The sequence below is a fragment of the Cupressus sempervirens genome, chromosome 11 (genome assembly GCF_028749045.1).
Source record: "Cupressus sempervirens isolate cs-2001-9-10 chromosome 11, ASM2874904v1, whole genome shotgun sequence".
In the NCBI taxonomy this organism is placed as follows: Eukaryota; Viridiplantae; Streptophyta; class Pinopsida; order Cupressales; family Cupressaceae; genus Cupressus; species Cupressus sempervirens.
This window is the reverse complement of record NC_143128.1, coordinates 161,935,015-162,223,372: the sequence shown is the minus strand read 5'-3', so window position 1 is coordinate 162,223,372 and position 288,358 is coordinate 161,935,015. Positions and strand designations below refer to the sequence as shown.

Genomic DNA, 288,358 nt, shown 5'->3' with positions numbered 1-288,358 from the left:
ACATCAACTGCTGGGCTAGAGAAGGATGAGTTCATTATAAACAAAAACTAGCGAGGATTCGTATGATAGTCATACAAACCCTAGCAAAGCACATTATCAAAACTTTCCTAGCATCTAACTTTTTATATAAGCTTGTCTTCGATGGATGATATTTTCTCTTAAATGACTTTATTGTTCTCTCTCCTTCTTGACATCCCTCACAGATAATGTTTTAGACAATCTTGGCAAATCTCTGATTGCACTTGATGAACTTATTATTACCAAGTTTTCAAAATTAATGTGACATATCCTCTAGTGCCAAAGGAAATTGCCAGTAGACAAAGATAATAAGCCATTTTGTATGGCTCCTTCTATTTGATACATGTTCCTTCTATTCTCTTTCCAACTGCAATAAATATTATGGAATTCTTCTGGATCTCACAACCTTTGTTCTTAAACGTAACATCATATTCATTTTTATATATTTATCTAACACTCAAATTATTATGACACGAACCCTTCACATACTAAACCATATCAATATTACGCTTTCCATCAAAATTAATAAAGCTAATTCCAATAATATATGCACAACATCTAATAAGACCACCATCATATTTTTTAAGTGTTAAAAATTTCCTCTTATCACCAATCATATGATTTGAACATCCACTACCAATCAACCATTCATTCTAATTTCTTTAAACTAATAATGTAGTCTTAGTAATATCATCATATTTTGGCTAATGTTAGAAATATCAAATCTAGGATTTTCTTATTTTACCAAAAATAGATAGTCTTCTTGATATGATCCATCATCTAATATACTAGCATCTTTACTAACATAGTAAGCATTTTTCTTAAACTTCTCTCAATTAGCCTTTTTTAGATACTTGGTTGCTAAATGACAAATTTTTCCACATCTAAAGTAATTTTCCAATACCTTTCTTCAACTTTATTGTAAAGTTTTCTTCCATCTCATCTGAATCATCATCATCCAAATCTACCTTTTCCTTTATTTCTTTAAATGCCATCTCATATCTACTCTTATCTTTTTTGAAATTCCTCAAATTAAGTATGGCCAGGTGCAAAGCAATTATTCTTTGGTAAACTTCATCATATCATAAAATTCCTCAATAGCTGAGATCTTATCACTATAGCTCTTTGGTAAGGTCATCAAGATCTTATCCTTATCCTTTTCATCAGTATTAGTACCTCGTTGATTCTTGACTTCATTCACTGCACTATCAACCCTCTCAAAGTAACCTATAATATCATGACCTTTCTCTACTATCATGTTCTTATATTAATGTCTATCTTGTAGCTTCTTCCAAATATAACATTGCCTTATAGATCTCCTTCAATTATTTCCAAACTTCATAGGCAATCTTCAATGAAAAAACCTTTTGTCAAAATAATTTTTTTATAAAGCACAAATAATTACATACCTTTGTTTCTCACTCTCCTCATAGATTAAATTTTTTTCTTGAGTAACAAAGATATTTTGAGGTGTAACATACTTCATCTCCATAGTTTTCCAAGTAGTGTAATTGATTCAATATGTGTCCTCTCATCTCTTTCTAGAAACTATAGTCAAATTCATCAAACATAGGAATATTCAATTTATGTGCCATAGGATCTACCTCAAGTGGTTAAGCTTTCTCCAAGGAACCAAAGCTTTTATCTCCTAATTGTTGGACAAGCCAAATAACTAAGAGGGGGGTGAATTCATCATACTCAAATAATTTCCCTAAAATTTTTTAAGCTAGTAAATAATTAAAGAAATATGGAACTTATAATAGATGTGAATAAGAAAGCACAAAAAATCACCACCATGAACATCAAATTTACAAGGAAACCCAAGATGGGAAAGACTATGGAGGATATAATTCTCATGAAAAAAACACAAGGGGATTTTAAAAAGATCTAATTGTTGGCTTTCTCATTGTAGGTAAGGCCCATTTCTAGTTGGGATAACTATCTAGAAATCAGTAATGCTCACGTATAGTACAAATAGGATCACGACAAGAATATAATAAATTAAAATGAATCAATAATGAAGTCATTATCACTAATAATCAACAACATAAAAATTATATAATAGTTGCACAACAAGTTGAACCAACTTAGATATAGATCAGTGTATGAATCTTACCTTTTCAAATTTACATTCACATCTCATATTTATCACATACAAGTACGCTACAACAAATAAAGCCATCAATCTCTTATACTATGTCATGCCAACAACTACATTGGCCTAATGCAATTTGAAATAGGTGAAACTGAAGCATTCATACACTGGTAAGGAATAAAACATGGACGACCTTACTCAATATAACATGCCTCACTCAATTGGGATTATTTTGTGTTGGCAGAGCAACCATATTTTGTCTATAGAATGGCGAGTATTGTCTTGCTTTTATCTATTTTGGTGAGTAGGCACATTGGTGTTATTGACATTTGGAGATTGTTGATCTGGGGAGGGGTAAAATTGTGGTTTAATATTGTTTGCTTCAACAACTCCATCATTTACCATGTTTCTATTATTGTTTTTCTACCACCGTCTCTATTTATCGTTTGATTGATCAAATGAGTTGTGTTGTTATGAAGAATTATTAGAGAAACCTTTACCATCTTTCGATATTTTAATGATATCATTGTTTAGTAAGGTTTCTTCAACTTTAGTTGTGTTTTCCAATGTTGTTTTAAAATCTTTAGGACCTTGAAATTGCAGCCAATAATTCATAGGCTTGGAGAGGCTATTGACAAATATATCGGTCTTCTCTTTGTCTGGGATGTCTTGATGATATTTGGCAAAAGTATGTTGCCATGTTTGTAAGAAAACCTTAAAAGATTCACCTAGAAGTTGTTTAGTATTTCATAAGTCAATCATGGTCGCCTCTCTCTTGATGTTATAGGAATATTGTGCAACGAAGATAGAGGCTAGTTGATCAAATGATCAAATATTTGAGGGGAGTTTTGAGAACCACTCCATGGCTTGTCCACCCAAACTTCTAGGGAATAGATCCATAAGATAGGTTGTTTCATGCACGAATTCCATACTTAAAGTATAGAATTGGTAGAGATGATCTTGGGGGTTAGATCTACCAAAATATTTGTCATATTTGGTATTTGCATATTTTGGGGAAAAGGTGTCAAGATGACACTTCTATCAAATGGGAGAGGACATATCCCCTCTAGACTGAATTCAATCGACTAGACTTTCCCTCATTTCATAATTTCCATTTCTATTTGTAGATCTTGGAGTTTTTGGGTCATGACCTCCAAGAGAGAATCCTCTTGATCCCTCTTGAGGTTAGATATATTGAAATCAGTGGGTAATTTTGCACCTTGTTGTGTCAATGATAGCTAGTAATGCTCTTTATGTATTTAAGTAGTCTCTCAATGATATCAACAAGTTCTAGGTTTTGTTGAATACTTTTGATCTTTAACTCAAGGCTATTCTCACCCCAGATTTAGGATAAACCCATTTCATTATCAGGTTCTAAATTTTGTTGTTTGAACATGAGTGATTCTTCAGTAATGGTGGATGATGAGCAATCAGTGGGTGTTATAGGATCAATGGTGTTTGAGGATTGTGTAGATTTTACAATTTATTTTGCTATTCTAGCACTTACTCATGTGGCCAATCTTTTTGGTTCTTTTTATTTAGCACTTACATTAGTTTTTCATAGTGGCATGAGATGTGAATAGGAACCCTTTAATCCTTATGTATTTTCATGTTGTGAGGATAATTTTAGACCAAGTTATAATGAAGTATCAAGCTATATTTCGAATAGGTTTTAGCGATATCAATGGTGATAGGATTTAGCTTCGTAAAGTCAGGTGATGAAAGGATATGTGTGTCCTTTCATGTTTGACTTGATCTACGAGGCTAGAGTAATGATGTTTGTTAGATAAAATCCCTAGGTAGGATTTTTTAAATGACTTGTATAATAAAAAATTTCTTGCTCGATCTTAAACATATTGGTCATTTTTAGAGTTCCTCAGATTTGCAGAGTATTAGTAGAGGAAAAGGTATTTAGATATGCTCTTTGTTTTGGGACATTATGTGTGCATGTAGCCACTATTTTGTAAATCCTCTCAAAGGAATTGCACAAATATTTATATACACTACTTCATTACTCAGATGTGTTATTTCATTATGTGTTAGGCACTCTTCTACAGTGTGTAAGAGTTATTTTAGGTTTCAAATGCGCTATAACATTGTTTAGATGCATTATTTTTATGTGTCAAAAGTGTCATTTCAAGTTGCAAATGTGTTAAAGAAATAAATATATATGTTGTTTTAGGTTGTAAATGTGTTATTTAAAGGTATACAATAGCATTTATGTCCAATTCAGGGTTGGTTTGTAGTTGTGTCTGAATTTGCTAGAAAGTTTTGCAATCTTAAGTTCTTTATCATGTATTAAAATAAGCACATTCATTCACAACAATAGAACAAATGAAAATGAAATATTCAATGCATGAACCTAGAATATATAAAAAATGGCTTCCTAATAATGGCTTGCTAACGTTGGTGTCTAGGGGTTTTAGTATTTATCTAATTATGTTCGAATTTACCTCTCTGTGAAAGAGAGATTACCACCAACATGAGGGAGGTTTGGCACAATCTATTGCAAGATTACTAGAGGAAGGCTATATTATGAACACAATCGACTTGCATTCAATTAAAAATACAAGTTGGAAGGTTTTCCCTCTCACCAGCCCTACTAAGGAAAATCTTGAGAGGTATACCTTTCTACAACTAAGTAAACTACCTATGGAAAAGTATGAGAGATAGAAATTGAAAGTAGGTTGGCGAGTTTGATCACCCTAAAAAGGTGAGAGAAGGGTAAGTGCACCAAAGTTGTGGTGCCAAAAAGGGGGGTATAAGTGGACACCTTTTTTCTAAAATCAGCAATTTCTAAACTTCAACAAAAATTTGAAGATAGTTACGCCCAAAATTTCAAGATATGACAAAAACAAAAGTAGTAGTCCTTTGAATCTAGTTTCTAGACTACTAATTTTTTTCCAAAATGGTTTAGTTTTAGGTCCTCAAAAAAGGGGGCCACAAAAAGTGGTACTGTATATTCGGGAAAAAACATAACATAGTACAAACTATGGCCGCCCTAAAATTTTAACTTTTTTTTGAAAGTCTTTAATCACTCTGGTCAAAAGATACCTAACACTATGTAGTTTATTCCAAATTTTTTGGGTAATTTTATAATGTGTATTTTTTTAATGAATTTTTTAATTGGACACATCCCAAAAAGGTGAAATATATGTATGCTCCCTAGAAATGATTGAAAACTAATCTAAAATGAAAACTTATTTTGTTCAAAGTGTGTAGAATGGAGTCTAGTTTCTAAAAAACTAAGTTGTTGCGAAATTTGATGAATGAGCTAAAATCTACAACCCAATTAGTACATGTTGGTTTTTGACAAAAAATGGACATACAGTCAAAAGAAATTATAGTTGAAAGGCTTGAAATAGTTCAAATCAAAAATAAATTATATGCTTATATAGCTAACACAGAGACCTACAATGTCATGTAATCTGATTTTATTGATGCTCAACCATGAGGAAACTTGAAGGAAAGCACACAAGAAAAATCAATCATTTTTTGTATATTTGCATCAAAAAATGTCTCAGATTAGTTTAGAGACTCCAAACCTTTGGGTTGGATCCCATGGCAAAACCAAGCTAGAATGAAAAGCTTTGAATAGTGCACATGCACTATAGCGTGTGCACACTATTTAAAGATTTTTTTAATTTGGGTCTTAATAGCGTGTACATGCTTTAGTGTGCATGCACTATTAAGACCTAAATTTCAATAAAGAGGGAAGGATAGACATAGAGAGGGTATGAAAGAGATTAGAAGATGGGAAGAGAGTAGAAGGTGGGATAGGGAGAGAGGGAGAGAGGGAGAAATAGAAAGAGAGAGAGAGAGTAGGGGATCAGAGAAGGTGGGATAGGGAGAGAGGGACGAAGAGAGAGAAAGAGAGAATAGGGGATGGGAGAGAGAAAGTAGGGGATCAGAGAAGGTGGGATAGGGAGAGGGATGGAGAGAGAGAAAGAGAGAATAGGGGATGGGAGAGAGAGAGAGAGTGAAAGTAGGGGATGGGAGAGTGAGAGAGTATAGAGAGAGATAGAGTAGGGGTTGGGAGAGAGAGAGAGTAGGTAGTGGGAGAGGGGGGATGGTGGAGAGAGATAGAGAGATTAGGGGATGAGAGAGAGAGTGAGAGAGAGAGAGAAAGTAGGGGATGTGAGAGAGAGAGAGAGAGTAAGTAGTGGGAGAGGGAGAGGGAGAGAGGGGGGATGGGAGAGAGAGTGAGAGTGAGAGAGAGAGTAGGGGGTGGGAGAGAGAGAGTAAGGGGTGGGAGAGAGAGTAGGGGGTGGGAGAATGAGAGAGAGTAGGGGATGGGGGAGAGAGAGTAGATGGTGGGAGAGGGAGTGGGAGAGCGAGAGTGAGAGAGAGAGAGAGGAGAGAGGGGATGGGAGTGTGTGTTTGAGAGAGAGATACAAAGTAAGGGATGGGAGAGGGGAGAGAGCAAGAGAGAGAGAGTAGGGGATATGAGAGAGAGGAAGTGTGATAGAGAGTGAGAGAGTGAGAGTAGGCGATGGGAGAGAGAGAGAGTAGAGAGGGAGAGAGAGAGTAGGAAGTGGGAGATGGAGTGGGAGATGGAGAGCGAGAGCGAGAGAGAGAGAGAGGATGGGAGTGTGTGTGAGAAAGAGAGTAGGGGATAGGAGAGGATAGAAGGTGGGGGTGATGGGAGTGTGTGTGTGTGTGAAAGAGAGAGTAGGGGATGGGAGGGGGAAGAGAGAGAGAGTAGCCCAAAAGAGAGAGAGAGTAGGGGATGGGAGCTTGAGAGAGTGAGAGAGAGAGAGTAGGCAGTGGGAGAGGGAGTGGGGGATGGGAGTGTGTGTAAGAGAGAGAGAGAGAGTAGGGATGAGAGAGAGTGTGAGAGTGTGAGAGAGAGTAGAGGGTGGTAGAGAGAGTAGCTCGAAAGAGAGAGAGTAGGGGATGGGAGCTCCAAAGAGTGTGTGAGAGAGGGAGTGGGAGAGGGAGAGAGAGGGGGGATGGGAGTCTGTGTAAGAGAGAGAGAGAGTGGGGGATGGGAGAGAGTGTGAGAGTGAGAGAGAGTAGAGGGTGGTAGAGAGAGAGTGAGAGTAGGGGATAGGAGAGAGAGTAGAGAGGGAGAGAGTGAGAGAGAGAGTAGGGGATGGAAGAGAGAAAGTAGGCAGTGGGAGAGGAAGTGGGAGAGGGAGAGTGAGTGAGAGAGAGAGAGAGAGAGAGTAGGTAGTGCAAGAGGAAGTGGGAGAGGGAGAGAGAGAGTAGGGGATGGGGGAGAGAGAGTGAGAGAGAGAGTAGGTGGTGGGAGAGGGAGAGGGAGAGAGAGAGAGAGAGTAGGGGATGGGAGAGAGAGTGAGAGAGAGTAGGTGGTGGGAAAGGGAGTGGGAGAGGGAGATAGATATATAGAGAGAGAGTAGCTCAAGAGATAGAGTAGGGGATGGGAGAGGAGAGAGAGGGAGAGTAGGGGATGGGAGAGGAGAGAGAGCGAGAGAGAATCTTGAGAGAGAGAGATTAGGGGATGGGAGAGGTCCAGACAATGAGAGCGAGTAGGTGGTGGGAGAGGAAATTGAAGAGGGAGAGTAAGAGAGAGTGAGAGAGAGTAGGGGATGGGAGAGGAGAGAGAGTAGCTTGAGAGAGAGAGTAGGGGATAGAGTGTGAGAGAGAGTAGGCAGTGGGAGAGGGAATGGAAGAGGGAGAGAGGGAGAGAGAGTAGCTTGAGAGAGAGTGGGGGATGGGAGAGAGAGTGAGAAAGAGTAGGAAGTGGGAGAGGGAGAGCAAGAGAGAGAGTAGGGGATGGGAGAGAGAGTAGGTAGTGGGAGAGAGAGTGGGAGAGGGAGAGTGAGAGAGAGATTAGGGGATGGGAGAGAGAGAGAAAGAGAGAGTAGGTAGTGGGAGAGGGAGAGGGAGAGGGAGAGCAAGAGAGAGAGAGAGAGTAGGGGATAGAGTGTGAGAGAGAGTAGGCAGTGAGAGAGCTGGGAGAGAGAGAGAGAGAGAGAGAGAGAGAGAGAGAGAGAGAGAGAGAGAGAGAGAGAGAGAGAGAGAGAGAGAGAGAGAGAGAGAGAGAGAGAGAGAGTAGGGATAGAGTGTGAGAGAGAGTAGGTGGTGGGAGAGGGAGTGGGAGAGGGAGTGGGAGAGAGAGAGAGAGAGAGAGAGAGAGAGAGAGAGAGAGAGAGAGTAGTGGATTGAGAGAGAGACTGAGAGAGAGAACAGGTAGTGGAAGAGGGAGTGGGAGAGGGAGATATATAGAGAGAGAGAGTAGGGGATGGGAGAGAGAGATTGTGAGAGAGATTGAGAGAGAAAGAGAGTAGGGGATGGGAGAGAGAGTGAGAGTGAGAGAGAGAGTAGGCTATGAGAGAGGGAGAGCAAGAGAGAGAGAGTATAGGGGATGGGGGAGAGAGAGTGAGAGAGAGTAGGTGGTGGGAGAGGGAGAGTGTGTGTGTGTGAGAGAGAGAGAGAGAGAGTAGGGGATGGGAGAGAGAGAGTACTGCACTTACATTTAATTTGTTAATTTCCTCTTTCTTTCCTAACATTCAATTCCACAATGACCTTTTTTCCCTGAATTGAATCAAGTAGCATATGATCACCTTCCTCTTTCTAGTTTTGGATTTTGTACTACACTTACATTTAATTTGTTAATTTTTTTTGTTGTCATGCAGTATGGTGTACCCATGATCCTAAGGGCGCAACTATTTTTTCACCAATCCTTTTACATATGTGATATCTACAAGTACCTCAATACAATGAGTTTGATTTCCTCACCATGTAGAGGTCTACTCTTTAGTGTATTTTCTTTTTCTAGTGAAATATTGCACCATAATCTTCATGCTCTACTAAAGATATGTGTTCAAAGGCATCACAAGAACTTAACAAACCTATTCCAAACATCCATAGAAGATATTGTGGACATATGTTCAACTAAGGTTCATGTCTATTTCATGTTTATAGTAATGTTTCTAGTCAAACATCCTACAAACCATTTGATACATCTAACTATCATATTTCTTGTATTGATCAAGAAATGCAAGTTTGTATTAGTAATAGTAGCTGGCAGATGATTGTATTTGGTTAAGTAGTAGTACCAATCAAAGAGTAGAGACAATTTGGTTAATTAGTAATATTGATAGTATTTGGTTCTATATATGCCCTTTATCATTCTTGAAGTGGGCATTTCAAAACATGCAATCACAAATTCTTTAGAAGAGGTGAGATACAAACAAGAAGGGGATAAATAGTGAAATGACATATAAAAAAAGTCAACTAATTGCATGCAATTTGGAATTTATTAAAGAGGCTAAGGAGTATTGAAATTTGGTGCTTCAAATAGAAAATATGTTTTGCTTGAACAAATTGATGGAAATTTAAATTATCCGTAAAAATGGGAAAAAAACAGAAATAGAAGAAATGGGGAAGGAAAAATTGACATGGAATTTTGGTTCCTTTCATGCGATACATCTCAGTATATTTGAAATTTTTTGGCCCCTGTTTCTCTCATTTCCTCTCTGGTGGTACAACTCCTCCATCATTTCTTCAAAGTAACAATATAATAAACCAAGATAGTTAATCATAAACCAATACTCATCAAAACAATCTAAAACATCAAATGTGTTGGTGTAAATAAGTATTTACTTATTACACTTACTTAAGTTTACTTAGGTTAATGCATTATTTAATTATTTTGCATTATTTTTTTATTTAGTTTGGGTGAGACACTTAGGAGTTTGTGTACTCTCATGAGTTACGCAACTCTAATTATGCACATGGTGTCTACAACATAGAAGTATGCATCATTCATTGAGTTGTCATGTTGACAACACAATTATCCACACTCCTAATTTAGCACATGTTGTCTAAACCACTGATTTGCATGCTACATGATTGTAGGTTTATCCTCACATCATCACAATTAATTCTGTGCTTAATGGAGGATAACCCATATCTGGTGGACATGTGCTTAGTTGTATGACTTATCATGATGTTGACTGCTATGCATTCTAGAAGCTCTCTTGAGGCCTTTATATACAAGCACTCCTAGTGTACTCTTAAGTTGGCATATTGAATGAATATCATTATTTTGATCATACTCTCTCTATTTTGGTGTACTGTGTGCTTGTGTTTGAGTTCCTTGGTCTTGGGTGAATTTTGGCCTAAGACAAATTCTTACATGGTATTAGAACGGAGGGAGATTATGGGACCTACAATAAATAAACCCCCAAAGTACAGAGCCGAGCCGGGTGTTACTGCCCGGTTCAGCCAAATTTTTTTCTCTACTAGGGCAATTAATAAATCTGAAAATAATAATTAAAAAATACCCAATAATTGCAGAGAATAAACTAATTAAATAATTAAATAGGTCCTAGAATCTCCCTCGGCTCTGATACCATGTAAGAATTTGGCTTAGGCCAGAATTCACCCAAGATCAAAGAACTCAAACACAAGCACATAGTAGACCAAAATAGAGAGAGTATGATTAGAATGATGATATTCATTCAATATGCAAACTTAAGAATACACTGGGAGTGCCTGTATATAAAGGCCTTAGGAGAGCTTCTAGAATGCATAGAATTCACCATCATGATAAGTCATACAACCAGGCACATGTCCACCAAATATGGGTTATCCTCCATTAAGCATGAAATTAAGTGCGGTGATGTGAGGACAAACCTACAATGGTGTAGCATGCAAATCAGTGGTGTAGACAACATGTGCTAGATTAGGAGTGCAGATAGCTATGATGTCAACATGACAACTCAGTGAATGATGCATACTCCTGTGTTGTAGACACCATGTGCATAATTAGAGTTGTGTAACTCATGAGAGTACACAAACTCCTAAGTGTCTCACCTAAAATAAATAATAAAATAATGCATTAACCTAAGTAAACTTAAGTAAGTGTAATAAGTAAATACTTATTTACACCAACAAAATGCATAACCATACCGAATCATTTCTTTTAGTTATTTGCACACCCACTTCAATGCTTTCAGGCCATGGACAATCCTGATAACAAAAAATCCATTTAATTATCACTCACAACATTTTAAAACTTGACCAAATTCTTTTAATGGTTAGGTAAACAAACTAATAATTTTTTGTGTCCTCTCTCTTCGTCGGTCTCTTTCACTACCCTACTTCTACCCTGCTTAAAAGGGAAAAAAGAAAAAGAAAATAATAAGACAAAAGCATGAACAACCATGCCAGCAAAGAGAAAATACCAAGAACAACATCCAAAAAAGACAATGGACAATCGTGATAATAACAAATTCAATGCTGATAATAAAAAAATCATTTAATTATTAGTCACAACATTTATAAACTTGACCAAATTCTTTTAATTGTCAGTCAAGCGGACAATTTTTTGTTTCCTCTTTCTTCATCGGTCTCTTCAACTTTCTCTACCGTTTTTTCTACCTCTTCACTACCCTGCTTCTTCATCTGTGTGTATGTTGTGGAAGAAAAGGAAAAGTACTAAGAACAACACTCAAAAAAGACTTTCTGAATATTTCGATTAGGGAAAACAAATAAACAAATAAAAATATTGAAGGGAAGGACATAAAACTATATTTAGAATCTTTACCTGATATGCTTTACCCCACTCCCTACAATGACTATTTTGGTTTCAAAATGTTTGATTATTAAATTCTTCTTGTTGTTGATTTTAATTCAAACTCTTCCAATGGCTATTTTGGTTTCAACATGTTAGAGTTTAAATTAAATTATTTTTGTCAGTGCATTTTTAGTTTGAGATTTTTTGAAAACTCTCCTATATATAATTTTTTTTAGTTTTCCAAAGCATGTGCGCACTATAGTGTGTGTGCTCTATAATGTGTGTGCACTATAGCGCATACACGCTTTGGAAATTTGAAAAAAAAACAAAACAAAAACTTGGCATCATTTTTTGGGCACCACAACTTGGTGCACATACCTAGCATATCCCTACTACTCCAACTTCTCAAACACAACAAGTGAAATGTTCAATTATGAGCCTTAAAAGTAGGAGAACAAGATGCTCATATTTAGTCTATGTGTTTGTTCATTTCCAAATTGGTTCCTATTGATCCTTTTTGAAGGTTTGGCATTCTAATCAACCCAAAGAGTTGAGAGCATAGGCCTAGTTCCAAGTAGGTGAAAGAAATCAATTTCTTACTTAAACGAGTTTGTGAACCTTGAAAATCCGTAGCTTAATTGATCAAAGTTTTAGGCCTAGTTGATTTGATGCTAGCAAATGCTAGACACATTTTAAATTCTATCCACTCCCTTCCTATAACTTCAATGACTTGGGAGCTCCTATTTGGTTCAGAAGAAACCTGTAAACACCCAGAAACCAGATCTTCAAGTTAAATATGACACATTTTAGGTCTAATCAAATGCATTACAAAACTACACATATACGCTATAAGATTACTCAAATGCATTATAGAATTTTATAAAAGCACTAGACAATCTTGTAACTGCACTAGGATATCTTGTATATGCACTAGAAACTCTTGCAAATGCATTATTGGATCTTGTAAATGCATTACAAAACACTTCAAATGCATATTAAAATAATTAAAAATCAGTAAAATAGGATTCAAAAGTGCTAGAACATTGAAAAAATCTTAGATCTAGTATTGGTCAGTTTGGGAGTGTCTTTGAAAGGTCATTGCATTTGTTACAAGTCTTCCCAAATATTGTTAAGCCTGCAATAGGTCAAATATGCACAAGAAATAAGAATGCAATCAAAATAACAATGAACTAAGCTAGATACAAGAAACAATTGCTAAATAAGGCCTCTATGAACATCTCATGTTACCCTCACTACAACTGCTAAAATCACTCTCAGACCAACATCTTATAGATAGTTCTAGAATGGAATTATGCTATTAGTGCAGATCTATGAAAATCTATATGAGAATTATATGAAGTGCAAATTATATCAAGATAAGAACATGAAAATTCTAAGATATGTGTATGCATGAGACTAAAAAATACTAGATAATGCTAAATGCTACTAGAATGATGCGAAAATAATACAAAAATTTCTATAATAATGATGTTATTTAGATGATCAAAATGATAGCTCTAATATGCCTATAATAAGGATGCATAAAACTTGGGTCATTTTGCTCTTGATTTTCCCTTCTATTTGTAGGATTTTAGAAGGGAGTTGGCTTAAAGATCTAGGATTTGCCATTTATTGTGGGGTAAAAGTGAAACTAAAAATCTCTCAAAAACTGCAAGAGGAGCAATCCAACAAACTCTGCTTGTGAGGATAAATAGGGATTTTCAATTCTTTTAAATTTCAAAAATAGTGGATTTCACTTTTGAGAGGATAAATGATTTTAGTTGATTTATTAAATGTTGCATTTCTTTTCAAATTTTTGTCTTTATCATTTTCCTTTTTTTAATTTATTTTATTTTTTATTTTATGAACTAAATTTCCTCTTTGAAAGTGATTTTGGTCTTAAGGAATTTGATCAAGGGTTTAGCTAATTATTTAATTAATCACTCAAACAACTTTACATTGTAATTGATTTCCATTTTTCTAATTTTGTTCTTAACTTTTGTTGTTTGATTGAAATTCACATTATTTTAGGTCTTTGCCAATTTTAAGGTGTCTATAGTTTTCTCACCTTGATTGGTATCATTTTTTACATCAAACATTCAAAATCAATTTATGGGTACAGAGGAAGCCATAACCATAACTACAACAATTCATTTCTTGAATTATTTGAATTGAATATTGATTCTTAGTAGTATCAGTTTTTACATCAACATTCAAAGCCAAATCTTGGGTACTCTGTAAACCAATTCAATTTAAATTGTTTGATCATCTTGATTGGTATCAACTTTGGCATGAAAATTAAACATCAAATCATGGGTCCAAAGGAAGCCATAGCCATAACTACAACAATTACAGCTCTCTTAGTAATATTACTGATATCAAAATTGGTGCTCAAAAATAGGGAAAACCCCCATTAAAGCCCCCTTCACTACCTTCATGGTGAATAATAGGTTATCTCCACCTGTTAAAGAAAAACTAGTCCCTTCATCAAACTCTCTCCACACTCCAATTCCAATGGACCAGTCATCCATCTAAACCTTGGATTCTGCCCAACTTTACCAATCTACTCTTCAAAGCATGCAAAAGAGTGATTGACAATAAATGACAGGGTATTCACTTCTTGGCCAAATATTTTAGCTAGAATTCACATGTGCTACAACTCCAAGGTCCTACCACAGCTTCTATATGATTCCCACTGGCACAACTTCAAAAAAATGGCACTCTCCACCTCTTCTTAGGTCACAAGATCAAATCCTCTGCCAAATCTACATCAAAGAGGTTTCCCAACTAGATTATTCTTTATTTCAGGCAGTTTCCCAGTGAGATGGTTGTACCGGAAATAGGAAATCCCTTCTTTCTTAGTTTAAATTTGATGCAATCCTATGTATGGTCATCAACATGAGATCTATGGATTTGGAGGATGCGAAGTAGTTTAGGAGTTTGATGGAGGAAATATTTTTTATTGTTAGGTTGTTTAATCTAGGCGATTATCTTCCTTTTTGTTGTGCTTTGATTTACAAGGGTAAGGAAGGAAATGTTGGAGTTGAAGAAGAAGAGGGATGATTTTATGTAGATGTTCGTGGATGAACATCATGGGAGCTAGAGGGATTGTAAAGATAATAACACCATCGTCAAGGCCTCTACTCTTGTGAGTTTATCACAACAACTTTTTATTATCAATAAGCTCTATTGTTTCTCTACTAAGAAAATATGTAACCAAAAATAGTCAAATGAATGCACATATCCATTCTTTCATTTTCCAAAAAGATCATCCAAAGGAACATGTTTTAACCTTTATTCAAAGATGGGCAACATAGAATGTAAATAACAGTTAATCCATTCTCAAACAAGATCACCACAAATCACCTCTTCTTGTTTTACTCATTCATAAGAAAGATCATCCAAAATTTGGTAAAAAACATATTAAAAATTGTCTATTGTTCAACATCACATTTGGAATCAATAAATCAGAATAAATGTATCTCAATCATTCCTCACACACCCAAAAATATGAGTTACATATTCATTGACAAAGACGATCATTACGAGAAGTCCCTTGTTTCTTTAGGTGAGAAAGAAAAATCAATAGCATGCATGCATCTATTCATCTATTCAAATTCAAGTTCATACAAAACAATTTTTCTTTTCTCTATTTACAGATGGGTGTGCAAGGAAAACTCTAGAAAAAGTTCAAAAAGACTTACAAAACCATATCCCTTGCCTTAGAACTCCTTGTGTTCTTGTCCATGATGAAAAAAACCTCTTGTATATTCCCAAATTTATCAAAGGACTTCTTTATGGTCTCACTTCTAGACTCTCATGCCAAGCCCCCAACCAAGATCTTTGTAAAAATTATATCCCCTCCCTGATGATTTACAATCTCGTTATTGGCTCTACTGTTTGTACTACTCCTGCCCCCAAATTCCAATGTTGCTACCTCCAATCCAGGTCAAGCCAATTGGTTGAGCTAGTTACTATTATTGCTATTGAGCTATGGTCATTCCTATATGACAAACCTCCCTAATCTCACGCAATATTGTTTAGATCAAAATTAATGCTTGATTTAATAATCACTCTACTTCTATTAGTGAGTCTCATGTTAGTTGAGGGTTCGATTTGTCTCTCCAAACTGCTACCACCACCCATAGAGGCAAACAAAAAAAAAACAATTAAAATGAATACTAAATATACATAAGTATATAGATTATATCTATACTCTATATTTTCTATGAAAAAATTCCTTTACCTTCCATTCACATGATAATAGCTAGATATATACGTAGTGAATGACACATACTCACGATAGCATAACTACATATACACAATCACACCCACAAACCAATTTAAAAAATAAAGTGTTACTGTCGTTGGCTTGATTTTTCACCCAACCAAAAATTTGAAGTACCTTGTGAAAATCAAGAAGAGAGTATGTTTTTATTGCTTAGGGTTTCTAAAAATTTGTCATTTCCCATGAAAAATCCTAGGGCAATAGTCATGTCCCATGTTCTGATAAAATTATTCATAAAATGACATGCAAGCATAAAAAGGGACACATAAAAAATCTTGCTTATATGTTGGTATCCCTAAGTTTTTTGATCTTTTATCTCTTTACATTTCATGCCTCTTAATATGTTAAGTTGTGGTGTTGCAAAAGTCTTTCAAATGTAACATTGCTTCTTTGTAATCACTAACCATTTTGAAGGATGCAAGGATGCAAAATAGTCATCAACAGGTCAGTGTAGCTTCGCAACTGTTAGGGCTAACTATCAAGTTGAGGGTGTGAAGAAGCAATTCAACAGAGATTGCATGATCACAAACAATATCAATCATAAGGCTTTTAGAACTGCAAAGAAGTGATTAAAATCCATGCAGTCAAATTTTGAACCATTCGTATGATCGCAAGTGGTTAGATAAACTCTAGTTTCTAAGTTGTGAAGGTGCAAAAGACAACAATAGTTAAATTAAATAGTTATTGCATCTTTGCATATGGTTAAGGGTTACCTAGAGTTAAGGTGGTGAAACAACAAAATGCTTTGATCACAGCTTCATAAGGTGAAGTGTTGAGATAGATTTTCAAGTTACAAGGTTGCAATCAAATCAAAAAATTAGCTTGAAATGGTTATTGCAATGTCCCTGGCTAGAAACCATTGAAGATTTTTCAAGTTGAGAAGCAACGATGAATGAGGAAATAGTCAAGATAATAGTTGATCGTAGCAGCGCATGTTTAAGCCATGAACAAAGATTTTAAGTTGCAAAACTATGAAGAACATCTAATAGTCAAAGGAAATGGCCTTCACACTGTCACAAGGGTTTGAATTGAATTGAAAGATAAGTTGTGAATGTGTGAGAGCTAACCATGGCAGTCAAGGCCTATGCAGTTGCAACATCACAAAGAGTTATTGCTAAACTATGGTTAAAGTTGCAAAATGCTTTGATTGCATCTTCGCAGGGTTAAAGCCGTGGTTAAGGTATAAGGATGTGAGACTACAAAATAATGAAAATGTTAAGGTTAAAAGGCAAGGTTTCATTTTCAGTTAAGGTCTTTGGTTACAAATCTATGAAGTAAAGTGGTGGTTAATCAAAACAATGATCGTGGCATCGCACTGTTAGAGAAAGCCTTGTGTTTGGCAGTTGCAAAGGGGTGACAAAGGAAAAGATGAAGTTATCATAGTTTCACAAGTAAAAGAAATGCTAAGCCCTAAACCATAGAGATGTTGTGAAAAGATCATAGTCATCGCAAGATCACATTGGTTAATAAATTGAAATGGTGTGCAGTTGTGAGGTTGTGATAAAGGCTTGAATCAAGAGATCGTTGTCTTGCAAGTCAATATGGTCAACAAGGAAATATAGTTACAAAATCATAAGTAAAAGAAATGTATCAAAATAGGGTCCAAATAGCATGTTTTTATTGGTTGAAGACATTGACTCTCACAAAGGACCATCATCTTCTCAACATTGTGTGATCTTGTTTGATCAATGGTTGTCACTTTCCCAGTTTCTAAAGTTGTGTGATCTTCAGCCAAAGTGGGAACATGAAAAATTAACACTAATCCCTGTATGCCCCTCTTTTGTTTCTAAGAAATATAAAATGGTGCATCTTTTGAGCTGCCAGATCAAGGAAAATCAATGTTTGTCACATTCTCATTTTATAAAGTTGCAAGAAGGATAGCCAAAGCAAAAATGAGAGAGTTCAGCATGTGGAAATGGTGGGACCAAACTTAGTTATGGACTGCAAAATAAAATACGTCAAAATGAGTCGTCTAAATGGAAAGTTCTAGTTGGTTGAATGTGTTGAATTGCTGATTGTGACAAAAACACTTCAATTTTATAGAAATCGTTGATCACATGCAAATTGATGGTTGTCACTTTCTCACTTTTCAAAGATGCACAAAGATTTGCCAAAGTGAGAATATGACATACCAACATGTGGAAGTGGAAGGGTCAACCCATGCTATGAGTTTCCAAATGTTGTTGTTAGTACGAGGTTCCAGATGGTGATTTCTCATTTGCGAAAAAAGAGAGTGTAAAAGAACGTATTGCCTTTTATGTGATCATTGATCAAATAAGGATCAATGATCATTGCTTTCATGCATTTTGAAGATATATGATGTTTAACCAAAGTGGGAAAGTGGCCTACTGACATGTGGTGGAATTTTTGGTTTTGGAGCCTTGCGAAAACATAGTGGTAGGAGGAAGCATTAGAAAGGTGACACATGGCAAAGCCTAGGAAAACAAAGTCGTGAAATCAATTTTTAAAGGTTATTTTCCTCTTCATGTGCAAAAAGGTCATTTAAATAAACATTGGTTTATAATATAAATTTTTGACCTTGGGGAAAATGTTAAATATTTGCATAACAAATACAGACCTGAGAACCATGTCTGAACCTAAATTTCAAATGGATGCTCTAGGCATTTCTATTAAGCTAGTATATGACCACCATATATCAACGGAAAGGTCTCAGTATGAGGAATACATTTTTGTAGTTAAAATGTGTGTAGGTTCAACCAGACAGAAGATCTAGCTAGATTTGTCTAGCATGGGCATGTTTTCTTAACTATTTTTGTTGGCTTTTCCATGGTGTTTCAGAGCCAGTTATAAAGCAAGTGATGAACTAGGAGTGGATCAATATTGGAGAGGTCTCAATTGATGTTATATTTTGCCTCTAATTAGTTTGGTGGAGATTTAGCAATATTTTGGATGCTTATCTGATATTCCATCAAAGGAGGTTTTTCTCATCATTTTGAGGAGTAATTTTAACAAGTTTGTTGTGTCATAATGATGAGATTTGATTTTTCATTTGAAGAAAGAAGAGATAAGTTCTACAAAAATAGGTGGAAGAGTTTCAAGTGGACACATGGAAACATTAGATTTGATCTGGGAATTCTTCCTATCTATTTATTCTCTTCTTTTTTCATTTTCTGTGGTGGTTGATGGTTATTTGTTTCCAGACTATTGAGCAGAGCTCTAGCTATGATCCCACTATTCATGCCCAACATTTCTCTTTTGTAATGAACACCAGTTAATGAAGTACAAAGATAGTTCTTGTATATCTAGTTATTTTTGAGTTATTTTCATGCATCCTCATGTCTTTGTTTCAAAGAAATAATTAAAATGCAAAAATTTAATTTTATCTTCAATCTTATTCTTGTCTCCTATCTATGTTGTCTATAATGTTTTGTGGTTTCTGAACAAAGAGACTAAACCCAGTTATAATTCCTTAAAGTTGTAAGTCTTAATATGTTTTGTTGTTGGAACAAAAAGCCAAGTAAATCCTTGATATATTTGATAGGGTTGCAAATTTCATAGAAGGATAGGTCGAGTATGAGGTTTAGTCTTGATGTAGATGTCTGATTCACAAAGTGATAGGATAGATCTAGGGTCCTAATACATGAGATGTATCAATGATTTCCAAGGATGTGTGTTAGTGAATTATGGAATTGTCCAATAGATAAGGCATTGATCAGCTATAGGATCTATTTTCTTTTTGTTCATACCTTGGTTTTGTTGATAATCAACACATTAATCAAACTATTTTCCCTTTTATGTTGAATAGTTGAAAGGATTTACCCACACTTAGCTTGTCAAGTTCATAGGTCATGTTATTAACTATTTCATGTCTATGTTGTTTGCACAAGTAATAGAAGATTTGGGGTTTCAATCTGCTTTATCCAAATTTAGTGTATGTTTTGAAAATTGGTACCATATGAATGAAATTGAGGTTCACCTACATAGGTCTTGTAGAGCCTGAAGAAGGAGTATAGCCCTATATTTGGCCTAGTATCTAAATAGGTATGTTGAAAATGGGAATTAGTTTCCCTTTGATGTATTTTGTTCTCATCATTGGGTTGATAAAAAGTTTTTAATTTAGAAGCCATCAAAATGGAAAGTCTAATAGGGAGTATTGAATCTAAAAAGAGATTCAATGCAGTTAGAAGAAAGGAATGTGAAAAGTTTGCTATAGCAGAAAGGTTGTGAGGTGTTTTCCATTTCTTTGTTGAAGATTCATGTCTCCCACTAGTTATCTTATTCATGATAGTGGTACTTTGAAAGTTGAATGTAAATTACATTGCTACTAGTGAATTTATTATCAACTAGTTCAATTGGGTAATATTTTGAAGTCCTATCATAAAACTTCAGAGTTAAGAATGAAGAAATGTGTTTTTTCTCTTTTCCAAGTTTGTAAATATCCAAAAGTGCTTTGATGATTTGCATGTTTTTCCTACAAATAGAAAGTCTAGTTCAGATTTGTCAAGTGACAGATTATGTAATATTTCTCACAAGTGTGACTGACGACTCTATATCTCTATACCAGTTTTCCTAGTTGATTTCATATTAAATATTTTTAAGGACTTTTAGCTTGTATGGGTAGATCTAAAGCTTTTAATAGTAATTCTTGGGAAAGAAGTTATCAATTCTTGATCTAAAAGTTTTAATTGTTGTGTACATTTGTTGTTGTAAGAATTTTTATGATAGAAAGTGAATCATGATAGTGATTTCATTGTCCTCTTCAAGGAGTTGGTGGCTTTACATGGTTTTGATAAATGGTGTGAAGAATTTTAGGTTGGCACCCATGCCAAGATCAACAAATTGAGCTTCAACATCAACACTTAAGTTATTTTGATTTTCATGTGTACTCTTTTCATGAAAGTCAAGTGTTAGAAATCAGTACCTCTATTCAGTGATTTTTAGCACTAGGAGAAAGAGGTAGAGTTTTCTTTTCAAGAGGGAATTAGATCTAAGATCTGAAGTTAGTTTACCAAGTTATAAAAGTGTGCTTGAAGATATTGTAGAGATAATAAAAACTCCACAATCAAATTGGCAAATTCATAAGAAATATGGTAGGAAGTATTCAAGGTCTAAGAGATGATCAATTTTATATGAAGTTCAAATCAACCCTCATGGAGTTGCATTTTTCTTTTAGACCTAAAAATATTCTTTACCCATTGTTTTCCTAGAAGTCTTTGTGCCTGATTTAGTTGATTGGCCAACACATTTGAAATTAACGAAGCTCTTGAAAGTTGAAGAATACATCGAGAAGATGGAATGTAATTTCTATAACAATAGAGTTTATTGTAAATTTTCTAATGGTGTTAGTAAATGTGTTAAAATTAAGAGTGAATTTAGTGAATTTGTAGATAATGATAATTTGTCTTTCAAGTAAGAAGAGATGGATTCTAGAGGTAGTGAATTAGGTGATTACAATCAGCATGAGGAAGATGGATATGTAATTAAAAATGAATCATGTGACAGTGTGTATGAGAGTGAAGAATTACATAATAGCAATAGAGGTAATTCTTATTATGAAGAAAATGAGTGTAGTAAGGCTTCTGATTTTTCAGATTTTACTACTAATGTTTCCACTATTGTAAATTCTTCATGTCATCTGCATAATAATCATAGCCAAGAGAAGAAGAATTGTGAGTAAGTCTTTTTGAACCCTAATGAAATTTTAGCTTTGTTAGCTCGTGATTTTGAAAGGTATGTGAGTGTTTCTAAGGATGCTCATATTTTCCCTTATGTTGTTTCTTCATTTAATGAAGTCACTTCCCAAAGGTTTGATGTGGAAAGAGATATAGAATCAGAACCATCTTTATCAAGCTTTGAAGGTGTATATGATAGTACCTCAAATGTATGTGCACATGTCAACTTGTTCGATGTGGGGGATGTTATTGAAGGGAAATTTCATATTGATTCAAATTCTTTTCATGTTGGTGATGCTGCAATAAGTTTTAATGTTTCATATGATGAAAAGGTGAATAGTGGAAATTGTAAATCTAATTATAAGTTTTCTTTATGTGGCGATGAATCTTGTAATGATGATTTCAAAGTTCACTCTAACAATTTGTTAGATGAAGACAATGATTATGATTAGCATATTTTATTCAAGCACTTTCATGATAGTTTTTCAAGCTCGGTAACTAATCCATTGTTGGAGTGTGAAGGAGTTTGAGTGTGTGATAAATCTGATTGGATGAGTAACAAGACTACAATTGTGAAGAAATCAGATTTTATGTACTCTTCACACCAAGTTACACAAGGTGAGTTGTAATCTCTTGACATGTGCAACTTTGTGAACAAAATAGAATACAAAGCCTTTGTGTTTCTTGTTGATAGCATGCATCTGTCATATGTTCATGATGGTTGTTGGTTTGGTTCTAGTTTCTATGAGCATGTTGATCCATACTTTCATAGTGATCATGATGTTGAAGAAAATTTTGATTGGTATATACACTATGAAAGTAAAAAGAGTTATTTTGTTTTAGCAAATGAACTAATAGAGAATGTTGATTTTGTTGGTAAAACTAATGAGAAAGATTTTTCCAGCTTACCTCAAAAATGTGTAAATGAAAACTAGGTATGTGATAGAGGTAAAAAAATTTGTTGAAGTTTTGGTGGCTCAGGGCCATTGTCTATACAGTTTAGGTTTAGTTTTTCTTGCTTTCAATAAGTTGTTCGAGAGATTTTTTGGAATGGTCTGCTTCTCCTAGAAATTATGAATCCTTGCCATGCCCACAAGGGACATACATCCCCAGATAGAGCCATTTTTGGCCTAATGTTTCAATCACCCAAAATTTTTGAAATACCTTATGAAAATTAGGAAGAGAGTATGTTTTTGTTGCTTAGGGTCTCTGAAAATTTGTCATTCCCCATGAAAAACCCTAGGGCAATAGTCATGTCCCATGTTCTATTGAATTATTCATAAAATGACATCCAAGAATAAAAAGGGATACATAAAAAAAATCTTTTTTTATATGTTGGTATCCCTAAGTCTTTTGATCTTTTATCACTTTACACTTGATGCCTCTTAATTTGTTAAGTTACGATGTTGCAAAAGTCTTTCAAGCGCAACATTTCTTCTTTGTAATCACTAACCATTTTGAAGGATCTGAGGATGTGAAACAATCATCAATAGGTTAGTGCAACTTCATAGCTACTAGGGCTAACTATCAAGTTAAGGGTGCAAAGGAGTGATTCAATGGAGATTGCATGATCGTCGATAGTATCAAGCCTAAGGCATTTAGATTTGCTAACAAGCAATTAAAAGCCATGCATTCAAATTTTGAACCATTTGCATGTTCACAAGTGGTCAAATAAACTCTAGTTTCTAAGTTGCAAAGGTACAAAAGAAAACAATCATTAAGTTAAGTAGTTATACCATCTTCACACATGGTTAAGGGTTACCCCGAGTTAAGGTAGCGAAGCATAAAAATGCTTTAATCGCAGCTTCACAAGGTTAAGTGTTAAGTTAGATTTTCAAGTTGTGAGGTTGTGATGAAAGGAAACAATTAGCTTCAAATGATTGTTGTAGGCTAGAAAGCATTGAAGATTTTTCAAGTTGCAAAGCATCAATGAATGAGAAAATAGTCAAGATAATAGTTGATCACAACATCACATGTTTAAGCCATGAAGAAATATTTTAAGTTGTGAAATTGTGAAGAACATCTAGCAGTAAAAGGAAATGGTCTTCCCACCATTGTAAGGGTTTGAATTGAAGTGAAAGATAAGTTGTGAATATGCGAGAGCTAACCATGGCATTTAAGGCCTACGCAGTCACAACATCGCACAGAGTTATTGCTAAACTATGGTTAAAGTTGCAAACTAGTGAAATGCTTTGATCGCATCTTCGTAGAGTTGAAGTTATAGTTAAGACTTAAGGAAAGGAGCCTGAAAAATAAGGAAAATGTTAAGGTTAAAAGGTTAGCGCAACATCGCAAGGTTTCATTTGTAGTTAAGGTCTTTGTTTGTGAAACTGTGGAGTAAAGTGGTAGTTAATCAAAACTATGATCGTGCAATCTTCGCGAAGTCATCTAATCATGTTTGATCAACAGTTATCACTTTCCAACTTTTTGAAGTTGTGTGATCTTTAGCCAAAGAAGGAATACAACAAGTTGACACCTATCCCTATGGGCCCCTCTTTGGTTTCTATGCAATATAAAATGGTGCATCTTCTAAGATGTTAATCAAGGAAAATCAACGTCTGTCACATTCTAGTTTTATAAATTTGCACGAAGGATAGCCAAAGCAAAAATGTGAGATTTTGACACATGGATATGGTGGGACCAAGCTCCGTTGTGCACCACAAAAAAAAGTCTAAATGGAAAGTTCTAGTTGATCATGTTGGTCAAATAAATAGTATTGACAAATGAGTGTCAACACACTTAACCATTTTCATCATACATGCCGAGTACACAATAGATGTCGAGCCAAGAATTTCAATAGGTGCCGAGTTATAGTTAGTACCGAAGATATCATAGTGTAGTATGTGCCAAGGAATACAGAATTGTTCATGTGCCAAGTAACAGAATCATTCAGATGCTAACCAATTCAAAACAACATATGGCGAGCACTATAGGATATAACAGGTGTCGAGCAAACTAGAAAACATAGTTGATGCCGAATAATCCAAAAATAGTATGTGTTCAGGATTAGTAATACTTCATGTGCTGAACAATGCAGGATCAACATAAGAGTTTGTATTTGCACAAACTAAGATGTGAACCACTTTTGGAGCCAACTTAGAGAAATTTCAAAGGATAAAAAGGATAAGGATGAATCATTTACATTTCCTATGCAATTTGGATGCAACCAATCAGAAAAATGGTGAAGGTATGCAACCAATAAGAAAAATGAAAAGTATGAGTGAGAATTTGAGATTTAGTATGGATCATAGATCCATATCTAACCCTAAGTCTTTGCATTCTTTATAAGGAGAATTAATGCACCATTGCATGAGTGAAAGAAAATAGCGTAAGGGGAGATTATAGAAAAATTTCAGTCTGAAGAGAAAAGACTTAGTGGAAAGGACAACATTTATACATCTAGTTGATTAGAATAGAACAGGGGACATATTCAGAGATTAGATCTAGTAGAGATTAGAAGAGGAAGAGCAGATCAAGTGCCTGAATCAAGTAATTTGAGATTGCATTCAATCAGGTTAAATGTTCTAATACTCTTTCACAATTATATTAGAGGTTGAAATCCTATATTGATAAGTTAGCTTAAAAGCTAGGTAGGAGAACCTTTGGAGGAGGTCATGAAAATCCTATGTATTAGGTGGGTTTAATAACCTATTGTAAATCCTTTAACAGGGTGACACTTCATGTAAGTGTTTGTAATTCCTTTAACTAGGTCACTATTGACATAGTGTAAAGCCTTTAACAGGGTAAACCATCAGAAGCAGTTGAACTCATTGCTGCAATAATTTTTGTGGGTGTCATCCCCACCCCAATTTCACCTTCTTATTCCTGGAGGGTTTCTAGGTCACCAAAATCTCTTGCATTATGTGTTGATGCATGCTTTCATTTCATGTTTGTTTATATGTTTACATGCATGTAAATTATTTTTCGGATATGTGTTAATAAGAGTTTAAAAGGATAAAAATTGTGTACTTCTGATTCACCCCACCCTCTCAGAAGTACTCTTCCCATTTGGAACATTCCAACAATTGGTATCAGAGCTCTGGTTCTCTCAAGAAGAAGCCTACCAACTTGGAGAAAAAGTTCAAAAGATGGAAGTCTTCAAACTAGGGAAGATCATTGACAATTAGGTGATTTGTGTGCAATTAGCTCTACACAAAGTAGAGGAAGCCAGGGAGGAATTGAGAAAATCTTTGAAAAGAAGAAAGGAGATAGCCATAACTTAAAATGACATACACTACAAGGAGATTGACACCTCACAAGTGTTTTCCAATGGAGACTCCAAGGAATTTGATGCAGCAATAGTAGAATTAATGGAGAAAAATAGAGCACAAGCTGAAGAAATCAAATTACTCAAGCTTGAACAAGAATCACAAGCCATAATGCTTTGTGAAGTGATTGAAAAAAAGAAAAGAGCTATTCAAGACAAGGCCATGGTAGAAGATGACAAGAGAAATCTCATCAATAGGTTGGAAGAGAAGACAATTGAATTTGAAAAGATTTCAAACATGCAGTTAGACACCTTAAGCCAAATGATGAATGTTCATCATGAGCTAAACATGAAGGATATTGAGATCTCCACCTTGAAGATACAAAATGAACAATTGTAGAATGAATTAAAGAGAGAAAAGGAAATAGCATAAAGTTACAACAAACCCAATGAGGCAATCAAGTACTTTGAGCAATTGCTAAAATCACCAAGGGCTAGTAATGACACTATAGGACTTGGCTACATTAGCACTCAACAAGGAGAATCATCCAAGGCTGCAAAAGAAAGAAGCAACAAAGGTAAGAACACTAAACCTACTTGTCATTTATGTGGTAAAAAGGGACATGCCTCTAATGTGTGGAGAAGCAAGAATAGTCATTAGCATGATAAGCCTACAAATGCAAATTTGTATCACAAGTGCAAAAAGAAAGGACATTTAACACAAGATTGCAGAAACAAGACAATGAGGACACCAAGATTTGAGGGTCACTACTACAACTGCAAAAATTATGGACATAGAGCATTTGAATGCAGATCAACGCCTATGTGGACACCCAATCAGCATACAAGGAGAAACAACTATGAACATCACTACAATTGGGACTACAATACAAGACAAAGTTGTCACTACTGTCAGGAATATGGTCATGTACCTCAAAATTGCTTCAGAACACACTTCAAGGGTAAGTATAGCAGATGGCCAAACCAAACTACATGTTTTAATTTCTTGAAGACTAGTCATATTAGCAGGAACTGTCCAACAAAGGTCAAGGCACCCAAGACTGAAGTTAACAAGGGCAAAGAAAAATTTGATGTGGAACACATCAGGGAAGATATGAAGAAGACATGGTAGAAGAAAGGTGAATGTAGCACATCAAATGGAGAGATCACTTAACCCAAAAGGTCAAGTCATCACACCTCATCAAATTAAGCACTAGAAAGGCTCATGGGGCTGATACATATAAAGATGTATCATACATCAGCCCAAAAGAACATAGGAACACTGCAAAGAAGAAATTTACATAAGTTAAGATGTCAAGATAAAAGTTGGAAGATGATGTCAAGTTATCTTTACTTGCAAAGTAAAACTCCAGTACATGCTGAGTTGAAAAGTTTAGTAGCTGTCGAGTAAGACTTGATAGTGGCTACCAAGCAATTAACAAGATCAGAAGATGTCGAGTGAAATGAGATAGTAGCTACTAAGTGAATAAAATAGAGTTGATGTCGAGTTGAAAAATCCTTTGGAAGTTGAGTGACAGTTGTAGGCACAAATGCAATAAATGCTAGGTTTCAAGCCTAATAAAAGTGAAAATCGTTCATTTTTTGTTCATTCGAACAAATAGCAAAGACGAGCAAAGTGATTGAGCAATTTCCCAATAATCAAAAGATGATTTGCAACGATTCAATAGCAACCCAACTCTATTTCATCGATTTACTAGGTTTTTCATTCAAGTGTTGAGTTACCTAGTTTGAAAAGTTTGTTTAAACAGTAAACCCTAGTTCGGTTAGAAATGGCATCTGGTTCTAAGTTTGCAAAGGGAAAGGAAGATTTGGAAATTCAATTAGTTAGCAAAAAAGTTAAACAACTAGAGTTCAAGCCAATCCTAGAGGTTGCCTACAAAAATGATCTCGCTGGTGCCTTATCTGTGATTCCTGATAAAGTAGTAATGGTTTAGGATGTACGAAAATGCTACAACTGTAAGATAAACTTTGTGAAAATGGGAAACTTAAAGATGAATTCTCCATAGTTGAGAAGAAGGGTCTAACCAAAGCCCTATTTTTCCCTATTGGCTTTAAAAAAAAATGGATATGCATTGTGTTGAGAAAAATACATGAAGGAGCTTTTTGGTTAGAAATAGGGCCAGTAAAGTTTACCAAAAAATAAAATTGTAAATAGGGTTACTGGTATTCTAACCCTAGATCGGCCCAAGACCCTAAGGAGTGATAAGAGGGAGGCAATTGAGAAAAATGCTAGTGCCAAGTGGAACAATAGGGGTATGACAATTGACACCATCAAAGAGTCCCTACTAGATTTTGTTGTAAGTGTTATATCTCAGAAAATTCTACCAATCCAGTAGGTTGAACAGTGTACCCCACATAGCAATAGATGTTGGCTACAAGCTAGTGAAAAAGGATCATACTTAAGATATTGCAGAGTTGATGATGCAGAAAATCAATGAAAACTTGGGAGCCATAAGGAAATCAAAAGGAGCTCAATGCAAATTTGGCTCAATTTTGGTTTGCATGTTTTTCTACATTGCGAAAGAATTTCCCTCGGTAGGCAAGGTGAGATGGGATCCAAATAAGACCATTGTTGACCAAATAATTAGATTCATTGATCAAATGGGTGAAAAATTTGATGCCCAAATGACCAGTTATTTTGAGGACTTCAAAGAATCCATGAAATAGAGAATGAGAATTCCAGTCTCATTGGTGGAGCAACATGAAAAAGACATTTACTTTCTAGTGGATATTGGCTATACTTACATACAAGTAGTCAACCCTAGAGTCAGATGGCTCAGACCACTGGGTTATGAACTTGATGTGGATCAGGCTTCAGTAGCTATTATAGCATTGCTTGCAAAGCAAACTGATAAAATTGCAAAGCACTTTGGGACATATGATGTTTTCAAACCAAGGGTGGTTATAGACCTCAAGATAGCAACAATAGTCAAGAAGAAGGACAAGCTTGTAAAGAAGCTTAAGAAGAAATTTGGGGTAGATATTGGAGAGACAGGTATTGCAGAAGAAGCAAGGGAAATAAATAATGATGAAGAAGAGGATGACAATGAGAAAGATGAAGATGAGCCAGAGCAAGGGCCACTTCAGTTAACCCAAGACCTAGGTGAAGATGAGGATGAGAGTGCCAAGGAAGAACAAACCAAGGTCACCAAAAGAAAGGCAAAAGCACCACTTGCTTCTTAGCCCAATTCAATGAAAGTGGCAAAGCCTGCACCTAAGAAGCCTACTACTAGAGCTACTACAAGAGCTCCTACACAAAAGGCAAAAGAAGAGGTAGAAAAGAGGAAGATATCCACTGAGAAGACTGTAGATGAGCCAAAGAAAAGAAGGAAATTTGTGGCTCAACTTGATTTAGATGAAGAAAGGATAGAATCAGAAGACAACAGTTAGTTTAAAGTGGTAAGTCATCCACCTAAGTCTTCAATTGACAAGTTATGTGCTAAGATTAGGAATGGTGACTTGAATGATTTGAAGAATGTAGATTTTAATAAGCTCACAAAGAATGTGCAAAATAAAATAAAGAAATCTATCTATAGTATGATTGCAGAATATAAACATACACCTCTTGAATTGGATAGCTCATTGCCAAAGGAATTATATAAGATTGTAGAGGATAAATGGTATTTTTATCTGCAAACTGAGAAGGAAATAAGGGAGTATACCTTAGCAAGAATGTTACCTGATTTGACTAAAAGTCAAATAAAAAATGTAGTCAAGAGGCACAACAATAGATTTACTCCCAAATACAGGGCATTTAGTATTCTACAAAACAAAATTGAAGAGGTTGTGAGCAAATCCACAAAAGTGTGGAAGATTATTTACAAGAAAATTGATGATGTATTTGATGAAGAATACAAGATAGAAGCAAGTGCCAAAAAAAAGGAAATAAAAGAAGCAAGAAGGAAGAAAGTAGAGGAGAAGAAGCTAGAAGAGAAGAAAGTGGAGGAAGAAAAGAAGGATGAAGAAGAAAAGTAGGAGGAAAAGAGTAAAGAAGAGGAAAAGGGGTAGATGAGCAACAAGAACATAGTGTGCAAAACACACAACTACCACCTCCTAGCCCTCCTCACTCTACCATCATACCTGTAGAGACAATCAAGATAAAGGATGTTATTGACACTTCTAGTCAAAACATTAATCCATTAATTGTAGAGGATCTAGCAAAGATCCTTGACCATTCAACACAAGTAGCTAGACTATGTTCAAGCCCAATATTGGTCAGTGTTGATGAGTTGCAAAAGGTAGTAGTGAAATCCAAGGAAGTTAAGGTGCAAACACAAGAACCACCTATGACCACACAATCTACTAGACTTCTACTCCTTCCACCTCCATCTCCACCAAAAGAAAACACATGAGCACTTCAAGAGTCGAGTGCAGTAGCAGGGGATGATAAAGACAAATCAATACAATGAATAGGTACACCCCCAGCCAGAATGGTAGCAGAAGAGAAACAAGCTGAAGAGAATGAAGAGACAAAAGATAAGGAGGAATCTGCAATACAAACGTTGGTTGAACTATCCAAAACAAGTACTCCCACTCAAACTCTTCAGCAGCTGAGCACTAAAATGCTAGCATTGCAAATTAGAACACCAAGCTCGAGCTCAACAAAAGTAGCCAAGAAACTTCATTATGGAATTCCTAAGCTTGATGAAGAAATCAAGATTCCCTATTATGAATCCAGCACTCTCACAGAAGAAAAGATGAATGAGATACAAAGTGCATTGGATAGAAGAAGGAGACAAGAGGCACTTAGAAAGGATTATAAATAAAAGTAAGCATTAAATGAAATCAAGGACATATTTATGGATGCCTTTAGTCTATAGTCTCCAGATGAGTCAAGGCCAATAGTAGAACAACTATTAGATATGGTTGATTAGGTGACAAATGAGGACCATGACACCAACTCCAAACTAATTGAATAGTCAGAGAAGAAATTTCAAGGTAAGGTCAATCAGAAGATATCAAATGACATCATTTTGGGACAAGTTGACTTGGCTAAGAAAATAGATAAAGTCAAAATTGTACTTGTGAGTATATTCTCCCTTTACAATAAATTGTGTGATTTTTCCAATTTTACACAAAAAATGGCCAGAAGATATTGAGCTTGGAAAGAAATCTAAAGATTTCTAGCATGCAACTTCCTACTAGTCTAGCTGAAAGTGAGAAGCATTTTGCTTAGATGCTTCACACTCAAAGGGAACTAGTTGTATTAATAGCAAAGGAGGCTAATATAAAAGCCAAGCTAATGCAACTTCAATCATCCATCAACCTTCACTTAGAGGTACTCTACAAGGAGCAAATGTATGCAACGATAGTCCTGAAGAAAGATCCCAATCTTTCTACACATGAAGGACTTGTAGTACTAGTAGAAAAGCTTGCAATCCAACATAAGTCATTGGATATTGCATTAAAAATTGGGATGCAGCTCTGAAGATACTCTTGGAGGTTAACAGTTCATTTTTGGCTAAACATGGTATTACTCCATAGGACCCTTTGACATTAGTGTCAAAAAGGGGGAGATATATTATACGGGGAGTAAGCCAAGGAAGGGATATGTTGATACTATGGGTAATTAAAAAAATTTGCCAAATTTTGAATCATTTTGATTACATTCTTTCACTCTATTCTTTCATTCATTTTGAGAATAAAGTGGAATGATTGTAAATACCCAAAACGAGGGAGACAAGGAATAAAGGAGTGAAGGATAGATGTAAAATTTTGTAATCTAATGGAATATAGGGACATCACATAGATCATAATTTAGAAATAGGTCAAAGGACAGAGAGGATCAGGCACATTGGCACATAATTTCAATTTCAAAGGCATAATCAACTCAGGGGGAGTCATAAGGTATATTGCTACTCACTCTTTTTTTGAAATTTTTGAAATTTTGCACGTAAGTCGAGCAAGTAAAGCATGTACTTAATAAGGTTAGGATCACCAATGCTTTGTTAAGTGTTTTTGACACTCATGTCAAAGGGGAAGATTGTTGGTCAAATAAATAGTATTGACAAATGAGTGTCAACAAACTTAACCATTTTCATCATACATATCGAGTACACAATAGATGTTGAGCCAAGAATTTTAATAGGTGCCAAGTCATAGTTAGTACGAGCAAATCACATTGTAGTATGTGTTGAGTAATACAAAATTGTTCATGTGTCGAGTAACATAATCATTCAAATGTCGAGAAAACTAGAAAATGTAGTTGATGCCAAACAATCCAAAAATAGTATGTGTCAAGCATCAGTAATACTTCATGTGTCGAGCAACACAAGATCAACAGAAGAGTTTGTATTTGCACAAACTAAGATGTGAACCATTTTTGGAGCTAACTTAGAGAAATTTTGAAGGAGAAAAAGGGTAAGGATGAATCATTTACATTCCCTATACAATATGCATGCAACCAATTAGAAAAATGGTGAAGGCATACAACCAATAAGACAAATGCAAAGTATGAGTGAGAATTTGAGATTCAATATGGATCGTAGATCCATATCTAACCCTAAGTCTTCACATTATTTATAAGGAGAACAAATGCACCATTGCATGAGTGGAAGAAAATAGCATAAGGGGAGATTATAGCAAAATTTTAGTCTGAAGAGAAAAGACTTAGTGGAAAGGACAACATTTATACATCCAATTGATCATAACAAAACAAGGGACATATTCAGAGATCAAATCTAGTAGAGATTAGAATAGGAAGAGCAGATCAAGTGCTTGAATCAAGCAATGTGAGATTGCATTCAATCAGGTTAAATGTTCTAATACTCTCTTACAATTGTATTAGAGGTTGAAATCCTATGTTGATAGGTTAGCTTAACAGCTAGGAAGGAGAACCTTTGGAGAAGGTCATGAAAATCCTATGTATTAGGTGGATTTAACAACCTATTGTAAATCCTTTAACAGGGTGACACTTCATGTAAGTGTTTGTAAATCCTTTAGCCAGGTCACTCTTGACACAGTACAAAGTCTTTAACAGGGCAAACCATCAGAAGTGGTTGAACTCATTGTTGTAGTAATTTATGTGGGCATCATCCCCAACCCAAATTTACCTTCTTATTGCTAGAGGGTTTTTGGGTCACCAAAATCTCTTGTGTTATGTGTTGATGCATGCTTTCATTTCATGTTTGTTTATATGTTTACATGCATGCAAATTGTTATTCAGATATGTGTTAATAAGAGTTTAAAAGGATAAAAATTATCTACTTCTAATTCGCACCCCTCCCCTAGAAGTACTATTCCCATTTGGAACATTCCAATAGGTTGAAGGTGCTGACTATGACAAAAGCACTTCAGTTTTATAGAAACTATTGATCGGATGTAGATCAATGACTCTCATTTTCTCGCTTTTCAGAGATGTGCAAACATTAGTCAAATTGAGAATATGACATAATGACACATGGAAGTGGAAGGGTTGGCCCATGCTATAAGTTGTGAAATGTTGCTATTAGTATGAGGTTTTAGATGGAAAGTTATGATGTGCCAAAAATGTAGAGTATAAAAGAAGGTATTGCCTATTTCGTGATTATTGATCAAATAAGGATCGACAATCGTTGCTTTTGTGCATTGTGAAGATGTATTATGTTTAACCAAAGTGGGAAAGCATGCTACTAACACGTGGAAAATTTTTTTGTTCTGGATCCTTGTGGAGGCATGGTAGTAGGAGGAAGCACTAGAAAGGTGACATGTATCAAAGCCCAATCAAATAGGTTTGACCCAGATTCAAATAGAAGGAAAAAATACAAAGTCATGAAATCAATTTTTTAAGGTTGTTTTCCTCTTTACATGCAGAAAGGTCATTTAAATAAACATTGGTTTATAATATAAAGTTTTGACCTTAGGGAAAAGATTAAATATTTGCATAAAAAATATAGACTTGAGAACCATGTCTGAACCTGAATTTCAAATGGACACTTTGGGCATTTTTGTTAAGCTAGTATATGACTATCATATACCGACAGAAAGGTCTCAGAATGAGGAATGCATTTTATTAGTTAGAATGTGTGCAAGTTCAACTAGATAGAAGATATGGCCAGATTTTTCCAGCATGGGCATGTTTTCTTAACTATTTTTGTTGGCTTTCCTATGGCGTTTCAGATTCAGTTATAAAGAAAGGGATGATCTGGGTACAAACCAATATTGGAGAGGTTTTAGTTGTTGGAATGTTTTTCCTCCTAATTGGTTTGGTGGAGCTTTAGGAATATTTTGGATGCTTATTTGACATTCCATCAAAGAAGGGTTTTCTCATTATTTTGAGGAGATATTTTTGCAAGTTTGTTGTGCCATAATGATGAAATTTGATTTTCAGTTAAGGAGAGAAGAGATAAGTTCTACAACAATAGGTGGAAGAGTTTCAAGTGGACACATGGCAGCATCAAATCTAATCCAAGAATTCTTCCTATCTATGTATTCTCTTCTTTTCTCATTTTTTATAGTGGTTGATGGTTGGTTGTTTCTAGACTATTGAATAGAGCTCTAGCTATGATCTCACCATTCGTGCCCAACATTTCTCTTTTGTAATGAATAGTAGTTAATGAATTACAGAGATAGTTCTATTCTATTTAGTTGTTTCTAAGTTATTTTCATGCATCCTCGTGTATTTGTTTCAAATAAATAAATAAAATACATCAATTTAGTTTTATCTTTAGTTTGACTCTTGTCTCCTATTTGTGTTGTCTGTAATGTTTTGTGGTTTTTGAACAAAGAGCTTAAATCCAGTTGCAACTCATTAAAATTGTCTATCTTAATATGTTTTTTTGTTGGAACAAAGAGCCAGGTAAATGCTTGATATATTTGACAGGGTTGCAGATTGCATAGAAGGATAGTTTGAGTATGAGGTTCAGTCTTGATGTAGATGTCTAATTCACAAAGTGATAGGATAGATCTAGGGTCCTGATACATGAGATGTATTAATGATTTCCAAGGATGTGTGTTAGTAATTTATGGAATTGTCCAATAGATAAGGCACTGATCAACTATAAGATCTTTATGTTTGTTATTCATACCTTGGTTTTTGTTGATAATCAACACATTAATCAAAGTCTTTTCCCTTTTATTTTAAAGAGCTAAAAGGATTTACCCACACTTAGCTTGTCAAGTTCATAGGTCATGTTATTAGCTATTTCATGTCTATGTTGTTTACACAAGTAATATAAGATTTGGGGTTTCAATTTGTTTATCCAGATTTAGTGTATGTTTTGGAAACTGGTACCATATGAATAAATCTAAGGTTCACCTACCTAGGTCTTTAAGAGTCTGACGAAGGAGTATAGCCTTATAGTTGGCCCTGGTGTCTGGAGAGGTATGTTGAAAATGGGAATTAGCTGCCCTAGATGTTTTTTGTTCTCATCATTGAGTTATTAAACAGTTATTAATTGAGAAGCCAACAACAACTACTATAGCGAAAGGGTGCCGCTAGGTAAGCACACAGCTAGGCATACAACCAAAATTTAGCATATGAAGAGAAATTGTAGCAAGATTCTACGAAAGTTGATCTAGAATGCCAATTCACCATGGGAGGAGGTGGTAGCAGCTTTGTGCTTGCAAGAACCTTTCCTAATCTATTCTTTGTCCATCACCACCCAACAGATGTTACATGTTGCTCATTTCTACTAGACAAACAATGTTGGTTGGTCTCAAATTATTTTTCAGCCTAAGAAATGTTTTTGACTTCAACGAGACATTTGTCACCCAAGAATCTTATAGTAAATAGCCTAATCGGCTAATTAATTTTAAAATGTTATGCTTATTGCATTTCAAATTTTTATTAATTTAAAAAAAAAACCTAAAAATATTATACACATTACATTTTATTTTAATTAAATAAATTTTAATTTTAATTAATTAATAATTATCATAAATAGAACATTCTAGCAACACAGATATTGTCTTTAAAATCACCATTTTTTATGATTCTTGTCAATCTTCTATTTGACCTAATTCATAGCTCATTAATATGTGTAATTATATGAAGTAAGATTTGAAACATAATAAAGGGAATGATTTTGAGCTTCCCAATTAAAAATCTGAAAAAATTTACTAATATTTTTAATGTTATTTTTCATGTAAGTGTTTTTAATTGATATTTAATAGTTCTTTGAAAAATATTCATTAGAAATTTAAATGGTTGTTAAAAATAAATTTATAAACCTTTCAATTGTGATAAATTGACATCTAATTTAACTGTATTAATAAAATCTATTTTTAAAGTTTAGGAGATTTCTATTTTACATTATATGTTATTATCTAAAATAAATTAAAAAATGTAGTATTTAATCACATCTCAATTAGTTCAATATGATTGGATATTAGTGTTTCCATGTATATACAAAACAAAGATGATATATTTATAACTAGTGTTTCAAAAAAAAAGTATAGGTCAATTAGAGGAAATGGCATTCAACGTGTTATTCATGTTATGTTATGAAGTTCTCTTATTTCTATGCCACATAGTCACCTATTATGTTAGATTTTCGTAATTTCAAACACATAAAGACAATTCCAAATCTAATAAATTATTGTGCATAAGCACTAAAGAATTAAAAATGAATGAACGTACAAGGATTTACTTGAACCATGTTTTAATGGTGATCAAAGGAGACGACAATGTCTAAAAAAATTTTGTTCAACATTAAAACTTGCATTTTTTAATATTATGAACTTGTTTCTCAGTGTTGACTTTTTTATAGGTATGAAAAATTCCTAGGATAAAAAAAAATCTCATAAGGAAGTCCAATGTTTTCCACATGAACACTTTTTTTAAAAAGTAATATATTATATCAAAATTTAGATGTCATAATCTATGTGCCTATCTTATATATCAAGGTGATGTGCCTTTAGAAACATTCATTGAAACTACAATCACTGCCGCTCACTACTAAAGGTAGATAAATAGACTAAAGATGACACATAAGAATGGAGACAATAATTTTGACTACAAGAGTGATGCAATTAGTCATCTATTACCATGATTAAAATAATTAAAATAAAAATAATAGTGAATAAATGAAAGATATATTTCTATTTGATTAATTAATCTATAATTAATTTGTACAATTTTAAAAATAATTGTATAAATAGATTTTGATGATTTATTATTTAAATTATTTACCAACAACGTCATATTATGTTTAAGACATGGAGAGAGGAAGAGATGTAGAAGAAGATATAACAAAAAAAGAGGTAGATATAAAAGGAGAAAGATTGGGAGAGAGAGATAGTGTAGAGAAGACAAGGTTAGAGATGAAGATGAATATGGAGGAGAGGGATACGTAGAGAAGAAAATGGATAGATCAAGATAGAGAAGAAGGGGGTAAATAGAAATAGTAAAGATAAATATATATAGAAGATATATAACGAAAGAATGAGAGATGGATAGATAGAAAGATGAAGATAGAAGCAAGGATAAGAATTGATGTATAAAGAGGGGGGGAGAGAAGGAGGGTCTATAGCAGAAGTGAGAGAGGAGGGTGGGGGCAATATAGGGATAAGAGAGAGAGGGTCTAGAGATAGAGACATGTATGATGATTGAGATTGAGAAAAAGAGGCATATGAAGAGAAGAGGGGGAGAGTAGAGATGAAAAATATAAATATATATAAAGAAGAGAGAATGAGAGAGGGAGAGATATTAAGGTTGTAATGAAATAACTTGCACAATAGAATAAATAATATGAAATACTTGATAATAACTGAGAGTAATAGGCCACTTTGAGGGGGCAACCTCCAAATATCTCCAATGAGAACACACTTCACAATATGATGTTGAAATAAGACTCACAACCTCCTATATATACTTAATTATGCTTAGGTTGAATAGACACAACCCTACATAATACCTAGGTTGACTTACCTACTTGAATAATAATATTATAATGATAACATGACTTAATTAAGGATTAAGATAGCCACAAGTTGACTATTCATAACCCTATATACACCAATATTAAGGGCATAGCATGCCCTTCTTGAAAGAAGAATTGTCCTCAATGCTAACCAAGTGTGGATTTTTTAAAATGAACTCCTCATCCTCTAATGTAAGCTCTTCAACCTGAAAGTTCTTCCATAGGATGAGATACTAACCCAAGGTTTTGTTCCTCAGCTTCTTCATGCGTGTTTGAAGAATGCACTCTGGTTCCAAAATTATTCCTCCTTCTTCATCAAGTTCTAGTAGTACGTAGGAATATTCTTCCCAATTACCTTCTTCAAACAAGAAACATGAAAAATTGGATATATCTTTGTTGTTGGTGGTGAGTCAAGCTTGTAGGAAACACTCCCAATCTTTTGCATGATTTGGTATGGTCCATGATATCTTGGAGACTACTTATTATTCTTTTTTTGTTGCTTCATTGAGATTTGTTTATAAGGCTGCAATCTCAAGAAGACCAAGTCCCCAACTTCAAAATTTCTTTCACTATGATGTTGGTCTGCTTGTTGTTTCATTCTATTTTGTGCCATAGCTAAATTCTCCTTGAGTCCTAAAAGTACCTATTTTTGATGAAGCAAGTGATCTTCCACTACTTAAACTCTTGGTGACACCTTTAGTGATGATGTGATGGAAGGAGGATGATATCCATAAAGTGCCAAAAATGGAGACATTTTTTATGAGCTATGAAAAGAGGTATTGTACCACCATTTTGCAAGAGGTAGCCAATCTATCCATTAAGATTATTTTTCTGAAGTGAAACAACGTAGATATCCTTCCAAACATTTATTAGTAACCTCAATTTGCCCATTTGATTGAGGATTGTATGAAGAACTATGAGCCAACTAAGTACCCAAACATGAGAATAAATCTTTCCAAAAGTGACTAGTAAAGATAGGATCACAATCACTTATGATAACCTTATGTGTACCATGTAGCTTTTTGGATATTCTCCAAGAAAACTTTTGCCACTATAATTTATTGTAAAAGGATGTGATAATGCAATGAAATTTGCATATTTAGTGAGGCAATCAACTGCTACCATGATGACATTATGACCTTTAGATTTGGGAAGCCCTATGATGAAGTCCATGCATAAATCTTCCCAACATTAGCTTGGAATAGATAAAGGTTGCAAGAGACTTGGTGTCTTAATTGTTTCCCCCTTATTTCTTTGACAAACCAAATATTTAGCCACAAATTTTTGAACATCACCTTTTAGCCCTTCCCAAAAAAAATCTTGCTTGACCCAATGATATGTCTTCAAAAATCTTGAATGACCACCAATTGCGGACTCATGTAGTTCTTTGAGAATCTTGTATTTAAGAGTGGAATTCTTGTAGAGATACAAGCACTCTTTATACCAAAGAATATCCCCTTTAAAAAAACTTATCTAAACTACTAGGGTCACTTTTTACTTGCTGGATGAGATTACTTGTTGCAACACTCTTCTTTGGCTTTTACCACCCAATTTTATTGTAATAATGAAAGGGCACACAATAAGGCTTCATCTTTTTCATCCTTCATGGAAAGTGCATCGGCCATAATATTTTCCTTCTCTTTCTTGTATACAATTTCAAAGTCATATCCCAACATCGTAGTGATCCATTTTTGTTGCTCTTCTAACTATAGTCTTTGTTCCAAAAAATATTTTAGGCTATTATGATATGTCTTAACCTTGAAGTGTTGACCCATTAAATAAGGTCTCCATTTTGTAACTGCATGAAGGATTACTAGCATTTCCTTCTCTTAAATAGGTTTGAGTTGATTTTTACCTTTTAATTAACGACTCTCAAAAGCAATTGGTCAACCTTCTTACATGAGAACTACTCCTATCCCATTTCCAAAAGCATCGCATTCCACAATAAATTCCTTGGTGAAGTTTGGAGTGGCAAGCACTAGAGTTGTACACATAGCCTTCTTCAATTGCTCAAATGATACACTCACATATTCATTCCAATGAAAAGAATCCTTCTTTAATAGAGTGGTAAGCGGTGCTGCTATACGACCATAATTCTTCACAAATCTTCTATAGTATCCTATCAATACCAAGAAACCCCTCAACTTCTTAATAGTTTTTGAAATAGGCCATTCCATGATAACCTTAATTTTGTTAGGGTCCACCTTTACTCCTTCATGTGAAACTATGTGTCCCAAATACTCCACCTCCTTAAGACCAAAAGCACACTTGGATGGATTAGCATAGAGTTGATGATCTTTGAGTAACTATAATTCTTGATCTACATGCTACAAATGTTCTTCCAAAGTCTTGCTATAAATTAATATATCATCAAAAAACACTAACACAAACTTTCTCAAGAACTTCTTAAAAATGAAATTCATCAAACTTTGGAATGTCGATGGTGCATTGGTAAGACCGAATGGCATCACCAAAAATTCATAATAACCCTCGTGAGTTCAAAATGTTGTCTTACAAATAGCTTCCTCCTTAATCCAAATTTGATGATAACCCAATTTGAGATCTAACTTGGTGAAATACATAGCTCCATTTAATACATCTAGAAGATCATCAATGACTAAAATAGGAAACTTATCTTTAATGGTGTACTTGTTGAGCACTCTATAATCTAGACACATGCACCAAGTTTCATCCTTCTTATGCACCATTACAATAGGTGAGGAGTAAGCACTTTGGCTATGCTTGATAATTCCTACCTCTAGCATTTCCTCAACAATTTTTTCTATCTCACTTTTTTGTATCTGTGGGTACATATAGGGCTTGATGTTTGGTGGTTGGCTCCCTAGAACTAGTTTTATGGCATGGTCATGATCCCTCTTAGGAGGAAGTCCTTTAGGCATATCTCCAAGAATCACGGAGTGATGATCAATTGTTACTTGTAAATTTAGATGAGTAAGAGCATTAGATTGAGAAACTTATAATGAACATAGCTCGGCCACAAATCCATCTGTACCTTTCTTAAGAAGATTTTGCATTTGATGAGAGCTTACCATCTGTGGGGATTTTGCCTTCAACCCTCTTAGCTCCAGTACCTTTCCTTTTGATTGAAATTGCATGAATAGTTCTTGGAAGTTCATCTCAATTGTTCCCAATGTAGTAAGCCATTGTACTCCCAAAACAATATTCATTGCACTAATGGATATCACATACATTCAGGTATCAAGCTGATAATCTCCCATGGATAATTTGATGCTATGACACTTCCCTAAACAACTAACTGTGCCCCCATCTGCAATCAAAACCTGGAGCTCTGGGGTTGGATATATAAAAAAATTTAGAAGAGTTGCCAACTTTTGTTGATGAAATTATGAGTACTACCTGAGTCAATCAACACTGTTACTTTTTGATTCTTTAAGAAACTCACTACCTTGAGAGTTTGTGGTGCACTAAAACCTGAAAGTGCATGATAGGAAATGATTGGTTGAGAATCATGTGATTCCTCACCTGACTCCCTGTTCTCCTCTTATATGGGTTCATCCTCTTCTTCCTCACTTGGACCTTCAATATAGAACAATTTCTTTTCAATACATTTATGTCCTCAATTATATTTGCTATCACAATTGAAACACAACCCTTTTTTCTCTTTTCTCCTCAATTTGTTGTCAAGTCAACCTAGTAGGTTGAGGAAAAGAAGGTGTTCAATATCCTTTTTCTCTTGTCACATTAGCCCCTTGCCTTCTAGGAATCAAGAACTTCTCCTCTACCTTGCGTGCCAATATAAAAGATTCATTTATTGAGCTAGGATAAAACATGCATACCTCATGTTGAATGTGATCCTTGAGACCACCCAAGAATAAATCATTCACGTTCTCCTCTGTAATTGTATCCACTCTTGAGGATAGATTTTGGAATTTTTGAATATAATCCTTACCTGATCCTATTTGTTGAAGCTTAGCAAGTTGGATAAAGAAGTTTTCTATCACACTATTGCTATATTGTGCTTGGAGTTCTTGTATAAAAATTGACCATGATACATTGAGTCCCTTTTTCCTCCTATGAGTACAAAACCAATGGTACCAAATGAATTGATCTAGTTCTAGATATAAGGAAGCCATTCTGACCTTTTGTCCATATGGGATTTGATGTACTTCAAAAAAAATCTCCATTTGATTTATCCATGTTAGACGATCCTTGCCATCAAAATTGTGCATATCTAGCTTTGGAAAAAAAATTCTAGATCCCATAGGATTAATAAAATTTGTGTCATTATTAGTCGACTTGAAGGTTTCACCTTGATTTCTTGAGATTGCCTTCCTTGTTTCATTCATGTAGGCGTTTAACGTGCTTTGTATATCTGATATATCTCCTCGTAGGTCACACATATCCCTCTTAACATCTTCCTTGAACTTACTAAGTTCCTCATTGGGATTACTATCTGCTATTGCTCCCCAATCTTGATCAGAGGATTTCCTCGGTGTGGTAGCATTATTTTTGCCTCTTGTTGAAAGCCCGACCATGATGGAAACCAATTTTTTGGAAATAAATCACACAAATGAAATGTAAATTCTTTGATTTATTTAATTATTTTCACTATAACTTAATAGGGCCAAGATACCCTTACTAGGAAAAAAATCCAAAATTTTTTAACAAATTTGCTGTCTCGAGAGAAAATTTTCCTAATTTTACAATATCTTGCTTATTTTTGTTTTTCAATTTCTCCAAGATTTGAATTTAGGCTCTTCTACTATGTATTCAAAAACCCAATACAAGTTATACTCCAATTTGGTAGGATGTGAGAGATATGAAGATCTCAATAAATTGTCTAGAAATAGTAGTTATGCAATAATTTTCTCAAATTTGCTCCAATTCCTCTAAATTTTGGACTATATCTTCTTTAATATGGTCTTCAAAAACCCTTTAAATTTTTTGAAAAGTTTGCTAAAATCTAAAAGTTATGCTCTTCCCAAAATCACCCCAAAGTTGAGAAAAAAATATTGCCTCTATGGTGCCAAGATCATGCTCAGATACCACTTGTAATGAAATAACTTGCACAATAGAATAAATAATATGAAATGGTATATAAATACTTGATAATAACTGAGAGTAATAGGCCACTTCGAGGGTGCAACCTCCAAATATCTCCAATGAGAACACACTTCACAATATGATGTTGAAATATGACTCAAAACCTCCTATATATGCCTAATTATGCTTAGGTTGAATAAACACAACCCTATATAACACCTAGGCCAACCTACCTACCTAAATAATAATAATATAATGATAACATGACTTAATTAAGGACTAAGATAGCCACAAGTTGACTATTCATAACCTTGTATACACCAATATCAAGGGCATAGCAAAGGTAGATATATATAGAGAGGTATAGAGGTGGGGAGATATATAAGGATGGGGGGGGGGGGGGGGGAAGCGGGGGAAGAGATGACAATATATATATATATATATATATATATATATATATATATATATATATATATATATATATATATATATATATATATATATATATATATATAGATAGATAGATAGATAGATAGATAGATAGATAGATAGATAGATAGATAGATAGATAGATAGAGAGAGAGAGAGAGAGAGAGAGAGAGAGAGAGGGAGGGGGTGATGGAGAAAGATGGATGAATATAGAGAGGACATGTCTAGATATGGAGGAAGGGAGGAAGATAGATATAGAGATGAATATATAGTGTGAAGGTGTGAGAAAAATAGATGGAGAGGTACATATAGATTGAGAGGTAAAGATATAAAGAGATATAGGGATATACAGAGGGAGAGATAGAGAGGAAAAGATAGAAAGAGATACATATACACAATAATAATAAATACTTAAATTTTTGTACTATATACATGATAATAAATAATGTATTGACATGGTTTGATTCTTCTACTTTTAATTAATATGTAAAAAATAAAAAACTCAAATATTTGATATTTTTAATACATGTATAAATCAAAGGTATCAGATTTCCACATCCTATTATAACTACATTACATATTTTTGGATTTGATTATGTATGTATTTTTAGCATCGAAACATACACAATCAAATCTAGAAACCTATAATGTATACATAGATTTAATAATTTAATTAAATACAAGATATTTTATAAACAATTTACAAGAATTGCCTTATTTATTTTTATCAATGAGAATATTTGTATTATATTACAAGGAGAAATTACATCAAGAGAGTTAATGCCTACTAATAGCCTCATATAACTACATAACATCTCAAAAAGATTTATACCATAATCCTATTTTCATCCCATCATCTACCTGCAACTATCTACATACATATATAAGAAATTAACTAAATACATTGACTTATAACTTGACATCTCATCATAACTTGACATATCCTCTTGTGAAAATATCCATAACTGATGAAGTCTTTCTTGATGACACATTTTACATATTACACCCCTTTCCATTGTTGACATGTGACTACAAAAAACCAATCCACATCTATTGTTCCTCTTTCCTTCGAGTATTGTTTCTTTCAAAACAACCAACATTAGCCTCTAAGACTAAAACGTCCATTCAAATCCAAAATCCAACCTTCTTGACTGTTCATTTTGTCTACAAAAAGCCTACCACAGTCAAATTGGTTTTAACCGCATTCCATATCATTTTTCCTTCACAACAAAAAGCCTCCATCACTTCACCAAAAAGGAAAGATTACCATATGAAGATTTTACCTTCCCCAATGCTTGTAATATCATTAGCTATGACCATAATGAGGAACACACATTTTGAATCCTTTCAACCACTTCCCTGCATCCTTTATGCATATCAATTTTATCCTTCACTTTCTGCCAAGTTGTAGCTCTTTCCCTTTTATATTGGGTTTTGTCCACTTTTCCCACCAATACAAAAATAGTGTAAATTTAAACCTTCTAGCATCACCCTCATCCTTAAAACATTCCCTTATGTTTGAACTCCATCATAGATCCTCCCATTCCAAATTAGACTCCAACCCTCTAACATCTTCTCATAAAATAAAGTAGTAACATTCTTCTCACTTCTTATGTGCTTTCTGCGAATTCCAAACCCCATGCTATAACCGTAGAGATGACATCCAAATTGAATCTTTATTTCTTCTCTCTTTCTTGAAACCATAGGCCTAAAACTTCCATGACTACCTAAATCGTATTGGGATTATTAAATTAGAGCAAACCCTTTGAATCCCTTTTGTTGCTTTTTGTTTGTGTCCATAGAAAAGGTGTCTTCCAACACTACTAAACTCACCTTCAATTTATATTATCAAATTATGCCTTCTTAATGAAAGCATTTGTTCACCCTTGTTTTAATTATAGAAATCTTCACTATCGTGTACCTCCCATTTCAAACCATTATTACTTTCGCCTTTTCATTAACATCATAGCTATCCTTTTTGTTATTTACAAAGCACAGACCATGCTAGGATTAACCTCAGATAGAAATAATAGTTACATGCAAATATAACTATTATCAAAAAATAATAGATCACACAGAAGAGAACACAAGACACAAAGATTTAATGTGGTTCACCCAATCCCTAGGCTACATCTACCAATAGCAAGTCTAATATTATTATTATCCACTAATTACAATCTGAAATCCCTTACAACTCAACACCATTTCAAGAAGCTACAATATCACCATACATTATGAAATCCCTAACCCCAAGCCTTTGTATACAAGGTTTTTTCACTTACAAAATTAGGGCTAGAATAAGTTGTCGAATAGAAAAATAGTAGTCGATGTCTTTTACAATATAAGATCATTTTTGGCTTCAAGGGCATTGCCCCCAAAAACCCCCACGAGGGTGTTGCACACCTAGGGTGCTACCCTAGGACCTTACAAGGGCACTACTCCCAAACCCCCATAGAAATAATCTAGGAAGGAACTGCACCAAATAAACCTCTAAGTGTGATTAGGTTCCATATTACAACAAACCATTATCACCTTTCTTATTTTGCAATCTCTTATATATTTCATGCGATCATCTATTGAATGGAATTAATTATTAAATAAATCATCTTCACCTTTTGAGCTCTAATAATGATTATATTATTCAAAGTGATTAGTATGCAAGTTGTCATGTCATAACATTTACAACCTGTGGAATTCATAAAACACACTTAAATACTATTGACCACCTTACCATATTTAAGCCAAACTTTAGTCTATCATTACCTAATCATTCATTTTCCATATTTATTAATTTAAAATCTTCAAACATCATTTATTTTTTACTACCCAAGGAGATTTTCCATTTTGATAAAGTTCTAGCTTCACAGTTGCATTCCCCTAAGATGTGACTAATTTTGAAATCCTCAAAATTAGATGAATCTATTATGATATTTAAAATAAAATTATGAATGTGTTGAGCCTATGTTTTTCCCTACTATATTGCATCGATGATAACTTTAGAGACTCCCTCTAAATGTAGCTTTTCAATTTTCAAATAGATTTCCAATTTTAACAACTAACATATAAGCCTTGGCCTCTACAACATTATTAAACCTATCACCCAATTTCATCATAACATATGTCACAATTTATCACAATAGCCATTCCCCTAGAGCACCCGGATTTCCTTGAGCGACACCATCAAAAGTGATTTAAACCCACCCTTGATCTATTTTATGCCACACCACATTCATCCTATCCATAGTCCTCCATGCCTTATCCTTATTATAATTCTCAAATCATATTCTCATTCTTGGCCAAAATTTATGAGCTGAACTATCCCATAAGGTTAAAGTCATAGATAAATAAACATTAGAAGTGGCACCACTCATCACCTCTTCAATAGTTGAATATATGTACCATAAATGTGGCCACTTCTATAAACTCTTATCTCCAAGATATCCAATGAATTTGGAGTTTTAAAAGGTAGCTTGTATATTCCTACCCATAATGTGCAATAATCATGTAGATAAAGATGGTGACTCTCAAATGAATCCAATAATTAAGATCTTTGTAAGGTACTTTGTAGAATGAAAGATTCAATTAGATATCAGGCAATGAGAGTGCAAGTATCTATGATCTCCATGATGAATTCAAATGAAAAGTAATCTAAGATGAGATGTAAGATAAATAAATCTAAGCTAAAAAGATGAAAACTTTACTATTTCATACTAATTAGACTATAGCATCTAAGATAAATGGCAATGTGGGATCTCAACAAGTACTCAAGAAATCAAATGACAAAATAACAATATTACATTAGCATAAATAAAGATGGCATATCACAGATGAAAGATGAAAGATGCAAGATGAAAGACTAGAGTTTAACCATGGAGGAAACTCTGTAGTTAAGTGCACTCAGGCTGGAGTAGTACTAGGATGGGTGGACTCTCAGGAAGTCTCAGTGCTTCACCCCTATGAGCATCACCTAGATCCAATGAGTGCTAAGTGTTCCATTTATTCTTATGAGAGATGGTTTCGGTTTCATGTTGAATCACTACTCATGACACTTGAGTCAATGAGTTTGACTCAAAAATCACATAGTTAAATCCTGATAGCAATATCACAATTTGACTCGCTATGGAAATTATCTCCTACTTATCAATTATTTAATTATTTAATTAAAAGGGAGAATGTTCTTTTAATTAAATAGACTTAGCATAAAGTGGTCAAAATTTGGGTTAAAATCATACAAATAGTTAGGTGATGATTTGATTAAAGATAATTGATTAATTAATCATAAAAAAATCATTAATGCATAATAAGGTATTTGTTTTAATTTAATTATTTATAAAGGGGTCTTATGGTTTAAAAGACCAAAAATAAATGATTACAGAACTAATTCTATGTTTTACACTATCAAGAGATTCACTTTTACCTTGGAAAACTTGTTGATTGCATTCTTTCCAAATCTCCCATACAATTATTGATGAGAAAATAATCCAAAACTTTGAAAAAGTGGACTTCTTACCTACAATTGGCCAATCCTTTTATATTATCTTAAAATGGATGCAATTGCCTTTTAAGACCGTTGAGCTCCCTCCTCTTCATGGCTCCCTCTTTGAACCATGGATATGCTCATGCTCGCTCTTATTTTCCTCATTTTCCTCTTCTCTCTTCCATCTTTCCACCTTATCTCTCTGGCATCTACCTTGGATCTTTGTGGCACCCAAGGCTTGTCCTCCTATACCAGGTCAACCCAGGTCGACATAGTCCTAGACCAAGTCAACCCAGGTCAACATAGTCCTAGACCAAGTCAACCCAGGTTGACATGGTCCTAGACCATGTCAACCTAGGTCAACATGGTCCTAGACCATGTCAACCTAGGTCAACAAGGTCCTAGACTATGTCAACCTAGTCCCCAATAGTTTTTCATGTCAGAGCCTGAAAGTCCTCAAGGGTTTAATTAGTTAATGATCATTTTCTAGTCAACCTTTATTGTTTTTCCACTCAAAAACTCATATATAAGGAGACTTGGAGGCTTCATTTTTATATATCATCCATATCTCATCAAGAAATTCATTCAAGCACTCAAGCTCTACTCTCTAGTGAATGTTTCCATTCCTTTGCATTCAAGGAGTTCAAGCATTCAAGCCTTTTTCAAGCATTAAATCAAGGAGATTTTATCTAGCATTGGAGAATCCTTTGTCAGCATTTCCTCTTCAAAATCTAGCATATTTTTGGCCATCAATGGAGGAGATCCACATTGAAGCATTCATCCTCTTCATTGATGCATATCCATATCCATGACACCATGACATAGTTATGATAGATCCATTGCAAAGAGTGGAGATATCCTACATTCCTAATTGAATATATACATTGCATACTACATTAAATACACATGAGCAAGGTGAATCCTAACTTTTATCTTGTTCTTTACAGTCCTTTACATTTAAATTTCTCATTTACAATTAATTCATTAACTTGGGGCTTGACCAAGGCAAGCCCTCGTTAAACCCCAACCCCTCAACCTTTCTTTCTATGGTGATTTGCAAGTTGGGACAAAAAAGAATTACAGATATAGAACCTAAAGTTTGCAAGCTTTCTAGAGTCATCAATTTCAGAGTTGTGTACCATGCCAACCTAGTTGTAGGATGTCCTCCCATGTCAACCTAGTCCTTCACTCTTAGATTTCGAGGAGATTTTTGGGTTTTATTCATTTTGTCATTTCATTCCAAGATTCATAGATGGAAATTCAGAAAAGATTCAAATCTAAAATTTATTGAGCAAAAACACATCATGCATTTCGAGGTGAGTCTTTTACATTTTATTTTATTTCATATATTTATCCTAGATTTTCATCTTAATTGGGCTAATTGTCTTTACATAGAATTTAGATTTATATTTCCTAAGAAATTAGCTCAATTTCACATTCACATTATCCTATCAAGGGCTTGAGAGAGTGTATTTCTTGGTATTGCATTCCTCTTTACAACTCAGATTTAGTATTAGCACCCTTCTTCCTTTGGGTCCTAGCTAATCTAATTATGTTCATAAGTGGAATCATACTTGGAAATCCCTCTCTTTCACTCACACATGCATATTTGAATGGCTCAATGTTGTGTAATGCAAAGGCCTACATCCTATTAAAGTTCTTCCATTTTACCACTAAACATTTTGGTGAACTCAACTTGTGCCCCTTTCTTTTTGGAGTTAGATTATTTCTTCTAGGTGTTTACCTTCTTTTGGTGAACCTGACTTCTTACTCTCTTTCTTGGAATTTGATATTCTTATTGACATGAACCCTCTATTTTTTTGGTGTTGGATTATCTTATATATATATATATATATATATTCCCCTTTTATATTGGGTGTTCTTTATTTTGGTTAGACCTCAATAGGATTTCCTCTTGTGATATCCTCTTTTTATGAGCTTAATTACACAAAGCCCTACCTATAGAATTCTTGTTAGGCGAAGTCAGACACTCATGGGTTCATTTGATGATACATACATATTCTCCCATGATCTTAATCCTACCATGGAGCATAACGCTTCTCTATTAAGAGTTCCTCCTTTGCAAGTTGATAAGCTTTCTAGTGAATTTGATAAATTGGAAACTTGGCTTTCTCAAGAAAATCATAATCCCAATAGCGTTGTTGCTATTGAAGCTCTTAAGAAGCTTGATAATAACAATAATAATAACTTTATATCTTGTGTAGTACATCTCACCTTAACAATTTTATGATGATTCTTTGACAGAATGTGCTCAAGATTAGGATACCCTCCTCCTCCTTCCTCTACTGCTGAACCTTCTATTACAATTTCTACCACTCTTCCTAGCATACCTACCTATGCTCCATCTCTTATGACTACTGCACAAGTTTCCATTCCTCTAAGTGTTAGTCCTCCCAGTCTTTCACTTCCTATGAATGCTCCTCCTACTTCCATTACTTCTTCATTGCCTTCATATAATGTGGATCCTTTTACTTATTCTAACCCTTTACCCACTCATTCTCATTCTCTGTCAACATCTTTACATAATCCTTCCACTTATAATACCTTTCCTAATCCATCTAGCATATTTATGGCTACTAGCATCTCTTCTTATCCTATTGTCAGTACCTTGGTTTAAACCGTCTCTATTTTACAATAACAACTTGTTCATTTAACTCAATCTAAGTACAATATTCTTACATGTGATGAGTGAATCCCATTTCCTTAGATATCCTTCATATTGTTATTCCACAACATGTTGAGGTACCTCCTTGAGACATACAATGGTAAGGAAGATCCTATGATTCATGTTAAAACTTTCCAAACTACGTGTACTAATTTTGCTTATGACTATAGGCTTATGGCTAAGTTGTTTCCACACACCTTTCAAGATAGAGCCTTGTAATGGTATTTCTCTCTACCTCCTTATTCTATTGATTCTTTTCAAACTCTTGCTAATGCTTTCATTAAATAGTTTTAGAATAATATTGGTCCACAAATTTCTTTAATTGATTTAATTCATTATAAACAAAATTTTAAAGAGAAAGTTGCTGATTTTATTAGTAGATTTAAACATTTGCATGCTCAAATTTCTTATCCTATGTCTGATCATGATATTCAATGCATTTTTATTTCTAACTTACAAAAAAATATTAGGGATAAGATTCTCTTTGCTGAGTATACCTCATTTTCACACCTATGTGCAGTACTTCACCATCACTAGTTACAAGTGAGTCGACTCAAGAGCTCTACTCTAATGGCTCCTATTACTACTGATAAGAGTGATGTTGCCAGACATTTAAACAAGTTCTCTAAATCTAACAAATTTATCAAAAATCAAATCTCCACATATAGATGGTGATCAAGTGGCTACTACATCTCAAGGTATGGCTAATTTTTCCTCTCTATTTCATCCTAATCGTCGGTATACTGACTTATCTGAGCCTTTTTCCAAGGTGATTTCTAAGTTGATTCACGCTCATGTTCTTAATCTCCCTCATATTCATCCTATCGATCCTAGTTAACCTTTGCCTAAGTCTTTTGATTCTAATAATTTTTTCCAATATCACCGTCAACCAAGTCATGATACTCAAAAGTGTTATGGTTTGAAGAATGTTATTCAAGACCTTATTGATTCTAAGGTTATTTATGTTGATTCTTAAGTTAATCATACAAATAAGTATGTTGCACTACCTAATCAGAATTTGTACACCTACACTAATCCTTTGCCTTCACACTCAACAAATGTTATTAATCAACCTTCTTCTTTTGATTACCACATTTCTCATGATGAGAAGATAGAAGAAGCAAATTATGTGGACAATCATGTTGAGTTAGAGTCTCAACCTTCGATTTCTTCTCCATTTGGTCCTCAACAAACACCTCCTATCATTAGCTTTAGTGAGTCTGGTATGTTTAAGGCACCTAATGGCCCTCTTTACATCACTGATAGAGTGGCACCTAATGATCCCCTTTACATCACTAATAGAGTGGCTCATATTCCTTCTCATGGCACTTTGTTTGATCCTTCCTTTGCTGTAAATTTTATCACTGAAGAACACCTTTTTAATAAATGATTACATAGAGGTACTTAGATTCTACTATTGTATGGATTTAAAATTGTAATGGTTTTCTCTATCACCCTCACGGTTCAATCACTTTACCCCTTGATCTTTAAAAAAAACTATTTTTACTACCTTTGTGGTTATTCCTACTTCTGATTAATTTCAAGCTAAGCTTGGTATTCCATGGTTTTCTACCATGCAAGTTGTAGCTTCTCCTATTCATAAATGCCTTAAATTTCCTTGTGATGGAGTCATTATTACTGTTAATCATTCTCTTTATAAACTATCACATCATAGAGATTGTGCTAAGATTGATTTTTATTGTTCATCTCATCCTGCAGAACCACCTATTCATCATGATCATCTTTATATAAATTATCAATGGCATAAATTAGCTAAGATTATGGAGCTTAGTTTTCCTAAGGGCCTACTTCATCTACATCTTCTACTTTTGCACATGTTTTACCTTCTACATCTATTCCTTCTACTATTTTATCTCAGCTCATTGGTGTTCCTTCTATGGAACCTATGGTGATTGATCCTAATCCTTTTACTATCCTTCATGAAAAATTTCATAATCAACATGCTCTTAAATGTCACAAAAATCAGAAAGCTAGCTCGCTAAGGCTCAAGCTCATTCTCTTACTTCTCAACCTACATCTTCATCTCAACTTTTACCTTCCTTTGATCACACCCAACGTGCATCTTTAGAGGAGGTTCAACAAGGTAACACTGCATTTGGATAAACATGATGATTCTGTTAATCTAGATATGGAAGACACTTTAGATGATAGGGATGATGATGATTTAACTAGTGTGGATAGTGATTTTCCTAACATATTTTCTATGCATCTTACAATCACTTCTAGTAATGATCATAGTGACTCTCACAGTCCTGGCTTAAAAATCATTGTGATACCTACTATTATGGATATGATTCCTTTCATGAGTTGCCATGCTTCCCCAAGCGTTTTAGATCAAGATTGATAGGTCACGCAGAACACTTGATGTGAACTCTATCCATAATGATAGTTTTTAGTGTTCTTATGTTGTGTTTCTCCCATGTTGTATTTTTTATCATTCTTCTATTTATATCTCTCTTCTTCTATATGTCATTTTGTGTTATGTTGTGCATGTGCTATTTTTTGTACCAGTGGTCTTGTTTAGTCTTCTTGGTTACTTATGATATGCTAGCACTAATTCTTTTTGGTCTCCATGTTATTGGCCCCAAAAGACTCTTATTCATATCTCTTTTGTATCTTTTCCTCCATTGTGTCATAGTTCTACTTCCTTCGGGGAATGAGGATATTATCATACTTGACATAACATTATATGTTATCATATGATCTTATTGACCACTTAGTAAGTTGATCCCTTTTGTGCTCTATATTTTTGTTGTGCTCATTTCCCTTGATATTTTTATCCTCTTGGGGGAATCTCATAGTGAAAATTTTCTTTTGTGGATGCATATATGCTTTTGTTAAAGCTATTGCTCCCGTTAAGGCATTTTTAATTGCTTAAATGTGGGGGCATACACTCTGCTCATCCTCTTTCCATGGAATATAGATATGAACTATGTGTATGGCTTGGAGTACTTCAACCCTTGTGCTTGGTATGATTTCTGAGGTATACCCAAATCTATGCATTGTTATTTCATGCCTTTTTATCCTCTCTCTTTTTGTTTTTTGCTTTTTATTTTCTAGAAACTTTGGATAGTTCTTGGGACCTTGGTCTCTTTTTGGATCTCTCTCTAAACTTTGACAGTTTGGGAGGCTTGATCCTTGTTTTTGACCCTTCTTTTGACTACTAATAGTCTAGGAAGCCTAGTTTTGATCCCATAAGGACACACACATCCTTATGCCCAGATTGCCTTTTGATTCTTCTTCTTGGGACATGGAGTTCCCTTGAAGTTTAATCCCTCAATGGAATGAATAGCATGTCACCACACTTGCTAGACTATTTGGTTCATTTTTGATGGGTTGACTAGAATGCCACACACACTTTCTAGACTATTCAATCCCATCCCCTTATATAGAGACCTTTTCCTTGTGTGGTTCACAATAAGGCATACAAACCTTATTGGGCAAGAAACTACGCCCCTTTGTCTTGTAGCACTTATCTCTCTTATTTTGACTCTACATGTGATAAGACTTAAGTCTGTTGGGGGCTTGATGATTTATTTCCTTTTTAGTCATAATAAGATTTTCGCTTTTGCTCTTGATCTACTTTACCATGTGTTTGAGGAAACTCGTACTCCTGCTAAAATGGGGGCTTAATGTACCATCTTAAAATCGACATGCTTTCCTTTTAAGACCATTGAGCTCTCTTCTCAACATGATTCCCTCTTTGGACCATGGATATGCTCATCCCACTCTTCTTTTTCTCTTTTTCCTCTTCTCTCTTCCATCTTTCCACCTTATCTATTTCGCATCTACCTTGGCTCTCTGTGGCACCCAAGACCTGTCCTCTTGGACCAAGTCAATATAGTCCTTCTAGGTCGACATAGTCCTAGACTAGGTTGAACCAGGTTGACGTAGTCCTTGACGAATTTTTTATTTCAAGGCCCAAAAGTCCTCAGGGGTTTAATTAGTTAATGATCATTATCCAATTGATCTGTATTATTTTCCTACTTAGAAACTGATATACAAGGAGACTTGGAGGTTTCATTTTCATATCTCATCATGCAATTTATTCAAGCACTCAAGCTATGCTTTCTAGTGAATATTTCCAATCTTTTGCATTCAAGGAGTTCAAGTGTTCAAGCCTTTTTGAAGCATTCAAGCAAGGAGATTTTATCTATCATTGGAGAATCCTTTGTGAGAGTTTCCTTTTCAAGATCTAACGTATTGTTGGCCATCAAGGGAGGAGATCCAAAATTGAAGCATTCATCCTCTTTATTGATACATATCCATATCCATGGCACCATAAAGGAGTTGTGATATATATATTGCAAAGAGTGGAGATATTCTACATTCATAATTTAAGATCTACATTACATATACACAGGCAAGGTGAATCCTAACATTTATCTTGTTCTTTATACTCATTTACAGTTAAATCCTTAACATAGGGCTTGACCAAGGCAAGACCTCATCAAACCCCAAACCTTTCTTTCTGTAGTGATTTGCAGGTTGGGAGCAAAAATAGTTGTAGATCAAGAACCTACGATTTGCAAGCCTTCTGGAGTCATCAGTTTTGGAGTTGTGGACTATATCAACCTAGTTGTAAGATGTCCTTCCATGTCGACCTAGTCCTTTAGTCTCAAATTTTGAGGAGATTTCTGGGGTTTTGTTCCTTTCATTGAGATAGTGTTTTGAAGAGGTCCCAACCATCCTAACTTCTTTAAACCTTACTTCGAACATGATTGAGAAAACTCACAATTTACCAATAAATGATATGCATCTTCAATAGATTTCTCATGCATTACACAATTAGTTGGTCTTATGAAACCATATCTTTTTTATGCATCCCTTAATTAATATTCTTCCATGTAAGGCAACCCATGTGAAGGCTCCAACCTTAGGAAAACAATCCCTATCCCAACACAACCTATAAGGCCATTAATCATTAATATTATTATAAGAAATAAATAAATAGCCCAATTTGGCTAAATAGCTCCCACTTTTAGTTGCACACCATATAATAGTGTCTCTGTGACTGATCAATGTAACCTACCTTATTGTTGCCCATTGAGGGTTTAAACCAAGTGCAAATGTATCCTTTCACACCCATTAGGGGCCTAGGGGGTAAACCTTTCCACCAAATAATTGAAAATATGATAATCCCATAAATCAAAAGAAAAATCTATAATTCCTTTATTCTCCTCCTTGTCACAAAGGATTGGAAAACCAATCCAAGAATCTCTCCAAAAAGAGACAAACCCACCATCACCAATTTTCCATGATAAATGATTTGTACAATAATATCCTTACATTCCATAATGAAATTTCAAACAATCAAACCTTTGGGGTGGAAAGGGGAGGGTTCTAACAATAAGAATGTGATTCTCATCTAATGATTCTAAATACATGGCTTTCAAAAATTTCACCCACAACATTGAGGGATTTGAAATAATTTACCAAACCAATTTAGCACCCAATGCTTTATTAGTAAATTGCCAAGCATGCAAGCTGAAACCTCCACTGTGTTTTGATTTGCATATCTTTTCCCAAGCAATTAAAGGAATTTTATTAACTACTTAACACACATTATGGAAAAAAATCTACATATATTGTTCTAAATACCTTACAATTTTTATTGGGATTTTCAAACAACACGGAGAAAACCATGATCATATAAATAATACATTGAAGCATTAAAATGTGACCAACACATGTCAACCACTTGCCTTTCCAACATTCCATTTTCTTCATACTATTATGTTAGTAAACAGTTTTGTCCTTTGGATAGAAATGCAAATAATGACTCAATATGCTTCAAAAGAAGAACAAAATGCACTAATAATTGGATAGATTATCATTTTATTGATTATCTTCCTCTGAATTGAGAGGTGCAACTCCCTCATAAAAGATATACAATGAATGCGACAAACTCATTATGTCTTTAACTTGAAGACACAAAGGATTTTCTGACATTCATCCATCAATATGGATGAAATGCAATTATCAAATTAACACCTAAAGAGAGAAAGCAAATAAATAACCCTATGATCACCTATTTGACTTTCCACATTACAGAAGAGACAGGAAGAGTTGCAAATATCATTATGCAAAAGTGTGAATACATAACCACAAGACTACATATATCACATTCAACAGAGCAATAAAGGACTGCATCTAAAACAAAAATAAAAGGACTCAAAATCCTTGTAAATCAGAAATACAAATGCATATGACTGCAAAATCAAACACACTTATATCTCTCTTTATTTTAGAAACATGATAAAACAATAATAGTATTATTCTATCCCCTTATCACAATCAATCTGCATAAAACAAATATCTTTCCCCTGTCACAAAATAACATTGTCTTCTCCTTCTGATAGCTGTAAAACTTCCCGATTGAAAAAGAAGAACCCCTGTACATTCCCATGTTCACATATTTATCCTTTTCTTTCCTTTCAACTAATGCTCCTTTTCAGTTATAATAACTAATTCTTCATATTTTTTATTATCATCCCTAACATTACTTTATAAAACTTTAATGTTTTGCACATGTTATAGTTTTAGTGATAAGGACAAATATATAACTGATTAGAAAAGAGGCCCATATGTCTTTTGTGCAGGTGGCAGTATGTTACGTATCATGTGATTGGCCTCCTGATTTTTTTTAACTTAAGATTGTGCTCACGCCAAACAGGAATTCTTTCAACATCGATTTATTCTATCAAATAGAAAGCATGCAAAGTCAGCATTCCCATACACATATGCATTTTGACCAAGAGTGTCGACTGTTATAAGTTGTGTCAAACTGTCAAAACATAATGGAATGCACTATTGCTTTCCATGCTCTCTTACGCCGCCTTTGCCTCACTCGCCGGAAGCTCAAACCCAGAAGAAACCCAGTAATACAGAGAATAACTGGGACAAGCCACTGAAATGCAACTAAGGTCGATACGCCAGCCAAGAAGGTCCATTTTTGCACACTGTCTTCTGCTTGAGATGTTTGTAGAGATATTTCTTTTGAAAGAGGAATATTCAATGAATGATTCCCAACTTGTTCTAAACCTTGATTTTTGCCAAGACCAAAACCATATCCAATGGCAGGCCTTGCACCAATCATGCTTTGAAATGTGTCAGGATTGCTTCTCATCGGCTGTCATATTATGAAACGACTAGGAATCCCTGGTAGTTTTCTATTCCTCCAAGTCTGTGTATTATAACCCTTTGCTCTCCACACCTCAAAACAAGCATCATTCCCACACATTAGATTGCGATTCATCACCAAAGAATATTATGAAAGATTAACATCTTCTTGACAGGCTAGTAAAGAACCATCATTCCTGATCAGTGGAGAAGATAATCTGTTTGATGATGGGAATATCCTGGGATCTTTAATATTATGACTAAATGAAATCTTGAAGCTTCTTAAGAAGCCAGTAGCAATTAATCACCATTTGGCTACTATCCAAACAATTTGAATCCCCACATACTACAACACGACCAGTTCCACCACCCAATTCTAAAGCTCCAAGAATAGAAGATTCTGCTTTGGCTAGACCAGATGTCTGCACTACATTCTGTGCGGTGCTACCATCAAAATTATCTTGAAATGAGAAATTATGAAGGAAGCCACCTACTGGAAACTCTGCAATATCTATGCCAGATGCATAATGACTTCTTTCTCCTGCTATGAAAAATGCACCATTCAGGATAGTGTCCCCAAAAGCTATACCAAAAGGTTTGAGTAGATCATTGAGTGCAGGTATATTGGCACCACCAGTAGCTGGAGTCCACCAACTACATGTATCGTCATCAAAAAAAAAAAAATCTCATCTTCACCATGGTCTCCACATTATACCAATCTCCAAATACAACCAACCCCAAACCATGAATCTTTACATCATTCTCTAGTTTATCAATCTCTTCTTTGTAAAATTCATCCTCAAGATCTACCATCAGGAGTGTACCATACTGGCTGGCATTGAAACAAGTCAACGGGAACCCCAAAATTTCCATTAGTATCCAGCATCTCTCAACATATCAAACATCCCATGAAAATTTGTATGTGGGTGGTCACCATGCCAATCAAGAATATCATTTTTTACATCTAGGGAGTCTCGGGTATATATCCAGGAGGATATTTAATACTGTGAAATTGATCCCACAGAATCCATTGAGAATGAGGTGGAGTCAGAATGACTTGTAATTTTAAAATAAGTATGCAAATGCTTCTCCGAGAAATGGTTTTGCCTTTTGCAGGAGGTGAAACTACCGTGAGTGTTACATTGCCCTCTAGAAGTCCCGAAAATTGAGCCCCTTCATCCTTAATTTGCATGTGCAAAGCTAAGCAACCAATCCATGGCCAAATAACATCCGAATAGGTGAAGTGAATATTTAGTAAATTCGCAACCTCATCGAAGGGATGCCATGTTGGTTCACTCTCAACATGCCCAGTCACTCCCATACCATTCAAAATAGTTGCATTGAACATAACAGCCATTGCATCTGCATATAATGGTTGACGACAAAAGGGCCATGCGTAAGAACAATCTGTAAAATCAATAATACTTGGAAGAATACTTGCCCGAGGTCTGTACTTGAGAAGAATTTCATATGATTCAAGCAAATCAAGTTGACTAGCAACCTGCTCAAACATATTTGGCCCACCAAGTTTTGCAGCACCTTCAACTAATGCTTATTTCATACTTGCTGGGCTTAATATATCCCAGCGAATATTCTCAGGAAAAACACTGGCCAACAAACAGACTACACTAGCAACTGTAGACACCTAAATTTGATTACACTATTTTAGTAATCCTATTTAGTTATCTAAAAAGGGCATTATTAATTAAATTTGTATTTAATTAATCCTTTGTCATCCCCTAGTTGATTAATTTAATTAATCATCTATAGTCCTAATTGATAAATCAAATAATCTATTATTTATCAATTAAATCTTTTTCTTCTATCTAATTCCAAAATCCCCATTTATTAAATAAATCTATTTGATAAATGAAATCCTCAAATTCAAAAACCCCTAACCTATCTCTAATCCTCCATTTAGCCTAATCCACCCCATCCACCCATACTAACCAAGCTTAGCCACTAACTCACCCACCCTCATTAATGCCATCCACTTGCACATCTCTAACATCCCTAATCTAATCCTAAACCCAAGCCTAATCCACCCCCTAATGTTGTCACATTCCTTAAACAAGTTTAAGACTTTCCTAATCCAAACCAAAGTCTCCCCTCAAAAAAAACCCAACCACTAAGTCATGAGTGCTCTTACAAAACATAAAGACTCTTACAAGCCCACTCATGACTCTTACACCCATCTTCCACACTCTTCCCTCTTCCACACTCATTCCTCTTACATCCCTCTTACATACTCAACCCCACTCATCATGACTTTAACCAACCCTTAACCCTACCCTCTCACACTCATCCTCCTTGTGACAAGTGTCACCTTTCCATTGGTGCTAAACAAGCACAATCCATGTGCTCCCCTTTGAGTGCATCTTAGCCCTCCTTAAGCTTTCATCCATCCTTGCATCTAAGCCCTCCATCCCTCTACCCCTTAGCCTATAAATTGAATCCCATCCCAAGCCATTTCATCAACAATCTTTGAGCTAAAGTTACCATGCTATTTTGAGAACCAAAGCCATCAACCATACCCTTATAATGCCAAATTGAGAGCTCACAAAGCTACCAATTTGTCATTACCCATCTCCATTGAAGCAACTTTTGAGCATCTTGAGCATACATCCACAGCAAAAGGACACATCTACAGAATCAAGAAAGCATGGAGTGTTTTCTCTTGTGAGGTTTGCACTTCTTATTTTCTTTCTTAGTCTAAGCATATATGTGAATTTAGTTTTTGGTTTGTGAATGTTTACTTCATTTGTTAATGTTCTTTGCATACTGATTCTGGTTCTACAGCAACTACCAGACTTGCAACGCTTGTGCCTTTACTTTTGAATGATGAAACTGAATCTTGAACTCGAACTCAAACTTAGATCTTTAATCCATAGGCCCACACTTTGAAACTTTGAGCCATGTATCTTGAACTTGGAACCTTGAAACATGATCTGAGCTTAGTTTTGAACTTGAGCCACCTATCCCCTAAATCTTTGAACCATTGAATTGCACCCATAATCATTTCTTTGTACATAACTCTAAATCTGAAGCTGAACTTCAGACTAGGAACTTGAATCTGCATTTGTGATCTTGCATGTTGAGTTCAAACTGAGGCTTCTGAAAATTGAAACTTAGTCTTGAAATTGGATTCAAATTTGAAGTTTAAGTTGAACTTTGAAATCTTTAGTTCAAGTTTGAGTTCAACTTCGCATGAGTATGCTGCACCTTGGAATGTATTGACAATTTAGCTTTTTGGAGACTCGATCTTGAAGCCGAAGTAGAACTTGAAGTTCTAAATTTGATGGTTCAACTTCAACATATTTTCACAATTCTATCTTCTTCATAGGTCATAGTTCATAAACTATCATCAGCAATTAAAAACCAACCAAATTTTACTTTGCAGAGTTAGCTTGGAAGTTTAGAATGTGGGTATCAAAAGGCATGGTAAGAAGTTATAAATTAAATCCTTAGCTAGACTGGGTTTTCCAACACGTTCAAATAAAGGGATTCTAAGGTTTAGTTTTCATGCCCAAGATTCTTGTGATCAATCTCTACATTTAATGGTTGATGTTGAAGAAAAGGACCTCCAACTTCAACTAATTAATATTTTGAACTAAAGGAACATTGCATTTATCCAAGGATCTCTTTATTACTTTTTCTTTAGAAAGTGTTGCTTCATACATTGAATGGGTATCATCTACAAATTGTAAGTAAGAGACTGGGTCCACACCATTAACAATATAAATTCCTTTCCATTTTCCATTAAGTATAGCTTGAGAAATTAATTTTCCTAATACCTTATCAAGGATTATAAAAAGGGAAGGAGATAAAGGATCTCCTTTCCTAATACGTGTAGTTTTATCAAAGAAACCTTGTGAATTTTCATTGACCAAAATTGAGAACCTAGGAAAGAAAATAAAACCTTTAACTCACTTCAGCTAACTAGAGTGAAAACCAAATTTCTCCAATGTAGCCAACAAAAAACCCCTATTTACATTATTATAAGCCTTTTCAATGTTCAATTTTATTATCATTCTATTTGATTTTATTGTTATAATATAATGTATAGCTCCACGAACCACTATCAAACCTTCAAAGATTGACCTATTAGGAGAAAAACCACTCTGTATTATAGGGATGACTAAATGTAGGACCTTTTAAACCTATTTTCTATCACTTTTGTAATTGCCTTATAAATTATTTTACACAAAGTGACAGATCTGAAGTCTTAAAAGGTAGATTTCTCACCTTTCTTGTGCACCAAAGTTAGAAAGGTGTTTATTAAAATCTCTAAAAATGAAACCATCATTCCTAGATTCATCTACTGCCTCCCATAACTCATCCTAAAAAATATGCCAAGATTTCTAAAAAAATAAAGTTGGAAAATCATTCAAGCCTAGAGCTTTCTCACTTCCTAGGTTAAAGAGGGTGAATTTCATTTTCTTTTTGGAGCTGGGGTTCATTAACATATTATTTTTCTTATCATTGATACATCTAGGGATTATATTTAGAATCTCTCCAACCACTTTCTCCTCATTAAGATTCTTTGTTAATATATTAGAAAAGAAACTCAAAATGCTTCTTTATTAATATCATTAGCATTTTCTAAAATATTAACATGTAAATCTTTGATTGAAAATATTTTGTTTTGAGATCTTATTACCTTCATTGAGTTGTGAAATAGCTTTGTCTTTCTATCCCCATCATTCAACCAAGTTTCTCTAGATTTCTGCCTCCAAAAGGTTTTTTTTTAATCTAAAATTTTAGAGTATCTTCTTTGAAGCTCCTTTTCCTAAACAAAATCTGCTTCAAACATGCTATTTTCAATAATGTTTAGATTTAAGGCTTCTAATTATAATTCCTTGTTGAATTTTTCTACAAATACATTCTTAAATTCCACTCTATTATGTATCTTTAGTTGTTCCTTTAAATATTATAACTTCTTGATGAAGATAAAGCTTTTAATCCCTTCCCTGTTAGGAACATTTGTCCACCAATATACAATGTTCTCCATAATACTAGGGTCCTTGAACCATATCACTTCAAACTGAAAGGGTATTAGAAAGTAAAGTCCACCAAGATAACTGAGAGGGGGGAGGTGGTGAAACAGTTATGCAATTAAAACAACTCTCAATATCCTTATTAATTTTGAGACATGTAAATAATAGATGCAAAAACCATAGAAAGATAACCATACACAATAACACCAAGTTTGTTAACTAGCGAAAGCCCTGATCAAAGGGAAAACCTCAGTAGGGATGGTACCCACAAGATGATGTACTAATATTGAAGTTCCTTTTGAAAGAATGGACCTTGTTAGAATTTAATGAAATACAATTAGTAAAAATCTCAGTCCACGTTAGTTTTGGCTTATTATTTGACATAATTTTAACAACCTCTTAGATGATTAGAAAACCTAGGAATTAGCTAGAGACTATGATTGACATTCTAAAATACAAGCTAAAAGGACCAAGTGATAAGAATCTAATGTCTTCTCCACTTTGAATTCTGCAACATTCAGGCAATATCCTTATTAATTTTGAGACATGTAAATAATAGATGCAAAAACCACAGAAAGATAACCATACACAATAACATCAGGTTTGTTAACTAGCAAAAGCCCTGATCAAAGGGAAAACCTCTGTAGGGATGGTACCCACAAGATGGTGTACTAATATTGAAGTTCCTTGTGAAAGGATGGACCTTGTTAGAAGTTAATTTAAGTTATTGAAACTCAAAACTCAACATGAATTCCAAAATAATAGATGATTCATCCCTAATTATTCTAATTCTATGATAACAAAAGAGATGATAAATGGCTATCTTACCAAACCCTAAAGTCCATCAATCATGCATAGATTGATGTTTCAAATTCCAATAATAGAACATTAAATGATTGATTCATATGAATTTTTTTCACAGTATAAGACATTCCAACTAGATCAACTTCAAGGATGACTAGTGCCTTATCTACTGGGCTATAGACTCACAGGGATTAGACATCTACTTCTAGATCTTATCTTAACACTTTGTGAAAAGATTATCAATGTTCATTTCCAGATCTCATACTTACCAAAATCTTCAATGAAAATCATAAAGTTCTTCCAATTTACATTAATCCTTTACATAACCCATTAGATTATTAGCAAAAGTAAACTAAAATATAATTCAAAATGAATTACAACTGAAATTTAATAAACTTTTCCATTAATTCTCAGAGTTCAAGATGGAGATAAAAGAATAGACAAGATCTAGGATGAACAACTAGCTTTCTACAATTTGTACTAACTTCTTTTAAACTATATATAATTTAATGACCATCCCTATTAGAAAACAACTCAAATAGACCAACAATTATTAACTTTCTATTCAATTTTGGAACTGAATTACAGTGTGCATGGATTGACTCAAAACATGAACAAAACCTAGTTCAGCCAAAAGAAACTCGGACCCTCACTCCACATCTTCAAAATCCTTTTATAGAAAAAGAATTGCAATAACCTTCAGATGGGATGACACATACTGAAAATCTAGTTACAATAACTTCTTCATTTGAGACAAAACAGTTACAAAAAGAATGTTGGAGATAGCCAAAATTTGAATAGCTATCAATTTTGATGTTCATGATTAACTATATTAATTTGTAATGAGAGCACACCCATAGCAGGTGAACCACAAAGATAAGGTGTCTCTATTAGATAGTTGTCCTTCCTTTTGATGTTCTTTGACCTTTTTTTGCATGCCCGATCGCTATCTCCATTTAGAATTGCCTTTGTGTCAACTATCACCTCCCTTATGGTAATATTTGATTCTTCATCTGGCTAGGTGGCTCCCCTAACTATATTCAATTTTTTAAGGCACTTATTCCACTTTTCATTAGTTAAATATCTAACCTCTACAACTGCCTTGTTCATGCCTGCCTCCAGCTTGATGTTGCAATATCTGTTTCTCCATTGTTGTACACAATAAACCTCTCATGCTTCAAAATGCCATCAAAAGAATCTGACCATTCTTGTCAATCCCTTATCTTATTCTCATCATCAATTATCTTCTAGATAAAACTAGGTGTGTCATTGGCAATGGTCTTCATTTTATTGCTTATTAACTACAATTTCCCAGAAAAGACTACATTTAATTCTTTCACTCTATTTACCATTTTCCTTGTGGAAATAATGGTTTCTTTAGGCAATTATTTCTTTTTGGAAAAAATTGGGACTAGTTTATCAAAGAATGGTATGTAAGGGCCCCATTTAGTAAATAAGGGTGAAATAATGGGTAGTGCTTCCGTACACTAGTATTCTACTCCATGCAATGCAATATAACTACTATGAATACCCTGAGAAACCTGTTTAAGAACACTTATCTTATGTGAGAGCATGCTCTCCATTGTTCTGATCTCTGTTTCTTTTCTAGCTTCTAGCTTATCCACTTCCATTTGTTGATCTATACCCACATTTGTTGCATCAACTTTAGTTTGGATCTCTTGATCCTTGACCTTTGTGATAGGCTTGCTTACATTTCTTAAATTCCTCACCTCATCCATGAGGGTAGCCACTCTTTTCTATAGTACATATGTTCTTTTGAGTTCTTCCTCATATTTCTTCCTTATATCAATGAATATGCTATAAGTTTGATATAATTGGTCTTCTAGGATATCCATTTTGCTCTTCCCCATTAGTGAAGTACTATTAATTAGATTATGAATTTGGTCACTTGAAGTAGTTGTGACAATCCAGAATACCATGTTTCCTTGGGGGGAATCTCTGACTTCCATTAGAGTTGGCTTGTTAGATTTAGGGGCTAGGCTCTATATAGCCATCATCTTGGAGTCCACATTGAATCCAGACCCCTATAACTTTCCTATAATATTTGTCTCCTCAAATGAGACAAATTTATCTTGCCTTCTAATCTAGTTCAGCATCAAGGATGAGGTGAGCTCCCATCCTGAGAAGAGTAACATCACACTCCTCTCCACTAGTTCCTTGGCCTCATTCACAGTGAGATTCTTGCTATTTGGGTCATACTCTTGTAACTTTTAAACCAATTCAACTATTTTCTCTTGTTAATCTCTTGGCTGCATCTGAAGAGTGAGTTCTTTTTGTTTAATTTTGAACAAAAATGATTTGAACACCTCTTAATTCATGAATTTTTCATCCTTCATAAATTCTTGAGCTTGGATTATCCTTTAATCCAACATCCTTATTTGAAGCTCAATCTTGTTAGGGATTCATTCATTTTGGCCAGCCTGCTTTATCAAGAAATTATGCCTTATATCATCAAAATATTCTGTACCCCTTGGCAAAATCTGCAGTTCCTTCTCCCTTATCTTGTTTAGGATTTCTATTATTTTTTGTTGTTTCCTACCTCCTTGGGCTCATGATGAACTCTCAACTTGATCAACTTCCACATCAATTTCTATAACATCATCCTATTGTAGAGATTGAGGCTTTGCTCTGTCTCTTATTTTAGTAGGTACTTGAGACATTATGGCATCATAATTGTTTAGGCATTTATTATACCTATCCAAGTATCTCTTCTTGGTAAAACCCCTTAAATGGGGGATCAATTATTTTCATTCCCTCTCCCACCCTTATGACCTCTTTCCATCTCAAAGTCTTGTCTCTGTAGTCCTCCGTCTCTAGGCAATTCATAATCACATCTTCCTCCCAATAGGGTTTGCTACTTGGCAGAGTATATTTCCTCATCTACTCTAGGACATGCCTAATGATCTGATTATGATCCAGTGATTCTATCTCTGATACCACTTGATCCGTAAAACTAATCGAGTACTTACTTAGAATAGCTCACGGGTTAGACTTACAAAGATTACATTAGTAAAATCTAACATCAGGATCTTTTAATTATTGATTTGAATCCAATATGTAAATCCAAATCTTTAATCTACTAAGCTCAGAAAAACAACTGCAAGAAAATCACAAAAGAATAGAACCGAGATGATAACGGAGTTCACCGAACATCGGCTACGTCTCCGGATTCGTCAGAAAAATGAATCGATCTATTGCCTTCAAGACTTGGAAACGCCATAGGCTACAAAAAAAAATCAGCTTTTGTCTTACAAGAGGCCTCAAGAAAGCAGCTCCACCTATGTCAATAGCTCCCACGTTGGCAAGACGTCCTTACAAGAGAACATGAAGAAGCTTCGCAAAAGCTTTTACACAATGTAGATTCTTCGCCAAGTTACACAAATTCCTCCAAGGAATGCTTGGCTTATAAGAAGAATTTCTACGAGAAGATTTGAGAAGAGTTGGATGATCAACTGATGGATCCCCCCCTCTTAAGCCTACATTCCCCCCTTTATATACAAGAAAATATGCCAAAATTAGGCTAAAATGGATAAAGGGCTTATTTATTATCCCATATCCGAAATCCCTTTTTTAGCCTTTGAAATATTCGGCTAAATGAAAAATAGGGGGTTTATCTTAGCCATTTAACAACAAACACCCTTATTTAAAAGGGTTCGTGGCAACGGATAAGGTTTAAAATAAACCTATGCCACAAATATTTTAAGTGCTCAGTGTGGCGCAGTGGCAATGCTTATTTTGGAGGCCCGACCGGTCGAGGTTCAAACCCCACCGGCAGCTTTTAAGCCCGAAACCACGGATAGATAAGCTTCAAATAAAAATAGCGCCTAAATTATTTTGCAACGTGGGTTTAGCGCAACGGCCATCATATGTTTTGATAAGCTGCCGGCCGGGGGTTCCAACCCCGCCGGCGGCCTTCCTTTTTTTTTGAAATTGCGCTAAGGAATGTTTAAATCTATATTGCCGTCAATGCATTTTAAATGTCATACATGGTCTAATGGTTAATGTATTAATTTTGGAGGTCATTGGTCATGAGTTCAAATCCGACTATGAACTCTTTTTTAAATGAAAAACAAACCTTCCTTCGAGATGCCATGTGTCGAATGTTGATAACTTTGCTGACGTTATGATGACATCATCAATATTCATCTTTTACTCCAAACTTTAAAATGGCATAACTTTCACGTACGGACTCCTTTTCTAATGAAACAAACACCGTCAGAAAGCTCTCGACAAGCTCTTTGATTTGAAATCCATTGTTGACCACTTTGGAGATGATTATTTTTTCACCTTTTTTGTTGACCTCTATTCCTGGTTCGCTGAGTTGACCAGCCTTTGACCAAGCTTTGACCGGCAATATCTTGCACAAACAGACTCCTTTTTCATCCATTCCAGTTGTGCCAGATTCAAAATTTTGTGCTCTATGCGATGGCACTACTTCCGAGAGAAATTGGAACACTTCAATTTTAGGTCCTGAAGATCCTCCTGGATCACCTAACCAAGTCAATAGGATCATAGGTTCTAGAAGGGGTTGAGGGCAATAGGAATTCACTCATGCATGCATCTATTTCTTCTATGATATCCTTCCCTATGACAAAATCTCATATTTTGATATTTCTTGGAACAAAGGAACCATTTTTACTATAGGTCATAGATATTCCCTATTCATCATTACTAACTGCTAGAAAAATTCTATTGTCCCCAATCTCTCTGGAATATATTTAGTCAAAACATGGTGGGGTTGGGGACATCCATAAACCCTTGTTAAAAAAAATTTTTCAAAAAGAAACAAACTAGCCTAATCATGGCCTAACTTTCTATTCCCATTAGGACATGCAGAGGGTCTAATCAACATCTTGACACCCCTAGGAACCATCTCTGTCATATCAACAATCATATTGGAAATCAGAAAAACAAAATCATTATAAAAAGCAACAACATTCGAATAGGGATAAAACCTTTACCATAATCGAGTCCATAGCTACATGGGAAGGTTTTCTCCATTCTCCTCTGTTCCTTCAATGAAATCAGGACTGATGTACCATATATTGTTGTAGAGGATGATGCACATCAATAATGAGTAGTAGTGGAATTTGAAATTCCCCATCTCTCCCCTCTAAGCAACAATAATTTCATTGTGCATCACATTGATTATATGTGTCACAAAATCATATCCTACATTATGGTGCACGTCTTGAATGTCTAGAGCAATGATATATTTCTAGGAGCATTCATTGTGCCATTTAGTCCAATTACCTTATCCACTCCAAACATAATATATTGGAAGTATAAGTATATGTTGAAGGATTCTAGAGGCATGAGATCTCCTACCTTCTTTGGGAACTCGCCCTTCCCCTTCTTGGATTTGGGGATATGTCTTCGCATGACCTTTCCAGTGAAGAAACTCTTATGATTCTTGAATGTCTCATTCATCATCTCTTGCTCATTGGGATTTTTCATTGGTCCTCCCATGTTAAAAAATTCAATGAAGGTATCTCTATCCAATTTGCATAGTAAACTCATATCCTTCCTATAGAATTCATGATTTGTAGGATTGTAGTATTTTATTAAAGCCTTCACCAAGTCTACATTCATAACCATCTTTTCAAACCTGCAAAACCTATTATTGTAAAAATACCAGAATATCTCATTTCCATTGGTTTCTAGCACGGTCACATCCCTACAAAAAATATATGTATCTTTGAAAATATGTGAGTTTACTGTCTGAGCATGGGATGATCCTGGTCGAAAATAAATCCACTCTTCTACATAGAGGCTAGCTAGCTTTGTTTTGGGTTTCTCAACACCTTGTGAAACTTCTTCCACAATGACTTGAGCTATTATATTTCCTTCATCCTACACCATTTTCTTTGCATTCCCATTCTTCAACACTTTTTTTGGAAGTAAAATCTTTAAAAAACAACTTGGCGCTCAATTCTCTTTGGGCTCTGAAAGTTTGTGAATTTTGTAATTAGAAATCTATTGCATCACCTTTTTAATAGAAGCTAAGCAAAAGAATAGCATTAATGATGTCTTTAAGTTGGAATGCATGAGAATTCCCAAAAACTCCAAAAGCATGACAATCTGGCTTTATGGCACTTGTATTGCCAGCTTTCAAAATCTATTTTGTATTTTTTTAGGCAATGCCTATCTTTTTGGTAATCATGAATTTTCAATAGTCATTTTACCATTAAACTCTCATGTTGTGACCATGTGAACATTATAGACTAGTTGGTTGTTCACAGCTTCATAAGGCTTATATGCTAACTTTCATTTCTCCTTGTGACTGTGCGAAACCCTTGGTCATTGCTTTGTTATTTATCTTTATATTTAACACCTTAGTCTTGCAACCAAGCAAACATTGTTCAAATGCCTTATTGCTGCTTTGCTATTTTCTTTTTGCTTCATGCTCTTAACTGCATGACTAGGTGACCACATAAATCTTCATAACCTTCTAACCATGTTGCATGATCGTTGCTCAATTTTGATTCTCCTCCATAGATATCTTTCAACTTGTTCCACATTTCATGAGTAGTAGGACAATCTTTGACTTTATCAAATTCAAGATAATTCAGAGTAGAGGCAATGTCAATCATCATCATGTTGTGATTCTACTTTTCCATAATTTGATACATAGACAAAGATGCAATAGGTGACACATATTTTCTATCTAGATATTTTAGGCCTTTGTCTTCAATGGTTGCCAAAATGTAGCTTCATGAGTTCCTACCATGCTCGGAAGTTAGCTCTATTTAGCTTAGGAATCTCCCTTCTGTAAGATATCTTGATCTTGAGCTTAGGTCCTTGAAACCTTATCTGTAAGCACCAAATGCTCTAATACCAATTGTTGGAAATGGAGAGTAACTGAGAGGGACAGGCTGAATCAATTACTACAAAAAAAAATCCAAAAGTCCCTTTAAGATGTCAATACAATATAAAACTAATAACTTGTTGTAACTCGATTAACACTGAATATTTTACTATAACTTGGTTAACACTGAATATATTACTGTCACTCGGTTAGCACAGATAACTTAAGATATTAATGTGATTAGCCTTTATTAACTTAGTTGTCGAAACATAAGGGAAATAAAATGAACATAAGAGACACCGAGATTTAATGTGGAAACCCAATTTGGGAAAACTGCCAATTGCAACTAATTATTATTTTTCAATCTTCTAAAGTGAGCCCTATTAAGAGCCAATCTTGTTAAAGGTTACAAAACACACTGTTAGGTGTGACCTTGTTAGAGGATTTAATTCACGCTGTTAGGAGTGACCTTGTTAGAGGTCTTCAAAAAATTCAATCTAGAAATGCCACCTTGCTAGAGGATTTTCCAAATAGATGTTAGGCTAACTCTGTTAAGAGTCTAATTCACTACTACAATTATTAGAGAGTAACAATGACTTGACTTGATTGCTAATGCAACTATCTTTGCCGATTCAGATCTAAGTTCTAGCTTGACTACTTGATCCTCCTTGATCAGAATGTTCTTTGTAGCTCGATCAACTCAGATGCTCTACCCTTTATAAATATGCTTCTAATTTGCTTCCTTTATTCATCTTCTTCAATTCGACATTCAATCCTCAACTTGACCTTTCATATATATGATTCACCTTGTCAAGCTACCTTGAATACTCTTTTTAATCAATCAAATGTTAACCCTTAATTTGGCTAGTATTAATTAATAAATTTATCAGACTTAATATATTGATAGTCTGCTAATACAAAATTGAGTAGTCAGTCAACACTAAGAATCCTTCATTAACAAACCAACTTGATTAGAACAAGAGTTCTAACATTAACCAACCCAACTCAATACATACTGACTTCATGCTAACTTTCCTTTAGTGACCAAGTGAACTTGGTTAATACAAAATCTGCTTGATTAACCAATTAAGCTCGATCAATACTGTCTCTGAACTTGGTTATCACTGATTGCTCAACATACATAGGAAACTACCTTTGATGCCCTAGTGAGCTCAGCTTACACCAATTGTTCGATAAAGACTTCATATTTTGTGTAACATCAAAGACAACATACAATCAAATAATTATTTCAATAGTCACCATGCCTCAACTACACCAATTAATTCTTTGATCCAAAAGATGTTTGCATGTAAGTTTGCATAATACAATATTTCATGAATTACATAATGTCTGCATTAGATCTCATTCACAAGTTTGCATATCAAAAAAAAGGTCTCACTAATAATCATAACCAAGGAAAAAATCTTTCATTTATATAAAGTTCTAAAGTAAATTATTGAGTTGGCCTTGAGGTTTCCCAACTTACAATAATAATTAAGGACCAACCTAAGATATTACAATTACACGTTACATTACATCTTTACTCTTTTACATAGTTACAAAAAATATTGGTTCACAATGCTCACAACTCTTCAATTGATGCTCATTAGGATGTGCACATTTGACCACAACATATTCATCATGTCTTCTACCTCTGTCCAAGTCTGCTTAACCAAATTCTATCTCTACTAGGAGATACAATCCAAATATCAGTAAATGCTATCTAGAATCACTGTTTGAATGTTGCCATCACTAAAATAATCATAACTCTATCCAAAATTCATATTTCCACACACACTCTTAACTGTATCATAAATACACTCTATAGAACATTATCCCAAGTCTACATAAGCACAAATACATTCCTCAAACCTCATGAAGCCAAACTATGTCTATTAGTTTGCTAGTCTTCATAGAATAACTAGTATGTTGACATCAATGAAAAACTCTTTCACGTATGCAAAACACAACCTCTGAATCATGTCTCCAAAAATGCTAGGACACTCCCCCATAGTCATACCATCAACATTCATGCTAATGAAGGGTGCCACTTTGGTGTTGAATCCTCACAAATTATCAAATAAATAGGGAAATGATCAGACCCCGAGAAGGGTAGAATTTTAACTTTACACAACCACCTAGCCTTACATCAATATCCTAAAAGCATGAATTGGTCAATATTCTCATCAATATTTAGAAATCCACCTCTCCAATTAGTCCATGTGAAATCCCTATTACGAATCTATACATCCACTAAGCCTTGCGAAGTAAAAAATTCTATGAAGTCTTTTTGTCTCTGACTCATCCAACCTTAGCCTCCTTTTTTCTCAACCGATAAAATAATAACATAAGCTTATTCCTTAGAAAATTCATTTCGAAAGAGATAGTTTCCCATAACTATTTCTTAAGACTTGTATCATTAGGACCATAGATATTAAAAGTATAGAATTAACTCAAAAGTTGTTTAGATGCAACCTCCATTAATTGCCAATTTTCTCATTGGGCTAAAAGTATAACATCTTATTAGTAAATAGATTGTCCTTTGATAAAATGCACACAAATTTGACCCTAAATGACCAAGTGAAAGGACAAATCAACACCAATAGTTGGATAGGTTATCATGGGATTGATAACCTTCCTCTGAATTTTATCGAGTACAACTCCCCATTTGAGATATTCAATGAATCAATTATGAATGCTTTTAACTAGAAAGAACAAAAGGATATCAAGTATCTATCCATAAATGTAGCCTAGATGTGAGAACCTAATAACTGAAAAAAGAAAAAGAAAAACAAAGGCTAGTAGATTGTACAAGGTTCATTTGTTGAATGTTGCATTACATAATGAAAATGAAAAACATGTCTTCGATCTTCTTGAGAGAATTAAAATAAGAGCTTTGAAAGATGTTTTGAAATGATACTGTAATACGGAAACAATGATATTAGAATGTAATTTTAGAGAAAACTGAAAATGACATAAAAATCATGATAAGTGGAAGAAAAAATACATTATAATCAAAGTTTAATGTGCTTAACCTCCAACCTCCCTTCCCTAACTATAAAAGACCATAAAGACTCTTTTACACATTACAACTAAACCATTATTTAAAGAAAAATAGAAACTCCTTTCACAATATTACATCAATCACCAAAATCTTATCTCTATCTCAGACACATAGTTCAAAAAAAGAAAATCTGCCAATACTCTGCCTCTCACAGTCTCTCAAGAAAATGGAATAATTTTGGAAAATCTTCTTCCTTCCTGGAGCACCTAGTCTACAGTCCGGAAGCAAAAAAAGAATGGAACCCCTCTCTCTGCTGCTATTGGCTTATTTATCCTTTCACTTCCTGTGACTTTTCAGTTTCATAATTGATTCTTGAAAGATTTTATGACTCACCTTTCTTTTAAATCTATTTTTTCTCCTGTCTTTATAACTTTTTCTTCTTCTCGATTAACTTTCTTTATCACCATCAATATTTATAATGTTTCTCACAATTATAAATACAACTTTATAATAGGAAGATGTATCATTTAAATTTAATACTGAGCCACAATGTTAAAATTAATCCCTTTTGGATAAATCTAAAACCTCTCTAAACACCATATAACTCATAATATGTGCTTATTTAGACAGCTGGCATATAATTTAACTTTTTAAACTTTATCTAATTGCTTTCGCATGAAATCATCAAACTGTCCATACTTCTATTTTGGTTGTTTCTTTGCAATTGTGAGCTCCTTCATGATGTGCCACATCTTTGCATGGCAATGAGATATCTCCCTATGAAGCATAATAACTGCAATTTTTTGTGCACTTATGGTTTCCCCCTTTCCACCTGTTTATATCATGATAAACATTGTCTTTTACCTTTACTAATAGGAAGCCCCTATCACATATGCATGCTAAAAAATGACATACAATTTGAAAATGAGGACTTGATATCATGGTGATTGTACTTGGAAATGTGACGTTCTTCCTTCCATCCAAGAAAACCCTCTCTTTTATTATATAACATACATTGAATGCCTGAATGCTAAGAACAAAAAAAGAGTTGATATCTAAAATTTCCTCGTATATGATCTTCTATAGATACTAATACTTCAACTAGGTGGTTAAATAATATCAACTCCAGATGAGTAATGTTCATAGTTTTATTGTTTCTCAGAATATAAAGTAGGAGATCTAAAAATAAAGTTGCGACTTCAATGTCATTTCTCCATTCTAAAGGGCCACTCCCAATGGTGTCACATGCTGCATATCCACTAATTCTTGAAGTGAACTATTAATAGGAAACAACTCGCACTGCACATACTGTTGCATCAACTGATCAACCAAAACTAAAGCCATCATAATCTCAACCATCGACACAACTCTAGGTACTACACATGGATCAAGACGACCATGTGCCTAAAGTTCAGTCTCCTCCCTATCTCCAGTGACAGTCATTTGTTTCTTCCACTGAGAGTTAATTTTGATGGTGGCATAGATCGTGAGTTTTCTATCAATGAGAATTGAGTTTAGAAATTTGGTGTCGATTATTATAAAGCCTGTGATCTGCCATCTTCATGTTGCAAAGGATGTGCTCTGTCGTGATGAAGTTCAATTTCACCATGCCTCTTAGGATTGCAAAAGAAACTAATTTCTACAATTATGTCTCTCTTTATAGTATATGCCTTGTATAAAGCAATTCATATGCACTTTCGGCAGAAATGTGAACATATATTACCGAAAGCTTGAGCTCACAGGTCATATGGCCAGAGACAGCATTGTGGTTATATTCACAACCTATCAGTTACTCCATGAGTGAAACCAATATATTGCTTGCATTCCTTGAGCATCTGATCAAAAGATTGTAGAGGATTTAAAACCTTATAAACTCATCCTTCCTTGGTCTATGCCACAAGTTTGGAGTACCTTTTTCCACTCTGTCCATGAATCCAATACATTTTTCTTTACTTTCTAATGCCATCTTCATGTAATGTACATGTCTGAGAGAAACTTGTTTTCTTCCACTTTGAATTGTAGATAACACCAATGTTTTTGATGTTGTGTATCAATCACTCCAAGCTATTTTTGAAGCCTTCAATATGGTCTTCTCTTGTCAACTAGAAGGTACTGAGCTCTTCTACAATCCAGAAAATATGCCATGACCATATTTACCTCTTCAAACCCTCCACAAAGATTTTGGAATCTTTCCATAGAAATAACACAATGAGAAGTCCAACATTCCTATGGTCACGAGACCTGAAAATTCCACATCCTGACACTCTTGCTTCACATGATTGGCAAGCTGAACACATTTAGAGGGCTCGACACCATATTTTGATTCTTCATCACTTGTGTTAACTTGCATCAAAACTTTCAAAGGTGCCCTTCCAAGACTTGCTACAACGCTATCAAGGTGATTTGCAATCTTGGAACTATCCACACTTTCAACCATATACAATTTGGGCACACCAGCTAGAAGGGGTTTTGCCTTGTTACTCTACAGGTGCCCCAACAAAATGCCATTAGATATTTGTAGGAAATTGTGGTACTTTATAGAGTAGCTACTAAATATGATTTTCCCCGAAATAATGATGCCCAACATCATAAAATTCTTTTATGAGAGACACTAGCTTCATCTTGCTCACATTACAATACTATATAATTTTTGAAAAGGTAGGGCAGATTTATCCATCTTCATATTGATATGCAATATTCAATGTGTTTATTTCACGGGAATTGCTCTCCCTATTGAACTGCATAAATGTTGATGAAGCATAGGGAATATAGTCACTGATTTTGAGGTTGCACAAAACACAACTTCTTTATTTTAACATCTAGAATGCCAATATGTGACTTTGAGCACCAAGTCGTATGCATCTTTTAACAAGGAGAATACATTTGGAATTGGATCAATTTGACTCGAAATGTGAAGAGAGTGTCATCTTTGGGTTGAACTAAATCTTTGTGATTGAACACTGAACTTTTGAACTAAGGAACCTTGAAGATTTACCATGATGGTATTTTATCTCTTGACTAGGGTTCCTCCCCAAATAATGACCTCCAAACTTTTGCACTAACCCTGAATCATGAACTAGGGGCTAGACTTTGAACTTTTCTGAATTAACGAATCTGCATTTTGAAACCAGAGTTTGAACTTTGCTTGCATTGAACCTATAGGATGGGTCAATTAAACCATTGAACCACTCCAAACTACTTTGAACTGAGGTTCAAAGTGGTTTGAAAACACAAATTATAATTTTTAAAACCATGTCCATATTGGGTACTAATAGGGGCTCTAATTGAGGGACTGTTTTTGATGCAAAAACAGAGAACTCCAACAATCTCTAATTAAAGATGATTGTCTTTTCCATTGGGCAAATAGAGTCAATAAGAAAAGAAGACTGAGAGCTGCTTACAGAGAGGGCAGAGGGGAGCAAGGCAAAACCAACAAAACAAAAATTGACAACAAACACCTAAACTACTAGTAAGCTTGAAGCTTGGACATTATTCCAACTACCACTACGCACAACAAAAACTTATTTACAATATTTACAAAGGTCGGAAGAGGACCTACCATAAAGACTGGAAGAAAGAAAAGTTTAAGTAATCCATTTGCCAATTGAGAGAAATAGGAGCCTTTTCAAATTAGCAAAGCGCATCTCAATAGAATAGCTCCAAACCATTGCTTGTTGATGACTCTTTTGATGCCAAACTTCAAACTGACTGCGTGCATGCATATGCTGATCCAACATTCTTTTTCGAATAGCCACAATTCATCATAGTACTCTCCTTCACTTGAGAATTGATCCCTCACATTGGCAAGACTTGATTCCACCTCAAGCTGAAAAACATGAAATAAAGAAAGCTCACCAAGAGATGATGAATAACGTCTCAAAATGTTGTCATGAAGATTCGATTCTCGCACATGATTATAGTCAGCTTGCAACCATAATGACGCCTCCTTCAACATAGGATCAACCCTCAGATATATGTCTTCTTCATTTCTTTCAAGGAACGAGTTGTCATTAAAAATTCCATCCCTTTCTCTTTCCAAGATGTCATCATATGTTTCAGTATTTCTCCCACAATCCAAATCAACAACACTGTACATAGATGGATGAAAATAAAAATTGTCAATGAATGTATCATTCTGAATATGATTTGAAGAAATACCTTAAACATCATCAAAGAAATGATCCAGCTTGAGTTATGACAAGAATGTGCCTATGATCTCTTCATCTTCATCGAGAATCGCATTCCCGAACATATCAGCTGAGATGCTACTAGATTGAAAGTCAGCTTCATATTTCTTTGCTTCCAGCAGGAGTTCAACAAAGGCATCTTTATCTAGAGGCATCTTTGTCTCATCTCTATGAAGAATTGAATCGCCATCAAAAGGGCTTGTTTGAGAGAGATCTTCCGGCTGAATATATAAAAAAAATTGCCAATGATTTCTTCTTGTTGATCAAGTGATGCTTCAGATGGGTAGTTTGCAAACTGATTACTAGTTTCAGTATCTTCATAATGAGAAAGAAGATTTTCATCATGCACTTTCACCTGGTCATTTTTACATATTTCATCCTTGAACGGAACAAGTCTTTGCATGGGCTGATCACTAGTTTGCAAGCACGAGGAATTATCTTCATTCTTCATAAAAATAGGAAGTTCATTTTCAAGCTACGTGTTATTCTGAATCCTTTCATGAAGAAGATTTTTAAAAGAAAGATGATCAACATCAAAGATGAATGATTTAAAATCCGGAGGCAAGTTGTCTACTTTCTCACCAATAGGGATTTTTGAAACAAGAATACTATCAATATTCCTGAAATTGAAACTTTCAAGACATGGGGAAAAATATTTGAATGCACCTCCATTAAAATGAGCATTTTCTACAAGATCTGTTGCTACAATATCTTCAAAATGAAAAGATTCAAGAAAAGGATTTTTTCTACATTCTCATTCAAAAAACCAATACCCTCACAATCTTTTGTGACATTTAAATATTCATTTTCAGATAAAGCACCCGAGAAAGCATCTCAACAAAATCTTTAGGCAAATAATAATCACCATGACCTCCTACTGTAAAAATTTGTACATGAGATGAAGAAAGATCTTGAGATAAAATTTTACCATGATTGCTTACCATTTCTCCATTGTTAGCGCATATAGTCTCATCCATTGAAATTGGACCAACATGAGGATGGAGTAACTTTGGCTGTACTTCTTGGTCATTCATGACAAGGAGATTGAGATACATGGGCGAGACTAAGATAATGGGAGGTTCATCATCATCTACCTCCAAATGCTTTTTCAACCAAGCCACCTTCTCTTCAAGGTTTTGCAAATCTTTCAACTTATGAAATCTTCCATAGAGGCCTTTCCACAGTAGCCAAGATTTTGCATCATCTTCAAAGCTTATGCTTTTTTGAATACCCTTGGAAATACTTTCTCTAAATCTATCCACAAAGTCACCCAACACTTTATCTTCAATTTGACAAAGCTCCAAGAGAGAAGGGTCTGGCATTGGCTTTCTCATGACTTCCATATCTAGCATGGTCTTCATATAGAGTCACCAATTTCTTGCCTACGAAGATAATCATAAAACTGAGGAAGAAAATGTTAGGTGCTTAAATCTTCACTTTGATTCCCTAGTAGAGTCGCCAAAAATCTATTAGTGAATAGATTGTCCTTTGAGAAAATGTATGCAAATGTGGCCCTAAATGCCCAAGTAAAAGGACAAATCAACACCAACAGTTGGATAGGTTATCATGGGATTGATAACCTTCCTCTAAATTTTATTAGGAACAGCTCCCCATTTGAGATATTCAATGAATCAATTATGAATGCTTTTAACCAAAAAGCACAAAAGGATATCAAGCATCTATCCATAAATACAACTTAGATGCAAGAACCTAATAACTGAAAAGAAAGAAAAACAAAGGCCAAAAGATAACACAAGGATCATTTGTTGAATGTTGCATTACATAATGAAAATGAAAAACATGTCTTCTATCTTCTTAAGAGAATTAAAATCAAAGCTTTGAAAGATGTTTTGAAATGATAGTGTAATAAGGAAACAATGATATCAGAATGTAATTTCAAAGAAAATTGAAAATGACGTAAAAATCATGATCAATGGAAGGAAAAATACATTATAATTGAAGTTTAATGTGCTTGACCTCCAACCTCCCTTCCCTGACTGTAAAAGACCATAAAGACTCTTTTACGCATTACAGCCAAACCATTATTTAAAGTAAAATAGAAACTCCTTTCATAATATTACATCAATCGCCAAAATCTTATCTCTGTCTCAGACACACAGTTCAGAAAAAGAAAATTTGCCCATGCTCTACCTCTCATAGTCTCTCAAGAAAATGGAACAATTTTGGAAAATCTTCTTCCTTCCTGGAGCACCCAATCTACAGTTTAGAAGTAGAAAAAGAATGGAACCCCTCTCTCTGTTGTTGCTGGCTTATTTATCCTTTCACTTCTCATGGCTTTTTAGTTTCATAACTGATTCTTGAAAGATTTTATGACTCACCTTTCTTTTAAGTCTATTTATTCTCTTGTCTTTATAACTTTTTCTTCTTCTTGATTAACTTTCTTTATCACCACCAATATTTATAATTTTTTTCACAATTATAAATACAACTTTATAATAGGAAGATGTACCATTAAAATTTAATAGTGAGCCACAATGCTAAAATTAATCCTTTATGGATAAATCTAAAACCTCTCTAAACACCATATAACTCATAATATGTGCTTATTTAGACAACTGACATATAATTTAACTTTTTAAACTTTATCTGATTGCTTTGGCACGAAATCATCAAACTGTCCACACTTCTATTTTGGTTGTTTCTTTGCAATTGTGAGCTCCTTCATGCTCTGCCACATCTTTGCATGACAATGAGATATCTCCCTCTGAAGAAAAATAACTGCAATTTTTTGTGCACTTATGGTTTCCCCTTTTCCACCTATTAATATCATGATAAACATTGTCTTTTACCTTTACTAATAGGAAGCCCCTATCACATATGCATGCTGACAAATGACATATAATTTGAAAATGAGGACTTGATATCACGGTGATTGTACTTGGAAATGTGACATTCTTCCTTCCATCCAAGAAAACCTTCTCTTTTATTATATAGCATATGTTGAATGCCTAAATGCTAAGAATAGAAAAAGAGTTGATATCTACAATTTCCTCATATATGATCTTCTATAGATACTAATACTTCAATGAGGTGGTTAAATAATATCAACTCCAAATGAGCAATGTTCATAGTTTTATTGTTTCTCAGAATATAACATAGGAGATCTAAAAACAAAGTTGCGACTTCAATGTCATTTCTCCATTCTAAAGGGCCACTCCCAATGGCATCACATGCTTCATATCCATTGATGCTTGAAGTGAACTATGAACAGGAAACAACTCACACTGCACATACTATTGCATCAACTGATCAGCCAAAACCAAAGTCATCATTATCTTAACCATCGACACAGCTCTAGGTACTACACATGGATCGAGATGACCACATGCCTGAAGTTCAGTCTCCTCCCTATCTCCGGTGACAGTCATTTGTTTCTTCTACTAAGAGTGAATTTTGATGGTGGCATAGATTGTGAGTTTTCTGTCAATGAGAACTGAGTTTAGAAATTTTCCATTGGCGTCGACTTTGATAAAGCCAGTGATATGCCATCTTCATGTTGCAAAGGCTGTGCTCTGTTGTGATCAAGTTTGATTTCACCATGCCTCTTAGGATTGTGAAAGAAACTAATTTATGCAATTATGTCTCTCTTTATAGTATATGCCTCGTATAAAGCAATTCATATGCACTTTTGGCAAAAACCTGAACATATATCACCCAAAGCTTGAGCTTATGGGTCATATGGCTGGAGACAACATCGTGGTTATATTCACAACCTATCGGTTAGTCCATGAGTGAAACCAATATATTGCTTGCATTCCTTGAGCATTTGATCAAAAGATTGCAGAGGATTGAAAACCTTATTAGCTCATCCTTCATTGGTCTATGCTACGAGTTTGGGGTACCTTTTTCCACTCTGCCCATGAATCCAATGCATTTTTCTTTACTTTCTAATGCCATCTTCATGTAACGTACATGTCTGAGAGCAACTTGTTTGCTTCCACTCTGAATTGTAGATAATGCCAATGTCTTTGATGTCGTGTATCAATCACTTCAAGCTATTTTTGAAGCCTTCAATATGGTCTTCTCTTGTCAACTAGAAGGTATTGAGTTATTCTACAATCCAGAAAATATGTCATGATCATATTTACCTCTTCAAACTCTCCACAAAGATTTTGGAACCTTTCCATAGTAGTAACAGAATGAAAAGTGCAACATTCCTATGGTCACGAGACCTCAAAATTCCACATCCCAACACTCTTGCTTGACATGCTTGGCAAGCTAGACACATTTAGAGGGCTCAACACCATATTTTGATTCTTTGTCACTTGTGTTGACTTGCATCAAAACTTTCAAAGGTGCCCTTCCAAGACTTGCTACAATGCTATCAAGGTGATTTGCAATCTTGGAACTATCCACACTTTCAACCATATACAAGTTGGGCACACTTGCTAGAAGGGGTTTTGCCTTGTTACTCAAAAGGTGCCCCAACAAAATGCCATTGGATATTTGCAGGAATTTGTGGTACTTTATAGAGTAGCTATTAAATATGATTTTCCATGAAATAACAATGCCCAGCATCATAAACTTCTTTTATTAGAGACACTAGCTTTGTTTTGCTCACTTTACAATACTGTAGAATTTTTGAAAATGTAGGGCAGATTTATCCATCTTCATATTGATATGCAATATTCATTGTGTTTATTTCATGAGCATCGCTCTCCCTGTTGAATTGCATAAATGTTGATGAAGCATAGGGGAAATTGTCATTGATTCTAAGGTTGCACGGAACATGACTTCTTTATGTTAACATCCAAAATGCCAATATGTGACTCTGAGCACCAAGTTGTATGCATCTTTTAACAAGGAGAATAGATTTGGAATTGGATCAATTTGACTCGAAAATGTGAAGAGAGTGCAATCTTTGGGTTGAGCTAAATCTTTGTGATTGAACTTTGAACTTCTGAACTAAGGAACCTTGAAGATTTACCATGATGGTATTTTATCTATTGACTAGGATGCCTCCCCAAATTATGACCTCCAAACTTTTGCACTGATCCTAAATCATGGACTAGGGGCTAGACTTTGAACTTTTCTAAATTAATGAATCAACATTTCAAAACCAGAGTTTGAACTTTGCTTGTATTGAAGCTATAGGATGGGTCAACTAAACCATTGAACCACTTTGAACTACTTTGAATTGAGGTTCAAAGTGGTTCGAAAACATGAATTACAAGTTTTAAAACCATGTACATATTCGGTTTTAATACATCTATAGTAACATTCTTCCACAATATCACAAGACCCCTTGAAACTCCATCAACAACCATAAAACACATTCCATTTTGAAAATATTTTAGTCAACTGATCTAAGCCTTTTGCCTCCACCTTTGTTTCTTGTAACATAATCATACCCAGTTGCACTTGATCAAGACATTGCTTGATCATGCACATTTTTATAGGGGCATTACAACCCTTGACAGTTCACAAAATGATCGTCATTACTATTGGGAAAAGGTAAAGCCTTTTCCCAATCTCGATAGCTTAGTTTAGTCTACTATATTACTAGCCAATTCCAACTCAATCCTATTTGGTCTACCTCCCCTTTTCTTTTTTTCCCCTATTTCCAGTGTAAATATTTGAGATTGAGTTTGACTTATCCCTTGGTGCTATCTAATTTATCTTGCAATCCAAAAGTATCATGGTCAACATCTTCATCCTGGGTTTCATAACATGAGTCCAAATCTAAAATATTCCATCCACTATCTTGGACACCTTCAAATAAATCCGCAAGATTTTCAATCAGACAAATGATTCTATTTCTAAAGTCAGACCTATATCTACCTTCCTCTCGACTTAAAAGCATTGGATGGATCATCATCAAACTAATGCGTTTCTTTCTCATTATTTGTTTTTGCACTTTGATCCCTTTTCAATTCATCACTTTCCTCCAGATTATATCCTATTGATGGTCTAGAGTCTTGAATAAAACATATAAGAGACTTAGTATTATTCTCTATAGCTTTATCCTTTACCTCGATCGTTGATTTACCTACTAACATTATCTCACCTTCTATGACTTTATCCAAAAGGGTTTGAATTTCAAGGTATTGAGAGGCTTGCAACTCTATGTTCTAAAAACATGATGTTGGAATTTCTTTAAAACCTGGATTGATAAAGAATCTATTGTGACCACTACATTTATTCCATTGTCCCCATCAAAGAAGCAATCAACCAATATTCGAGCCATCTCAAAACTATTCGCATAGTTATTCATATATGACCAATGATTGTTAATAATTATATCATATTCATATGGTACAAAAATTTCATCCGACTTTGTGGTTGATTTCATCAATGCTCTAATAACATCCATTGATTAGTCAACCTCTAAAGCCTTTCCTTTTAATGACTCTACTCCTATATTTCCTAGTGGCTCATTATAAACCCCTATATCCACCACAATCTTTTGCTTCCATTAACCTTTGTTAGTGAACAAATAGTCTTTCAAGAAAATACATACAAATTAACTCTAAATGCCTAAATAAGAAGACTAAATCAGCACTAATAGGTGGATATGTTATCATTGGATTGATAACCTTCCTCTAAATTCTATCAGGTACATCTCCCCATATAGGATGTTGTTAGAAGTTGCAATCTTTCCTTGGTGTGTTTATAAACCAAGGTTAGAACTCCTTTCTTTATTGTTATAATATATTAGGATATAAGCCAAGGTATCCTAATATATTTCTTTTTTGTCCTTTTTCCACTACATCTTATTTTGTCATCTAGTGGAATATGTGAGGACAAATATTTATTGTAATTTCTAATTTAGATTATTCCTCCTTAAGAGGAATCTCACACTTGGCCTCACACACTTATGAATGGTGGCATTCATAGACATGGGAGTTACAGTCTAACTCCTCTCTATCATCTCTATTTAAGAGATGACCCTCCTCTCTCATTTCTTAACAATGAGGTTTCTTCCTCTTCTCAATTATTGTATGAGCGATTGCTCTCTCTCTCTCTCTCTCTCTCTCTCTCTTCCTTCTTAGGCTTTTCATGCCTCATTCATAATGTCACAAGGGGTTTTCTTTGCTTTCCCCTTTCCAAATATCTTGTCTCATGGTGTTGGAACTTGAAGCTTTCTCTCTCTGATTTTATGGTAATATCTTTTCATGCATTTATTCACTTAGATTCTTTCCTGGTATTGCTTATTTACAGATTTCTTTTTCCATTTCTAACATGGTATCAGAGAAGTTTAATCTTTGTTTTGAGTGTTTGCATGAAGGTACGATTTGAAGGAGACTCTTGAGAGAGATTTCGCTAATTTTTTAAAATCTTCTTAAGATGGAAGAAATTGAATTTTTTTTGGGTTTGGCTGGTTTACCCCCAAACATGATTAACTTTTGTGTGCTCTAATTTGTGCAGGTTACTTCTTATTTTATATTAGTTTTTCATCTAACCCCCTTTGGCAGGCTTGCCGCCAAAAGGTTTTCCTATCTAGATATCTTTTTTACTATGATCTAATCACTTCCCAACTGCATATTGGATTCTGAAGTGTTTGACAATGGGTGCGGTATTCTTTGAAGGTTTTATTTTTCTGCTGTGTTTTTTAACATATAGATTTTTTTTAGCAATTTCCATATTTCTCTAAAACTTTCGTAGCCAAGAACTCCTTGTACTAGTGAGAATGTCTTCTGAAACTTATGCCAATACCTAACTCCCTACATACTGGGATTATGTCCTCCTCAATGTCATGGGTCCAAAGGGACCACTCAAGCTGAACAGTCGTAATTGGATGCACCGCATGGGCTCTTCTAATGGTATCAACACTGGCTTCTGTCAGTCCAATATATTTTACTTTTCCCTCTTCCACAAGCTTTTTGAGTTCCTGGATTGTTTGTTCAATAGTACTGACGTATCTATCCTATGCTGATAATATAGATCTATGTACTCCACATCAAGCCACTTAAGGCTTTCTTCACAACATTTCTATGTGGCATCTTTTGAAACACATGCAATGCATCACATATGCTGCCACATTTTGCATACATGTCAATAAGAGAACTCCATGTGATGACATCAAATTCCAAATCTGACTTAACAATGCCAAGATGAACTAGCTTACCCTGCTTGAGAGAAGCGCAAATAGAACATGCACTGAGAATGGTGGAAAAGGTGGCTTGGTTCGGCTTTGTGCCCATCCTCTGCATTTCAAAGAAAAGTTCCAGGGCTTCATCTCCACGCCCAGATTGAGTATATGCTGTAATCATTGCAGTCCAGGAGACAATATTTCTTTCCGGCATCTTGTCAAACAACTGACAAGCTTTCTCTATATTTCCATTCTAAGCATATCCCGAAACCATTATAGTCCAAGTAAACACATTTCTTTCAGGCATTTTGTCAAATAGTGTCTCTGCATCAACCACCCTATTGTTTTGCACGTATCCAGATATCATAGCATTCCAGGATACCACATTTCTGTTGCAAAATTTATCAAAGACGTGGCATGCATCCTTCATATTTCCAAAACTCACATACATGCTGACAATTGCATTGCCCACAACGACATCAGAATCAAACCCTGACTTGATCACTCAACTTCGAAACCTGCAAACCTTGACCTTTGAGATTGACTCGTGGAATAACTGTTGTTGCCATTGTAGTTGTACGACGAAGCTCAAAATAGAAGAGATGTGGACTTGAACATGTTGCTACAGCTTCATATATATTTTTTGCATAGATTCAGCCTCATTCAAAGATAAAAAATGGGTGCTGGACAAATTATTTTTTGTGGACAGGTCCTCTATTCTTATACAAGATTCGATGTCTATGGTCTTCTTCAAAGGAGTCTCAATACCAACGGTCTCCTGCAAAAAGGACTCAATAGGAATGATCTCTTGCAAAGAAGATTAAGGTTCAAAATCAACTATTTTTACATGGTCTTTTATAAAAATAACCTTGTCAAGCAAGGACATATTAGACACGTCTGTTGCCACCACATGAACGCCCACTGAAATTTGAGAAGCTTCACACTGAGGACAAAATAGAGCCCTAAACACACAACTGTCCTACTCTACCCATACACTTTCCCTTTTATTATGTGCAGAGCTACTCGTCAAAGAGCATTGCTTCGAACCAGATTTTGTGAAAAGTGGATTCAAACATGCAATTTCCGAAATTATAACCAGAGTCCTAGCTGGTATAGCTTCATATATTTTTTCCTCAATCTGCAGTTGCTGGTCTTTCTTTTTCAGGTTCCTTTTTTAAATGATTGCTTGTTATGGTGAAAATTTTAAAAGCAGAATCAGACTGATTGCTGCTCTCTCACCTTTTGTCAGTCTGTTATAACATATCTCTACTATTCCTAGTAACATTTTCTTGTCTTTTCATGCAAGATTCTTTTTCTTTTTTTTAGCTCTTGACAGAGGCATCATTTACTTTTATTATTGCCTCTTGTCAACCTATTTTTGGCATGAAATCATTCATTGCTTTTATCATTGCCTTTTGTCAATCAATTTTTGACATTTTATCATTCATTGTCAGACAACTCCAACTCAGGTGCAATATTTTATTTTAAATCTCTCTTACTCCTTTACGTGATTTTAAGTAAAAAAGGAGAAGTTAATATTTTTTTTTGAGAAGTTTTCTTAGAATTCAATATTAAAACTAATTAAAGTTTTATTATTTCTTTTTTTTTGTACTCTATTGCCTTCATTATTTAATGATTTGAGTTCATTGATCTATATGCACATAGTTATATCTTTCTTAATGTTTTATTCCAATCTTGGAGGCATATGTATGAGGAATATGGGGAGATCTTTTATAGCCCCATGACTTTATGCTTTTATTACTTTGAGATTATATTTTGAACCAAGGTATTCAACATAAAGCTAATTATTCTATATATAAAAAAAAACAAAACAAAGGGGGTAATCATTTTCTAGCATCAAGCTATCATTTAATAATTGTAATTGTGTGATTTCATACTATGATATTTTAAGTATATTTATTCAAGTATATATGGGTGCACACATATATACCAAGATAAATATACAAGCTATTATAATTTTCATACCCATGTTTACCCTTAATGGAGTTTTATACCTGATATCTATATTTAGTTGATCTTCCTTAAATCATTTTACTTAATTGGATTATGAGTAATCTTACACATTTGCCTTCATTTTGATATTTTGATGTGCCCATAGTTGCACTTTTATGCTTTTATAGCATCATTCTATGCCCATGTTGGCATTTTATGATTTTACACCATTGATCTACATGATTTATATGATATTTTTTTTGAGTTGCATAGGGAGCTTAATATTTTTTCAAGGTTAACTATGTAGGTCCCCTCAGTATAACTGATACATAGTTTCCTTATCTGGCCCATGGAGTATCCCTCCATCCTATATTGGTATGCACTCATTTTATATGGAGTTTCCCTCCATTTGATCCTATCTATTCCATTTTGATAGGATAATATTTTTATGGAGTTTCCCTCCATGTTGTTCCATTTTTGTTCCTCAATGAAGAGGATGTTATTATTGGAGTTTCCCCTCCAAATTCAGATAATTTGATCCAATTTGAAGGCAATATGTTGTTATATCCTCATAATCCATTATTTTGATCATTTGTCTCTCTTTTTACTTTATTTTCATATATTAATGTGATAATGATCTGCATACTTTATTGCTTAGATCATGAGTCATGCATGTTATGGATTGATCACCCATTAACTTGCAGTGGGATGATTCATTAAGTGGATTGTCTATATCCACATGATTGATGCAATGTTGATGCAAGTATCATTAGTTGGTCTTGTCTATGGTCATTTGTGCATTAGTATAATATTCTTTTCATGAGAGCATTGATCAAGCTTTTTTACTCAATTTGTCCTTGTTGACAATTTTTTGAGCATATAATTTATCTTGATATCAGGTTATCTCCATTGTTTTGTGGTAACATGTTTTACTCATTGTTTCTCTATGAGAGTTTTATTATCCTTATTCAAAAGGATTTCAAATTTGCATATATGATGGCATTCTACTTGTGGATATTTGTCTTGTTGTTCTCTTTTTTTCAGGTGATCCATCAAGGAACCTTCTTGGTTTTCCACATATGAAGAGGTGTCTATGCTTCCACTTGATCACATTGAAAGGACTCATGTACTTCTCTTGGATCTACAAATGTTCCATATGGCTTGAAGACAATCAAATTACTTCATATTGAAGATTAAGTTGCAGATTTTTGTAAATTATAGGTTTAATACCCTTTGATGTAATTTCCCCAAGTAAAGATTAAAGGGGGGTGTTAGAAGTTGTAATCTTTCCTTGGTGTGTTTATAAACCAAGGTTAGAACTCCTTTCTTTATTGTTATAATATATTAGGATATAAACCAAGGTATCCTAATATATTTCTTTTTTGTCCTTTTTCCACTACATCTTATTTTGTCATCTAGTAGAATATGTGAGGACAAATATTTATTGTAATTTCTAATTTAGATTATTCCTCCTTAAGAGGAATCTCACACTTGGCCTCAGACACTTATGAATGGTGGCATTCATAGACATGGGAGTTACATTCTAACTCCTCTCTATCATCTCTATTTAAGAGATGACCCTCCTCTCTCATTTCTTAACAATGAGGTTTCTTCCTCTTCTCAATTATTTAATGAGCGATTGCTCTCTCTCTCTCTCTCTCTCTCTCTCTCTCTCTCTCTCTCTCTCTCTCTTCCTTCTTAGGCTTTTCATGACTCATTCATAATGTCACAAGGGGTTTTCTTTGCTTTCCCCTTTCCAAATATCTTGTCTCATGGTGTTGGAATTTGAAGCTTTCTCTCTCCGATTTTATGGTAATATCTTTTCATGCATTTACTCACTTAGATTCTTTCCTGGTATTGCTTATTTACAGATTTCTTTTTCCATTTCTAACAAATATACAATGAATCAACTACACTACAAATATGAATGCTTTTAACCTGAAAGCACAAAAGGCTTACAAACTTCTGTCCGTAAACATGATATAGATGTGAAAGAACTAACTAACTAAAAGGAAATAAATGACAAATGACACAAAGTTCATTTACCCAAACGCTGCATTGCAAAAGAATGAAAACAAGAAACAATTCTTCCATCCCCCTGAGAAAGTGAATAATCAAGGCTTCAAAGATATCTTGCTATCAAATGTACTCAAAAAATAGCAACACTGAATGCATTCAGGGAAAACTAAAAGTTACACAATAATAACAATAAGTGGAAAGAAAACTACCCAAACTCAAAGTTTTGGTGTGCAATTATCTCCCAACTCTCCCTTCTCTAAAGTGTAAAAGATAATAAAGATCTTATTACACATTTGCATCAAAATCACTATCTAAAAGAAAATTAAAATTCCTTCCCTTGCATTACACTTTGAAAACAAGATTTCGCCCTTTTCTTGGTACAAAGTTCAAAAAAAATAATAACTTTGCTCTTTGTAGCCCAAAGTCTGATTTCTTTCCCCTTAGGATGAATTGGAAAACTGAGAAAAAAACCCCCTTGTTCTTGTTGCTGTTAGCTTATTTATCATCTCCTCTTTCCCATAACATTTCAGTTACCTAACTGATCCTGAGAGATTCTTTCCCATGAAATCCCCCTTTATCTTTGTGTTATCAAGATAAATATCCTTTCCTAGATTGATGTTTTATAGCTTAGAATACTACCCCTTTTTCATTACCTTATAAGTTTCACATTTATAAATGTTATATTTATAAATGAATTAGAAAGGATGCCTGCGGAATTAAGAGTGAGGGTAGATTCAAATAGGTGGCACTTTAATTGCCATGTCACATCATGTGTGGACCTTCATATTTCCAAATTATGTGCCCCGTGTCTATCGTGAAGACATATCACTCTACATCTTTAAATAAATTTGGACGATCCTCTGTTCTTTGATTAATGATTGGATTTGAGGTCCTGATAACCGCGGCTTTCTTCCTTCTTTTTAGCCTTTGGTGTCATGAGATGAGACTCGGGTTTGAAGATGACATCAATTATGCGCACCATGCTTCCAAAAGGAATATATATATGGCCTTGTGCTCAACTTTAAATATCATGCTGACTGACGACCGCCTAAATTTTACCTTTGAAGCATTAGAACCATGGTGATAGCATTACCATGCATTACTGCGGCATCCCGTGATTCTTCTTTATATGCTCGCACTCGAGTCGGGCACCTTTTCTGATTCCTTGAGCAGGGATATTTTGACAAACAACTCGTATGCATTCCTGCAATTTCAAACACCCAGCTCGGCCACGACAACGTTGACACAATGATTCTTCCCACTGATGGAATGAAGAAAAAGATTGAGATCATCATCAGAATATAAACATGTCGTCCATGTGTTCTGTCTATACCTTTAATGCTTGGGGTTTACAAGATTGATGGGGATCAGGTTTCTCCCCCCGATGCTTATGATGAACTTTTGGAGTTCATCGAATGTTTGATATTCCACCATGAGGATCATTGACTGGGTGATGGTGAATGGTTTGCACACCACATTTGTGATCCATTTTCACATGTTTGCACTCGTGCCACTATCCACTTGTCTTCTATTCAATTCTGCAATACGACCGTGGAGGCGACATAATATAGCTTGGAGATCGGGCAGCTACTGTGAGAATACTGGTGTGACATGCGAACATCTTTGGAACTGCTTCTAGGGAGTCTATCCTTCGGATGCAATTGACCATTTCTTATTTTATATATTTTGCGGGTTCCTCCTTATGCTCTCGGGTGTTCGGGAGTTATTATGAATACATCAACAAAAAACTTTGATTCTCTTCTCTCCTTGCGAGCCGCGAGCCATAGACATCAACCATTATGAAGGGATTCCATTCTGTACTCATGGAATCTCCATAGAGCAAAGGCCCGTTGTGGCACTTTTAATATACATTTCTTTATGCCATGTCAAGATTTGCGAGTTTGTATTTGGTTCCGAGTGGATTCGATGAAACATATGTATGCTGGAATTATAACCAATGCGATTCATAAGGCACAACACTTGGTGAAGGTTTTGCAAATGGGGTTGCAAGCTTTGGGTTTAACTGTGGAGGAAACTCCGTAGTTAAGCGCGCTCAGGCTGGAGTAGTACTGGGATGGGTGACCTCCCGGGAAGTCCCGGTGCTTCACCCCTGTGAGCATCACCTAGATCCAATGAGTGCTAAGTGTTCCATTTATTCTCATGAGAGATGGATTCATGTTGAATCACTACTCATGAAACATGGGTCATCGAGTTTGACTCAAAAATCACACAGTTAAATCCTGATATTCACATCACAATTTGACTAGCTGTGGAAATCATCTCCTACTTATCAATGCGATTCCATCAATCAATTCACAACTGACCTATATCCATATATTCATGTCATGTGTTAGTGTGCCTTATCAACATTTCTAATACCGAGAGTTCTTTTCTGGATTCAGTCGATCTCTTCTCACTTGTCATTAGCAAATGTCATAGCTTAGGCTCATTCCCTTTATACTTTCGCTGTTTAAAGATGCCATGAGATTCATCGAGGTCAGTACTCTGCTTGCATTGGAATCATGTGCATCGGGAATTCAATCGTGAGACATACACGTTTTTTTTTTAAATAATGAAACTGTGCTTCGAATTTAGCCACCATCTAAGTTTGAACACTTGAAATTATAATTTTGGATTTTAGAATGGAGAAACCAAGTCATAGGTTCCCAGAATCAGATTTTGATTATTGGACCAAATTTCTTAGGTATTTGAATATGCAATCCAAACCATATATTTAAATCTCTACCTTTAATGTGATATTTGAACCTAGACTCAAACTTTGATGATCTTGGTGTACGCGTTGGAGCTTTGAACTTCTTAAATCTAGTTGGCACCTCCAAACTTCAATATTGACAACCAATGAACCTGAACGTGGAATGAGATTACTAGAAATCTCACAATACAAACTTCTGCACTAAACCTGCAAGATGAATCATTTGAACCATCAAACCACTTCAAACTGCTTTGAACTTTAATTCAAAGAGGTTCAAGATTCCATACATTGAAAATTTAATTCCAGGTCTATATTGGGTACCAACACCTTTCTATCCAAAAACTAAAAAATCTAGCACCTTAGTACATTCTTGGACCTTCACTAATATCCTCAGGACCATTCAAAAATCACCTCCATCCACCACTTCATCTGATAATATTAAAGTTCCCAAACACTCACTGACTAGTTTTAGGGTTTCTTCATCCCTATATTCAAAAGGGAGATCATGTAGCTTAATCCACATTGCTAGCTCTTTAACTTTCTCCTATAGAGGGTCAAAGTTGGGGGTCCATTCTTAGAGATAAACTCCTTTCCCATCGATCATAAATGGAGCACTCCCCAAAATCCATCTCTTATCTCCCTTAGAAGGTTAAATTACTAGAGAAAAGTTATTCACTATTATTTTCAGGATGTATGTAGGTTCTTCCCTAGTTCCTATTATGCCAATCCTTAATCTTACTTATTGATGACCATGCTCCGTCCACTTCATTATTAAAGCCTTATCTTTGAATAAACAAATAGATTATTGCCATTACATATTATTTACATGCACCGAGGAAGCTTTAACATATTCAACATTACCGCTTGCCTCTGATTGTTTCTCAACTTCCACTTGTGATATCTCAGGCCTCCAAAATTTCCTTTCGATATGATCAAATCAGAAATTTTTATTTACTAGGAAAACCCATTATGCAACTCTAGATAAACCTTCCATTTCTCCCGATCCCTTCAATGCCTAGTTTCCCATGTTTGCACATCTCTTGAAGACATACCCTATTGCCTTTCATTAAACCCCTAATATTAGCATAAATATTGGAACTTCTCTGAAATCTCCTTTTAAATGATTGTCAATTACCATTATTGCGTCCAAACACATTCGACGCTTGCTTTCCTGTTCCTTGGATACTACCCATCCTTCATTGCAAAAAAACTTTGAGAACTCTACTGATTCAGAAACCCTTCTAATTCCAACCATTGCAAAGGTGCCATTACACAAGACTTGTCTTATTAAAGTTCAAAATTGCTTATAATTATAAAAGTGAAGGGTCAAAATTTAACTTTTATGTGATTTTCTCAATTATTTTAAGATATGCATATTCATTAATGACTACCAAGAACATTTGTCTAAAATCCCTTATACATAACTACAACGTACCCATTGCACAACAAAATACAATTGCTAATAATGATTATATTATAAACAAGAGTTGTGTTGCAACTGGAGTCCTGCTTAATGCTTTAAAAAAGATAGAATTATATAGAATTTTGTAATTATGAAACACTGAGCATAAAATCCCTAATTAGAAGCCAAATTTGTTTTATCAACCATCCTCAATCTTCAATCTCTCTCTCTCACACACACACGTATATATATTCCTTGTCTAACTACCATTCCTCATCTCATTTAAAATCAAATGATTGAATCTTGTTTCAAAACCAAAATCAGTCCTTGAAGTGAACATAATAAATTGAAATGGAAAGCTAAAACTCCAAGTTGTGACAATTTACACACACACACACACACACACACACACACACACACACACACACACACACACACACACACACACACACACACACACACACACACACACAGTATAAAGCAAGCCCCAACTAGAGGTGTGCCTAAATCTTTAAATTGGTTTGACTAATACAATTAATGACTTCTAAATCCTATCGTCAAATTTACATAGTTGATGCCCTAAGCATGTATGAAGGATCAATTTTAACAATATTATTACAACAAATTGTTGTAAATTAATAACTGGTCAACTAAAAAATCATTAAAAAGGTGTTCTATATTTTGAATACTAAACATAACCAATAGAATTAGAAAGTCTTGCATATTGGGATACTATACCAAGCATTCATAATTGAAAACCAATTAAAATGCCATTTAGATCAGATGCATTGTAATTGAAATCTTGATTCTTGAATAAATATCACCCTTGTTAATAACAACTAAAAACAAATTCATATGGATTCCTTAGCAGAACCTATATAAACAAGAACGATATCATGGTTTACCAATAAATTAAATTAAAATTTGATTCTTGATTAGTTCTATCTTAACATAAACTGAAATACTTTGTATTTCAAAAAACAAACCATGAAGTGAAAGAGAAGTAGTTAGAAGTGAACCAAAAGGAGCATGCATTAAACAAAACTATTTAATACCCAAACATGTAAATGCAAAGATTCATGCCAACAAATAACTACTTCTTCATTCACAAAATGAGAATTAAGACTACAAACAAGGATTCCTTAATATTTGCATTCTTTTATCTCTAACCTTTTTTTTTCTCCAAACAAATATCATCCTTTGGGAAGTTACAATCTTAAAACTACCATGGCTCTTCATTTATGACTTAGGTAATTAATATTGAATACAATTATATGATTGACATAGCAAAGTGGACACGTTAATGTGCCCCTGTACTAATGTGTTATTTTTATAAATATATATTATTGTTATGATATATTCATATTAATTCAGATTTCAATAAAGAAATACATAAATTTGAGAAACTTTTTATTTGTTTATTATATATATAATAGATTTTTAAATTTTTTTTTATGTTATTTTCTCATATTAAACTCTCATGAAAAAAATTCATGTGAGAGATTGGGGTCATTCTCAAATTTAAGATGGAGGAGAAGTTTTTCGTAAGTTTTAAAAACATTAGAAAATTGGTCCACACAAAACATATTTTTATGAATTTTTAAATGAGAAAATGGAAAAAATCACTACCAAAAAATATAGAAAGCTAATCCAAAAATAGATATATTGTTACAAAAAAAATTAAAAAAATAAAGAAATCTGAGAACATTAGAAAAATAGTTTAATTTTTTGGTTGAAGGAATAGTTTGGAGGCAAACAAATAGTTAGAAAATGAGGTGAAAACACAAGTCTCCACCTATACAAGCGGGACTAAAAAGATACATACCTTATAGTAATCAACCACCCTCTAAAAACCACTTTTGAAGAACACAACCCAACAATATTTTCCTCCATATTTAAAAATATACTCTTCGTCCCGCGATCGCCGTTCCCGACGCCAGTCCTCTGGCCGCTACTCACACACGCCGCGCCCCCAGGGTCCCCGCCACCGCTCTCCCAGTGATGGACATGGCGGTTGGAGGCGCTGCTCCGCTTCCCCACCGCGTGGTGGTTCTGGCTGGTCCTCGACTCCTCCCCCTGGGCGAGCTTTTGGCCGGTCCTTGGCTCCTCCCCCTGGACGGGCGCACTCTGGCAAGTTTCCTCGGCTGGCCTTGGCAATTTCTCCTCCGCGGCCAGACACGAAAGATGTGGAGACTGCAACTACCCCATATCCTGCTGATGCTGCTGATGGTTGGACTGTTCCCAGTCCGCCCCACAATCCCACTGATGCGTAGAATTTCATGATAAAGATGATCCTCCCTCTGCTGGCACTGCCTTGACAGCTTAAATTTTTTTTTGATGAATAGTTAATAGTTTCTGGCTGAGGCCATGTTGTTTTTTCCGGCTTCGGCCGTCTGAACTCATTCGCGAGGTAATCCTGTATCCCCTGGCCTTTTTTTTGTAAATTGTAATCTTAGTAAATTTTATTAATTGAAAAGGACTATTCATCAAAAATATACCCTCCAAAAAATTGACTTTTGAAGAAGAGGACCCAATAATATTACCCTCGAAATCAAAATTTACTGTTATTGGGCATCGTAGTGTCATCTGTATAATGGTTATTCCTGTCAAAAGTCTTTCAACTTTTCCTTGATTCTCCACGTCGCTTTTTTACCATAAACAACATAAGATGCTGTGAAAACAGCGTATGACCGACGCTAGAAAACTTAAATATTCAAGGCTAGCGTAGGGTTTATAAACCACAAAATCAACTAAAGGGTTTTGGCTGTCTTCTCTTTTTGGCATTTCTATTTAAAACTTGCTATTAGAAATTTGCCTGAAATTGTACAGAAAAAATCCGGTCTCGTATCCTGCAAAATGCCTCCAAAATCAGCAAAGAAGGATGCCCCTCCAGAGCGCCTCATTCTGGGCCGGTTTTCTTCGCATCTTAAGATTGGCATTGTAAGTTTTTCGTTCCATTAAGAAAAATTTGTTTGAGTGGTGTGTGTTTCGAAACTTTATGCTTCGGCAACCCATAATGTTGAAATGATGCGTAGATAATCAAATTTTTATAACTTTACAGATTTCGAAGACAATTGTTTCTTTTTGCTGCTTCAAGTAGGATATCTCCTCTGTAAAACTTACCTGGATTTTATACACTGTCTTGTCTGTAGACAATCTATCATTCAAAGTGATCTCTTACCTTTCCTTTCTGTCGAATTAACCTGGGATTTTACAGCCTGCTTTACCTGTTGAATGCGTGCTGCCTATCAGGTTGGATGCGGTTTTTATCGAATTCAAAAGCCTCATTTAATAATGCCCTCTACGAGTTTAACCAAATTCATTAAATTAAAATGTCTCCTGCACTGTTTCTTAAAAGTTTAACCCATTTATGATTTTATCAATAAAAAATGCGTTAGTTATCTCATTCTTATGATTTCAGCTTGGGCGCCAGCTCATGCTTCGAGATTGTATTGAGATTAGGAACTAAATTTTTATAATTCCTAACCATGAATTATGTTTCCCAGGGTTTAAACTTTGGGGGCTTTACCACATTTGACATGTTTTTTATTTAGAAGATGTTGAATTTGAGAACTAAATTCAAAATATTTTTAGCCATTTCAACACTTTAGCATGTCTTTTAGGGTTGGAGCCAAGGTTATCTCTCGTTTGACATCTTTTGGCTCTAGATTCTGAAGTAAGGTTTATCGAAATTTTAATTGTTTTCAGCCATGAATTGAACACTTCGTCAGACTTACATGATTTGAACCGGGGACAGAACTTAATTCTGTTTTTATTGCATTTGAATTTTAGTTTTTCTTCTTTTCTTTCTTTTCAAGTATTGGATTGAGATTCAAAACAAATTTGAATTGTTTTTATCATTTTAGCTACAAGTTCAACGCTTCAATAATAGGATTTGAACCCAGCTCAATAATTGGACTACGGGTTCCATTCTAAAGCCCCAGTACTTTTACTATTGTTCACCCTTTTGTCTTTTAGTATTTAATTGAGATCAGAACTAAATTTAGTTGTTTTAGACCGTGAGTTTCAGCACATTATCATTTCTGCTAAGTTCCACAACTTGGGCAGGAATTGATATGGGGTTTCATTAGTATCGAATTGATTTTATAACTAAATTTAACTTATAATCGTTTCAGCAGCCTATATAATAACATTTTATGATTTTTCACATATCTTAGATCTCAATGACAGGGCTTGATTGTGAAAGCCCTTATTCCATATATGGTTTCCTGCTTCTAGTTTTGTATTGAGAATTATAATTATGTTTTTGCCATTTTCAGCCATTAGTTATATGCTAAAGCATCTTCTGATATTGATTTATTAAAGGTTGGCATGCCAAATGTGGGGAAGTCGACTCTGTTTAATACTTTGACAAAGCTTTCGATACCAGCAGAGAATTTTCCCTTTTGCACAATTGAGCCCAATGAAGCACGTGTAAATGTTCCAGATGAACGCTTTGATTGGCTTTGCCAGTTATACAAGCCCAAGAGTGAGGTATGTGGTTTGCCGTTACTGTACTGAAGCCTCTGCATTATATTAACTTAATATTTTATAAATTGATTTTCTGTATTTTGGTAAAGACACATCTGTACGTGAATTGCGTTCATTTGAATTCTTTAGATGTTTAAACTTTAAAGCAAAGATCTGGATCATTATGCTGATAAGTACTGAATATCTGTTTATATTTCCAAGCTAAGTCACAGGGTTCGCCGAATTTTTGGCTTTAGGTTCAAAATTTGGCGAACCCATAAAAAATAAAATAAAATTGTAAATGTTCGCCTGAAATTCATCTGCAAATCTTTAACATTTTTGGCTTTTGAAATCGTGGACTCTATGCAAATCATGGACGGCAGCTGTTGGGCTTCAAAATTATAGACGGCTGCTATATCTGCAATCCCGCTCATTTCTGGCGTTTCTGTGACTTCTGCAACCCACGTCCATTATTTCTGTGTTTGCAATCTCAATTCCGTCCGTCATTTCTGCGTTTTGATAAGAGGCATGTCCATTACTCTGCAATTCCCATCAATGTTGTTCGCTGTTCAGATTGTGTTCCGCTAACAGCCATCACGTTATAAAAAGACACGATTTTTATTATTGTGCTTTTAGGTTAAAGTTATATTAATACAATTCTCATTAATTTATTTAATTTTATGTTAGTGTAATTTCAAATTTGTTACTACATTTATAATATTAAAATTTGATACAATTAAAATATTCTCATTTATGTTATTGTATTTTATTAGTTTATGTTTACTATTGTTAACTTCAATTTATAATTAAACTATTAATAAGTTATTTCTTTATCTATATCAAAATATTACAATTTGTTGAGTTAAAATATCAATAACTTAATCTTTTTATCAATATTAAAATATTATAATTTATTTTGATATAATGAAACTCAAACATATAATAATAATTTATAAATTTCATATATTTATATTTTTTTGATAATTACATAAGGCGAATTTAATGTCGAATTTTTTTCAATTTGTTTGACTCATCGAACTTTGTTCGAACTTCATAGTTGTTGAACTCGAACTTGAACTCAAACCTTGTGACTTAGTTTCCAAGTATATTATATTGTTCAATGTTGAGACAAAGGAAGGTTCAATTTACCCTTCTCTCAAAGAAAATCATATTTTACATATATTTCAGCTCTTTTTGAGTTCACACGTTTCAGTTTGTAAGTAAATGTAGAAATGATTGTTAATATTTTGCCCAGAAATAATGATAAACAACAATATGAAAAGTAGAAAATTGGTAGAAAAAGACACTGCGACTTTTAGGGAAAAGTCTTCCAGTTCAAGTGAAAAAACCAGCCACACCAGAAAAACGTTCTTTTATTGATAATAAAAAATGTTAAAGTACAATGCTTTCCACTAAATACAATATATATAAAGAATTGAGAGACTCTTCATCTCACAACTGAAGGTCTCTTCAATTTCTCAAACAAGTCTTTCATATTTTCAAATGCACTCCTCTCCGAATGATGAATGACACATGTATCTTCATATAATAAAATGTCAAATATTTAGAGTGTGACACTTAGCACACATTGAATGCCACGTTGTGTTCACTTAAGATATCAAAAATATCTTCTCTAGTTTTTGATGCAGTTTCAACATATAGAAAAATCAGAGATAAAGAGCTCTATCGTAGCTACAACCTTCGACACAACCTCTTAGCATGAGAGAGATATTTAGTAAGACAGATACACATAGCTGCAACCAAAGATAGCAATGATAAAGTCACATCACACAGATGAAAAAAAACATGTTATCTCAGAAAAACATAATTCACCATAGTTAATTCTCAATCACATATAATTAAAATCATGGAGTCACACACATTACCCCAACCATGCTTACTTGTAGAGGGTGGAAGAAGGGCTTTCACCTCAGATGTCTCCTAGAGAAGAATGCATTTCTGCAATGCCTAGTCATGGAGGGTGTTCCACCATATGTACTCACATAGGGTGGAGCAAGGGCTTTCACCTCAGACTTCTCCGAGAGAAGAATGCATTTTGACCATACCTACATGTAGAGGGTGGATACACCATACCTACTCATAGAGGGTGGAACAAGGGATTTCGCCTCAAACTTCTCTCGTAGAGATCTCATTAACAACATGTATAAGAATGGCTAAGATTCTCTCTCAACAGAGACTCCCTTTCAGCAAGGACAACTTTGATCACCACAATAAGATAGCCGATCCTGACTGTTACACTGTCACACAAGCTTGCAAAGAATTAGACATCTCCCTCTATCACATAACCTCATTTTGAAACTGAAAAGTCTCCATTTGGATATTTTCTATATATGATCTTTTCCTCTTTTATGCAACATCAATTCAGTTCTAGATTGCTACTAGCATCCCCATCTGCATATAATTTCTCTTCATCCCATTGCTTTGTCATGAATTTTGCATATAATGATCTCATTGCTTCTTGATGCGTCCTACAACCAAGAGAGATCAACTTGTCATAAACATTAATTCTAAAAGCATACTATTTCCCCCTAAAAAATCCATGGTCTATACAAGAAATATATATAATATTTATCTCTATGTTGGTGGCAATCCATTATTCTATTTCTACAACTTCTTAAAATTATTATATAGGATACACTATTATTAGTAACAAATTAATATCAATATTCAAAAACATATATCTTTGATTTTCTTTTGAGATTTTGAGCTCCATATCTTTCCTTGCTAATAGCAATATGATCTCTTTGACATAATTGACAACTACACCTTTATTCTTGCAAGAGACACAATACCCTTAGGCATCTATGCACAGGTTGCTTTGCTAAATCCCAACATTCCTTTAGTAGGAGGTCTTGCACAACTAGCAATTGTTGTTTGTATGAAGGTGACACACAACAACAAGAGTATCGCATCAATTTCAGAATACTTGAAAGCTGGAGCTTCTAATCTGGCCGTAGATATGACAGAGTTCATTGTTATATTTGTGAGTGACTCGACATTGGGTACCCCTGTTATAGCCAGTAGCCTTGGTCCTTCTGGATCTAATTCCTTCATTACAAATCAATGCACTCCTTGTTTTCAGATATCAATCGACAATACTCTATCTCCAACAACTCTAGTATATCTGCCTTTTCCTCCATCTGTTCTCTTCTTGTCTGCAAATCTTCTATACACCATTCTATATCTTTTGGAATTTCCTCGTGCACAATATATACAACCTCTTGTCGTTTGTGATAATACCAAAAACTATAATCTGATGCACAATATGAAAGAGTGATGTATGAATATGAAAAGACTGCCGTTACCGAAAGAGGTGTTCACTGGCACATAAAAGAAGACACTGATTCCAAAATTATAGGAGAGTACATGGCTGCTGAGACATGCCAACAATGAGAACTGCTAAGATTAATATGAAGGAGCTCAGAAAGTCATGTTATCAAGAAAATACACACAACTCTCCAGAAATAACATATAGGCATACCTGAAGCCAAAGATCTTTATGAAGCACAAACAGGAGTTGCAGAGCAGAATTCTAGAGCCACTTTGATCTGAATATTTCTCGATACACCGACTATGATAGTCGTATTTGAGAACAAGGACTTGAATCCACCCTTTGGATGCATTCCATGCAGGCGATGATTTCATGCAACCCATAATCTTTAGTTGAGAATATGATGCAATGAGTTCTTCACCAAGGATAAAAGAAAAATGTATCAAATGATAACTTTAGGCAAAAAACAAGCTCCAGGCTACACAAGTAGCACATGGTCATAAAAAAATGGCCCAGGTTACAAAACTGGCACAAGGAGCTTCTCTTCCTTGTAAGTCTCACCATAAAAAGACGTCGACACGCCAACGCCACACTTCCAACCAATATCCCTGAGGAAACATACACATGTCCCAAGTCCAATCCTAGAGAAAGAAGCTGGCCATAGCAAATGAAAAAGAATTTAGGTAGTAATTGATAGAGAAATCAAGCATATTCGTGGCTTATCCAGATGACAAACTGAGCTCTTATCAATGCAAGAATTCTCCAACAGAGATATTAATCCTAATTGCGAGAGGCACTGCCAGACAAGATAGTTGATGACAATGAAGCGGTGGAAAGTCCCTGCCAAAAAAGGCAACCCACGCGTTCCATCCCTGAGACAAGAGACTTTCCAATCATTAGAGCCACGAAACCCCTAAATCATTTCGTGTGATCCCTCCCCCCCTCCTCCCCACTCACCCACTCCTTAATAAGAAAAAAAAACTGCTTTCCCCACTAGGGCACCACAAATTCAGCAAGAGTGTCCTCCTTGGGACCCGCAGGCTCTGCAATCAGTGAATCGGAGCATAAACAAATATAGCAATGGTCACTGGGTGCAGTAAAGTGGTCGAATTGAGCCAATAGAAAGATAGCGGGTGAAGAAGACTTCGACATTCTCTTATTTGTTGTTATCTAACCTTGCTCTGATACCATGTTAATGTTTTACCTAGAAATGATGATAAGCAACAATATGAAAAGTAGAAAATTGGCACAAAAATACATGCCTCCTTTATCTTGGGAAAAAACCCTTCAACTTTAAGGAAAAAACTTAGGCACGCCAGAAAAGAACTCTTTTGTTGATAATAAAAAATGTTCAAGTACAATGCTTTCCATTGAATACAATATATATAAAAAATTGAGAAACTCTTCATCTCACAACTGGAGGTCTCTTCAATTTCTCAAACAAGTCTTTTCATATTTTCAGATGCATGCCTCTTCACATGATGTATGACACATGCCTCTTCATATAATAAAATGTTATTTATTTAGAGTGTGACACCGAGCACACATTGAATGCCACATTGTGTTCACTTATGATATCAGAAATATCTTCTCTAGTTGTTGATGCAATATCAACATATAGAAAAATCAGAGATGAACATCTCTAGTGTAGCTACAAGACTCAACAATGATTAACTACTAGCATGCAATTAAACACATGCAACCTTTTGGCTAACAAACTGCAGTGAGGAATGTCTTTTAGGTCAAAGGCGGGAATTGAAAATTTAAGGGATGAGTTCTTTTAACAACTAAGTGTTTTTGAAATTGAATATTTGAAGTAGTTTACTTCCAAGGTTGCTTGTGCTAAAAACAGTATTTACTGTTAATTATTTTCTAAGCTACCAGATTCTCTCTAGCAACCCTTAAAGTGGGGTTCGATTCTGTACAAGGTCTGGTCCTTGTCGAATTTGCTGCAAATTTTGTCAAAGGAACCCAGGCATAAACTGGAGCGAATTTGGAAGAACTTGCTGCCTGATGATTGAACCCAGGCCGAATTTGGTCTCAAAGCAAATTTTGTGACTTTTGTAAGGTGTTTTTTTTGCCCATTTTGGTCTACTCAACCTTCCCAACCCTAAAAGTGACCACTAAGAAGGCCAAGAAGGATGGTTTATATGTCATTTGTGCATTTGTGAATGAAAATGAAAACTTGCATATAAAGGAAATTTAAATTGACAATAGCTGAAATCCAAATTGATGATTATAGAGGAATTTCTTTAACAAAGTTATGATATCTTTAAATCCAGGGCTTAAAATTAGAATGTTAAACTTTTGATCTAGCTTTGTTAATAATCCTCTAACCAATACCAATTAAAACTCAGATAACTATACTTATCTTTTGATGATTCCTTTCATTCTCAAACTGCCCCCTTGATATGGAAATAATAAAATACGTTCCGTGCATGCGACAAAGCAAGTGTATCATGCTGTATGTATGGCTAAATGATGCAATTAATACTGTATTGAACTGAAACATAGATATGGTGGTGTACTTTGCTATGTTGCTTTACTAATAGCATAGTGGTGTATGGACTTATTTGTTGTTGCATATATGTGCACACACATTTTTTTTTCTTTTCAAAAGATATGTTTTTGTATGGACAAACCCAAAATGAACTTGAACCCACCCCAACAAAATTTTGAATGGATTTCGTACCTGAAGCCTAAACTCGACTCTGAACCTGAATCCAAACTGGCACCTTAGATTATTTTTAGTGGATCTAAGAATATTTTTAATTTTCTAAATGGAAATTGGCAAATATAAGTGAAAATTTGTTATTTGCAAAAAATATTTTCTGGTATATTCAATACAATTTAGCTAACAGGGGGAATCAATCCTCAAATTGCATAATAGTTAATTTGTTTGTGGCAGTTAAATGCCATATATACATAATACTGAAGGACCAATGCTGTTAGGATCTAAGACTGGGCCATCATCAAGGTGAAAATCTATTAGGTGAAAAACTCACAGCACAAACTAATGTAGAATATTAATCAGTTTTCCACAGTCCATAACAGTTGATGCCATTGTATCTGGTTAAGATTGTGTTCAGTTTCTTATATTGACATCTTGAATCACACTCTGTGATCCATCATTAGGATCATAGAAAGCAAAACAAAATGCTCCAGAAGAAGAAAGATGTCCATTTTTCTTCTTCCTGGAATTTCTCTTTTCCATTCTATCATCCTCACAATGGATTATAGAGTGTGATCCAAAACATCAATATAAAAATTGAACACAATCTCAACCAAAAACATTAGCGTCAACAAATTAATGTGTTAAATTACCTTGCTTTCTTATTGTTAGTTAACTTCTTTGTCACTTTTGACTCTATATTCTTCTGCCTCCACAACACTGAAATCAATAGCTAAGCTAGGTGTAATGATATTCTACACCTACTCTCTGCTTGTCCTACAAGGCGCAACTATCTTCTAATAATAGACAAAGAATAAATTCGATATACACTTTTAACCAGAAAGCAAGAAAGGCAGAGCTTTTAATCAGAAAATTTTAGAAGGTGAAAATCACAACTTAATTATAACCAAATAGAATGCAAAGATTCCACTTTGAAAACAAGATTGATAACATCCAAACATTGCTGTTCCATTTTTTCAAAGCCCAAACATTGACAGAATGTTTATATAGTATATACAATTTTCTTAAACCATTACTTGTGGGAAGAAGCTATGCAAATTGAGCATCATAGACTGTTGAAAAATAACACTTGGGTTCTCTCAGATCTTCCTTTAGGAAAGAAATCCATCGGTTGCAAATGGATCTACAGTCAAATACAAAGCTGATGGTACTTTAGATAAGTACAAGGCTCATCTTGTTGTTAAAGGTTTCTCTCAGTAGGAGGGAATTGACTATGAAGAGACCTTTGCCCCCACTGTAAAGATGAACACCATCAAGTTAGTCTTTTCCATGGTAACTTAGTGTGGCTGGAAGGTGTAACAACCCTCTTTCCCCGGGCCTTAGCTAACAACTAGCATATCATCGAAATACAGTTACTAGTTCACATTCGTGAGAAGGCAGTTAAAACAGTTATCTTACATGTTCATACAAAAGCTATTAACGATTAAAATCTGTTTAACTGAAATAGCATAACTAACATTTGAAGGCTCAAATAAAACCAATTTAGGGATTTTATGTTTGCAATACCCTAAATTCGATCTGCCTAGGGCAACATCTACAAACAAAGGTTACACCACTGTTTCATAATAACCAAAATCATTTAGGGGAACAAAACCACTGTAACATCCTGTTTTCCCATTTCTAATTATAACAATTATAAGCAAGTAATAGATAAATTTATATTCATATTCACATGAATGAAGGACAGTTATAACAACCATCAAGTAAGTCTATCTCATACAGGCAATTACATTTCATGATCAATTTCAAAATCAACTGGTTTCATTGATTTCCTAATACATTTGAAGGGAAACTGATTTCTACGAATTGAAGGGAATAATTGATTAAATGATATTAATCATCTAATATTTCTTCAACTTGAGATTACAAATGTAAAGTAAAATACTAGTTACCAAAAGATATTTGAATGCAGATCGTATCTCTATCTTGGGCAAGCCTTGGAATTTGGTGGAGAGAAGAAGCATTATAAAGGGCTTTACCTCCCCACCGCGAACCCTTGAATATTCCCACACACTCTCAATCAAGAAAGACCCTCCCTACCCGGAAATAGACATGGAACACCTTGTACATCCACTGAGCATCTTGGTGCTAGAGTATCTATACCACTGCTTGACTAGTTAGCAAGATCTAAACATTGGTCTACCATGAGCTGACTCTTTTTAATTAAATATCTTTTTCTTTGAAGCTTTACAATTACTATTATTAATGGTTCCTTACTTTTCATGCAGGAATGATTCCATAGTCCAAGGATTTTCAACTCACCCTCCATATCAGCCAAGATGCCCCCCCCTTGGATGAACTTTTTGGGTGTATTCTTATGTGTTCTTTCTGAACTATAGTCACAGTCAATTTCTTCCATCCCTTCCAAACTTATCAGAGATTCTTAAGTATGCTCTATTGCATTTTCTTATGCTTGTTATCCTTATCTCAGGGACATATGAGTAGACGTCCCTATATAAGGTGTATTTTACAGATTTGGCTAAACAAAATCAGAGTATCATTATGAGATTAATTCTATATGAAAAATGCCAACAATCAGCTATAACTCATTATTTAAAGTGATGGATGTATCTTTCTGTGGATATCAGTCTGATATGAAGCAAAGTTTGCCATCGAATTAGCATTCTGATTCGATATCAGAGCTATAAAAAAGGGGTCTTATTCATCTACATACTCACCGATCAGGTGGCTACCTTATTCTCCTTATCATACCACCCAAGCCATGAAATAAGGGTGTAGCTTCAAATTTAGATGCATATATATTTCAGACTTCACATCAAAAGATTCAAACATCAAAATACAAAACATGAGCTGGAAAAGTGGTAAGCCTGGTCAAGCACAAATCTGGAATAGCCAAGCCAGATATGCTACCAGTAATCCCTTGCAATAAAAATTGCTCGTCCTGGTACCAGGCATTAGAAGTGTATCAGTAATCACTCTCAATTATTCTGAGGTAAATGGACAGGTTGCAGTTTCAAATAAAACAATAACTCTGCATCCCGTGCTTCAATATTTTGTAAAGAAATATTTTATCAGGGGGTGTCCTAGGCAATGAACTTGCCACATATATGCTTGCTTCCTCTCCATGCTTGGTTATGGCCAGAACATGAAAAGGGGTTGTGGAGAGAGTTACAAAGGAAAACAAAGAGACAACGGCTGAAGTGGTAAACATATAATATTAAAACTTGGCCACCACAGTAACATGAGGCCTGATGAGATTATATAGAAATATGAAAGGTGGCCACACATGAAATAATATTAAACCATAGCCAAGGTGAAAAAAATAATAACATTGTTTTAGTATATAACATCATGTTATCTATAGATACCTATATATGTATGTACATATATACATGTGCATAAACCCCCACCATATATTTCTTACGTATATGCCAATATCAAGTATGCGTATAAGTCCTTGTATATATAATATTGGTTTATGTATGTACACATATACATGCATGTACATTTATTATCTACATGTATAGGTATTTAGGTATCATGATGTCGATATGATAAGACATGCTTATACACGAGGAGGCTCCAACCAAGCAACACAATTACAAAGGTACCAACTTGTTCACGGTTCAATTTATGCTTAGTGATTTTTATTATTAAGTGATATATAATTTAACTAGTTAGCTCATGGTCGTCCAATGTACGCTCTTGGTTGTCTAGCCATTTCCTTTAGCCATAGAGGTTCACGACTCGTACCTGTTTTCCTAGTGATGGTTGTGCCCCCCATGCTCAATTCCTTTCTGGCAATGCTTCACCCCCCTTCGACGTGCTCCTGCAAGGAAATTCTCCACAATTATATCATATTCCTCAATATAATAACAATTTACCATAACAAGTTATTATTCATAAACCATCATAACGACTAACCACCATTCCACTTCCCATGATGAATAACCAACTTTCCCAAGATTTCAAGATAACAATATATACCATCATAACAACTAACATGTCATCTTTATATGAAATTATAACGATTACCCATCTCACCATTTCACATGATCCTAACTAATTTTACCTGTCAATTGACTTCACGTGAAACCTCAATGGCTATATGAACATTTTTAAATTGAGTCGAAAAATTGGGATGTAACAGAAGGTCCATCAAATGGACGCCAAGAGTGCATTTTGAATGGTGAATTATAGGAAAAGTGTACATGACGCAACCTCCTGGATTCAAGGTTGCCAATGAAGAACACTAGGTACTCAAACTGGTGAAAGCACTATATGACCTCCAATAGGCCCCTCAGACATGGTATATGATAATTGATGATTATCTCACAGAGCAGGGTCTCAAGAGGAGTCCTTTAGACTCAATTCTGTATGTCAAGACTATTGGCAGTGATATCATCATTCTAGTTATATATGTTGATGATTTGATTATCATTGTTAGTTCTGAATCATTGATTCAGGGAATCAAATAGAATCTCTGTCAATATTATGACATGACTGACCTTAAACTTCATTATTGCCAATATGTCGAGGTTTGGCAGCAATCACATGGTATTTTTATCTCTCAGTCTAAGTATGCACAGGCTTTCCTGGACAAATTCAAGGATGTAGAGTTATAAATTTGCATCTACACCCATGCAAGTTGGTCGCAAGTTATCAGCCAATGTGATTAACTTGTTGAGCATGAATCCACATTCAAATAACTAGTAGGCAGTTTGGTATATATCACAACCACTAGACCTGATCTCAACTTTGCAGTGAGTTACATAGCTTCCTTCATGATTGCTTCAACTTCAGATTAGTGCAGTGCAATGAAGTGCATCTTGTGCTATGTCAACGACACTCCTGATTTTGGTATTCCCAATGGATAAACCAAAGATGCTCGACTTATCGGTTACATAAACTTGAATTAGGGAGGTTCAGTCGATGACAAAAAGTCTACTTCTGGGTACATCTTCAGTTTGGGAACATGTGCTATTACTTGGACCAGCAAGAAGCAGTAGATTGTATCTCTTTCCTCAAGAGAAGTTGAATATAGTGGAACAGTCCAAGCAGGTTGTGAGGCAGTTTGGCTTCGTAGGATGCTTTCCGACATCCATATGCCTTAGGCAAACCTTTCACCCTCTTTTTCTACAATCAAGGGGTCCTCAAACATGCCAAAAATCCAGTCCTCATTGAGGGCACTAAGCATACTGACATTCATTGTCACTTCATCTATCAACTAGTTGAAGATGGATCCATGAATTTCCAGTTTGTTCCTACTGCTGACTAGACTACTGATATTTTCACCATGTCCTGTTTTAAAAGAAGTTTGTCAAATTTAGGAAACAGCTTGGTGGCTCTTATATGTTGACCATTAAGGGAGGGTATTAAAATAATATCTTGTTAGTTATTTTGTTTCTATTTTAATGTTCACTTCTAGACACTATAAATACTATACAATAGAATCTTTCTATAATTTGTATGTGTCTTTTTAGAAACATCTTAATTGTAGACTCCATAAGAACAGTTTGTTCTTTTTTAATAATTCATTCAATTCTTTACCAATAACCTCTTGTAATAGATGTATGAAATCAATACAGTCTCCCAAGACTGCAATATGAGATTCCACAAATAACTATGAGTCACAAAGCAACATCTGAAAGATGGTGTATATCTTGCAATAAAGAATCATTGGAAGCTTTCAATGAAGCAACGTTGTATTTTGATAATAGCAACAGTGGATGGGGTATTGATGAAGGGTGCAACCCTTAATACCATAAATACATAACAACAACAAAAAAAAAACAGCAAATGCGAGAACAAAATATGGACTTCTTATTTGCGCCTCATATGCAGAATTACAAAATTCACGAGTACAATATGCTAACACATGGGCGCCTTCATTACAATAATTTGCAAGACAAGCTGCGAACTATCACCTAGAGCTGTTCTAGCATGTTTAGACCTTTCTTAAATAGGTAAATTTTATGCTGCTCAGGAAGGTCCTACACAATGTAACTTAATACCTAGGGCCAACAGACCTTAACAATACATATAGAGTTGGCCAAATACATCTTTGACAATTATTTTAGATATTTCGGGTAGCCCAACTTCGGAAGGCCATAACTCTCAAACCGTTGCTCTGATTGGCTATTATAACCGCTTTTCGGAAACACCAGCTCCTGATCTATAGGTTGTGGAATTCGCTAGTGCCCTTCCGTCGAGTTTTCGGACCTCATCCGGACACTCTAAAGCCTCCAAAGGTGCACCTAAAGATTATTTTGCAAATTTTTCCACTGGAAATCCGCAATAACTTCTCCGATACTTAAGCTAGAGCAATGAGATTTTTATGGTAGGCTTTTAACTCTAAAATGAACCTTCCTGTAGAAAATGAGAACATTTCGAGCTCATATGACAAACTTACTAAAAATAGCAAGTTACCATAAATAGTAACCACCCTGTCTACTAGTCCTTATTAAAATAGAAAAGACTGAAAAGAAAAATATTTTTCTGGGTGATGCAAGATTGCTCTTACACCTAGGATGCTCCTGCATCAGGTATCACAAATTGATCATCCCAAAAGGATTTGTCCACATAAGACAGGGCAACAAAAGTGTCATTATAATCAACAAGAGTTTGGTCATTTAAGGAAATATCCCTTTCTATGTCTCCGTACAATTGCTCGATGATGATCCAACCAGTTAAGGGGTACTTAGTGTGCTGTCTATGATGTAGAGTATCCTCAGAAATAGGAATATAATATTAGTACATAGACCTTTCCATTATTGTTAAACCATGCATTTTTCTGTTTATAGTCACTCTAGGGATATAGGGGAATAATCCTGCTCGAGAGAATGATTCTTTATCCCTCTTTTCTATGACAAATAGTTGTCTTAAGTTAGCTTGATGACAAAAGGATTAAAATAATTATCAAGAGACATGATTAACTCCCTCATTGATAAAACTTCATCCCAGTTTGTGATTATGAAAAAGACATAGAGATACACCAATACACCCCCGCCCTTTTCACTATTACCAGAAATCTCCCTCCCCCCCAAGCCCCCCGCTCCAAATATTTTAATGTTGGCACTTATAAGCATAGTATGATTACAGAGCTTTTCCCAAATTAGAAAAATGTTAAGACCCACAAAATTCTAACAAACAGCAGAAATCTTGAAAAATTAACTTTCTAGCTCTGCTCAACAGAAAATTTAGCAAACAACAAGTGAAAGAACGACAACAGAACTGATAAAGCTGAACATGGATGTAAAGTACTCATCTTTACTTCTCCACAATATCTTGTTTGCTGAAATCCGATATTCGAGGCAAAAGTGAAGAGTTTTTGAAAAGGTGGATTTCTTTTGTCAGAACAGCCTTCTCACTGCCAAAAAATTATACTTACAATTTGATTTTAGTAAAATCTGTTCACTGGATTAATATGATATGTCATGCCCAAAAATCGGGGCAAAAACACAACAATTTTTCATTTTTTTAAAAAAAGTTAATGAACACTATGTTTAGCACTTACTACATTGAATACGTTATGGGAAATTAAAAGGGTTGAAGCAAGTTTCAATTGTATTTCATTGTGATGCAGATTCGGCATCTCAACATGCTGCACTAATATGAAACCTCAAGTCCTAGTGCTATAGGAACACCTAATTCAGGTTATACAATTCTGTTTGATAAAACTCTAGTTAAAGTGTGACAGCATATTCGAGGAAACATTAGGGTTCTATAGTTCTTTAAAGTTGAATTAATATGTTCGACTAATTACATAAAACACATTAGGTTTGACATGATTCCATATACATTTCGTTATGACGGACATTTCCCTAGGTGAACTAATTTTGCATCTCTTAGGAAATGATCCGGAACTTTAGTACTGGTTCCCAATTAATCATAATTTAATGATAAAACTTAATTAATACATTTGAATGTTCATCATGTAATTACATTCGATAAACATGTCATTTCTACAACACCTTCCTATTTCACTATCGGGTTACCCACCTAAGACTTCTTCATTTGCCTTTGATTCCTATGATCTTAGCAATTCGAGTTAAAGAAAACATAATAAAATATTAAATAAAAATAATATACTAAAAGTATTTACCTAATTATCATAATATACTTTCGTAATAATATGACGTAACTAATGTTTTGACATGCAAATAAATCTAACACCTAAGATAACCCTTTTAACCTTACCTTTATTAACCTTTTTAAGAAAACCACTAATTACACATTGAACTGAATTATTAGATAATAAATCTAATTACTTTCTACCAACTATCATAAAACAATTCCTAACAAATCTCTAACCACTACTATAATCTAACTAACCTTACTTGAACCTAAACTAATCCCTAACTAACCCCTACCTTTCTAAACTTTATTACTCCACTAAACTTTGTTACTAAAAAACTAAACTTAATTACAAATGTCCTCACATAAACCTATACCTTTATATAAATCTAAATATTTATACCTAAATAAAATTACTCAACTCCAAGAACACAAGGAAATCTATACTCTTTCCATTTGATTTAAGACATGAACATAAGGAAATCTATACTCTTTCCATTTGATTTCTTAATGAATTACTTATATCTTAACAATAACTCAAATTCTTTTTTTTTGTGATTGAATCCAAGGTTTCAATAAGAATGAAATATATATTGAATTAACAATTGATATTTTGGTTAATCAGATATATATTTGTTGTGAGATTTTCACACCATCGCCCCAAAATTTTTGGGGACCCCCTTTTTTCTAATCGCCTTGGCAAATTTTTGGATTGCCCAATTTTTTTTGAGTTTTGAAAATTTCACGCCTTGGCACCTTCAGGACAAATATGGGGAGGCTTAGCTTATTTTCACCCGATTTTCTTAACTTGATTTTCCAGAGCTATCAATTTAATCCCTAGGCCAAATAATTTTCTAAGTTAACTTCAACTTGGCAGGATAGAGTTGTGAATTTTGTACTTAGGCGTTTTCTTTTGAAAATTTGGTCTTAACTCTGTAAATTTGGATAATTCTCAAAAGAGAAATTTTAATTAGACTTAAGTTTTTGGAAAATCTCAAATTTTTCTTTGGTCAAAATTTTTAATTTTGTTGAAATGAGGAAAAATGCAAAAAATTGATTTTTGGTTCTAAATGCAATTTTAATTTTTTAATTTTTAGCTTGGCAAAATCGATTTGGTAGAAAATTGCAAAAAATTGGCTTTAATTGAATTAATTGCCTTGAAAACTTAAAAGTTTTTAATGAATTTAGTAATTTAATATTGAAAAAATGGCTTTTGGTTAGCCAAAATCCAAATTTAATGACGTATTAATTACTAAACCCTCATTAAATGGAAATATTTAACACCCTCAAGGCCATTTAATTTCGTTTTGCAATTGGAGCTAATTGGTAAATTTAAAAGTGCAATTTTCTTTTGGCAAAATTAATTTTTTTTGAGCTAAGTATTTAATTGTGGGCCTTAACTTGAATTTAATTTTTGTTTTTTGTTTTCTCCTAGACCATGTAGGCCAGCTTTATGGAGAAAGAAAATTGGCTATAAAAGGAGTCTCCTCCTCATCTCATTTTCACAAATCATTTCTTCCTCTCCATGTGGGCGAATTTTGTGGAGCAGATTTTTTTGTAAACTTGGGCGAATTTTGTGGAGGCGAATTTAGTGGAAGGCAGTTTTTTGCATGCTTGGGCAATTTTTGTTTGCATTTCTTCATTTTCAGACCTTGGCAATTTTTTTGTGGGCAGAATTTTTGCATATTTTGGTGGTTTTTTCCTCCATTTGTGGGCTGCGATTTGTGCCCTAGGTAGATTTGTGGGCAGATTTCAGACTTCATGCTTGGGCGAATTTGAGACGAAGGCAAAATTTTCCATCTTTGGCATTTTATTGAGGCAGATCTGATTCTGATTTTTGAGCAATTCATGGTGAAGGTCTGATTTTTTCCTACTTAGGACTGCATTTTTTATATCAGATTTTGGCAATTTTGTTGGGAGAAGAGATACATATGAAAATTTGATTTTTGCATAGAAGGCAAGTGTTGCATAGTTTTAGGAGTGTAAATTTCTAATTTGCAAAGGGGTTTGAACTTCTTGAAAGTCATATCCTAGGTTCCGAAAAGTCGCTGTGAGTTTATCGGTTAAGGTGAATTTTCATCATCTAGAGTTGCAAGGAGTGCTTAAGTTGATATATCCATCTTTCATTCTAGGCTAAGGATTGCTCCGCTTGGTTCTTATTGCCTTTTGGTCCACCACTCTACCATCCCATAATAGGGCGACGAGCATGGAGGATGATAGTGCAAGTAAGAATCCCAAGCGGGCGAACACTAAGACAAAGAGGATATGACGCCCAATACTTCATTCTTCTCGAAAATGAAGAGAATAACTGACACCAATATCTGTACAGTGGACATGATACGGATGAGGGATAGACTGAAGGAAGAACAATCCCCCTTGGCAAAAAGGATTTGCAAGAGTGGAATTGTACACGTAGCGGCCTTTCCTCCCACATTGCCTTGTCCAGAATTGATTATGGAATGTGCATCCATATTTGATCTAAACAATAATTCCATCATTTTTGATGGAGGGAAGAGAGTGTTGGCCAGTATTGGCGAACAAGCGATTGAAGAAACATTTAACATTCCCCAGTACAAGGGCATGACAATTGTAATGATGGATCAAGCAACTAAGTCATTTCAAGATAACTAAGGGGCCTATTACACTCATCTAAAGCAGAATTGGATACGCAAGGGAAGGAAAGGAGTTAACAAATCATCGAGGCTTATAGTGGCACTTGATTTTGAGAATATTAGAGAAGAGGATGTCAATGAAACAGATTTTGGATCGAGGTTGGATGAGTTGGAAAAAGTTGCCATCAGGAAAAAGCATTTGCGCACCCTTTCCTCTCTCAGCACTTTTATTGGATTTGCAAAGGAATATGAGAAGGATCATGAAAAAATACTACAAGCAGCGAACAGCGTGGCAAAGACAGCGGAACTCAAGGCGAAGCACACACCTTGTCCTCCTATGGAAGAAGTTAATGAAAGGCTAGCTAGGTTCATTGCCTTAGCTAAGAAAATGAAAGAAAAAGGAAGATTTATATTAGAAGATCATTTGATGTAAGCCCAAGTGGCAAATTTCCCTTTCTTCTAGAATAGGACAAGTGTCTATTTTTGATTGGCCACCATTTTGGTGCCTTCTCATTGGTTGCCACTTTTTGCACTTTTTTCATTGGTCCATTAATGAGGTGGCGGCTTCTCATCGGTCGATGGGGTGGCAACCCTAATTAGGGTTTTGAGGATCTAATCTGGATCGTTGGTCTTGTTTTAATCTCCACCGTCCGTTGTATTTTTGGCCCCTATAAAAGACCATTTGCTCTCATTTGTAAAGTGTTGGAGAAATTGTTGCGAAAATAATACCAAAATTGCTCTCTTTTTCATTGTTGCGATTGGCATTTTGATCAAGAACATTGGGTGTTATTGCATGTTTTCTACTTCCACTTAGTTAAATTTTCTTTCAAGTTGTTTTAAGTTGGTTGCATTTGAAGTTGTTTAAGTGAAGTTAAAGTAGATGGATAGTTGTATGGTAGCATTGGTAAATGTTTGATAGGGATCAATACTAGGCCACTAGCATCGTAGCGGCTAGTTGGGAAGCTTTGTGTGGTAAACTAGTCTATTATTCTTTTGAATCATTGCACCTGTGGAAGTGAGGCCGCTGGTCAGCTCTTATTAGGTTCGATCCCCATCCGTTTGCTAACCTTCCATTCATAGGAGTAGGAGTAGAATAGTAAGTAGCTGGGTAGTCGAAGCTTAGAGAAGCAAGTTAGAGTAGATCAAGTGATAGAACTCATCCATTCACCTTCCACAACCATCTCTTTCCCATCAACATCATCATCGGCAGACACACCCTCCATCATCGTGACCATCAACATTATTTGCCTCTGCACATTTCACAAACCGAGTCACCATCACTTTCATTCCACCAAAGTCCAAGTCATCCTTGAGTGAATAGTGTAAGGCCGCCTACGTGATTACCAACAAATCACATCGATAAAACTGAGCGAGTATTCAACGGTGTAAGGAACATTGGAGTTATACTCATGTCTTATGAGCATTAACTTTTCAAGAGAGGAGTTGTATGTTTGATATCCTGTATCAAATATTCAAATCCTAATATGTTCTGTAAGTGAAACAAAACTCGCATCAACAATATCAAAATAGGAATTTAAGGGAAAGTAAGTATGCATCTTACTACAATCCAATGCAACCAATTTATACAAAAATCTCGTTCTCCTTTTGAAAGTGTGGCACACAATATTGAAAAAACTTCCATAGATTAAGATACAATTCTTTGTTTTAAACAGGAATACAAGATTCAACCAAGAAGGTGATACAAAGGAGAAATCTCCAACAACATGACATCAAGGACACCATTAGTGCCTCAAGATAACTGGGTTGCTCCATCTTGAGAACCTATCTAGACAATCTGCAAAACATAAAGAACAACCATGGAGAGCTCACCTCCCATCCTAGGCCCTGAAAGGCCACCCACTGAGCTAGTACCGACCAGGTGACATTTAGAGACCAATCACAATGACATAACATATAATTAATAATTCCCATCCAAGTTATGCACAATAGGTTTCATAATGAACCTATGACTAGGGAGAAGGTGGATTTTTCTAGATAGGAGATGAAGAACATAAATCATATGCCTCTTCCAAAGCTACCAAATCGCATAAACTTCCATTTTTTGCTCTCCTTATTTCCCCAAAACAAACTCAGTTTTGCAATGATAAGCAAGGTCCCATAACACCTTGCTTCCTTCCTCTTTTCATCATGAGAAGAGACTCTGCACTGACCTGGAGTTCAACTAAGCCCTTCTCCCGTACGTGGCCACTTCTGTCTTATCTGAGGGTGAGTAATGTTAACACACCCTTCACAGTTTCTCCAACAAAGTGAAAGAATAACAAATCAGAGGATGCAGAAAAGACAACACCGCAATCAAATCAACAAGGCAAGTCTTCCTCGAATTCAAACAAGAATGGGGACAATAATAAGGACAAGAAAAAGTGTGCCTATTACAAGAAGTTGGTTCATGAAGAACGTGAATGTTATCATAAAAAGCTTGATGAGTTGACGAACAAATCATAAAGAAACATAATGTTTCACTGCCTAATGCTTATAAGGAGAATGGGTCTTCTTTAGATTCAAAGGGCAAAGGACAAGCTCTCATGGAAAATTCAAGTTCTTCAATAGAATGAATTCTTGACCCAGGTGCTTCATATCATATGGGTTCTTCAAAAGGAGATTTTTCTTCATTGAAGCAGTCAAAGGTACCACACATCTTTGTAGGAGATGATACAAAAATGGAAGTTGAAGGGAAAGGAAATGTGGAGATGGAAAATGGAGAATTCAAAGATGTTCTCTATGTTTCCAACCTAAGTTCTAATCTCCTCTCAATTTACCAAATCACTCACCTTGGATATGGTCATAAAGTTGAGTTCCTTCCTAACTCAGTAAAGGTACGCAGTCTAAAAGATGATTTAGTGGTTGCAACGGGGAAAGTTAATCATGACACAAGGTTGTATTCTTTCTCCCATATTGTGCCCAAGTCTCCTTTACAAGCCTTGTTGAGTCAATCCAATTCTCAAATCAAATTATGCCATAAGCGGTATGGACATCTTGCCTTCTGACATCTTGCCTTCTGCTATATTCAACAACTTTGCTCAAACAAAATGGTCAAAGGTCTACCTACAATCAACTTTTCCAAAGGTGAATGTTCAACATGTTCAGTGGATATGCATCTAGAGGAGAAGTTTAATAAAGGGAAGTCTTCAAGAGCACAAGGTGTTCTTCAGTTGGTCACATGCTACTAGCAGGTCCTTTTGCAGTGACATCAGTCAGCCAGGGTTGCTATGGACTTACTTTCATTGATGACTTTTCACGGTATACATAGATCTACTTTCTTCTTCACAAGAATGAAGTGTTGGACAAATTTCTAGCCTTCAAAGCTCATGTTGAACAAAAATCGAGGAAAGCCATCAAAGTTCTAAGAATGGACAATGAAAGCAGATATGTGAACAAAAGACTTAAAGACTTTTGCAAACTTGAGGGTATTGATCTTCAGAATCCACCAGCATTTAGTTCGCACAAGATAGATTTTGCAGCATTGAGGATCCAAACTCTTAAGTCTATGGCAGGTTGCATGATACAAACCAAATCTCTAGATCCATCACTTGAAGTTGAAGCAATCAGCATTGCCAATCACATACTTAATAGGTCTCCTCATCCTGCCTTAGATAGAAAGACTCCTTTTGAGGTATGGTGTGGCAGAAAACCAGTAGTGACACACTTTAGAGTCTTCGGTCGTCCAACATGGGCAAACATATCTTCCAAGGGATGCAAGGCACCACCACCTAGGCCTTGTACTTTCGTCGGATATGAAGACAATGTTAAGGCATATAGACTTCTGGATCTTGAGACACATGAGATCTTTGTGGAGAAGGATGTACACTTTGAGGAGAGTTCACCAAGCTTATCCTCTGATCCTCTTCGCACTTCATACATTGTGGAAACTGATAGTGACACTAGCAATAGTGCTTCAACAGATTCAGATACATGGGGTTCTATCGACAGTTGCAGCGAGAGGTCACGACATCAACACATTCCACATGCATATATTGCCATAGTGATAGGTTTAGTACAACAGGGTATTGTTCGTGGAGTCATATATAGTAGATTTGGAAGACATCATTGATGATATACATCTTCTCTTTGATGGGGAAGATCCTTCTTCAGTTGTTGCGAGGGCTCACTCAGACCCTCATGTCCATTCTCTACATGATCGATCTTACATGATCGATCTTCACAAGTTGATGTGATTGTGGATGCTTATGTACAACAATTGTAGGAGTTCTCTTTATCATTTGAAGAGATAGTAGGTTCTTTGAGACAGGTTCTACATTCGTCCTTGACAAGGACAGTTGAGTAGGTTTCAGATACATCATCAATCATCAGGATTCTTTCCACACACAGTGGAAGCATCTCACTTGTACCTATGGTATTGTTTCTTCCAAAGGGAAGGAACACTATTCAGTAGTCCTGGATCAGCTTCTACATTGGAGCAACTATCACTGATCGACACTCTTCATTTGGGGGGGGAGACTACCTTGTCTCTCTTCTTCTTCTCTCTTGTGAGGGGGACCTTTTCCTCTTTTGGGATAGTGTTCTTCTCACATTTCTCTATTGTATATACTTGATGTATGTCGTAATGGGGGGGTCTTGATTACTCCATCCATCCATGCATCTAGTTTTTTCATCTCTCTTTTCGGGTGAGGGTTTTTCCCATGAGGTTTTCCCTCTTTCTTTGCTTTATGAGAGATTGCATTTCATTATGTACATGGGTACCTAACATGGCCTAGTAGCCGGGACCCATCTTGCATTTCATCCTAGCTTTCGTAAGCTTAAGTGCATTCCCCTAAGTTGCACTTAAGGGGGGGGTGTTGGTGTAAATACGTATTTACTATTTACACTTTACTTAAGTTTACTTAGGTTAATGCATTATTTTATTATATTGCATTATTTTATTATTTATTTGGTGAGACACTTAGGAGTTTGCGTACTCTTATGAGTTGTCATGTTGACAACACTGGAGTAAGCAACTTTAATTTAGCACATGGTGTCTACAACACTGGAGTTTGCATCATTAACTGAGTTGTCATGTAGACAAGTTATTCACACTTCCATTTTAGCACATGTTGTCTACAACATAATTTTGCGTGCTACACCTTTGTAGGCTTATCCTCTCATCATCACACTTACTCCTGTGCTTAATCAAGGATAACCATATCTGGTGGACATGTGCCAGGTTGTATGACTTATCATATTGCTGACTTCTATGCATTCTAGAAGCATTCCAGAGGCCTTTATGTATAGGCACTCTTAGTGTACTTACATCCATATTGAATGAATATTATATCATCTTTCTGATCATACTCTCTTTGGTCTACTGTTGTGCTTGTGTTTGAGTTTCTTGGTCTTGGGTGAATTTTTCCTTAAGGAAAATTCTTACATGGACATGGCCACTTCAGTCCTATCTGAGGGTGAGTAATGTTAACACACCCTTCACAGTTTTCCCAACAAAACAAAGAGAAGAAATATAAAATGAAGCAAGGAAAAACCCACAATACCCATCCCTCACATGATACAAACAACACACATACTACAATATGCAAGAATTTTATACGTACAAGCAATGAACAAAAAGGGCATAATCATGGCAATGGAGAACCTACCTTCACAAAGGTTATGACAAGAATGAATTTTGAGATGCGCTAAATCCTCTGTTTCCTTGCAGTTGCAAACTTGACTTTGCTAAATGTAGAGAATGGGCGAACAACCCTCAACTCTTCAAAGGGACTCTAAATAGCCTCCAAACTTATCTACCCAACATAACAATAACTCTAATCTTGACTTTAAGCCTCCTATGGTTTTCCTACTTGCCCCTATCATCAAGACAACCTTTTGAAAGAGTGAAAACTTGGGTAACCTCATGGAGATGATCCATTTTCACACTAAAGAGAAATTGAGATATTTTAGGGGTCATAAATGTTGCTAGGAAGTTCTAGAAGGGTGGAAAAGGTTCCTAACCCATACACATACCATTTGAGCACTTGAATTACATTAATTTTGGCTTCTAGGATCAATTTATGACCTATACAATTGGCTTGAAATATTTGATCTTCAAAAACCCTAAGGATGTAACCTTTCCACTAAACCCTAATTAAGGGACACTAATTTAGGTTACCAACTAAATCAGTTTTAGGTTAACGAGTTACTTTGCTAACCCTAAATTGACATGTTAGTACAAATGCATATAACGAGTGTCAAGTGACACCATAAGATCTACTTTTACATAACATTTGACATGTCACAAAATACAGAATGATAAACATACATTCATATTACAATACAAATTAAACACTTGACAACGAGGTTCAGATCACTTTATTGGTTTCAGCCTTAGTTTTACAATTTGCACATAGGGTCAATTACCGATTCTTCAATTAATTCCATGGTTAATTATCCTGTACACTCAATCCAAATATCAGTAGTTCGATAACATCACATTCATATATTTAAACCAAATTTGCATAATCACATTGATCAAAATATTAAAACTTTCATTTAAATAACCTTTCTCATTTTTGCACACATATTTAATCATCACTAATCTCATAATTGAATCATCATAACATATTCATTAGTTCGAATTAAAATACTGCAATAATCATTGTAATGCATACATATACCCAAAACATCATAAACATCACCAATAAGGCAAACCTTGACTATCTAAATGCATATATCGTAATCATCAAGGTACCATAATTAACATCATCATCATCATAAGGTGAAACACCTCATATCATCGTTAGTACAAATCAATGTTTAAACAGTCGAACAATGTAGTAAGTCTTGAATCACAGAGTATATGAACATATCAACTGATCTCAATTTCGATTAGGACACTTAAACCATAAAACCTTAATTCATATCCATCATCATAATCATATAAATCCATAACTTTCTACCACCTGGTTATGCAGAAGTATCCTAGAGATTGCACACAATGTTTATGACTTAAATCGTAATTTCGAGTAACCTAATAACTCATCCCAATACATAAGTAGTTACTCTTGTACACGATACCCTAACAAATTTAACACATCACAATGTACTTATAATATTTAAAATTTTAAGCTACTTAAGGGAACTTCTAGAGAGTTGATAATCTTTGTCTTCGAGTTTCAAATGATTCAGAAGATGGTACGTATTACGTTATATTATTGTAACAATCATCAAATCATTATATGTTAGATAGCCATAATCATCATAATGTCCTCTACATGGTTCCTAGGTAGGAACAACAATATATCCCCATACCATTGCTTCTTGTACTCAAACATCCATTCAAATCTCCTATAAAGGATTTAACAACGAAATTCATATTTAAATAAGTACATATGAGGAGGGGACTTATATGATAATAGAAACTTAGAAATATTTTTGGGCTACAAAAAATACCCATACTTAGTTTTCCAATCCAGCAAGCAAAAGATGAAATGAATTAAATTTAACCTTCAGCCAGTCGAAAAAAGCAGTACTGACGCCTTTTCGACAGCAAATTTCACTGGATCTGCTCAGGATTTGCATAAACTAAAAGGTATCCAGATAGTTTTTTGGGGTAAAGAAAAATACTTATAAATTGTTTTTTGATTTGATGAGCAGAAGGATCAGATCTGATGCAAAATTAAATACACCTTCACTCTTTGTTTGATTGTGGTGAAACGAAAGCCAGATATGACTTTTTGCACCTTTTGGATGCTATGGAACAAATGAAAACAGCCATTAGAATTACCAGGATGCCAGAAAACAGAGTTTACAAAATATTTGTAAAAATGCCCCAAATCTCTCAATCAAAGAAATTAAATCTATTCATTTACTAGAATAACTCTTGATATAATGCTAGAATCTGGAAAGATGAATAACCCAGAAAAATTACTGCAAACAAATAGAAATTAAACTGTGAATGACAATGATACAAGATCAAAATAACAACACAGAACTAGCCTCGACAAGATAACAGCAAATACTGAAGAAGCAAACTAGCATTAGGGGAATGTACAAGCAACACCTTTGGAGTGCAATTACAATGCACTGCAATGGTATGAGATGAGATGCTCATAAGAGAGCAATGTGTGAGTATAAAGCATTTACCACCCAAGAGACTAAAAACACAACCAATGTGAGATAAAGTGAAAACGTCCCTTTAGAGTGCAATTACAATGCACTGCAATGGTATGAGATGAGATGCTCATAAGAGAGCAATGTGTGAGTTTATATTAATATAAAGCATTTACGACCCAAGAAAGTAAAAACACAACCAATGTGAGATAAAGTGAAAATGTCCCTAAGTAAACTAAGTGTGGAGAGCTATAGTAGAGAACTAGCTAATAAATAGCTAGGTAGCTAAAAAATCCTCTTCACACTGACACAACCTACAAGTGGCAAAAACCTGCAGCTTTTTCCATCAGTTGAGCTTTTTGTGATTTTTTTTGAATGAGTTAATTGCTGTCCCTCTGTCCTTCCCAAAATATGTTTATTTTTTTGCTTTTGCTGAATTTGTGTACCTGAAATTTTGAAAAATACTGAAAATGGCCTTGCAATTTGCTTGATTTTTTTATACCACATCACCCTAAAATAATCTTTTAGACTTGTTTCTGTTTCATAGGTTGAAGGTTGCACAACAACTTTTAGCAAAGTACTTAGTAAATGATAAGCTACTCTTTATAGTCTATAAGTGTCAGCACTTGAAAAAAATATTGAACTTTTGACGAGCTGGTGGCTTAGTGGAGAGCACACAGAGTTGCATCTGAGGTTCTAGGTTAAAGTCCTAGTTAGTGCATTTATTGTATTTTGAACAATAAGAACTCAAATATGCATGAATTTTTTTGGACTTTATCTCCATTTTGTGTTTATGGAAAGTCACTCATTATATTAAAGTGATTGCATTTGAACATTTATACACATAATTTAATGTGGGTGCACTTAAAATGATGTGATTCTTATAATATGCATTGATGTGTTGAAATAAAGACAGTGCATTCCATTAAAATATCATAAATCAGATAGGTACTGGAGAATTGCAATGCCTTGACTTGTGGAATATTCTACTTTGACTTTTCTGCAATGAGGGATACTTGATGTTTTCTGCTATCAATTTTTTGAAGGCATAGAACGGGCAAGATATTTAAATTGGTTTAGATGCTTATGACATGCATTTATTTTTATAATTTCAACTTTACATCGATGTGGACATATGCACTTTTTATCAGCCAGTTAATATGGCTGTGATAAGGGGTATGAGTGTGTGATAATGATTTAAGTAGTGGACTAACTACAATCTTCCTTCAATATTTCATGCAGGTTTCTGCATTTTTGGAAGTGCATGACATAGCAGGGTTGGTACGAGGAGCACATGATGGACAGGGACTTGGAAACAACTTTCTTTCTCACATAAGGGCTGTTGATGGAATTTTTCATGTTTGCAGTAAGTCTATTAATTTTTTTGCATAGTTTAACGCTCTTATCAATTTCATGAGAAATCCTTAAAGCACTAACAATTTTCAAAGATGGAGCTTTAGTTATCATTTTTTCATTTTTTTCCATGCAAAAATCAATGAATTCATCAGCAAGCTTGTTTTTTCAAGTGCGGATTGAACCTATGACACTTTTAGACTCTAAAATCTAGCTTATCCTTTACTAAGTACTTTGCTAAAAGTTGTTGCACAACCTTCAACCTATGAAACAGAAACAAGTTTAAAAGATTTTCATAGGGTGATGTGGCATAAAAAATATTGTTAGTTCATATTATTTTCAAGTATGGATTGAACCTATGCCACTTTTAGACTATAAAAAGTAGCTTATCATTTACTAAGTACTTTGCTAAAAGTTGTTGTGGCATAAATTTTTTATTTTAGGGTGATGTGGCATAAAAAAATTAAGCAAATCACAACGGCATTTTCAGTTTTTTTCCAAATTTCAGGTACACAATTTCAGCAAAAGCAAAAAAAAAAAAAAACCCATGTTTTGGGAAGGACAGAGGGACAGCAATTAACTTATTCAAAAAATAATCACAAAAAGCTCAATTGGTGAAAGAAGATGCAATATTTTGCCGCTTGTGGGTTGTGTTAGTGTGAAGAGGATTCTTTAGCTACCTAGCTATTTATTATCTAATTCTCTACTACAGCTCTCTCCACACTTAGTTAACAACAATCTCACTCTTAGTTATTGTCACGCTTGGGAATTCTGTGTTATTTCATTTTTCTCATCTCTGCATTTGCTAAAGGTGAGAAATCTGGGAATGCTAATACTTAATAAGGGATTTATACTTGAGAATGAAATACACTGATGTGGTTTTTCAAAATGGAGAAGCTTGTTTGCGAATTGCCTTTTTTTGACATCTTTCCCTTGGGCACTTCTTTTTTGAGAGTGTTGGGTCCACTGCTTTTGGCTTACATGGAAGAGTTGTTCCACTTTTCTGGGTAGAGTTTGTTTGTAAAGAAGCATTGTATTAAAACAAAAGCTTTATTTGTCCTTGATGACAATCACTCTTGCTGCATGGGTTAGCTTTGGTCGACTTTGGGAGTCGTGACTGACCCAAATCTTTTCCATTTGTTGTGTTTTTTTAAAGATTTGTTTAACTGACCATGCATTTATTCTTTGGTACTGTCTTATTTTCATCCATTGCACTTTGCATTTGTTGGTGATCTTGTTGTCGTGATGTTTCCTTACCATTTGAGATTGTCCTAATCTTTCCTTGCTCAGTAAAATGAAAGTAGCATATTTCTTTGTTTCTTTCCTGGTATTGTTTTCGTTTGCCCTCTATTTCCTCTTTGTCATGTTCCTGCTATGACATCTGATCCAACATTGAAAACGTCTAAACCCTAGGCAAGAAATTGTCTTGAGACTTGACAATTTCTCCAAACGTTACGGTCGTCTGTCAACATCAAGACAGATATTAAAAGGCCATATCTACTAAAAAATGTTTATAATCAGTCAGCAAATTTGCTAGAGCAGGGCGGACTCAAATAAACAACAAATAAGGAGAGCTGACTGATTCATGAGTTGTAATGTCTCAGAAGAAGTCAACTGGAGCTCACTGTTATGGCATTTCATTTCATTATTATAAAAGCCAGCAAGTGTCACCAATAAGGCTTCAGGAGGTAATTGGAAGATGGCAGATGTGTAGGTCATGCTCCGATTGCAAGGGGAAACATTAATTGAGATAAATATATTATTTATGTCACACAAATTGAGCAAGAATTTGTTCAGGTGGAAATATTTTGAGCATTAGCAATAATATCTAAACTATATATTGATTCCCCTCAGACGTAATCGCATTAGTAACAATCTGGTAAATGATTAGGAGCAGCAAAGGTATTGATCTGACTAATGATTAAAGATCAGAGAAGGCATCTCATTAAGCAGAGTACTTATTCTTTATGAAGTTGTGGTCTTAATGGGAATAAACCATCCCTTCCTTATTGTAGCATTTCCCAAGATACGGTACAACCATTGATCAAGTGTTAAGAATATTGGTAAGATGTGATTGGAGGGAATGTTAGGAAACATTTAAGTAGGTCCGAGTAAAATATTTGTTACGAACAGTCACCTCTCCTTTAAACAATTGCAAGCACATGTGAAGTTGTGATTTCTCACCGTCTATGGGAAGATATTAATATCCAATCCAAGCTATCCAGGAGGGAGGAGGACAAGTATTGACATATTTACAATCACACTTAGCATAGTCACTGATTTATGTAGAGTATTTATCTTCCTTGTGAAGAGTAACAATTATATTTTATAATCCATATTCTTTTATAATCTGTATTCTTTCCTTCCGTACTAAATAGTAATGAGTCTGAGTATGTTTTGTTTAGTACGTATCTCTAGGTAATTGTTTATATTTCTTATGTGTATACTACTTATTTATGGTAGCTGTTTATTATTTGAAATTCACAACTATTGTGGCCTTTATGCCAGTATACATTACATGGATTTGTTGTCGCAAACTACGATCTGTATTCTTTGGTTCTGATGTTATTTCCTTATAAGGCCATTTCTCTATTTTCCTCCTATATCAGCTGTAATGGGATTGATTGATTAATTATATCCCATTGATTGAAAGGTTACATTCAAAGGGCACATCTTATGTGTGCCTCTAAACACCCAACTTATAATCGGATAATAATCTTATTTGCACCAGTTAGGCTTGACTAATCATCTATAGTCGATCATTATATTCTCAGTCCTCATTAAGAATCGTTGATTACTTGTGCAGAGCTATCAACATACCATAGTCGATCATTCTCAATGATACTAAAGACATACTTTACGGTGAAATGCCCTTGTTATCTTTGGAGTAATCTTGCTTTTTTCCATCCAATAGTGAACTACAAGCTTGGAGAAAATTACAGGGCATCCGACTCATAAAGCATATGTCTCTTGCTGCAAAAAACAATCTGCAGAATTGCATTGCGTTCAAATCTGTTATGACCGTTGGTGTTGATATGACCAATTTTTTAATATTTTCTGTTAGTCCTGAAGTGTACCTACATGGGGGAGAGACATCTCTTCAGTGCACGGGTCACAACTTTACTACCGTTGCGGGGATGGCTCTGACATGGATTTTTGACTACCATATCAATTAAATCACTACCTTAAAGCATTGGTACAGTCGCTAATAGGGAGCTGATAGAAGATCCATCAGTATTATTGGTCATTCACTTAATGTCAATCATTGATATTGACATTGATTAATATCATAGATCATTATTATCAAATATTAAGGATGTAGATTAATATTGATAGACAAATCAATATAATATTAATGACAATTAATATTAATGAGTAATACTATAAAGTAATATTATTAATATTAGATTAATAATAATTAAATTGATTAATTATAATTCAATATAAGATTCTATTTCTAGAAGGGAATATCACACTTCACATTGTATGAATTCTCATATGCTTTGGTAATGTTTTTTGACAACTTGCTGAAGTCAAAGGCAGTTCAGAATATGGGTGTCTCCTTATGTTATTGGCTAGGTCCACTTTTATCCATTATGCCCAAGGGTTCACTTCAGGCAATGCATTGGCATTCAGCACGAGCCATCAAGTGATAAAGGGTTCCATTTGACATTTAGATTTCATGATTTACCTGTTCAATCATTAAGAGACAATTTTTTTACTGTTCTTTTACATTTAGATGTTTCAATATACTGAAGCACGGTGAAAATTTCTTCCTGGTTTTGATTTGTGAGTTTCAGTGAAGAAATGTGATTTCTATAAGGTTGGATATCTCATAGGTAACCATGTGTTTTTTGTATGCATTTGCTTTGCATATAATTGTTTCAATACTTTGAAATGCACTGAGAAGTTCCCCCTGTATTTGGTGTGGGGATTTCAGCGAAGAAAAATTCAGTTTGAATAATTTTGGACATCTCCTTTGCATACATGTGCCCTTTGGTAAACATCCAAACTTCGGAAACAATATAGATTGACTCTAGCTACAAGACACCCTTCGTTTTCCACCATGGGAATTATATCAATCTTTGTGACTGTCAATTTTAAGTATCTTTAAGTGGGTCAAAGATCTGGTTTTAATATTCTTCTGCCTTGATCTTCTTGTCTAGACTTGCTGAATTCAGGGAGCGGTGGAAGTTAATCAGGTTAAGTTCAATGCTATTAACATTCAACATTTGTCTATTCTACAATTTGTCGTCTAAGAGATTCATCTCTGTTTCTTTAATTCTCGACTTCCAAAGATGGATCTACCAATTTATATTGCCTTGATGATTTCAGAATATGTCAGTACATAAATTAACCTTTTAATTATGTTGAAAAAAATCTGGAGCTTTATTTTCTGAACTAGTTGTGGCACAGCAAAGGAATGCTTTCTGCAGTCTTTGAAATTGGCAACTGTGCCATTTGCAAATCCTTCTTATTGGAGCATCAAACAAAAACCTGGGAAAAGTAGCATATGGTGCTATCTAGGATTATTGAGGTCAAGTTGTTTTGGCTTATGTGGTTTTTATGAACAGGATTGCTAAATGGATCTGCAATCTGTGTAAACAATTTGTCTTGTGATTTGATGGTCTGTCTCATAGTTCTATAGTAGTCATTTTGTAAAAGGTTTTACCTTATTAATGCTTGGACTAATTTAGGATCAGTGTTCCATAGGGATGTCCTGTCTTTTTTTAATCATGTATATGGTATAGTGATGAACTTTGGAATGCGGAAACAGTGGGGAGTTGTCACCCTGCCACCATCAGCAGCAGAAGAGAAATTTTTTTGGTCTACTCTGCAGAAGTACGGAACATCTCTGGAAAGTTCCTTCTGTTGGGGACAGCTGGTGGACATTCCGGTGTCACCTAAAACTGTAAAAAATCAAAACCCTAAATTCATCTAAATTGTCACCTAAAACTGTAAAAAATCAAAACCCTAAATTCTTCTAAATTGCAGAAAAAACAAAAAAGATACTAGCCCTGGAAATATAAGATGTTTTTTTTTAGACAATCATTGACTGATTCCATCTTCAAATATTGCTATTATTGATATCCGCTGTTGGTGCTGCTGGATTTGGGTGAAAATTTGTTGGCAAATATGGGGTCTTCACCTACTGTAAGTTTTTACACCAGTACAGAGGATGATGGTCAGTTGTAATAAAAACTGCCAAAAGTTGTACAAATATCCTGCCTGAAATATTGTACAGGGCAGTGTAAATGGTTAAATTATTAGCTAAGTTACTAGTTTCGGTATGGATCTTGTTTATGTACATGGTTCCAACTATTTCTTGGAACTGGATTCATTTCTGGTTCTTTTGTACAAGGAACATGTAAAATCACACACACACCGTAAAAACAAGAATTAAATTGAGAATACCACATAGCATGATACATCATAAACTCTTAATGTCATTTAAAGCTTAAATGATAAACATTATAAAATATGCATGTTCAAACTTGTTACCCTGATAATTTACCCAAGAAGTTAAAGAAATTTTAGTTCGGGAGAGAGTAAATTTAAAATGCAAAAACTTCTCTCTCCCCGTACTAAAACCTTCTCTCTCTATGTACTAAAAGTTTTATTTCTCTATGTACTATGTTTACTCTCTTTCTATCAACCTTAACTTTGTGAAAGTTAAGGTTGGAAAGTTAGAGTTTGCAAGTTGGAGCCAAGACTTGGTCTTTTCCTTCTCTCTCCCGAATCTTAACTATTTGCCATAATACTAACCTATCTCTTTTCAACATCTCAATTTATTATATTATCTCATGGGAAGATGCAACCCATGGTGGGAACAAACTGTGATGCCTCAAATACATACTATATCAGATGATGTCAGGATTAGAGGAATAGAGGTTGATATGTTTGACTCGATTATCTGAATGTTCATTGATTCTCGAGACCACCACAAACATTTGAGGAAGGATGCTTACGTTATCTACGACACCAATCAAAGATCCAATTTGCAATATCATAGTTCAGTCACGTGTGAAGTATTTGATAGGATAAGCCAAGTGGCTGCTAGTGTAACCGGAGAGTATCTTGCTCCAATCCTCCATTTGTTAGATGCCCTTTAGTAGCCTTTAAAGTGTTGGTGCAGTTTCAGTTATCAAGTTGAAGGAGTGAAGAACAACAATGGTGCGGACTGAGACTGAATGCTATGGTTGACAAAATGCAAGTCATGATGCTTGATACTTGAAAGACGAAATCGGTTATAAACATAGCAATTCAGTCTGTTACAAAGAGGATGGTGCCTCTCCACTCACCATGGAGGTATGGAAGAAGACAAAGAAGTCACGTGAACCGTTTGACTGAATACCATTAAACAGTATTGGCTTGAGGAAGAGAGGCACGTGATACTACCTTATTCTGCGATCCATTGACTGGCCTCTAATTGAGCTCAACATCTATAGGGATATGCATCTGAAATGTGAACCCATAAATAGAAAAATTGGGGAGTGTAGTGCAATATGTATGAGCAAAGAGTCTGAATGAAACCTTAGCAAGTCACGCAAGTTGTTTGACAAAACATCTCAACCAAACTGCAGCTTGATACTTCTCCTTGCATCAGGTGAATGGGGAGAACATCGAGTCAATTGCAAGAGCAGCCTAGTGCAGAGGCATATATGTGGACCCCAACATGTTTGATGAAATGCCTAATTTGGTGCTATTTGAACACTTTAAATTCAATCACTATGGGAATATTGGTCACCATTGAGATTTCAAAAGTCTGCGAGTCATGCAATTGGTTTTGTGTGGAGTCTAAAGTTATCTGAGCTTTATCTTAGCTTCCTCCGAAATTGTACATGAATCCCGCTAAAGTCAAAGTAAGACAGGAATAGCAAAGGAAGTCTCTTAAGTTGTACCGGATAGAAAATATGACGAGCTCAGATGAAGATGACCCTTCTCAATCTATGCTTTAGCATCCTCTACGCCTGTGCAGTCTTTGCTCAATCTGCAATGACTTGATGAACATGTGAAGCAATGTTGATAAAGTAGGCACACTCACTGATAAGTTATTTGATGAATCATCATTGTAAAGCCTTGGCTGCCAGAATGGTAATAGAAGCTGCCATCGATTTGTTTGACGAAATTTCTTAAAGTTTTGGCCATCTCATGGGCATGAAAGGTGATTAGAACAAGGCGATAGCAAAGCAGTGATGAAATCACTTTCGTTAAATGCAGTTAGCCATGTGAAACCCGATTCCACCACCATGTTTCTTCTCTAAAGCACCTGCAAGAGAAGCATACAGGATATTGGAAAGCTGTACAATTGTATGACAACATTTGAGGCAGTTGAAAAGTGTCATAGTTTTCAGGGTCTGGAGACTATATGCTCAAAATGCTTTAGTGCTGCAAACATTTCTACAGTCTTGATGGATGATGGAGTACACTTTGATAAAATTTATAATATTTATTGGCATAAGAACCATGTACCAGTTGTGGGAAGGAGCTTAAGGATAGAGATTTTTGCTGGAAAGATTCTTAGTGGGGATCCACCTTATGGCATGACATGGACACTAGGGGACTTTACTAATCTCTTCCTATCAAAACCGAAGTCCCTTGTTAAAGATTTTGTTGGTTTTAAAAGTATAGCTGCATACGAATCCATTGGTAACAAGTCAGGAGGTAGATGATGGCCTTTCACAAAGATTTACAAGCAAGCGTGCCAATCATTTATCATAATTCTTCAGAAAGAGTCATGATTTCTTTGAATGCAATAGTTGTAAAATTTGTCAAAAATGGATACAGTGAAGAGGCTTTAAAATCCTGCTAAGTATAATTCAAGGGGCCAATAATAGAACTTTATCAACATTAGTGCTTGAACTTTAAAATGCATATAGAAGGCCATCAAAATATAATTAAAGTTGCATGCTCTTGGGAAAATGGCTCAAGGATCGAGAAAGAGGCATAGAGATTTCATCAACAACATCAAAGTCTTGTTCTCACTTTGATAATATGAACCTCAAATCATTCCTTTGTAAAGTGACGTAGGTCATTCCTTGTGATTGAAGAGGTCAACTTTAGTTTTAACCTTGTTTTAGTCAATGTCTTAACTTTTCTTAGTTGTGGTTAGGCATCAAGAGTTAGAGTTGTTAAAGTTAGCGTTGGTTATGAACCTTTTTCAGAATAGTCCAAACTCTTAACTTTTCGAGTTGTTACGAACTCGTAAAGGTGGTTACGCTAGAATAGACTATAAATTCATGAACAAGGCATGTAATAGGGGACTTTTTCGACTTTAGAATAAGGGAACATGTAACATCTCAATTTCCTAGGTCTAAATTAACATCTAACATATTTTAAATTAACATCTAACATACTCAAAGAATACAGTTATTACTTTGTTTCATAGGAAGACAGTTATATCATTCATGTTCATGTGAATAAGATTTACTGTTAAAATCAGTTAGACAAAATTTCTTAACTAAAAACTTGAAATACCATCAAATGAAATTATTATAGAAATTGAAAACCACATACCTCAGAAAATTGAGATCGAAATCAAACTAGGGATGCTTTTGCAACCACCCACTGTATCAATTAGGGCATCGTTTACCATCGGTTCATTTTGGGCTTCTGATACCGCTATATCACTTAAGGCTTCTGCTACCACGGATTCAATTAGGGCTTTCGCTACCACTAATTCAAATAGGGCTTTTGATACCACGAATTTAATTAGGGCATTTGATACCACAGATTCCATTAGGGCTTTTGATACTGTTGTATCATTTAGGGTTCTAGCTATCACTCAATCAATTAGGGCTTCTAATTCCTTTCCATCTAATTACTTGACTGCTACAGGAATTCAAGATTAGAAATATGCTTATATCCAATATTCATATAAATGAAAAACAACCCATAAATCTATCTATTGCATCGAGGTGTAACGATGAAATAAACTCAATTAATCTTACCTTCTTACATATTAAAAAGTGATAATACCTGTTTCCGACAAACAATTGAATGCATAGCTTATCTCTGTCTGATGCACGACTGACATCTTGGGGAGAGGTGAAACATTGCCAGGGGCTTAACCACCCAACCTCAGACCACAACTTATCCTTGCAGGATTTCTAACGAGAAAGGTCCTCCCTACCCAGAACAAACGGGGGTCATCTTGCCATCCACTGGGCATCCTAGTATTTAACTCACCATACGATTTGGTAGCAGGAGATCACAATAACAGGAATATGCATGAGCTATTAATTAATTCATATTAAAAATGATAAACCTTGTTATGTCATATCTGATACTGTTTCATATTATTACAGATTCCTCTCTTTCACCTCACCACCCCTTTTCTTGGCTACACAGCCGGGTGAGTCCCAGGTGTTAGGAATTCTTAGAACAACCGGTTCTATCAAATGATACATGCATCCAGCATTTCACAATCTGTCATTACATAATTATGCTCTTTAAAGATTTCAAAATTGAATGATTAATTAATTAATTTAATCATAATTGATTTCTCTTCCGCGTTCTTGCAGATTATCTCCACCTCTTCACCATTTCATGGCTTCTCTGCCGGTGAACACCTAGGTGTTAATAGTATTCTGGATTTGTTCGGAAGATTGTGATAGCATTTGCATTGATGTTGATTCACTTAAACAATTGGGTTTGTGAACACTACTATTTGATTTCATAAATGATGCATTCTCAAGGATACTTGAAGATTGATCTCTTATGTACTTCAGGAAACCAACAACTAGAGTATATATAGTTCTCAACTATTATGCCTAACCGGCTAAGGATGGATATCCAATCAGAAAGAAAAGAGTTGGAACATATTTGATTTATTCTCTGACCTATCATTATGTACTGACTGAAAATAGATATTATACTCAGTGAAAAACAATCAAGAATTATAGTGCTTTAACTGGTGTTGGAAATCGTCCAGACAACCCTACATAGCATGACTGTAACATACCAATTTTTCATAACCATTGTAAAACAAATATGCAACTAACATCAAATCCTTTTCACATAAGGTATAAAGAGAAAAATAAATAATTCGAATGGGAACATTGTCTTATGGATATCATTATAGTTTCCACCTTTCTTATCTATGACTGTGTCAAACTTATAGATTATATTACTGCTGGAAACATGATAACAGACCCTGTGATGATCCGACTATGAGACTTCACTTGCACACATTATCCATTCAACATTACATTTATTGGACGGCAGCATCGACAATAAGACAGAACGCTGACTTAGGAAAAACAGGAAATGAAAGAAAGGTAACCAGACTGTATATGCAAGGAAGGGTGGATACATGATTATGAATAAAGAACATCAGTGATATAAAAGACAGATTCCAATTCTAAAATCTATTTAATTTTCCCTTGAATTTGGTCTGAAATAATTAGGCATCAGTGTTATGGATTCTATGCATCAATGGCACAAAAGATATATGACCGGTGTATTAATGTGGAAAGAAAATACAGAAAGGAATCAGCAGTATATAAGTTGTATTCTAAACGTTTCACCACAGACTTAGCATAAAGAAAGAACATAAGAAGTCATGGGACAGCAGTAGTCTTACGTGACCCCTCCGTTATAGTCCGGGATGCTTTGTGGTCGGGTGAATGGACTTCTCTTCCTGTTCTGAAATCCACGACAAGGAAAAATAATGAAGAAATAGTGAAAAGGCTGTGATGAGATACGATCATGAGGCTCTAAATAAAGAAAAAGAAAAGAAAGAGCTTGGCTCTATGGCTTCCATCAGTTACAAGAAGACTTTTCGGTTCCTCCATAAATTCGAATTCCAAAGCATTAAATCGATTAAAACAAAAAGAAGGGAAGATAAATAAAAGGTTGGAAAATAAAGTTGAAAGATTATACAATTCAAATCGTTAAATATTAAATCAATTTTCATGCCAAGTGTTAATTGGTTAAAAGTAAGAAATTATAGTTCAAATATTATAATTCCAAACATTATTATATTTTGAACATTATTATAATCACTTATTTTAAATTATTAAATTATAATGATGCCAAATCATTTTATATTATATGCACGTACATAAATTATTATCAAAATAATATGATGAAAGATAAATTAAAATCCTTTGAGATATTTTTTTATATTTTAATTCAATTATATTAATTAAATTATTTATTAAATAACTCATGCGGGTCTCGCAGATGTATTCTGTTCCAAGTCGCTAGGCCCTCTACCCATCTGCTCAGTGATGGTGATGCTCCTGCCTAATTCTTTTCTGACAATGCTTCCACCCTACTAACATGCTCCTTACAAGGAAATTCTCCACTGTATAAATTATTTAAATAATCATAACGGTTAACCATCTTAATTCCATGAATTCGTGATTAATGATCAACTAACATGTCATCTTCACTTGAAATCATAATGACTATCTTACCATTTTCCCAGATATAACAAATTAAACTGCCAATTGACTTCATCCGAACCTCAACGGCTATATTTCAAGTTAGGTAAAAAATTGGGATGTAATAGAACACTTACGCTCAAATTTTGATGAGAAGACAATTTTTGAGAAGTATGTACAGGTTTTGTTTTGAAATCAGAAATCTCTCATATGTTCTTTGTGCAAGAAAATAAAATGGGAAATGTGTTTGGGTTCTTTTTCAAAAATCTGGATTGTCGTGGCATAACATTGTTGATTCTTCTTGTATATGTTTTCACGGTATTGTGTGAATGTTTATGAATCATAAATCAGCATGGTAATAATGATTATCTTCAAATGTAGTTCTTGGTTATCTTTATTATCAATTTATGTTAATTTAAGAAAGCTGTGAAGTCGTGTGGTGCATTCGTTGTCAGTAGCTTTCTCTTTAATCTTCGAGTTTGAATACATTTTATTAAAAATCTCAATACCCATATTTTACGAGGGAGCTGCCCCTCTCAAATGCAGAGGAAGATTGCAATCCGATAGTGATCACTTGCGATCTGTCCAACTATTGACACACTTGTCACTGTTCACAAGGTGAACAAGGTCATTTTTAGAAGTAACTTCACAGTGACAAATTTGTTTACCAACAAAACTTAAATTCAATAATCAAATTTCACTATTATTAGGATTTTAAGTCATCAACATCAGTCTCATCATTGACATTACATGATGTGGGAACAGTTGAAGAATTACAAGCAATGCCAATGGAAAATGCACTAAAAGTGTGCTCATTTTTGGGCTCAAGTGCAACATGTTGGAAAGTAGAAGCATCTAGTTAGTTTACTTAGGTTTCATATCCCATAGCTACATTGTGTCTGGGGGTAGTGCCCTTAGTGAGGTTTGGGAGCAGTGGCCCTATCATAATAGAGGGCGGGGTTAAGGGGCAGAACCTTTACCAACAATCCCAAATGAAAAGCTTTACATATACATTTGAGAATAATGCCTCCAGAAAACCCTATAACACTTGTTGGTTGAATGAACAAATGCTTAACAATATTAGAATGAATTTCTAATGGAAAATTTTGTTTCTGAATTCGATTATGTATTGTGATCCATCGTCTGGATGAGAGATAAGAATAGAAAAGAAAGAAAGGTATGCAGACAAACTTGACATAGAAATAAAAAGGTAAGGGGAGGAAGAACAAAATGCACAACAAGGTAGAGAAGGGAAGAATGGTGTGTGGGGGTGTAAAGGCCCACTTCAAACACACCTAGGAGCTTCACAAACACGACTATGCACAAAGGAATTCGATGCAAAAGATGTCAATTTTAAAATTGATAGTTTACATAAAACCCTTGAATTTTTGCAGAGTTTTTTTCAACACAAAAAAAAAAATCTGCTAAAAGAATGTTGCCTTTGCAGATTCAGATGCGTCTTCCAGACACAAACACAAAAAAAAGCCCTTCAAAATCAGAAAAAAATCTTTTGAAAAAGAAAACACCAAATTTTTTTTTTTGATTTTTTTCATAAAAAAATCGATTAAAATTTTTCTTGGAATTTTTTTGAGCTAGGGCTTTGAATATTTATAAAAAATACTCCAATGCTTAAAAAACCCCATCTACTTGCTTTGGTATTCTCATTATAAACTGATACACACACACACACACACACACACACACACACACACACATATAGATGTAGTAGAGACAAAAGACTATTTACTAGAGACACTACATGATGTTTCTGAACAAAACAATCATTAACAGATAACAAGATAAAGATAAATTTATTAATGTCCAACAAGAGACCATGGGGGTCTAAGGGACTGCCAAGATACAACAAAGGAGATTAGCAAACAACATGAGCACCAAATGGGGGCAGAACAAAAAGCTAAGAACAACAAGAGGTAGGGGTGACAACAAACCACAACTAGCTGTCCCCCACTGCAAAGAAGAAGCCGACAATTGAAAGTTAAGGCATGGGCCAAGAGGAGGCCCTCTGCTGCCTTTGATAGGTAGAGGGGGGCGGTTGCTACATGTAACTTGTGTGGGTCCTTACGGAACAGGTGTGACTAGAGGAGGGTGGTCCAAGCGATTTCTTGGAACCCTTGCCAAGAGAGACCATTGAGAAAAAGGAGGTGATGAGCCGATTTGTGGGTTGTCTTGATAGGAAGTGAATTTGCAAGGTATGGTCTCGAAGACACGTAGACTCCTGGAGATAGAGAGCCAGGCACCTCTAGTTGGTGTATCTAAAGAAAGTAGAGAGAGACTGACACTCCCTGAAAAGGCAATGGAACCTCTTGTGGATCTCATAGTAAATGGGGTAGTGAAAGATGAAATATGTCTTAGTCAATCTCACCCAAGTCGCAAAGTTGGCACAACCGGTCCTCTATGTTGATGTAGTGATCAGTTTGCATGTGTAGCTCATGTGACCCAACTTTGAAAGAGCCCAAAGAGATCTAGAGTGTGTGAGTTCAATGCTGAGAAAGGTATGAAGGGTTGACAATGATCCCATTTTGAATGTCTATAAACTACTTAAAGTAGAAAGCCATCCTTGGTAGAAGATCCCCTAGGGGGTTCACCCAAGTAGTAAAATTGTATTGTCTGTAAATATCCATCTTGACATGTCTATCCAGTTCTTGCCAGGAGGGAAGGAGGTGAGCAAGGGTGTCTAACCAGTATTGGAAGGGAGGGAGGGGGTCAATCTCAATCCCCATGGTTTGCATAAGAGTAGTAGCTTGAGCGTACCAACAGTTGACCATTTGAGCTATTTGCTGCAATCGTCTTTGAGGAGCAGTAAGCCAGGTAGGAGTATCTACGGTGACCCTTTCCAGAGTCCGTAAAGCATCAAAGACGATGGAGGGCCCAAACAAGATCAAAGATGGCCTCGAGTCTAAAGGGATGAACCTTGAACTTGGCTAGGATGATATTGATAGGAATGTGTTGGTGGCACCTGATGATGTTCATGAGGAGGAGGAGTTGGACTCTCCACAGAGGCCCAATCCAACTCCAATAAAGAGCCCCCCTAAACCACGAAACCATAGAGAACAATTAGTTTGATCAAAGTGTCCTAGAGAGCCATCTTGGATGTAGTGTCTTGAAAGTGGTGGTGAAAGCACTGCGGGGGCTCCTAACACCTAGATAAGAGTACAAAGAAGAGATGTCAATCTTGGCTCCCCGGAGGAAGAAGTGAAGGTGGGAGGTCTTCAAGCAATTGAAGACACCCGGGTCCCCAGTCTTGCTCGAGTCCCAAGAGGCCCAATCCAACTCCAATAAAGAGCCCCCTTAAACTACGAAACCATAGATAACAATTAGTTTGATCAAAGTGTCCTAGAGAGCCATCTTGGATGTAGTGTCTTGAAAGTGGTGGCGAAAGCACTGCCTCTCTAGAAGTGCAAGGGATTGTTACCCTTTATTGATCTAAGGGTACATGGCCAGTCTCATATTGAAGCAGGGGCTTCCAACACCCAGATAAGAGTACGAAGAAGAGATGCCAATCTTAGCTCCCTGGAGGAAGAAGTGAAGGTGGGAGGTCTTCAAGCAATTGAAGGCACCTGGGTCCCAAGCCTTGCCCAGGTCAACCATAAGCTGCTGCAAGTAATAGAAAGAGGTTAGACGATCTAAAAGCCGTTGTAGAGCCTTAGGGGATGAAGTGAGGAAAACAACATCATCCATGAAGAGGAATAAGGAAATCTAGTCCTAATGGAGGGGGCACCCTTTGCTACAAAGTGAAAGTTCGCTGAGGAAAGCCTCCAACTCATCAATGTAAGTGCCAAATAACATGGGAGAAGGATGACAACCTTGTTTAACCTTGATAGTGCTTTGAATGGGGTCCGAAAATCCCTGCAGAGTCCTTAATACGCCCACAACACTTTCATAAAGCTCATAATGACTGTCAGTATAATCTCAAAAATCCCAATGTCACGAAGCCTCTCAAAAAGAACGGACTTGGAAATGAAATGAAAAGCTTTGCGAAAGTTAACAAAGCAGTAGTAGACTTTCATAGAGCGGTGCCTGGCCTCCTCAATGATAGTGCAAAGGGTCAAAATATGATCTGTGGTCTGAAAATCAGCTTTGAAACTGGCATAGCCCCTTACACGAAGATGATGTCTATTGAGCTTAGTGGAGAGAATAATGTGCAAAATTGTGGCATTCAACTTCAAGAAAGTGTGCACCACCATATTAGTCCTATAATTATTGAGATAGGAAGTAGGCTTTGATTTGTGGATTGGATAGATAATATGCCCCGACCAAGAGGGAGGAAACCTAGTGCAAACAACTCTGTTGAGGAGAACTGCTAGAAAGGGGCCAAGGGTTGTGCAACCAAGCTTGAAGAGTTCCACTTGGAACCCTTCAACTTACCTGCTACTATTATTAAGATAAGCTAGAATTAAAAGTGACCATTGTACAGACATTACAATATGTTAATAACCTTCACAACACATCAAGCAAGAGCCTACAACACAATGGTAATGTGTGAGCCTCTCATGTGGGAGGTCTTGGGTTTGAGTCTATTTGAGCTTAACACATAATAATAATTAATTTCAACAAATAATAATTAATCTAGGTTTCGACCCATTACCAATTTTAAAAAAAACTTCATAGCACACACCATTTTCATAATCTTTTGTAGGTAAAATGAAAAGGTGGGATTTTTTTAAGAAGTCAAAAAAATTGACAAAACGCTCTTAGGTTCCGCCAAATCTCTTTGGGATCATGCTTTGTCCTAGATATTGATTTTCTGGGATCCCTGCAATTGTACTAAGCACTGCCATGATCTTTGGTATGTGTTTTCCAAATGACAACGACCTCTTATTTATAATGAGCAAAGGCTAAGAAGAGACATGTCCTTTCATGGGACATGTCTATTTGTTAATTTGACAATTAATATAATAATATATATAATCATAGTTATATATATTATAATTATATTAATTTCTCTCATAAATAAACTTATATCTCATATATAGTTATATATAGCCATAGTTTTATCCGACTGAAGGTACCGAACATCAACATTCCCTCTTAGCTAGGAGGATAAACACAAGATAATTATCACACCATTGGCAATCTTTAGGAGTGACACATTAAGGAAGGAAATCTTTATTTAGAAGATTTCCACTATTTTGATATATCATGAGTATTGGCCTTCAGAATATCAACATGTGATATTCATCAAAACTTAGAGTAATGGTCTACAAAATATCAATACTTGATATTCACCATGTACTCAATGAGGCAATGTTCTCTCCAGAATATCAACATATGATATTCACCAAATACTCTTTCGAGTAATGGTCTTTAGAATGAGATGCAAGATACTCACCAAGTATTGTAAGTAATGGCCTTAAGAACATAAAGTCGTATGATATTCACCACGTACGCTGTGTAATGGCCTCTAGAACATCAATTTGCATAACATTCACCATATACTCAAAAAATGTTTATAAGGTATGTGCACACGCATTTGCATAATGCTTACCATAGAAACATCGACCATGCAAAGTATAATCTATCATGATCTGCATAGACATTGTAAGATATCCATCGTACTAAGAAATAAAGTTATTGTAAGATCGTCACCTTTCAATAACTTTTGTAAATACAAGTGACATCATTTGGAAGTCGTCACTTCCTCATGATGTACACAGGGAGTAGGCCCAATAAAATCACATAGTCATGAGGTATATTCATGAAGCACAGTCCTCTTGATTGCTACAATTGAATTCGCTCTGAATCAATATGATTGAGATCACCGAAAGTTGATCGAATTATATCCTCTATTTGCTCCCTTTCTCTCAAGGTTCCCTCTAATGAAATATCAAGCTCCCTTTGAATCTGAAATCAATCTCCCTTTTCCTGCAGTAACATTCTTGGAGAAGATCAAGGCAAATAACTCTTATAGAATGTTGAGATTACTCAAGATGTTAGTAAGTTAACTCATGCCTAATTTTAACAATATAACATAAATTATTGTAATATTACTCTTTATTTTATATTTTCAATAATAAAATAAAGATAACATAATACTTAATTTTATTCATAACATAATACTAAACTTCACTTTTACCTTTTGTACTCTCATAATGAATCGAATTATCAAATATCATTTTTGAATGAATTTATATATATAAATACATATATACAAATAAATATTTATATTTGTAACTATCATATTTCACAATATTCTATACAAAGCACAATATATGTTATTGAACATATATTTTCTCAACTATAATATCTCAAATGATATAGAAATAGATATATAATAAAATGTCTAAAACCATATCTTTATACGTACCTTAATGGGTCGATGCAGGATGCCTTTACCCCCTTATAGTTGTATCCCTTGATAACTTAAATTAGACTTGTTGTATTCCCACCTTATATTTTGTTATTACTTATTATGGGTGGCCAATGTCATTTCTTTCCAATGCTATCTTCTATGTCCTTCCATCTCCATTGCCTAAGATCTCTCTCATATATTATACTAACTCACCATCTAGTGGGTGACATTACCACATAAATGTATGAATAGTGGTCCCTACCCCCACTTCGATGGTATCCACATGGGGAATCTTTTCGAAGACGTAGAGATGTTTATATATTGCTCTATACACTCCACACTTTTTTTGATGTTTATTAAATCCACATTAGTACTTTTACTTGGACTTATTTTTCATGGTCGATTGCTTTTATTTCACTTACTAATTTCACCATTGGTTATTTGCTGACTTAGATACATGACATTTGTTCTTCTTAAATAACCACGCTCATAACATTTGTTAGCATTGTATCAGTTGGTGAACTAAGTCATGTTTAGTTTCTTAATCACAAACATCATTAATCGTTGCTTCTAACTTTGGAATGTAGCTGTGTTACTGGTTGGGTGACATAATTGCTGAGTCATATTTAATAGACAATTATCAGATACTCAGAGGGACATGTCTCTCTATTGTTTTGTTCTATATTATATGTTTAACCCCAACCTAGCATTCCCACACGATATTAAGCACAGTCATCGTAACTTGACCTCATGTCCTTCTTAACAAATAGCATTATCCTTATTAGTCACTAACATGAATGTTGTGTAGACACTGGTTGTTCATATCTAATATCAGGAAATGAATTACTTTCAAAACTTTCTGCACTGAAACACAACTTCTAATGATGCAACTAGCATTGATTCTACAAAACTGCTCTTCACATTCAGTTGTCTACAGTTCTGAATTCCTACAAACATTGGAATCAAATTGCTTTGCAAGATGTGTTAAAAATCCTCTGCAAGTTGTATCAGGTATGAGCCAAATTTCAAATGCACATAAACACACAAATGGTTCTGCTATTGAAATTATTCATCCTCAATCAAGCTAGGAAACTCCTATGCATCAGACCATGTTGTAGCAAAGCTTACAATGCTCAACATAACAAACCATATTGTACCAAACATGCTTAAAATGCTCTGAAACGACAGAAGATTCAAGCACTTTGCAGAAAATGTGTAAAGAAAATAACTCCAGTTCCCATTATATATTTTTACATTACTTGCCATTATTTTAAACCAGCCTTAGAAAATTTGGAGCCACTTTTGTAGAACTCTATGTTATTTGCAGTTTGGCTCTGATACCATGTCAATTTTCTGGGATTGCTGCAAATGTACTAAGTACTGCCATGATCTTTGGTATGTGTTTTCCAAATTGCAGCGATCTCTTATTTGTAATGAGCAAAGGCTAAGAAGAGACATGTCCCTTCACGGGATGTGCCTTTTCGTTAATTTGACAATTAGTATAATAATAAATATAATCATAGACTGTGTCACGGAGTTTGCCGAATTTCAGGCATGAAATTCGAATTTGGGCGAACTTTAGATATTTCCATAAAATTGATTGAAATTCGACCTGTGTTTGTACAGAAAAGGATGGGCTTTTTCATCAACTATTTTAAAAAAAAATGAGTTAAGGGGTTTGAAATACCATTTTAAGGTTTCTTTATACTATTCAATGCGATGCAGCTCGACTTCACTTGAAAGGAGCTGAGCCGCAAGACAGGAGCAAAGATGAGGAAATACCACTGTTAATCGTCCGACATGGAAATACCATTTTTAATCATCTGAGGTGGAAAAATTCACGGAAGGTCATCGTTTGATAGAGGCAAGATAGGAGCTGAGCCAGATGTCTATCATTTTGTTAGAACATTTTGTTCCTTTCCGCCGTGTAGGATGATTACAATTTAATAATTTATTTTATGTTGAATATTAATATTATTATATAGTTTTGGGTTTGTGATATTTAGGTTTTTTTACCATCATTTTAGTATATGTAATATCATGGTTTTGGTTTTTATAATTTTTTAAGAATATTAAATTTTATAAATTTTATGTTTCATAATAAATTATAATAATAAAAATTTAATTCTAAAACTTAAATAAAATTTATATTATATAAATGTCTTAATGTTTTAATAATGATTTTAAAACTATTTAACAATCTTAAAATATTTTGCATATATATATATATGTGTGTGTGTGGCAAATTTAATGTCGAACTTTTTCCAAATTTTTACTCTCGTTGAACATTCATCTGAATTTTATGGTTGCTGAACTCAAATTCGAATTTGAACCTTGTGACTTAGATCATAGTTATATATATATATATATATCATTATTATATTAATTTCTCTCTTAAAATAAACTTATATCTCATATGTAATTATATGTCATATATAATTAATAATTATATATAGACTTATAGTCATAGTTTTATCCGACTGGAGCTATCAAACATCAACAAATCCGACCTCACTTTCCCATGCACTGCCTATATCCACAAGCAGATTGTATTGAATCACAGGTCCAGTTTGAACTGAACCTGGATCCAGCAAATCTGCAGGTGGATGCAGTTACATAGTTTATTAATTAATAAATAAATTATTATTGATTAATATAATAAACTTCAACTATATTAAAATATTCATACAATAATAATACTTTTCATAAATAATATTAAATATATTATATATTAAATTGGTTATTATTATTATTATAGATTTTGTGTGCCAGTATTTCTCTGCTGTACCTCTGATGTCCCTCAGTCTAGGTTCATAGGCCTCATGTCACCCCAATCTAGAACTCCAAAGAACTCAATTAGGATTGCACTGGTGTTTCCATATGTTTTCAGCAGAAGTGGAAAGGAGTGCAGATATTCATCAACCAAGGGATTCTTTCAAATTCTGTTGGATGAAAGAATGAAAGCAAGGCAAAATGTATCCTTTTTTTTTCTTATAAAACATAATGCAAACAGAAAAGGAAGTAGAGATTTTTCTTGCCACTTATAAGTTCAAGACGTATACTGTGTATGATCTAATTATTGGATATACTTCATTATAATGGCTTAAAAGATGCATAAGCAATTCATTTATTTATGTGTGTTTTGCAGTCAGTATGGTGGTAACACTGTGGAAGTAAGTTAAAAAAGATTATGTGTGTTCTAAATAATAAAAGAATTTGAGTTCGCTGAATAGGAATTTGACTTAGTTGAGATAAATCATAAAACACAATCCTATGAAAGTTGACCTTGGGTTGTTTTTTGTATTTTCACATGACTGGGTGGTGTTTATTTGTACAACTGTCTTTGTTTTGGTTGTTTTATGTCTTTTGGTTTCCTTGTAGGAGCATTTGACGATCCAGAAGTTATTCACGTGGAGGATATTGTGGACCCTGTAAGAGATCTAGAGGTGATAACTGAGGAACTGCGATTAAAGGTATGCCAGAAGATATCTTCTGGGGCACTCTTTTTGTTTGTAAAGTAAGTTTAATTTCATATGGCTGGTGGGATGTTACTTACTTGTACCCATTATGATTACATTTGCAACTAAGAGAAACTGAATATTTCTGTGTCTTTCATAACTTATTGGTATAGCGTCTTGAAGCTATAGGTCTTTAGTTTTACTGGTACAACTTTTAAAAAATATTTCTCTTTATCATCGGCATTATAGAAACTGGAAAGGTCTGAGTTGGACCTAAGATTCTTGGACTTGTTTTAAATTTGGACCAATTTATCTGGATTGTAAATTTTATAGGTCAGTGTTCTGGACTTTAATAGTTCTTAGTTGAAGTTGCACAGATGCTTTTTCTTCCTTTGTTTGATTTATTTTCCTAGAAAGAGGGTAGGAGAACTGTTGATTCAGGAGGAACTATTTGGTTTCCATGGATTTTGTGGCAGGGATGTCAGATCAATGATGGTTTGCAGTATCGAAATATAGATTTTAAACTTTTTTTGTGGACAGAGTGGGATAATTACATATTCAATTGGGAATTATTTTTCATCTCGAGGAGTTATTATAGAGTTCATCTATATATATTTGTTTTTCATTTTGCTTTTTGCTTATTTATTTCTCTGTTAATATTATGATAACTGGAACAAGGTTGATTACAATGATTAGGAGTTAATCACAGATTTTGGGAAAAATTATATTTTTTAATGCAATCCAAATTTTTCAATAAGATACAAGCACCGTTTAGTGTTTAAACACCAACTATACTAATTAGGAATATTTCCTTAGCTGAAATCTAAGCAAGATTAATCAAACAGCCATATCTAATATATATCGCACCCATTCCCTTGCTTATAATAACAGCTATGAAGATTAATTTTAAATTCTTCCTTTTAAGTGACAAATAGATGTGCCATTTCGAGTATAATATTTTATGGTTATCACATAGGTTGGTTAACATTTGGGTTATGTCAGTACAAATGACATATGGTCTACTATTATATATATCGAATAAATTCTACCAAAAATGATCATTATTTCCATGTTGAAGCCTTGCATTGGCAATGATCCAAAATGAATATTGTTGTCATTTATAATTTGGCAACTAGTTCATTTCCTTAAAATTGTGAAAAATATCATTTTATGTGACTAGACTGCAAGATTGGGATGTTTTCCCAGAGCTTTTCTGACTAAATTTTAAGCATTACTCTATTTTTATTATTAGCTTCTAATGTAATGGAAGTGAGATGTTCATCTTAGTTTTTTTTGATGAAGCATCTGACATTCTACTATGTATGCATAATCCTTTTGTATTGCTGTGTTTATGTATGCATAGTTGATATTTATATTTTGCTTTGATCATTGTGCAGTTAATTGATTTCTGTATGCTTGGTTTGCTAGACTTCATGGGTGCCTAGACTCTAGAATATTCGCATTTTCTGATTTTATATGTGGGATTCTGTTTGATAGGTGTATCTCCTTTTTCGGGTTGCTAGTTTTGTTAGCTCGTAGAGTTTTCAATTTGTTTAATTTTTTATAAAGGGACTCTATTTGGTAAGCATATATCTCTGAAATCTTTCTTCAAAGTTTTTGTTTGTTTCAAGTCAAATGCATTTAGATTAAGTACTTTATTTTGATACACATTAACTTTGTCTCAAATCAACGAAATACGAGAAATGCAAAACAATTAATGAAAAGATGATAAAATGGCAGATTTTCAACCCTAGATGAGTAAGATTCCATATGCAATTTTCGATATAGGGTATGAAATCTCCAAAATGAAGTTTATTAAGGTTAGAGAGAAGGTGGGTTGTCATCAGTTTGCTCTTTCTAGGAAATGAATGTTTCTTTGTAGTGTTGTGAAAAGTGAAACTTACTGTTGCTTTTTTGAAAGTCTTGTGACTTGTCCTTCCATGTTTTGATAACATCCTAGACTTAAATATCAAACATAGTCGAGATATAAATCAGATATTCAACTTTGTTCATTGTCCGCCGATTGGTAAAAGTATCAACTGATTATAACAAGTGGTGATTGGATAAACAGTCATAACTGAGCTCAATGATTCTAATTTTTAAGGTTTTTCATTATTATTTTGCTTCTTGGTCTATTTATTGGTGTACTTTGTCTTCCCACATTTTCCACTTATATGTTAGCGAAAGCTCTAAACACACTGTGCAAGGATTTGTTGCTCTGATTAATTGTTTAACTCAAATGCATTATCGATGTATGATTTGTTGAGGGAAGTTTTTCAACAAGCATGAATAGCTGGTTCTGCATTTTTAAGTTTATTGCTTTTCTGAGAGATGATTGAATCTTATTTCTGCAGGCTTATTATGAAGTACAAAGTGGTAAGCTGTTACAGGAGTAATATGCCTAAGCTTAATTTAATATCAGTATCTGTTTCTGGGTATCTTAATTGCAGGATCTGGAATTTATGGAAAGGCGCATTGAAGATCTAGAAAAGTCCATGAAGCGGAGTAATGATAAGCAGTTAAAAGTTGAAATGGAGTGCTGTCAAAAAGTAGCTGCTTTGATCTTTTAACTTCTACATATTTATTTTGTTTGTCAAGCTTAGGTTAGCCGTGCCTTTCAACTTTCTAAAAAATAAAGATTGAATGGCTCCATTTGCTGTCAACTTGCATGCATCTTTTTAAATTTTTTCTGATAATATTCTGGAGCTGATATTTCATATCGTCGTTTCTTCATCTGAAGCCTTTAGTCTAGAAAATAGTACAAATCCCATTGAATTTATTGTCATAAATAATAAGCCATGCCTGCACGATTGATGTGTGAGCATAAGTTGGTATATTAAAAGTACAATTCAAGTTTAGTTGATTAATGGATTATTTATTCTCCAGCTGAAGTCTTGGGTTAGATAAACATCAATACCTTTGAAGAATGTGTAGACTAAATAATTATCTTTCAAGGCAAAATCTAATGAGATAAGCTGGGCATTTAAGGAATTTGTCAACTAAATAATAATCTTAGTATGCATTGGAGATACTCATGAGCTGACTGAAGGCTATTGATAAGCATCTTTTGTTCCTTAAAATGGTGGCGGTCATACTCCCACCCCCAACGGTGTAATGGATGAAGGATTATAGGAAGGCTGAGGACTTTTGGGTGCCGAACGTAGATTCCGTGAGTCTCACTGACTTGCAGTTTCCATCTCTGCGATAGCGGCAAAAATTGGAGGGCTTTTGATAGTAGTGATGTGGAGGAGATTGCCAAGGGTGAGGTGCAACATAAATGCAAGAGGGATTGCCCAGTCATTGCTCGTGTGGCTCATGCCCAAACGATAAAGCTTGCCGCGGACAGATCCCAAGCCTTGTCTGGTGATGATAGTTCAAAATCTGTGGGACACCAGGGTAATCGAGAATGGGGAAGGAAACGTGGAAGACCCTGCAAGGCTAGGTGTGGCCCATCCACTCATTCTCTGTGAGCAAGGGTTTCTCGGCATTTCATAAATGGTTGTGTGAAGAGAAAACTTTGTTTTTCTGTAAATGCTTACATGCTGATTTAGAATTATACCAGCCATTTTGGTTTGAATTTAGTTCATGTCCACCGGATAGATAGTATAGGAGGGCTGATGGTTATCTAGTTTATTCTGTATTCTGGCATATGCATAGTTATAGGTGGTCTGGGGTTGATGGTTAGGATAATCATTTTAGGCGGTCAAGATAGTTATAGTCTAATACTGGTTAGACTTCATCAGCATTTTTGTATTGAATACTTATTTTTGATTAATACAAAGGGAGCTGGCCTTATCCAGCTATCTAATTACCAAAACAAAGTAAAATCTTAGTATGCAAAATCTAATGGCATAAGCTGGGTATGTAAGGAATATGTCAGTAACATAGTTGAATACTATCTGTAAACAATGACAATTAAGGATTTTTTTAATCCTGGTGATATAAAGTCTTGTTTTATATAATTGTTGTCACATGAAATTGCATTTTTTGGAACTGGTCCAACATTTCAATGACAAAATGGGATTGACCTCAAGGTGTGGGACCTTGCAGATGAGATCAAACCTGCAAATAAGGCCAACATTATCTTTAATCTAGATGCAAAGTATTGGTCCTACCCAGCACTGGATAAACATACAGAATAATCCTCATATAACAATTTGCAAGGGAAAAGGGAGAGGCAAAATTAGAAAACTAAAACGCTGGTGATGCACCTAGATTAAAGTGTCTTCCTGCCCTAAACAGAACATATAATCAACAAGATATTGCTTTAAGCACTTACACAGTTAGACTATAGTTTCTAAAGGTGTGCATGGAGGTTAGAGTTTGACAAGGAACTAAGAGGGAAATCGAAGATCCACAATTAGCTCTTTTAACCAAATTAACACAACATAGAAACATGAAAAATTAGTATATATATGTTCAGCCATAAAAGTAATGAGGTCTTGCATAGAATTTAAGAAGAGAGAAGAGGTGAAAATGGCAAATTTTGATTAATAAATAATCATCAGCTAGTTTACATTTGCAGAAGATGCAAAAGATACATCTTATGCTAGAGAAACAAGGGCAGAACTCTTTTCCTTGAATAAAATATGTTTGTCATTCCTTAGAGTGGTGTAGAGCCATGACCCTTGCAAATCTAAAATGTTTGTGCAAAAAAGCACCAGCTGAAGGTATGGAAACTCATCCTAAATATCACTGCTATACTTTTGCATTGATTATTTGAGGATGAAATGCAGAAATCCCCTCCGAATTTGTTGAAAATTGTGGTCAAGTATGTTAAGTTTGTGGATCTCTAATAGACAAAACAATTACAATAATAATAACTGCAGAGAATGTCCTTACTTGAATAGTTCCAGTGCTGAAAGTATGTTCTCCTTTATAGCTTTGCCAGTGATTACAATCTGTCCTCCTTCGACTGTATATTGAAATGAATGGAAGTAATATATATTTGATGTGAATTTATCTGCAAAATAAACTGTTAAACAATAGCTATACTCTGATTGCAGGTACTGGAAATGCCATGAATTGATATCGTTTGCTGCGATCAGAGCGGCATATTAATATGAAAGCAAGAGTACATGACTCCGAAGAGTCATGACTCTACGTGGCCCAAAGGCCACATAGAGGCATGCCTCTTTGAGGCATGTCATTTCATAACCAAACAAAATTACGTGCTTAATTACAAGCCTGACAATCATAAGTCCGATAACATATAATGAGGCACGATCAATATATATCTGCCGATAACAATATGGAGCCCAATCACAGTATATTAAATGGCTGCCAATATTCAAATTCAATATATACACTACTACACGTATATAGGTATGTGTGTGTGTGTGTGTGTGTGTGTGTGTGTGTGTATACTTATATACATGCAATTCATGTAATCAGCAGCAATTTAATTCACTTATCATTATATCAAATAATCCATGTTTTACTTCTTCTGATGCTAAAACATTAACACTCTCTCTTTAGCAAGGGAGAAGTAAAACATCATTAGATTAGAATCAGAATTATTATGTAATCAACACAATGTATATTAAAATCTCTTAACAACATAAAATATATCCTATGATCTCTACTTGCACTTAAGCAATGTCTAGAGATATCCATACTAATTAAATTTTCATGATCTCTATTTGCACTTAAGCAATGTCTAGAGATGTTCATGACACATTCATGATCTCTACTTGCACTTAAGCAATGTTTAGGGATGTTTATAACACATTCATGATCTCTACTTGCACTTAAGCAATGTTTAGAGATGTCCATGATACACATATAATCTCTACTTGTACTTAAGCAATGTCTAGAGATGCCCATAATACACTCATGATCTCTACTTGCACTTAAGCAATGTCTAGAGATGCCCATAATACACTCATGATCTCTACTTGCACTTAAGCAATGACTAGAGATGTCCATGATACACATATAATCTCTACTTGCACTTAAGCAATGTCTAGAGATGTCCATAATACACTCAGGTCTATTATTTACAAGATCGTCACCTTGTATATAATTTCCTTCTAATGAATATGTCCATGAAAGATTGTCACCTTTCATTACATATCAAATGCTACTAAGTAATCAAATAGAAGCATAAACTCAAATGAAATAAACATTTTATTTCAAATTTCATTAGTACAATTAATCATACCAAGTTTTTCTCTGAAGTATTTCAACTTCACTTTAGCAAGAGGTTTGGTAAAGATATTAGCCGTTTGCTCTTTTGTACATATATATTCTAGTTGAATAACTCCTTGATTCACCACATCTTTGATATAATGAAATGGAATTTTAATATGTTTGGAGCGATTGTGAAATACTAGATTTGATGAAAGTTTAATGCAACTTTGATTATCACAATAAATCACAGTGGGCTTCAAATGTCTTTGGAATAGATCTGATAACAACTTCTGTAGTCATACTGCTTCTCTAGCACCCAAGGAAGATGCAATGTATTCAGCTTCGCTGTCATGTCCCTTTTTTTTGAGGTAATTTGGTTTAATTAATTTAATTAATTAAGTTGTCCAAAATAATGAATATTTTATGAGGATGACTAATTAATTATTTTAATTAAATAAATAAGTGGTATTAAGTTAATTATTTATAAAGTTATCAAATAAACAAATATTAAAAGGTAACTTTATATTTAATTAATTTAATAAAGTGATTTGAATTATAGAATATTTTATAAAGTCACTTAATAAATAAAATAATGTTCTAGAAGTTTCTGGAGAAAGTGGAGAAAAAGAATAAATAGGCATCCTGGGCTTCATTCTCAATAGAACAGATTTGATGTTGTTGTGTCACTTTGTGGAGCCTAGGGTTTCTGCAAATTACTTCTTTGTCATAGGAAACGAAAACTTCTTATTGATAGCAATTTTGAGGGTGTGAAATATCACTTGAATTATTGCAGCTGGGAGGAAGATACTTCGGTCTTCTATTTGTGCTACATTAAGAAAAAAACAGATCCAAAAAAGCAGTCCGAAAAAGCAGATCCAAAAATGCAGTTTGAAAAAGCAGATCCGAAAAAGCAAAGTGGAAAGACAGCATTGGTGAAAATTATTACAGCCATCTACAATCAGGTTCCTTTGGATTTTTCATGCATTTTTCTTATCATTTAGATGCATATTAGAAGGTAAGGCTGTAGGTGAAAATCTGTAACAGATTTAAGCATTATTCTTGCGGATGTAAGCCAAGAGTCTTGGCCATTTCATACTAGCATTATAGTTGACGTTTTATGTGCAATAAAGGAGACATAAGTTGTTGGTCTGATATAGTGTAATTGAATATGTATTTATCATTCATGATCAGCTTATTAGTTTGCATGCCAATTGTTTGACAAAATGTCAGTTGGCTGTAGGTTCTCTTTTTGGCATAAGTAATGTTATAATTCTGCATACCAAGTGTTTGTATTAATGCCACTTGGCTATAAGTGCATTAATGCCATCACAGGTTGCATCCAAAGTGTTTGTTATAATTACTATTTGCTGTAACAACATATTGCAAGTAGTTTTTAGTACATATATGCATTGAATATTGTCAAAATAAGTTGCACATTCATGTTAGGTCATTGTGTAGTCAATTTTGAGTCTTTTTGCAAAAGATTCTCATTGATGCAAATTGAAGAAAGAGTCATTTTAGCAAATTGAGATACTATATCAGTCATATGACCCTTGTATGCAAAGTGTTTTCTTGAGCCTTTATCAACAGTTTGGGATTAGATTGGAGCAGGGACAATACAGTGGTATCAGAGCTATTGACCTGCCATCCTGTTGGGTAGATTGGACATTGAATCAGTTAGTTAATCATGTTTACTTCAAGTACCCAGAAGCAGTGGGACAAGGATATGAAGAAGCTTAAACAAAATTTGAAAAGGTTGGATGAAAGTCAGAAAATGATGAATTGATGGTTTCCATGTTTAAGAGGGCTACATCACAGAACAAAGAGAAAGAAGAATAAAAGGTTTCTACAAGTGAGGTATCTAGAAACCTCTACAAAGAGTTTGCAGTAGTTGGTGACCAGCATATAGCTGAATCTAGGGAGGACAAAAATCAGACCAACTTGGAGGAAGATGTTGGGCACACAATACTTTAGGAGGACTTCAAGGATGAAGCTAGAGATACTCTGCATGGTTTACACAATTTAAGAAACCAACTAAAGATGAATGAGGATGAGGTAGAGTCTGAGTGGCAGGAGTTTGTTTCAGCCAGGGCTACCTTGTCACTTGAGGGAGTTACTTTGTCAGTGACCCTTGATGATATTTGTCAGGATCTGGACTCTCAGTTAGTTGCAGAGGATGAGGGAGCTAGAGATTGTGATGATGTGATAGTTTCAGCAGCAGCTTCTTCGGAGTTAGATGAGGATGAGTCCGATGCTTGCGTTCAGAGTGTGGAGGTGTACTCAGATGTAAGTACACTGAGCGTTGGTGATCTTGAGGGGAGCTCGTTTGATTCAACTTTCTCTCATAGTGTGGACAACGTATTTGAGACGGTTAATAAGAGGCTCGTAGTGCAGAGTCACCATGTGACTGGCCAATTGAGAGTTGGCGAGAGAGATATCACTATTGCTCTTGAGCATTTTGATACCGCTCGTCAGTTGTTGGCCGTTATTGGTTAGGGTGCTTCTATGACAAATGAGTCCAGTGGTGGTTACCTTTCTTTGGCAGAGGTTCATGCCTTGCGTGAAGCTGCCTTGCGTGAAGCTGTCAGGGTTTTGAGATAGGATTATTTATAGTTGGTAGCCGACCATGATCACCTGGTTGAGTAGGGGAGTACAGCGTATGAGGCACTCTTGGATCATGAGGAGGAGGTGAGTGAGCTTACCCAAGAGCTCATAGCAATTACTGAGGCTTTGGAGGTTTGGAGCATTTACGGTCTACACTAGCCCCAGACCCAGTTCATTTGTATATTGAGATGGTTGGTGGTGAGTACGCTCTTGCACTTGTTACTGAGGAACATGTTGTTGGGGCTGACACACATGTTCAGGATTTGGGAGTATTTGGTCCTGATGAGTTTGGGATACCAGTTGAGTCGAGTCTCCAGATTGATTCTTCTCACACAGATGACAGTTTCATACAGTTGGTTGTGCCACCTTTACAGAGGGATCAGCTGTGGTGTGCGAGGGAGTATGTTGATGCTTCCTCGTATAATTTTTACTGCACTAAACCGTTCATGGAGTATTTGCTGGATAGTGCAAGTGTTTGTTTGGACTCGCATAAAGTATTAGGTGTTCTCATCTGAGGTACTAGTGCTATTCGCAGATTGGTTGGGGAGATTATAGTGATCCTTTCTACTATGCTACCTTATAGGGATTTTGAGGTTTGGTTTGTTGAGTGGATTGCACAAGGTCCTATCCAGCCTACAGCCACTCGGAGTCAGAGATTGGAGCAATCTATTGATTCCCAGTTTAGTGATGGTGAGCCAGTAGTGGAGTTTGGGGGTTCCTACAGACATTATACGGTGGGGTACGCTCATCATTTTTTTTTTGACGTAGAGATAGAAGACTTGATTTCATGCAGGTGTAGATTGGCTCCAGTTTCTTACCATCCATTATGGGATGGATTGGTACCATCTTTTGCTGATGGAATTGGTAGTTGCAAGTTACACAGCTTGCAGTATCAACACACCCAGGACAGTTTATCAGAGATTGGATTTGGTGGCAGTGACTCAAGTACCTATGGCTGTTGTCATATCCACAGTGCAATTGAGTGTCAGTGTCAGTTAGATAGGGACTTGAGTTTTGATAGAGTTGATGTTTCAATTGGCTTGAGTTCTGTAGAGTGGATTCTTCTATCGGCATCTACAATTGGTCTTCAGATGATTCTGTCAGTGATATCAGTTGTTTGGGTGTTGAGTGCAGTTTCTCAGTTGCTGATTTTTGTACTGTTGATGCTGATGATTTCTTCATGAGTATGGTGAGGATTGGGACATTACACAGGTTTTCACTTGGCATCCAGGTGGAGGAGAATGGTACTTGTTGCTGAGATAGCTTGGGGACAAGCAATTTCAGGGGGGGCGGATTGTCATGTCCCTTTTTTTGGAGGTAATTTGGTTTAATTAATTTAATTAATTAAGTTGTCCAAAATAATGAATATTTTATGAGGATAACTAATTAATTATTTTAATTAAATAAATAAGTGGTACTAAGTTAATTATTTATAAAGTTATTAAATAAACAAATATTAAAAGGTAACTTTATATCTAATTAATTTAATAAAGTGACTTGAACTATAGAATATATTATAAAGTCACTTAATAAATAAAATAATGTTCTAGAAGTTTCTGGAAAAAGTGGAGAAAAAAAATAAATAGGCATCCTGGACTTCATTTTCAGCAGGGCAGATTTGATGTTGTTGTTGTTGTTGTTTCACTTTGTGGAGCCTGGGGTTTCTGCAAATTACTTCTTTGTCATAGGAAATGAAAACTTCTTATTGATAGCAATTTTGAGGGTGTGAAATATCACTTGAATTATTGCAGCTGGGAGGAAGATACTTCAGTCTTCTATTTGTACTACATTAAGAAAAAAACAGATCCAAAAAAGCAGTCCGAAAAAGCAGATACAAAAATGCAGATCCGAAAAAACAGTCTGAAAAAGCAAAGCGAAAAAACAGATCCGAAAAAGCAAAGCGGAAAGGCAGCATTGGTGAGAATTATTACAGCCATCTACAATCAGGTTCCTTCGGATATTTCATGCATTTTTCTTATCATTTAGATGCATATTAGAAGGTAAGGCTATAGGTGAAAGTTTGTAACGGATTTAAGCATTATTCTTGCGAATGTAAGCCAAGAGTCTTGGCCATTTCATACTAGCATTATAATTGACATTTTATGTGCAATAAAGGAGACATAAGTTGCTGGTCTGATCTAGTGTAATTGAATATGTATTTATCATTCATGATCAACTTATTAGTTTGCATACCAATTGTTTGACAAAATTTCAATTGGTTGTATGTTCTTTTTTTGGCATAAATAATGTTATAATTCTGCATACCAAGTGTTTGTATTAATGCCACTTGGCTATAAGTGCATTAACACCATCATAGGTTGCATCCAAAGTGTTTGTCATAATCACTATTTGCTGTAACAACATATTGCAAGTAGTTTTTAGTACATATATGCATTAATATTGTCAAAATAAGTTGCACATTCATGTTAGGTCATTGTGTAGTCAATTTTGAGTCTTCTTGCAAAAGATTCTCATTGATGCAAATTGAAGAAAGAGTCATTTTAGCAAACTGAAATACTGTATCAGTCATATGACCCTTGTATGCAAAGAGTTTTCTTGAGCCTTTATCAGCATTTTGGGATTAGATTGGAGCAGGGACAATACATTCGATGGAACTTAATGCTATAGAAATTTGTTTCTGACTAGACGAAGAAACCATCTTAGATCCAAGACTGAAGCAATATCCTGAAGTACTCTTCCGTTCAATAGAGCTTCCAACCCAATCCGAATCTGAATATCTAAGAAGTTCAATGTTGACTTTATCATATTTGATTCCCATTCCAATAGTGCCCTTTAACTATTTCAAAATATATTTAGCTGCATGTAAATTTATATTCTTAGGTGCACACATAAACTGACTTAAGGTATGAGTAGCGTAGCATATGTCAGGACGAGTATTTACCAAATACATTAGGGATCCAATAATCTGTTTGTAGTAAGTAGGATCTGCAGGTTCAGATTTGTTCATATCATCTTTCAATTTGTTTAGATTTATTTCCATAGGAGTAGCAGTTGGTTTACATTCCATCATCCCAAATTTGATTAAAATATCAATTGTATATTTTCCCTGATTCAGAATAATAGAGTTGTCCTGTTGCCAGACTTCTAATCCCAGAAAGTAGTGAAGTAGCCCTAAGTCGTTCATTTCAAATTCTGTTGTGAGTTCTTTTTACATTTCTTTATGAGATGTTCCTCACGTGTTATTAGCAAATCATCAACATATAATACAAGGATAATCATATCATCACCATCAGTTTTGAAATATAGATTTGGGTCAGCTTCATTTTTGAAATATCCTAACTTCAATAGGTGGTTATCTATTCTTTCATACCAAGCTTTGGGAGCCTGTTTGAGTCCATAAAGTGCTTTATTTAATTTACAATTTCTGTCATAAGTATTGAACCCTTCTGGTTGTTCAATATAGACTTCTTCTTCAATCTTGCCATTGAGAAATGCTATTTTGACATCCATCTGATGTACCTTCCATCCTTTGGATGCTGCAATTGCTAAAATGGTTTTGACTGAAGTGTACTTGGCAACTGGAGAAAATGTTTCTTCATAGTCAATGACTTCTTTCTGAGAGAATCCTCAAGCTCAAATCTTGCCTTGTATTTTTCAATATTGCCATTTGATGCATGTTTAATTTTGAATAACTATTTGGAAGAGACAACTGATTTGTTCTTAGGTCTTGGTACAACATCCCATACATCATTCTTTAATATAGAGTTATATTTCTCAATCATTGCTTCTTTAACATTAGCAAGCTTTGTTTTTATGAGTTCAAATAGCAATGCAACATAACATGATTGATTTTTAGTCTTTTTGCTTTCTTGAATTACTTCATCTGGTTCAACTTGATTTTCTTCTATCATTTTTCTAGCCCAAAGAGGTCTCTTTTTATTATTATTATTATTGATGTTTTCAGACTCTATGATTAGACATGGAAGTAGTATCAGAATCATCCTCCCTCTCAATTTCTGTAGGTTGATCTTCTTCAGATATGGATTCTGTAATGGATTCATCACTATCACTAGAAATTTTAAAGGCTGTGTCTTCTTCAAATTTTACATCTCTGCTAATTTCAATTGTTCTTTTCCTAGGAATGTAGATCCTATATCCTTTTGTAGTTTCACTATATCCAATGAATATTCCCTTTTTTTCGGAAGGCTTTAATTTCGTTCTTTTCTCTTTTGGTATGTGAATATAAACTGGACATCCAAATATTCTCTGGTGACTTAGATCAGCTTTAATGCTTGTGAATACTTCCTTTGGGGTGGTATTCTCTAGTACGGAGTGAGGGCATCGATTTTGAATGTAGACTACTATATTAGATGCTTCAGCTGTAACATCTGATTTTTCCCAAGTTTAAATTAACAAATATCATACTCAAAGAATACAGTTATTACTTCATTTCATAGGATGACAGTTATATCATTCATGTTCATGTGAATAAGATTTACTGTTAAAATCAGTTAGACAAAATTTCTTAACTTAAAAACTTGAAATACCATCAAATGAAATTACGACAGAAATTGAAAACTACATACCTTGGAAAATCGAGATAGAAGTCAAACTAGGGATGCTTCTGCAACCACTCGGGTTAGTCCACAAATACACTATAACAATTTCATATGAAAACTATCATCTACAAACCAGCATCTTAAAATCAAATGATAATTACAATTAAATGCCACTATATTTTAAAGTAGGGCACCACATACCAGTGTATCAATTAGGGCATCATTTACCTTCGGTTCATTTAGGGCTTCTGATATCGCTATCTCACTTAGGGCTTCCAATACCACATTCAATTAGGGTTTTCGATACCACTGCATCATTTAGGGCTTCCAATACCACATATTCAATTAGGGTTTTTGATACCATTGTATTATTTAGGGTTCCAGTCATCTCTCAATCAATTAGGGCTTTACATTCCTTTTCCTCCGATTACTTAACTGTGACATTATCTCAAGATTAGAAATATGCTTATAATATAAATGAAAAGCAATCCATGATTCTATCTCTTATATCTAGGTGTAAATTAATAGTAACAATGAAATAACTCAATTTAATCTTACCTCCTCATAAATGGAAGTGATATTACCTGTTTTTCAATTAACAATTGAATGTACAGCTTATCTCTGTCTGATGTACGTTTGACATCTTGGGGAGGGGTGAAACATTGTCAAGGGCTTAACCACCTAACCTCGGACCAAATCTTATCCCCTCACGATCTCTAATGAGAAAGACCCTTCCTACCCGGAACAGACAGGGGACAGCTTGCCATCCACTAGGCTTCTTGGTAATTTAACATGCAACTTGGTAGCAGGAGATCACAGTTTATGCATGAGTTATTAATTAATTCATATTAAAAATGATAGTCGTCGTTCTGTCATAATTGGTACTGATTCATATTCTTGAGGATTCCTTTCTCTCACCTCATCACCCATCTTCTTGGCTACATAGCCAGGCGAGTCCCAGGTTTTCGGAATTTTTAGAGCTGACGACTTTGTCATTTATACATGCATCCAACATTTCACAATTTGTGATTACATAATAATGTTCTTTAAGGATTTCAAAGTCAAATGTTTAATTAATTAATTTAATCATAACTGAATTCTCCTCTGCATTCTTGCAGTTTAATTCCACCTCTTCACCATTCTCAGATTAAATTTATCAACAAAAATTACAAAATCTCTACTCCTTTCAGGGCGTTCAATACTTAATGATCATGCATTGATCATAGTTTATACCAAGCCAAAGTATTGCTATGAAAAACACACAATATACAAATTACTGAAGTCTCAGAATGTAACTTTTATACACACAAGAAAGATACATAGAACGGTAGCCAGTTTTCTGCCTGAGAAAATATATCTTTTTTCAGAATTCCCTTCAATTCATATACATCTCCGTAGACAAAACCCCAAGGTTATTGACTTCTTGCAGTTATCATAGTTATGCACAAAATAGACTAACACCGTCTATGCAAGAAAACAGATGTGCATGCAAATGGTAACCACAAAATTTAATATGCGCATACAATGCTGCCGTTCAGAATACGAACAGCTTCCAGCCATTAAGAAGTGACAGTTTCATAACCGGTGCCAAAGAATAGATGAGTCTTGGTAAATAGAAAAACCGTTGACTCATTGATATAACCGAAACAAATGCAAATCCAGAAAGGAAGATAGTGAAGACAATATGCTAGCGGAGATGAGGCCAAATCAGCATCCACGTGGAGTCCAGCAGAGACGATAGATAAATCAGCATATGTGATGAGACAAGTACGCTGAATAAGAACAATATAGAAGAGAGGAGAAACCTGATGCCAAAAGGAGAATGAAGACTTTGACATTTGAAGTCATATATGCAACACTTCAATAGAAATGAAAGAGAGGCACTCAAATCTCTAGATAGATATGAAATTCTTTTTAAGACCAACTGAGAACAGGGGCAAAGAATACGAACTTCACACAGTAGTATCATAAGGGAACTAACAAAAGCAGAGACGATTAGCATAGGTAAGATTTGTCTTGCAGCTACCTTAGACTACAACAACGTCAACCTAAAATGTTTCTTGCATTTTTTTTATATTAGTAAGCAAAGCTTAATTGGATTGAACCTAATCTCCATTCCCATTTGGCAAGAATTTTCAGTAATTGACAAAAACTTATGGCCTTCAGCTGCCTATTGATCTCCAAGATAAGGGAATTGTAAGCACAATAACTAATATTTAAACAACAGGTTTGTTCCCATGCTAATGCAACTTGGTGTAGTCTGGTGGTAGAGTCAACTTAAGGAATAAATTTGATAAACAAACTTAACAGGAAAGAGAGTGAAAAGGAACCCACAATTTGCCTTACGTGACTCTGCCCGAATATCTGCAAAGAGCCTTGCGTTTTGCATTGTATCCGCCAACCTATTTTGAGACCCGCGGCAAAATGATTGTTCAGTTAGATAGCACAGTATGTTTCGGGTTGACTCTGCAAACAAATAAGAATAACTACCAGGGAGTTCAAATGCTCAAAGAACATGAAGGCTGAAGGAGGAAGAATGCCTCTAATCGATCAAAGAATCCATAATATAGAATGAGCCAAACTTTACGACTTCTTTCAATTACAAGAAGCCATTTGAATACCTCAAAAAAATTCAAATTAAAGATAAGGAAGAGAAGTTGGAAAGATTAAAACTCAAATTACCAAATGTTTAAATCGATTAATTATGCCAAGTGCTATCAAAAAGCAAATAATATTAAATTGAAAAGAATAGGGTTGGAAGGTTGTAATTCGAAAATAATTCAAATATTATAATAATTCGAATATTATTAAAATCTTATATGTACTTATAAACATCACTTTATTAAAATATAAAAATGCCAAAGCATTTTTATATTTAAATGCACGTATATAAATAATTATTAAAAATAATACGACAAAAGATAATTTAAAATCCTTCAAGATTCGTTTTATATTTTAACTCAATTAATTAAATTAAATTATTAAATAACTCATGCGAGTCCCGCAGATGTATTCTATTTCAAATCGCTAGGTCCTTTACCTGTCTACCCAGTGATGGTGATGCCCTGCGTAATTCTTTTCTGACAATGCTTCCACCCCTTCGACATGCTCCCTGCAAGGAATTTCTCCATAGTTAAATTATAAATTATATAGTCATAAATAATCCTAATAGTTAACCTTTCACCTTAATTCCATGAATTCACGATTAACGATCAACTAACATGTCAGCTTCACATGAAATCATAACGACCAACTATCTTACCATTTCGTCAGATTATATCAAATTAAACTACCAACTGATTTCATGCGAACCTCAACAGCTATATTTCAAGCTAGGTCAAAAATTGGGATGTAACATTAGCCCAAAATGAATAATGAAGATTTTGATCATGCAATGTAGCTTTGACTGATTCAACTATAGATCTATTTTTCCTTTTAGTTATTCCATTCTGTTGAGGATTATAAGGTACAAAACACTCCCTCTTAATCCCAACAGTAATGTAGAAGTTCTTAAAGATATTAGATGTGTATTCACCCCCATTGTCTGACCTTAGGGTTTTGATCTATTGACCTGATTGGTTTTCAACTAAGGCTTTAAATTCTTTGAATTTGGATAAGACCTGATTATATAGAAATATCATCATCAACTAAGGCTCCTAGAGTAATCATCAATAAAAATTATATAGAAAAGACACCCATTACGAGAGGGAATTGACATAGGGCCACAAAGAATAAGTTCAAGAATGGATTTGGATTTATGATCACTTTTAGGGAAGGAATGTTTAGTATTTTTACCTAATGTACATCCTTTACAAATACTTAAATGATCAGCTTTCAGATTAGGTAGGCCTTTTACAATTTTCCCTATAGATGATAAAGCCTGATAGTTAAGATGACCTAGTCTCCTATGCCAAATTTCAGAGGAATTTGAATGATCATGACTAAGAGTTAAAAGGTTAGGATCTTGAATATTACAAAGCTTATAAAGACTCCCATCTTTGATTCCAATGCAGATGACTTTCTTAACAGTTGAGTTCTTGGGCCAAGATAGAACTCTATCTTCTTGAAATGCAATTATGTATCCTTGATCAGCAAGTCCGAAGATAGAGACAAGGTTTCTCTTGATTCTTGGTACATATAAAACATTATTGAGCTGAAGTGTAATTCTAGAATTCAGTTGTATAGAACAGGGACCAATTCCTTTAATAGGATAAGAGGAGTTATCTCCAATGGTTACTTCTTCTGATGCATGATTAGTGAAAGTTTCAAACTTATACTTAAATCTAGTGATGTGACGAGAAGCTTCACTATCTATGATCCAAGTATTGTGGTTAGTGTTTAATTCACTTGAAAGGGCTAAGAAAAATGCATAATTTTCTTTTTCTACTTTCTCAACATTTTCATCTTTAACTTCCACTAATGCTATTTGAATTTTCTGCTTCTCTGGACATACATAATAAGAGTGACCAATTTTGTCACATTTAAAACATCTAATTTTGGACCAGTCACATTGTTTGTGAGATTTGTGATTTTTGTTGAATTCCTTTTTGTTATGTTTAAACTTTATTTTCTTGTTTGATTTAGTATGAAGTGCTTGGATGTCTCCCTATTGATTTGTACTTAGTCCTCTTGAAGCTAGTCTGGATTCTTCTTGAGTACATTCATTCTTTAACTGATCAAATTTAGGAAGTTCGGGTCGTGAACTTAAACCTCGAATGAAGGTTTCCCATAAAAGACGAAGACCTCTAAGAGCAATCATGCTTAGCTCCTTGGCATCAACTTGATTATTCATAGTTGCGAGTTGATCTTTTAATTCAGTAATCCTTAAGAAATATGAGGTTATAGATTCTCCATTTTTCATCTTTACATATAGTAGATCTTGTTTTAGAGTTAATAATCTACTAGTGTTGTTGGTTTCAAATGTATTTTGAATAGAGGAAAACATTTCAAATGCAGTTTGAAGATTAGCTATAGATGGAAAATATGATCTTTCACTGAATCTATAATGATCTTCATTGCTTTATTGTTAATGTATAGATTAGTTAAGATATTATTAATAACTCTTATATTCATATTTGTATTATTACATGAGATATTTAATATACTCATATATATATGTGTAGATAATCTAATATACAATATGAATAAAATAATAAAATCATTTACATCAATATTAACATCTTCTTCATCGATTTTAATTAAGTTGATTGTTATCGGGCATCCTCATATATATATATATATATATATATATATATATATATATATATTATGGGCGTCGAGCAATATATGTTATCGGGTAGTGATTTGTTAAGACTGTCGTTAATAACAGTCACACCAATAGACGTGACTCAACTACGAGTCACGACAATTGGTCGTGACTCCTTAACCTAAATGCCCATGTATAAGATGCAGATCAATCTCTACTTTTGTATACAGTGAACACATAATTATATAAGTCTTCCAGTTATTAAAAAGCAGACGAATACTTCTCATCACCTTCTAGTATATTGCAGAGCAACGTATTTAATCATATCATCTTCAGTCAAATTTATATCCTTGTCTTAAACACTTATTCTGTAAAATTTAAGTCTCCAGTTTGATACTTTAACATTTATTATTATGCCTTTTCCAAGTTACTTTTTCTGATTCATTTTCAGGCAAGGGTAAATTTGATTCAATATATTTCTCTAATTCCATTTCTCTTAATACTATTAATAATCTGATTTTCCAAGAGGAGAAATTTGATGCCTCTTCTACCCTATCTTCTATTCTCACACGATTCACCATTTTAATGATATGTTTTTAACCTCTTTCTTTCAGCTTTTGAAGTTTCAGATTGAATAGATACTTTGTAGTAGTTTTCCTATCAGTATAGCTCTGATACCATGTTAAGTTTGTGGATCTCTGATAGACAAAACAATTACAATAATAATAACTGCAGAGAATGTCCTTACTTGAATAGTTCCAGTGCTGAAAGTATGTTCTCCTTTATAGCTTTGCCAGTGATTACAATCTGTCCTCCTTCGACTGTATATTGAAATGAATGGAAGTAATATATATTTGATGTGAATTTATCTGCAAAGTAAACTGTTAAACAATATCTATACTCTGATTGCAGGTACTGGAAATGCCATGAATTGATATCCTTTGCTGCGATTAGAGCGGCATATTAATATGAAAGCAAGAGTACATGACTCCGAAGAGTCACGACTCTACGTGGCCCAAAGGCCACATAGAGGCATGCCTCTTCGGAGGCATGTCATTTCATAACCAAACAAAATTACGTGCTTAATTACAAGGCCGACAATCATAAGTCCAATAACATATAATGAGGCACGATCAATATATATCTGCCGATAACAATATGGAGCCCGATCACAGTATTAAAATGGCTGATGATAATCAAATTCAATACATCCACTACTACACGTACATAGCTATGTATATGTATATATACTTATATACATGTAATTAATATAATCAGCAGCAATTTAATTCACTTATCAGTATATCAAATAATCCATGTTTTACTTCCTCTGACGCTAAAACATCAACAAAGTAGAGGTTTCCTTGGAGATAACTTGGGTCTGCAACAATGAATGGATAGTGGATGGCCTTTTCCCCAAAATCACATAATGAATGCACTTAAGGTCTTTATGAAGCCCCTGTGATGTTGCAGTGTTTTGTGCACACTTATGGCTCTATAGAGGGAGTAGCTGTAGAAGTAGCGCACTAGCGCAAGTCATCAGAAGAATTGTTTGCACAAATCAATTGGAGGATTCACTAGTTGTAGGAACCATCAGTATTGTCAATTCTGTACCTTCTCTTTTATTCTTCCTCTTTGTGTAATGTCCCCGAATCAGGACTTTAGTTTATAATCCATATTTCTACTGATTGCGTGTGATTCCTTGATATTTTCCCTTTGGCTTTCTTCCTACTAAATCTTTATCAAACCATCATTTCTATATATTTCAATTTCTTCTTCTCCATTCCTTTTTATACCCTCTCCTATCAGTTCTCTGACTAAATTATACAGTTTCAAAATTGATATTCTTTTTATATATGTATTCTCTAGTAGCCTTCCTTATCCTTTTTGCCAATTGGGAATGTTGATTGGACTATTATCCCATATATATTTGTGTGATAACCGAATGTTGACTCCAATATGAATATACGTGTTTCAAATGATTGTACTATTGACTGTATACATTCTGTTGGCCTCCTATGAATGGTAGCTAGCTGAGAGTATTATGTATTCGACTTGCTTATGATTCCCATTACTGTGATTCCAATTTGTGTTCTTATCAGCTTATATATAACTGTTCTTAACTGCAGATATCTTCTTATTACTGTCTGAGATGATAATGTTATTTTCTTCTCCCAAAACAAATCTGACATCTCTAAGCTTTCGTTTAAAACTTATGCGATAGTCAAATAACAAACATCAATAGAGTGGTCATTTGTAGCATAAAATTATATATGGGAGTATGAGGTAAGTTATAATTATTTTATTCAGTTTGATAATATCGACTAATTCACTCTGACTGTTGACTGTAACAACCCTTCAAACTCCTTGTCGCTGACTGTATTTATGATTCAACGATCTTTTCTTATCCTATCTCCAACATAGATTCAAACTGTATAATCGTGAAATAACCAGTTTCAATGTGATGATGTGAGCTTCAATTGTAACCCAGTTCCTTCTAAATGATTCTCGTCTTCCAAGCTAGATGCCTGGGTATCTACCTTATCCGCTAATATGCCTTTTTATCGTTGGCTATGCTAGAAGAATGGTTCGGTGCATATATCACAAGGGCTGACTGTACATTGATGTGTAGCTCCTCCTTTTGATGAATGCATATATTACTTCTTATGGGTCTGTAAATATGTTGACTTGAATATACCACCTGTATCGTCTCTCCACTATGATGTTGGTGGATTGTCTTTTCTTTATTTTTCCTTCTCTGTCCATTCTTCTCTTCCCTGCAAATAGCACTTCCCATCTAATTCGATGTTTGATAATTTATTCTGTCTGCCTTCCATATCTCCTCCTCCATTCCGTATACTTATATAACTTTCTTCAACAGTCGTGACTGTTCTTTAAGTCACAAATTATTAATTAATATAACTATACTATATAACATGTAAATACGTTGAATATTATGTTTATTTATTAATATTATTATTATTATTTAATAACATATTTTCTTTATAATAATAATTTAGAAATAATCATATATTTGATGCTCTTATTGGTGTAATATATTTTATTATTATAATAATATAATATATAATGACTTATATAATAATATTTTATACATTATCTTTTTTCTTATTATTTTAATTATATAATTTATTACTTATATTATTTTATCAATTTATTTATTAAATTCTACTATAAGAAATTAGGGGACATGACACTTTGTCTTCTTTTTGGTCTTTCTTCTTTGTTGGGAGTTCCCAACACCTTGGGAACTTCTACTGCTTACCTTTCTCTATTTGCATTCTCTTTCCTTGATCTTTTGCTTTTTGTCCTTGTCTTCTTCTTTGCTTTTGGGGAGGAATGTGGAATTGGACTTGTGTGAGGTTCATATAGTTCTTGGAACCATAGGAAGCGTTCACATCCTCATTTTTGTTCTTTTTCTCTCCTATTGCAATATATCTGTTAAACTGATTGGAAATTGATATACAATGCTAGCTACAATTAGTTACTAGATGATTCTATCATTGATATCAATTGTTTGGGTGTTGATGCTACAAGAGTTGTTTATACATTGCAGGGATAGTACTGTAATGTCCCCTTTCTAGCATTCATAGCATGATGTTGTCGTTAGCCTATTTCCCCACAGTCCCGTAGGCTAACTAGGACATTAAAGGGGCTTAGAGGCCATTTGGCCTAGACAGTTTCAGTTGCAGGTCTTTCTGAGGGGTTCTGAGGCAACTTTGGGCATACTTACTATTTATAGTAAGTCATCTTGGACATGGCCGGACATTCAGTCACAGTGGTATGTCGATGGTAATTGTTTAAAATCGACAGGAAGACTTATTTTATCATTGATAAGATTTGATATGCATTGATAAAGCCATTTTATAAAGTTAAATTTAAATATTTAACTTTATTAATGCATAGACTATAGTTTGTGGGAAATATTTAAATTAAAAGAGTTTCCTTTATTTTTATAACACATTGGAGACATAAGGTACATAAAGGGAGTTATGTTTTATCCCACATTGAGAAAACGAAGGATTGAGCTCTTGTGAGAACACTATAAAAGAAATGGAAGAGCTTTTTTGTATGCTTGGATGAAGATTAATGTTATGTTGCTGGAAATCTGATTATCGGGCTTGGAGGAAGGAATCCCTCTTTGCTAGCATTCTCTTCGCTGTTGGAAGACACAATCAGGAGGATCAAGGGTGTTTTCACTTCAGGAAACACACTGGGTTTCATTTGGGGCGTTTGCATAAAGAAATTTACAAGGGTTTGAGGTGCAGATCTGAAGTTAGTTATTGCTATAGTGCCGCATGAACAGTATTTTGCTACAGTCGGCATGAACAATATTTTGCTACAGTACGGTGTGAACAGTGTTGGTATCAAGTTTACTTGTTTTTTCGGCTGATTAGAAGTTTGGAGGGCTGGCCGACTACATCTGCAAAATACTACGGCAACTAATTCCAGGTTTCTTCTGTCAAATTTTGATATTTTGCATAATAATTGTTGAATACAAGTCTGAATAGTTGTTGCAGCCTTTAAGGCAGCTGTAAGTGCACATCTACATTTAAAAATCACCCTTTATTAGAAGATTGAAAGAGTTTCCAGATTTTTCATATACTATTGAATGTGTGCCAAGTGTTTGTGAAAATGTTATGATGTGTATTATGCATTTTAATGTCACTTCATAGTTGTTCGTAAATCTACTCATTGGAAAGCAATTTATTGAGGAAATCAGCTTTATGAGTTTGCATACAAAGTGTTTGACAATATTCTTTAAGTTAAATTTCTGCAAGTCAAAGTTCAAATCAGGGGAGGATATTACAAGTACGTAGTTCTACCCTTGGGATTCAGGTGGATTGTGATGTTCATTTTGCTCTCGGATTGCTTTGGGACAAGCAATCTTATGGAGGGAGGACTGTAATGTCACCATTTTTAGCAGGCTCCTGCAGTAGGCTTGGCTAGTTCACCATCATGACTCTCGCGAGCTGACAGTGGGATTTGAGGGTCTCAATTGTGAGATTGTAGGCTTCCTAGTAGCCTATGGTTTGTTTTGGGTCCATTTGAGGGACTTACTATGTATTGTAAATCAATTTGTTGGTTCTGATGAGCTTAGTTGAATTAGAGGAGTTGAGTGGTCCTCTTAGTTTTTATTTCGGGCTTATGGTTTGGGCTCCAAGAATCTTGGACGGAGTGTCTATTTATAGTAAGCCAACTTGTTAGGTTCATTCATCGTCTTTCTTCATCAAGATCACTCTGGTATTGTCAAATTTTCATTCTAATGCTTCTTTAGTTGTTTTCGCAATACGGGTGAATTATTATTATTATTCATCTAAATATGCCGAAGTTGCTAATTTTGTTCTTGTTGTACATTGGTCACCTTAGTATCATAGCTCATTGGAACTGAGTTCAAAAGTTTTAAATTGTTGGAACAAGAAACAATGGCTTTGTGTGTCAGAATATTATGTTATAGTGTCAAAGGTCATTTTTGAGAGTCAAAAACAATTAATAAATTATATTATAATGACACTTTATTATATTTTAATGTTATGAAGAGTAAGCTTCTTAAGTGGAGTTTGTTTGGGAAACTTGTGCCATTTGAAAATTATAAATATGAGCCCATTTGATGAGAAAAGCATCCGATAATTTGATTTTCTTATTTTGCTTATTGTTTTTGTGATGTTTTTCTAAAGTTCTGATTTTTAGTGCCCTTGCGGAAGTATGTGTGTGTGAGATCTATAGCTTGAAGTATTGTAGATTCAATTCTGAGAATTAATCCAAGATTGCTTGACAAATTGTGCTGCGGTATACAATTTGTTGTTTCTCCTACTGTATTAACTGTTGCCAAGGAGAAGTTTATTTTTTCTTGTTGCTAAAGGTTGCTATGGAATTTGTGAAGGGATTCATTGGAATTGTTATATCAAATTGTGTGCTGGTTGATTGGAGTTGGTTGAATGACCATTTATATCTGCTATTGGGCGTTATTTTCTATCTGCACTTTGAGAGCAACATTTTTCATATTTGTAGCTGCATTTGTTTGATGAAGAAGTCTTTTGCTGCTGATAGTCTTCTTATCCGAGGGTTTTAAGGCATGTTTTACCTGTAAGTTCATATATTGTAACTTTTAATTTTTCTGATATTGTTGATTTAGATAATAGGAGATTTTTTATCAACTAGGCTGTTGGTATTTTGTGAAAATACTTATTATCTAAATTGATATTAAAATCTCGAATTTTAAGCTTTGTATCCTCTATGTAATATCCAAAAATTTGAGTTCAAATTATTATTGCAATATCTTCTATTTTGCTGCTATTTTGTTGTATCAAAAATTGCAACACTATAAAAAACAAGAAAAATAAATCAACTCAGCACAGATTGTTTGAGAACCACTAGGGGTTATTACATAATTTATCTCCAATTAATTGAAACCACTCAAATATCCAGATAATGGGCAGATCTAATAGTCTCTTCTTCTATTAGTTGTGCAAGCTCTTTTGTTGGGGCCATTAGGACTGCATAAGGTCATCCAATTTCAATTTTCTCTATTATAGAAGGGAGCCTTGATAGTATTTCAGCATGGGTAATCACAGTCTTTCATTTGTTTTTGCACATTTCATTTGGTTGACACTCTTAGGAATCTGTGATATCCCTGTCAAAATAAAATCCATATAATTAAATAATAAATAAATAAAATAATAATGAAACATTAATAATGTCGATTGCATAATGTATTAATATGAAATATGAGAATTAAATATTAGAAAGTAAATACATTATAAGTAGTAATATTGATATTAATATAATCGATATAAATATATTATTAATATAATATATGTTATTAATATAATATATATAATTATATTATATAATATATTAATATAATATATATAATTATATTATATAATATATTAATATAATATATATAATTATTATTTATGAAAGGACATGACACTAAGTATGAGAAACTTTATATATAGAATATTATCATCAAGAAATTATAATGGAGAACGCTAAAATATGGAAAGTATATATGGAATAAGTTTGGAAATAGTTTAATAGTGAGATATTTAAGTAAAGTCCCAGCAGGGGACATTACAAGTGGTATTAGAGTTGTGCATCCTGCTAGCCTGTCTGGTTACTGAAAATTATTTATCATTTTCCAAATATATGAAATAATATTATGTGGTGACCACCAGATATAAAAGCAGCACATTGTTTTTTTTCTGGACTAATGAAATATTTTGAAACTTTAACCAACATTATCATTGTACTTGTGCTTTATATTAAGCGTGGAAGAAATTTTTAGAATTGTTGTGATGGTGAAGTTTTATTATTTATATTTATAAAAGTGAAACTGTTTGGAATATTATTATTTATAAATTTAGTAACACGGGGATGCATCCCCCCCCTTTTTGCCCCACGTCTTGGAGAATTCAATGTACTAGGGACTTTGGGACTCTGTTCCCCCGTCCCCAGTGGTGCCACTAGATTCCATTATCTTCACTGAAAATGGGGGACATCCTGATGTTGACTATTTGTAGATTCAACTATTTATGTTTAATGTTCGATGTTCCGATTCAATGCAATGTTCAAGTATTTACTCGTTTACGTCTTTATATTTTATGTTGCAATCATATTTTCATAACTAGCATTTTATGTACCATATGTATATTTATATACCCCCCTCTTGTCCTTCGCCGCCGTCCCCCCATCGTCCCCAAATTAAGTCCCCTCTGTCCCCCCGTCCTGGAAACTTGTACCCCCGTTCCGCCGTCCCCTAGGGCGGTGTAACTATGAATTAAATAATAATTTATCGATCTTGCCAAGTGACAGACGTTTCACAGCTAAGATGTATATTGGAATCCCAAATGACACAGCTAGAGTCATATCCAATTAATTCTATGCTTCGCAGATGAAATGAAGTCCTTAATTATTTTGGCCATGGAGGAAATCACAGGTGGATATAGGCGGATTAAATTGACAAAACTGAATTCATCACGACGATATTATAGTCAGACAAGAATAGCATCAAAGAATTAATCAGAGTTTTTTGTACATATTGGAAATATAGCACTGTATCACACCCATAAGCCATTTGTTCTTAGCACTGAGTCGACCTGGAACATCACAGATGTATTGGCTGTTGAATTCTGGGTTTTCTCGTGATTGAGAAGAGCAATGGAGTCTTTTTACGGCAGAGAGAAAATGGAACTGTGGAGCAAATTATTATACATTAAATTGGGTTGAACATTCCTGCTCATGCCACCAATATCTTCTTTCTAGGATGGGATCCTTCTACAATAATCACTGGGTCACTTCAATCCAATATTGAATCATACTGATGCAAAAATACACTTCTGAAGCTATTCGACCGCTCTTTACTTCGGTGTTCGGATATTGGTGGGATTTAATAGCAACAGTTTGGGCAAAAAGATTAAGTAGTGAATGTGAGATGGTGTTTATAGGAGCAATTGGGCCTGTGTGGTTTCGATGTTCCATCTTCTGTGCAACAGAGATACCAGTCCATATTTGGGAAGGATTAAAAAGTATATGATTCTGGAATGGACTGAAGAGATAAAGTGACTGCAAGATAAATTATCCAACCAATAGCTTGTCACAAAGGGAATGTTGGAAAAACAATATATAATATTTCATACTGACAGAATAAACATGTTTGCTGCATTATAACTGTGGGCCTTCCTGAAGACATCAAGTGACTGAATAGCGCGGTAAATGGGCTAACTGTAACAAGTACCTATGCTCATCTGCAGACATCTGGATCACATGCAATTCATACCTGGACTTTCCTCATGATTTATGCCTACTTGTTAGTTGTTTTGGTCCGCTGAACTGTATATTACATACAATCAGATCTTTTCACAGCCAAGAGGATTTGATTGATGTTATTTTTCATTATCATCACCATAAAACACATTCTATCATCAGCAGTTCATTGTTGTAAAAATTCATAATTGGCAACTCATATGATTATATTCAGCTCACCATCATTGTTGGTCAGTATATACTATCAATTACTACTAACAAGAAACACTTTCACCCCAAATATAACAAAGAAAATGTTATATCATGAGAAGGAGCATAAGTTGGGATCAAGTTGCCTTGAGGTTATTCCAAGATGGGATTAAGGGCTTGGATCCACATAAACCTTGAGGAAGATTGTTGAGTTTGGTGTCAAAGCAACCTATTGCATCTTAGCATTACTTCTAGACCAAAGTTATAATCGAAATAATATGACCTTTTTAATTCACATATAGTTTATTACTTGCCTATAAAGGTAGCCACGTGAGAGAGAACAAAGGTTTGTTTAGGCTAGTGTAAATCGAACCGGTCAATCATTCTGAGATGGGTAAGGATCAGTGTCCTTGTAAGATGGCTTGAGGATTGACCAAGATTGACAAAAACCTTGAGGAAGACCATTGAGTTTGGTGCCTAAGCAATCTATTTACATCCTAAGTGTTCTTCTCGACTAAAGAATGATAATAAGTGCAAAATAAGCATCCCCTTAAGTAAGTTGCTTGGTGTGGAAGTATGGGATTGGCTTGGAATAAATTATCTTAACTCACATTTTCCAAATTTATAAAAGTTAGGGCAACACAAATTTGAAATAATATAATTTTTTCCAAAAAATTTCAACATAACTTTTAAAATCACTTGAGTTTCCCCCTAATCACCAAAGTTATAAATTAAAATTACGTTTTTGATCAGCTAAGTGAAAATCATAAACTATTATACTCTTCACCTTAGGAAACTTGTCATGGCACTGAATTTGAGAACACTGCACTTCAAAGTTAAGAAGGAAATGAAATTGACACCACAAGTGCCGAAATGATCCCTTACTAAAAATAGCACAAGCTAAAAATAGAAACATTTCTGGAACATATTGAAATCACAGCTTGAGCTTTCCACAGGACACTAAGTCCTAACCAACTTTGATTAGCTTATGGGAACACATGGAATAGGCTAAGGGAAAGCCAAGCTAACTAGGAATGAGAAGGGCTTTGCTTGGAAGATCATATTCTCACATTGCTATTTGTGTTCAATAATAGTTTACAATTTTTATTTTTTATGTTGGGCAAATTTGTACAAGTTTAACTTGCAATTGTTTATATGACATAGGAAAAACATGGGCAAAGATGCCAACATGGGTGAAATGTCAAAGTACATTTTTTCACACCCTTTTTTGTCATATAACCATGTATTTTCTCTTGCATGATGTCAATTTTTAGTTTAATATATCTTGTAATCCAATTATGCAAAAAAGTGATAGATACAATTACCTCTGTAGATGCAATTGACTTTGATATGCAATCTAGTTTGTAAATGTAATATCCATGACTACATTGTTTCTTAAGAAATTTAATTTTTAATAACTCCCTAAATTGCTGAGTTTTTATCGAGTACTCACCAAGTTGAAAATTTTAGGCTTTCCGAGTTTGCGAGCTATGTGATAAACTGCTTGTGGGAAGCTGGAACCAGTAGTTTCAGGGGTGTGGGGGGCAATACTTTATTGCATTATTTATGTATTGTATAGTTATATATTTTCATAATTTCAAGATTTATATGGTATATTATATGTATAATATTGTGTAATTATATTAATAGTTTTCACATTCTAATTTTCCTAATTATTGTTGTCTATGCTTACTTGTTTTCTATATGGATGAACCCAAAACAAACCCAACTCAATGAATTTTTATAGCTGAATCCATAAACCAGATCCATGAACCTGAACCATTCTAAACATTTTAGTACCTAACTTCTTTTAAAAATATCCAATGAGTGATGTATATAGCTATCTATCTAATGTTTTGGTGGGTGTGTGCATACATAGATATATATCTCCAAGTTTCCATCGCTGATCTTTATCGGAAATTATGTAGTAGTACCTATCCTCGTCCATCATGTTGGTATAAATCATCTTTTGTTAGTTGTGAATTTTTCTTCTATTCTATTTAAATAGAGATGGATACAATAGTTTGCAACACTTACCAGGCTAGATTGTGAACTAAAATTGCCACCATAAGCAAATATGTGTTGGGTTCTTCAAGTTATTTGTTAAGAGAGTATTAATAAGAGCCGGCAAACATTCTATTGAATTATGCTAAACTCACCAAATAGAGTGCAATGGGAAACAGTTAGGATGAAAACATAATTCAGCAGGAAACTTGGGTTCAGGGATGGGGTTTGAGCTCTTTAAAATATATCCCATGCATATTTATTATTGTTTATTGACTATGATTAAATGTAATATAAGTATATAACATACCGCAGCTTTGGGTGTTTATTCATATGAAATGTGTACATGCAATTTACGAGATTTATTTTCTAATAATATGTTGACTATTCGAGTGATCTGGTTTTGCAGGATTCACTCACATAGTTTTAGGTGACGTATATAGCTGTGCAGTTTCAAATAATGTAATATGGGTCATTGTGAATGTACACAAAAGAACAGAGTTGTACACCGAAACATCAGACAACACAATAATGTTGTGTATTTTCATATTATAAATTCAAAATTAAATATAGCACAACTACTCTCCATTTCTTCCAATGGAAAATCCATGAATAATCTTCATATGATATCTTTTTGCCAGAGGAGTTTGATTCTTGAATGACATTGAAATATGATAACTTGAATATTTTCATTTTTATATATGCAAATGAAAATTTCTGAGTTTCCTATCATTGAATCCTTGTTTTATTCCATATCCATTTTCTTTCTTGTTTCCTGTAACCATAAAAAATGCCAGGAAAATTCTATAATATTTTAGAACAAAGGAGCCAAAACAATTGAAACTACGGCAGGCTCACAAGCCTTTTATCTTGATCTTGTTCTTGCATTTGAGTGGATGGTTTGATCATTGTATTTATTTTTTTCTTTTATTTTTCACTAATGATTATTATTCAGTTACTTTACCTTGACAATTGGTACTTGAAAGTGAGCAGAAGATGATCTCAAATGCCTGGATTTAATATGACTTATGCTTTGACATGTGTTTTGTAAGAATCATTGCAGATGTCATACCAATTAATCTAAGTTACCAGATTCTCTCCAGCAACCTTCAAAGTCTGGTTTGATTCTGTGCAAGGTCTGGTCCTTGTCAAACTCTCTCCAAATTCTCTTGTAGAACTACAAATTTGCTGCAAATTCTGTCAAAGGAACCCAGACAGAATTTGCAACGAATTTTGAGGAATTCACTGCCCAGTGGCCGAACTTGGTCTCAAAACATTTTGTAAAACTTTTTTGAAGTTTTTTTTGTGCCTAATGTTAATGCATTTAGCTTCGGTCGGACATTACTGTGATCAGCATATACATATGTATATATGTACAACAGTATGATGCACTTACTGTTATACATATATGCATACATACTTGCTGTATGTGAACAATTGACAGTTTGAAACCGATGACGTATATATTTGCTGAGATAATTAAGGCATGATCGAAACTAATTTTGATTCCTTTGATATTTAGATCATTATCGATCTATCCTTTATATCGGGCCACAGATCTTAATGATTGGTAATACTTGTTATGCTTTGATTAAGTCCGTAACAAATTGTGAATGATTAGTTACCTCCGAATGGGTGTGAGGATGAATGTTCATGTCTCCATTCGGAGACATGACCATTCATCTCCACACCTTTCCACTTGATATATATACCGATCTGCCTGAGTAAACAAGGCATTGAAATCTATTAATGCAAGCACATCAAAGGATTGAAGGAAATTATGAGTTCAATAATATTGTTTTATCTCTGTTATTACTGCACTAACTTCTACAGATTCTGAAAGCGAATCAGTCCATTGGCATTAGTGTTCATACCTGCAACAAAACTGTGCATCAGTCTGCAATCGAATTAAAAACTGGGAATAAACTTTACACCTAATTTGGTCTATTCGATCCTCCCAACCCTAAAGCGACCACTAAAAAGACCAAAAAAGATGGTCTATATGTCATGAATGAAAATGAACACTTGCTTATAGAGGAAATCCAAATTGACAATAGGGTGACATCCAAATTGACAATTATAGAGGAATTTCCTCAAAAAAGATATGATATCTTTGAATCCGCTTAAAATTTGAATCACAACTTTTGATCTAGCCTGGTTAGAAATCCTCTAACCAATACAAAATAAAAATTTAGATACTGCACTTATCTTTTGATAATTCCTTTCATTCTCAAACTGTTCCCTTGATATGGAGATATGTTCTATGCATGGGACCAAGCAAGTGTACCATGTTGTATGTATGGCTAAATGATGCAATAACTATCCTATTGAACTGAAAAATAGATATGGTGGTGTATTTTCAATTAATTAATTTGATCATCTATATGGCTTTTGTATGGTTGGGTCCCAAAATTTCAACTGTTTCAAGTGATTGTAAAAGATAACACTGACTACCACTGTTGCTCAATTATTGCCAAGATCTTGCAGATGACCTAGCAAATTGATCTACATTATTGTTTCTTATTTCTAAAACTTTATAGGAGGTTCATAACTATTTAGATTGGTGAACTTGTATTTCATTTTTGCTCACATCATGTCAAAATTATGCAGTGATATTTTAATAAATATTCCTTCAAAATCCTTTGGATTTTTAATTTCAGGCCTCCTCTATGGTTGGTCAATGTATATCTTGAATGTTTTTCTAGCTGACAAAATAGTGATGAAATAGCATATGTGTAACACATCACATGCAGTCTTTGCAATTCAAGTCATGACAGAGGCTTGAGTATTCTTTGCAGGTGAAAGCATGGCTCGAGGGAGGAAAAGACGTAAGATTGGGTGAATGGAAAGCTGCTGAAGTTGAGATTCTGAATACATTTCAGTTGCTAAGTGCAAAGCCTGTTGTTTACTTGGTAGGTGTATACTCCTTTGCAAGTCAATATATAGACTATAGTTGTAATTTTACAGCATCCTTATTACATTTTCAGCAACCTACCAAAGCCCCACAATTTAAAGTTGTTGGTCTTGGCCTGAAAAACTCAAAAAACAGAAAAAAGTCCAGATCGACTGGTTCCGATAGTGGAAACTGTATAAGCTTAAACAAAACAATATAGCATCTGAAGCAATGATAATATTTCTAGGGCCACCTTTGCATGAAAGCAAAATATGATATACAGCTGCATTTTCTTGAGCAAATCACAGGTAGCAAATGTCACGACCTATTAGTTTTATTGTCAGAAATGTAGTTGAAGCGAGTACAATTCTGTTAATGTAATGATGTACTTGAACTCTAATGCAAAATAAATTCAAAGTGTTACAGGGAATGTCCCTTTGATGTATACACATCTAACCTTTTTGTTGGGACAGTAGATTTCTGCTTCCTTAATGTTTGCTTAAGCTTAAAAATTTAATGCACATTCCTGGATTCACTTGATAATCCTTCTTGCAATAGATGCAACCTTCTCATGCAACTTGATCATTGGCACCACCCCACTATTACTATTACAGTTTGTTCTTCGTTTTTGGGGCTTTCTTCTGTCTCCTCAGTGCCCTAGTTTTGTTTGGTGGCCGAGGGTTATCTTCTCACCCTTTCCAACCCCCACCTCCCCCGCTCCCTTTTTCCTCAGGGTTCTGGTTTCTCTTTCCCTCTTTCTGTTGTTCTTTGTTATCTGGCCATCGTTTGGTGTTCCCACTGTTTGATGTTCTCGTGTTTGTCTTTTTAGTCGCATTGATCCATTTGCGGTCCTTCGTTGGACATTAGTAAATTTATCTTATATCTTGATCTCAAAGGTGAAAGGCATTAATACCTTGTGTTTTATGCAAGTATTCCTCAGGGCCTAGATGCCTCTGCTAAACATTTTGAGTAGAGGGTTGTATGATGCAATCATTAAAAATACTACAAGTATGTAAATTATAATAACAGTCTAACTAATTAAATAAAGGAGGAAAGGATAGTCAAATGTTAATGACTAAATTAGACAAGGGAAAAAATATACGTATTCCAGTTTATTGTCAAGTCTACCTCCTAAAAGAAAGTTTAGATTGTGTTAGGATCTTAAGTTGTGTCTAAGACTTATTACAAACTAAATGCAACTAGAAGAGATACTCGGAAAAAAAGATTTACTAATCCGATATTATATATTTCGGAAGCATTAATTATCTTTGTCATGAAAGATTGTACTGTATCGTTGTGTATAGATTATTAAATGTTGAATAAGGAGACAGTGAAGAATGCACATTCGCTGGCTCACATTTAAATATTTGTTTGGTCACGTGAAATATGCAAGAGTATTTTAAAAAAATGATCTTTGATTAAGATTCCATCTACAAAGAATGAAAGATGACAATATTTCTAAAATAACTTTTTAAACTAGATATGGAGATTATGAATAGTGATGGTGAATGGTGACCATGATGCCAAAAGATCCAATTGATGGTGAACGTTAGCCATTGGCATTACGAGTGTGATTTCTGTCCAAGCAGAGCGCCACTACAGGTGAACCCCTTTGTGGACACTTATTTGGTTTATCGTGGGTGTGTTGCACCCTTGGGTGCATGCCCAACAATGATCCACACCAAAACTTCATATTGGTTTTCATCCAGCAGGGACATTACAAGTCCACTGTGCTCTGCAAGGCTCAAACTCAATGATCAAAATTTACACCTTTGAATTGTGGAACTGGGACTGCACCATAGTTTTTCACCATTAAGCTATCAAACAAGGTTGAGATTCTTTCTTAAAGTATCAGGATCTTGAATCCTAGTGGAGGAGCTCCAAATCTGAACCTATTTAGGGTAACTCTCATTTACATGGTAAAACTCTTGTTCTGAAAAAGCTCTGCTTTGATATCACTATTATTAAATTTCATATGGGACAGGGGCTGCTTAGAAATTAACACATAGAAATACTTATTTGGATTAAAATAATATTGTAATATTTAGTTTTAAATGGTTAATGATTTCAGATAGACTTTAGTAATATTTTTCTTTTAAGTTTTTATCCTCTTTTTTCATAGTCATCGATCTCATCTTCATTGGATAGATCTTTATAGTTATTAGTTTTCTCAGTTGTGAATAATGCATCCAATATTTGATCTTCTAATAATAATTGACAATAAACTCGGTTGTTTAAAACTAAAAACAAAACTAAAATCTGGGCAGAAAAATTAGCAGATTGTGTGCGGTAATAATAGCTCCCGAGTAATAAAAAGCTTTTCTCAAATATAGACTTGGATGCCTGGAAAACAATGCCTAAAGCAAAATTTGTTATTATTATTTCAATCCTTAGAACACATAAACACGTATTTAAAAACTGCTATTATAATTTATCTTCATCAGCAGCTTCCTGTTATATCCAACAACAACCATCTGTCATCTTGAATAGCAATTGAGATATCTTCAACAACATTTTTACTTAAATAGTATTAGTAGTTTGACTCTTTCAACTAATCCCAACCTTGTCAGAATTTTGTTGTTTGACATTAGATTTTCCTAGTAGTGTGAATGTAACACACAATCACTGCACATAGTTGGATTGACTTAACTTTTTTTTTTGCGGAAGAAATTCCTTAAACAAATTAGGACATGATTTGCTTCCTACTTTATTCTATTGTAGAGGATGCTTCAGTTGTAGGAGCTCTCTTAACTTATGATCATGACAGAGGAGTGGACTAGGTTGTTGGAGTCCAAGATAAAGGAGGGCAATCAAGTAAAGAATGTTGTGGTTAGTGACGGGTTTTGGTTAGATGGGAGATCTATCACATTTATTCCCCCTATATTCATTGCCATCAGATATACAAATTTTGATAGTCTTAGCCATGTGGAATATTTAGGTGGAAATGCCCTTTCATTGTGGTTGGAAATCCTTGTCTTAAGCGGAAATTCTTTAGTGATAAGGTGGATTTGAGACTTTTAGCTGGAAATGGAAAAGGGAAATAGATTTTTAGGTGGAAATGGTGAAGAAAAATAAAGTTTTAGGTGGAAATGGAAGTGGAAACTTGATTTTTAGGTAGAAATGATTGTGGAAGATCAATTTTAAGCCAGTATAATGTTAGTTGGCATTTTGAACCATAATTTTGAACTTGAAAATCCTATCCTCCTGGTGGCCTTTTTCCTTGGTTCTCTTGAATTCTTCTTTGGTTTATATTGAAAATGCTTTGTAAAATTATATCTTTGAAAGACCCAGGTTCAAACAAGAGTTTGGATCAGCTAGCCAGTTTTATAACAATCTTGAACAATATGAAGTGGCTCTGAACCAATTTGTACCATTTGAACTGGTTCAGAAGTTCAGAGTTTCAATAAGTTCGAAAGTTCAATCTGCATTTCAAACATGTTCATTGTTTTGATATGTCACTGCTGGTGTATTCAGATGATTTTTTCCAGAATGTGCAAGACCTTTGTCAGTTCCTCATGTACAGTAATTCAAAAAGTTCATAAGTACAGAAATGCAGTTCAGTTTCAAAAGCTCACCAATTTCAGTGCAAAATTCAAGTTTCGAATTCAAAATGCAGATTCAGATTCTTGAAGTTCAAAGTTCAGGTTTAAAGGGTCAGATTCAGTTCTCTTTGATCCCTTTGTATCAAGGATAATTTCTTTTGTGTGCCTCCAAGTGATAAAGGACTTAGAATGCATAGCTTAGTGAACCAGTGTGAAGCAATATTGAGTACTCTCCTTAATGAAATGGATAACTGGGTGATCATCTGAGTTTTATGAAGGATTGACATTACTTAATGCCTTCTAATATATGACATTAATGCCCATCCATGTTGCCAAATGTATATTGTGCATTTCCATGAACACAGGCAAATACCAAGACATGCTTATTTCAAAACATTCAAGTGAGTACAGATGTCATAAGAGGATTTTAGTGAAATATTCCTTCCTAAAATCAGATTTCGGTTTATCCAAGGTATCATGGCCTGCGGCATATAAAGGCCTTAGTTGGAACCATGAGCACCCGATCCTTGACATATTAGAGTCAAGATAAGAATTGAGAGTCAGAGGACAAGTCCACTGTTTTACACCGGTAGAAATACAGTTGGATTTTGTGCATTCATTTGCAGACACCCAAGGGAACAGTTGAGAAGTTCTCTCCCAATTGTTTGACAAAATGCGGTTGGAGACTCATCAAATTGATCAAAGATGGGACTTGTATATGCCAAGTTTGAGGCTTGAGAAATCAGTGCAAATCACTTAATAGTATGAATGGGCAAAGCAGTGCACAATCTAAAACTTAAAGAAGATTCAGCCTCTCACATTTCTGTTATAAAGCTGATATCGGGAGGAAGAGTAGGACCTGTCATATGACCGAGTTTTCTTACACATCTTGTTGGTAATTCTGTGAGTCATAACTCACTTCCTTGGTTGGACCGAGATGTCAAGAGTGTCGATTGAATATCTTAGTCTTCTCCACCTATCTTGAGGTCATCAAATCTATTAAAAAGGGTGTTAGAAATTGATATCACACGATGAGACACGCAGAGGAGGACACGAGCTAAATGCTTGGCGAAATGCTATTCAAGACGCATCAAACTAAAGAAAACAACATTCTGATGTCATATAGAATCTCTAGTCATGTGTTCAATGGTATGGATCATCGACTTTAATGGTAAAGAAGCCCATATCCCCATATCACGACTGTCAGCTCATAAAGCCCACATCCATATAGATACAAACAAATGCACGAGACATGATATCAATATCGATTTGTGTTTGACTGGGTTGGAAGTTTGTACAGAGGATGCATACTAACTATTTGACCAATTGCCGACACTATGATGGATCGAGGCTAAGTAAAAATCACATATAGAGATTGAAGTGCTCAGGCCATCCCATTGTCCAAATTCCTTTTTATGTGCATTTAAGTAAATTAAATCGGTTGTAGATCCTAATGGATATCAATAAATGGTGAATACATAATCTATCCATGAGGGAAGTGCTCGAGACTTGATGATCAAGTAGACTCCAAGGTTGTAATGGCATTTGAGTAACATCTGAAGTCCAGTTTAACGGGACTCGCCGAGTCAGTTTCGGACTCGGCGAGTCAGAGGTAGAGTCCACCTTTTCGAGGCAGACTGCCTCTTGACTCGGACTCTGCTGAGTCCTGCCTGACTCGGCGAGTCCATGGACTCGCCTAACTCGGCGAGTCCCGATGCCAAGACTCTCACCGACGGGTAACAAGTAAAAAGGCAAAAAAAACATAAAACGCTTTGTTTAATTGGATTTTGTTGGTTTGTATAACATGTTATTGACCTAAAAAGGTCATTCCACCATTTGCTTGTGCTCACAAGAGAGAGGAAAGAGTTAGAGAAGAATATTGGGGTTTTGAGAGAGAAATCAACAAACCGGTTTGGTCTCCCGTATTGATTGCTAATGGTTCGTGCATCTTTCTAGCTTGCATTAAAGCATTGAGAGGAGCTTGAGGGAGCATTTGGAGGAGGTTTCTACAAACTTGCATTTCCATTGTTTGTGCAAATTTGAAGAGGTAAGCTACAAGTTGTTGTTGCATTTCTTTGTGTTGTTTTATACTATGTTTTAAACTTTTACATTCATATTTTTAAAGTATTTTCACTTCTCATTTTGTTTAAATTTGTTTGGTCTCTACTCTCTACTACTAGTCTACTATTTTTTTACTTCTCATTTTGTTTACATTCATATTGCAGCAGGCTGACAGCGAACAGTAACTTATTGAAATTTGATATAATGTCTCAACAAGAAGGTGAGGGAAGTGGAAATAGGCCTCCATTTAACCCTAATGCAGACCCAAGTGCAATAGCAAGGGATAGGGCTTGGAAACATGCCATCCCGGGGCACAAAAAGGGAGTTGTTACATGTTGGCATTGTGGTGTGGTATATAATGGGGGAGGAATAAATAGATTGAAGTATCACCTAGCACATATACCTAGACGTGATGCTAAAAAATGCAAAGATGTACCTCAAGATGTTATGCGAGACATCCAAACTCTTCTAGAGGAAAAAATGGAGCAAAAAGAATTGAAAAAGAAGCAACATGAAGAAATGGCACAACTAGCCAGAGCCCAACAGGGGTCTTCTAGTTTTCGCTCTCCATTATCCACTGCTCCACCTACAGATACCACTGCTTCTACGAGTGTGAGCATTGGGCCTCACATTCGTAAGCAAAAATCGACACTTGATTCTATGTTTGCTCCACGCACGGCTCCAGGTTCACAGCCATCGCTTGAGGGCATGGGTTGGAACAAGGATAAACATGATTATGCAAAATTGGCACTTGGGGACTTCTTCATCTACAACAACATTTCATTCAATGCAGCAAGGTAATTATTTATGTAAATTTAAATTTAAGTTTTCTCTTGCTTTCAAAGTTACAAGTTTCAGCTTTCAACTTTCAGCTTTCAATAATATGTTTATTTTGTTTATTTTAATTTGTATTTTGTTTTCAAATTTATTTATAATATACTAATTTGTTTAACTTGAAATTTTATTCTATTTGTTTTAGGTCCCCTTATTGGCAAATTGGAATCGATGCTGTTGCTGTTTGTGGTCTGGGGTTCAAAGCCCCTAGTGCTGAAGAGCTAGGAGGCCCTATTTTGAACCAAAGGGTGGCTGATGTACAAGTTGAAATCACGGAGCAGCGTGAGGTGTGGAAGAAAAAAGGTTGCACCATCATGACTGATGGTTGGACTGATAGAAGGAGTAGAACACTCCTCAACTTTCTTGTTTCTTTATCAGGTAAACTGTAATTGTACTTAGAATTTTAGACATTAGAAATTTAGAAGTAGAACTTGTACTTAAGTGATTAAGTTTATAAATTTTGAATTTATAAATTATGATTCATCATTAATCATTATACTAATTTGTTTCTTTTTCTTTAGGTGCCACGTTTTTTTTGAAATCCATTGATGCCTCGGGAAAAATAAAGAATGTTGAATATCTTTGTGTGATAATGGATGAAGTGATAAAGGATGTAGGTGAGGAGAGGAGAATGTGGTGCAAATAGTTACTGATAATGCAGCAAATTATGTTGTTGCAGGAAAGCTTCTTATGGAGAGACACCCTCACTTATTTTGGACCCCTTGTGTTGCTCATTGCATTGACCTCATGTTAGAGGATCTTGGTAAACTCCCTTGGATCAAAATAGTTATAGAGCGAGGAAGGAGTGTATGCAAATTTATATATAATCATACATGGGTCCTCAACCTCATGAGGAAACACAATGAGCAAAGGGAGTTGTCTCGTCCAGGGGTCACTAGATTTGCAACCAACTTCCTCACATTGAAATCCTTACTTGATTCAAAGGGAGGTTTGAGACGTATGTTTGTTAATGAGGAGTGGCTTGCATCCTCATATGCAAAGACCACTGCAAGGATTGCTGCAGCTGATCATATTTTTGACGAGCCCTCTTTTTGGACACCTATTGCTGATATTGTGAAGGTAATTTTCCTTTTTGTCCTCATTTCAACTTTATTTTGTTTATGAAATTATGTTATAAATTATTATTCATTTTTTAAAGAAAAAACTTAAAGCTGATTATCTCTTTTCCAACTTTCATAATGATTGCAGTTTGTAAAGCCGCTTATTGTTCTCCTACGAACAACTGATGGAGAGAAGCCCTCAATGGGCTACATTTATGAGGGCATGGATAGGGTGAAGGAGGCCATTTGCACTTTTTTTGCAGGGAATCGAGATAGGTATGGGCCTATATGGGATGTCATTGATAGACGATGGCACAATCTACTTCACAGGCTTATACATGCAGTAGCCTACTTCCTTAATCCAGCATACCAGTTCAGCCCACATTTCAAGGTTGATGATGAGGTGTGTAGCGGCCTCTACGATGTTATAGAGAGAATGTCACCTAATTCAGCAGTTAGCACAGATATAGTCCGTGAGATTGAGCTATTTAAGAAAGCTCAAGGGGACTTATTTGCACGAGAGTTGTGCAAAAGAAATAGGACAGCATTGATGCCTAGTAAACACTAAAAATCTTTGATTCTAATTTCTACATCCTAATTTCTAATAGTAATTCTATTACCATCTTAATTTGATAAATTCAAAGTTATTCATATGATTCAAAAATTTCTTGTTTCAGATGCATGGTGGGAGATGTTTGGCACAAAGGTGCCAAATTTACAGAGGATTGCGATTCGCATCTTGAGCTAGCCATCTAGTACATCAGGATGCGAACGTAATTGGAGTCTTTTTGAGCACATACACTCAAAGAAGCGCAATAGGTTGGCAGTGCAAAAATTAAATGATCTTGTCTTTGTTCACTACAACCTTCGCCTTCGCCATAGACAGATCCTTGGCACCAATACAACTCCTATTGTATTAGAGAATGTTGATCCTCATCCAGAGTGGAACACAGAGGTGGATGATCCTGTCTTTAGTGATGAAGATGTGGAGTGGGTAGATCAGGTGGATCGAGAGGCTGAGGCAGTAGCGATGGCAGTTGAGGAGGCTAGAGCACGAGGAGACAGAGTGGACCCTGAGGCTAGGAGTGATGGATCCGAGGCTGATGACGAGGATTATGTGCGTGAGGAGGATGATGATGATGAGGATGAGGAGGAGGTTCAGGGTCAACCTCGGACACAGGCAGAGAGGATGGCTCTAGAGTCTTCCATGACTTATCTTAGGCGCACTCGTAGGAGGACATAGAGGATGGCTCTAGTTGTTATTTTGATATATGTTTTGAACCTTTGAATTTGATACCATGGATTTTGTAATCCATGAATGTTGTAGACATTTGAGTCTTTGATATTGGAGTGACACTATGTTTATTACTTTATAGTTTATAACTTTATATTTTGGTTATTCAGTTTTTTTCCTTCAAAAATTCGCTTTTATACTTATGTGATCTATGCAAAATTGTGTATGTGTATTAAGTAGGTTCTATTTATATCAATTATTGTGTATTTGATGTTAATTGACTAAAAGATGCAAGAAACAATCTTAAAATCCTTAAAAATCTTTGGATTTCATGAGTTTTTCAATTTTCCGAGTCCTTGCCGAGTCCGGTTGCCGAGTCCGAGTCCGAGTCTGAGTCGGATTTTGACCTTTCCGAGTCAGAGGCGAGTCCGAGTCCTGTAACATTGATCTGAACAACGGATGTAATAGCCAAGAGGAATCATGACACATATTTGAAGCATGGAAAGGAGCATGTTCAAAGTGTTGGAGATGACAGATGCATGTTTAACAGAATGTCGATGAATTCATGGCTCAAAGGGTGCTCGGGATAAATGTACCAAGTGCCAAGTCAACATAGTAGGTACTCGAGATGTGTTGATTACCGATCACAATATCCATAGTCAGAGCATAGTGGAAGTCACCTGGGTTAATTGTGGTTGAGGACAGGATGTAGAAGATGTGGACACTAATGCATCTAGTTTTAGGTTTCAAATCAACTCAGAGTGCTCCTAAAGATAAATAAACTGAACATCTCATGATGCGAAATTGTTATAAAATGTCACAATGTTTTGTTTAAATATAGACATTATAAAGACACAGAGAAATTTCAATGAGCTTTTCGAAAACAAACTTTAGAAAGTTTAAAAGCAATGTGTTCAGTTACCAAGAATCAGTTATAATAATTGAAAAGCTATGGGAAGAGGAAGAGATAAAATAGCCTTCGGAAAGACAGAAAGGGGTTCTTTTTCGGAAAGAGGTAGACTATGGGCTGTCGAAGAGCATTGTTTTTTTTTTTTTGAGACTTTGTGCTAGAAGAGGGAGGAAGTTTTGATTTTAACTGTAATGTAAGGAGGAAGGAATATTTATTTTTCTAAATAGTGATTCTTATGCAGGGATGCAATAAGGTCTGTATAATCTTTTGCACATTAGAAGAGGGAGATATGAAAGATAATTGCATGCCAAGACTTTGAGTTTGAGCATTTATCATTCCACTGATTATGATCTTTGTATAATTTTCAGTTTTTCTCTAAATGCATTTTAGTATCACTTATTTCTGAATGTGTTTGATTACATGGTTTTTGAGGCTTTGATTCTTCACATTCTCAGAAAGATGGAATATGTGTTTCTTGTTTTCCTTTTCTTTGTTATGTAAAGCCTGGACAAATGGACTTTGTGCCATTAGTTCGTTGTTCTCAACTGTTTTATTTATGTTGTAATCATTCGCCCCCTATTGAAGAATAGCGAGGGTATCTGTTGCTTTCAAGTTAAAAGCATTTCTTAATTTCATTCGTTGCATATTCAATTGGGGAGCTGTACCCTATAAAATTTAGAGGGCGCTTGCATAATCTCATTGCAACACTACCCAACTATTGGTGTTGTTTTGTCTTCAAGTTTGGGCATTTTTGAGTCATCTTGTAAGCTTTTCGTGTGAAGACAAATCTGCTTACCAACATATTCTAAGGATTTTTCGTTTTTGCTTGGAATTCTCTTGAATTCTTGATTTCCAACTAAGGTTTTTCAGAATGTTTTCCTTGTTTTCCTTTTCAAGTTAGCAAACTCCATTTTCATTTCCAATTAACATTTCCATTTAGCAAATTTACAAACTCCATATTCAATGCCCTAATTGTCAATCTTTGGCAACATATTGACATCACCTTGCAATTTTGAATCTTTTATAGTTACGATTTTTTATGATTTCATCCTCCATTCCCAATTGTGAAGCAACTTTTTCAACTCCACACTTTTCACACAAATTTCACAATAAGTCATCTCAACTTAATGAAGGACTGATGAGGGACATGGACCTAGAGACGGGTTTCCTCAAGGAAATCCTTCACAAACCTGGATTTTGCAATTCATATTCAATCCTTTGGAAATTTTCTCATTCCACACCTCAACTTAGGAATTCTTGACTTGACCTACCTATTCTGTGAGAGGTAGGAGACTAAAAGGCACAAAACAAAGTTGCCAACCTAAGGACAAGTAATCTATATTTACAATACTGATCCATCCTCAGAATTAGGTGTATTATAACTCTCGAAATCCCATCCATGGAATTGGTATTAGACTCTTCCGAAATGGGAATCTAGTCATCATTTAGTAGCTCATAATATTTAATCCTATGTATATTTTAGATAAATATTCAGTGTTTTTAATTCAGGTCTCTACCCATGAAAAGCATTAAAAAAATATCAGTGTAAAAGTTAAATGACCATGATGGTCATAGTCATAGAAGGAAAAACAGTTACAAAAAACATGTATGAGCATTGAACCACCCAAAATCATTCATATCGAACATATAGCCCACCTATCAATACCTAAATTTTCCATTGGCTGCATTTCCAAGGTACTCTTTGACCTGAACCAGAATTTAAGTGTTATCTATCTTCCCTACCTACATATGGATTGAGCAACATGAAAGAAACAACATTGAAGACCACCTTATCTTGCTGAGATCTATGCACTTTCATCACAAAAAAATGGGAATGGAATGGTTATACTAGGATCCTCAAGAAGACCGTTGTAATGTGTCACCATGGGATCCACTGCTACCTAACCAATGTTAACACTGTAAGCACCATCAGTTCGTATTAAAATGTGAAGCTTCTTATAATATTCCAAGTTTAGTTACTGGTGTTATAGTAGATATATAGCAGCTTGTTTTTACATACCTTTTTGTTTTCTCAAGATTTTACACCACATATTTCACTGATAAAAGAAATGTTTCTACAACAAACTATTCTGCTATTCCTTTGGTGCAGATGGCCACTTTCAGGAGAGAAAACTTAGGGCCTCTGTAATGTCCCTAAATTTTTATAAAGTGACTTAATTAAGTTATCTAAAAAATTAATATTATTATAAAGGGATGGTTTTAATTAATTGATATAATCATAAATTTAAGTGTGTAATAAATAAATTGACTTAAGCTCTTTAGAAGAAGAAAATAATCATTTGATGTGTTTTGATAATATATATTGGCTGTTATAAGTGTATGATCAGTCTGAAAATAATAATTCAGAAAAATCAGAAATTAGGGTTTCAAAAGAATCTGAAAATCAGAAATTAGGATAGAAATCATACTTTTAGAAAATATCATGTTTGGGGATATTACAGCTTCTACTAGCAATGGTTGGGCTAGAAGTTTGAACTATCTGCCAAGATTTTTAAATAAAAGCACTTTTCATTTTCACAAAAAGGCAATTTTCTAGTGGCCTATCTCTGTTGAAAACTTTTTAGGGCAATTTAAGCGAAATTTGCTTATTAGAATCCTGAACACGGACATGAGTTTCAGATTTTTTTGTTTGTTTGTGTATGAGTCCATTTAATGCAAAAGCTTTTGGAATTTTATTGGCATCACTTCTTAAAAAAACTTAAAAATGTCTCCTTTTGGTTCACTTTTTATACAAGATCTGCTTGATAGTCTATTATTTGTTTTTGGCCCTCCTTGTAGTTGGAATATTTTTGTTCTCTCTTGCATGGGTGCGCACATAGTACTTAACTTTTGTGTTCTCTTTAATATTTTAAAGATGTTTCCCATTCCAAAGGATGAATCCAGTGATAAAAAAATTCTATTTGCTTCTGTGAATCTGACAGCTGATGCCATGCAGGTGAACATGACAGAAAAGGACTACCATAGAAAGAAAAACAAATACCTTCCAAAGATACATTCTTGGTAAACTCTATCTTCTTCTTTCCTTGTCTTGCTTTCCTTCTGTATCTGCATACACCTTACATTTGCACAAATTTTATGTTTGATCTATGCACGAATTCAATCAATATATAAGTTTATATGATGGAACAGGTTGATGAGTGAAAGCATTTAGCTTTTTCTACGTTCTATGCAATTATAAATATTTGCATTGGAAGTAATAACCGATTCAACATTGCAGCCTGTTCATTGCTTGATAACAAGCAACATGTGAAAATACATAGTATTCACCAAATAATTCCAAATAAGTTCAATGTTACTAGTTATCACAAGGTTATCTGTTATAAATGAGTTTTCTACTTGGCTCTCACCATTTTGCCGTTTTAAAAAAGTAGCCATGGAACTTGTGGCTTATAATTTTATTGCTTGATTTGCAAATACATCTTATTGTCTATGGTATTTTAGTCAATCTCCCTTGCTGCTTGATCAAAGTTCAAACCAAATAGTAATCTATTTATATTTCCTTCTGTTGCGGCTCCTTGTGATAGGCTTGTCTTAAATTTATGCTTTCAGGGTTCAGGAACATGGAGGTGAACCGATAATTCCCTTTAGTGGCATTCTGGAGCAGAAGCTGGCAGATATGCCTCCTGATGAAGCTGCCAAATATTGTGAGGAAAACAAAATTCAGAGGTACATTAAAGTAACTCTGCTCCAGATCTTGTTCTCAAGTTATATCAATCAGATAAAATGTAATCTTGACAAGCATGAAATTAGACACAAGTGAAAGATGAAAGAAACATACAAAGGTTTATTGCCCATGTTGAATTTTCAATATGGGCAATCATTACAAGAATATCAAAGACATAAAGAATACTTCAAAGTGGCAATGCAAATTAAAATAATTAACTTGAGTAGAAGCTGGTTGATATGCCTATGGATAAAGCTGCCAAATTTTGTTAGTAAGAACAAAATAAAGGTACAATAAAGTTCATTATAGATCTTGTTTGCAAGTTATTTTTATCAGGTTGAAAACTAAAATGCATTCTTGATAACTTAATAAGCATGACACTAGACAAGATAGAAGGATTAAAGAAACATATGGAACTCATTTGTCTATTTTCAAGTTTTAATATCAGTAACGGCTACAAGAATATGGAAGATATGAAGAATGTTTCAGTGGCATTGTAAATTAAAACGACAAACTTTGTAGCAGAAAACACAGGCATATTTCCTAGTGACCACAATCACAGGAATTGAAATTTTTGTCAGCAACATTATGCAGACATGGAACTTGTGATGGCATTTGCTATGATATTGTAGTTTAGCTTTGAAGATATGTGCACTTTATGCTTCATTTAATGTGCTTTTGTAATAGTTAACTTTGCAGTTGCAAACAAGCACATTTCCTGGTGACTACAAGCACATGAATTCAAATTATTATGAGCAGCTATTATGCAGCCAGTGTAGCCTGTGATGGAACTTGCTATGAAATGATAGTTCAGCTGTGCAAATATTTGTGTCTGTGCTTCATTTGTATGTCTTTCTGCAACAGTATCTACCAGGGATGTGAATATGACAAACATGTAGTGGAAGTCCATATTGGAAATCTGTTATGATAGGATATGGGGCTGAATCATTATTTAGATACATGTTCATACCACACTTTTGTGTGTGTATCTAGTTCACACTGGAAAGAATCATTTACATAACTAGCTGCATTTTTTCTCCGTTAAAGGGTAATTGAATGTAAATTGAGTCTGGTAACCTCATTTTTCTTAGAATGAAGGGTAGTAAAGGAACAAAAGTAATGTAGCCAAACAATTGACTTCAATTCTCTAATAATAAAGTGAACTGGGATCTTTAGTGGAAAAGTTACAAAATATTTGGAGGTAAGGAGTTGACATATACAAATAATTTGTGATCTTTCCAACTTTTGGGTGTTTGGTAATGCCAATTTGCGAGTCGCTTTCGTTGATCCCTTTCCTATGTCTGATACTGTTGATGCCAAACATAGTAATGATGTTAACCTCTGTGAGACTTGTGTTGCCCATCATATTAATGAATCAATCGGTGCTTTTGATTTTTCAGAACCTGTGTCATCGCTGCAAGTGTAGGACACGATTTTGACCATCTTCAGTGCGATATTAAATTTTCTGTATCTGAAGAGTTTTGATGCTTCATTCTCTTTGATATCATGTTGCTTTTTTCTTTTCGATAATGTTTTATTTTCTTAGGAAATGGTTCTCCATTTTGGTTGGTTAGTTGATTCCTTAGAATACGGTGATTTATAGGTTTCAAGATTTGTCAAGAATATTTTATCATTTTGCTAATTTATGGCAAGTTGAATGATACTGCTTTCTTCATATCAAAGTACATCTGTACAATTAGTTTTCTATTCCAGTTGTAATTCTAAAGATAGGATTATAAGGAATCTCTTACCACTTAAACACCATGGATGTGGTGCTTTTTGTTTATCAACAGCAAGTGCATAGAAACAATTATTGTAGCTCCCTTCAATTTGGTAAACTATCGTTCTGGAGTGTGTTGGATGTTCCTACAGGGAATTTTGTTGAAACATATCTTTTCGTCTTCATCATGTATCACATTCTTCCCTATACAAATGGCTAGGTGGGGTGAATGTGGTGGGCATGATGTGGAAAAAGCAGTTTGAGAAGAAAATTTCTTGTCATAATGCGATTGTTCCTCTATGTTATTGAATTGTACAGGGTTCATAAATAATAAGTTATTTTCTTGCATTATTTCTTTCTACTTGTTTTTGAATCTCATAATTCTACTTAAGTCTGTATAAAATTATATAAATACACTGTCAACTCAAATGTGCATGGTCAAAGAGTAAATAATTCTTAAGTTTTTTGAAGTTCTGTAATTTATTTTGCAGTTGCCTTACAAAGATTATAAAGACTGGCTTTGCTGCGATAAACCTCATCTACTTTTTCACTGCAGGTCCAGATGAGGTACACCTTTTTACAATTTAATATTTTCAATTCATAGTCATTTTCTCTTTAACTATTTATGAAGGTAAGCGGTGATGTCTGTAATGATGAAAGCTAAAAGATGACTATTTTATATACTACAGAGGTCTCTGGGACAAAATCACATTACTGAATATTTTAGAATTCATAAATAGTAAAATTAGTTAATGCTTTGCATATTCTGTTATGTTTAAAAATTAATTTATCAATTCAAAATAGTCTGGCCATCCTTCAGCTTCTGTACGGCAGGTCTCTATGATTGTCCTAAGCCAAGGTCATTTAAAATTGAAGTATTGAGTTGTTTATCAATCTCTTTCAAGGTAGTGACATATAACACAGAAATTAATTTTATGTACAACCAAAGTAGTGGCCTTATTATTACTCTTATTTAGCCTAATATTTATAAACAATGAATTGGGGCCTCAGAATTATTGAAATGTCTGAACAAATTCACCTTACCGTTGATAGCTGATTGTGGAATATGCATGGACAATGGTATGAAAATGTTTGGACTTGGAAGTTTTCTTTATAATCACTGATCTCAAGGTGCTTGAAATGACTATACTCGAGTAATTTGTATAGTTTGTATCCTTTTGATATATTAATATCATATAGTAATTTCTGACAATAGAAAATTAAAATTTTGATTTCCTCCGTGTTTGAAGATACAAGTGTCCAATTTGTGGGTTATGATATGCTTGCCTGTTATAAGCAGGAGGGTTTGCAAAACTCAGAAGCTCTTGTACAAATACAGTATTCAAATAGACAATTTTCTTTCATGTTTCTGCATATAAAATACAAATATAAAATTTAAAGAACACCTCCTATCTATAGAAAATAGAGGCATTATAAAACAATAAGCAGGGAGGCTGGAATAGATAACTTTCAATGCATCATCCCTTGATTTGTGTGTAAAGTGCAAGAAAGAGAAATGAAAAATGATATTCAATTATTGATCTTGACAACTAGGATTGATCAAGTAACAATGTGCAATGGGAGCAATGAAGGACTGACTCATGAGAATTTCTCCCCAAGGATAACTTCCTTCACTCCAAGCATTGATTGAAGTTACAGAAAATGAGATTATGGTAAATGCTTAGTGAAGACTTTTGAGTGAAACTTGGGGATGTGCACTCAACCCAAAACCCTGGAGTACTTGTTGCAAGGATGTCCCCAAGACGGGTACTTAGTACCCAAGTACCTTAACCATCGCCTAAGCATTGTCATACCTGTTGCCGCACCGCTTAGGTGCTTGGGGATGTCAAGGGTACTTGGGTGCTTCATTCACCTGGGTGTTTTTATGTAGATTTTCTAGACTTGCCAATCTTTTGGGTTCTTGTTTCATCTTTTTGAGATTTTCAAGGCATCCAGACCTAGGGTTTTTCACACTTGCACCTTGGGTTTGCTACATGCAATTTTGTTTGAGCATCTTCAAGCATAGTTTGAAATTTTGGATCTAGGGGTTGGAGGTTTAAAAAAATAGTGTCCTAGGGTTCTCATGCATTGCAAAATTGTAGCTTCTACCTGGATTATCGTACCTGCACATGGTTGACCAGTTTGACCTCAATGTTTGTGATGACGTCTTTCACCAACATTATGGTTGAGGGCAATCAAAGTTTCAATGGCTACAACTACAACACTTAGAAGTAATGCATGATGAGACTATTTGCATTTCGAAGTCTTAGAAGATTGTTTTGGGTATGGAAACACATCCTACAACAGTTGGAACAGATCGGGATAAATTTGATGAGTGTAATTGGGAAGCAATGATGCCTATCAAACATTTTGTTCTGATGATCAACTCTTATAGGTGTTGCTTGGCAAGATAGCTAAAAGATTTGGGAACTCTTGAAGGATCTTCTTGAGACATCTGACAAGGTTGAGCTTTCTTTATGAAGAATATGTTGTTTTCTATCATGATGAATGAGAAGATATCTCTCTAGGCACATCTTACAAAGATCAAGGACATTTGTGATCAGCTAGAGGGTATTGGACACAAGATAAAGGAAGAAGATATGGTAGTGATCACTCTAAAAATCTTGCCCTTATCCTCCAAGCATTTCTTTGAGATGCTCGAAATTACTTCCACTAGTGTTGGTGTGAAATTTCCCGATCTTTGCTACGAGCTTTTGTAACAGGATAAATGTAAGCAACTACTCAGAAGCAATGCTAGCTCTTCCTTATTGAACAAGTGGTGTTCACAACCAAAGCCTCAACTAAGAATGGTAAATCTTAGTTCTTCCAGCAGAAGGGACAAGGACAACCTCAGGATTCTTCCTAGAAGAAAGTTTTTGAGTGCAACCCTTGTCACAAGTTTCGCCATATGAAGAAAGATTGCAAGAATGGTTGGTGTCTGATTAAACTAATTAGGGAGGTACGCTGATGCTACAATATATTTTGATTAGGAGTCTGCATCCTATGCATTCATGGCCATATGCCTATCCAATCATCTACCTAGTACATTGATTTTGGTGCCTCTTGACATTTTACATAACATTGAGATTAGTTCTCAATGTTCACGCCTTTAATAGATTCAATGATCTTTGGAGGAGACGAGTATACTATTGTCAAAAAGGGCAACAAATAGATTTCATCAGGAGGAAGAGATTTGCTCTTTCTCTATGTATACTTTATCCCAATTATAGAACTCAGTTTTCTATTAGTCAGTCAAGTTATGCTTCATTCTCCACAACTTGGTGTCATCTTTAGTTTACACAAGTGCAACGTTGTTGATAGGGAGTCTCACATTTTGTAGTTGGTTTTGAGGATCATGGTCTTTTCAAATTTATTAATATAGGTGATTCTCAAGAGCAAGCCGTGGCAACCAAAAGTACTTTTATTCACTCAAGAGCATCTAACGGTATGGACACTTGAATATTCCCTATCTATCTTAGTTGACTCAAGAGAGGTTGGTTGTTGAATTACCTAAGATTTAGTCACAAAATCATGGTGTTTGTGGAGCTTGTCAGCAAGGGAAGCAACATTGGACTATGTTTTCAGATGGTGACGCTTGGAGGGCATCCAAGGTCTTGTAGTTGGTTCATGTAGATACATGTGGACCCATAAACACTCCATCATTATCTCAAAGTAGTCATTTTTTGTTATTCGTTGATGATTTCAGCATGAAAATGTGGGTGTGTTTAATGTAGGAACTACGAGATCGCTCCAAGGATGCTTTCGACATAAATAAGAGGTGTTCAACATGATTCAAAAGTTTAAGGCCTTAGTGGAAAAGAGACGGCCTGTTAGATAGTCATTCTTCACTCCATCAATGGTGGGGAATTTTGATCTTCTGATTTCTCCAACTTATTGCGAATTAGATGGCATTAAGCATTCGCTCACTGCACTTTATGCCTCTCACTAGAGTAATATCGTTGAGCACAAGAACTATACAATCCTTGAGATGGCTTTATGAATGTTGGAGCATAGAAATGTTCCAAAGAAGTTTTGGGTGGGAGCAGTCTATATTGCAGTTTATTTTCTAAATCAGTCTCCTACATAGACCATTAAGAAGATGACCCCAAAGGAAGCCTGGTTTGGACAAAATTTTAAAATCTATCATCTTAATGTTTTTGGCTCGATAACTTATGTTTGGATTCTAGATGCTAAACAAACCAAGCTAGATATTAAGAGTTAGAAATTGATGTTTGTAGGCTACAATGATCATAGGGCTTATTGATTGTTTGATATTGACAACTGATTGCCTCATATTTTATCGAGATGTGGTGTTTGATGAAGAACTAGGGCCTTTTCAGCCTTGTTAGTACCTATTCGAATCTTGACCAAATTTTTAAATTTTTGAAATCCATCTTTCTCCCATGGATGATGAACCCGGATTAGTGGATCAATTTGCATATGCCTTCTACTGATATTTTTAAAAAAGGATTTGGGTGCAAGAAATGCCATCAAAGTAGACTAAACTACATATGGAGATAATAACCATGTTTGTGAGACCAATTCACGACTAATGTCATTTAAGTTCTAAAACTACAGTAAATGATTTTGGATAAAGATAAATCTTTTCTATTAGAGGTCTACTAGGAGGTTTGAATTCAATTTGTTGAAAGCGCTTTATAAGGTTCGTTTCCCTTTATTTCTAGTTATCCATGTGATTCATGAAACACAATGATACCCGACAATGTTCATGAATTTTATGTGGACTTGACTAACCTATAAACAAAGTTTAACAAGTTTTTGGAATATCGTTTAGTTGGGTGTTTATATGTTTTGAAGAACCTTGTCAAGCATGACCCATGAACCAAATCAAAAGTACCAAATCACTTGACAAGGCAAAGAATTTGCCCAAACATCCAACTTTGTGATGATATTGCATAACAAGTGTGGAGTCACCATCAATGCTTATGAATTTGGGCAAGTGATAATGGAATTTATGACCACATGGGCTTAGTGGATGCGGGATGCACACATCACTAAAAACGCGTAATCAGCAATTGTGATCCCCGACTTGGTGCAATCCTCATGTGTCATAGGCCTAAGAAAGGTGGTTCACAATGTTCATGCAGGCTTGATTAGTATTGTGTATTGTTAGTAACTTAACATGGGTTCATAAATAATCAAATTTTTTGACTTATCAATAGTAGAGGAAATCCTCTTCTCAATGCAATATGTTTAGAGTTTTTGATTAGAAACACGAAAAGGGAAATTTGTTTGTTCTATGCAAACAAAGTAATAGAGAACGAGATCAACTTTCCTTGACCTAGTGTGGATTTTGTTGGAAGGCTACCTAGCTAATGTGTAGGAAGTAGCATTTTCAAAGGCAATTAGGAATTTAATTAGGTCTCGAGGACTGTTTAAACCCGATTAGCATATCTAATTAGACTTTTTCAAAATCTTTTTTGTCGGTATTCTTGGGGATGTTATGGAATTGTTATTAGTATGTGTAAGAGGCAACTGGTCGTGATATTTGGGAACATTTTCAGTTTATACTAGGGACTAATCGACATGGTGATAGCTATCGCAGCAACAATTTGTAACACACAAAGGTATATTACATTTTTCGTATTAAGGAGGTTATAATTTTGGATAAGTTTAGAGGTCATGTCATGCAGGGCAGATGTTGGAGTGACAGATTGCATGAAGCAGTTCAAGCAAAGGAAGCAACATAGAGTATAGAGTTCAGGTGTATATACAAGTTAAGGGTAAGAGTAGTCCTTACCAGTAAGTGAATGATGCAAGGGAATGAACGTGGGGTGGTATTTAGAGAAGCCACAGGAAAAAGGGAGCTGTTCTTATAGAAGTGTCATAGGTGCATAAAATTGGTCCTTATGACAGGTATTGGACAAGGGATGCATAATCAGAACAACTGAGAGAGGTCAACACTCCTCATGAGATTGTCATGTAAAGCTAGGAAATATGTAGGAGATGGAATATGCAGAATAGATCATAATGTTATCAACTGTCAATGGAATGCCTCAAACAATTACGCTTGTACTTTTAACAACAAATAATCAAGAAATCTGGAATACCTTTTATGAATTAGCTGTACTCAATGTTTCATATCATCACGTGAAATCTAGCAGTATTCTCCTTGATAACAAATGGAAGACTGTGTTTATTGTTGATGTTGTTAACTGAAAGGCAGTCACACATAATGATTGAATTGCTATGTTACCCTAATATGAATCCAGTTGATTTGAAAAAGAAATACATTAGAGACTCCCATAAAAGAAATGTCTCGAGTTTCTCTTGCAATGACATATTGTATTCCTATAGAATAGATATAAGGAGATATTGGGTCTTTGTCATTGGTTATTTTGAAGGGTCAGCCACCACAAATTTGCAATGTAAGGGTGATTAAGGCCGATAGGTCAAATTTGGTCAACATGGTCAAATGGGGTAGATCAGCATAGAAATGCTGTTTGGGAGTCATTTAAGGTACATTTGAATCAAAATTGATGTAAAAATAACCATGGTATGGTCGAAGGATTATATTGTCAAAAAGAACAAAAATGTTGCATTGACAACTTTTGCAAATGTTGTCAATTATGTCCAAATTGATCAATTTCTCATGCAGTTGATGCAAATTCAGTTGTAACTGGTTGAGAAAGGAGATATTGGGTCATTGGGTCTTTGCCATGGGTTATTTTGAAGGGTCAGCCACCACAAATTTGCAATGTAATGGTGATTAAGGCCAATAGGTCAAAGTTGGTCAACATGGTCAAATGGGGTAGATCAGCATAGAAATGCTGTCTAGGAGTCATTTAAGGTACATTTGAATCAAAATTGATGTAATAATAACCATGGTATGGTCGAGGGATTATATTGTCAAAAGAGGAAAAATGTTGCATTGACAACTTTTGCAAACATTGTCAATTATGTCCAAATTGATCAATTACTCATGTAGTTGATGCAAATTCAGTTGTAACTGGTTGAGAAATATTTAAATACACTTTTTGGGTCGAGGGTACTGTGAGTTTGGTTGGAAGAATTTCAATGAAAGTGCTGTTTGTTATGCAAATTTCCTGTCTACATGGCTTAACAATCATTCACTTCTCTTTCATATGGATTGGTTGTTGTCTGAAACCAATTGGAGATTTAACTATGATGAATTATCTTTCATTCGAACCTAGTTTTAAGTCTTGTTATGATCTGTAGTGGGGGGTCTATGAATTTCTTTAAAAACAAGATGGAAACCCTGATTTTCAAGGGTTCTTGTGAAGATTGATTTAACTTTCATTGTCACTGTTGGGGAAAATCTAAAACTCTGGTATTTTGTAGTATATTCATTAACCTTTCAAATGGTATAAGTATTATGATGGGTATGCTTTTGTGTGTGGAGATAAGTTTGGCCCTAGACTGACTGTGACAAGAAGTTTTGCTGGTTTTTTATATCAGTCTTTTCCAGCCTCTGTAAAAGTAGCGTAACTTTTGATTCCACTATTGGATCTGGCTAAAAATGGGAAAACTTTTGTAACTAGGTTATTTTAAACCTGACCAGAGCTATTAGGATAATGTTTAGTTTTGCAAAATTTATTGATGACTGTGTGTGACTGATCAGAATAAAAATTCAGAATGAAATCAATCTGCTTGATACAAAGGTTGAAAAAATCAGTCGGAGTCCATTGTGGTTTTAGGTATCCTTTAAACTAAGGTATAAATCAGTTCTCCATTAATATGTTTTTATTTCTCTGATCAACCTTGTAGTGGCAGATCATGAAAGTAATGGGGCAAGTCATAAAGCACCACAAACCTAATTGCTGACTGACAAGTTGTCATTGTTATTACGTTTCAAATGAATTGTTGTCCTTGATTGTATGATTATAATACATTGTGAATATGAGGGTAATGTGTTGCACTAGAGTTTTGTTAGTCTACCAAGGATTTGGCAAATTTCCTTGTGTACATTGAACAACTAGAAGGATCTGTCCTATTAGAGAACGAGGAACATGTTTGCAGGCTAAAGACGGTGCTTCAGGGAGTAAAAATGGCTCCAAGGGCTTGGTACATAAGGCTAGACAGTTACCTCTAAGAGCAAGTCTTGAAATGGGGAATTGCATATAGCAATGTTTAATATCAAGAATGAAGGAGATGATTAACTGATTGTTGTGGTCTGTGGATGATATCATATTTAGAGCTTGTAGTGACAATATGTGCCAGGCATTTGCCACAAATAAGCAGAAGTTCAAAATGTCAATGTTTTGGTGAGTTTTCTTTCTTTCTTGGGCTGCAAATCTCCCAAGAAGATAAATGAATATTTACCTCATAAACCATGTAGATGTTGAAATTTTTTTAGGATATAGGACTGTAATCTAGTGGGCACTTTCATGGTTACAAGATGCAAATTATGGATGGTGAATCTCTTGAGGCTAACCAAACTCTATATAGGTCCCTGATTGGAAGTTTATTATATGCGACTGTTACAAACTTGACATTATGCAAGCAAAATGATTGAGGCATACTTTCAGGAAGTACCAAAGCAAACTCATGAGCAAGTAGTCAAAAGAATTTTCAAATATGGGAAGGACATCACAGATTTCAAATTTTGGTATCCAAAAGTGAAGTTTTTACACTTATAACATGTACTAATGCAAATTGGACTGACATGTTGATGACATACAAAACACTGGTGGAGGAGCATTCTTCTTTGCTAACAGTCTTGTATCTTGGTTGAGTAAAGAACATGCTTGAATTTCTTTATCTACGGTAGAGGCAGAATATGTAGCGACCATAGCAACACAGGTTGTTTGGATGTAACAAACTTTGAAGCATGTTAAGGTTGAGAAAGAGCATCTAATCTCCATATTTTGTGACAATGCAAGTGCAATAAATATATCTAAAAATCCAGTTATGCACTTTATGACAAAGCATATTCCAATCAAAAATCATTTCTTTAGAATGCAAGTGGTTAATAAAAAATGAAGTCGGATTCAATTGCTATAAAGGAATGTATTGCAGACATCTTCCAAAAGCCTCTTCCAAAAGAGAATTTTGAGTATCTAATGAGGAATTGGAGCAAATCGGTCTACCCTATTCCCTAAGTTCTTCAAGGGAAGCATGTGTCCAAGGGGAGCTATTCATTGACTTCTCTTTTGACCTAAATAATCCGTAGCCATTGATGTAAAATGGGGAGTAGGGTAAGGGGGAGCATTTAGTCAGGGGGAGAAGTTTGCTTGTATTGTACTGCAAAATTATTCTTTGTGGGGTTGTCATCAATGGCAAAGGGAGAGATTGTTGGAAATTTTCATTGTTGTCAAAGGGTAAATGTGCAAGGAAGGAGTTAAATTAAATTTCAAAGTAATCCTTACTGACCGACATATATTCAGCACTCTTAAAGGCATTCAATGTTTGGGTCGACCCTCTCTACATTGGTGCTGACCCTGTTTTACTTTGTTGGCTGACCCTTTGTATTTTGGCATCCCTCCTTGGCATTTATTTTTGAAGTAAATTTTTTTTTCACATGTGGATCAACCACCCCTTAGTATCTCTTTGAGGAACACAAAAAAAATTAAATAAAAAACATTTATTTCTACCTTGGCTGACGGAGAATAAGAGGTGCATTGGTTGGTGAAGAGCTGCAATCGTTGGTATAATTTTGAGTAAATTTGGAGATCTTCCTATTAAGCAATTCATTGAATATTTTTCCTGTTCAAAGCAGATTTGTGTAGATCTTAGACAAGATCTAAGGAGCTTATATGAACAGATTGTTTTGTTCCTTAAGAACAGAGTGTTTTACACCTTACGAGAAGAAATTTCTGGAGGGTATGAGCCGGTTCTAAGTTGAATTATTTTGGACTTAAAGGGTGAATTCAGACCCGTGAGTAGAGATTTTTGAAGATCATAAGCAGATGGTTCTAAGTTGAATTATTTTGGACTTAAAGGGTGAATTCAGACACGTGAGTAGAGATTTTTGAAGATCATAAGCAGATTTAAGAAGTAATTTTTGAACGGATGGAAGCCTGGATCTGATTCAAGAAGATTAATCACTTTTCACTTTATTCTTTTGGAGGTTGGTGCCTCATTTTTAAAGAAGTCTCTTGCTCAGGTGTGGGGATTGGTGTCTCCATGTTGTTGGTGCCTCCAAATTATCTAAAAGGGATTGGTGCCTTCTGTGGTTTGGTGAGTGCAAATATTGTAAGAAGTTTTTGTTACAAAAACAATATTTTGCCGTGGTTTCCTCCTACAAGGGTGTTCTTGTAAGTTGTGTATTTTTCTTGTGTTTCTACATGCCTAATCTTGTGTTTGTGGTCAATTAAGTTTTGAAGTAAAAGTTTGTTATAACACTGATTCACCCCCCTCCTAGTATGATCGTGTGCTCTTCATTCAAATCTATGCCCCCCCCTTCAAGTGTAGAGGTTTCAAATAAGAGCTAGTTTCTAATGTCCCCATTTCAGCAGTTGACCAAGTGTGTGTGCGTTAGCCTTGTTCTACATGGTCTTGAGGGCTAACGAAGGGTTTAATGGGATCCTGGAGTGTTTTGGCCTAGTCATTTCCAGTTTGGGCCAAAACGAAGTTGATTTACTTAGTTTTAGGCATACTTACTATTTTTAGTAAGTCGGCAAGACACAATGCAGGTCAATTTTGGTGAATGGATTTGATACTCCTCGGTGAGAGCTTTCCGATGAGCTATCACTCGCATTATTCGGAGTCCGATTGCTAATACATTTTAATGCCTGAAGTTTTATTAAAGTAACGTCTTATTTAATTGTAAAATATTAAAGTGTTACTTTAATATTTATTTTATGGGGATGTGTACCCAAGGGAGACATAAGGGGTATTTTAATATATGTTTTATATATTACACATCTTTTATCCCACATTGCCCATATGAGTTGAGCGGACCCTTGGAAATAGAATAAAAGGAAGCATTTGTGGCTTCATTAGACAGGGTTGAATATGAGAAGAAATTGGTGTGTGAGTTGCAGCTCCGTTCTTGGCATTTGAGGACGTTTATCCTCTCTTGTAACATTTTAGACGTCATTCCCTTGGGGTTTGGCCTTTGGAATTCTTTGTTATCGGCTTCATTATCAGGCAGTTTAGTTGCATTTCCAGCTATAGGCAGATTTTGTATTTTGCTCATATCTTCTTCACTACTTGTCCGATGCTTATGCCGCTTTGAGGAAATGATATTACAAAGGTAGTGGACTGATTGAAGGACAAAGTACTATAGCAGCACTGTTCATGCGGCACTACTCACACAACACTATTCATGCGGCACTATTCACGCAGCATTGTAGCAGCAAGTTCGAAAGCATGGGCTGGAGTATTATGTCAATAATGCTGAAGTAATTAGTGAGTTAATAAATCTGCCATGTATTTGGTTTTATGAATTCTGAAAATAACATTTTATTGGCAACAGTTCATTTCCACTTTGCATATTATTGTAGTTTCTTTCTTGTTTATGTTGTATGATACCAATTCCATGCACAAAACACAACAAACAAATAAACGTTTGATTTCCGGAGTTATAAGGGGTTTAAAACATTAAACGGAGAAATAAGAGGTTGAATGCAAATTGTTTGACGTAATTCCTTTCAGCAATTTGGTTTAGTTTTTTGGGACATTCAGGGGTGCCCATTACATAGTTGGAGTGGAAGATTGATGGGGTTTAGTAGAGTTTGAGGAAGAGTGAGTAGATTCTGGTTTATTATTAGAATTAATGCTTCAACACTCATTGTACTTTTTATGTTTAGCAGGGTCTTAGAATGAGAATCTTTGGCTTAGCGGTTTTAGGAGTGGAGTATAAGGAAGATTGAATAATTTCAATTTTTTTTTGAAGTAAACTTTTCTTTAGGCCTTCCTGTACTTAAAAGGGTTTGGAGCTCTGGACAAATAACAATTGACTTGTTGAACTAGAGAGATCTAATTGAACAATTTGAGGATTGTTTCTGAGTGAGATGATCATTGAAGAGCCCAAAATCACATCCCAGAAGCATCCATAGTGGAATATAAAGTAGAGGAAAACACTTGGACTGTGCTTTTGAGCTCAATTTAGAATTAAAAAAATGCACTCAAAATTTGTTTACACCTTACCACAAACTTTCAAGGGGTTGTCATTAGGTACAAGCAATGCAACAAAGTCTTGAGTGAGGGATAGTCTCTAGGTACAAGGAATACAAAAGTCCTTATTGAGGATCATTAGCTACAGCCTACTAGAGATACACAAAATTCTTATCAAAGGTTGTCATTAGGTATAGGGGATAATAACTTTGCTTTTATTTGCCACGCATCTTTTAATTGAATTTCTAAAGGATTCATGAAATATTTTCCATGCTATACTCCATGATATGAAACAATGAAATATTTGAAACATGAATGCATATAACACCAATAGCTTGATGTAGTTTGTTTGTACAAGAATTTTTATTCATATTCTTTAGTAAGAATTAGATGAATAGTTGGTAACATTGTCCATAACCCTTAAGACTGCAAAAATCGTATGATTTTGTATTGCTGAGTGTGATAGTCCTGAGATTTTAAGAGTTGAATATATTTAGAATCAGCCTAATATATAAGAAGATGACGACTCGCAAAGCAAAGGAGATGAGATGGCAATTCACAACAGATGGGTGACTATAAGTCTTGCCTTCAAAATAAACATTACACCCTTTCTAGCACGGTTACTTACACCTAAAAAGGATGTAAGCAAAGATATAACTCAACGAGTTATACTTTGTTTACATAAAAGATGCCCCAAATTTACCGCAACTCACGAATTTCTGTCATATTGATTTTTAGCGCAATCTGCTCTTATCAAAACGGCTTCACACACTGTTCTTCAACCAAAAAGAAAAAGAAAGAAAACAAAACGAAAACAATTCTATTCCTTTCTGCACCTGCTGTTCAGACACATCGAACCTCTTCAGTATATAACATTTCTCCAACCAGCAATTCATAATAACATCCCACAATTCTTCCTGTCAAGCCAAAATGCCCAGACATCATATGTTTAATGCTGCCCATCATATATCTTCATACAGCAGTCAACAACAAAAAAAACACAACACTTCAAATTCAATTATACTGACCAAAAATGGCAAGCATGGCCGAAGCATTACATAAGTTTCTAATTTTCCTTCACCATAGCTCTTTTCTATGCATAACCATATAGAAACAAATTTACACAAGGCATTATAAAGTTTAAGCTCAGCAAGCTTTAAGCTTTTAATAGTTTATCTCATCAATAGAGAGCCCAGCACATAAAATAGATATATCAGGTGTGTTTTAAAGAGAACGGAACATATTGCACTATTTAAATCAACTTAATATAAATTAAGAGTTACAACTAAACCAAATGTCTTTCAAATGTATACATCTCCAATATTATTTTCATTCACAAATGATTCCACACCAACTGGTGACAGAGCACTTAATCTAAATAGGCAAACAAGGGGACAAGCAAGCAGGTTACACAGACAATCAGATAGCTTAACCAAACAACCAACCAACTCAAACAGCTTAAGTAGGTCAAGTAGCTCAGCCCAGCAAGTAGCTCAACCGAATTTCTCTTACATTGAATAATCTTCTAAGATTTACACAACCTTGATCATCATTCTGTGACAACAGTGACAACATACTCAACACAAACTTTATGAAAATAAAGTGAGCATAACCTCCAAATATGTCGAAATGTTCAGAATAAAAAAAATTGCTCCTTCACCCAAAAGTGTGTATGGTTTGAAATTTTATACATTATAGTTTACAAGAGCAAAGATTTTGCAAAAAATGAAGTTACCATTTTTCACCAAACAAAGAGTATTTCTAACTTTTTGAACCTTTTGAACTGAATGGTGGTAAGGGTTTCATGACACTCCAATGATAGATCTAAGTCACTTGAATGCAAGAAGATGTGCAAACTTCGAGAGAGAAGTAGTATGCAAGAAGCCAAGAAGGTTGAGCAGTTTCACGCAAGCATCAAATTAGGATCTTCAACCAAGACTAGGTCTGATACCATGTTGGGATCAGCCAAAATTAGAATGCACAATACAACCTTCTAAATGAAACCAAATTAGCACAAATAGCAATATCTATCATATACAATGGAGTGTATGTAATGTACATAGTGGCCTTGCTTATAGAGGCAACGTTGATGGGGTGAGAAGGTAGGAAACAATGGTAGAGTACCCCATCCAAAGATGGAACACTTGTGAACTCACTTAACAACTGTGTGAGCAAGTGGGGCAAGTGTGTTACAATGGTGTCTCACAAAGTGATGATGCCTGTCTCAACAACATGAGGTGAGACATAACTCTAAAAATCCCAGAGTGGAGATTTAAGCAGTGTGTATAGGACTCTCTCTAGGTATGCTATAAGCTAACTAGTCTTTAAATTTATTCTTTCCACCAACATCCTTGGAGCCTACTGTGATTAGCTAGAGTCTGAATGAACATACGACCTTTCACAAGTGAAACCAAATGATCTCCAATAGCAATATATGTCATATACAGTGAGAGTGTATGTGATGTACATACTGACTTTGCTTATATAAGCAAGGCTGATGAGATGAAAATGTAGGAGACAATGACTGACTTGCCCTCCAAACATGGGACACTTGTGATTTCACTTGATGAGTGCGTGAGCAATTGGCAAGTGTTTGTACTATAGGTGTCTCCCAAGGCGATGACACGTCTCATCCAACACATGCAAGAAGACAAGGACACAAGGATTTGTCTCGTGGAAACCCTTATGGGTAAAATTCACAGTATCACTGATCAGCAAATGGGCTACAATCCTTTACATCCAAGAGCTTCAACTCTTTACATTTCATATACTAAGATAAGCTACAACCTCCTCTTTCAGCTTCAGGCATCGACCTTTTAGAGCTACGACTGTTAACCTCAAATAGTAAGCACTGAGGCTACAACCTCAAAGGTGCTTCTTACAATATTAGATATTAGGAAAGAACACTATAATGAATTTAGCTCCAGCTTTGCCGAGAATCAATCTGGAAGTATAGACACAGGATGAAGCAGTGAAGCAATCATTCGAAAGCAACTTCACCATGCTATTGATGTACATCTGTCACGCAGAGATTCTTGAACTCACATCATTTTCTTCTACCTCTGAAACACAAGCCAGACCTCGACAGAGTTCAAAACAGAAGCAATTTCATCTCCCTGGATAACTTGGATCTGTGTATATTTAAAACAACTTTCTGTTGCTCCTCCCAATGAGCACTCTATCACTAGAGTCTCCCCGTAAACTCCTCCTTGTCAAGATTATTCAGAACATACTTGCCTTCAACATACAAGTACAGAGACATCTCTTGGGCATTGTCAAATCATTTGATCTACATATACCAGAGCTCAGAGATATCTTTATATTGTGTTCCACACTCCGAATTTAACACAGCCACCTTTTTTATTTTTTTTGCTCGGCATCCTCCAAAAACTTGTATATTCACTGCATACACCTCTGATGCATGTAATCATCTAACCAACCGTTTTTTTGGGTGCCGTTACATGGTGTCATTTCGCCAAAACAACTTATTTTTTTTAATTCCTCAAAAAGCTTCCAAAAAAAACTCTAAACTCTTGCCATAGATATTTCAGAATATATCCAGCTGTCTGTTACTGCAGAAGCATTTCCTTCAAAGAGAAACGATTGAGCACTCCTCACAGATGTGTCCAAAAGCTATTAGAAAAGTCCACAACAATTATGCTACTTGCGTCTGCTGTTTTCTACAGATACACTCGATTTGATGCTAAAAGAATATAGATGCTCGATTCATTTTCAGAGAAGATCCATACCAAAGCATTTTCCGTCCGCCTTCTTGGTCTCACTCCACCCAGCATAACTCCTATAGAACTGTTTTTTGTTTTTTGTTATCAATGCTACCCAGCAGCATCCATGAAGTGACAGAGACTGAAAAAAAAGAAGCTATCATAAAAATTCTTCTGCTCATGATTCAGTCTGAAGAGGAGTAGTTTGGAGACACTCGTTACACTTTGTTAAACTTGCCAAAGAACTCTGTCAGGACGGTTTCAAATGAGTCATCTACTTGAGCACAATTTGACACCTGCTCCATTTTTCATTCAGAATGTTTGCACACAGCGGTACTGTACACTCAGGATTGATCCTTCACACTTGGCACACAGATGACAGCATTAACGTGCAGCTGACTGAAAATACATAATACAACCTAGATTCCTCAACCAGCAATGACGACTGATGGCATATTAACAAACTGGTTAATTTAAGCACTTGTATATCAGACAGAACGTGGGTAGAACACAAAGCAACTGTTGACATCAATGATACAAAAAACCAGCACTATTTACACCAACAAAACATTTATAAAAAATGCCTTTGTGCAAAATTTGATGGTGAAACATTTATCAAAAATGTGCTTCCCAGAAGATTGATTATGTGCTATGTATTCTTTTAATTGCAAATAAGAGGACTTTAGTTTATGATAGCTCAGACAAAATAGTTTCAAGAACTGCAAATGGTCAGGTCCAAACTACACCCTGGATAGCATATGATCGAACTTTGACATAATTCTTATGTGAATAATGTTTTATTGGATGTGTACTATTTTGCTGTGGACTTCTCACTGGCCTTGCATTCTTTTATTAGGTACACTTCTGTTTTTTCATTTCGATTATGATAAGTTACTGCTATAAAATAGTGAGCATAAAAACGATACTTTTACAGGTAAAATGCTGGCAAGTTAGAAAGCAAATCAAGGCTCCTCAGGCAGCAGGCACTATACACACTGATTTTGAAAGGGGCTTCATTTGTGCTGAGGTGATTCTTTGGATGCACCTCCTTTAGCTGATGATGTTGGATTAGGTTTTATTTTTGCAGATGTTGTTGATATAAAAAATACTTTGTAAAATTCTATTTTAAGGAATTATTGAAAGATATGTTTTGTTTGTATGAGGTCAAGTTTTATATGATGGAATACGAGCATCCAAGTGATAATGTTTTAGTGATTGGACAAGATCTTTTGCCTCTTGTGCTTTCTGTGGCTGGAACTGTCGATGAGGTTTATGTTTGGTTCAAATTATGAGAAATTTTAATATGGTTTATAATTTATCCCAGTTAGAAGTTCTTGTGGATCATGTTTACTCATTGGACTCTTCGTAGTTTCTCTTGATGCTATGGACGCTTTACAGATTTCCTAGTCATCATTCATGCTATCGGCACGTGGATATGAAACTAAAAGGAGCTATTTGTAGTGTTTGGTTTTAAAAGTATCTTAGAATCAATAAATTCTTGGATATATAGTCAGTAAATATGCCACAAGAATTTGAGGGATCAATGCGATACTGATGTTTAATGTTATATGAGCAGGTGATGAAATTTGAGGATTTGAAGGAGTTGGGCAGTGAAGCAGCCGTCAAGGTAGTTTCTTTATTTCTTGACTATCATGATTTTAATTTACACATATTTCTTTTATTTTGAGTTGTAAAAACTATTGATGCATCATTTGATGTAGATCTATTTCCCAGGTTTAGGACATTTTGTTGAAAGGACAACAAAAAGTCAAAATTCACCTGTAGAACTTTTGTTCCACCAGCTTTTAATTATATGACAGATTGCAAATGTGTCTACCCCTGCAAATATGTCAGTATGGATGAATTTGATAATACTCGGTGACTTTGCAAGTAAAATGTGATTTTTAACAGTTACACAATCTAAGTATCTGAAGGAACTTTGGATATGGAAAAGGGTGGAAGTATCAGGACAAGGGTTAATAAAAGAGTATTCTATTAAGATATCAAACTTAAATACTGTGACACTCTCCTAGTTTCAATGAAAGATTGGATGATAAGTGAGCTCTTGTGGGACAATTTTAGCGTAAATGAGTTAGCTTTCAGATAGTTGTGGGTAGTCATTGAAGGTCTTGAGTTGATTCCAGTAGGGGGAGTGGTCCTTTTCTTGTCAATTGTTTTGGGGTTTAGGCATTGAAACCAGAGGCTTACCAGATGTATCATGCAACATAGGAATTTTTTTTAAAAAAAAATTGATTTGAAAATAACAAGTTTTCTCCCCTACTTATTAAGTAGATTTGTCAATGGTGAGTTGTTCCTCCATACTGCTCTATCCAGTCAGAAAGTGCAATATTTTTCTGCCCTCTAGGTGATTGTAGCGAGGGGAACACACGAGACAACATAGAGATTCATCTAGGTTGTTCATCATCTGCACTTGACAAAGCCTGTACATTTGCATTAGTTAAATTTCACTCAATATTTTACATATGTTCCATTGATAACATTCAAATGCAATACATAAATCTTTGGTGAAATTACTTGCTAATAAGTAATGATGGTGCCATGAGAATGTGCATGGTTTATGGATGCTATTGGTAATATACTTTTAAAATTTAATGTTTGTTTTAAAGAATGGTATATCTATTGAACAATTTTAAGGGAGAATATATTTTTTGGTAAAACAGACAGCTCTGTGGAAGTGGATTTTCCCATCCTTAAAAGTAATATTTTGGTCATATTATTAATAGGCTACAAGACTGCAATGAATTTACATATAAAAAAGAGTTCATGGACAGTACCAGTTGAGCATCATTGTAATTTGTAACAAAACAATCGTGATAAATTAAAATATGGTCTCCAAGTTATAACCTCAGTAGAATTAAAAAGAAGCCAACCAGTAAACAATGGATCCTCACAATATGATGTTCAAAGTTCAAATGCAAAAAAAATCTATGAGGAAACACATAGCGAAGCCAATACATTATATATCTTTATGACATACTATTATGACTAACTGACAAAAATAGTGAGCCATAAATTAAGAAAATCTCAACATAAAAATAACTTTACCTAGTTATCTTTTCTGTATCTTTTAGCCTTATTCTTTGCATTAGTTTTCTTTTCTATTAGCTCTATCCTTTGCTCAACAATTTCTTTTAGCCAGTAACTACAGCCTGCAAGGAAAAGGAGTGTATGGAGAACCTGCTTCATTTCAATATCAGAAGACAAATCTCGTTGAATGACATAGGAGAAACATCAGCAGGTGTGAAGCTTGTTGGAATGCTTGTCCGTTTCAATATCATAAATAGTTTACTCATTGTGACCATAGTTACCCTTTCACACATCTGCAGTCCAGCAAGGAGTTGCATCTTTTTGTTTGCAATGATCCCCAAGGTGTGGAATTGTTCATCCTCATTCACATTTACTATCCCTCTTTTCTCTCTGAGATTTCAGCGCCAACCCATAAATTAACAATGTAGAGCTACTTGTCGAGCGAAGCCAATGTGCCTTTCTCTTACCTTGGAACTCATCTTTATTTCTATCATTCCATAAATCTTAAAAATTTACAGCCATTTTGGAATTGAATTGACTTCCCGGTGCGATCTCCCTACCTGTGTTACTTGAGTGACCTGTGCGCTATTTGTGTGTAGCTCAGCTACCAACTCACACTTCTTGCTCAGCGTTCTACCGGGTACTCGCCCTTGTGCTTTTACTCTTGTGTCTGAGTCTACACTGGACTTTTCAGAGTCGTTTTTCCTCATCGCTCTTTTAACCACTGTTTTCCTTCTTGGCAATGGATTTGGCTGGAGATCCTCTGCCCCCTCACCCGTTGTAGCTCACACTGCTTCAACTTACCAGCAGAAGCCATTAGATATCTCATATCACCATTACTGAGTAGCTCAAGTAGCTCAGGTGGCTGGAGATTGAAAAGATATTACTCAAAACAGCTGAGCAAGGTTTATCAGATATGCTTTTGAACAGAAATCCTTCTACAAGGTAATGAAAAGACATTCCAAACTAATTGAGCATGGGGACTCAAAAAATAAATGTTAGACCCAACATTACCACCCACAGGACATCTTATCAACAAGTAGGGAACAGACAAAGCCAACTGCTAACTTATTAAGCAAAAATAAACAAAAAATTCCTTTTTTGTATCAATGTTTAAAAATGTTTAACCGTTTTCAACTAGACATCAGGAGGATGCACAGCTCCTACACAATATTGAATTTGGTAAAAATCATCTTTGTAAATGCAAGCAAGCAATACATATTTAGAACTGGCCTTCTTCAAATTAGGTCCACCTCTTCATCTGATGTTTTTAAACCAATTATTTTTATCAGCTTGCAAGTGAGTTGAAAGATAAACAGCGAGAGAGCAAAGCAGCATCGAGCACCTTGTTTAAATATTTTCAGAGAGACAAAATTTCTCCTGAGGTCATCCCAAGAAGTAATCCAGAGTTCCTAATGTCTCATTAAAATATTGATTATCATCATTATGCCAAATCTTGGCTGAGCAGCCCCTTATCATTATGCTGTAGGTTCCACCATACGGGAACAGTATCATAGTTTCACTAATTATTATGGCATTCAAGTTATGAATTTAGCTGCTGTATGTTGTCTAATAAGGTAGCACTTCATATTTATTAATTAAATTGCTAAAAGGAAAGATGAACATGAACGATACTTTTTGTTTAGTTGGTAGTTGCCTTTTTGACCACAAATAAAGAGCTAACTTTCTCTATCGCCTAATCCATTATGATTTCTCTCTTTTTATTAAAACTTTGTAAAGTGTTTACTGATTAATGTGCAAATTTTTATGAGTGACGCAGGCTGCAGGCAAGTATAGACAAGAGGGGAAGACATATGTGGTACAGGATGGGGACATTATCCTTTTTAAATTTAATGTCACTGGTGGGAAAAAGTGATGGCTGGTAAGACTGTTTTTCATCATTTGATTGAACTGATAGCATTTTTTATGAAATAATTGCAATTGCACTAAGAATTTTAATTTTTGTTACCTATGGATATTACAACTTAAATCACATTTGAAAGTGGGTATTTAGCTATTCTGAGTAATGAAGAATGTTGTTAGAAAGAGTTGTGTCCACGTTTAACTGTCACATCAAACTTGAAGACTAAAAAATAGAACAGCATATATATTTTGCCATGATCCCACATGGAAGTGAGTATGTAGACAATCTGGGTAACGAATAATGTTACCAACACCCAAAGTTTTGAGGCATGGTTAAGAGATATTCTGAAAAATAATGTAACTTCATAAGAAGTGATCGATGTGATATATTTTTGTAAAGTATAATTATTTAGATCACTAGTTATAAGGTATAATAATTTCATAAGGGGTTGATGTATGGCAATGAAAGCTCTATGTAAACAGTGGGTTTCTATGTTTGAATGGGATGCGTTTGCATTTTTCTGGTAATGTTTGTTGAGGGATATTTGTCTTTAGGGATATATTTCCTTGGAAGAAATTGTAATTTTTTTCCTGCGGGTTATGAAGTTTTCCAAATTCCAACTCAAGTTTCCATTTTTCTTTTAATCCTTTTCTAAGAGGCTGCGTTCAGTGTCTCCTCCAATGACGAGCCTTGGTAAGTAGGCTCCCTCGGCAAGTGGAACTCCATATAGGGTTTGACCTAATTTCCATTGATTGTTTGACATGCTACTTGGTGATCAGCTGTTATGAGCACACCATAATGATTTTTAAGTATTTTTAATGTTCCCAAGAGCCCCAGATCAGACATAGAAGCTCTGTCAAATTTTAGTTTTAATCAGTTTTCAAGAGGTGATACTCAATACCCATTTGGGATGATTGTGCAAGTCATGAATCAAATTTGAAAGGAAAATCCCATTGTTGTGACAGCAGCAATACAAATGTCAAACATATTTGATGCGAGTCCAATCTTCCATCCCTCTTTTTATTGTATATGATAGATGTCGAAAGCTTGTTATTGTCCCGAATGTTTATTCTCTCGCTTCCAGAGATTCTTTTATTGTGTTCCATCTAGGCTTGCCAAAACATTGCCTGGGGCCTATTCAGTTGATTTTCCAATGATGGCCATCTGGGTGCTTTCTTTTGTATTTCTTTACTAGCACTGGAGCCAAACTGGGATTTCTTCTCAAATGGTTCCCACAATAATAATTTATTTGATAAGATGAGCTTTGTGTGCACTAGCTGGTGTGCCCTATGATTTCATCCTTTTCCTGAAAACTATAAATATCCTTTGTTGTAATAAATTTTTACCCCTCTTTTTCCAAAGTCTACTAATTGGAGTTGTAATATGTTGCTACTAGTATATAGTGGACTTGATTTTTCTAATACCTTTTTGAGTAGTGGAATTATAACTTACAAGGCTTTGCTTTTGTAGTTCTTCTTGTATAAGTTGAGGTTTCTGTTAGGTAGGGGTAGGGGAAAAGTGTGACTTTCTTATATCCTCTAGAAGCTCATTGCTGTTCTGCTCCTCCTGCAATTCTGGAAAAGCGAGGCCACCAAGAGCTTTTAAAATCAGAATTGCATGGACTGGTTGCAGAGAGGTACTCATATATGAACTTGATGTTTATTTTTCAAAAGCAACTAAATGAAATCATTCAAATAGAGCAATCAAACTGCAGATTTAATAAATATGTTATTAATTATATTTAAGTTATTAAAAGTCAAATATTACTAATCTTTTTTTTAATAATAAATAAATGTAAAAACAAAGTTGAAATTCTCAACTTTTAAATAACAAATGTATGAAATTAATAAATAATAATTAAGTACTTAGTTGCTACCAGCTGAATATATCTAAAGACAAAAATAATTAAATTATAATATATTTAATTTTAAATAATATATAATCTAGCAACTATATGCATAAAAATTTTAAATGATGAGCCTAATGAAATATCCTATAAGTAAGAAAATATTAAACTCAAACAAAAATTGATGCCAAATTAAATAATGCTAAACTCTGCTCCACGGAGTTTTCGGGACAGGGACATTTTAGGGGACAGGAATGTGTTTCCAGTACGGGTACGGGTCAAAGCCAAAATTTAGGAGACGGGACCTCAGGGGACAGCCATAAAATATAGGGGATTTTAAATTTTTTATATATGGAGAATTAGACTTCTTCAAAGTTTAGAGATATATTTCAAATATGTATATCATAACAATGATATCATTGATAAACCATTCACCATAGAATACATGGAAATTGAAAACTATCAAGATTAAAATCAAAACAAGAATATGATATGATGATATAAAAATATGATATACGACATATCCGAATATCGCATACAATTAGCAAGAATGCCCAAAGGCTCCAAGTATCAATCTAGATTCTATCATCATCATGCATGAAATCAAAATGACATAATCACTAATGAAAATAAATACTAAATACTATAAGTGTAAATGAGATGTCCAACTCCATAATAATCAAAAGCAATAATGTATCTGAGTATCTGCAAAGCGGAAAGCCAAATATATGGCTGTCCTCTAGGAATCTAAATCTCTATCTAAATCAAGATCATCATCAGTCTCCTTTGAATCACTGGCAGGGGTAGGGTCCTCATCCAATGGAACACCAAGCAGCCCTGTGGGTGTGTTATCCTCATCAATCTGCAATGCATCCTTAGGATTAACATCCCAACGTAGTGCTGGAGTCTGTCGATACTCAAGACTCTGTCGCTCCTATAGTTGCAATACACTATGAACAGCCACAAGCTTCTCCGATTGTCTAGAGGTAAGGTTGTTCCTCTTGATCGATTGAATGGAGCTATATGTAGACCAATTCCTCTTTGCAATAGAGGAACTCACAACTTGTGAGAGAAGACGGGTGGCAAGGCCTTTCAGCTTAGGTGCGTCTCTACCATGCCATGTCCACCATCCAATCGGGTCCTTTTGAGCTAATGTAGCTCTATTAGTCCTCGCCTCTAGTCTACCAAATGTTGGACCACGAAGATTGGCAAAGTCAAGCCATTGCCCTCGAATTTTTGCAGCATCCTCTGCACTATACATTTTTGAAAGGGCCTTGAAGAAGCCCTCCTTCACCTATATTGAACAAACAAAAATTAAGAAGTGAGAACTTAGAGTTTATAAACTTTACAAATAAAATAAATAATTAAAAAACGTATTATAAAATCAAAATTCTTTAATAAATTAAACTCACCTCCTCATCATTAGATGGAGGCACTTTCCCAGGCCTTGGTGCATACCATTTTGGATTGACTGCATAGGCTGCCATATGAAGTGGGTTGTTCATAGTGTTCCACCTTTTCGTTACAATGGGCTTAAGATGCTCCTCATAGAACTCCAAAGTAGGTTCCTTATCTTTAACAGCTTGCTTGATTTGCCCAAGCATGCTATCAAAGGTCTCATAAATCTCTCCAAGGCTAGGAGAGTTAGTATCAGCATATCTAATGACCTGCACAATAGGGTCAATGAAGGAGCAAATGTATCTGCAAATGAAAGAAAATTGCAAGTGAGAAACATCATATGTTAAAAAAATCAGCAAGTGCATAAATCAGAAATGTTTTTATTAAATTAGCAATAACAATTATGATGTCAATCATTTAAGTTTCTTACCTCATTGTGGTCCACCAATTCTCATTCAGGATTCTTCGTTTGACAAGTCTTCCATCTGGGGTGCTTGATTCATGCCATCTATTCCACTCAACATTGACCACCATGGATTGTAAAGCCTCTTGGACCTCAAGCATCCTCTCCAACAAAATGAAGTAGCTAGCATATCGCGTCTCCACGGGCTTGAGGAATTCCTTTTTGGAAAATGTCCTAAATAATGCAAGAGATGTGTGATGATTGCAAATAAACATTTGCACGTCTCTAGCCTCAGACACCATAGTCTTTATCCAATCATTTTTTCCCAAGTCCTTCAAGGTGTTATTCAATGCATGTACACAACATGGGGTCCAAAAAATGTGTCTATAGGTGCTCCCTACTATCAATCCAATTGATTTACACACCCGGGCTGAATCAGTGACTACTTGCACAACATTTGAAGCCCCTACCTCTTCTATAGCATCCTTCAAAATCTGAAATTGGAAGGATGCATCCTTCTTTTTTCCCGAACAATCAACGGCTCTAAGAAAATAGGCCCCTGCTGTACTAGTGACAATAAGATTGATGAGTGGCCAATGTTTGATATCGGTCCAACCATCCATGATAATAGAACATCCATCACTCATCCATGTTTGCCTCATATCCTCCATCAAAATGTTTACTTTTGAGTACTCTTTGTCAAGGATAGTGGTGCATAATTTAGTCTCTCCTGGTGGTACAAATGAGGGACCAGCAGCATAAATATCTTTGCACATTTGTTTATAGAATGAGGAACGAGAAACATGGTATGGTATGCCATGAGCAACAAGAAATCTACCAATGGACTCTTTAGCTCTCTCTTTTGCTTGTATGTTAAATAAATTAGCCACATTGGTATCTCTCTTAGTCTTGGCCTTTCCCTTCCCTTTACTAGTAGTGCTAGTGGGAGTCAATGAGGGTATGGGTGTGCTACTTGTAGGACCCCCGGATTTCAATAACTCCCCCTCCACATACAACCTATTGGCCTCAAGTTTTTTTTCCTCCGTAATTTTTTTGCAACCTTTCATCCCTTGCCCGCCTATCCATAAAAGATGGCAATACACTCTTGTGTAGCTCCCAAAATAATGCTTCTTACATATATGACACTCCCATTCCCTACTACCCCCCGAATTTTTCTTCTTACTCTTGTCTATCTTTGTGGCAAATTGTAAGAGAGTTTTCTTAGGGTTGAATGGGCCTTTGGCATATTGTTTTAGGGCTTTGGAAGAGCACTCAAATGGATTAGGCATTGCATCTTCCATAGGGACATCTACATTAGGCTCATCAATGACTGCCTTAGGTTTTTTTCTTGGTCTTTGTAATTGTGACACTAGAGTTTCTTGCATGGCAACTTCCATGCTATCACTACTTCCCTCACTCTCACTGCTGCTCATGTTTTTGCCTTTGGATTTTACAATGATTTATAGTATATTGCTGCAAGTTATAGAAAAAAAAAAAAACATTTCAATGTTTCATTCAACATGCCTTCTCTATGTCATTGAAAAATGACAACAAACAACAATGAAGTTTGAATCAAACAAAAAGAAAATAAAAAACATACCTGGAATGAAGTAGACATGAAGGCAAAACCTCCTCTTCCACCTCCAAAACACACTCTTCTTTTGTTGTTGATGTTTTCCTCTTCCTCTTCTCAACTTGCAAACAACTCCAAATGAGCAATGAACTCCAACTTTAACTATTTAAGAAGATACATTAGGGTTAACATCAATGTGGGCCCCGGGCGGAATAGAAAAGACCAAAAAATTTTTTTAAAAAACTTCTTTTTTTTTTTCATTTTTAAGTCACCCGCAGCCGGTTGGAAAATTGGGTATGGCGTGGGCAAAAGGGTACGGGCAAGGGACGGGAACGACATCCCCGGTACGGAAATCCGTACCCCTGTTTCCTATCAATTTTTTTTCAGTTTCAGGGACGGTCCCCTTTTCACTCAATCCAGGACGTCGCAGGGTACGGCCAAAATTTGTACCCGCATCCCTATTTCGTACCCAGTACGGGTACTAGGGTACAGAGGCAGGGGGACGTGTCCCCGTGGAGCATAGATGCTAAATTGATAAATATTCCAATGAGATTAGTAAAAGCGTGAAACATAAGCGTAAAGAGGAAAAAAGCAATTTCAATCTCCAAATATTGCACGAGATCCATGCACAAAGAAATGTGGCGGCAAGGAAAATTTTCCAGATGAAAGGAACGTGTAAGTGTATGGGGGAGGGGGGTAAATTGTTGGGTTGGTATGCTTGCAACAATAATGATTATTTCCCAACCACAAAGAACTATATAATTCCCAATTGTTTTCCTATTCAAGAGACAAATGACATAATTTAATGCACAAGATAATTAATTCAAATAAAGTGAATATACAGACATTCAAATCAATAAGCTCTCCCTCGTCTTCTCTCCTCTTTGCAATTGTAAGCTCTCTAATTTGTTCTTGTTTATAATAACATGGAAATTCTTGTTTATAATAACATGGAAATTCTACTTTATTATGATAACATGAAAATTTGATTTTACATGTGGTTGTAAATACTAAATCTTGAAGAATCACCTTTGTTATATAGACTTCTCTTTGGATTTCAAGACTGATTTAGGTTTTGATTGAATAGATTACTCAGACTAATGAAGACTAATAAAGATTTTATGGGTTATTTACAAAATTGTTTGATTATAAGACTAAATAGATTGATCAGAAGACTGATTAGATTGAAGAGAAGACTAAGTTGATTGTCCAAAAACTGACTGATTAGATTGAACAGAAGACTGATTTGATTGATAAGTCAAGTGAATTGATTGATTAGATGACAAAGTAGATTGTATTGATTAAATGACAAAATAGAGGTGGAACTAGATTAATTAAGATTAAATAAATTCACAAATTATCTAATTGAACAAGATTATGAATAAATAAATTGTATTTTAAGAAAACTTAGCTGATATGATGGAAGTGAAATAATTAAATAAAACAATTATTTATTTCAATTATAAAAGTCATAGTTAGTAAATTAAGTAATTAAAAGAACTATTTAATTGTGATGACAAGAACTAGAAATGTTAGTTTAATTAAATTCATAAGAACTATTCTTTTCAAGTTCGACAATAGACATTAATTACCTCTTGATTATGGCGACTCAGTCGATCGGGAGCGTTGATCAATGCAACGCCCCTTGTGCTCGTGATCCCGTCTCTACATTGTCCCTACTAACGTATATTCATTTGACTGAGGAGCAGCTCCATGTATTTAAAAGAATTATTAGATAAAATTAAACGAGAACTGAAAAATTAACGAAATGAATCTTAAATAATTAAATAATTAATTACAATCATCCATTTATTGAATTTGAAGAGAAATGATGAATTTGAATTTAAAGTAGAAAAATGACACATAACTTATTTAATTGAACTTCTTTCTTTTTGGGTAAAGACATCCGAAATGAGTCCAGTCCCCAATTTTCACCCAAACCAGGATTCAATCAGAACAAGCAACGTGTAGGGGCTTTTGTCGTTTAATTTCTGAAGAAGCACCACATTATTGAGGAGAATGTGGTTGTGTGAAATTTCCTATATGATTTTTTTCCCTTTATAATGTTGCAGATTTACTATTTGAGATATATTTCTAGTAAAAACACAAGATATTTGTGATAAGTTGCTGCTATTTAAATACGTTTCAGTAAGTTCCTAGAGATTCCAGTTCTAAAATAGTTTGGTCAATCATGTGAAGTCATGAGAGAATTTGTTGCTGTAATGCTTATAGACGTAAAATTCTGTGCAGGTTCACTTGTAAGGGTGTGCAAGGCTCCTTGTCAATAGAGGACATGTTTTTTCCGTTGAAGGAAAGCCCTTGTTGAGTGTTTAAGGCATGCACTATAGGATGATTATAATGTTAAAGAAAACACCATTGGGCAGTTCCATAGTTATTGGTAGCATCCATTCCTTAATGGCTGGCGACTTATTTTGAGAGGGGATACCCTTATTCCATTCATAATTTGGTGGGAATTATATTGTAACCTAAGAACATTTTTTGCTTTGATTAATTGAACATTTTTCTATTTCAGATGTCATGCTTATTGTGTTAATTTGTTCTTCTTTAGTACAAAATATAAAACTTCTGTAAAAATCTATTCCAGTTTTGTATGATACAATTTAGTTGTAGTTTTATCTTGTATTAATTCTAGTGAAGCATTCAATAGTAAATACTATTTTGTTATTTGTATGCGATGAAAGTGTGCTGTTGTTTTAGTCACGGTTTGTATCAAATAATTACGTTATCATTTGTATATGATAATATAATTTATTAAATAAATTTAGAACTTTTTAAATTCAATTTAGATTGTGGAAAAAAAATAAAGTTACTCTCCCTAATGTCTAGTTCTTATTTGGTTAGCGATTTTGAAAGTCTCGTGAAGAAGATGGCTTGGCTTTGATTCGTTGACGTTGAAAGTACGAGTGACGTGCATGATGGTTTAATGAGAGGAAATGGAATCTCTTGAGGTAAACTTGGGCCCTATGGCGCTGGTTGTAATGTTGAGATGTGATGTGAAGCTTCATTCGAGCAAATTATAAAACGATTGTGAGTGGCAACTACCAATGAGGTTAGAGCACTCTATGAAGGCCTCAAGTAGTGAATAACTTTCTTTTTCTTTTATTGACATTGGATATTAAAGGGCATTCACAAATATGTGTAATGGTAAGAGCAAAGGCAATAGATTAGAGTTACAATGTGGGTGGACTTCAATGTACTACTATTATTAGTTAAGGTTGAAAATTTCCATGATAACCTGCAAATATGGGGAATCCAATATAATGGGGGATCTGTTAACAAATTGTGGGATTGAACAATTAGGTGACATGGTAGTAGATGATTGAAGCAATTGTTGGCCAATATTGATAAAGATCTTGAAAACAAAATTGAATTCCAATTATGATATTTTGTTTGTTGATGGCATACGTGTGAAAGGCGATTTCAAGAATATATTTTTTAGAACAGTATCTAAGGCAATTTATTTTGTGAGTATGATGAAGGTTTTCCAAATACTATTTAGTAGCCGTGTGATAACATGGGCAACCATAATTAGAAAGATAGCAAGGTTGTGCTTATTAATGCTTCTAAGGACTTCACATCCTACTTTGGATAACCATTACCAACAGTCCCTCAAGAAGGGTAATCTTCAAAATTGTGAGGCATAAATTGTTTGATAAGAGATGTGCATAATAAATTTTTTTATTATTAAGTGCTAGTTTTAATGTGTTGGGAAGAAAGATGGGTGGAGAGCTCGTTATAGGCAAATACATTTGGCTTGATCGGAGAGTGTGATTGGTGAAACGATATGTCAAGCAACCTCATGTGATTATAGGGTTGCATCTCACAATACGAGTGGTATATTTAGGAATAGAAGCATGAAATTAGTGATTAAAAAATAAACCAATAGTATACAAGTTGTAAGATGAATTCACATTTATTAAATTTTTGTTGTCTTCGTTAAACTAATAGACATTTATCTTATTAAACCTTTAAATTAAATAATGTCACAATATTTGATACTTGATTGGGTTAGATTTGTCTTAAGCTTCATATGGCATACTAGAAAATAAAATAAATTTGCCAATTATACTATATAATTATTAGTTATTCTATTGTTTTATCACAAATTCTTAGGTTAAGATGTACTCACAAAGCTCTAATGATCATAGAGTTTGTAATTATATTTGATATTAAAGATTTATATTTAAGTGGTTAAATTTCATGGACCAAAATGTACTCACAATAGTGCTCAAGCGTCTAGATTATAAATAAAATTCACAACTGTAAGTTTATATTTACGATTGATTAGAATATTACAAATTAAGGTTTAAACTTGTTATTTGACACTCTTAGGCCCTTACTTTTGTGTGTGTGTGTGTGTGTGTGTGTGTGCGTGTGCGTGTGCGCAAGTGCATATGTGTGCGCACAACACTTTATTAGTCAGGGAACTAATGTTCTCGTTGGACGCTTAGCGTTAATTCATATTGGAGAAATAATTTTTCATAGCTAAAGTTTTAGTGGAAGTATTTTTAAATTGAATTATATGAAACAAATTTTCCAATTTTTGATTGGTGGGAGACCAATTTCATGAAAAAAATCAGAAAAAAGGAAAGCGATAAGAACACATTTAATATTAGTTAGAACCTGTGACAAATTTATCAGAACTCGTGACAACATGTCTTATGTTGGGCAAGGCGAAAGTAGAAATGTAGAAATGAATGGTGTGGATTTATAAAAATATAATGTTGTTTTCTTTATTAATTTAATGCTCTCTTAGCACTTGGCATATGCATAAGATATTTGCAACTTCGTGGATTTTCCAACACAGTTCTATGGGATAAGTGAGAGACAGATGGCAGCATGGGCTGTTACAAAGCTAGACTGCTACAGGCATAATAAACAAGAATTACATATTTTTGGGCATTACCATTCAGCTTCTTGCTGTTAAGAATTGTCCAAATAAAATAGCATATGTATTATACAAACTATAATAAAATATGAATGGAATAAAGGGAAAAGACTTAAACCTTTTTAATACCATAGTAGAAAAAAAATTATTGACGTGTCATTTGATCACTAATTTATAAGTAAATAAATTAAATTATTATTTATCTTATTTCAAACTATTAAACTAAAATCATATCATTCAATTTTAAAATTTTAATTTAAAAAATAATAATAACAATACTCTTTATTCCTTTATTATTAGATAAATAGATATTTAAAAAATAGTAATAAAAAATTCACTCTTCAAATAATTTTAAATCTTTACCAACTACCTTCCATATCTTTCAAAACTATTTTTAAATCTACATTCTATTCAAATTCAAATTTTAAATTGAAATAATAATAATATTCTTTTAATATCATTTTTATGAAATAAATAGATTTTTTAAAAATACTAATAAAAGAGTTCACTCTAAATAATTTTTTAAAAAGGAATCAACATTCATATCTTTATAAATATTTTTAAAATTCTTTTGTCTTTATCAACCACTTTTCGTAAGTATTTAAATCTATAGAACCATCTTTAATATAACTAGATATGCAATGCTACAAACGATGAAAAATAATTACTTTAAATCAAAATAACTAGATATGAGAGTCACATCAAAATAGCTAGAAACAAATGATACAAACAAAGAAAAATGGCTCCTAGGTCAAAATAGTTTGATAAGCAAAAAACATTTTTTTATCTTCTATAAAATTAAATCCATATTCTATTCTCCACAAAAGACAGGGACTAGCTCCTCCAGAGCTCTTGTTTTAAGATATCAATTAGTGAGGTCACATATGGAAGCTCTTATTTCTCCTTATTATAAAGTTGAGGCCCAAGCTTGGGGGCACATTGGATCAACAAAGGCACAAGCCCATGAAATAATGACCTAACGAGGGTTTGAACCCAGGTGGGTACAACACCACCACTTATGAGCATGGTAAGCGGTGAACTTCATTCCTAGAAAAAGAAGAATTTGTCACGGTAATTAATGCATTTGGCTATTATTTGTTAAGATTGATTGACATTTTGTACATTTTTTATTGTAATTTTAATAAGTTGATAAAACTAAATACATTTTTTTGTCAATATAAAATTATATTCCCAAAAAAATACAATATAGGTTAGAATTTTGAATCTTTGTTCAAGTAAGGTTTTTAAAGTTATTACTTCATACAACTATTATTGTCAATAAAATATTTTTTTAACATATACAATATAGAAATGTATCGAAACATTTTAATTAAAGTTGGATCTCGCCAATAAATTTTCTTAAGGGGATGTTTATACTTTAGTGAATCTACAAAGGATTGCATTGAGAATTCTATGAGTTATGGGTGATTGATCAAATATTAGTATTTTGTATGTTTAGGAAGAAACAATGTGAGGAAAAAAGGATTGGTGTGGATTGCTAATGCAAAATTTTGGTTGTGGTCCTTATGGTGTATTTAGGATTTCAATTTGTGTCCATCACATGATTTGTTCATGATTTTGATGACCACAAGCTATAATTCTTGATTAATAGACGTTTCTATTAGAGTTCTTGATAAACAATTTAGAGACGACGATGAATTCTAAGACAAAGGAGTTATTGATGGTAATGTTGTATTTTATGGTGCTTGCTAATATTTCATGAGTGTGTTTTATTTATGCTGTTGGATCTCATTGATTAATGTGATCACATTTGATGATTTTCTAGAAACATGTTGATATTGTTCATGTTCTTGGCAGATATTAGTGTTGCGATCGATCGAAGCATCTTTAATGACGTTGTTACATGTTTGAGGATGAAGATAATGGATCATTTCTATTTCTTAGCCAACATTGAATTGATCACATTGAATATTGTATAGCATTTGATTAAATATTGTGTAACTAGGTGTTAAGGTTGAGTTGACCTTTGTTTATCCTTACAAGGTTGATAAATTGTATAAATAAATGTAATCATTTATTATTATGAAGGTGTGTGTATGAGAGATAGAGGGATGTATTGATTTGATGAATGTACAAAGAGGTATCAATGGAATCTACAATTGAGGCAGAGATATAATGCATTTTATTAGATCTGACCCTGAATAATAATGATCTATTAGAAAATGTATGATTTGTGGATTGTTTTCCCCTATAGACTATAGTCCATATAAATCTATATGGCAATGAGCCTTCCCTTATTTTTTTCATCAGTGAGATTTGGGTATTGTGCCTAAATGCATTTGCATTCCCATTGTAATACCCCTGACATGGTATAGTACTTTTAACAAAGTACAACATCTTGTAGGTTTTATTACCAATATGGGTTTTCCCCTATTAGGGTTCCCACATAAAAATCTTGAACATGTGATGTTGAGGATAGATTTAAGTTCTGCAGATTGATTTATGTTTATGAGTTTTGGACACAACTAATTCACCCCCCAGTTGTATAGTGTTGCCTTATTTCCACTTGGACAAAGTTGATAAGGAAAATAACTGTGCCAACTTTACCAAGTTTTTATACCTGTGCAACAATTGGTATTAGATCTTGGTACCTTAGTGTGGATCTTAACCATTTGAGGTAAATCTAATGGTACACAAATTAAATATCCCTATGTTTGATATATTAGATTACATTTCATACAAATACTAGATGAAAGGTAACTCGATATTACTTGGTAGCTACAAGATGTGGAAGCATGTGGAGACTACATATGTGTTCCCTTAGTCTGGCATACATATAGTAGATGAAATTGAAGCATATGATGTCAAGATATGCAATTATTAATGCTTTATCAAAATTAAAACTTGCTAAAGTAATTTCTTTGAAATTTGATTATGAGGTATGAGAAAAATTGAAAGAAGTATATGAAGGAAATGATAAGGTGAAACTTTAAAAAAAGTTGACAACAAATAAACATTATGAGAATCTTAGCATGGAAAATGGTGAAGGCATCAAGAGTTATTTTTGGAGAGTTGAGTGTACCGTGAATATAACCAAGAATAAATGCAATGACAGAATTGATGAGGACTTGATGGAGAATATCTTGATGACACTAGTTGGCAATTATAGTGACAAAGCTTTGGCTATTGAAGATGTTTATGATGCAAATAAGTTTACCAAGGAATAACTATTTGACACCTTAATAACATGGGTGAACCCACAATAATGGGTTCCACTTTAGTGGGACAAACAAAAATGAGAAAAATTGCAAAATGAGAAATTGAGTTTACCATATGTTCGCGCGAACTTTTTTTTTAATCATGTTCGAGCGAACATATTTCGTATGTTCGCACGAACATATGTGATATATATGTTAGCGCAAACATGATTTGCATGTTCGCGCGAACATGGTAAACGTGTTCGTGTGAATGCCATGTTCGCATGAACATGCAAAATCACAAAAAATTTAACCTTTTTTTCTTTTTTCTTTTTTTTTGCTCTTTTGACTGCCATAATTGTAGGAGAATGATCTCCTACTGTAAAATAAAAAATGTCAAAATGTGCTGCTCGGAGCAAGCTTTCCAACGACTATAATTTTATTACATAATTTAATCATTAAGACTTTCAAATATGAGTTTAACTCATTATAGCTTCATTACCGATTCAACATCAACCAACTTTGACACCTCAGGAAAATTAGTAAATTAGGTCAAATTTTTTTTGAAAAATATGGAGGCACTGGCTTATTGAGATATCTTTCTGTTCAAAAAAAAAAAAAAAATGGTTTATGATAAATTGACTTCAAATTATCTGTGTCAAACGGAACGTATGTCTGAATTACGGTTCATGTCACTTCAAAACTTCATAAACTATACAATATTCAACAAAAATAAATCAAACCAAATGCAAACACTGGATATTGATGTTACAAATCCAACGTCGAAAGAATTACTTCATTATCATTTCTAGAAAAAAAGTTGTGTCAAATGGACTGTCACTTTTTAAAATATTGAATTTTATTATGTACCACTTTTTGGAGGAGATAAAAAAAATTGACATAAATAATTTTTTTTTTTAGATTAAAAAATATTGTTACAAAGTAGGAACAAAGTACTCAAAATCACTAGTTTATGTCATCTTGAAATTATTTATAGTTTTGGAGATATAGTCACTTGAACATGACGTTTGTTGCAAAAATATTGATTTCAGTGTCAAAATTGGTCAAAAAGTGGAACCCATTATTGTGGGATCACCCACATTTGTATTGAGAAAGTTTGGCAATGGCAAGAGCAAATCTAAAACAACTTTCAAAGCAACCAAAATTAAAGAACTAGATGGTGATGACAAAGAAGAGATTGAATCAACTTTGCAAGTAGATTAAAGAAAGGTACTGACATATATGAATATATGTTACCCTAAAATACTTTAGGTGTGGTAGAGTTGATCATTTGGCTACTAGATGTCACAAGAGAGGTCCCAAGTGTAAGTTCAAGATATTCAATAAAAAGGCTTACTGTGTGAATCAAGATGCTACTAGTATTTCAAATGATGAATAAGAAGGTCAAGATTGCTTGATTTATGCCGAAGAAGATAAAAAATATGAAATTGATATATCTAACATTTGTTCTAAAATTAATGACATTGAAACTATTTTATATGTTAGAAGGAAAAAATAATGGATGGTTAATTAATAGTGGATTTTCTCATCAAATTACTAGAGATAAAAGAAAGTTTGTTTCACTTGATTAGTATGATGGTGGCCTTGTTAGATTTAGCAATGGCAAGACAACATATGTTATTGGGAAAAGATCAATTACTTTTGATGGAAAGAAGTAAATTGACATTGTTCCTAATGTGAAGAGTTTTTATCATAATGTATTCAACATTGGAAAGATATGTGAAAATAGATATGATGCCATATTCAAGGATGAAAGTTGTAAAATTGAGAAAAAGGATGAGAGCATTAATTGCAATTGGACATAAAACCAATAGAAATAAACAACAAATAGAACAAGCTACAAAATGATTCTTGATATCCTAAGTTGATGATAGTTCACTCTAGCATCAAAGGATGTGCCACATCAATTTTGACAATTGGGTAAGGATAATCTCATCCCAATTTATTAGAGACTTACCAAAACTAAGGAAGCTAGACAATGTTATATGCAAAGGATGAGGAGAAGTTAAATAGAGAAATAAACATTCACAGTTCACTCTACTACCCATTTACTAGATCTCGTGCACACTGACATTTGTGGTCCTATAAGAGCAAGAGGTTTTTGTAAGTGATATATACTTTGTACTCTTCATTGACGATCACTTTAGATCTACTTGGGCTACATTTCTAAGGGAGAAATCAAATGTATCTAAATTTTTTAGCACATTTAAGGCTAGAGTTGAGAATGAATGTGGTAAACGAATCTAGTATTTGAGACTTAATAAAGGTGGAGAATTTACCTCTGATGAGTTTGAAAGATACCGTGAGAAACACGTAATAAGAAGAAAACAATTTGTATCTAGGGTTAAGGCCACAATAATGGCTCCCACTTTTCATCACGAAGAAATTGGATGAAAAGTGGAAAAATCATCTTCTAGGGGCTTCAAATGAAGCCCCCATAGGGCTTAATTCGAAGTCATAGCCCTAGGGCTTCGTTCGAAGACCCTTGTGCCAACTGCCATAAGGGCTTCAAACGAAGCCTTAGGGCTTCAAGCAAAGCCCCTAGGGCCAATAGGTGGCCAAAAAGTGGGCCAGGGGGCTTTGTTCGAACCCCCTAGGGCCAAATAGGTGGCTGAAAAGTGGGCTAAGGGGCTTCGTTTGAACCCCCTTGGGGCCACTAGTTGGCCGAAAAGTGGGCCAGGTCTTTAATTGAACTCCCCTGATACTGTCCAAATAAGCCCTCTTCGTTTGAAGCCTCTCCAAGGGCTTCATTCAAAGCCACCTTCACTCGAAGGTCCAAAAATTGGAAATTTTACAAACTTACTCAAATTTCTATCAAATTTTACCCTTTCGAGGGCTTAGACAAGGGCTAGACAAGTCCATATTCCAAAACTAAATATAGAAAATTGTTGTACTCTAAATAATCTTTCCAATTACTATATTTTTAGTATATATATTTTTTTTCATGATGTTTAATTTTTAGTTTTAATAAATAGAGGTTGTCTGGCCATTTCACAAATTTGGATTTGAAGCTTCGAGAAAAATAGATAATGAGAAAAATACAATTTTTCAAAAATATGTCCATCAAAGCTATTTGTGTTACCTTTCTAAAAAAAATTTTAAAAAAAATTCAATAAATACAACTCAAATTATATTGTGTAATGGGCACCCCTGAATGTCCCAAAAAACTAAACCAAATTGCTGAAAGGAATTATGTCAAACAGTTTGCATTCAACATCTTATTTCTCCGTTTAATGTTTTAAACCCCTTATAACTCCGAAAATCAAATGTTTATTTGTTTGTTGTGTTTTGTGCATGGAATTGGTATCATACAACATAAACAAGAAAGAAACTACAATAATATGCAAAGTGGAAATGAACTGCTACCAATAAAATATTATTTTCAGAATTCATAAAACCAAATACATGGCAGATTTATCAACTCACTAATTACTTCAACATTATTGACATAATACTCCAGCCCATGCTTTCGAACTTGCTACTACAGTGCCGCGTGAATAGTGTTGTGTGAATAGTGCCACATGAACAGTGCTACTACAGTACTTTGTCCTTCAATCAGTCCACTACCTTCGTATTATCATTCCCTCAAAGCGGCATAAGCGTCGGACAAGTAGTGAAGAAGATATGAGCAAAATACCAAATCTGCATGTAGCTGGAAATGCAACTAAACTGCCTGATAATGAAGCCGATAACAAAGAATTCCAAAGGCCAAACCCCAAGGGAATGACGTCTAGAATGTTACAAGAGAGGATAAACATCCTCAAATGCCAAGAACAGAGCTGCAACTCAGACACCAAATTCTTCTCATATTCAACCTATCTAATGAAGCCACAAATGCTTCCTTTTATTCTATTTCCAAGGGTCCACTCAACTCATATGGGCAATGTGGGATAAAAGATGTGTAATATATAAAACATATATTAAAATACCCCTTATATCTCCCTTGGGTACACATCCCCATAAAATAAATATTAAAGTAACACTTTAATATTTTACAATTAAATTAGACGTTACTTTAATAAAACTTCGGGCATTAAAATGTGTTAGCAATCGGACTTTGAATAATGCGAGTGATGGCTCATCGGAAAGCTCTCACCGAGGAGTATCAAATCCAATCACCAAAATTGACTTGCACTGTGTCTTGCCGACTTAATAAAAATAGTAAGTATGCTTGAAATTGAGTAAATCAACTTCATTTTGGCCCAAACTGGAAATGACTAGGCCAAAACACTCCAGGATCTCGTTAAACCCTTCATTAGCCCTCGGGACCATGTAGAACAAGGCTAACGCACACACACTTGGTCAACTGCTAAAATGGGGACATTACAGTCTGCCCCCTTGAAATTGCTTGTCCTCAAGCAATCTTAGTCCAGCCTGCTGAATAACCTGCTCACTCTCCCATGTAGAATCTTCCTTCGGCAGGTCTTTCCATCTGACCAAATACTCCTTCACTATCCTGTTTCTAAGCTTCCTCTCTTTGGTGTCTAGAATAGCCTCAAGTACTAACACAAGCTTCCCCTCCTCATCCAAAGGGGGTAAATCTGCAGAAGACACTACACTCTGACTAATGGCTTTCTTAAGCCTAGACACATGAAACACATTGTGCACTCGATTGCCCTCTGGAAGCTCAAGCTCATAGGCGACTTTGCCCACTTTGCGAATCACCTTGTAGGGACCATAAAATCTAGATTTCAACTTTTCAGCTCCGCTCTTCTTTAGCGATGACTGTTTATATGGTTGTAGCCTCAAGTAAACCATATCCCCTACCTCAAAGCTATGCTCTATTTGGTGCTGATCAACATACAATTTCTGTTGATTCTGGGCCTGTTGTATATTCTCTTTGAGCACTTTCAGGATGTCCTAACTATTCTGCAATAAGTTTTTGGCTTTGGGCACTCTACTGTCACCCAAAACTAAATCCATGAAGCTAGGTGCTTCATAGCCATAAAGTGCCATGAAAGGAGTGATCGTGATGGACTTATGATAAGTTGTGTTATAACAATACTCTCCCATATGCAACCATTTGATCCAAGCCTTTTGTTGTGCAGTTACATAGTTTCTCAAATATCCTTCCACCCATTTATTCACAATCTCTATTTGCCCATCTGTTTGCGGATGATAACTAGTGCTAGGTGTAAGATATGTACCACACAACCTAAACAACTCTTGCCAAAAAACACTCATAAACTTACTATCCCGATCGCTGACAATGAATCTGGGCAGCCCATGTCACCTGAATATCTCTCTAAAGAAAAGATTTGCCACCTGTGATGTTGTGTAAGTGGATGGAATAGAAAAGAAGTGAGCAAACTTTGTTAAGCAATACACCACCACATAGATGCAATCCCTTCCCTGCACTCGTGGTAAATCAGTGATGAAGTCCATCGAAATACTTTCCCATTTCCTATCAATAATGGGCAAGGGTTGTAATAAACCTGCAGAAAATGTGTGCTCTCCCTTATTCTGTTTACAAACCACACACTCCCTGACATACCTCTGAACATCATCCTTGAGCCCTTTCCATGAAAACTGCTCTCAGATCTGCCTGTAGGTCTTGAAGACCCCCGGATGTCCAGCTGTGGGTGCATCATGAAATGACTTCAGTATTGCCTCTCTCAAATGTGATGACGGAATCAAATAAACCCTGTCCTGAACTCTGATCAATCCATCTATCACCTCATAGCGATCATCCTATATGGTACCTAAAATCAATCTAGAAGCCCAAGCATCTTCGACATACTCTGCTATAATTCGATCTCTCCAATCTCTTGAAATCTCTGCCAGAGCACATAAGTGAGGTCTCCGAGATAAGGCATCAACCACCACATTTTTCTTACCTTTGACAAACTCTATGTCAAAGTCATAAGCCTACAATTTAGTCACCCATTTTTTTTGCCGATCATTAAGATCACGCTGGCTCATGAAGTATTTAATACTGTTGTGATCAGTCTTGACCACAAAACATCCACCTACCAAATATGATTGGAATTTGGCCAATGCATGCATTATGGCCAACATCTCCCGGTCATAGACAAAATAACTCTTCTCAACTTCCTAGAGCTTCCTACTCTCGAATGGAATGGGATGCTTCTCCTGCATCAATACTGCTCCAATCCCATCACCTGATGCATCACAATGAAGCTCAAAAGGCTTCGTGAAATCCGATATAGCTAGAACTGGACATGAAGACATTACGTGCTTGAAATGCTCAAAACACCTCTGTGCTGCCCCTATCCGCACGAAGGCTCCTTTCCTGGTAGGATCTGTCAAGGGTGTAGCAATCTGTGAGAATCCCTTAACAAACCTCCTATAAAAACCACATAAACCAAAGAATCCCTTAAGCTGTGTAAGGTTTGTGGGAGTATGCCACTCTACAATAGCTCTAATCTTTTCGGGATCAACCCGAACGCCATCTGCACTAATGATATGCCCAAGGTAAAGGAGCTCAGTCATGCCAAACTCACATTTAGATTCCTTGGCATACAATGACTCTCCCTCCAGAATAGATAACACCTCCTCCAGATGATGTAAGTGCTCCTCCTAGGTCTTACTGAAGACCAAGATGTCATTAAAGAAGATCAAGACAAATCTCCTCAGTTGCTTCCTGAATACCTGGTTCATACAACTCTGAAATGTAGTGGGTGCATTGGTTAGACCAAATGGCATAACCATGAACTCAAAGTGGCCATAGTGACATCGGAAGGCTGTTTTCTCAATGTCGTTTGCTCTTATCTTGATTTGATGGTATCTGGATCGCTAATCAATTTTGGTGAAGAAGCATGCCCCATGCAACTCATCAATCAACTCATCAATCCTAGGGATGGGATACCTATTTTTAATTGTTTTCTTATTCAGTGTCCTGTAATCGATGCACATGTGCATTGTCCCATCTTCTTTACCAATACTACTGCTGAAGCAAAGGGGCTCTTACTAGGCCTGATATGTCCCATCTCCAACAAATCCTTAATCACCTTCTCTATCTCATCCTTGTGTTTCTTAGGATGACGATAGGGAGTAATCATAACTGGTTTGGCTCCCTCCTCGAGCTCAATAACATGTTCCATCCCTCTGTCAGGAGGAACCCCATGAGGAATATCGCTAAATACTTTAGTGTGTCTATCAAGTATCTTCTAGATATCTGGTGGATGACTCTTTTCTTGTGGCTCTGGTGAAGTTGGCATAATGTAGCACTTTGCCGCCCACTCTATGTCATCATGATGAAAAAGTCTCTGCATTCTCCTCAAGGACACTACTCTGCAACCTCCATCTGAAAGTCCTCTAAGTACCACAGTTCTGCCCTCATGCTAGAATCTCATCTCCAATTTCGCTAGGTTGAGTGTGAACTCAACTAGTGAAGCCATCCATGTCATGTTGAGGATGACATCATAATCTCCCATCTCCACAACATAGAACTCATCCTCCAACTCGTAGCCATCTCCAAACCTGCTGCGAAGATTAGATATCTTCCGAGTGCATAATAATTTATCACCATTAGCCACCATGACTCTAAACCCATCATGCTCCTCTGTCTGTAACCCTCTCCTGGCTACCAACTGTGCATCTATGAAGTTATGTGTAGCCCTAGTGTCAATAAGAGATATCACTTTTTGCCCCTGGATAGTACCCTTGACCCTAAATGTGATTGCCTTTTGGGCCCTTGTCAAGCGTGCCAACAATCTATCATCCTTAGGAATGCTGCTCTTTTCTATAGTGTTACCCTCATCTGAATCGGAGTGATGATCCTCCCCCTCTGACTCTGACTCTTCTGCTGAAAAATACTCCATTTGATTTGCCTTAGCCTTGAGAGAACATCTATGAGATAAGTCCGAAGGCTCTCTACAATGGAAGCACAACTTCTTCTTTCGAAGTTCATTCAAGGTTTCATTGTCTAGTCATTTTTATCCTTCTTTGGGTTTGCTATACTCTTTCTGGAACGATTTTTTGTCTTTGTCCTTGTGGTAGGAAGAATCTATTGAATGGTTTTTTCCTTTGTATATCGAAGGGCCTAAATCTCGTGCCTTTTTAGTTGCTTCAACTAAGGTGAGTGGATCATGTCCCTTCACCCAACCTCATAATGGATCAGCAAGACCATCACAAAATAACACCACCAATCTCTTAGGAGAGATATCGGTAACAAGTACAGTCAAGCGCTGAAAGTCGGCAATGTAAGCATCCACAGAACCTGACTGTTTTAACTATGTTAGCTGCTTGAAATGTAACTCGGGATCCCTAGTGTCAAATCTCTCAATCAATGTTTCGGTGAATTCCTCATAGGATGTAATCTAATTATGCCCCAAAGTCACCATGCCATGATGCCACCATTCATGTGCAACACCATCCAAGTGCATAGTTGCATACTTGATAGCCTCCTCCTCAGGCAGAGGATTTAGCTACAAGTATGTATCTACCTTCTACACCCAAGCTCGTGTAGTCATCTTCCCTGAAGCATCATAATAAGGTAAAGAAAGTTTTCCAACTTTCTTTCTCAGCTCAAAGTTTTGATTCCTCCCTCCTGTTCTAGGCATGTGTCTCATCCTCAAATCCATTAATCTCTAAGGGAAATATCCGCTTGAAACTCCGGTCCACTAGCCTCCCAGTCCCTCCTGAACTAATCCTGTAACTCAGTAATCTGCAGTTCATTTACTGGTTGAACTGGATCTTTGGGTGGGAAAGTGGGTAGAAGAGGTGTCGAGCTCGCAGTCCGCGCTAGGCGTGCAACGTGTCTAAAGTTATCAGCCTCATTCTCATTGTTGTCGTGTCCATTATTACCATTAATGTTATTCTCATGACCATTGTTGTTTCCTTGGCCTCCATGGTTATTGTTTCCCCCATTGTTATTGTTTCCCTCATTGTTATTGTTTCTGTTGTTGGCATCACCTAGATTAATATTGACACCCATCTGTCTAGCCATGAGCTGCAACATCATTTCCATTCGCCTATTCTGCTCCTGCTGCATACGCTGCCCCTGCCCTAATGTATCCAGTAACTGTTTGAACATTATCTCCCCTTGATCTGGACCGACATTCCTACCTTCGCCTAATCCTGTATTCCTATCATCTCGATCACCCATATTGTTGTCCTGATCAAAGAATATCTCCTTTGTGTCTGTATGGCTAGATTCAATGTCCACCTGCACGGATGTACTAGACTGTTTGCTTTACAAGTCTGAAATCCTATTTTGTCTTGCTCTGGTATCGTGGAAATTATAAGGCCCCTGTCGCATGCTCAAACATAAATGCTTACCCTATGTTTTTTTTTATTTAATTCTGATTTTAGTGTTTTGACATTTCGTCAAACACTTTTCCCTCTATCTGGCTGTTCCAAATTCCCTATAAGACCTCTATAGGATGGCTGGACTTATAGCTCCGATACCACTATAATGGGCACCCCTGAATGTCCCAAAAAACTAAACCAAATTGCTGAAAGGAATTATGTCAAACAATTTGCATTCAACCTCTTATTTCTCTGTTTAGTGTTTTAAACCCCTGATACCTCCGAAAATCAAATGTTTATCTGTTTGTTGTGTTTTGTGCATGGAATTGGTATCATAAAACATAAACAAGAAAGAAACTACAATAATATGCAAAGTGGAAATGAACTGTTGCCAATAAAATGTTATTTTCAGAATTTAGAAAATCAAATACATGGCAGATTTATCAACTCACTAATTACTTCAACATTATTGACATAATACTCCAGCCCATGCTTTCGAACTTGCTGCTACAGTGCCGCGTGAATAGTGTTGCGTGAATAGTGTTGCTATAGTACTTTGTCCTTCAATCAGTCCACTACCTTCTTATTATCATTCCCTCAAAGCGGCATAAGCGTCGGACAAGTAGTGAAGAAGATATGAGCAAAATACCAAATCTGCCTATAGCTAGAAATGCAACTAAACTGCTTGATAATGAAGCCGATAAAAAAGAATCCCAAAGGCCAAACCCCAAGGGAATGATGTCTAGAATGTTACAAGAGAGGATAAACGTCTTCAAATGCTAAGAACGGAGGTGCAACTCACACACCAATTTCTTCTCATATTCAATCTGTCTAATGAAGCCACAAATGTTTCCTTTTATTCTATTTCCAAGGGTTCGCTCAACTCATATGGGCAATGTGGGATAAAAGATGTGTAATATATAAAACATATATTAAAATACCTGTTATGTCTCCTTTGGGTACACATCCCCATAAAATAAATATTAAAGTAACACTTTAATATTTTACAATTAAATTAGACATTACTTTAATAAAATTTCAGGCATTAAAATGTATTAGCAATCAAACTTCGAATAATGTGAGTGATAGCTCATCGAAAAGCTCTCACCGAGGAGTATCAAATCCAATCACCAAAATTGACTTGCAATGTGTCTTGCCGACTTACTAAAAATAGTAAGTATGCCTGAAACTGAGTAAATCAACTTCGTTTTGGCCCAAATTGGAAATGACTAGGGCAAAACACTCCAGGATCCCATTAAACCCTTCGTTAGCCCTGGGGACCATGTAGAACAAGGCTAATGCACACACACTTGGTCAACTGCTAAAATGGGGACATTACATATTGATAAAAAAAAGCTATGTCTAAGTTATCGTTGTAATACCCCAAAATTGGCTCATTGCCATTATACCAATTCTTGTCTATTTCTGATCAATCCTAAGTCCTATTTCACTAGGCAAATTCTTATTCTACTACTCGCTACTTGACTTAAATGTCAAATGCAGAAAACCCTAATTTGCATTCATCATGCTTATTATTTAATTCCTATAGTATTTACTCATATTAGTTACATTAAACCTATTGATTAATATTTAATTTAATTAATAATTATTTATACTTTAATTAAATTAAAAGGGTGAGTGAATAGCCGAGTTGGTGTGAAGGCGAGTCGTGAGGCGTAGTGTTAGGCTAATGATCTCGGTGCTACGCATCAACTCCGGTTCGAGTCACACTAGGTTACCACAAACCCTTTTCGCCAATAGTGGCATGTTGTGATGGTTAAGTTGTTGCATTGTTGTATTTGCCATCAAGGTTCAAATCCCATGGGGATGAGGTCCCCTGTTTGTGGCCTCACTGGTTCATAGCTCCAGGTCAAAGGGTTTACCCCTCTTTTAAAAAAATAAAATAAATTATATCCTAAGGCTAATGTACTATGGAATTAAATTTATTTAATTTAATAAATATGCCTATTTTAATTAATTAAATGAAATTATTTAATTAAATGGAGAACTTACTTCTAATTAATTAAACAAAGTTATTTAATTAAATGGGAAGTCATTCCTAATTAATTAAATGAAGTTATTTAATTAAATAAGAAAAGTGCCTCTAATTAATTAAATAGAATTATTTAATTAAATGAAAAAGGTATTTATGAGAACATATCTCATTTTATTAAATTAAATTATATCCTAAGACTAATGTACTATGGGATTAAATTTATTTAATTTAATAAATATGCCTATTTTAATTAATTAAACAAAATTATTTAATTAAATGGAGAACTTACTTCTAATTAATTAAACAAAGTTATTTAATTAAATGGGAAGTCATTCCTAATTAATTAAATGAAGTTATTTAATTAAATAAGAAAAGTGTCTCTAATTAATTAAATAGAATTATTTAATTAAATGAAAAAGGTAATTATGAGAGCATATCTCATTTTATTAAATTAAATATCTCTCCAAAATCCTTCTTTAGTTCAAAAAGGGAAATTCTTAGTTCACTGTTGATAAAAAAGGAATTAAATCAGTTAACTCCTTATTCTACTCAAATTGAATAAGTTAACTCCTTATTCTACTCAAATTAAATCAGTTAACCCCTTATTCTACTCAAATTAAATCAGTTAACTCCTTTTTCTACTCAAAATTAAATCAGTTAACTCCCTTTAATTTGGGAATCTTCCTTTATGAGTGAACTTCACTTTTAATCCTGACCGTTGATTGAAATCAATCTCAACCGTTGATGGATTCCAGGAAAGTCTATTTAAGAGACCCTCATCTCTTCATTTTGAGAGAGGTTGAATGAGAATTTGCATCGAATTGCTACTGGATTGTGCATTCATTTGAGCTCCCTACTTTCATATTCATTTTCTAGTTTAATTCTCATCTAGATTTAATATGCATACATTTAGTATAATTTCTTTTACATGTTCTTAGATTAAACGTGCATACTCCATTCTAGATTAATCTGCATAATCATATAGATTAATTTCATTTCAAATCTTTCGTTCTTACAGGGTCTGGTTGCTTAAACACCTTGGATCCGAGGATATCTGACAAGTAATTCCTTTTAGATAGAAGGCAATAGGTCGCTTTACAAGCTGATTTTCGAATGAACAATCCAATGTTCATTCCGGGTTGAATCCGCATACAATGACCATGTTGAAGTGTGTGTGTTAGCATAGGCCACATATTCACACATACATTTCTGGCGCCCACCTTGGGGCTTAAAAATCAATTTTCTGGCCTCATTCTTTTTGTTTTACATTTTTGTTTTTTATTTATATCTTGTTTTGCAGGTTTGTCTTGTTGCAGGTTTGAAGACACTTCGAGAAGGCATCCAACAATGATGAGAAAATGAGCATTTGAGAAACGTCTTCCTCTTCTCCTCTTAATTTTCTTCTATTTCTCTTCTTCTTCTTCTTTTTCTTCCTTCTCATGTTCTAAAGTTAAAAAAGAAAAAGAAAAAGTCTTGGGGTTCTTGAAAGATTTGATCATATCCTTCAAACGATTCATTATTTCAATCTAAAATTTTTATTGCATATTTAACATGCAATCTGCAGTTTACAATAAAAATTTCGGATTTATTTGATCAAAAATGAATTTTTAATAATTTTTTATGTATTTTCATAAAAAAATTATTTCGCAACTCAAATAATTGAATTTAAATCTAAAAATTTTACTGTAGATTTGGGACATGCTGCACAGTTTACAGTAAAAATTTCAGATTTATTTTATCAAAAATGAATTTTTAGTAATTTTTTAATGTATTTTCATAAAAAAATTATTTTACAACTCAAATCATTGAATTTAAATCTGAAAATTTTATCATAGATTTTGGAAATTCTGCGTACTTTACAGTAAAAATTTTGGATTTTTTTGAGCAAAAAATTTTTTTAATAATTTTTTTAATGTATTTTCATAAAAAAATTAATTCTTGATATAAATCAAAGAATTTCAATCCAAAAATTTTACTAAATGTTTGTGAGGATTTTTATAGACTACAGTAAAAATTTCAAATTTTTTGGATAAGAATTTTATTTTTAATAATTTTTTTATGTGTTTTCATAAAAAAGAATTATTAACTCATGATGCAAATCTTGGAATTTTAATCAATAATTTTTATTGCAAGTTTTTTATTTGGAAAACAGCAAGGAAGAAAGAAAGGCCATCCAAATATGACAAAAGAAAGCAAAAAAAAAAAAAAATGCATCTCGCTTTTGCTAACTTCGAAAACAGCACAAGAATTGTTAAAAATTAGGTAAATCTACTAAGCGCATTGCGAGGCTCACCAGGTAACCTTCCTCAGCTGATAACAATTCATTTGGAGCTAAAACGAACATCTCTTGTGTCAAGCTTATGTGTATTTCCTTCCATGTTCTCATTTTACAACACATGCATAATTTGATACTAAGTTGTGATCTCTATTAGTTTCATCTAGCAGGCTTAGTTACTAGTGATAGATCTAATTAGCTATCTTGGGTTATTGGACTCGCTAATCCGCTGGCCCCTCATTCCACCTTGTGGTTGCAAGATCAGCACCACGTTAAAGGGGAGGGGTCTACAGGAAATAAGCGTTAAATGCTCCACAAGGCAACCCTTTTGTGCTTTTTAGAACTCACTAGTTTCTGAGTTGTAGACTCGTGTTAGCTTGTGTGAGGGATTAAATGTTCCATATCTTTGGACTCACCTCACATTAGTTAAAGCGTTAAGTGTACCACCTTGTGCTCTTTGATTGCTTTTGGATAGATTTGCTTTCGAAAATTGATATCTGTACACACATAGTAATTAAGCCCCCATGAACACTATTTGTGGATCTTGAGGGAGTGGGTTCCTAGTGAAACTCCTCTCTAAGACGGATTCCTTGTAGGTGGGGAGGATACTTTGAGCATCTCGCAAATAGATGAATCTTTAACTTGTTGATTAAGGCATCCTTTCTCCGGAGAGGTTGATAGATCACTGGGAGATGATATCATAGATCTTTAAGAGATAATCTTAGTTTAGTGTGTTAAATTAATCTGTTTGCTTTGATTGGGCTAAAAGTGAAAAGGTGTCAAGACCTTGAATCTGGAAGCTAAGTCCCCTTGTGGTACACTATTATGAGTCGGTCACCTTTAGAGAGGGTTAACCGTAGTAGACAATCCCTCTACAGGGCAAACTGTGTTGATGGAACCTCGAGCGGTAATAGCCATTTTTGACGTGGTAGTGACAACCGCTATATAAATGTCCTCGTAGAAGAAATCTCCACGGGTGTGGTTCATTGTGGGTTGTCAGATCTCCCCAGCAGCTCTTGAAGATTAAGTTCTCGGACTATGTTGAAACCTCGGTGTGCCAGGATTAGAGGTCACCCCTGTGAATCATAAAAGTTGCAGAGTCAAAACATTACTAAAAACCTTAAAGAGGCCAAACTTTTCACTTTCTAGTAATGTGTACAATGATTGAAAAACTCTTTGAAAACATACACAAATAGCTCTCCTAGGGATTAGCACAAACTAAGTCACTTGATTGTTCATGCACAAGGTTGCTTTTTCCCTTGTTCATTATTTTTAGACGTGCTTGAAATCACCTGCTTGCTATTCTACATGCCTGTTTATCTGCTTGGTTACTGAAACGATCAATTTTTGTCAAAACTTCTCACCAAATCTGAGATCTTGTCTCGCACGACCATTGTAGATTCTCATGCAAAACTTTGCTGAAACACTGCCAAAAACTTGTTAAAATTGGTCATTTCCTGCACTTCTTTGCATGGCTTGTAAAGGTTTCTCGCGTGAGATCTTGTGTCAGCATTTCCACTTTTGGTCTGTTTTGGCTGTCTGCAGCTTGCATGTTGCCCTTTTCTGCATCCGTTTGTCACTCTTTGTCTGCGAACAATCCCAAATAGTGGCATCCTGCTTAGCTAATGACGTGTGACCTATACTTTAACTAGTCTTATCTCTCAGTTATCTTGCTCTTGTCCTTTAGTGCTTGTTGTACTTTGTGTCATGATAGTCATAATCTTTGGATGTTCTAGCCTTCAAATCAAACTATTCGTACCTTAGTATATTGCACTCTTATCTTGCTTTTCTGAGACTACGTTCTAGTGTGGTCCTTGTCTAAGCTTTTGCTTTTTGTCATTGTCTATGACTGTGGAAACTTGACTTATGTCCTAAAACTTGGCTGTCGCTACTTGAAACATAGTACATCAAAATGGCTAACAACAAATGTGCTAAATCCAATATTCCTAGTGAGGAAGAAAAGCTACTAATTGCAAATATGAAGCAAAAAATCCAATCAATGGGTGCTCAACTTCAAAGACTAAAAGAAGAGGAAAACACATCATCGAACAAATTCTCCTTGAGAGAAATTTTCCCTTTCTCCTATAACAACCAAAAATCACATTCTTGTGATTTTGAATCCAAGACATCTGAGAACACCTCACATATGCCCAAGAAATCCAGGAATATCTTTGAAAACAAACCTTGGGAACCTAAACCAAAGCGTGATTTCACACCTTTGGGAAAATCTTATGAATTAACCTTGGAAGAACTTCTTGAAGAAAAACTCATTGTGTTACCTAAGGTCACTTTGGCGTGTAACGCCCCGCTCGGGAACCCAAGAGAATTAAACCTAACATGTTACAATGTTTACTGAACTATTTTAAAATTTTTTTTTTTTAAAAGTTTAAACAACATCAAGATAACATTAATGCGGAAGCAATAAGAACATACATATCAAATACACATTTGCAATTACAGATATAGTTTCAATTCCTCAAGGATTCCTTTACGTTGAGTCACATTTAATAATTTTTTAATTAATTAGTTTAAGTTCCAAGTACAATGTCTCAAGATCATAAAGAAATAATAGATACATAATCGCATAAGAAAATGCATAAGTATAAACAATACAATGAAAGTACATCCAATCAATAACATCCACTGCACATGTCGTAGGGTATGTGAGAAAAGATACAATACATCAAAATACATGATAACATATATACATCATCTGAAAAGAAGTCTCTGAGATAAGAAATAAGAATGATAAAGGTACATCTCCTGCAATGAACATCCAACAGCTGGCAATGTGAAGGGGAACCCAAATGGTAAGAAGGCACTACCTCCCGACCACGTGGTTACCTAGTCAGGCTTCCACTCCCACCGTGCAGGAAAGATAATGAACGATCCACAAACGGCTATCAAACATAAAACATTTGTAGGCAAGGTACCCCTAATAGCCAAAACTACCTCAAAGGTAACACATACTACTCAAGAGGATAAAACAATCCAAAAGTAAGAACACTCAAACCAATACCAACACCTCATAACCAAACATCATTCACAAACCAAGTATAAACCAAATACCAAGATCACAAGATAAAGTCAATGAAAGATAATCACCTCAAGTCAAAAGCCACATGTCAAAAGTACAACATCCATGAATCACCAATCATCCTCAATGAAAGTAAATATCCATAATAAACACATCCGACAATAATAAGTACACCACATCCAACAATAAGTACACCACCAGAGGTACACAAAATCCACAAAGATCTACAGAGGAGACTCAGGCTACATACTAGGGAGTGTCATCACATGGCTACTTGAGTTACCCTGGACTGATATCTTAATAGAACCCGGACCCTCAAGCGTTGAGTTACCCTGGACTGGTTACTCTGAACCCCAGACCCTCAACATCACACATATGGAAACTAGAGAGCCCTCTTAAGAAGACGAGGCACTCATCTCATTCCCATCCTTAGTCTATACAAGCACTAAAGGCATGGGTGGATAAAAAATCTCTAACTTATCTTTTTAGTGTGTTTCCCCCCCATAAATTTTAATTACTAGATTATCACTTATTACATAACTTGCATTAGGTTACCCTGGTACTGACCACTTTGGGTCCCGGACCCCTATGCAAGCCACTCCCAAGTCACGTACCTAGACAACCTCTCCTAAACACATAAATCCACAGTTGTGTTCCATACCACAACAACCCTAAAGATCAAACTCGGTTCCTTAATAGGCAACCTGATAATAGGACGGTTCTCCCACCCAAGTACACATAAATGCTTCATAAAGTAAACCTCATAACTATAATTTCAATTTGAATCACATAACACATCATGACAACTAGCCACATAAATGGTATAACAAAAATCCCACAAAACCTCTGGTGTACGTCCTAGACTAGTCAACATCTAATCAACTCCAAAATCCCAAAGCATAGATAGTACAAGCAACATCACAGTTTCATAGTTTGGGTTTGTTTTAAAAATACATAATCGGGTTACAAGTAAAGTTTCAGTTTTGTTTTCAATGTACGTTTTCAAGTATACAAGATTCTCAGTATCGCCCTTATAACTTAACCCAATCATTTATTCGAATAAAGTATAAAATTACCCCTAATTGATTTAAATCAAATTTTAGTAATAATTTAGCATAACTATTTACCAATATTATTAAAGCAATATCTATTGATCTTTGAGTAAAATAATTGTGATTTCAATACAATCAATTCACATCTTCTTAAATAATTTCCATTATTTAAACAAACTCATATTCGATTTAATTAAGATAAAATAACAACTATATTACCATCATTAATTAATTATTATATTATTAAATGTTAATAAGATTTACCCCTAAATTTATTAACAAATAATAATTTAAATATAATCTAAACTTAATAATTTACATTTAATAATTTACAATTTTTTTTTATATGATTTAAATTTAATATAGTAACATTCAATAATTTAAAACTAATATAATATAAATTTGATAATTTAAAATAATTTAATATAATTAAAAATTAATAACATTAAACTATAATTAAAATAAAATTATTAAAAAAAACAATGCATATCATATAATAAAGCATTGGCTTTATATAGCCATGCACTTTATATAATAAAGTCGTTGGCTTTATTTAGCCGTGCGGCCAACCTTGAAAAGGTTGCCGTAGGCTTTTCGAGCCACGCGACCATTAAAAGATGGCGCACAGGTACTGTGAAACGCAGTACTAAAAGGTGCGCCCCCCCAAATCGTAGGCAGGTACGCTGTAATATGCAGGTACTCACAGGTAAGTGGTTAACTTATTAAATTTGTTTATTGTTATTTTATTTTTATTTTTTAATGTAATTTTATAAAAAAATTAATATGAATTTATGTATTATTATATGTGAAATTTAAGAATTCTTTTATAAATTTATAATTTTTATTTTATTTACAATTTATGAAATACATTTCAATAATTCTATAATTATATATATAATATTTACATTATTACCCCGACAAGAAAATTAAGTCTGACCTATCAAATTTCAATATCTAATTTTAAATCTTTCTTTTCCTTTAAACCCTACATGATTTAAATTAATTTCCTCTATGATTCTTCTGTATAAACAATGAGAAACTAATTTTAACCAATCAGATCTTGAAACAATCAAGATGATAAACATAATTTCAATCACCCAACAATCACGAAGCAAATAGATATTTCCAATTAAAATTGCATTCACGGGATTTCAAAACCCTACCTCGTACTGATGCTAAACTTTGACAATAAGATGAAAATTCCTACACAAAATCCTTCAAGCCATGAGAAATTCCTTTCTTTCGCAAACCCTCTGAGTTGCTCTCCAAAACCCCTGTGTGTGAAAAACTTGTGTCTCCAATAATGACCCGATAACCCTCTAATATAGAATCTAATTACCCTTTAGGGTTTCTATCACCACCACTTCTAAATTAGAATAATTTTATTTAATTAATTAATACATGCACAAGTAATTTTCTTTTTAAATGAAAATATTCTTTTATTATTCCTTCATGCACTTTAAGTGAATTGTTAAATTACTTTATTTAACTTTCCACTTTACTTTACTTTAAATTAATTTATAACTTATAAATCTCATGCGCACTTAATGCGATTAAATATCTTTATTAATTTCACATGTTTAATCTTTTCAATTAATTTCTTATATTTAAAACTCATTCATGCAAACTTAAAACATATTTATAATTTAATATCTTTTCATTTCTTAATTTATTTTTGAACGTTTAATTTGATAAATATTTATTAACTTAAATAACAATAATATTTAGCATTTATTTAAAAATGAACTCTAAATATATTATTATTAAATTAAATAAATATTATCACGTTCTAAATTTAATCTTAAAACTTTTATCTTCAATTTAATTCTTTATATTTAATTAATTTCTCAATTAATTAAATATAATTAAATATTTATAATATCATAATAATTTTCCATTAAATTAAATTATTAATTTAATCTATTAATTAGACTTAATTAATAGAAATTCATCAAAGACTCACAAAACAACATACACACAAAATACTCACGGGTTTTAACAAGGGTAGACAGTTTGTTACGAGTCCTCCTTGCAGGACAAGTATTTTAGGCTTATGGCTAGGATAGGACTTGATCATTATCTTCCCATTCTCACCATTTGAGTATTTGTAATAGGGCACGCTCATCCTGGCAATTCAGGGAAGTCGATGCCCGGTACCTGCATCCTGCATAAAAGACGAGCATGTACATGTATATAATATATCTAAACTAAACAGACAATGGCGGGGAGTGGTTCATCGTGTAGATCCCAACTAGCAGGTGACTACGACTCCCTTCCTTAACCACATCAAACATGTCAGACAAAAAGATAAAATAACACGCGCACCATACACATGCAAGTATGGGGTAAGTATCGTAGAAATCACAAGTCTAATATCAAATGCGTACATACAATAATACATCTCTATCAATACAACCTAATCATCATTAAAGACATCACGCTAACATTGTTACAAAAGAAACCACATTTACTAACTAGGATCATCAAAATATCATTAACAACACATGAATGAAATCAACTAAGCAATTATAACTGATACATTTGTAATCAAAATCATGAAATAATATCATAATATTACAAATCTAGTATCTCTAAAACTAATCAAAGCATAAAATCAGCCTAAGGAATTTGACAATGATAACAGAAATGCGAACTAGGGGCAGGCACTACATGGCGGGAGTTTCCTTTATGAGTAACTATTATGTCTATCATAGACATAATTTACATAAAACTTCCCATTGTAAGGAGTTGAAAAACAAGATCCAAGATCTCTTTGACAGTGGTATAATTAAAAATCTAAGCTCTCAACTACTAAAGATTCTACTCTCAAGAAGGATCAACCTCATGAAACCATGTCTAGTAACAGTTCAAACACAACTTCTACTTCCTCCAACATACATCCACCTTCTAAATTGTCCAATCTTTCCAACACATATTCACCAAAAGAACTCACTACTCCCCCAGTTGACTATGTGTACTCTCAAGGACTACCTTTAAAGGAAACTCAAGCTAATCTTGACTTAGCTGCAAACCTCTCCCATACTACACAAAGCAAATATCCAAAACTTCCATGTGTTGCTCCTCCTATTATCCCCAATCCAACTATTCCTCCGTTGTCCCTTCAAAAGCCTATTATGGAGACTCTAGAAATATATTCAAATACAGATTCAGATACTCCCTCATCCTTGGTTTTGGTTTCATGTCAAGAGGACCACTTAAATCATGAAGAAACAAGTGTTGATCAAGACCAAGATTCCTTCATCCCCTTTCAAGTCTTCCAAGATCTCGTGTCTCCATCTCAAGAGCCACATAGTTCTCCATCTCCCATGTCATGCACCTCTACTAAGCAAGATCAAGATATTCCTTCCACCATCCTTAAGGAGACTATTAAAGACCAAGAGAAGGATACTTTTCCTCTATTACCTAAGATTCCTTTTGAAGAGAAAAGTGTTCCTTCACTCTCTTGTTCTACCTCACTACATTCACTTCCAAACTATGCTCAAGCTTTAAATACTCCTGTCAAAGGTATTGATCGTATAACAGTTACTCATAAATCTATTGATGACTTTGGTCATATTGCTCACTCTAAAGATGCTGATATCCATACTCGTGGTCCATTCACATCTTCTAAATCTATCCTTGGTCCCTACCCATCTAAGCTAAAACCTTCAAGTCTTCCATCCATATTGGGACCTTATGTTCCTCTATCTCCTACTTCCACTCTTAGCTCATTATACATTCCTCCTACCCTACCCCAAGATCAAAAAAGATACACATACTTGAACTCTTCACGTCCACCTTTCCATCTAGACCAGTCACATTGGCCTCATTCATCCACAAGTCCCAAGTCCTTTGGAAGTAATTTGGATGATCAACTCAAACACAAGTGCATGAATCCATCCTCAAAAGTTCACTATGTCTCCTCTAATCGACATATGAATATCAAGAAGGAAAATATACAAAAGAGACCGCAAAGGTCCACTATTCAAAGAGCTCAAACAAAGAAAGTATGGGTTCTTAAATCTATTATTGAAGAAATGTGTTGCAAAGCATCTAATGAAAAATCAAAAGCTATATGGATTCCCAAGTCTCTTTTGAAAGACTTGAATATTGAAAACAAATCAAAGTTGACATTCAAGCTTCCAAAGGCTTTCACTCCACCTTCTTCCCAACATCTTCCTAAAAAGGTTTCAAAGCCTTCTACTCCACCTTCCTCCAAAATTATTCCACCACCTCATACATCTAAAACTCATACTATTTCATCCATATTTCCTCCATCATTCCACTACCCTTCAAGGTGTGTGTCAATGTTGATCCTGCACATTTTTTGTTCTACCCTTGCACATCCCTTTCAATACCCTATCAACTCCACCTTCTATCCTCCACCTTTTATCCTTCCATCCCATTTATCTCATCCATAGCCTATAACCTTATCCTCCATATATCTTTTCTACTATCTCCCTTCCATTACCTTATCAACATCTTTGAGTGTACCTTGCTATGGCCTTGGCTTATCATAACTTATCTTATGTTATAGGAGTGCTATCTAACTTGAGAAAGGCTTGAATTCTTTCCAAAAACTCTAAAAATCCAAAAAAAAAAGGAAAAAAAAGAAAGAAAAAAAAATGAAAAATGAAAAAGTGCCTTGGTGAAAACCACTTCTTGTGGCACCTTGGAAGCAAAAGTGAAGAAAAATAAATCCATCCTATAGTGAAAACCACTTCTTGTGACACTTTGGATAAGTACCATGATGAAAACCTGGTAAACAGGCATCATGTGTAATTCTTCCATCCATGACATCCTATCATGATCTTGCTTATGCTTCAGATGTCCTCGTCTCAAGTCACTCACTCATAACCTCCATAACAAAAAATTTCTTTCATATTCAGTTAACCCTTTGGTCTTGATCAACAAAAGAAAGAAGAAAACTCAGTTCTTAGCAATCTCTTGACATGGTCATTTTCGTGGATTACTTACACGATACCCTTCATTAAACCATGAGCTCATATTGTTATATCCTTTTCTCTAGCTTGGGTAATCTTGTGAAGGCTTTCCTTGAGGGTAACATTCACTGCTTCATATTTGTTGTCTATCCATCTCTGCTTATCCACTCGCTTGCTACTACATCTCATCCTACACCTTGCTAGACATTGAAACAAAATCAAGGTGATCCTTCTTGAGAGCTAGTAATATTTGAAAAATCCTAAAAATCAGAAAAAGTTCTGAAAAAATTGTTACCTTGGTGAAAACCTAGCAATAGGTGCCTTGGTAACACCAAAAAAAGTAAAAAATCAAAAAGAGAAAAAAAAAAAAATAGTGCCATTGATGAAAACCTGGAAACAGGCATCATGGTAACAAAAAAAGAGAATCCTGCCAAGAAGGTGAAAACCTGGTAAACAGGCGCCTCTTGTTCCTAATGCTCCATCTTGTAGCGCATCTTCTGGCTATTCTGTACAGTCACTTTCATGCTTTTGCTTTCCTACTTTCCGCTCATGTATCCATGGATTGAGTCTTGTCATAGCTCGAGGGCATCCCCCCTTAGTGTCACTCTTTTTGAGATTCTCCTCATAGAATCTCCTTCGCGACAGTCACCAGTCGTTATGACTACATCTGGCTACTGCCGCTAGTGTCACTCTCTTTTCGAGATTCTCCTCATAGAATCTCCTTCACGACAGTCACCAGTGGTCCTCACTGCGTCTGCCTACTGTCGCCAGTGACACTCTCTTTTCGAGATTCTCCTCATAGAATCTCTTTCACAACAGTCACCAGTTGTTTCAGCTGTGTATGCCTACCGTTGCTCGGGTCATGTCTCAAGATTCCTTTATGGAAGATCTCTTTTGCATCAGTCACCAGTCGTTCTGGCTGTGTCTGTCTACTGTCACTTAGTCCTCTCTAGGTTCTTCATCGTGAAGATTCCTCTTTGACCTCAGTCACCATTCGTTATGACTGCGTCTACCTACTGTCGTCACCCTACTGAAGAGATTTCTTTCAAACATGTTCTGGACATTGACACTTGACATCAATCCCGAAAATGTTGAACTCAAAAATGATATAATTGTTTGGATATGCTGAGCATTTTCTTTGTTTGCTTTGTTTTGCTTTATCATATCTCCTCGAGCAACTCGACGATGTCATCTTCGACTAGAGAAGCAATGACTAGGGGCATGATCTTTTTCTTTGCTTTCTGTTTGCGATTTAGTTCCAATTAGTTGATACATTCCTATAAAAGCGGTGTCCACTATAAGAGCCTCCATCTTGTATTGCATGGTCGGGTGTACCTCGACTCCTTTTATAAGAATATGTCAATAACATTGGTGCTTCTCCTTATTTGTTGGAGTGAACTCTTCATGCTATAGTAAATACTAATACTCGTCCTGCTAAGTGAACGTACGGGTCACTGTGAGTATATCTAGCACACTTCTGTCTCAGGTTATGAACGCAAGGGTCATTGCAGACAGAATGAATACTGAATGCTTAGCATAAGAGGGATCTCCCGTGTGTTTGGTGTGCCTCTCATGCAAGCAACATTCTGGTCATCCTAGCATTTATGCTTTGATGCTTATGTTAACTTGCTACATTAAAAGGGACAAATGTTCTGGTCATTTTGGCTTCTTGTGCCTCGAATGCTTACATTTAATCCCGACAAACCAATAATGTATGTTATATTCATATTTCCATGATTGCAATGTCAGTGGGAATTGTATGACCTACGAGATTTGTTCTATATCCGGTGATGACTAAATATTGAGGCTCGATAACCAGACCTAGGGTTGCATTTAACATAGTCTTGCATTGCATACTTCACTTGCATAAGCATGCGATTCAATTGCAAATCTACTTTCACCTTCTCTGATGAGGGATTGCTGATCTCTTCAAAGTATCATGTTCTTTCATGAACTGCACAAATGATTGATTAATCACCCTCTTGGCTACTTTGGTTGCTCTTAACCCATTTTTCGAGATCAAATTCGAAATCTGACACACTTAAGTGGCTCAAAATGCATTTTAAAAATTTTTGTGCAATCCAAATCTTTCTAATACTTTGCAATTCTTGGAATCTTTTCAACTCAAACTTGGTCTTTTGGATCTCGAAATCACTTCGGATCAACCTCCAAATTTCTTCAGATCATTCTGATCTCTCCAAATTTCTTCAGACCATTATGATCTCTTCATATTTCTTCAAGATCGTTTTGATCTCTTTATATTTCTTTTGATCATTCTGATCTCTTCATATTTCTTTAGATCGTTTTGATCTCTTTATTTTTCTTCAGATCATTCTGATCTCTTCATATTTCTTTAGATCATTCTTATCTCTTTATATTTCTTCAAGATCATTCTGATCTCTTTATATTTCTTCTGATCATTTTGATCTCTTCATATTTCTTCAGATCGTTCTGATCTCTTTATATTTCTTCAGATCATTCTGATCTCTTCATATTTCTTCAGATCATTCTGATCTCTCCAAATTTCTTCAGACCATTCTGATCTCTTCATATTTCTTCAAGATCGTTCTGATCTCTTTATATTTCTTCTGATCGTTCTAATCTCTTTATATTTCTTTTGATCATTCTAATCTCTTCTATATTCTACTAAACCTTGGATTTCTTTTGTATCTTTCATCACTCTCCTTACATCATACTTCTGGTGTGTCATCTTTTGATTTCGCTCTTGAGGGGGCAGGATGATTACATCATTGAACTAAATTTTAACTCATTTTGAGTCTCATTGTTTGGGGCATTTGGTTCCCATTTTATGTCCTTCTCACTTGGGGCATCTCGTTACTCGGGGCATCTTGTCCTCCTCTTTTTGGCATCCTTGTCATCTACTTCATCTTTTCATCATTTGATCACATCTTATAACATTTCTGATTTGAGTCTGATGGATAGGTATCGGGACAGTCTAAACCCCGACTCCTGAGGATCAAGCCTCGTTTTGGGGATGATTCTGTGACTCATAATTAGATCTTATCAACTTAGGTATCTAGGTGTTCTACCTGGATCCCTTAGGATTAAGCTTCGTGCTGGAGATGATCCTTATAAGCTTATCTATTTCAACTTAGGTATCTAGGTGTTCTACTTGGATTCCTTAGGATTAAGCTTCGTACTGGGGATGATCCTTAAAAGCTTATCTGTTTCAACTTAGGTATCTAGGTGTTCTACCTAGATTCCTTAGGATTAAGCTTCGTGTTGGAGATGATCCTTAAAAGCTTATCTGTTTCAATTTAGGTATATAGGTATTCTGCTTGGATTCCTTGGGATTAAGCTCTGTTCTAGAGATAGTCCTTAAAAGCTCATCAATTGGTCTCCATGTTATCACCTTCAGAACTAATCTCATCTTCGAATTAATTTTAGGTATCTAGGCATTTTTCTTGGATTCCTTGGGATTAAGCTCTATTCTAGAGATAGTCCTTAAAATCTTATCAATTGGTCTCTATGTCATCACCTTCAGAACCAATCTCATCTTCAAATCACGCTTTCTAATTTTTCTTTGAATTGAACATGTTGCTCGCACATTCATTCAAAGAGGGGCAAAATGTAATACCCCAAAATTGGCTCATTGCCATGATACTAATTATGGTCTATTTCTGATCAATCCTAAGTCCTATTTCACTAGGAAAATTCTTATTCTACTACTCGCTACTTGACTTAAATGTCAGCTGCAGAAAACCCTAATCTGCATTCATCATGCTTATTATTTAATTCCTATAGTATTTACTCATATTAGTTACATTAAACCTATTGATTAATATTTAATTTAATTAATAAGTATTTATACTTTAATTAAATTAAATTATATCCTAAGGCTAATGTACTATGGAATTAAATTTATTTAATTTAATAAATATGCCTATTTTAATTAATTAAATGAAATTATTTAATTAAATGGAGAACTTACTTCTAATTAATTAAACAAAGTTATTTAATTAAATGGGAAGTCATTTCTAATTAATTAAATGAAGTTATTTAATTAAATAAGAAAAGTGTCTCTAATTAATTAAATAGAATTATTTAATTAAATGAAAAAGGTAATTATGAGAAAATATCTCATTTTATTAAATTAAATTATATCCTAAGACTAATGTACTATGGGATTAAATTTATTTAATTTAATAAATATGCCTATTTTAATTAATTAAATGAAATTATTTAATTAAATGGAGAACTTACTTCTAATTAATTTAACAAAGTTATTTAATTAAATGGGAAGTCATTCCTAATTAATTAAATGAAGTTATTTAATTAAATAAGAAAAATGCCTCTAATTAATTAAATAGAATTATTTAATTAAATGAAAAAGGTAATTATGAGAGCATATCTCATTTTATTAAATTAAATATCTCTCCAAAATCCTTCTTTAGTTCAAAAAGGGAAATTCCTAGTTCACTGTTGATCAAAAATGAATTAAATCAGTTAACTCCTTATTCTACTCAAATTGAATAAGTTAACTCTTTATTCTACTCAAATTAAATCAGTTAACTCCTTATTCTACTCAAATTAAATCAGTTAACTCCTTTTTCTACTCAAAATTAAATCAGTTAACTCTCTTTAATTTGGGAATCTTCCTTTATGACTGAACTTCACCTTTAATCCCGACCGTTGATTGAAATCAATCTCAACCATTGATGGATTCTAGGAAAGTCTATTTAAGAGACCCTCATCTCTTCATTTTGAGAGAGGTTGAATGAGAATTTGGATCAAATTGATGCTGGATTGTGCATTCATTTGAGCTCCCTACTTTCATATTCATTTTCTAGTTTAATTCTCATCTAGATTTAATATGCATACATTTAGTATAATTTCTTTTACATGTTCTTAGATTAAACGTGCATACTCCATTCTAGATTAATTTCATTTCAAATCCTTCATTCTTACAGGGTCTGGTTGCTTAAACACCTCAGATTTGAGGATATCTGACAAGCAATTCCCTTTAGATAGAAGCCAACAAGTCACTTTGTAGGCTGATTTTCGGATGAACAATCCAATGTTCATTCTGAGATGAATCTGCATACAATGATCGTGTTGAAGTGTGTGTGTGTTAGCATAGGCCGCATATTCACGCATACAATCGTTAGCGTCAATTTGCCACTAAATAAGATCTATATTTTTTCATAAAATTGAATGAAACCAACTAAACTTGCTAGATATTGATGTTACTATTCTATCCTTGAAAGAATTTTGTCATTATCATTTAAAAAAGAAAAGTTGTCTTGATCAAACGACTCATCACTCTTTGAAAATGTTGATTTTCATATAAACTTCTTCTCAATGGAGATGGAAAAATGAACTTCAACTGAATTTTTAAAATAAAATTAAAAATACTTTTAGAATTTAGATAGAAAATGCTAAAAATGACTAGTTTATATCATCATCAATTTCTTAATAGTTTTGTAGCAATGAGCATTTGAAAATCAAATTTTTGTGAAAAATATCTACTTTAGTGTCAAACTTGGCCAAAAAGTGGGAACCATTACCATGGCCTTACCCCTTAGAGAACCCCACAACAAAATGATTGTTGTGTGAAGAATGAACATAACAATCCAGGATGCAACAAGTACTATGATCAAGGAAGTAAATCTACCAAAAGTTTACTAGAAAGAAGCTGTGAACATCATTGTGTACACTATGAACACAATTTTGTACCAAAATAGATAGTGCAAAACTTGATACAAACCCTTGCATGAAAGGACAACTATGGTGAAATATTTGGATGCAAATGCTATATTTGAAGAGATGAAGATAATTTGGACAAGCTTGATAATAGTTTTCATCAAGGAGTTTTTCTAGGTTACTCTACCAAAAGAAAAGTGTATTGTTGTTATAACAAAAGGCTATATAAAGTTGTGGATAGTACAAATGTGAGTGTTGATGAAGATTTTCAGAAGAAACAATAAATATTATTGATTTTGAATTTTAATAGAGGAAAAGAAAAAAATAATAAGAAGGAAGAAGCTGAATCAAGATTGACACCTATTTCCACTAATAAATTTTGAGGTATATGAATAAAGATCATTGTAAAAACTAGATTATTGGTGATAAGAACAAGGGAGTTGTTACCAACAGTAAGACAATGAAAGATTAAGCTTTGTACTATTTACTTTCATAATTTGTGGAAGTCAAAGTGGAAGTGGAAGTAGAAATGTATGGTTAAGAGTGTGGCAACATATGTGTATGTGATGCAAGTACATGTATTCATGATTGTATCCACATGATCTTGTTACTTATATGCAATCTACATGTGATGCAAGTGCAAACTTACTTAGGTAGATGATTCAAGGAGGCTCAATAACTATATTTTGTGGTGATTTGTACTTTATCCATCATATACTAGTTGCAAGCCTATTGACAATAAGACTTATTGTATTTTTAGGGCATAACCACTCCAACAATGAAGACTACTCAGAATACCCCTTTTTTGTTGGCAAGCATTTTAAGTAGTTAGCATTGTTGTGCAAAATCACCTTAATTAGGTCATCATAACAAGTTTTTTTTTGTTTCATGAGAATTAGTTTATTTGTGATTTTTCCCAATTTGGGTTTTCCATGTAAATCTTTGTATTGGTTGTATCTGTTTTCCTGTACTTTCATGCTTATCTTTCTTCATGTCAATTTATTTTGCTTTAGCTGAAAGATGTTGAATATTAACTGAAAATTACTTTATTTTATAAGTCCATGGACTTAACTGATTCACCCCCTCTCAGTTATTCGACTTGGTCAACAAGTACATCATTTTGCATGAGCAAGTAAAACACAAGCTCCACAAAAATATCAGCAACAATTAATTACAGAATAAATTAATTTGGCACATACATATGAAAGATAAATGTATAGGAAATTTATTTAGTAATCAACTTAAGTAATAGAGTTCATTCTATAAACAATTACTTGAATAGGTTTGAAAATAGAAATGATGGGAAAACAAAGGCACACTATGACATTGGAGAATATGATATGGATTTGATTGCAATTGATGAATGCTATATACTTTCTAAGTGATAATTGGTTTGACTAAGAGTTTAGACTAAGAAACATAATAGCATTTACAAAAATAACATCAATTTTTAAAAAAAAAATTACACTTCTTATCTTTATGGATTGTTTTGACTAATTATTTTTTATTTGTTTCATTTTATATTGATGGATTATTTTGAATCATTTAAAACAATTTATTAGCTACTCAGTATGAAAGTAGAAGCCTTTATTCTAAAGCCTTTTTGACTAAGAGCCAAGGATTGAGAGGTATTCATTCCATTAAATTTACCTAAGGTGGGATCCTAACCTCATTCTTTACAATGTTGGTGCCTTGCACTTAGCAAGACTTGACCCATTCTTAGTTTATTTAAACCCATTCAATTTCTTTATATTTCAATTGGACCCAATCTTATTAGAGTTAATGAATTAATAATAAACTAATTTAACCAAATCATTAGCTTATATAATAGAGCCTACAAATGCATGCTTGAAGGGGTTTGCAAGTAGAATGAAACGAAACAAACACTCATGCCTTATTGAACTAGAGAAGAGATATATTTGATTGTAACTTACTCGAGAATATATTTTCTAAATACTAACTGTTTTGAGGAGAAGCTTAAGCTAACAATATACTTTAGAATCCAAAAATAATAATATAAACTTAAAAAAATATACTTCGCAATTTAATGGATTGTTTTAACTTCTTAGTTTTAATGTTATTTTATTTATTTCATATAGAACATGTTATATCACCTACAAATAATTTTTAGATACTCTTATACAAATCTTATTTTTAGATTTTACATTTAATAAGAATTGATTTCTAATAAATTCATTTATCTACCCATTCAACTTCACTTATAGATTTAAAGGTCCATCATAATATTTATTTATTTTTATAAAAAATTTGCTTTTTCAGCTTTTTAATATTTGAACTTGATGTAATCTTTTTTTAAAATTATTTATTAAAATTAATTATTATTAGATTTCAAACTCAATTGAACCAAGTCCTCACCATACAAGTTATTGTTGTTGTAAACTTTTGCCTATTTTATTACTATTTGAAAACTTCGTATATTTTTTTCAAAATAGCTTTTTAAGACCAAACCTTGGTAGCGGCTATGCAGTCAACTAAACCGTGTAACATATAAAAAGAGTGAAAAAAACGAAGTGTCCTTCGTATGATATCCGTTTTAGGTTGCTGTATAGACGTTGCCGACCTATAAGAGGTTTAGGGCTTCGGCGGATAATCAGTAAATACTTCTGAACCCTTAAACCCTAATTCATAAGCCCTTTGGATTGCCGATATTCGCTGCATTTTCATTGATCGCATGGTACTGAGGCCCGGATTATCGTCCATATTGTCTGGTGCCTAATCTACAATGCGAATAGTAAAGTGGGATTTTCGCTTTGTAGCCTGAGACTTTCAATCTCTTGTTGCCTGTTAAATCTCGACATTTGCAGTACACCTCACATTTATAGTAGTCTCACTTTATTTAACATACAAGCGATTTATTATTTATCGAGACTAAAATGATATTAGATGCCGAATTTCAATGCTGCCGTTTCATTGCATAAGAATCCACGGATGATCTGAAAATATGCGTAAATTTTCATTTCTGTCCATGTCTTTTCTGGTTTGCTTTATCTACAGGTTTCATTTGTATTCTGTCATTTTAAACATGGAAATGCTGTTATTGGCTTTTCTAAGCTTTTTTTCATTATTGTATTTCTGGTTTTTGGGCTGCGAGTATGTCAGGTTTGGTGTTTTTAAAGTGCTACTTTCTGATTATGGTTTTATGTTGAGTATATGAAGGAGTCTTCAGTTTTTTATTTTCTATTTACGTTTTCTTTTATATCTTTTACTTGTTTATAATATATTTTATAATAAATGAGAGGATAAATAATTTGTGACACTTCCAATGTCGTGTATTTTTGAGTGTATGAATGATGAAACATTTAAACTGTTTTCCGCCAACTGACTAATGATGTTTTCGTCATTTTTATGGTGCCAGTCATTGGAACTGAGCAAAAATTATCTATTACTCCGTCTTCTTTTATGAATGTTAGAAAACTCTATTTAGATTTTATGTTCAGGTCAGATTTTGTAGTGAACGAAATTTAAGTATGATTTTCTTCATTATTATCATGTCTGATCTTTTTATGTAAATAAACATTTTAAAAACTGATTGTACATGTAGTCAGATAGCCCGACAAGCATGTTTGCGACCTCACTGTACGTACACTTAGATATTTACAACGGTTGCCATGCTTAGAGTAGAGTTGGATATGCAAGGAGTTTGATGCAACGATAAAATGGTGCTGTAAGATTGTGGTCCAGATCCAAACGGATCTCATTTAATGGATATGTGGTGTGCTGAAAGCATGGACGGTTTAAAACTAATCAAAGGGAACCTATCCATGTAGCTTTCCAAGGAAACTTATCCATGTAGCTTTACGTTTTGGGAAAATGCAAGAAAAATGAATTGGTACCAGAGGTCCAGCGACAGACAAAAGAAGAATGCTATTTTTCTTAATTATTACAAAGGTTTTGAGTGTATTGAAAATTTCATCGCAAAATAGGTTTTATGTCAAAACTAATTAAGATGGCAAAATACAAGCCTAGAGTATACATCATTTTAGCTTTTCCCAATGTAGAAATACCTGTCTGTAACTTCATTCCTTTAAAAAACAACCCTGACCTTTATCATCTATTGTCTTTCGAGCGTATCAAATATTGAGGTGCAGAGTTGTAATGGTGATCAATTTTTTGTCCTAATCTGTTGTTCTATGGCCTGTGAAATCTTGTCATGCATGAAATCTTTAACCTACAAAATTGATCATCTTATGTAACACTCATTTTTTATAGTTTTTTCTTTACAATTCACAAATTTTTATACTTAACTGCTGTCATTTTATAGCATAAATATCAGTACCTGAACTGATCATTTATATGGATTCGTATTCTATGTCTTTTTTTCACTGTATAATATGTCATTGATCATGGATGCTAATAATACCGGGATGCTGTATATGAAGTTCCTTTTTTCAAAGTTTTATATCATATTCCTGGAGGTATGCAACTTCTTGGTTTTTAGTTGTTTTTAGAATTTAAATTTATGGACAGAGGAGTTTTCATTGACTTCGGATTTTGAAACTAGCTGAGTATTGCACTGCTTTATGAAAACTCCTCTATATCTATGATATGATGACAGCAGCCATCTAATTTCCAAATCAAAATTTTAATGTTCTAAATTGTATAGATTTCAAGAAGAATTCATAATATGTATCAGTATTTATATGTAAGAATTGTCCGGAGATTGTGATCCAAGGATGTCAGCGGGGGGAGTGTAATGTATATTGACATGCGCCATTGCCATGGTAGCTTTGTTTCCATCAGAAAAAGGCCAAAAGCATGGTATATTCATTAATAAAACATAAAACAGAAAGTTGTTACGGTAACGTGCTAACTGTTTTCACTATATGCAGCAGAAGTGTGAATCTAGGTTTTAAATTCATTCTAAGTAACCTATTTGTCAACCCTACTTGTCCTAATACCAATATTAAAATTAAAATATAAACAAAAGTAGTCAAGTCAACTATAATCATCCATCAATCTAACAGAACCACTCCAAAGCATGGAAAGCACTATGCTAACGAAGATGCTTGATGCTAAGCCAGGTCATTCACAATATACCACTCAAAAAATTACCTGCAAGATAAAAATGATAGAAAATTGTGGTGGTTGGATTTCAAAGTAGAGCTCCCATATTGCTGTATGTTTATCTCAGACATAGGCTTCTAACTACATCCACAAACGGCCAAGGGTTCTTGCTACAAACCCTGTCTTGGTTTTATAAATGATGACCAGGCAAAAGGTGGAGTTTGTGAAATGCTTTGGCAGCACAAACAAGCAGATAAAATATTATAAATCGTGGACTGCTGTGTTTAATCCAGGTTTTGTGATTTTGGACTTACATTCATGCTCTGGGGTATTTATGGTTGGGCCTTCCTTGTCAGTGTGTTTAATCCAGGTTTTGTGATTTTGGACTTACATTCATGCTCTGGGGTATTTATGGTTGGGCCTTCCTTGTCAGTAATGCCTATAGACTCGGAAACCTGAATACTGCAATTTCAACTCATTAATTTTGTCTGTTTCTTACACTTTTTGAATTTTATGAAGCTTTTATAAGACCTTCATTTAAATGTTGCATTTCCTGATGATTAATGGAAAGCTGAATGCCTCACTTCGCAATTGGTCCTTGATTAGTATCTTTATCAAAGATTTTACAGTAATTTTTATTTCATTTTAAAGCTTCCATTTAAAAAAAGATTTACCAGGTCCTTACTTTAGCACCTGGACCAACTTAAGCAACATTGATGCAACTTCTGTGCATACTTCTTTTTTGACATTTTAAGCATAAAATGTGACTAGTTTCTTTTGTATGCAACCAGACTTTTAAGGTGACTGGACTAAGAATAGACCGTTTTACAAATTTGGCTCACTAGCTAGAGAACACATTATAAGTCAGGGTTAAATGCTTAAGTGCAAGAATTATCAGTTTCTAAAACTGAAAAAGCAAGACTAATTAGTCTCATCTTCCATGTGTAATTTGTAGGAGTGAGACAATTTATAACAGTTTTTCTGAATTTATGGTTCTTTCGTTTACGTATCTCAAAGTTGGTTGGTGAGAAAACTTTGCTGGAAAATCAAGACAACATTGCAAATTGTCCTGGAAAATGTTTTTTAAGATAGACCCTTACTCAAGACTAGTAAAATTCCAATAGCATAAAAGTGACTTAAAAAAGGACCTTCATCGAACTTTGTTGGATTTGGCAATCCTGCATTGATGTTAATTGGGAGACGAGGAAAGCTTAAGAGGGTTACACACACTAAAAGTTTTGCAAATGCCAACATTTGTTGATTCTGAAGGCCCTGAGTTGATGCGTTACCATCTTCAGTCTCTCCAACAGCAATAGCACTGAGGTGCTTGCAAGCTAGGTGGATCCTCGGTTTTTTGTGATGACCTAATATTGTTAGATATCCCACAGAACTAGATTATTCAATAGATTTCTACAATCCATTAATTTTAATTCTAGTTGCTGCTTCTGGTTTAGATTGTGTATAATTGTTTTCGATTGGATATCCACAACCAAATAATCTACAACTGTTCTGCAATTATTTAATTCTAGTTGCTGCTTCTGGTTTAGATTGTGTATAATTGTTTTCGATTGGATATCCACAACCAAATAATCTATAACTGGTCTGCAATTCTCTCGCTTAATGAAATCTGATTTAAAGTTGATTGTGGGAGTTCAAGTAATTCATAAAATCGAAGTCAGGTGTTGCAATTGTCTCACTGAAGGGTAGGTAATAGATGGTTGGTTGTAGATTTCAACTGATTTACAGAATAAAATAGAATGTAAGCTATTCGTTTCTCCAGTTTCCAAGGTGATCACAGTTTTGATTTGTTAATTTGTTTAGTTGGTAATCGCTTAGAGATAATTGTTGTTGTAATAGATGAAGGTTGTGTGATGCCAACATTTTAATACCAGTGGCAGAACTTTTGGGACACCTGGCAGACCAAAATAAGCCCAAGATATCTTCATCTGGGCAGACAAAAAGAGTGTGACTATGCTCCATTACAAAGAGAGGTTGCAACCCCTGTCCCATTTCATCTTTCACTTTTGTTTCTAAAAATAGCAGTGGTTGTAATATTATTTTAGCAGGGTCTTCATTAGCTTCGATGTTGCTCAAGTTGCTGAATTATGGAAATAAATTGTTTTGGTGTCTGGAATTAGACAACTGAACAAGTTTTTGTAGGCTATACCAAATGTAATATACCTGTTTTTGTAAACATAAAAAACTGGTTGCCACTGTTCAATCTTGATCTTGCAGTAAACAACATATCCTTCAACATGAATCACTCCAGTCTTTTATTATGTAAATCTCAGCACTGAATGTTGCATACCATGAGTACCGGCGCCTGTTATGCCTACAATAAGTTGATCCATGCCATCTATATCCACCCACCCTTTCAACAATGCAGAGAGCCCACCCAACCGAGGCATTCCCTGAATGGGTCACCCCTATAGAATTGTAGGCAGTCATATGACCCAGTAAGATGCACTGGCAGATCTGGCATCTCATTCTATACGTAACATGCGAACCTATAGAATAGTAGGGACCCTCTGCCAGATGTCCAGACAGTTGTTGCTGAGAATTTGCAAACAAAATGTTCAAAGCAAATAACATGATACATGGGAATCGCATGATTTGTAAATTCCTTAAGAATCCTATTGATTGATTTTGCCTCTGTTCCTAATGTTCTAGTTGTCCAGTATTTCAAACACATAAGTAGAGACATGCTTGTGTAAATTATGAATTCAAAATGCATCATAGAAAACAATGCATCAGAAAGGTCGTCAACGGTTCTTGGACGAGAGTCACCACTTGATAAAATCTGTGGACTAATATTTGTGACCTGCAATAACATGGGAGTCCATCTGGAGTAAGGGTTCTGGACACATGTACAAGTGTGTCTACACAACTTGATTTGATATACTACATAGTACAGACACACATTCCTTTAAGTATCTGTAAACCAGACATGAAATCTGACTACAAAACACTTGGCATAGGAAAGTCACTATAGTATATATCTTGTAAATTAAGACATGGCACAGGCAATAAACATGATATAGAGAATGGCCTTGCCTACAAGGCATGTCACCAAAATTAGCAATAGTAGTACAACACAGGGCTGATTCAAAATTTCAAACACTTCACTAGGATGGCTTCACCCCAAAGCGTTCTTTGAATTGACAAAGTGTTTGGGACACAGATAAGGCCATATGAAGAAATTATCTAAAAGGGTTTACGGTGTTTGGGCAGTTGATAAAATTAAAGTCAGAAAAAGCGAAGTGCATGCTCACGGCATTGATGCAGCTCGCCATGGCTTTGAGAAATGTTCCTGGAGAAATTCACCTAGTAAAAATCCATATCTACTTCTGTAATAAGCATCGACATCCTTGATAGTTTGGTCTATAGGCTCATACACACTCCTCCATATTGATCTGAATGCCATTCCATAGATTGCTTATTTCTTTATCACTTCCCAAGTTGTGACTGATGATTCCATACCTTTTCAGCACTGCAACATCAGAGGGAGTGTCTATGAGCTTGTCCATCAGATCTGCATAGCAAGTAAACACGCTGCTTTTACACGTCATGAAGGCTTCCACTGCCACCGTATTTGTCAAAAATATATCTGTTCTATAATTCATTTCTATACAGGGAAGGAACATTGTAGAGCTTTCTAGAGCTGTATCTGTCAAACCTTATTTCTCGTGTGTAATTGTGTTGCCGAAGGCAGAGTTTTGTCTGACATTGATAAATGATTTTGGGGACAAAAGCTCTCTAAATCTTGATATTATCTGGCGAAGAAAGTGAAAAATTTTCAACCCCACTGTGGCTCTATTCTGGTTACCTTTAACAGAGATAGTAACCTGACAAACATTCTTCTTTGAAACAACAAAATTGTAAAGGCATTCCAGTACATGCCTTTCACCAAGGGAACTATTGATGTGTGCCAGTGTTATGGAACAATATGAGTCTCCAACATGTATGAAAGGGGATAATATCTGACAGGCATATGAAATTGTCGATTTGAGTTTGTCCAATGCTTAAGTTTCTGAGCCAGTCTCCCATTCCAGAACCTTTTCCAAAATGAAGTGGGACTTGGTTCTCAAGCTTAAAAATATCAGCCTGAAGTGGGAAGAGCAGCAGGCTCTTTCTCTGTGGGTGGAAAACCTCATCCATGCTTTGAAAATAAAGGTTTGGCTGTTGAAGTCGTGGGCTCCTACATGGAGCACAGCATCTCTAGCCATCATCCACCCTAATGCCTCATTTCCGCACTCAATATGATTATTGTAGCTGTTCCTTATTTCCTGCCCCATACTAATGATCTCTTTAACTAAATCGTCAAAGCTTCCATTTGTTATTTCCTCAACTTGGACGGTAAGCTGAGATCAAGCTTAAGGTGATGATAAGGTCCCAGAGCAGCTACCCGAGGCAGATGCTACCTTAGGCAGATATGCTTCTGGCGTTTCAATACGCAAGGGCGCCGGTATAGTGAAAATATAGTACATGAGATGCCATTCCTTGCTCTTCTCCATGCTTTAGTGTGTTTTTTTTTTGCTCCAGCCATTGAGAAACCCCTACTTTAGGAACAAGCATCTTTTTGGGTTTTCAAAATTCGAACTGCAAAAAAGGAAATAGGAAGAGAATCATGCACCTTATCACGGATTTCAGAAGGTTTTTCAGTGCTGTACCTTTTGGGTATTCATGTAGTTTGACAAGGAATTCTTATTCCGGACAAGGCTGTGGACTTGGTTTTGTTTTGTCTTGTCGCAGCCTTTAAATTGCCGTCACTGTAAAAGCAGGCCTGCAGTCCATGTTCATTGTAGGAAATTGTATATGAGAGATGCAATTTGACATGCTCACTGCTCATTTTTTTTGGGTTTTTTTTGTCGATGATGATTCAGTGTCCAATTCAATCTACTAAGGGCCTGTTTGGTTGCAGGCATAGGAATTGAATATTAGAATTGAAAATGAGAATGTTGTATAGGAATGGGGAATGAGAATGGAAATATGTATTCCAGTTTCGTTTGGTTCACCTGGAATTTGTTTGAGAATATGTGGGAAGATTGCAACCTATAAATCTTGTGGTAGCTATGCAGATTACTCTCTTGAACGCTGTTTGAAGAGTCTGGAGAGGGCTTTCAATTTTGTAGAGAACCAAATACTACAGATTTATGGTTTCCGGCACCAGAAGTTGGGCTCAGCCAAAGTCAAGCGGACTACGAGTGTGACTGCATTGCCTCTTGAACAGAAAATATCTTCATATCTGACACTGTGGTTCCATTTAAAACCTCACAAAACTGAGAAGACATCATTAAAATATAGGATGAAATGCGTTATGGAAAGATTAAGCAACCTTGTGAAAAGACAATCTATATATTTGGGAAAAATGCAAGAATACAACATTGTGACATTCCTTTCTCTGGATGCTATCTCAGAATGCTGTATAACTCCCACGAGATTCACCGTTGCACAAATAATCCTACAACTGACAATAAATGGCAGACAGAGAAATGGCGGAGATAATAAGGCAAAGAAATGGCAGACAATATGAAATTGCTCTTGGTAACACAGAGTAGCAGAGCAGTGTAAATTAGTGCACCTTCCATAAGTGAGAGTTCAATTGTAATCCTATTCTCCATTCTAATTACAAGTATTTTTGGGATTAGATAAAAACTCATTTTGGGCTATAATGGGAATATGTAATCCTATTCTCCATTCCAATTCTGCCAACCAAACAAAGAATTAAAAACATATTCTAATTTTCAATACATATTCTTGTGGTATTTCAACAATCAAACAGGTCCTAAGGGAATTGCTTCTAGTGATCGATTGATCGTGTAGAATTATATTCCATGAGGATAGGCAATAAATTTCTACTCAAGTTGATCAAACCACTTGGAGCTTTCATGTGCCACATAGCAACACTGAGATTGATTAAAATTGGAGGTTGGTAGCTCTTTCTCACGTACTAGATTAGGTTTCAATGTTACAAGGGAAAATGAGCTTCTACACGGTTCAATAAAAGTAGTTCAAAGAGTTTCTATCGGAGAGGGATCACAAGTTGTGAGGGTTAACTTCGTAAACAAATAGTCATTGCATGGGATATCATAAGATCTTAAAAATGTAAAATAGACACTATTTATTATGAAGCTCTGAAGGTGCGACTTGTGAATCAAAATTCACCTAACTGGAGAGTTGATTTTGGTGAGACTTCATTCTCTCTTTTGTGGAGAGTTGTGTGTGGAACAACATTTGCTATATGTTTGGCGTGTATCCAAAGGAAGGTTTTCCTCCTGCTTTGTCAAAGTCTTCATAGTTGCACATGTCCTTTACATGACAACATGCCATATCTTTGAGCTAGGCCCTCTTTTCTCTTTGCTAAAGATTGCATTTGGGTATTGCGTCCCTGTTGAAATATAAATATGCTCACGTTTTTGTTGGTGGCCTCGAGCATTGCATAAATGCTACACTGCACAACATTACTTGTGGTCATTTTACGAGTGCTTGAGAAAACGGTTTTCCTTTCTCAGGAGAAGTTTTGTGCTCTTCGATTATGTGTTATCTGCATCCTTACCGAAAGGACTTTCATGTGTCTTGATCATTCCATGCATGGTTTCTAACTTTTAGTTCAGAGGCGTGTTTTTAGTGAAGCCATCATGATGTTTGTGGAGGTGGTGGTTGTTAAGAATGTTAGCTTATGTGAAATTGTATCTATATTTTTGTCTATAGATCTATATTCAAGCTTTATATTACATAATAGATTCATATATATATATATATATAATCTAATAATGTAATATTACATTGAATAGTTTGTTAAACTCTTACTGCCGGCTACTCATTGTATTCATGTAAGACAGGTAGATGATAATTGGCTTACGTAACTAATGGTTTTGTTATCGGCATTTGCTATTGTTTACAACCATCGTGACTTGGCTGTTTGTCTTTTGTATGACTGATCATCTTGACTGTCCACTATGACAGTTCACTTCCTCATCATAGTCTGCGATGGAAAGTAGATCAATAACAATGGCAATCATACTCTCTCATCGTAGACTATTACACACACGCGCGCGCGCGCACGCGCACACGAGGTAGTCTGTGATGGAAAGTAGATCAATAACAATGGCAATCATACTCTCTCATCGCGCGCGCACACACACGCGCGCGCACGCGTACGCGCACGCACACACACACACGAGGTAGTTTGCGATGGAAAGTAGATCAATAACAATGGCAATCAGACTCTCTGATTGTGCGCACACACGCACACACGCACACACACACACGCGCGCGCGCACGATATTCTGCAACGGAAAGTAGATCAATAACAATGGTAATCATACTCTCTCATCGCAAACTATTATATATATCAGTTTCAGTTATATTTTAGTTTTCTTCCTTCGAATACATTACCTCATTCTACAATCAACTAGAATATAAACAGTACCACTGTAATTCAAATCCTGCATTATCAATATACATTGAAATTGAGATTTACACCAATAAGAAGACCTCAACATATTAAAATTTTACATGGTATTAGAGCCTAATTGGTAGAGAAATCTCAAATTTCGATTGAAGGAAGAAATAATGACAAATAACGTCAAAGTGGAAGATAGACTTGAAGGTGCATCAAATTATTTCTCTTGGAGAACTCGTATCATTATCGTTTTGGAAGAACTGGAACTAGAAGACTACATTGACAAAGATATCCCAATACCTCAAGATGAAATTGTTGGCATTATGTTGTATTTGTCATTAGTGACAACAGTTATTCGATTTTGAATGCTTACCGAGCTCATCACTCAGTCTACAATTTATACCGAGCATTTAGTGGTTACGTTGTAAGCTTAGCAATTAAGCAATTTACACTGAGCATTCCTGAAGCTACTGAGTGAATATAGATAATATGAAGACTAGCAGTGTCTACTGAGCTTACCAGTGTCTACCGTGCTTCACAATATCTACCGAGCTGCAGTCCTCTTCATCAGCACCTAAGCAATCCATCACAGCAATGTCCACAACTATCAGTTCCACAATTGTATCAACTTCCTCTGCACCATGTATAGTAAGTCTGCCAGTTCATTCTTCAATTTTGTCTACCATAGCTCTAGCTGCACCAATTTCTGTTAGTTCTTCAATTGTAAATATTCCCGCTTGTAAATATTCAAGTTTTAAAGTTACTGATTCACCCCTCCCCTCTTAGTAACTTGTCATATCTTGAATATTCCCAATAGAAACCAAAAAACTCACCTGGAAAAGACTTAATAATAAAGCAAGGAAAATCATTGTTGATTCAGTTAAAGATCTCATCCTTCCTTCTATATATCAGATATTAAAAGCGCATATGAAGTATTCAAGATCATAAAAAATACATTTGAGATAAATAACTCAAGTAGACTAATCACCTTAAAATCTCAATTACTGAATATTAAAATGGAAAAAGGAGATTCTATTCACTCTTACTTTGAGAAAATTTCTGAAATGAAGAAACAATTATCTTCCATTGCAAACAAAATAGAAGATCAAGAACTTTCATTAATAGCTCTGAGAGGGCTTCCAATGTCTTGGGATACCTTCATACAAGTGGTAAGCAAACCTTTAATTCCTACTTTTGATCAGTTAAAAAATGAATGCATAGCAGAAGAATCAAGGTTAATCTCCAGAGGGATCACTTCAAATCAAGCGGGAGAAAATCAAGCTCTTCACACTGTCTCGAATAAAGAGAAAATTCAATAATAATAAAACGAATTTTAAAAATAAAGATCATTCTCAAGTTAAGTGTTATAAATGTGAGAAGATAGGACACACCTTTAGAAACTGTCCACAGAGAGAAAATTCTAGCCTCCCTTGCTGAAACAAAAGAAAATGAAAATCAACTATACTATTCCGCACTTTCAAGTGAAGTAAATTCAAAAAAAGAAGTTTGGATCATAGACAGTGGTGCATCTCGTCACATCTCTGGACTCAGAGATATGCTTGATACATTTGGAACCTATATCATTGAAGGAGTTACAATTAGAGACAACTCTACCTATCCTGTAAAAGGTATTGGGACCTGTTCTATAAAATTAAAAGACGAAACTACACTTAATCTTAAAGATGTTTTTTTTGTACTAGGCATAAAGAGAAACCTAATTTCTATCTCAAGTCTAACCGATGATGGATATGATGTCACCTTCAACAAAGACAAAGTACTATACTGTCCTAATAACTCAAATATGAAAAGTGCTATTATCATAGGGTCCAGATTTGGAACATTATATAGATTAAGCAATATTCAACCACAAGCCCTTAGTCTTGAAACATCAAATGTTAATGAATTATGGCATAGACGACTTGGGCACATTGGGTTTAGTTCAGTTCCTAATTTAGATAAGATCACTTCTAGTACTCCTAAACTAGACTCATCTCATATAGGAACTTGCAAAGGGTGTGCACTAGGGAAAATCATAAAATAACCTTTTCCCACTAGTGAACATAAGTCAAAATTAGTCTTGGAACTAGTCCACTTAGACCTTTGTGGACCCATGCCCACACCATCTCTAGGAGTTTTCCTTCATTACATATCCTTCATTGATGATTTTTCTAGAAAGACCTGGATCTATTTCTTGAAAGTCAAAGAATCAAATGAAGTTCTATCAAAATTCAAAACCTTCAGAGCATTAGTAGAAAATTGGACAAGTAAAGGGATTAAAACATCAAGATCAGAGAATGGAGGAGAATATACATTTGAAATCTTCAAAAGTTTTTGTAATTCTGTTGGGATTAAGAGGGAGTATATAGTACCTTATAATCCTCAACAAAATGGAGTTGCAAAAAGAAAAAATAGAGCCATCATTGAAGCTACAAAAGCTATGTTACATAATCAAAATATGCATGCCTCATTTTGGGCAGAAGCTTCTAAGACTACAACATACATTCAAAATAGATGTCCACATTCAATTCTAAAGAATACCACACCTGAAGAAGTCTTCTCAGGGACCAAACTAGATCTAAGTCATCTTAGAATATTTGGATGTCCAGTCTATATACACATACCCAAATAAAAGAGGACTAAACTTGAACCTTATGGGAAGAGAGGTATATTTATAGGATATAGTGAAAATTCCAAGGGTTATAGAATTTATATTCTTGGACAAAGATCAGTTAAAATAAGTAGAGATGTAATTTTTGAAGAGGACTCTGTTTTAAAACTTTCAACCGGCATAGAAGATGAACCAAATTCAGATGATGAGGAAATTAGACAAACTGAAAATCAGAGGGAGCACACATATGAAGAAAGAGAACCAGATATAACTAATGGGAAGAAAAGACCATTATGGGCAAGGAAGATGCTTGAAGAAAACAATGTGGAACCATATGAGATCTCAGAAGAAAACAAGAGAACTCGAAATCAATCATGTTACATTGCTCTTATAACCGAGCTAAACAAAACCAAGCCATCAACAGCTGAAGAAGCCCTAAAGTCACAAGAGTGGAAAGATGCCATGGTAGAAGAATACAATTCCATAATTCAGAACGATGTTTGGGATATTGTAACTAGGCCTAAAGACAAAACAATTGTATCTTCAAAATGGTTATACAAAATCAAATACGTCGCTGATGGAAGTATTGAAAAACCCAAAGCTAGATTTGTTGCTCGAAGATTTTCTCAGAAAGTTGACATTGACTATGAAGAAACTTTTGCTCCAGTAGCTCGTTACACTTTTGTAAGAACAATTATTGCAATTGCAACATCAAAAGGATTGAAGATTCATCAAATGGATGTAAAAACTGCATTCCTAAATGGGGTCATTAATGAAGAAGTCTACATAGAACAACCTGAAGGGTTCACCATAAAAGATAAAAAATTGTATGTATGTGAACTCAATAAAGCACTCTATGGTCTCAAACAGGGTCCTCGAGCCTGGTATGAAAGGATAGACAACAATCTATCCAAACTTGGATACTCAAAAAATGAAGTTGACTCAAACATATACTTCAAAACCTCAAATGATGAGATGTTAATACTTGTTCTATACATTGATGACTTGCTAATCACAGGTGATGATAATTTAATTGAAAAATGTAAACAAGATCTGATAGCTGAATTTGAAATGAAATATTTAGGGTTACTACACTACTTGGGATTAGAAGTAAATAAGAAGAAATACTACATTTTCTTACATCAAGGAAAGTACACTCAAGATATTATGACTAGATTTGGAATGATGGATAGTAAGCCCTTATCTACTCTGATGGAAACAAACTTATACAAGCTAAAAGAAGAAGCATCAAAATCTGAGGACATTGATCCTACTCTCTTCAGACAAATAATTGGATCTCTTATGTATCTTGTGAATACTAGACCTCACATATGTTATGCTACAAATGTCCTTAGTCATTTTATGTGTAAACCTAAGAAGATTCATCTTATGACTGCAAAACATACATTAAGATATTTACGAGAATCTTTTGGCTTTAGATTAAAGCATGAAAATGTTTAGATAAATATGGAAGGATATACTTACTTAGATTGGGCAGGTTGCTCCTTTAACTGCAAAAGCACTACAAATTGTTGCTTCAGTCTTGGGTTAGTAATGATATATTGGTTCAGCAGAAAACAACTAGTTGTTGCCTTGAGTTCTACTGAAGCTGAGTATGTAGTTGCTTCCATGGGAGCACATGAAGCAGTTTGGTTAAGGAAATTACTATTTGGGCTATTTGGAAAGCTTCTAAAACCAATAGTGATTCATTGTGATAATCAAAGTTGTATCAAGCTGCTAGAAAATCTAGTTTTCCACAATTGATCAAAGCATATCGAGACTCCCTATCACTACATAAGAGACATGGTCGATAGAGATATCATTAAATTAAGTTATATCAGTACAAATGAACAGAATGCTGATATTTTCACCAAACCTCTTGTGAAGTTGAAAATTGTGTACTTCCGAGGAAAACTTGGTATGACATTATTGTAAATGCATTTATTATCTAATATTCATGAATACAAATTATTTTTTGTTGCAAGCTTGTATTGTGAAAAGTGATGACTTTTCTTGTGAAAGGTGACGACCTTTCATGCGTTCTGAACCTATTATAAAGTGATGACTTTATTTTAGTTAATCTGTCTTCAAACAATGGTTGAATTTAGTGTTATATTTGTTCTTTGGGTCAGATTTTTCCGGACACATTGATAACTTTCATGGTTCTTTGGGCCGGATCTTGCTGGACATCATGAAAACCTATTGTTTTGAAGTTAGGGTTATCCTTGTTCTTCAGGCTTGATTTTGCCGGACACATTGATAACCTTCATGGGTCTTTGGGCGATCTTGCCAAACACCGTGAAAATCCATTGTGTTTTTTCTTTTTCTCTTAGTTTAAAATATAATGATGATTACACCTTATTGTGTAAGTTAAACCTATTTCAATTTCCCTTGCTAAAGAGGAAGTGTTAAGAATGTTAGCTTGTGTGAAATTGTATCTATATTTTTGTGTCTATAGATCTATATTCAAGCTTTATATTACATAATAGATTCATATATATATATATATATATATATATATATATAATATTATACATATACATATATACATAAAATTATATTAATAATCTAATAATGTAATATTACATTGAATAGTTTGTTAAACTCTTACTGCTGGCTGCTCATTGTATTCATGTAAGACAGGCAGATGATAATCGGCTTATGTAACTAATGGTTTTGTTATCAGCATTTTCTATTGTTTACAACCATTGTGACTTGACTGTTTGTCTTTTGTATGATTGATCATCATGACTGTCCATTCTGACAGTTCACTTCCTCATCAACACATATGTATATGATAGTCTGTGATGGAAAGTAGATCAATAACAATGGCAATCATACTCTCTCATCGCAGACACTTATATATATCAATTTCAGTTATATTTTAGTTTTCTTCCTTCAAATACATTACTTCATTCTACAATCAACTAGAGTATAAACAATACCATTGCAATTCAAACCTTGCATTATCAAGATACATTGAAATTGAGATTTACACCAATAAGAAGACCTCAACATATTAAAACTTTACAATGGTTATTAGATAGAATGATGGCGATATGATTCTTTATAGATTAGAGACTAGTTGTTGATGCTAGGAGCTTGAGATCACATGTATCTTTTCAACCTAACGAACAATAGGCTCAATTTCAAAATCGCTTTATGTTAGAGGCAAAAGGCCTTGGTCTTTAAAAGAGGAGAGATGATTTTACAAGAAACGAATTGGAAATCTAGCAAATAGGAAAGAAATTTGAATTTTGAAAAGCTACTAGTTGTAAGCCTTAAGATGTATTTTTAGGCATTTGAATCAATATCAAATATTTACTCATGCCTTGGGCCCTTTGTTCTATTTGAGATTCTATGTTTTAATCATTTTTTGTGTCATGATAATTCAATGCATGGTTTCAAACTTTTAGTTTAGAGTTGTGATTTCAATGGAGGCATCATGATGTTTGTGGAGGTGGTGATTATTGGACATAATCATGGTGATATGATCTATAGATTAGAGACTAGTTGGTGATGCTAGGAGCTCGTGATGACATGTATACTTTTCACCCTGACGAACTCAGGCACCTGGCTCGATTTTAAAATTGCTTTATGTTAGAGGCATAAGGCCACGATCTTTAAAAGAGGAAAGATCATTTTGCAAGAAAGGAGGTTGGAAATCTAGCAAATAGGAGAGACTTGAATTTTGAAAAGCTTTTGGTTGTAAGCCTTAAGCTATATTTTTAGGCATTTGAATCAATACCAAATCTTTAGTCATGCTTTGGGCCCTTCGTTCTGTTTAAGATTCTATGTTTGAATAAGTTTTTGTGGCATTCCATTAACCCTAGCAGTTGCATCTTTGGTTGTAATGCATTGGTTTTTAAAAGAGAGATGATATATTCAAAGGGAAGAATGTTGAAACTCTGGTAATTAGGAGAGAATTGTGAATTTTGAAAAGCTATTGGTTGTAATTCTTCAACTGTATCTTCAAGCATTTGAATTAATACAATTTTGTTTTGTTTGAGATTGTATGTTTAAGTTTCTCTACTATTCCAATAACCCTAGTAAACATAGCTTTGGTTTTTATTAAGTAGATTATGCTTTAAGCTTCTTTGTATTATAAATGCTTTTGTAGGAATCTTTATGGAGAAGTTTAGGAATATTTGTGATCGTGTCTAAGAGTAATTGTTTGAGGGTTTCCTTTTTATTTATTCTTTTGAAATAACTTGTGCTATTGAATGCCTTTATTGTCTAAATGATGCAGGAGCATCTAGAGGTATAAGGGCAATCCTGTGTCACCCAAAAAAATGTACTTAGACTTAGTTTCTGTTTTATGTCTTTACATTTTTGGATACCCATTTGGCTCAAATAAAGGTTCCAACTCTCATAGTTCAACTATCAGTGCGTTTGAAAATCTCGAAAAAATAGGAGCATGTATTTGGGCCATCATTTTGGTAAACTAGAAGGTGTGAATTGGCTAGATGAATGTAATCATGATTTAGAGCATTCCAGAAAAAGAATCAGGTCAATAGGCCCCACAGTTTGAAAGTTATTGCAGTTTTTCGAGTTTTGGAGACCTCCTAAGAATGCTTCAAAGTCAGGTTTGGGGCATTAAATGACCTCGAAAGGGTCAAAAAATGGGGGATGAGCGAAGCTGGTCCATAGGGCTATAGAGTGCTTCGAGAGCTTTTCGAAAATGTAAACGGTTCGTCAATCGGAGCTACGGTTCAAAAGTTATGCCTTCCGAAAGTTCGACTACCGTTTCTGGATTCTTCTAGATTTGCACCGACTTCTAACGCAGCTTCTGGAACCTTCTATTTTGTCGGTGGATGCCTACTAGCACTTTCTAGAATGTACTCCTAGTCCTTAACTCTCCGGGGTCTATTTAAGGAGATTTATGGCATTGTAAAAAGCAGTTCGGATTGGAGCTTGAGAGGAGGTGCTAAAAGGAGAAATATTCTACAGATTTATGCTATTGTAAGCCCGTAGGGCATGTTTTGAAGTTTATTTTCTCTGCACTATTTGTACTAGCTTATTTTCTCAATTAATATAATTCCCCTTTTCTATTGTGTCTATTCTGTTGTTGGGTTGTGTCCCCATTACTAAAGAAGACTTCTTCCCCCCCTCATTACAAAGAATTGAATTCTAAAATCAAGGAGGTCATTGAATGGGTATTCACAAGGTCCCCCACTCATTGAACTTCCCATAAGGTTGTGCATTTAGAAGCAATTTTAGTCATCTTCAATTTTGAATGATTATCTTCTACAAATTAGAACTATCTTCTTAATCCTATCTAGTATTAAATCTTTGCTTTTCATGCTTAATTGGAAATATTTCTTCGTTTTTAGACAATGACCCATAATCTTCTCCTCCCTAATTATCTCGTTTTCCCAGTTTGTTTTTTGCAGAATTGATCTCGATCGAACACCAAACCTAAAATTTATATATAAACTTGCATTCCTTCTCACATTTCATTGCTCAAAAGTTTATGGTATTAATTTGTAGGATATTTATTTATTATAATTTCTCAAATTGTAAGAGTCTAGATGTTGTTGGATTCACCTCAAAAGTGCCAACTTGATGCAGTGCAAGGCAAGAGAATCCCAAGGGAGGTGTCCTAACCCCAACAAATAACCACATAGAGAAATATACACAATAACACAAAGTTTTAGATCTAGAATAACACCAATTCTCATAATAGAATTATAAGATTTTCATGCAACATGCCCCGCTATAAGGCCTTTCGAGTTATAACCAAATATGTAAGCAATTACAATAGTTATTCTTTCAAGACCTCACAAGATCCAACTCCTAGCTAGTCTAGATCCACACTTTAGTAGAGAACTTTAAGAAGAATCTAAACTTGTGCTTGCAAGCCACCAAGCAACCTCCTTATTTCTATAACGCCTCACCAGGAAACACAAAGCAAAATAACCTATTATGTCATTAAGTTTGCTAAACATTTTTTTTGAAAGTTTCAAACAAGAGATAACATAGCGAAGGCAATAATTCACACACATACATAAGCAATACATTAACAAATTGCATCTCTTGAGGGTTCCGTGATGTTCAATCACATACATAAGTTTTATTAAGATTAAATATGTTACATAACAAAGTCCACATCATAGGATAACCATAAATACAAAATAAAATAAAATCATATACAAGTACATAAGATGCCACATGACATAACCAAAATGCATAATCATCCTTTGTACAAGTCACAGGGTATGAAATGATAAAATAATATACATCATGATAAGATACAACATCTCATAGGATCTCAAAACCAAAGTACGATAAATTAAAATATGACCATAAAACATAATCACAAGATTAGAAGAATATAACAACTGCACAAATACATCCAACATCAATATCCATTTGTTGGAATCTCAATGATATAAGAAACACTACCACCTGACCTCGTGGAACCTAAATGACTCAATCCCAATGTACTAAGGAGATAATCTCAAGTCCCAAACAGATAATAATTGAAAAGTCATAACAAGAATCTAGGTAAAGGAATCCTGATAGCAATCTATCTCAAAGGTACCAAGTACACAAATAACATCTAATCCCAGAGGCAACAATACACATAGGAAACCTAATATGCATGTGGGCAAGTGTCATCTATAGTGCCTCTCATGTTTTTAGTCTATACCTTGTTATATTTTGATCTGAGAGATACTTGTTACTCATGTTGTTTCTCACATTTGAGATGACCTGATGGTCAAATGTTATACTTTGATTTCCACTATAATAGATGTTAGATTACTATGTTATTCAATTGATCATATCTGCATGATGATGCCTTTTTGAGATAACATGTTTTATGATGATATCTGGTTATCCAGTTTTGGACATATCCTCTGATTAAGTTTATATGTTGGTTTTGATGCTATGGTTATTTACTTCATTCTTGCTTTGTGGTGCTTTATGCGAAAGCAAGTGATGTAAATGGATTATTTAAGTATAATTAAATAAATGGTTAAATTAGGTTATTTAATGCATTTATTGCTTTGGCTATGTTATTATATCCAATTACACTTAATTGTGTGTTTTAGTGTGCAAGATTTATATTCTTGGTAGTGGCACATGAAGTTAGTGATTCAACTGTTCATATCTAGGCAATGTCATCCTTGTATGGTCGACGTATCCTATTTAATTGTTTAAATTACACCTTCCAATGATTTAATAATTTGGACTCATTTACATTATGTGATTAGACCTGTGAGCATGTCTGTGCATTTAGAAGTTCGCATTTTTCATGAAAGTTATTATGAAATTATGTAATTTTGGTTTAAGGGAATTTCAGGCTTTATTTTAATTAATTTAATTCTTGACAGCTTTGCCATGGATGAATTCCAATTACTTGGAATAGATTGTTTTCATTTTGGTTGATTTAAGGTTTAACTAGGTTACTTGGTTATTTACCCTAATCCATTATTCACTCAAAAAATGAATAAGTATCCAAAAAAGAAGTTTTACTCCTCACTTCTCACTTTGGAAAAGAGGAATTTGAGAGTAAAATACCATATCCTCTTCTGTAGGATTGCGTTTCTATTCGTTGCAGGAGCTACGAGCATGGTATCATTGGGAGATTGATCTTGTGGATCTAGCTCGGGGAGACCTTGGTTTGTCATGATTTTTGACAACTTTTGTGAGATTTTTATTTTATTGTCTTGATTCCCGCTTTGACCCTTTTGGTTGTTAGTTAGGGCTCTCTTGTTTTGTCATTTCAACTCCGTTTCTACTTCTATTTTTGATAGCTGTATGTTATGAGGTTGAGAACTACTGTTCCTCTCTGTTTTTGATTGCTAGTTTTGCCTGGTTGGTCAGGTATGAACTTTTCCTTGATTTTTGGGATGAGGGTTTGGGGTTTCACACTATTATGCCAGTCGTTTTTACATATGGTGTTCAAACCCAATTTTTATTGGATTTTTGTGTCTTATTCATCCTTGGGGTGAATGGGTTTTATTTTTGTTGATTTTTGTCAACGTTGATTTTATTGAGGTTTTCACCTTGATTTGCATGTTGCTCAATTTTCTTGGGTTTCCTTGGCATGATCTTGGTCGTGAACTTGGATTATCCATAGGATGTAAATCCGATCACTGATGCACTTTTATGTTGCATTGGGATGTGTGCTACACCCATACTACCAAGCTTGTATTTGGTTTAGTATTATTTTGCTTGTGTTCTCATCCAACCCTTGCTTTATGATCTTCGTGATGTTGGTGCGCCACACACAAGCATGTGCACATGCATTTGTTGGGTGCTTGTGAGGCTCAAACTCCCAGTTGTATTCCGTGGAATTATGTTCATTGGGGTTGGGTTGGGAATATGCATTGCTTACAAGCACTCATCATGTGATGAGTATGGGTATGTAGAGTAGCACCATGGAGGGGCTTCCCTCGCAACCTTGGTGACTATTTCCTTGGTTTGCATGATGAAGTTTCTAAATAAGTGATAACTAAATAAATTATTGGGTAATAAATCTAAGATAATAAAAAGTAAAGTGAGCACCCAGTTTATTTTGAGGACACTTGATTGTGAGCACCTGGTTTAGTTTGAGGACATAGTGCGTGCACCTCCTTGGGGAGTTGATATTGCACAATACTAGCTTGGGCTACTTGATGCCAAGCTACTTACCCTCTAGCGAGTCCCTACATAGTTGACCCATAAAGTGTCTAATCAAGAACTGTTCCACTTGCGTTGCCTCATGATCTTGGTTTCAGTAATCTTTATTGTCTGGCATGAGTGTTAGCCATAGACATTTGCTTTATGTGTGTTTATGGTTGGATCATTATCTCCATCAGCATGATGGGAGTGGACCTACAGGTTTCATGTGGTTGGGAGGCATAGCTACCTATACCACTACTAGGGACCAGTTACAAAGAGGGTCTATTTCTAGTTGCGACCGATGCTTTATGTTCACTGGGTATATTCAGGATTCCAAAGTATGCTTCCTTATGTTTTAAGATTTAATTGGAATGCTTGGATATCATGTTTAGATGATGTTAGTTTCATTTGATGCATTCCTTTATTATGATGTATAGCATATGGTTAGACTATTGATCCACTAGTAGTTAGAGTATCTATTGCTTTATTGGACTAGCATGTTAGATCTTCATGTTCTCATGATGTTATTACATTGTAGTAGTGACACCCTCATAAGAAAACTCTAACTATCCAGTTGGCAGTTTGGGATGTTACGCGCAGGGGATGGCTAGGGTCTTTGAGGTCTCATGATGCTATTACAGTTGGAAGGAACCATGCATGAGTTTAGTTGTTTATGTTCATTATGATGTTTCTTTACGCATGTCCCTTCTTATGCTATTATGGTTTAGATAGTTAGATGTTTTGTCCTTTTGGTTGCTTTGTGTCGTGTGTTCCTTGCGTTCAAGTGTCTAAGCCTCAATTTTTGGTTCCAGTACTCCCTGGTGTGGAGGAATTGTTTTTCCTATTTCTTTGTCCTTCATTTTGCATCAGAGAAGGGTCTCCTCGCATTAGAGAAGGATTTCCCCGTGTGAGAAAGAATTTTCTCGTGTGAAGTACAATGAAGTTCACTTTTGATTGTACTCTCTTACGAGAGACATGACACTTCCTTGCGCGAAGTCGAGCATTCTCTAGTATGAGCCTCAGTAGTAGTGAAGATTGTTTTGCTAGATGACCCATGCATTTTCTCACGTGGTGTGATGTACTTCTTCATGCGAGATTGTAAGTTGCGTTTCCTCTTGTGAAAAATAAGGGACATCTCCACTGGTTTTTAGGAAACATATCCAGGTGTTTTGAGTACCCTTTAGGTTTGCTCATTTTTCTAGGATTCTAAAAATCAAGGATTTTAGGTTTTTTTGTTGTCTATTTTCTCATTTTTTTAGTTGGGCACATTGGTTGGTAGTAATGCTTGGAGATTCGTTAGTTGCCTGGATTGGTTAGTTAAGTCTTCCATTGCAATCTTGTGATCAATTGCATGCTGATGTTGTTTAATTCCATGCTTGTTGTTTCAAAAAAAATCTTGGCTTTTATTTATCCTTGTTCCAAGGATCTCCAGGCGGGGCATTACATATGGTATCAGAGCCCATGTTGTAACATTGAGATCTCTGTGTTATGCTTCTACTATATTGTTGTTATGTTTGCTTATTTTGATATCTTGTTGTGGTTAATTCTTGTGACTCTTATGATTGTTATGTATGAATTTGACCTTTATCTTGTTGCTCCCTTAGTGATGCCTCCTACATATAGACCTGGTGGTCGGAGTAACAACTGATGAAACATCAATGAAGAAGAACACCATGAGGAGGAATGTTAGGATGGTGGGGGAGAATAGGGTAACAATGATCAAAGTGGCATTGGGGCATTGATGCCTTTGCTACAAGAGATTATTGCTTGGTTGTGATCTCATGTAGAGGAACAACAACATGACCATGGTTAGGAAGAGGGATCTCACCATGGGGATTCCCATAGGTCAGATCATAGAGAGGAAGAGGAACATGAGTGTGAACATTCTCAATCTCCACTTGGTGGGAGAGGACATCATCAGAGAGGTCGAGACCATAATGGTGAGGATTCTATCTGCATGGACATGATGAAATCCCTTCACGAGTCTAAACCACCATATTATGATGGTAAGGGAGGTGGCCTCAAGGCTGAGAGTTGGTTACTGGACATGGAATGTTGCTTTTCCATGTACTCATATGCAACCAACTTGAGAGCCCTTTGTACTGTCATGCAGCTGAGAGACCACACATCTATTTAGTGGAACATCAAGGAACAAAAGCTCCAGATTAGTATAACATATCTCATCTGGGAGATCTTTGAGAGATTCAGAGAGAGGTTCCTATCCCCTTAGTTTAGGGAGGCTCAAGCTGATGAGTGCATGAGATTAAATAAGGGAACATGTCAATGGATCGATACAAAATATAGTTCTTTGATCTTAGATAGTACTCATGCTATAACCATGATGAGATTCTCCTTACTTAGCATTTTGTTCAGGGTTTGAAGAACTCCATCATTGGAGAGGGTCAAATGCATCAACCTAGGACACTTATCCTTGCTGTGGGAAAGGCACAGATTGCAGAGAGTAATGTGGCTAAGGGGTTTAGTGGAAAATCAAGTTCTCAAAGCCATAATGCATAGACTTCAGGGAAAAATGCATAGGTTCCTCAGTCCTTAGGAAAGGGCCAAAGCCAGTCAACACCCTCACATGGTGGTAATCATCATGGAAATCAACAACGAGGGTATTGGACTAAGGGTGGACATAATTCAGGTGCCTTAGGAAAGAAAGGGGATGACCAGAGCCATGGCAAGAAGTCTTAGTAGAATTGTCCATCTCAGAGTAGTCAATAGAACTCTAGCAAGGGAAGTACACCATATTCTAGTGCCGCCCATGGTGGTCATAGACTTGGTCCAACTTTGCAAGAGAATGTTTTTCTTGTGGCCATCTTACCGTAAATTAGTGAAATGTCCTATTAAGAGCTCTTTAGGACCTAGTAGAGGTGCAACTAGATCGAAGCCTTCTATGGGAGATGCAGGTAGAAACCATCGAGTCTTTGCGGCAGTTGACAATCGTCAAGTTGAGCACCAGGGTACCATAGTCGAGGCTACAGGTACATTACATGGTATTTTATCTTCAATATTATTTGACTTAGGTGTGATGGGTGTGAAAATGTGCTTTGTTTTTGTACATACCCTATGCATCTTTACCTTGCTTTAAGCCTTTCCTAATTCCTATTATGCCATTAATCATTAAAGAATATAATATTTTTAATAAAGTTTTAGGGTATGAAATATTTCCTAAAAAAGTAAATGATTAATGCAGAAATAATGATATCTTGATTTATTCTACTACATGAAATACAAGTGATGAATGAATGGATATGGAACTAGTCACACAAGTCAATGTATAGCTGGAAGCCGTTGTTTTGTTATTACATTTCGAGAAAATAGTTTTGTAAATGTTTAAACATAATGGTTAAGACCTCATGTTTGGTTATGTTTAGTTCAAGACTTGAGTCCAGCGGCCAAACCAAATTATTTACTTATTTATATTTAGGGTGAAGGCCATTGGCCATTATAGCTTAATTATTAAATTAGTTGAACATTTTGAACCTATATAAGAAGATGTTAATCACAAGAAAATATGCATATGATATATGAAAAAATCTATTTAAAACTATCTCTGAAATTCTTGGCATTAAAAATGTGGAGTTTCTGTAGCAGCCGGTATTAGAACATCTCTCACCATGTGAATAAGAGGAAGGGCCCCCCTCTCAGGAAGCTTGGTGAGATTATTTCAATTTGTGTTGTGAGTATTTAAGCATTGATTGATTGTATGTGTTTCCTACAGATTGAATTGAATGTTTGCATAAATGGTTTTAATTGATTAAGATCTATGTAGTACTTGTTGTTAAGTAAAGATTTAATTTTTTGATGAGGTAATTGGTTCACAACATTTCTACCTATTCAACTTGCTATACATCATTATTCTATTTCTGCACAAAGTACCGAACTATCATCCCCAATCTCATCACCCATTGTAGAATATTTCCCACAACCTTCCTATTGCACCCAACTACATATTGGTAAACCTTCTGTCACAATTCATAATACTTCTTGTCACACTCTGTTATCTAGATTCAATCTGCTACGAACAACTTCCTGCCGCAATTAAAACCTTCTGTAGCAATTAAAGTTGATTTTAACACTTGATCAGACAAAACTTTAGAGTAGTATTTATAAAATATAGTACTCAATGGTTAATTGATTAGAAGTGTGTTTATGATCATTAGTGAATTAACGAGAACCTAAACTTTAGATGAAATATAAAGATAAATCATAAAAACTCATTGTAGCAGTAATCTTAGATGTGTGACCTAATTTGGATGATTATAAGTTTCTTAGTTTAATTTATTAGCAAGTAGTAATCTGCATTCATAAACCCCTTGATTTATTATTTTCATCCCTTGAGCAAACAACGATTATATCTCTCATGTGTTTATGAATCTCGAATTGACATTCTTAGGGTATTTTTGATTCAATCATATCCATAAATAAACCATCCAATTGAACCTCAGTTTTACCCAACATTTGGGGCGCCATTGTCGGGTAGAGATATTAAAGGCATGCAATTATAATAGGTCAAGATGGGAACAGTTATCCCTTGAGAAGTCTTAAGCAATTGTCAACCTTGCTTAGGATAGTACCTTTGGTTTCCACTATAGTAAATCATTTAGGTGCATGAATAGGCTTAGAGATAGTCTAGGTAGGTTTGTTAAGAAAGAATCAATAGGTAGTTCAAAAATTCAAAAACCACAAAAAGAGAAAAATCCATCAACCATTGAAACCAAACCAAAGAACGAAGTTAGAATCCAACCATCTTCTCAATCCACCTCTCTGACTATACCTTCTGAAATTTCTCAACAATTCACAAATTCATATGAAGTTAGGTGTAGTAAGCCTCCAAATTTTCTAGAACAACCGTTTAAGACATACTATACACCTTAGGCAACCAAATTTTTGGAAGAAATCATGGCTGACAATATTGAAAATAACAACATAGGAGGAAATGATGTTGGAAATAATGGTAATGCAATTGTTCAACACAATACGACCTTTGAGTTTCCTATTCGAATTTTCGAGGATAATGCCCCTATGAAAAATATCTCTCACTCAACACTTCCTATATTTAGAGGGTCAACCTTGAGGATCTTGATACGTTCCTATTTGAATTTGATGTCCTTTGTAATAGCTATGATTATCAAAGTGATGCACAAAAACTAAAGGGTAAACGCAAAAACTTGTGTCACCCTTTTATAAAGGAAAATGTTAACAAAAGTATAACTGTTCATCTTCAATGACATAAAAATGGTAGTATTAGTTAGAATTTGATAATGAAGTAAAATAATCAAATATGTAGAAATGGATGAATTTTAGGATTATAATTTTAAAAAATTGTTTAGAATAAGAATTGATATATTTTCCAAATTTTTTAAGTCAATTTTTTCCTTGCTAAAAAATACTGAAAATTAGGCGTCTAGTTCCCACCACAAAATAATATGGAAATAAAATTATTTCCCTTTGATCTTAGACTATGTTATAGATAACATATATAGCTAGAACAATCAAAAAACAAAATTGGCTTTAGACCTATATTTTATCTTTTATAACGATTCAAAATTAACTCATCTAAAATTGATAGTTTTCATCTCCCACCACATTTTTGAAAACAAATCTTTTCTAACCAAAAGAAAAATTATACATTCTTGAAGAGGACTCTCTCCTCTAGAACGTCATGTGATTTTAATTTTTTTTGATATTATTTAATATTTTTTCCTTTCTCAAACTTGACATCTTCTCTAGTGTTAAATATGTACTTGTAGAATTTTTAAATTACAATATACTATATCTAATTAAAACACTATAAACTCTATATAAGAATATTCTTGACTTTGAACTCTATAAAATGGTTTTTATATGTTATTAAAAAAATATCATCAAAAATAGTAAGAGTTATTGAAATGTCAATTTTCTGAAATAATTTTATTTCTTTAGTAATTGGATACAAACTAGTATAAAACATGTATTTAATAGACATTTCCAATTGAAAAAGTGTGAGACCATATATAACTTAGCTAGAGTTAATTTTTCTAGATTATATGTTTGAACAAAATTGATTCTTAGATAGAAATACTCAAATTCAATCATTCTGATAAGTCAGCCTAAAAGGTGACACAACTTTGTACTTCTACCCTAAAGCTATTTCTAACTACCTTGAATGATGCTGCATTATGATGGTTTATGAGTCTTAGGGACATTAGAACACGGAACCAAATGAAAGATGCTTGTCTAGCAAAATATCAAGAGTACTGTAAGACCAATGAAGTATGGGATGAAACTTTTTGCATGACTCAACGAGAAGAAGAGTCACTTCAAGATTTCTTATAATGTTTTGTCTTTAGCTTACAGTGCTCAAGGCATCCTGATTTAACTACGTACACCATCAAGATGCTTTTCTTAAGAGGGATTCGTGATGAAACCATGAATGCCTTAAATTTGATTGGTAAAGGTGATATTTCTAAAATGTCCTTTCAAGATATTTGTCATATATGTAGGAACTATTCGTGGTCTCATCAATCTATTAATGGGAATTCAAGTAAGTTTTCCACTATGGGTAATGCATCATGTATCTCCAAGCACAAAATTAGTAATTTACTTGAAAATTTTAAAATTGACTTATTAAATCACATGGGCAAACAAATTGACACTTTGTATTCTCACAAGAAACATGAGGAAGCTGAAAAGGCCTTGGTAGTATATTGCCCAACTTTTCGTAAGAAGCATGGACTGGAAGATTACCCTTATAACTGGACTCATGTAGCATCACTCAAGGAAGCTAGCAAGACTTCGACGCTACAACCTCTTCCTGAAGGGATGGTTCCTATGGAATATACTGAAGAACAGGTTTACTATATGGCTCCATGGTCCACTAGTTTTTTCCTAGAGGGTTCTCCAATGAATATTTTCTAGGACCATCGCAACAATTCTCTAACCAAGGTCCATGGTATGGAGGTTGGCAACAACTCCAACCTTATCAGCAATGGTCCCAAAATTTTCAACCCAGTACACAACCATGGCATCAGACATGGAGGCCATAATCTTCATATCCACCTCCACAACTGTCGTATCTACCTCCACAACCTTATACACAACCTTATCTTCCACAACAATCATTTCCTCCACCACCATTGATGAGCCCCTATCAAAAACCTCAATAATTTCTTACTCCTATACCTCCATCTTCTTCAAATCCACCACAACCGCCTAAACCTACAACCATGCCAACTCAACCAAATCCAAATCCTAATAATAAGCCTCCTCAAATGCTTTATCATAATGAGATGGCTAATTTTCCTTCCTATCTCATCAACACAGTTCAGTTGGAGGGAGTACAACTTAGGTTTGGAAAAGCTCTTAAAGGACCTACTATTACAAAGGTCCATGATGAACTTGGAGAAGAGATAGAAAAAGAGCCTCCCTTTCTTGACCGATTCATTCCTAAGCTAGAGCTTAAGGAACCAACACATTCATAATTTAATCTTTTAAAATGAATTGTGCAATGTTAACTTTAAAATTCCTCTTTTGTAGGCTCTTAAGGATATTCTAGTATACAATAAAATGGTATGTGAGTTATGTACCCAATGAAAGAACAAGATGGACCCAAAGACTATTCAAGTTATTGGACAATTAGTAGAATTAATTGTGGGGAATGTCACCATTCTGAAATATGCATATCCTGGTAGCCTTGTTATTTAGGTAAATATTGGTACAATTGCTACTCCTAATAGACTTGTTGATCTAGGTGCTACTGTCATGCCCAAAATATAGGGCAAAAACATAGTAACACATTTTTTTTTTTAAAGAGATAAAAGGTTTAAATGTAATACATAAGTATTCAAATAGAATTACTTAACTTCCTCATACTTAGGTATAATTACAAAATTTAAGTACCAATCAAATGCAATTTTTCTCAACATAGTTTAAAACTTAAATTACATAATTCAATATATATAAATCACCATGTTATATAGTTAACGTCAATCAAATGAATAGGATTTTGAAACATAAGAATGCCACAGGAAGGTGAAACATCATTACATCTATTTTCAAGAAAATATATGCATAAATTGAAATACTAGAAATGTCACAAGCAAGAATATTATTCAATTTTTATCAACAAACGTGGTTTAGTCATTTCTCATTCATTTTATGGAACCACCTAATTCAAGGGCTCCATCAGGGAAGAAACAGGAATAAAACTTGACATCATTGCCATTTCAACAATAAGTCTAAATATAACATTTTTACACAAGAATCATATCCCAACATAATTGAATTTCAATAAAAATTCTGAAATTCCTTCTTGGCCCTTAACGAGGGACCATCACGAGTTCTGCAATACATCACGGTGATCATGGAGAGAACAAAAATTGACCAAGAGAAAACCAATCACAACATGAAGACAAAAAATAGACATTCACTACCATACTGGGTTTTCACAACATATTCAACATTGAACCAAACTAGGAAGAAGGTGGATTTTTCCAACAGGAGACGTCAAACACAACACCAAAACAAATGCCCTATTGGGGCTATAACTCAAGAACTTCCGTTCTTCCATTCTTAAATGCCAAAACTCATACATGGTTTGTGCTGACAAGTAGGGGCCCATAACACCCTACCCTCTCTCCCTCTTCTCGTCTTGAGAAGAGACTCTATACTGTTGGAGTCCAACTAAAGACGAGAAGAGACTCTACACTATTGGAGTCCAACTAAAGAACTTTCTCCAAAAATGGCCACTTCTTCCCTATCCTAGGGTGAGTAGTATCAAAACACCCATAAAAATAAAACTTCAAAATTCAAACAAAACACAAAGAAAAGACATTTAAGAAAACCTGTTTTCAATCCCTCCCAACATACTCAACACACATACAAACATACATAAGCAATGAAACCGAAACATGATGCACAACATGAAACCAAAAAGAGGTGAAGTATTCCTACCTTCAAAAATTAGGTTATGGCAAATGAACAAGTTTGAGATGAGCTTGCTTTCCTCTCCTTCTCCTTCAATTTTAAAAATTTTGCTAAAACTAGAGGTTGGGTGAACACTCAAAACCCTCTCAAAAATGCCTCTAAATAAGATCATAAACTCAACCACCTCTAAAAAGAAATAACTCCCCCACTTGCCTAAAAGTTCTAGAGTCTTCTAACTCAACTAGACATAAGGCTAACCTCAAGGTGGAGTTAGAGTTATCCAACTCATGATGGAAACAATCAATTTTCGCAATAAATCAAAAATGAGATTTTTGAGTGACCATAAAAGTCAACAGAAGGGGCTGGGGGGGTGGAAAATACCCCCAACCGATACCCATACCCCTTGGGTACTTAGATTTCATGATTTTTGGCCTTTAGGATTAATTAGGGACCTATCAAAAGCTAGGAAATTTTAGGACTTACTAACAACCTTCAAAAAGCAAATTACTCACTAATCTTGATTAGGGTAATTAACCTCGATTGCTAACTAATTAGCAAAAAGGTCACTAACCTAGTCTGACTTAGATCTTTAGGTTGTTCAGTTAACCCTAACTATCATGCTGAAATGCATATACAATTTATGAGTGTCAAACAACACTAAAAATCCACTATTACAAAACATTAACACTTATTGATTACAGAATGATACATTCATACATCTCACGATAAAAATAAAATATGAACAACAAGGTTTGCATCTTTTGTTAGACTCAACCCTGGTTTCCAAAATTGGTACATAGGGTTCAGTTTTGTTTCTTCGTTAGATCTTCTAGCTAAAATATCCTGCACACTCATTGCACACATCAGTAGCTCAAGAAAATCACATGCATATATTCCAAACTTGTCTAGATAGTTACATAAATCAAAACATGATTCTTTCATATAATTAACTATTTAATTCATTTCTACTCACATTTAATCATCAATAATCGCATAATCCATATAACATATATCTTATTCATTAATTCAGATTAAGTACTAGTATAATCATTCTTAGGCATGCATATACCTAAGCAATATTACATCACCAATTAAGGAATACTAAACTATTTGAAGCATAAAACTTAATCATCGAGGTACCATAATCAACATCATCATCATTGGGTAAAAACACCTTGTATCATCGTTAGTGAGATTTTAAATTTTAAACAATCGAGATAATGTATTAGCTTTCAAATCATTGGGTATTAAAACATGGATGTATCA

The 288,358-nt window shown here is 34.8% G+C and overlaps 1 protein-coding gene and 2 pseudogenes across 1 annotated transcript; 1 reads left to right on the top strand and 2 right to left on the bottom strand.

Annotated features, from left to right (window-relative positions):
- Positions 1-57,020: 57,020 nt before the first annotated feature.
- Positions 57,021-85,440, bottom strand: LOC149528694 (subtilisin-like protease SBT6.1; annotated as a pseudogene).
- Positions 85,441-95,999: 10,559 nt separating this feature from the next.
- On the top strand, positions 96,000-220,795 carry LOC149528693 (GTP binding protein). The gene is made up of 13 exons (XM_089811358.1): positions 96,000-96,253; positions 97,640-97,807; positions 123,717-123,840; positions 144,909-145,000; positions 147,436-147,534; positions 177,226-177,339; positions 189,919-189,983; positions 190,533-190,649; positions 192,859-192,934; positions 209,066-209,158; positions 209,708-209,758; positions 212,960-213,061; positions 220,514-220,795. The coding sequence occupies exons 1-12, from the start codon at positions 96,170-96,172 to the stop codon at positions 213,053-213,055; spliced, it is 1,179 nt and encodes a 392-aa protein (XP_089667484.1). The 5' UTR covers positions 96,000-96,169; the 3' UTR covers positions 213,056-213,061; positions 220,514-220,795.
- A 42,029-nt stretch (positions 220,796-262,824) lies between these two features.
- On the bottom strand, positions 262,825-264,131 carry LOC149528692 (putative UPF0481 protein At3g02645; annotated as a pseudogene).
- Positions 264,132-288,358: the final 24,227 nt, after the last annotated feature.

Coding starts and splice junctions, on each gene's coding strand:
- LOC149528693 (XM_089811358.1), top strand. CDS start 96,170: ATGCCTCCAAAATCAGCAAAGAAGGATGCCCCTCCAGAGCGCCTCATT. Junction 123,841..144,908: donor TGGAATTTTTCATGTTTGCA/GTAAGTCTATTA, acceptor GTTTCCTTGTAG/GAGCATTTGACGATCCAGAA. Junction 189,984..190,532: donor CTTCCAAAGATACATTCTTG/GTAAACTCTATC, acceptor TTATGCTTTCAG/GGTTCAGGAACATGGAGGTG.